Source organism: Oncorhynchus gorbuscha, linkage group LG06 (assembly GCF_021184085.1).
Source record: "Oncorhynchus gorbuscha isolate QuinsamMale2020 ecotype Even-year linkage group LG06, OgorEven_v1.0, whole genome shotgun sequence".
NCBI lineage: Eukaryota > Metazoa > Chordata > Actinopteri > Salmoniformes > Salmonidae > Oncorhynchus > Oncorhynchus gorbuscha.
In genome coordinates this window covers 11,446,449-11,734,806 of record NC_060178.1, presented here as the reverse complement: position 1 = coordinate 11,734,806, position 288,358 = coordinate 11,446,449, and the positions used below count along the sequence as shown (strand labels likewise).

The 288,358-nt window shown below is 43.9% G+C and overlaps 10 protein-coding genes and 2 pseudogenes across 23 annotated transcripts in view; 7 read left to right on the top strand and 5 right to left on the bottom strand.

Moving 5' to 3' along the window:
• LOC124037540 (DENN domain-containing protein 5B-like) overlaps positions 1-20,687 on the top strand; it is a 38,430-nt gene extending 17,743 nt beyond the window's left edge. Inside the window, 15 exon segments of the mRNA XM_046352343.1 lie at positions 334-484; positions 582-657; positions 1,263-1,382; positions 4,350-4,502; positions 5,889-5,973; positions 6,240-6,315; positions 6,778-6,906; positions 7,130-7,251; positions 8,614-8,759; positions 8,902-9,020; positions 9,295-9,482; positions 9,792-9,874; positions 15,741-15,867; positions 16,083-16,245; positions 19,973-20,687. Of these exon segments, the coding sequence (XP_046208299.1) occupies positions 334-484; positions 582-657; positions 1,263-1,382; positions 4,350-4,502; positions 5,889-5,973; positions 6,240-6,315; positions 6,778-6,906; positions 7,130-7,251; positions 8,614-8,759; positions 8,902-9,020; positions 9,295-9,482; positions 9,792-9,874; positions 15,741-15,867; positions 16,083-16,245; positions 19,973-20,156 (1,922 nt within the window). The 3' untranslated portion in view covers positions 20,157-20,687.
• Positions 20,688-22,729: 2,042 nt separating this feature from the next.
• LOC124037538 (SIN3-HDAC complex-associated factor-like) lies at positions 22,730-34,007 on the top strand. Its single transcript, XM_046352340.1, has 6 exons — positions 22,730-22,863; positions 24,881-25,008; positions 25,401-25,500; positions 25,651-25,774; positions 26,333-26,483; positions 30,577-34,007. The coding sequence occupies exons 2-6, from the start codon at positions 24,881-24,883 to the stop codon at positions 30,854-30,856; spliced, it is 783 nt and encodes a 260-aa protein (XP_046208296.1). The 5' UTR covers positions 22,730-22,863; the 3' UTR covers positions 30,857-34,007.
• Positions 34,008-34,296: 289 nt separating this feature from the next.
• On the top strand, positions 34,297-40,823 carry LOC124037539 (kxDL motif-containing protein 1-like). Its single transcript, XM_046352342.1, has 5 exons — positions 34,297-34,509; positions 34,940-35,047; positions 35,517-35,669; positions 37,769-37,815; positions 38,400-40,823. Exons 2-5 carry the CDS (start codon positions 34,953-34,955, stop codon positions 38,666-38,668), a joined length of 564 nt encoding a protein of 187 aa, XP_046208298.1. The 5' UTR covers positions 34,297-34,509; positions 34,940-34,952; the 3' UTR covers positions 38,669-40,823.
• A 710-nt stretch (positions 40,824-41,533) lies between these two features.
• LOC124037535 (zinc finger and SCAN domain-containing protein 21-like) lies at positions 41,534-48,646 on the top strand. Of its 7 annotated transcripts, none has more exons than XR_006839208.1 (4): positions 42,542-42,991; positions 43,101-43,684; positions 46,272-47,072; positions 47,600-48,646. XR_006839208.1 is itself a non-coding variant. In XM_046352338.1 (3 exons), exons 1-3 carry the CDS (start codon positions 42,808-42,810, stop codon positions 43,879-43,881), a joined length of 771 nt encoding a protein of 256 aa, XP_046208294.1. In that variant the 5' UTR covers positions 42,542-42,807; the 3' UTR covers positions 43,882-45,443. The 7 variants fall into 7 exon arrangements, 4 of the variants coding, with proteins under 4 accessions (XP_046208293.1, XP_046208294.1, XP_046208292.1 ...); XR_006839206.1 differs by having other exon boundaries at positions 47,556-48,646; XR_006839207.1 differs by having other exon boundaries at positions 47,538-48,646.
• Positions 48,647-48,706: 60 nt separating this feature from the next.
• LOC124037534 (E3 ubiquitin/ISG15 ligase TRIM25-like) lies at positions 48,707-53,488 on the top strand. 2 transcript variants are annotated; one of them, XM_046352332.1, is made up of 4 exons: positions 48,707-49,575; positions 51,706-51,801; positions 51,910-52,143; positions 52,259-53,488. In XM_046352332.1, exons 1-4 carry the CDS (start codon positions 48,985-48,987, stop codon positions 52,481-52,483), a joined length of 1,146 nt encoding a protein of 381 aa, XP_046208288.1. In that variant the 5' UTR covers positions 48,707-48,984; the 3' UTR covers positions 52,484-53,488. The 2 variants fall into 2 exon arrangements, with proteins under 2 accessions (XP_046208288.1, XP_046208289.1); XM_046352333.1 differs by lacking the exon at positions 52,259-53,488 and having other exon boundaries at positions 51,910-52,158.
• Positions 53,489-65,237: 11,749 nt separating this feature from the next.
• LOC124037536 (tripartite motif-containing protein 16-like) lies at positions 65,238-89,959 on the bottom strand. The gene is made up of 5 exons (XM_046352339.1): positions 89,875-89,959; positions 78,363-78,596; positions 66,218-66,377; positions 66,038-66,097; positions 65,238-65,801 (listed from the first exon to the last, which is right to left on the bottom strand). Exons 1-5 carry the CDS (start codon positions 89,956-89,958, stop codon positions 65,473-65,475), a joined length of 867 nt encoding a protein of 288 aa, XP_046208295.1. The 5' UTR covers position 89,959; the 3' UTR covers positions 65,238-65,472.
• An 8,910-nt stretch (positions 89,960-98,869) lies between these two features.
• LOC124037532 lies at positions 98,870-215,588 on the top strand (annotated as a pseudogene).
• Positions 105,585-154,274, bottom strand: LOC124037530 (E3 ubiquitin/ISG15 ligase TRIM25-like). 4 transcript variants are annotated; one of them, XM_046352322.1, is made up of 6 exons: positions 153,621-154,274; positions 146,125-146,220; positions 132,912-133,145; positions 131,988-132,147; positions 131,803-131,862; positions 130,864-131,566 (listed from the first exon to the last, which is right to left on the bottom strand). In XM_046352322.1, the coding sequence occupies exons 1-6, from the start codon at positions 154,215-154,217 to the stop codon at positions 131,052-131,054; spliced, it is 1,662 nt and encodes a 553-aa protein (XP_046208278.1). In that variant the 5' UTR covers positions 154,218-154,274; the 3' UTR covers positions 130,864-131,051. The 4 variants fall into 4 exon arrangements, with proteins under 4 accessions (XP_046208281.1, XP_046208278.1, XP_046208280.1 ...); XM_046352324.1 differs by having other exon boundaries at positions 131,988-132,078; XM_046352323.1 differs by lacking the exon at positions 131,803-131,862.
• On the bottom strand, positions 169,951-177,763 carry LOC124037533 (tripartite motif-containing protein 16-like). 2 transcript variants are annotated; one of them, XM_046352330.1, is made up of 6 exons: positions 177,164-177,763; positions 175,977-176,081; positions 171,422-171,628; positions 170,962-171,121; positions 170,777-170,836; positions 169,951-170,534 (listed from the first exon to the last, which is right to left on the bottom strand). In XM_046352330.1, the coding sequence occupies exons 1-6, from the start codon at positions 177,761-177,763 to the stop codon at positions 170,023-170,025; spliced, it is 1,644 nt and encodes a 547-aa protein (XP_046208286.1). In that variant the 3' UTR covers positions 169,951-170,022. The 2 variants fall into 2 exon arrangements, with proteins under 2 accessions (XP_046208286.1, XP_046208287.1); XM_046352331.1 differs by having other exon boundaries at positions 175,986-176,081.
• Positions 215,589-226,837: 11,249 nt separating the features above from the next.
• Positions 226,838-238,779, bottom strand: LOC124037531 (tripartite motif-containing protein 16-like). Of its 3 annotated transcripts, none has more exons than XM_046352327.1 (6): positions 238,151-238,779; positions 237,622-237,717; positions 228,447-228,680; positions 227,880-228,039; positions 227,697-227,747; positions 226,838-227,460 (listed from the first exon to the last, which is right to left on the bottom strand). In XM_046352327.1, exons 1-6 carry the CDS (start codon positions 238,748-238,750, stop codon positions 226,940-226,942), a joined length of 1,662 nt encoding a protein of 553 aa, XP_046208283.1. In that variant the 5' UTR covers positions 238,751-238,779; the 3' UTR covers positions 226,838-226,939. The 3 variants fall into 3 exon arrangements, with proteins under 3 accessions (XP_046208283.1, XP_046208284.1, XP_046208285.1); XM_046352328.1 differs by having other exon boundaries at positions 227,880-227,970; XM_046352329.1 differs by having other exon boundaries at positions 227,213-227,460; positions 227,959-228,039.
• Positions 238,780-244,005: 5,226 nt separating this feature from the next.
• Positions 244,006-245,734, top strand: LOC124037537 (annotated as a pseudogene).
• A 12,751-nt stretch (positions 245,735-258,485) lies between these two features.
• LOC124037008 (G/T mismatch-specific thymine DNA glycosylase-like) lies at positions 258,486-269,052 on the bottom strand. The gene is made up of 11 exons (XM_046351625.1): positions 268,921-269,052; positions 268,365-268,430; positions 267,476-267,654; positions 266,878-267,137; positions 266,446-266,515; positions 266,045-266,180; positions 265,812-265,894; positions 265,618-265,712; positions 261,426-261,597; positions 261,025-261,177; positions 258,486-258,893 (listed from the first exon to the last, which is right to left on the bottom strand). Exons 2-11 carry the CDS (start codon positions 268,418-268,420, stop codon positions 258,727-258,729), a joined length of 1,371 nt encoding a protein of 456 aa, XP_046207581.1. The 5' UTR covers positions 268,421-268,430; positions 268,921-269,052; the 3' UTR covers positions 258,486-258,726.
• Between the last annotated feature and the right edge of the window lie 19,306 nt (positions 269,053-288,358).

The following is a 288,358-nucleotide window of genomic DNA, read 5'->3' as shown; positions in this document are numbered from 1 at the left end:
GCAATGTCTGGATTGTGGGTTTGATTCCCGCTGGGGCAACCCCATACAAAAATACATGAATATAAGTTGCTTTGGATAACGGAGTCTGCTAAATGGCTGTTATTACTGCGCTGGACTGGTTACATATCCAGCATAGTTCCTGGAAATGACAATGGGTATTCAGCGTAATTCCGTTATCATGGAATTGCCTCTGACAGGAAAATATCAGGCAGCACAGTATGGCTTGGGTCAGCACACTAGTGTGAAAAGGGTAATAGAGGCTGACCCTCTCTTACAGCCTTCTCCTGTAGGCCCCACTCACATCCCCCACCTCTATTATCCTCTGGTTCCCAGTCCAGGCCATGGAGCGCAGGCTGCTTAAGACTGACCACACGGCCATCCACCCCCACCTGTTGGACATGAGGATTGGCCAGGGCCGACACCAACAGGGCTGCTTCCCCAGGCTACAGGCTGATGTATTGGCACAGGGACACCACACCAACAAGTAAGTAACACACGCCCATATATACACACGTACACAACAATTACCTACACACACAAATTATCTACACAAACACACACCGTACATTGTGTCTGTGCAGGTGGTCAAGTCGTTACATCCCTAAGAGACCAGTGACCACTGAGACCACCTCAGGACTGGACAATGACCAGAGAGAGGTAAATGCCTGCTTTAGTTATATACATTTACATTTAAGTCATTTAGCAGACGCTCTTATCCAGAGCGACTTACAAATTTGTGCATTCACCTTATGACATCCAGTGGAACAGTCACTTTACAATAGTGCATCTAAATCTTAAAGGGGGGGGGGTGAGAGGGAATACTTATCCTATCCTAGGTATTCCTTAAAGAGGTGGGGTTTCAGGTGTCTCCGGAAGGTGGTGATTGACTCCGCTGTCCTGGCGTCGTGAGGGAGTTTGTTCCACCATTGGGGGGCCAGAGCAGCGAACACCTCTAGCCCGTTTCTCATACCTGGTGTAAACAATATTGTAATGCCTTTTCCTTTCTTTATGTGAACACCATTCTGCCTTCTGGGCTGTGTTCAGTACGGCACACGATGTAAAACATTTATAAAACAACTATTTGTAACGGGGAAAAAGAAAATGTGCCTTATCGAACAAGTCCAGGTAGTGCCTCTCTGTTTCTGTCTGATCTACAAACCCAGGATGGGCAGGGGCTAGGCCAGAAAAGGAGTTATTGGCTGTTTTCAGAATCAACTTTAGTATTGTCTGATTGGCTGTTGTTCTCTGTGTTCATCCAATAGAAGTTCTCTCCGGGGAGGAGGATCCTATGCCAGTCTAAGCTGCTTGACCCTTCCCCCTCAGCTGTCAGTCAAACCCAGCGTGGGTTCGTGGAGGGGCTGCTGCGGGAGTGTCGTGTGAAGGTAAGGGGTCTCCTTAAGGCATCTGAATGCTTCCCAGCCAGTAGAGTTTGTGCAGATATTATGATTATGACATGTTGATGTTTTTGTTAGTTTTGGACTTAATTCAGCTGTTCGGGCACATTTTTTTTTCTCTTTGAGAGGCCAGCCTATTTCGGGGCAGAAGTCTACACCCCTTCGTCAGTGATTGGTCAACAGTAGGGATTCAATGAGAGACAACTTGTTTTCATGCAAATTGTTATATTGATAAATACTGCACCAAACATCTTGGTGAGATGTAAAATTGATTTATTGAGTTAGATTTGTGTGTCTCTTCACAGTCCCCGCTGTTCCATAAGGGGTATTTTTACCTGATTCTACTGCTGGCATCAGTTACCTGATAGTTCCATGTCTCTATGTAGTACTGTGCTCCTCCCATAGTCTGTTCTGGACTTGTGGGGTATGCGTTGGTGTCCGAGCTGTGCGCTAGTAGTTTAAACAGACTACTCTGTGCATTCAGCTTGTCAACACCTCTTACAAAAACAAGTAGTGATGAAGTCAATCTCACCTGTTAACACATTTTTTTCATTTTCGTGTCAATCGCCAGTTGGCAACCCATCCCTTACGGGATTGTAATGACAGCATATTAAACATCGAATGGTTGTCTGTGCCCCAAATTGGCACCCTTTTCCCCATATAGTTTACGACTTTTGCCTAAAGCCTCAGTAGTGCACTATATTGGGAAAAGGATGCAATTTCAGAGGTAACCAATGTGTGGGTGCTGTTATTCTGTCCTCAAGATGGAAGCAGTGTCAAGATGTGGAATACCTGTAGTTTATTGCAGGGATTCTCAGTCTGTCCTGGGTCCCCCACTGGGTGCATGGTTTGGTTTTTGCCCTAGCAATATGTTTCAAATAACCAACTCATCATCAAGCTTTGATTATTTGAATCGGCTGTGTAGTGTTAGGGCAAAAACCAAAACGTGCACCCAGGGCAGAGTATGTGACTGGAGCGTCTGTCTTCTCACACGCTCCAGTAGTGCTCACTTCAGAAGCTCAGGGCATCCCTGCCCCAGCATGCATTTGTAGCCCCTTGCTGTTGCTACTGTCATGCAGTATGACATGACATGATATTTTCATAAAGAAATGTATACAACACACAGGTTCTAAATCAAGATAAGGACCAAGAGGAGGAGTGTGGTGACGTAGTGTCCACTGTTATATGTAAGACTTCGAACACACCAACGGCGATTTTTCTGTCTCCGAATACAGTTTGACCCTTACGTTCTACGTTCTATAAATCCAACGTATTGTAAGAACATGTTGAAGATAAATACACGACGGAGAAGACTAGAAATAACAATCAATGGAGACAGTTGATTTTCAGTTCAACATCTGTTTTAGAATGTCCGTCCTGATCTCATAGCTAGGTGTGCTATGTTTTCATTGGTCTGAGTCTGGAGCAGCACACTTACCCTAACCCTATTTGGCAATTGGCCCAGTTGGACTGCAAGGACTTCTAATTGGTCAGGCTAGGGTTGGGGGGGGGTTATAAATGACATCCTGTTTCTTTGTTCTGTGGGGATAATCACTGAGGGCAGGGAGCATGACCATCTACCTCCCTGCATGATATGTCCTCTTTGAATAAACCTAATTTCCTCCCCCTGATTTGTTTTGGGGTCTGTGTTATTGAAGAGTAACATCAACTGCTAACAGTATGCACTAAAACAGTATGCACTAAAACAGTATGCACTAAAACTAAACTATTAGGTTACAGACCGGATTCTACCTGCTGTTATGGTGCTAAACTGTTAGGTTACAGACCGGATTCTACCTGCTGTTATGGTGCTAAACTGTTAGGTTACAGACCGGATTCTACCTGCTGTTATGGTGCTAAACTATTAGGTTACAGACCGGATGCCATTGTTCTACACGTGGGATATGGTAGTTATACACTGGCTACATTACATTAAACATCCACAAGTAAAGGACGATGTTCAAGGAGACTTCCGTTTTGATTGGGTTATTTTATGCCTACCTATAGGAACAAGAAAAGAGTGGTCTAAAGGGTGTTTAGCATCCCCAGTGGCTCCTCAAGTGTGGACAGGATATGATCTGCTCATGGCCTGCTCTCCAGGCACCATCACATGGGCCTGAATCCAGAGACTGGCCAAACTCCTGTTTCTAAAAATAAATTAAATTACTAAGTAATTTATTTTAATTTCTATTTCATTCTAAGTCACAGGCTATATGCTCAATTTATAGACTAAAGATTTTATACAATGACATGTTTAAATTAGCTTTATGTCCCTACCTGCCTAGTGTTGCACTCGCAAATGCTTCACAATGTTTCTTTTGTAGGCTATAGCCTTGAAATAATAGAAATAATATAACTTAAAAAATGCATTTTCGTTCCTCCTTAGGCTCCTGACCTATTTAGTGTTTAAATGCTGTTTTAATGTGACATGTAGCCTATTTTGAAATTCTTTTCGCTTCTTACTTTCACCTTTTCATTTTTATTCAAATGCTTTTCATTCAAATCCATATGGTGTTAATATATAAACTATAGGTAGGACCAGGTAGGTACAATGAGCACTTGTTGTCTCTCAAATACGTTAGTGGTTGGTTAGCTAGCGAATTAGCCATATTAGCATTGACATGAAATCAGTCAAAACACCTCTAAACAAAGACATGGTATCAATAACAAGATACAACGAGCTGAAACGAGCCATCTAGAATTCCCCACTTGGCAGCGTCTTGTCATTGTTGCTAACTATCTGACCGTCCAGAATCATACCGTTCAGCTTCCGGCCCTGTTGATGACTTTATTTTTGTGATTTGTCAGCCAAGCTGTCTATGCCCTTACACACTCCTCCTTGTCATGGATTTAAAACCCTGAAATCCATTACTGAGTGTGTGCAAGTGCACACTTTAGGAGAAAGGTGTTAGAATTATGATGTAACCCTGATTGTGTGTCTCTGTGTGGGTGCAGACCAGGCATATGCTGATGGAAAGGATGGGGAAGGAGAGTGTGGAGCTGGGGCAGGGCGAGGCCAATATTACAGGCCTGCAGGAGAACAGACTGATCCACAGCCTCTGTGACCTGCTGGAGAGGACCTGGGGACACGGGCTACAGCTCAAACAGGTTAGTCGCATGGGCAGGCAGACGGACGGCAAAACGTATTCATACCCCTTGACTTATTCCACGTTACAGCCACATTACAACCTGAATTCAAAATGGATTAAATTGTTTTTTTCTCACCCATCTAGGCACAATACCCCATAATGGCAAAGTGAAAACATGTTTTTCGAAATGTTACAAATTGATTGAAAATAAATTCACACTCCTTTGCCATGACACTCCATATTGCTCTTGGGTGCATCCATACATTTACATTTACATTTAAGTCATTTAGCAGATGCTCTCATCCAATTTTCCTTTGATCATCCTTGACTTAACTTAATTTGGAGACACAGTTGGACTAATTCAATTGTTTGAACATGAAAAACACACCTGCCTATATAAGGTCCCACATTTGACAGTGCATGTCAGAGCAGAATCTATACCATGAAGTCCAAGGAACTGTCCGTAGATCTCCGAGAGAATTGTAATGAGGCATATATCTGGGGAAGGGTATTAAACCATTTCTAGAGTGTGGAATGTTTCCAACAGCACAGTGGTCTCCATCATTAGGAAATATAAAAAATATATAACTTCCCAGACTGCCTAGAGCTGGCCGTCCGACCAAACTGAGCAACCAGGCAAGAAGGACCTTGGTCAGGGAGGTGACCAGGAACCCAATGACCACTCTGACAGAACTACAGAGTTCCTTGGCTGAGATGGGAGAACCTGCCAGAAGGACAAGTCTCTACAGCACTTTACCACTCTGGGCTTAATGGGAGAGTGTCCAGACGGAAGCCACTCCTGAGAAAAAGGCACATGACCGCACGCCTGGATTTTGGGGAAAAGGCATGTGAAAGACTCCGAGCATAATGCAAAATATTCTGTGGTCTGATGAGACAAAGGTAACTCTTTGGCCTGAATGCAAAGTGCTATGTCTAGAGAGAACAAGGCACAGCTCATCATCCGTCTTAACACCATCCCTACTGTGAAGCATGGTGGGGGCAGCATCATGCTATGGGGATGCTTTTCATCAGCAGCGACTGGGAGACGGTAAGGATCGAGGGAACAATGAATGCCAAATATAGGCAAATCCTTGATGAGAACCTGCTTCAATGCAAATAACCTTAGACTGGGGCGAAGATTTACTTTCCAACAGGACAATGACCCCCATACTTTTGTCATTATGGGGTATTGTGTGAAGTTGGTGTTGGGGGGGAATACTTTGAGTGCACTGAAGCCCAGGATTCAAACAGACACGCAAATTAGCAATAATCATCCTAATGATGACTTCGTCTCCAGGAAGTACAAAACAATGGTGGCATCAAATTAGCAAGCTGCAATACACTTATATATATGTGTTTCCCTAAACTTTTGTGAGTGCTGTTGATTTGTGTTTGTACTGTCAAGGGGAGGTCGGCTCTGTGGTCCCACCTGCTCCACTACCAGGCCAATGAGGAGAAGATGGAGTCACCTTCAAATGCTGAATGTGCAGGTCAGAGTAGATTCATATTAATCTGATCCCAGATCTGTTTGTGATGACAATGATCACCGGAATTAGACATGCAGCAGAAACAGATGTTGGACCAGGCTAGAGACGGTAGATATTAGGAAGGTTGTACAGTAATATCCATCTGGTATTATTTTATTGGTTTGGTCTGCTAGCATCACCAGTCATTAACCAGATAATACAGTAGTTTGTCTGCTAGGTATGCTCTGTGAGGGGATCACATCTGCCAATCACGCTCTTCCTGGTTACAGTGTCCAATGGGTCGGACGGCAGGAGGCTGGAGGAGGGGCTTCCACCGCCGAAGGGCTCCTTTGTACAGGATATGAGGTAATGTGTGGATTCACAAAGCTGTAAAACATGATCTTAAATGTAACCCATTACTGTTGCTGTTTTTAATATAAGGGTTTCACAATTAAATATTTTAACATTTTGTATTTATTTTACAATGTCAATATTGTGTTGTAAACGTTTTGGCAGTTGTGGAAAGAATCTATAGTTGTAAGTTGTGGATTTCATTGGAAATTATGTAATTGTTGATGTTTTTTATCATGAAGGCTATTTTCTCTTGAAACACTAGAAAGTAATGGACATGTAAAGAATATGAAAAAAATATACTTTAAAGTATAAAGGACCATTACCTCTTAATAACCAACATTTCAGAAAATTCCGGTAACTATGGTCAAATACAGGGAGTTTTGAAACCATGGCAGCTTTCCTAAAGGATAGCGCAACCCAACCCAACAAACTGCTCTCTTTGAAAATGGAATAGAATGTGTTTTACCATCTCAGGTTTGTCCAGACCATGAGTGGGGATCTCGGTGAAGTGGGTCAGGCCCGGGCCTGGATTCATCTGGCCCTGGAGAAGAAACTGCTCTCACAACACCTCAAACTGCTCCTGGCCAACCATGACCTGATTAGGTACACACCCATCTCAGATATACCCTCTTCACACTACTGAGCTCGCTTGGTTGCACATCCAGGATAGTCACTAGAACCGTGCTGGAAAGTACAATGTGAAAATAAAACATCTGAGCCGGTGCGGTTGGGGTCGGCACGATAATGTGAAAAGGGTAACAGACCGATGACTCTTCAGATGCATGCTTCATTTGTGAGTGTGTTAACCTCTGTCCTCTCCTTACAGGCAGCTGTATAAACCTTATGCATTCCTGCTGTGTGAGGAGGAGAGGGAGCAGTTTCTGTTCCACCTGCTGTCGCTCAACACTGTAGACTACCTCTGCTTCACACGTAGATTCACCTCCGTCAGTAAGTCTGGGAGATTCAACAGGGCTGTGTTCATTCGGCACCAAACGGAAGAAGTACCAGTGAGAGATGTTTTTTTTGTGCACTAATGCGGGGGTTTTCAGACTTTTTGGGGCTGGGGAGCCTTTTGTGACAGCAAATTCATCAGGGATTAGCCTGGGTACCAGACTATCGCTAACATGCCACTCTTTGTCATTGCTAAAAAGGCCAGTATCTTTGGCAATCTTCAAACATGAACATTCTTATTGAGCTCGAGGGGTCAGAGGATTTGATCTTGATTCGATAACCCACACAGCTATCATCCAATCACAATGTTTATGCAAATTAGACTGATAGAATGTTTCCTAAATTAATTCATACATTTCATTGGGAGCATTAACATTGGGCATTCTGACAATACATTTAATTGGAAACATTAACATTGGATGCTGGGAGAACAGAGGATTCCTGTTTATTGCATTTTTGCCACCAGCCAATGGGATCACATCAAAGAAAAGCTCTCTCCATTCAAACTTCCCCGCCAGTTCATTGTGAACGCTGTAGACTATTTTACTGTATGTCCAGCGAGCAAGAGTTTTGTGTGTGTGGATAATTATCTATTTTCTTTCTCAAAATAAGTGACCAAACAATGTTTCTACTTCTGGGACACATTGGGCTAGACTGGTTCAAGAGCTGTATGAGGAATAGGGAGAGGATGGAAGAGAGAGAGAGGCCAGTGGAGATGCATGAATTTAGCAAGCAGGGAACAGTGAAGATATTAAGAACAACAATCTTACACATTTTCATGGAAACTATTAATGTTGTTTCCAACTACCAATCAGCAACTGCGCCGTAAATCCGGCTGCATAAGGCCAGTCTGTGGCAATGACGAGTGGAGTGGAATGGAATGTTCGCTAAAGAGATCGGTACTCTAATCAGGGACCCCATCATTATCAGACCACAACTTGAGTGTGTTTTTAAAAATATCCTACAGGGAGTTTTACTATGATGTCATTGGGTTCCTAATTCCTATTTGGTTGTATGAGAGAGCGTTCTAAAGTTTTACTTAATGTTTCTGCAATATCATTATATTATCTTCATATAAGTCAGCATCCCCCTGCAGTTCTGAAAACGTTCCTGGTACGTGTTCAAGAAGGAATGGTCTTAAGAACACTGTCATTCTGGATAGAGAAATGTTACCATTAATGTGACAGAAATGTTCTGGGATCTAAACATTCTAAGCTGGTTTAAACTAAAGCAACCTTTTAAACAGTCCATGAACATCTAACGTTGCTGTGAAATGTGTTCACGACCTGTAAGTCGCTCGGGATAAGGGCGTCTGCTAAATGACTCAAATGTAAATGTTCTCGTCTCTTGTCCCTTCAGGCATCCCGTACCGTGTTGTCATAACGCCCATGAAGAAGCTGAGCATTGCCATGACAATGTCCAACCCCTGGGTGTGTGTTTCTGGCGAGCTGGGTGACTCCGGGGTCAGACAGATTCCCAAGAACACACAGGAGATCATCTTCCAGGTGAGCTGCTCAGTCCCATTGTTTCCCTGGGCTGGGTGGAGCGGATGGAAGCTACTGCTTAGGAATTCTCCATCAAACAGACATACGCACACGCATGCTGGCACACTCTGTTCTTATTCCAGTCTGTCCCTCTGTGTGTTAGTGTCAGAACCTGGGCAGACTGAGCACCCTGCAGTTGGGCCAGGAGAACTCTGGCCTGCTGGCAAAGTGTCTGGTGGACTGTGTGATTGTGCACAATGAGATCACTGGACACACCTACAGGTAACAAACACATATGGTGTTTCTTCTGTTAAATCTGCATTTGCACTGCACACTTTTTTATTGTTGAAACCACTTTAAAACCGCCTGCAACAGGAAAGGGACATTGTGTGTTTCGGATTAGACAAGCCCAGGTTGTCCTTCTGTTTGGTCCCTAATGAACGTGATCCTGCCTCAAAATTCTGAATTAACAAATGTAAAATTGACTGCTCCTTTGCCCTGTTTCACATATAACCTCTCACCCTCTTATCTCTCTCTACCTGCGCTCTCCTCCCAGGTTCCCATGCGGACGATGGCTGGGGAAAGGTGTGGGCGACGGAAGCCTGGAGAGGGTGCTGATTGGTCAGCTGGTGTCGCCCGGAGGAGAGGAGGATTCTGGGAGGTGGACGGGGACTCCCCCAGAGCAGGGCTCGCCCCCACAGAGCGGACGCACGGGGAGTCTGGGGTCTCTGAGCCGCAGCAACAGTATGTATGGACACGCACTGAGGGTCAGATTTACTGAGCATCTACACCTGGTAACAGTTTGTACCTGGAATTTTATGAAGGGAAAGTTGAAAAAAACAACAACAGATATTACACTTTTTATATTAACCATTAAGCATAATATCTTATCTTTCCTATGGTCATGAGTACATGTACATTTTCTGTAATTCATTGCTATACCTTATTTTTAATGCTCCATCTTTCATGCCATTGTCCATCGTCACGTCTAAATTCCTCTCTCCCGTTCTACCTCTCCCCCTCCCACCTTCCCGCCATCTCTCCTCCATTCAGAGCTCTCCTCTGCTCAGGTGCAGGAGGATACGAGGGAGGCAGTGAACAACCTTGTCAAGCACTTCCACAAAGCAGAGCAGGAGGTAGGCTGTGTGTGAGATTCCAAACACAGAAAATAGAGGGAGCAGAGGAGACTTTAGCCTCTCGGCCTTTGTCTGCTACTGTTTTGTGTCTGGGTCTATGAGTCTCTGTGTGTCTAGAGGTTATCATCAGCACGATTCACGACCTTCGCTCTGCAATGCAGAATCTCCCACAGTTTAAAGGCAGACTGGCTTTTTTTCTCTAGTCTATGGCCTGCCCTGACCTCCCCTTTTAAAAGCTTGCTCTGACTTCTTTAAAATCCCTAGTCTGAACTCCCTTTAAAAACCCCAGCCCTGTGGAGACAGTAGCTCACTGTTTCTATCAGTTACCACTTAACCTCTCCCCCCAGGATAATTCATCGACCAATCAGCTTTAACAAATGGACCTTTCCTTGCCGTAGCAGAGGCGCCATGAAGATTAACATAGCCCCTCAGTGAATTGGGAATTAAAATCCATGAAAATATATTATTATGTATAAGAGCTTCCTAGAAACTACTCACTGCTTTGGGAGATTCTGTCACAGCAAGTGCTTTTGATTTTGAATTTCATCTTAGACTGTTGGAACCTGGAGGGAAAGCTGAATGCTGTTGCTTTGAGCGCCTTCTCTGGAACTGAAGTGTACTAGATAATATCGCCCTGGGCTTAGGTTTGTCACCGTGGCAACCATAATTCAACTCCTCCACACTGCAGTCCAGCAATTGTACAACTTAATTTGCTTAATTTGTAAGGATGACTGAATGAATGCGGATGGAAGGTTTCTGAAGAAACTTCAGAGTGATTAAAAAAAAAAATATATATATATAGCCTTTATTTAACCAGGTAGGCTAGTTGAGAACAAGTTCTCACTTACAATTGCGACCTGGCCAAGATAAAGCAAAGCAGTTCGACACATACAACAGAGTTACACATGGAGTAAAACAAACATACAGTAGAAAAATGAGTCTATATACAATGTGAGCAAATGAGGTGAGATGATAAGGGAGGTAAAGGCAAAAGGCCATGGTGGTGAAGTAAATACAGTATAGCAAGTAAAACACGAATGGTAGATTTGCAGTGGAAGAATGTGCAAAGTAGAGAGAAATAATGGGGTGCAAAGGAGCTAAATAAATACAGTAGGGGAAGAGGTAGTTGTTTGGGCTAAATTATAGATGGGCTATGTACAGGTGCAGTAATCTGTGAGCTGTTCTGACAGCTGGTGCTTAAACCTAGTGAGGGAGATAAGTGTTTCCTGTTTCAGAGATTTTTGTAGTTTGTTCCAGTCATTGGCAGCAGAGAACTGGAAGGAGAGGCGGTCAAAGGAAGAATTTGTTTTCGGGGTGACCAGAGAGATGTACCTGCTGGAGCGAGTGCTACAGGTTGGTGCTGCTATGGTGACCAGTGAGCTGAGATAAGGGGGACTTTACCTAGCAGGGTCTTGTAGATGACCTGGAGTCAGTGTGTTTGGCGACGAGTATGAAGCGAGGGCCAGCCAACGAGAGCATACAGGTCGCAGTGGTTGGTAGTATATGGGGCTTTGGTGACAAAACGGATGGCACTATGATAGACTGCATCCAATTTATTGAGTACGGTATTGGAGGCTATTTTGTAAATTACATCATTGAGGATCGGTAGGATGGTCAGTTGTACGAGGGTATGTTTGGCAGCATGAGTGAAGGATACTTTGTTGTGAAATAGGAAGCCAATTCTAGATTTAACTTTGGATTAGAGATGTTTGATCTGAGTCTGGAAGGAGATTTTACAGTCTAACCAGACACCTAGAATATGTGGACAACTACAAATACCTAAGTCCGGACCATCCAGAGTAGTGATCTTGGGTGGACGGGCAGGTGCAGGGAGCGATCGGTTGAAGAGCATGCATTTAGTTATACATGTATTTAAGAGCAGTTGGAGGCCACTGAAGGAGAGTTGTATGGCATTGAAGCTCATCTGGAGGGTTGTTAAGTGTCCAAAGGGCCAGAAGTATACAGAATGGTGTGGTCTGCGTAGAGGTGGATCAGAGACTCACCAGCAGCAAGAGCAACATCATTGATGTATACAGAGAAGAGAGTCGGCCCAAGAATTTAACCCTGTGGCACGCCCATAGAGACTGCCAGAGGCCCGGACGACAGGCCCTCCGATTTGACACACTGAACTCTATCAGAGAAGTAGTTGGTGAACCAGGCGAGGCAATCATTTGAAAAACCAAGGCTATCGAGTGCCGATGAGGATGTGGTAATTGACAGAGTCGAAAGACTTGGCTTGGTCAATGAATACGGATGCACAGTATTGTTTCTTATCGATGGCGGTTAAGATATCATTTAGGACCTTGAGCGTGGCTGAGGTACACACATGTACAGCTCTGAAACCAGATTGCATAGCGGAGAAGGTGCGGTGGGATTCGAAATGGTCGGTAATCTGTTTGTTAACATGGCTTTCGAAGACCTTAGAAAGGCAGGGTAGGATAGATATAGGTCTGTAGCAGTTTGGGTCAAGAGTGTCCCCACCCCTTTGAAGAGGGGGATGACCGCAGCTGCTTTCCAATCTTTGGGAATCTCAGATGACACGAGAGGTTGAACAGGCTAGTAATAGGGGTTGCAAAAATTTCTGCAGATCATTTTAGAAAGGGTCCATATTGTCTAGCCTGGCTGATATGTAGGGGTCCAGATTTTGCAGCTATTTCAGAACATCAGCTGACTGGATTTGGGAGAAGGAGAAATGGGGAAGGCTTGGGTGAGTTGCTGTAGGGGGTGCAGTGCTGTTGACTGGGGTAGCCAGGTGGAAAGCATGGCCAGCTGTAGAAAAATGGTTATTGAAATTCTCAATTATAGTGGATTTATCGGTAGTGACAGTGTTTCCTATCCTCAGTGCAGTGGGAAGCTGGAAGGAGGTGTTCTTATTCTCCATGAACTTTAGTGTCCCAGAACTTTTTTGAGTTTGTTGCAGGAAGCAAATTTCTTCTTGAAAAAGCTAACCTTGGCTTTTCTAACTCCCTGTGAATATTGGTTTCTAGCTTCCCTGAAAAGTTGCACACTGTGCTATCTAACCTCCAAACGAGCTTCAATGCCATACAACACTTCTTCCGTGGCCTCCAACTGCTCTTAAATGCTAGTAAAACCAAATGCATGCTTTTCAACCGTTCGCTGCCTGCACCCGCACGCCCGACTAGCATCACCACCCTGGATGGTTTCCGACCTAGAATATGTGGACATCTATAAGTACCTAGGTGTCTGGCTAGACTGCAAACTCTCCTTCCAGACTCATATCAAACATCTCCAATCTAAAATCAAATCTAGAGTCGGCTTTCTATTCTGCAACAGACTCCTTAACTCACGCCGCCAAACTTACCCTAGTAAAACTGACTATTCTACCGATCCTCGACTTCGGTGATGTCATCTACAAAATAGCTTCCAACACTCTACTCAGCAAACTGGATGCAGTTTATCACAGTGCCATCCGTTTTGTTACTAAAGCACCTTATACCACCCACCACTGCGACCTGTATGCTCTAGTCGGCTGGCCCTCGCTACCCTCGCTATATTTGTTGCCAGACCCACTGGCTCCAGGTCATCTACAAGTCCATGCTAGGTAAAGCTCCGCCTTATCTCAGTTCACTGGTCACGATGGCAACACCCATCCGTAGCACGCGCTCCAGCAGGTGTATCTCACTGATCATCCCTAAAGCCAACACCTCATTTGGCCGCCTTTCGTTCCAGTTCTCTGCTGCCTGTGACTGGAACGAATTGCAAAAATCGCTGAAGTTGGAGACTTTTATCTCCCTCACCAACTTCAAACATCTGCTATCTGAGCAGCTAACCGATCGCTGCAGCTGTACATAGTCTATCGGTAAATAGCCCACCTAATTTTACCTTCCTCATTCCCATACTGTTTATATTTGTTTACTTTTCTGCTCTTTTGCACACCAATATCTCTACCTGTACATGACCATCTGATCATTTGTCACCCCAGTGTTAATATGCAAAATTGTAATTATTCGCCTACCTCCTCATGCCTTTTGCACACAATGTATATAGACTCTTTTTTTTCTACTGTGTTATTGACTTGTTAATTGTTTACTCCATGTGTAACTCTGTGTTGTCTGTTCACAATGCTATGCTTTATCTTGGCCAGGTCGCAGTTGCAAATGAGAACTAGCCTACCTGGTTAAATAAAGGTGAAATAAAAAATAAAATAAACAAAAATATCACGGGGGCTGTTCGATGCTAATGCAGAACGCCATAGGATGTTTTTGTGTTGGTTAAGGGCAGTCAGGTCTGGAGCGAACCAAGGGCTATATCTGTTCCTGGTTCTAAATTTCTTTAAGATGGTGAGGAAGGCATTAAAAAACTAAAAAACAGGCATCCTCTACTGACTGGATGAAGTCAATCTCCTTACAGGATACCCGGGCCAGGTCGATTAGAAAGGCCTGCTCGCTGGAGTATTTCAGGGAGCGTTTGACAGTGATGAGGGGTGGTCGTTTGGTCGCAGACCCATTACGGATGCAGGCAATGAGGCAGTGATCGCTGAGAACTTGGTTGTAAACAGGAGAGGTGTATTTAGAGGGCAAGTTGGTTAGGATGATATCTATGAGGGTGCCTGTGTTTACGGCTTTGTGGTGATACCTGGTAGGTTCATTGATAATTTGTGTGAGATTGAGGGCATCAAGCCTAGGTTGTAGGATGGCTGGGGTGTTAAGCATGTTCCAGTTTAGGTCACCTAGCAGCCAGAGTTCTGAAATATAGATTGGGGCAATCAGTTCACATATGGTGTCCAGAGCACAGCTGGGCGCAGAGGGTGGTCTATAGCAAGCGGCAATGGTGAGAGACTTGTTTTTAGAGGTGGCTTTTTAAAAGTTGAAGTTCAAATTGTTTGGGTACAGACCTGGATAGTAGGACAGAACTCTCCAGGCTATCTCTGCAGTAGATAGCAACACCGCCCACTTTGGCCATTCTATCTTGTCTGAAAATGTTGTAGTTAAGGATGGAGATTTCAGAGTTTTTGGTGGTCTTCCTAAGGATTGCTTCCACAGTCTGAGTGTTCTGCTCTGTCCAGCTTAAGGGATGTAGCATCTTTAAAGGGGTCTGAATTTACTGATTTAGCCTCGCTTTCAATCATCCTCAATGGGAAATGCAACTGAGAATGAGATTTGGGTCTTGAAGGTGGGCTGTGTGTGTGTGTGTGTGTGTGTGTGTGTGTGTGTGTGTGTGTGTTCACACGTGGGAATCATTAGTATATTCACTCAGCAAAAACAGTATACAGTTAGTCACTCACCCTTCTAGATAACTTGAAACAGTCTAACCAGGTATTGTGTCTGGAAGTAGGCTAGCTAGCAAGATGGCTAACTTCTTTCGCCAATTGGCTTCAGCTGGCGGGTCTGCAACCATGGCAAAATTGGTTTGATTTTGGATTGCCTATATGTGGGACTGTCAATATATTACACAACATAAATGGGACAACTGAATGCCCCTAACTAGCCCAATGGGGATATCCAAAGTCTAACCAAATTTACCATGGTCAGTGTCCTGGGAATTACGAATATGTCTTGTTCTCTGAATTGACTATCACCCAACCGAAGGAAAACTGTTACGTACCCTTCATTCCGTGACATACTCTTTTTTTTTTTTTTTTATCCCTCCCCCCTAATAATCTCACATTTCAGTTTTGGAAGAGACCTGGCTTTATGACCAAAATTATCTTACTTACCATTAATTGTATTTATTTGTAGTCAATTTTGACACTAGAATAAATGTTTCTGACTCATATCGATGCCACAGGCTGTTTATTATTTTTTTTATTCAGTCGCTCTTTAAACTCTACCATTGTAACTATATAACCAGAACCATATTCTACAAGTTAGTGACTCATTGAACCTCTCCTCTTATCTCCTTTCAGAGGGGGAACCTGACTGCTCTGCTCTGTGGAGAGGGGGGGCTGGTGCGCTCCCTGGAACAGTTCCTCCTCCACGGCTTTAAGTCCTCGCGACTATTTCAAAGGAGTGTGTTCATATGGGACTTTGTGGGTAAGTGTGGGTGTGGGCACAGAATGTGTTGTGTAGTAATGTAATTTGTCTCCATCTAGTGGCTAATGTTTATTTATTCAGTGTGTTATTGTAGCACAGCATGATTCACCTAGTACCCCCAGTAAACAGCATCATCTTGTCATAGAAAATTAATTTCTAGCGTTCTCGTCACTCTATTTCCATGGTCCCTGTCCTTCTGTTTCACACACACACAGAGAAAGTGGTGGTTTCCATGGAGACTGCGGATCAGATGGGCGACTTGCGTGAATCAACAGAACGATGTGACTCGCTGTGTCACTATGCCAACGCCATCAACGCTTCACCACGGAACATCGGAAAGGAGGGCAAGTTTCAGCTGCTGGTCTGCCTGGGAGTCAGGTGAGAGGTGAAAGTTGAAAGTTCAAACGGCAATGGAAAGGGAGATGGTAGGGGCCAAGAGGATCTAACATGTCACAGAACATATTTTGTAGAACAGATGACTGTCTGTCATGCAGAATAGGGAATAATTCCAGCTCTATACATCCTATTTCTATCTTCACATACAGAGTGTTGCATCTTTCTGAATAGGCCCCAGTTGTGTAAGACTGTACAAGTATGACATGACAGATGCATTCTAACAGGGCCCTCTAATGAAAAATGTGAACGTCACCATTCTGGTGGTTAATTCTATCAGTCCTGAGTGACACACTTTCCCTTTCGCTGTAGCCCCTCTGAGCACTCTGCAGCCGGAGTGGCCTGCAGCAGGACTGGTCTCCAAGGCCTCAGTCACAGACCTGACCCATTTACATCACACACTGTTATTTCAGCCAGGTATTTGGGCTGTTGCAGGCCTGCAGTTTTGGGGTGGTCAAAACAGTGGCGGTCAGTGCTGCTTTAAGATGAGGGAGGACGATTCAAAAATTTTTTTTTTAATGAGCACGGCATTATTTCTGTTACAGCATATTGAATGGCTGTCATTCAAATTCCCTTCCAATGTAACATTGACATTTTCCCTATACCCATCATGAGGTTGCTACAACCTAGCCTATGACTGAAAGTAGCTGGACACAGGTCGAGAAATTTGAGGTGACCGACAGTGACACATGCGCAGATGGTGACATTCAATTCCGCTTTGCACACTCTTGCCTGCATCTCTGGTCTAGGGTGTAATCATTAGTCCCACTGTTGCAAACAAGAGTTTATATTGCTTCTCTTTTTAAGAAACGCTTTTCAACAGAATCTGCAGAATGAAAACACCCCTGATCACACGCAAACACTTTACTTTCATAGCAGCCACACTGTATTCCTTCTCGCATCTATGCTCTTCTCACCTTTTTCCCTTTGCTTGTGGACTTCAATGCACAACACATCAGCTGTATGAGACCAGGCCAAAAAACCTTTCCAAGCCAAACCATAACCGCTACACACATCCTACATCGTTGTCACCATATTAGCTGAAGTAACATCATAGTCAACACAGCTAATAGAACTAATGCTTGAGTAAACCTGCTACAGTCATGCAGTACAGTTAACAAGCAGTTTAGCAGTTACACCACCAGGCCCTGCTGGCAAAAAAAAATGTAAAACCAAAAGCTTACCATGGAAGTGTTTGTTGTGTTGGATAGTTATAGCCAGCTAGGTAACATGGCATCACTCTTTGTTTGAGTAGGCTAAACTAGTTAGCTGCATTCGCTAGCTAAGTAAGTGGAAGAAGATAAAAATATTAAATGTATACAGTACCAGTCAAACGTTTGGACACACCTACTCATTCCAGGGTTTTTCTTTCTTTTTATCATTTTCTACATTGTAGAATCAGACATCAAAACTATGAAATAACACATGGAATCATGTAGTAACCAAAAAAGTGTTCAGAAAATCAAAATATATTTTGTATTTGAGATTCTTCAACATCGCCACCCTTTGCCTTAACAGCTTTACACACTCTTGGCATTTTCTCAACCAGCTTAAACCATCAAACTGTCTCTCGTGAGGACCGCCAGTATTTAACCAGTATGTCTACCACAGCATTCTGCAGCGATATGCCATCCCATCTGGTTTGCGTTTAGTGGGACGATCGTTTGTTTTTCAACAGGACAATGACCCAACACATCTCCAGGCTGTGTCAGGGCTATTTGGCCAAGAAGGACAGTGATTGTGGAGGCCAGGTCATCTGAGGCAGCACTCAATCACCCAACCTCAACCCAATTGAGATGGTTTTGGATGAGTTGAACCACAGAGTGAAGGAAAACCAGTCAACAAGTACTCAACATATGTGGGAACTCCTTGAAAAGACTTGAAAAGCATTCCAGGTGAAGCTGGTTGAGAGAATACCAACATTGTGCAAAGCTGTCAAGGCAAAGGGTGGCTACTGTGAAGAATCTCAAATATAAAATATATTTTTTTGTTGAACACATGATTCCATATGTGTTCATAGTTTTGATGTCTTCACTATTATTCTACAATGTAGAAAATAGTAAAAATAAAGAAACCCTGGAATGAGGAGGTGTCAACTTTTGTGTGTGTACATATTGATCTCCTTCTTCATTTTAGGGGAAATTAATTTGTTAAACTCCTTTCTCTCGGAGTCAACTACTCACCACATGTTATGCAGTGCTAGCGATCTGTAGATTATGCTTTCAGTACTAGATTCATTCTCTGATCCTTTGATTGGATGGACAACATGTCAGTTCATGCTGCAAGAACTCTGATAGGTTGGAGGATGTCCTCCGGAAGTTAACATTACTGTGTAAGTCTATGGAAGGGTGTGAGAACCATGAGCCTCCTAGGTTTTGTATTGAAGTCGATGTACCCAGAGGAGGACGGATGCTAGCTGCCCTCCGGCAACACCATGGTGCTACCCTACAGAGAGCTGTTGAGGCTTCTGTAGACCTTCATTGCAAAACAGTGTATTTTAATAGATAATTTGGTGATGTGACTATATTAGTATAGTTTTATCTAAAAAAGGATACCCTTTTTTTATGTTTCACAATTGTATTTTGTTTATGAAATTCACTGATGAGGATGGTCCTCCCCTTCCACCTCTGAGGAGCCTCCAGTGTAATGTAGGATACATAGCTGGCTGAATAACTGGGTAATGCCTTGTTCAGGCTGGTAGTTAACTAAGAAACTATGTGGAAACAAGGTACCTACGTCCCAAGAATTCAACACAATTGCTAAACAACCTGTTACCAAATGGTAAATATTGACGTTCGTGTCAATGAATTTCAAGGAAACTGAAATGTAATAACTATGCAATTATTAGGCAATTGTTTTTAATAAGTAATCATTTCTAAGTAACGGGCTGTAAACTCAAACGTAACTAATAATAGTTTTATATAAAATTCATCTGGTTTGTTAATGGGTGTATATGGTCTAAACTTGATACATTTTCCTCATTCCATTTCATGCATTTGAGGCCTAATGAAAGGCACTATATAATTAAGCAATAAGGACTGAGGGAGTGTGGTATATGGCCAACGCAGAGTTGAATAGGGCATGCACAACGCAGAGTCACTGGACACAGCCTTTAGCCGTAGTATATTGGCCATAAACCACAAACCCCAGAGGTACCTTATTGCTATTATAAACTGGTTACGAACGTAATTCGAGCAGTAAAAATAAATGTTTTGTCATAACCGTGGAATACGGTTTGATATACCACAGCTGTCAATCAATCAGCATTCAGTGCTCTTACCACCCAGTTTATAAATGCAATTAATTCATTAAAACAAACTAAAAACAACACTTGATTTGAAGTAAGTGGTCTGAGGTGCTTTGGGTCACCTTGGAGCTTGCTTTTGAAAATGTTGCTTTATTACGATTACGATCTAGTCTTCTATATATTGCATCTATATTTTCCTGAGACCGACTACCTACCTAGCTAGCTAGATAGAAACTCAATTGCTTTTGTTGAATTTAAAATAAAATGCAAACTTGCATCTATGAGAACCTAGTCAACAGCTCCAGGTTCAAGTTGGTTTCCGAGCCCCAATTCCAGACCTTAACCATTTATAGCATAAATGCAAATCACTTTTGTTCTACACAATGCATTTCTGCTTGAGTGTTGCTCCCTCCTGAACAGACCTGTGGAGAAAAGGATTTGACCTTTAACCCTGTGTGTTGGCAGGGACCGGCTGCTGCCCCAGTGGCTCCACCTATTGGCCGAGTGCCACCTGACGGCTGTTCAATACGAGAAGTCAGCACTGGTCCGGGATCGTGACGCCGTCCACACTCTCTCCCGTGTCCTCCACACCCTCCACGAGTTCCCCATCGCCCTGGAGACCGCCCTGGTCAAGGGGGTGGACCTCTAACCCCACCGCCGCTGAGGACATTGAAATGGTGTTTTAACCCCTATCCACAGACTGCGCAACGCACACAGGGTGGCTGGGCCTCAATAGTGTCGTGACTGCATCTCCATGTGTCCTCTCCTTCAGTTCCACACCGATCATGACCGGTGTAAGTAAGAAGTGTTACACAAGCCCATCATTGGGTCACCACTTCAATCCTGTCAGATCTAGTGAGGGAGAGGACATGAGGACAGGAAGTCACTTTAGACAATTGACATGCAGCCAGCAGAGCCTGCCTGGTCAGAACTGGACAGCTGAACTCTCACGACAAGAGAGGAAGTGACCATGGGAGACCTTTTTGGGGTGCAAGTCTATGAGGGAATGGAACACCGAAGACAAGCCACTGACCTGGCAGCTTCTGCAGGCCTATTGCCTCATTCGCTGATGCATATGTCATATCCATTGAAGTCACACTGACCATACATACATACATACATACATACATACATACATACATACATACATACATACATACATACATACATACATACATACATACATACATACATACATACACGCACGCACGCACGCACACATATACATACATACATACATACATACATACATACATACATACATACACACACACACACACACGCACGCACACATATACATACATACATACATGCATACATGCATACATGCAACTTTAATTTTCATCCCTTCAAGTTTTATTATTGGAATGTGATACAAGCGAGTTGGCTGTTTGGAGTGTTTATCTGAATGGATAAATATATATATAATAACTGTTGCCCTCACATCTAAAACGAAAGTTGCGCCCCTACGTACGTACAGGAAACGGTGTTGCGTTTCTTATTTTCCTCATTTACACTGTGATCGGTCTCTTGGAGTGAGGCGGAGTGATTCCCTTAACCAACCAGCTTTGATGTCTCAGCTCACACTGTGAAGGGCAAGGGGGGAAAAAATAGTTGTGATGAACTTTGATTCCACCTACCTGTCCTGCCCCTACTTAACACAAGTCTTATTGCTGTTATGCTTGCCCTTGGCATATAAACCTGACATGCATGGCCATATCAGGGATGTATTCACTATGAACCAAACAGCTCGAAACGAGGAGGGACTAAACTGAACGCCTGTTATGTTTTGCAACGGTTCGCACCAGTGTGCCCTAATGAATACACCCAATGTTTTTCCTTTCTCTCATTGATTCAGTCAGTCTCTAGCTACAGTTTATTCTGCTGCCCGATTGTCTGCTGTATTGTTATGGTATGGACATTGTGAATGGATTATTTCTAATCTAAAAAATAATGGAGATTAAAGATAGTTGCTCTGCTCAAACTGGTGTATATTTTTGTTCGCCAAAACTAGATAATAACTTTCCTGAATGAACCATCATAAATGCTTTATAAACTATAAATGTTATAAAATGCTTAATGTAATGCTTAAAAATACTTTAATAGTTTATGAATGCCTTTCATGAAAGTTGATGTAAAAACATTAAATTTAAATTGTCTGTGCAGCAGTTGCCTGGTCCTGTACAAAGGTTTTATTTGACTGACTGAAGCCCAAGAACTCTTCTCAATGTTCCCTGACTCGGCCCTGTTTCTGTAGGCCAGTCTGTTTATCGTTCTATAGACTTTTTGACTCCTCCTACAGGATCATTCTGGCTTTGCTGACAAAAATATAGAAAATATTGTTTTGAAATATTGAAAATGGTATTTTGGTCAATTAAAATGTTACGTTTTTTTTATACTGTGACTATTTGAACGTTGCTTTGTAAGAAGTTGTCCTTCAGTCATACAATGTTACCATACACTTTTCAGTTGGGAGGGGGTTCTCTCTATCATCTGTCTAAGTTTCTGTTGACAGAATTGCATTTTTGTTTTCTAAATTGCTTATTTAATTGTAATTGCTTGGTCAAAACAGAGGTTTTTCTTCAAAAACGAGCTTGATATTATATTGATATTACATGCGGCTTTTTTGTTGATAAGATGGAAATGTCATCTGCACTATTCTTGTCAAACCCGCAATGATGACATTCTAGCATTATTATTATTTATTATTTGAAAACTGATATTAGGCTAATTACTAATCTATTATTTTCAATATTAATGAATTGTGTTTAAGATTAAAGTCTCTGCTAAGATATAAAACTGACTTTTTGTTTTGTCTGGTGACATGATTCTCACAACTGTAGGCAACGATGGGCCCTATCATTTCATGCAATGGTTGGTAATATTGTTTTTTAAATCATGTTTGTTTGGGCATACATTAGGCCTAGTTAGCCTTTATTGTCACAAAATGGCTTTAACTTTGACCATCATAATTGCACAAGCCATCTGGCATTCCATAGTAAAACGATTGGCACCGCCTCTTTGCTTACGTTTGCTTACGTTCTCCACTGTGCCATAGCAACGAGAGACGAGCCCCCTCTTCCCGCGCAATGTTCCCATCCTTATAAGGCCAGCAGACCGCCGACGCACTGAAACGTCAGCCATTTATGCAAATTAGATTGATTGAAGAAAATCAGAAAATGGAGGCGTTAATAGAGCGCACGCGCAGTGAGTCCACAACTACACAGTCCCAGACACAGCCAGCGAGACGTCAACAACAGAGAGCTGGTTGCTGGTGAATTGTGAGAGTAATTACATTGTAACGACTCGTGTTCAAGGTTATTACTTTGTATCAACTACGTTCGATTTGCATCAAGGTAAGAAATGTGTTGGCTATTGTTCAAGAAGCTACTCAAACTGTGCAAGCTTTAGGTGTCTGTTTGCTTGGCTATTGTAGGCTATGATTTAAAACAAGTAAGCTCGAGTTGTTGTCCACTTGAGGGAGAACAATTAACATTGATGTCACCGTTAGAATTAAGCATTTATAAGCCTACCATATGCCTACTATGTTACCACTTTTTTTATAGGCTAGTTTAAACTGAAATAATAATTGGTGATACGATTGCAACCATGTTTAATGCAGATTTGGCCCTAAACGCATTGTATCCCCTTGATTGTTTAGCTCTATGCCTTGTACATTATTGTATGGTGTATTGATGATTAATTCGTTTTAATTGTGATTTTTGAATAGGTGTATTCATAGCTTCTAACTCCATTTTTAAGTTTGCAATGTTGAAATATGCATGTTCCGTTTCTGATTAATGACTGCATAGTATACTGATGCAACTAATGCCCAAGTTCGAGCTCTCATCACGCCCACCCGAGATGAGTTTATACGCGATTACTCCGTGTGTCGACACATTCATGGATGCATCTATCACGACAAAACTAGTAGTAGCCTAACCAAATGATGGCAAGGTTAAACCACAATTCAATAACATTGAAGTACGTTGTCACTGTTAAAAACCGAAGCGTTGAACTTGGTGCGTGTTTGGAGGTGCACTGGCCAGTGACGCGGCATCGCTTAAATAACAAAGGGTAAAGATCACATTACAAGACTGTTCCGATGTATGATTGTATCGTTTTGGAGAGGAATATGTCCGTTTTCTGAAATAAGTTTGATAATGCGGTTGTGTCATCGACAATCGAGTTTATGGACCGGTAGACGACCGACGACGGGTTGAAAGGTTCCGTTTAAAATGGGTGCGCATGAGGCTGCTCGTGTGCCATGCTTCCTGGCGAAAGTGGGCGGTGAACGTATCGATTTACAGTACTCTTTCCTCGGTGGAAAGGTTCTTTTTTTTATCACGACCGAAGAGTTTTTAGTTTTTAAACAGTCACTTTGAATGATTAACGATGTTAAGTCAGTTTTACAACTTTAAAATTCGAAATATTTCGCACATGATAGCGCATCACACACCCGCCCTCATTCCCCCTTCCCCACCTTTGAAGTGTGTTGCCATGTAGAGTTACCGCACACAGGCCTACTGTATTATCCTGCTACTGTCTGTGGTCGTACCACTGCATTGTCAAGAGACCCGAAGGACTGCCGCTTCGATGGCAAAACAAGTAGCATGGGGGGCGCGGCTCACGGTTTTGCCGCATGATTATTTTGAAGGCCTCCGTGTGCTTTAGTGATGGGGTTTGCATGGCAACACAAGATAAAATCTACTTTAAATGTAGATTATAATTAAACCATACCCCCATTTTTTTATTTTATTATTGACATTTTTTTAAACAATTTATTGCACCAACAATTTATTGCACCACAAGGTATTCACACAAGCAGGTCTCATCACATTAGCCTCTTTCATTCACTGGTCAGGCAGGTCTGTCCTTTAGCATCAAAACCAGAGTTTACAGGTTTGCCCTAGCTTACAACATATCATATTTTGCCATATCGGTGCGGGAGCTATGCAAATCTCAGAGGGCGATAAGAGCGCGGCGGCGGGGGACGTGTCTGACGTGCAGACAGCTGACCTATATTCAGTCCCATTTGGGTCAGAGTATGGCGCTCACTTTCATCTAGCGCGCTTAATTTCGCGAACCGTCTAAAAAATATTGAATGTCAGCTATATCAACCATCTCCATATAGAAACACATTGAAATGTTAGCTTGTTGTTCCGCTGGTTGGTACACAAGCTGAATATTTTGCATAACGTTTGAATAAGCCATTAATAGGGAGAATATATATAACCTCAAAATGTAACAGGCATGTAGGCTAACCATCGCCTGTTATAGGCCAATCCTTCTCATTATGATTATTGCATATATATATTTTTTTTCATTTTAATAAACTGCAAATTGCCTTTGCTGTTTTGTTTTCGAAAACAGATGTTTGGCTTTCACAAGCCGAAGATGTACCGGAGTTTAGACGGCTGTTGCATCTGCCGCGCCAAGTCCTCCAGCTCGCGCTTCACGGATAGCAAGCGGTACGAGAAGGACTTCACGAGCTGTTTCGGGTAAGCAAGAATTTCTGACAATTACCGCGGCTTTATAGTCTATTTCCAAGTTGTAAAAATAGAATGACTGTAGTCTGCTGCAGGCATTGTACAAAATATAGTTGTTGTTTTTTAAAATAACGGAGCGGAGTCAATGAAATGTCACATTTAGTTCTGTTTCCATTGCGTATGCAGGAAACGGGTGTAGTATTTATGCATCCCAAGCACACACACTCACAATTACAAAAGTGTCCCTATGAGTTGACAACTACATGTGAATTCATCTAAAATGGTTTGAATAAAAATAAAATATGTCCTGGTAACCAAAATGTAATGACATTAGGAACCATAATATTGACATTGTTCACATTGTCCTGCTTAACCCATATTTCACATGTTTTCCCCTCATATAGATTGTGTGAAACTCGGTCTGGTGAAATCTGCAATGCCTGTGTACTCCTTGTGAAACGATGGAAGAAACTCCCAGTGGGGTCTAAGAAAAGCTGGAATCATGTAAGCTCTTGATCTCCTCTTCACCACTCACCTGTCTGTTGAAAATGGTTATGAATAACACCAAAAAGAGAGGAACTCCTCTCCTCCCATCTCCTTTTCTTTCTTATCCCCCTCTCTACTCTTCTTCTCTCCCCTCCTCTCTTATCTTAGGTGGTTGATGCTCGAGGAGGCCCCAGCCTGAAGATGTCTTCCAGGCCAAAGAAGCTGAAGTCCCTCTCCAAGAGAGCCAGGCCAAGAGAGATCAGCCGACTGCAGAAAGAGCTGAAGAGAAACAGTATGTCCTGTTCACAATGCAACCATAAACATAATGGGGTTTGACCACTTCAGTAATAGATCAATGTAACCATAAGGACCCAATCTCAGTGCTTTTCAGGTGTTGAGGCACTGAGGCAGGTGACATTTTTTCATTTCACAAGTATCCTTGTATTGTAGCCTAACTGCATGTAGCCTAGCGGATAGAGCATTGGGCCAGTAACCAAAAGGTTGCTAGTTCGACTCCCTGAGCCTACAAGGCAATTAACCCTAATTGCTCCAGTGTCGCCATTGATAATGGCTGGCCGTGGCCCCACTTTCCGAGGGTGTCTCAGGGGGAGTTGGGATATGCAAAATAGCACATTTTCAATTCACGCATGCATATAATTAGGTGGGTGCTTATAAAGCTTGTATAAGACAAATATAAGCACCCACCTAATTATTATGTAAATATTCTGGCAGATTAGATGTTTCAAATTTTGTGTGACATTCCCACTCTGAACATACCCCTGCTGCGTTCTACCAAATAATGTACACTACAGTATAGCTTACTTCATCTATGGTTCTACCGCCTCTCCAGACTCTGATGCCCACAGCACCACGTCCAGTGCCTCGCCGGCCCAGTCTCCCAGCTACAGCAACCCCTCAGACGAGGGCACTGACACAGAACTCTCCCCTGGCTCCAGCCGTTCCCCTGTCTTCTCCTTCCTGGACCTCACTTACTGGAAGAGGTAAGGCTGGAGGATCTTCCCAGTAAACTACACTGAACAGAAATATAAACCCAACATGCAAAGTGTTGATCCCATGTTTCACAAGTTGAAATAAAAGATCCCATAAATGTTCCATACGCACAAAAAACTTATTTCTCTCAAATTTTGTGTTGTATTTTGTTTATGTAACAGTATAGACTTTACGTCTGTCTCCTCGCCCCGACCTGGGCGCGAACCATGGACGCTCTGCACACATCAACAGTCACCCTCGAAGCATCGTTACCTATCGCTCTGCAAAAGCCTTACAGAGGAGAACCACTACTTCAAGGTCTCAGAGCAAGTGACGTCACCGATTGAAATGCCACTAGCGCACACCACCGCTAACTAGCTAGCCATTTCACATCGGCTACATTTACATCCCTGTTAGTGAGCATTTCTGCTTTGTCGAGATGATAATCCATCCACATGACAGGTGTGGCATATCAAGAAGCTGATTAAACGGCATGGTCATCACATATGTGCACCTTGTCCTGGGGACAATAAAAGGCCACTCTAAAATGTGCTGTTTTGTCACACAACACAGTGCCATAGATGTCTCAAGTTTTGAGGGAGCGTGCAATTGGCATGCTGACTGCAGGAATATTCACCAAAGCTGTTGCCAGAGAATTGAATGTTCATTTCTCAACCATAAACCGCCTCCAAAGTCGTTTTAGAGAATTTGTAAGTATGTCCAACCGGCCTCACAACCGCAGACCATGTGTATGGAGTTGTGTGGGTGAGCGGTTTGCTGATGTCAACATTGTGAACAGAGTGCCCCATGGTGGCAGTGGAGTTGTGGTATGGGCAGGCACAAGCTACGGACAAAGAAATCAATTGCATTTTATCAATGGCAATTTGAATGCACAGAGATACCACCACAAGATCCTGAGGCCCATTGTCGTGCTATTCATCAGCCGCCATCACCTCATGTTTCAGAATGATAATGCACGACCCCATGACGTAAGGATCTGTACACAATTCGTGGAAGCTGAAAATGTCCCAGTTCTTCAATGGCCTGCATATTCACCAGTCACCCATTGAGCATGTTTGGAATGCTCTGGATTGATGTGTACGACAGCGTGTTCCTCTTCTCGCCAATATACAGCATCATTAAACAGCCATTGAAGAGGAGTGGGACAACATTGCACAGGTCACAATCAAAAGCCTGATCAATTATATGCGAAGGAAATGTCACGCTACATGAGGCAAATGGTGGTCATACCAAATACGGACTGGTTTTCTGATCCATGCCGTACTGTTTTTTTAAGGTATCTGACCAACAGATGCATATCTGTATTCCCAGTCATGTGAAATCCATAGATTAGGGCCTAATGAATTTATTTCATTTTAATGTTTTCCTTATACAGTGGGGCAAAAAAGTATTTAGTCAGCCACCAATTGTGCAAGTTCTCCCACTTAAAAAGATGAGAGGCCTGTAATTTTCATCAATAGGTACACTTCAACTATGACAGACAAAAAAAAAAAAAAATCCAGAAAATCACATTGTAGGATTTTTTTATGAATTTATTTGTAAATTATGGTGGAAAATAAGTATTTGGTCACCTACAAACAAGCAAGATTTCTGGCTCTCACAGACCTGTAACTTCTTTAAGAGGCTCTTCTGTCTTCCACTCGTTACATGTATTAATGGCACCTGTTTGAACTTGTTATCAGTATAAAAGACACCTGTCCACAACCTCAAACAGTCACACTCCAAACTCCACTATGGCCAAGACCAAAGAGCTGTCAAAGGACACCAGAAACAAAATTGTAGACCTGCACCAGGCTGGGAAGACTGAATCTGCAATAGGTAAGCAGCTTGGTTTGAAGAAATCAACTGTGGGAGCAATTATTAGGAAATGGAAGACATACAAGACCACTGATAATCTCCCTCGATCTGGGGCTCCACGCAAGATCTCACCCCATGGGGTCAAAATGATCACAAGAACGGTGAGCAAAAATCCCAGAACCACACGGGGGGACCTAGTGAATGACCTGCAGAGAGCTGGGACCAAAGTAACAAAGCCTATCATCAGCAAGGGCATTGAAGATGAAACGTGGCTGGGTCTTTCAGCATGACAATGATCCCAAACACACCGCCCGGGCAACGAAGGAGTGGCTTCGTAAGAAGCATTTCAAGGTCCTGGAGTGGCCTAGCCAGTCTCCAGATCTCAACCCCATAGAAAATCTTTGGAGGGAGTTGAAAGTCCGTGTTGTCCAGCAACAGCTCCAAAACATCACTGCTCTAGAGGAGATCAACATGGAGGAATGGGCCAAGATATCAGCAACAATGTGTGAAAACCTTGTGAAGACTTACAGAAAACGTTTGACCTCTGTCATTGCCAACAAAGGGTATATAACAAAGTATTGAGAAACTTTTGTTATTGACCAAATACTTATTTTCCACCATCATTTGCAAATAAATTCATTAAAAATCCTACAATGTGATTTTGTCTGTCATAGTTGAAGTGTACCTATGATGAAAATTACAGGCCTCATCTTTTTAAGTGGGAGAACTTGCACAACTGGTGGCTGACTAAATACTTTTTTTGCCCCACTGTATGAACTGCAACTCATTAAATCTTTGAAATTGTTGCATGTTGCGTTTTATGTTTTTGTTCACTATACATGCCCTAATAGACAGTATGGGCCAGTTTCCCGGGACACAGTTTAAACCTTGTCCGGGACTGAAAATATCCGTTGAAAGTGCAATCGACCCCTTTCCAGTACACGCCACACTGACGTCACTCACAGATGTGCGCGACTCTTGGCTTCAGTAAGAAAGCCATCTGCGCATTTTCAACAGCCTAGATTTACATTTTTATTACTTCTGAACAAATTCACTTTTTTTAGGTTCTCATACGCTACAGTGATGTTATTTGGTTGTGAACTTAGCAAAATAACTATTTTGGATGCAGCAGTTGTTGGCTAGAATGCTAACGCTTATTGACATAGGCTGTTACAAAAGCTAGCCAAAGAGCCGTTTTACTGGTTGAAGTTGAACTATTTGTTTAAGTATAATGCAGTTTATTTGCGATGATGACACAAACATTCTATTAAGCAGGACATTCATACGAGCCTTAAAAATCCAATTATAATCCAAAAGTAGAGTGACATTTACTCATAAGCAACATGTAAATATAGGCTTTTTTTTGTGCTGGCATTCCATAACAACTCCCCCGTGCTCTACCACCAACTTGTGCGCATCGCCCTTGTGCAGCAATGTTTGGAAACACAGAATCGGGTATATGAAGTCGAGGCTTAATCTGGGTCTGGGGAAAAACATCCCTTTCTGTCCTGCAAACTCTGAGATGTAGAATGTTCATGACTGCCTTGTCCAAACGTTTCATTTAATACCTTTTCCCTACTTAAAATATATATATATATATTTGGTTCTGGTAGATTGTCTGTACTTATTTAGTCAGTGTTTGTATTGATTTAGTGCGGAACAAATGTGGGAAGTCTTCTGATCCATATGCAGCCTCCCATATCCATGGTCACAAGTGTTTTTGAAGTGGATTTATTCCTCTGAGAACAATGATAGTGAGGATGATAAACAGGAAGAATGTGTCCGTAAGTTGTATCTGAGTGACTGTAACTTGTTTCCGTGTCCCCCATGTCTGATAACACTCATACAGTTTCATACAGTCTTCAGTCGATAAGGTGGTACATCATTAATTCATTATCCTTTATGGCCTGTATGTGTGTGGCCACTCTTTCCCAGTTTATTTAAAAACAATCAACTTCACACAATGCAGTGGTGTGTGTGTGCTGTGAGCTCATGGGCCTCCTAACAGAACACTGCATCTGTATTCTCCAGCCTGGAAGCTTCCTTGTTAATTTTCACCAGATGCGCATCCTCACCACTGCTCTGGTAGTTAGATAAAAGAGAGGAAAGAATGAATGAAAGAGAAAGCAAGAGAGAAAGAAAGATGAGCCATCGAAGGAGGATTTATTTTGTATTTTATATGTGCACATGCTTAGTGTCTGTAACAATAATTGTCTGTATCTCGAATGGTTGGATGTACTGTCTGTATCACAGGAATACTCCCATGCCCCTTTGCTCCTCCTCTAGGCAGCGGGTGTGTTGTGGGATCATCTACAAGGGCCGGTTTGGGGAGGTGCTCATCGACCCCCACCTCTTCAAGCCCTGCTGCCGCAAGAAACAACAACGGCAGCGGAAGGAGCTGGAGGAGGAGGAGGAGGAAGGGTACGAGGAAGAAGAGGTGGAGGTGGTAGAAGTGACGGAGGAGGAAGAGGAGGTGAAGAGGTCAAACAGCCAGAAGAGCTTAGAGACTCCTCAGCTACAGGTCACCATGACAACACCTCAGACCGTTGAGGAGGGAGACTGGTGACGCTGCACCACAGTGTGTGCATCTTTGAGGAAGCCTTGGGAGTGCTTCTGGTTTACAAGCGCTTATAAAAATGAGTTAGGTCTGATTTCCTTCAGTCAACGAGCAGCTGAAACCCATTTTGACTCTTTTTTTTTCAGTAATTTTGTTTGTTAGTTTGGTAACTTGTGGACTGACTAAACCATCAGGTCTTATACTTGGTATTCTCCTTGTCCTGGGTTCATGTTCGTTAGGCCGGGCATGCAACGGAAAATTAGCTTTTCTTATTGGGCAAGTCATGTAGTACCTACATGTTGCAAATTTTCGAACACCTTTCTTGGTGTGTTTTTCTCCTTGACATGAAATGCTGTAGCTCTGACTGATCACCAGCATACCTTTTACAGGTTACAGTCGTACAGTAGCACTTGTATTATACTGAAACACATTTGCATTTCTACCATTTTTTAAATTGATTCTTTATATGGGCCTGTATATATTTATATATCGGCCTCGGTTGAGAAAGGCCTATTCACAGCACCAACAGTCAATACACCACCAACAGCCAATACACCAGCCTTAATTTAGTGAGTGAAGGCAGCGCCAGTGTTTAGTCAGTGTTGGTACTAAGGGATGATATTAAAGGGACATTTCAAAAAGGTTCAACTTGACATTTATTATCTCCAGCATCACCCCAACATCAACATATTTAAAAACGGCAGGTGTCTATGTTTTGTAGTCTAAAGGACGCACACCATCTGGATTCCGGATGAAAAACGTTTGACATCGTGAATCTTTTTAGAAACAATTATGAGCAGGCAAAGGTTAGGAAACTAACTACCTGATCATGTCAAAAGTGTTTCTGGATTAAATCAGAAACACTTATCGTCCTCTATCTTTATAACTACACAACATTGAAGTGTGATTTTTTTCTCTTCACATTTGTTGAGGTGGCGCTGGAGACGATGAATATGATGTTGAAAATTGTGAAATGTCCCTTTTGAGACATAATAGTTAGTGCAAGTTTGAGTTTTCTCCTGCTTATTATATGTTAATGGAGGCCTTAGGCTTTCAAAATGAAGAGAAGCAACACATTAGTGAGTTTTGCATGAATGCCGACGAAAATAACCCCTCTCATCCAAAATATCTGTAGATCAGATGCATAAGTCTAATAAGCTATTGCATGGCCTTAAAAGCATAACTACAATTTTTGTGGAAGTCTTTTTCGTATTTTCCAGACATAATGCCCCGAAGCCACAAAGTATTGTTTTATTTAAAAGGGGGAACAAATTCGCAAAATTGTCTCATCTGCTGTATTATACACCAGCAAATACAAACGTGACCAGTTCAGATCATGACCTATTCCTTCTAGAGTTCTAGAGCGTGGTAAACTTTTATACTAGAGTTTTTCTTACTGTCAGTAAGGGGACAGGATGATGTAATTAACACACACACACGTTTTGTTCTTCTATCCTCGTGGGGACCTAACATTTATTTCCATTCCAAATCCAATCCTTAACCCTTACCGTAACCCTAAACCTAACCACTAACCCCTTACCATACATAACTCTAATTGTAACCCTAAACCTAACCCCTGAATTTAAAATAGCCTTTGTCTTCATGGGGATGTGGGAAATGTCCCCACGATGGAGAATTTCCATTCATTTACTATCCTTTTGGGGGTTTTCAATCCCCACAAGTATAGAAGAACCAACTCACACATACATACATACATACACGCACACACACACACACACACACACACACACACACACACACACACACACACACACACACACACACACACACACACACACACACACACACACACACACACACACACACACACACACACACACACACACACACACACACACACACACACACACACACACACAGTGTATCTACTGCAACAACCTAGACCTACAATGTAATGTATACCATTTAGCAGACACTATTATCCAAAACAACTTAGTAATGCATGCATACATTTCATGAATGGGTGGCCTCAGAAATCAAACCCTCTAAGTGTTCTCTCTCCACATGAGCACAACATTCTAAATCTGCACCCCTGTTGTCAATAAGTGTATTGTTTTTTTGATTGTTTTGAGGAAACGGTTTGCGTATTAGTGTTTTTGTTTTTGTTTTTTTGCAGGACTTCCACATAATTTAAACCACATTGCCTCTTGTGGTGCTGCAGGTGTTTCAGATTTAAATGGATGGCCTACTTGTGATACATACAGTATATCAATGCTATTGATCTTTATTTAACCATTTTATACTTTTGAGGACTTGTTATGTTCTGAACTTAGGATTCCTCATTCCTTGGTTAGTTAAGCAACCACGATATACTAGCATACATCAAACAACCAAAGCACAATTAAATTCATTCAATTTGAAATGCAAAACTGATCATTTCAATGTATTTTGTAGGCTATTAGTGGCATTAAAAGGACACAAATCTGTTTGTTTTAATGAGCCATAACATAGGGAGGATTGTATGTATGTGTACATATTTAAATGGAGGGTGACGGCTTTGTAGTTCAGTTTTTGTTATTTATTTCATATTTATTTGTATTACAGCATTTTCCCCATATTACTGTGTTCTGGTTTCTCACTGTAATAACTTAATGATGTTACATTCAAAGTTTGGTAGTTCTGTCATATGATTAGCTTTAATGTAGCTCTTAAACGAGCAGTGTTCTAGTCAGAAATTCACAATTTATAACAGTATTTGTGAAATATTGGGATCAATACTTGTCTTTTTTTTAAAAATGTATCTACATTAACGTGTAGTATTTTATTATGTTATAAACAAACATTTGATTGGACCTGTACCTCCGTATCAGGTATCCAGCCTGTTGAAATATGAATTTAATTAGATGTATATTAATAAAACTTTAATTTTCTCTCATCTTTTCCCTGTGATGTTGCATATGACCTGAATATAATTTAAGTCGACTTAGCTTTACATTTGTCATTTAGGAGACGCTCTTCACCAGAGCAATTTACAATTGTGCATTTCTTAAAATAGCTTTAGTGCTTTAGCGCTACATGCATGTATTGTTGCTATGCACTTGCATTTATTTACCAAGTTTGCTCTAGACATTTTGTATTTTTATACATGATGATGTACTTTTTTTTTTTTACTAGTCTTTCAATAAAAGTAATTTTGTGAGTTTGAGTCTGAATTTTATGTTTTTGGCATGATTATATATTCCCAAAAACCATGTATGCTCCTTTATGCTGTTTCAGGGCTAAATCTAGTCCCACATTCAAGAGAACTATTTTATACGAGTTTCCAAGTCGGATATTTCCGAGTTGTCTTGAACGCGGCATAAACACTTATACTCGCCCAATAGATCGGAAAAACCCTACATAATTTTAAACAATTCGTAAATTCAACACCACAAATGAGATATTTAAACAAGCTTTAGTTTCCCACCGGAAATGACTGACATGCATTTGCTGTCATGTGATAAACATTTTTTTCACAGCACTGAAGTGCGGCGTAGCGTTCGGTTTCCCCAAACTAAGAAATGTTTCTCTGCCACAGCCTGCTAAATTGCAGTTAGCTTCAGTTATGGAAGTGACTGACAATAGCTTAATGTAAACGTGTATATTTCCGTTCAAGTGTTGAAGAAAATTCACGGATATAACTAACGTGTTTGGAACCTGTCGTAAGTGTTATGTTAGCTAATGTAGCTTGTCTATGGTCTGTCTTTCTACTTAGGTAACGTTAGCTAGTATTCTGCACCAGCTATAACGTTTTTTAAATTGATTTTTTTAAACCTTTAACTAGGCAAGTCAGTTAAGAACACATTATTTACAAAGACAGCCTAGGAACAGTGGGTTAACTACCTTGTTCATGGGCAGAACGACATATTTTTACAGGGTTAGCTATCTGGCTAAACAAACATGTATTTCTAGATGACGCCTAATGAGCCTTGCATCTTGCCAATGCCCATAGCATTTATTGACCACAACAGGCTCATTTGTTAGCTATCTTGGTTTATTTGGTGATAAACGCATAGCTAGCTAGCCTAGTTGTTTGACATTCATGTATTAGCACTTGATGGTGTAGCACTTATTTTCCAATTTGCTTTCCAGTATCACCAGCAGCATGGAACCCACAGCCTCTGGTATGTTCTGTAACAGAATGCTCAGTATGGTAAACGCGGAGGACGTCAACGCCATCATCCAAGCCCAAAGGCACATGTGAGTGACACGTCTGAACTACAGCACAGTCCACATTGTACATCTGCTGGATTTATTGATATTTCTCACGTAGAGGGCAGACTGTATACAAGGGGGTCTTGATTGATGGGTGGCCTTGCACTCACTGTGATTTGTTAGTCAAATACAACCCGACATTGGTTAGCAGTCAGTGTGGGTAGACTATGGCAAAATAGGCACAGCTTTGCCACAGCTCGATACAAATGTAACACCAGGGTAGCCTAGTGGTTAGTGTTGGACTAGAACATTGGACTAGTAACCGGAAGGTTGCAAGTTCAAACCCCCGAGCGGACAAGGTACAAATCTGTCATTCTGCCCCTGAACAGGCAGTTAACCCACTGTTCCTAGGCCGTCATTGAAACTAAGAATTTGTTCTTAACTGACTAGTTAAATAAAGGTCAATAAAAGATTTAAGCCTATTTATCTCGCTCATTATTTGCTCCTCTTCCAGGCTGGACCGCTTTGAGAAGACCAATGAGATGCTAATCAACTTCAACGGGCTGTCCAACGTGCGGCTGCTGCAGATGAATGAACACTTCCTGCTTCACACGCGCACCCTGGTGGAGATGAAGAAAGACTTGGACAGCATCTTTAGGAGAATCAGGTGATGGACTTGGCCTAATACTAGGCAACCCCCATTGTCTTCCCACAGATGTCCTCATTCTACGTAAGATAATGGACTACCTATAGCCCTGGCCTCTAGCATCACAATTCTCTACAAAAATAACCAAGCCTTACCCCCTAAACATTTCTGTAGATCTGAAAACAGGTTTAGACATTTTTGCAAACGTATTACAAAAAAAACCATTCAAACCCTTTACTCGGTGTAACAGTATAACTTTAGACCGTCCCCTCACCCATACCCGGGCGCGAACCAGGGACCCTCTGCACACATCAACAGTCACCCACGAAGCATCGTTACCCATCGCTCCACAAAAGCCGCGGCCCTTGCAGAGCAAGGGGAACCACTACTTCAAGGTCTCAGAGCAAGTGACGTCACCGATTGAAACGCTATTTAGCGCGCACCACCGCTAACTAAGCTAGCCGTTTCACATCTGTTACATCAGTACTTTGTTGAAGCAGCGATTACAGCCCCAAGTCTTCTTACGCATGAAACTACAAACTTGGCACACCTGTATTTGGGGAGTTTCTATCCTACACCGTAGGGATGGTGTCAGGTTTCCTCCAGACGTGATGCTTGGCATTCAGGCCAAAGATTTCAATCTTGGTTTCATCAGACTGAGAATATTGTTTCCTGGTCAGAGTCCTTTGGGTGCCTTTTGGCAAACTCAAAGCGGGTGGTCATGTGCCTTTAACTGAGGAGTGGCTTCCGTCTGGTCACTACCATAAAGCCCTGATTGGTGGAGTGCTGCAGAGATTGGAGAACCTTCCAGAAGGACAACTGTCTTCACTGAGGAACTCTGGCGCTCTGTCAATGATTATTGGGGTCTTGGTCACCTCCCTGACCAAGGCCCTTCTCCCATGATTGCTCAGTTTGGCCGGGCTCTCGGAAGAGTCTCGGTGGTTCCAAACTTCTTCCATTTAAGAATGATGGCAGCCAATGTGTTCTTGGGGACCTTCAATGCTGCATACATTTTTTGTTACCATTTCCCAGATCTGTGCCTCGGCACAATCCTGTCTCGGAGCCCTACAGACAATTCCTTCGACCTCATGGCTTGGTTTTTCCTCTGACATGCACTGTCAACCGTAGGACCTTTATATAGACAGGTGAGTGCCTTTCCAAATAATTTCCAATCAATAGAATTTACCACAGGTCGACTCCAAGTTGTAGAAACATCTCAAGGATGATCAATGGAAACCGGATGCACCTGTTTCTATTTACTTAGGTAAATAAGGTTTTTCTGTTTTATTTTTTAATTTGCATAAATATCTCACCTGTTTTCGCTTTGTCATTATGAGGTATGTAAATTGGTGAGGGGCAAAAAAAATTGAATCCATTTTAGAATAAGGCTGTAACATAACAAAATGTGGAAAAAGTCAAGGGCTCTGAATCCAAATGCACTGTGCATGAAGTTCCAAGTATAAGGGGCAAGGGGTTGTTTAACAAACCCTTGGTTTATTGGATTATCTATACTCTTAGTGGATTGTAGATTTCCTCTAAGCGACCTTTCAAATCAAATCAAATCCAATTTTATTTGTCACATACACATGGTTAGCAGATGTTAATGCGAGTGTAGCGAAATGCTTGTGCTTCTAGTTCCGACAATGCAGTGATAACCAACAAGTAATCTAACTAACAATTCCAAAACTACTGTCTTATACACAGTGTAAGGGGATAAGGAACATGTACATAAGGATATATGAATGAGTGATGGTACAGAGCAGCATACAGTAGATGGTATCGAGTACAGTATATACATATGAGATGAGTGTGTAAACAAAGTGGCATAGTTAAAGTGGCTAGTGATGTGTTACATAAGGATGCAGTCGATGATGTAGAGTACAGTATATACATATGCATATGAGATGAATAATGTAGGGTAAGATGAATAATGTAGGGTAAGATGAATAATGTAGGGACCTTTATACCGACTATGAATGGGACCTTTCAGTCAATCACTCTCCAAGTCCAATTTTAACACTCGCTCATGGGAGAAGTCACACAATTATTGCTCTAACCTTGGTTTCCTTCTGTAATGAGAACATAATCCATTTATTCATGGTTCTATTTTGTCCACGCAGGACGTTAAAGGGCAAGATCGCCAAGCAGTACCCAGAGGCCTTCAGCAGTGAGTTTGACATTTTACAGTCATGACAGCAACATTGGCTGACAATTGGTTGCTAATCATACATTTTTCAGTGTTTTTGTGTTGTGTGTTGCGGGAGACAACATTATGTAAACACAGCAATGGAGTGTCTTTTTGCACTTAATTCTACATACTAAAGAGCCCTTTGGTTAGCACTACACATCACACTTTGTCAAGTAACTGAATTCAATGTTTCAATTCAATCTACTTTCATTTATGTATTTTTTTTTTCAATTGAACCTTTATTTAACTAGGCAAGTCCGTTAAGTACAAATTCTTATTTAAAATGACGGCCTACCAAAAGGCCTCATACGGGGACAGGGGCTGCGATTACAAAGAAAGTATAGGACAAAACACACATGACCAGAGACGCCACAGTAAGTCCTTCTCAGGGCCTCTCTGAGGGTACATCTTGATAGTGTTAAGTTGCATTAATTATTTTCCTTTCCTCTATCTGAAATTATGGGAATGAAATTGGACAGGTGCTGTTTTTTTTTTTACAATGAGTGTAGATGGAGGCCACTTTAGACTGAGACTCACCCTGAGTCTCTCCCTCTTCCCCATAGACGTCCACGAGTCGCCTATCCTGGAGGAGGACGACGACGAGTTTGATCTCATCCCGCCCAGCGTTGCTGCGACGATCACCACTGCCATGTCTGAGCAGAGCACAGAGTCATGTGACACAAGCCCCGACGTCATTTCCCCAACCGTGAGCCGGTGTTCCGAAGACCTCTCCCAGGAGCAGGCCGACACGCCTACGTCTGACCCAGCCTTGCCTAGCCCTGAGATGGGTGTGCTGAGGGATGAGGGTCCGGACTCGGTGCCTGCAGAGTAGACCCTTCGTAACCAGGCCTAGAGCTCTACTTAGTACTTGCAGGGTAGAGCCTTCGTAAGCCCCGCCTAGGGCTCTATTCAGTACCTGCGGAGTAGAGCCTTTGTAAGCCCGGCCTAGGGCTCTATTCAGTACCTGCAGAGTAGAGCCTCTGTAACACAGGCCTAGGTCTTGGGTTGGCTCAGTAGCTGTAGATTAGATACTCCTATATACAAAAGTATGTGGACACCCCTTCAAAGTAGTGAATTCGGCTATTTCAGCCCCACCCTTTGCTGACCGGTGTATAAAATCGAGCACACAGCCATGCAATCTCCATAGACAGTGTCAGTAGAATGGCCTTACTGAAGAGCTCAGTGACTTTCAACATGGCACTGTCATAGGATGCCACCTTTCCAAGTCAGTTCATAAAATGTCTGCCCTGCTCGAGCTTTCCCGGTCAACTGTAAGTGCTCTTATTGTGAAGTGGGAACGTCTATGAGCAACAAAGTCTCAGTTGCAAAGTGGTAGGCCACACAAGCTTACAGAATGGGACCGCCGAGTGCTGAAGCACGTAACGCTTAAAAATAGTTGAAACACTCACTACTGAGTTCCAAACTGCCTCTGGAAGCAACGTCGGCACAAGAACTGTTCGTTGGGCACTTCATGAAATGGGTTTCCATGGCCGCGCAGCCGCACACAAGCCTAAGATCACCATGCGCAGTGCCAAGCGTCGGCTGGAGTGGTGTAAAGGTTGCCGCCATTGGTCTCTGGAGCAGGATAAATGCGTTCTCTGGAGTGATGAATCACGCTTCATATCTTGTAGTCTGACGGAAGAATCTGGGTTTGCCGGATGCCAGGAGAACGCTACCTGCCCCAATGCATAATGCCAACTGTAAAGTTTGATGGAGGAGGAGGAATAATGGTCTGGGGCTGTTTTTTCATGGTTTGGGCTAGGCCCCTTAGATCCAGTGAAGGGAAATCTTAACACTACAGCATACAATGACATTCTAGATGATTCTGTGCTTCCGACTTTGTGGCAACAGTTTTGGAAAGGCCCTTTCCTGTTTCAACATGACAATGCCCCCGTGCACAAAGCGAGGTCCATGCTGAAATTATTTGTCAAGATTGGGGTGGAAGAACTTGACTGGCCTGCTCAGAGCCCTGACTTCAACCTCATCGAACACCTTGGGATGATTTGGAACCCCAACTGCGAGCCAGTTCTAATCGCCAAACATCAATGCTCGACCTCACTAATGCTCTTGTGGCTGAATGGAAGCAAATTCCCTCAGCAATGTACATCATCTAGTGGAAAGTCTTCCCAGAAGAGTGAATGCTGTTCTTGTAGCAAAGGGAGGCCCAGCACCATATTAATGCCCATGATTTTGCAACAATAAGGTGTCCACATACTTTTGGTAATTTAGTGTAGAAACCCCAAGCTGCAACAGAAGGTCAATGTGATTGATTCGCTTTTGAGTTTTGACCCGCTATCTGGCTAGTCAAGTCTGACTGCTGTTCACCTGTAACCGCCAAGACTCTGTAGAGTACAATCTACATCCCTTTTGAAGATATGCTTGTCCAGCACTTTCCCCTAAGCATTGAAGGAGATACTTGAATTGGTGTTGTTTTGAACAACTGAATCCTTTACTGCTCACCCAGGAGGACTGCCCCCCCCAGTTATTCAATGTTTGTGTACACAGGAGAGTCTCTCTCTCTATCATTAATTGTTTAGCTTGGAAATATTGTACTCCTTTAATGAGATGGTGAACTCTGGGCATGGGCAAGCCTATTGTGGAAGCCAGCTTTTAATCAATGGTTACGGCCTGCCAAAATATGTTTTTGTTTTTGAGTAATACATACCTCAAATGTGGTTTACCCTACTGAAACATCACACGCAAATAGACTTTGTTTTTAAACATGTAAAATGTGAGTTGCTCCGTAGAAGAGTTCATTCAGTATTATTGTTCTCCATTGCTTCTCAGATATGCTATTTAATTTTGTTGGGATAACTCGAGCTCAAGTACTAGGCTACATTGTAAATGATCTCTCGATTTTTTTTAAGTGGCTAGCTGAAGAAGTGTTTATCAGTATCAAATCGGGAAAATGTTGTGTATTTACTTGAATTGCTGAAGTATATGAATTGGTTTGTTTAACAGTTAAATTATTAAAACATGACAACTCACGCTTTTGTACCTTGATGTACCACTCTGACATGCATCTGGCACTCGAATACTAGACTAGCATCTCCAAGCCCATGCTCAGCTATGACTGACATCGTTACATGATTTTACAACTAATTCAAATATTACAACTACATTATCTTTGAGACAGCATTTCTAACACACAGCTCATTACTATATGCTAAACAAGTTAACACCTTGTGGATTTTCATACAGTAGATGTAACTTTTTTGAGACCAATGCACATTTGAATCTATTCTTATGCACCTTAGTTTCCACATTCCCATATTCACATCTGCTCTATTTGTACCTGGGTTTAGCATTTGTGCACCTTGTTGTAAAAAGCTTCCTGAGGACCATGTGTAAACCAGGCCAGGTGGGTCATCAAAATATAGTGAAATCGTCAAATAATTAAAATGGGTGCAAACTGTACAATGCAGTGTGCTGGGTCTCTTTTCATCTTTTACTGTTCTCCACACCAGTTGAACATTTGCCATGACAACCAAAATGAAGCCTGCGCAAGAGCTTGAAAGCGTCAATTCATGTCTTCTATTGGGGAATCTCCGATACACATTTTTTTGCTGTTGAAACCATCAGAAAGTACAGTAAAAGGAAGTTGAGCTAAATCCAAAATACAATGAGGAAGGAAATGGATCGCCTGTCACTGTTTGACATGAGGCAGGAAAGTGGCATTGAAATTATTTGCGCAGTTGAAGCAAAAATGTGCATATTGCAAAAGGAAAATACAAATGATTTCGGCACTAACTCTGGACCACCCAAAAGATAATACAAGAGTTTGGCAAATAAAAGGCTATGGCCCCAAAAGCCAAAAAAAATGACAGATGCATAGGATTTTACCTGTCCCAAAGTCACAGGACTCAAAGGAAACAATGGAAAATTGGTACGTAAGCGATGACGGTTGGAAAAGATGTCTTTATTTGAAGGGCAAATTAGTCTAAAACTACTGTTGCGGAGCAACCTGAGAAAGGCAAACCTACAGTTTAAAGATGCATTCTCTGACAGTAAGGCAACCTTTTTAAGGTGTGAAGAACCAAGGGATTGTGTTGCTAAAGGGATTGTGTTGCTAAATTTCTCCCTGCAGTTGAGCATGCTGGGAAATCTGATAATGATGAGTGTGGTTTTGGTGGGACTATTTTACTCTCCATAGAGTAACACTGACACAATCACACTCAACACTGGGGTTATTTTACACCACTGAGTGTTAATTTAACACTTACAGTCTCAATGTAACACCTGAATCCACTGAAAAATCAACACTAGGTAACACTGGCCAATTTGTTGTGCTCTGACGGTTTTGCACGATTATGAAACATTGGAGACATTGAAATGTTTGGCAGTTATCTAATCACCAATCCGTACAATGTGTTACACATCTAAAGTACTATAAAGGCCAAACAGGTTGAATTTAAATAAGGCTCTTGTAGTTGATAGCATTATCACTGAACCATTTTTTAAATACATTTTTTCAAATGCTCTTAATCTATTGTTAATGACGTACTTTCATTGTTTTGTTTTATTGTTTATGTTTCTCAACGAATCAAGGAGGATGTGTTTTGTCAGTGTAACTCAATTTCAACAGGTTCCACCTCTGATAAGCCAAACCTTTGCCACGCTCCACTCCAGCAGGTGGCGATAGAGAAATGTATTTAATCGTTTACGACAAGAGCGCAAATTATTTATTGTCACCGGATGTCTTTGTCGCTGATTCTGCACATGATGAAAACGACGGTTCCCACTAGATATTGCAGCCACAGGCATCATTGGCTACAAAATGTTCTTTTTGGTAATCATTTAAGGGAAGGGTTACACGTAAAATAAGTTTTTAATAACATAAATTGTAGAAATAGCGGAGTTTAGCAACAATTATGACTTTGTGACTGTGTTAATCATTCATCAGCGGTGTTACATTAGTGACGAAAACAACCCAGACGTTAGCTAGCAACCCGCGTTATCGAACAAGTAAAAATGTCTAACATACATTTGTTGAGGGTTTTTGTCAACGAGAGATTAACATATGCTGCCGAGGAGATATTCGGGGTCGTTGAAAAAACTATAGTAGAGTATCAGGAGGAAGTTGTCCGTCTACAAAGGCTGCTCGACATAGTTCTTAAACCTGAGATAAAGCTACGCAGGGCAGGTGTGTTACTCGGTACGTTTGTCTAACTTACTAAATCATAATGTTATTGGACAAAAGGAGCAATGCCAAAGTGAGTCAGCATTGAGTTAACAGTTTCTTCCTTTTGCTTCTCTTTTGCCAGACCTCTCTGTCTCTGAAGTGGAGGTCCCCCCTGATCTGCAAGAGTGGAACACCAGTCTGAGGCAGGAGGACCCACAGCCCACACATATCAAAGAGGAACCGAATGAAATCGGGACCAGTCGGAACGAAGAGCAGCTTCAAGGGCTTGAGGCAGATACCATAGACTCCACTTTCACTCCAGCCTATGTGAAATGTGACTGTGATGAGTACCCAACTCACCCCTCACATCTCTATCAAACCCAAAAGGAAGAAAACGGAGAGAGAGACACTCTACCCAGTACTACATCTGAACTGATCGAAACACAACTTGACCGAGAGAACTATGTAGAATCAGAACCAACCAGTGTCTCTCAGACATTCTCTGAAGCAAATCCAGACTGTTTTGCAGCTCAGAGTGAAAACAGTAAAAGTGTCAGTGGCATGGAGAAGGGAGGACCTGCGAGAGGTTTTAAGCCCGTCAAATCAAAGAGAAAAAATATGGTAAAAGGGCAAAACTCCAGTATCACTACTATGGGCAGCACATCCACACAGTTGTCCCATCTGAAATCACACAGGCAAAGTTTTGCTTCTCCCTGTTGTTGCAAGGTGTGTGGCAAGTTTTTTAATTACATGAGTACATTAATTAGACATGTTAAAACCCATACGGGGGATAAAGATCATCAATGTGGTGTCTGTGGGAAAAGTATGGAGTCCTCAGAAAGTAAGAAAGATCACCTCCAAACTCACATTGCAGCTAATGTTTCTTGTCATGTTTGTAGTAAATATTTTTCCTGTAACAGTAAACTGACAGAGCACATGAGGATCCACACAGGGGAGAAACCATATCGCTGCTGTGATTGTGGCCAAGGATTCAGCACAAGCGGTGGTCTGAAAAGACACACGCGGAGACACTCGGGAGAACAACTGTATCACCCTGATTGTGGCAAAGGATTCGGCACCAGCGGTGATCTGAAAAAACACTAGAATTTACACAGGATTATCCATATCGCTGCCCTGATTGTGGCAAAGGATTCCAATAGGTTTTGGCTCCAGCAAATACCTTCTCAGGACATACACGCTGTGAGACATATGAGCTGAGACAGGATGTCGAATCCTGACAGAGAGCTAGCTAACATTACTAGCTAAAGCTAGCTAGCGAGTGTAGCCACCTAGTGTAGCCAATTTATACTCCGTAACTTCTCCCAACTTTTACCACTACGATACTAACACGCTTAACATGACGCCCTGGACCAGAGCTACTGACATGTAAGCCAGCTAGCTAACGTTAGCCACACATTTGTAACCTATATTAATTAATTTCATATCACACGAATTGGAGGGGCCGATACAAATTCATACATAGAAATGTAACGTCATACAAAACGGAGGGACACAAGAAAACGTTTACTATGTTACGGCTGGAGTTCAGACTGCATACCATGAGATGCAAAAATACCATCTCAGACAGGTAGCTTCAGACCGCATAATCTGCAGCTGGATGCTTCTCAAGGATTCAGCATTGCTGGTAATCTGTCAATACACATGAAGGTTCGCACAGGAGAGAAAATACAAAAGTATTCAGTACTGGCATCAATCTGAAAGTGGACATGAGGACTCACAGAACCACTGTATAGGTGCAATGATTGCAGAGTTTTTAAAATGTTTATTATGGAACTCCTACAAAGTTACATTAACAATGGTCACAAGATGGAGGAAAAATGATAATGTGGTGTTTGGGGAAAGTCCTCAGACAGAACATTTAGAGGTGCATTCTAACAGACAGAGAGACACTCTACCCAGGACTACAACTGAAATGATCAAAGCACAACCTGACGGAGAGGACTATAGAGAATCTGAACCAACCAGTGTCTCTCAGCCATTCTCTGAAGCCATTCCAGACTATTTTGCAGCTCAGAGTGAAATCAGTGAAAGTGTCAGTGGCATGGAGAATGCAATAGGTAGATGCTCCTCAGGACAATACTCTTGGATGAATAATATATGACTGAATTACCAATGGTGTAAAATAACTAAGTTAAATGACTTCAAATGACTATTTAAGGGGTTTCTGGGGGTATCTTTACTTTACTACTTATATTTCTTCAACTTTAACTCCACTACAATCCTTGAAAAAATTGTGTTTATTATGCCATACATTTTCCCTGACACCCAAAACCACTCGTTACATTTTGAATGCTTAGCAGGAAAACAAAAGGTTCCTATTCACGCGCTGATCAAAATAACATCCTTGGTCATCTCTACTGCCTCTGATCTGGTGGACTCACTAAACAGAGAACATCCTTGGTCATCTCTACTGCCTCTGATCTGGTGGACTCACTAAACAGAGGATAGCTTGGTCATCTCTACTGCCTCTGATCTGGTGGACTCACTAAACAGAGAACATCCTTGGTCATCTCTACTGCCTCTGATCTGGTGGACTCACTAAACAGAGAACATCCTTGGTCATCTCTACTGCCTCTGATCTGGTGGACTCACTAAACAGAGAACATCCCTGGTCATCTCTACTGCCTCTGATCTGGTGGACTCACTAAACAGAGAACATCCCTGGTCATCTCTACTGCCTCTGATCTGGTGGACTCACTAAACACAAATTATTTGTTTGTAAATTGTCTGTTGCAGTGTGAGTGTTGGAGTGTGGCCCTGGCTAACCGCAAATAAAAATATACAATGGTGCTGTCTGGTTTGCTATATATAAGGAATTTTAAAGTATATATTTTTTTAAACTTTTGATACTAAAGTATATTTGAGCAATTATATTTACTTTTTATACATAAGTATATTTAAAGCCAAATACCTTTAGACTTTTACTCAAGCAGTCTTTTACTGGGTGACTTTCACTTTTATATGAGTAATTTTCTATTACGGTATCTTTTCTTTTACTCATGTATGACAATTGGATACTTTTCCCACCACTGTGAGTTACTGCTTGAACCTAAGAACTCCCCATCGCCGTCTATCAGAGAGCAGGTAGTGGATTTCTGAGCTACAGGAGTCTGCTCATTAGTTATGAATGACACTAAGCCATTTGAACCCACATCCTCCATTTATACATAAAACATGTTTGTTTTAAAGGTTTACATTTTGCCAATATGTTAAACTGTCACATTATATCTGTTTTGAAGTTTCTAAAGTAGTGTTAACCATATTGGTTACTTTGTGCTTATGTGCCCTCCAGTGTCCACAGGAGCTGAAACAATCCTATACACACCGATTTATCATATCTATGGGCTTGATGTCAGTTTCCACTTCATGAGGGAAAGTATATTTTTATTGTATTTTTTACATGTTTTGACCAGCAATTGGCTACTCACATCTCTAACTCAATAATCAAGTTTGCTGATGACACAACAGTGGTAGGCCTGACTACCAACAATGACGAGACAGCCTACAGGGAGGAGGTAAGAGCCCTGGCGGAGTGGTTCTAGGAAAATTGGTATGACAGGCTCAGGTAGCCTCATTCAGGTGAATGAACCCCCCAAAACATTTTTTTTATTCAGAGATCGTACATTTTATCTACTAACTTTCCCAGAATAAATGTTGCTGACATGTTTATTGTCTAAATACATGGCTCTGCCTGCACTTTCCTCTGACAGTGTTCATTACACAGTTATGAAACATCTGAGACATCGACATGTTTGACAGTTATCTGATCAACAATCCATACAGCGTTCTGTGCATCTAAAGATCAACGAAGGCCCATCAAGCTGCATTTCACTGAGTTTCTCACATTGATAATGATTATGACTGTAATAGTTTTATATCATGTTCTCCTGTATTGTTGACTCTGTTTCACATTGGTATGATTATGACTGTAATAGTTTTATATGCTCTCCTGTATTGTTGACTGTATGTTTCTGAAGGAATCAAGGAGGATGTGTTTTACCAGGAGGATTTTTCAACGGGTGCCCTCTCATCTGATAAGTCCAACTGACCCGGTCGCAGGCCACTCCATAAGGCAAAAAGCCTCCTTTTGAAGGTAGGACATATGTCTGCTCCAAAACAGACTGCCATTGACACATCATACCCCACCGCAGGCCCAGCAAGGTGGGTGGGCCTGCAGCATTTTATCTCAGCCTCATGGAAAAATGTGTAGAAAAGCATGAAACTAACTATAAAATGGCACATTTTTATCTTTGCACCATGGCAAAATCTGCAGAATAGTAGGAAGTTTACTGTTTTCCCCAAGAAAATCCTAAATTCAAATATGAAAGGGGGTCCTTGCTCAGACCTAGTCGGGAGCCACTGCTGACTGCTCCATTCAACTGTCCTTAGACCCTGATACAAACATATTTTTAGGACAAGTGTGGATTTGTGTCAATTTTGAATCACAGGATTGTCTGTTGTGTGCAATTCCTGTCCCAGGGCCTAACATATCCTTATAACACTGTTGTCAGATGTTTTTCAAATGTTTGATCTCTATCCAGTTTAACAATGTATTTAGTCTATGTTGTGTCAATAGCCACCACCACCATAACCTGCCTCTCCACCTCCACAACCACTCAGCTATGACCACAACTACAACATCAGATAAGACACAAGCAGAGATGGTGGCTGAAGATGAGAAATAGTGTTGGACAGAGATGTCTTCATTGAGAAACTAATCCATCAGAACAAAGAGACATGGGTACTGAGTGATGATGCAACAAAGAGTCATGGGTACTGAGTGATGATGCAACAACGAGACATGGGTACTGAGTGATGATGCAACAAAGAGACATGGGTACTGAGTGATGATGCAACAAAGAGTCATGGGTACTGAGTGATGATGCAACAAAGAGACATGGGTACTGAGTGATGATGCAACAAAGAGACATGGGTACTGAGTGATGATGCAACAAAGAGTCATGGGTACTGAGTGATGATGCAACAAAGAGACATGGGTACTGAGTGATGATGCAACAAAGAGTCATGGGTACTGAGTGATGATGCAACAAAGAGACATGGGTACTGAGTGATGATGCAACAAAGAGACATGGGTACTGAGTGATGATGCAACAAAGAGACATGGGTACTGAGTGATGATGCAACAAAGAGTCATGGGTACTGAGTGATGATGCAACAAAGAGACATGGGTACTGAGTGATGATGCAACAAAGAGACATGGGTACTGAGTGATGATGCAACAAAGAGACATGGGTACTGAGTGATTATGCAACAAAGAGTCATGGGTACTGAGTGATGATGCAACAAAGAGACATGGGTACTGAGTGATGATGCAACAAAGAGACATGGGTACTGAGTGATGATGCAACAAAGAGACATGGGTACTGAGTGATGATGGAACAAAGTTAAACATGTGCCTCAGTTGAATAGAAAACTAAAACTATATAAAGGAGGCTTCCGGGGGAGGACGGCTCATAAAAATGTCTGGAATGGAGTAAATGGAATGGTATCAAACACATGGAAACCATGTATTTGATGAGTTAAATTACCATTCCATTAAATCCATTCCAGCCATTACTATGAACCTGTCCTCCCAATTAAGGTGCTACAAACCTTCTGTGGTACTGAGTGATGATGGAACAATGTAAAGCATGTGCCTCAGTTTATTAGAACACGAAAACTATATGAAAGTGGTGTTGTGTGGGAGGGGGGGGGTGCAACCCAAGACAGTCTTAACACACTATAACATTACTGTAGATTATTACATACATTCCTGTATATCACTGTATGTTATTGTTCATGGCTGTGTTGTGTAAATGTTGTCCAAAGACCTCCACTACATATGCCCTCTGCTGGCCAGAGATGTCTGATATCCCAGTTCAGATAAAGAACCAGGCAGAAAGCCCAGATTCAAGGGAAGCCACTCCTACTGCTCAGAACTAACCGTTAAACCGGGAAACGAAACCTATCTCTGTGAATCTGCTGCTCAGTCTGGGTGTTTCACAATGGCAGAAGCACATTTTGAAGATATGGATTTGATGACCTGTTCAATTTGTCTGGATCTACTGAAGGATCCGGTGACTACTGCCTGTGGACACAGTTACTGTATGGACTGTATTATAGAACACTGGGATCAGGATGATCTGAAAGGTTTCTACAGCTGTCCACAGTGCAGAGAGACCTTTATCCCACGACCTGTTCTGAACAGGAGCACTGTGCTGGCTGAAGTGGTGGAGAAACTGAAGAACAGAGGACTCCAGGCTGCTCCCCCTCCTGCTCACTGTTATGCTGGACCTTTAGATGTGGGGTGTGACAGCTGCATTGGGAGAAAACTCAAAGCTTTCAAGTCTTGTCTGATGTGTCTGGCCTCTTACTGTGAGACTCACCTCAAACTTCACAATGACCTCAACCGAGGAAAAAAACACAAGTTGATTGATGCCACTGGACAACTCCAGGAGAAGATTTGCCCTCATCATGACAAACTGCTGGAGGTTTACTGTCGTACAGATCAGCAGTGTATCTGTCTGCTGTGTGTGATGGATGAACATAAAGGCCATGATACAGTGTCAGCTGCAGCAGAGAGGACTGAGAAACAGGTAAAGATGGGAACAGTCAAATATCACACAATGCATTTAAAGACGTGTTCATCTCTTTCAGCCTGGCATCCAGACTAGTGAGTGAAAATAGGTGTAAGAAGAATAGAGAGAATCACAAGTAGTTGGTGTGGCAAAACTTTTGTCTGTAAAGTATTTTTGTTTAAAAATAAATGTCTAATCTGATAGGTTGGCGAGAGATTTCAAGGGTGGGGAGAGAGCCAGAGAGGGGTGGACATGGAGGGGGCTTGGCTTGAATCGCTGAACACAATGACATGACGTGAATAAGAACGTGTTTGGGTTATTACTAGCATCATAACTTCACTGAATTACAGAATGATATACTAGACATTAGAAATCATTTAGGAACAAAAAATAACATGATTACCCACACACACATAGTATTACATTACTGAAAATTATTATGCACCATATATTGCTGTATTTTACATAATAGATCATCAACGTGGGGCTATGCGATCTATGGAAAATAATTAACGAAGTGGAAGGTGTGCTATGGTAACCGATGTGAAACGGCTAGCTTAGTTAGCTGTGTGCGCTAAATATGGTTTCAATCGGTGACGCCACTTGATGGGTAACGATGCGTCGTGGGTGACTGTTGTTGATGTGTACAGAGGGTCCCTGGTTCGCGCCCGGGTGGGGACGGTCTAAAGTAATACTGTTTACACTAACCGATGTTCCCTCTAAACTGCGCGCTTGCGCGGCCGCGCTCCTCCAGGAACATAATAAATAAGAGATGCAAGAGACTGAGCGTCACTGAATTCCGCCCCATTAGTTTGCACTTTGTAGATCAACATTTATTCTGTGATCGAATCAACATTATCAACATTATTATTTTCAATGCAACAAACCAAAACAAATCTAACTTTGCAAGATTGAGTCTGCTTTTCAGATCAGTCCAGGTCAGATCAGAGCGCAGGAAGCTCGTGTGCACATTTATTGAAATGATTTGCTAGTTAGCGAGTTATTAGGCCAGTTATAGATAGCTATAGGTCAGCAATGGAGAGTCACTGCTTCCTACAGCAGCACAACATCTATAGGCTACATTTCAAGCTACCTTTATAAAGCCAATCAGGTAGAAATATTATGTCAAAATTAAAGGGGCAGTGTTGTACATTTACATTTAAGTCATTTAGCAGACGCGCTTATCCAGAGCGACTTACAAATTGGTGCATTCACCTTATGACATCCAGTGGAACAGTCACTTTACAATAGTGCATCTAAATCTTAAAGGGGCGGGGGTGAGAGGGATTACTTATCCTATCCTAGGTATTCCTTAAAGAGGTGGGGAATACCTAGGATAGGATAAGTAATCCCTCTCACCCCCCCTTTAAGATTTAGATGCACTATTGTAAAGTGACTGTAGTAGTTTGATACAGGCTTGAATATGCCAATTATAGCAGAGGGGTAATTCTCTGTGTGGTGATAATAATTCATTTTATTTTGTACCCCTGTTTCTTGCATCATAGAACACAATACAATGGTATTTACAGTCACCTATTTGGCCCACGGTGTTACAGACCAAGTAAAGCATCATTATCTAATGTCAAGCCTTTCATAATGTAAAACCATTTCATGCAATGTAGACCTGCATTGAACACCACATATATGTTATGGGATTTGCTCCATTGGTTTTGTTAGTAGGCTTACATTATGCTCAGATAGCCAGAATATATTGGCTACTGTCTAAAACTGTAAGGGTACAGCCTCAGTGTTCACTGTAAATGCGCGCCGGACGTTGCACAAAATTCTCACAATGTTCAAGTTTCTGCTCACAAGACTTAACATTTGCTCTGTGCCCCAAAACATGTGATGGAACATTGATGCAAACCTTTCATGGAATTGCATTAATAACAGTTCTGTTCCAGAACACTACAGATCGCTTTCGTTCCCGGTTCTGTTTCCGATCCTCTAAAAATGACTTATTTTCCGGTTGTCAGTTCTGTTCCCTGAAACGTTCCTTCAGAACTGAAAGTGAACGTGGTTTCAACATCAGGGAAAGATGCTTTTTCAACCCTTTTTACGGCCATTTTGCTTTCTGGGTACCTTGTCAGATGCACAGTAGCCTACCTGGTAGTTAGTGATTTATTGGTCTGATAATCTTCTCTGCAGAAGCAGATGGGGGAAAACAGTCTGAAATCCATGCTGAGAATCCAGGAGAGAGAGAAGGAGATGCAGGAGCTGAGACAGGCTGTGGACTCTCTGAAGGTGAGTGATGGGACCAATACTTTAATAATATTCAGGCTGTCTGGGGTCCTGATGAGAGATAAGTTAATAGGGAGGATGAAATGTCCCCTCTCACCTCTGTCCTAACAGCGCTCTGCACAAGAGGAATTGTCTGACAGTGAGAGGACCTTAACTGAGCTGATCCTCTTCATTGAGAGAAGGCGCTCTGAGGTGAACAAGCTGATCAGAGCCCAGGAGGAGGCTGAAGTGAGTCGAGCTAAAAGGCGACTGCAGCAACTGGAACAGGAAGTGGCTGAGTTGAAGAGGAGAGATACTGAACTAAAGCAGCTTTCACACATAGAGGATAACATCCATTTCCTCCAGGTGACACTAACTTAAATGTCGCAAAGAAATTGCTTTTCAATGGCTGTGTCTAGACATTCTTTCCCTGTGGAATGTGTTTGAAATCAAATAACCTTTGTCTTTCTCAACATCATAGAGTTTCCAGTCTCTCTGTGTTACTCCTGGATCTGAGGCCATACCCAGCATCAGTATCACATTTGAACAAGCGAAGAAATGTGTCTCTGACCTGAAAGAGATCTGCAAAGTGGAAATGGACAGGATATCCAGGAAAGATGTGTTTAAATCAAATAATATGATTATAATATTTGTTTTTATTATTGTCTTGTTTCTACTGTTTTTTTGGGAGAGGGGGGGGGGATGAATCAGCTTTAATATTGCAGATAGATTGTGACTTATATCAGTGTAATTGTCTGGATCATTTCCAATACCCCATATATATTTTGAAAACATCATCTTAAATATATTTTCCTTTTTTATTAATTTCTCCAAACCCTACCACCACTCCCCTAACTGGAGTAAACTAATGGACAGAATACTTATACATAATACATACATTTCACGGACACCTTATTTGACATTAGTTATCTTTTGTTTGTTTTTACTCCCATCCCTCAGCTACCCTCAACTTCTCCCATCTACCTCTGAAAACCATCCAGTTTAGATTTCTATTTGCCACATACATTTCTCATATTCTGAACCTTTCTAATCTCACAGTTTCTACAGATTGTAAATATTAAAGATAAACACCTTTGCTAAGAGTATTATTATATTATTGATACATGTAAAAATGTTCATAAATACTTTATTGAGGAAAAATGTACTTGATACGATTGTGAGAGGTTGATGTCTCACCTAGAACAGCTTTCTTAATTAAGGTAAATGCACAAATCAAATCAAATTTATTTATATAGCCCTTCATACATCAGCTGATATCTCAAAGTGCTGTACAGAAACCCAGCCTAAAACCCCAAACAGCAAGCAATGCAGGTGTAGAAGCACAGTGGCTAGGAAAAACTCCCTAGAAAGGCCAAAACCTAGGAAGAAACCTAGAGAGGAACCAGGCTATGTGGGGTGGCCACAAATTTTAAGTCTCTGGATAAGTGCCTATTAAATGACTAAAACATACATGTGAAAGTGAACAATTGCAGATAAGTATTATTCTAATGAGCTCCGCCCCAAAACAGGGTCATATGCAAATAGTCTGGGTAGCAACCTAAACACCCCCCTCTTCTACGTTGCTTCTACTCTCTGTTATTATCTAGGCATAGTCACTTTAATAACTCTACATACATGTACATATTACCTCAATTACCTCAACACCGGTGCCCCCGCATATAGACTCTGTACCGGTACCCCCTGTATAAAGCCCCGCTATTGTTATTTACTGCTGCTCTTTAATAATTTGTTTTTCTTATCTCTTACTCTTTTGTTTGTTGGTATTTTCTTAAAACTGCGTTGTTGGTTAACGGCTTGCAAGTAAGCATTTCAGCTGCTGGTCATTCTGAAATAACCTCTGTCTCGTGTTCCCTCCTCTAGTCTTTAAACGGTCAGGCTGATACATGAGTCAGTTAGATACAACAACTAAAAGTCCTAATATAATACAGTTTCTTCCCAACCAGATTATTCTCCCTCTAGCTCCTTGGCCTTCTTCTTTTTCTTCTTCTTGGATGATTTCCCTGTTGTATTCGGCAACTGTGACAAATAACATTTGATTTGAAGATCAATGATAATACCCAGTGTGCTTTGCAGTTCATTTTGGGATGTTCATTTTCACATATACATTTACATGTTGGTCATTTAGCAGACACTCTCATCCAGAGTGACTTGTTCAACTAAGGTAGATAAACATTATATCAGTCATTGCAAGAAAACGTTTTTGTAACTGCTACTGAGAATGTTGTTCATTTTGATAAATTGATCTTTACGGTATTTAGTCATTATGTTTTGTAGTTATTGACCATCACCATCTGCAGTATCCTACTGTCTGAGTCCCTTATCAAGACCAAACTTTGGGAGACCAGATGTGGTGCAGTTAATGACACCCCCAAGTGGTCACCGACGGGATTGGTTCAATTTATAAAACAGGAAGTTTGGAAAAGAATACAATTCGAAATAGATAAGGGGGCATTGCATCAGTAAAACAGAGATGGAAAGGGATTTACCCGTCATTGTAAACATTTTTATAGCTGATATATAATTGTATTACATAGGTACAATTGAAATGTAAACTAAGCCTCTGTAGATATTTGATATACACGGAGGTTTATCCAGAGTGCATTTTGGCATATGTATATGTTTTTATTTATAGAATTGTTTGAGGCTTGTTCATCTTGAATATAGGCCAATAATACTGGTCAGGTTCTGCAGAACAGCACTTTTTTTAGGAGTTTTGATATTCTTATATTGTTACGGTACTTTTCGATACTGTTTGTAAGTATCCATGTTATGTACAACGTTATGCACTAAATTTGTAATTGTATTTGTATGTGAAATGAAAATAAAAAATTATTTTTCAAAAAAAATCCTACTGTCTGAGTGAAATAAGTTGTGGTGGGAGGACTACACAACATGTCATAGTGGGAGGACTACACAACCTGTCATAGTGGGAGGACTACACAACATGTCATAGTGGGAGGACTACACAACATGTCATAGTGGGAGGACTACACAACCTGTCATAGTGGGAGGACTACACAACCTGTCATAGTGGGAGGACTACACAACATGTCATAGTGGGAGGACTACACAACATGTCATAGTGGGAGGACTACACAACATGTCATAGTGGGAGGACTACACAACCTGTCATAGTGGGAGGACTACACAACATGTCATAGTGGGAGGACTACACAACCTGTCATAGTGGGAGGACTACACAACATGTCATAGTGGGAGGACTACACAACATGTCATAGTGGGAGGACTACACAACATGTCATAGTGGGAGGACTACACAACATGTCATAGTGGGAGGACTACACAACCTGTCATAGTGGGAGGACTACACAACATGTCATAGTGGGAGGACTACACAACATGTCATAGTGGGAGGACTACACAACATGTCATAGTGGGAGGACTACACAACCTGTCATAGTGGGAGGACTACACAACATGTCATAGTGGGAGGACTACACAACATGTCATAGTGGGAGGACTACACAACCTGTCATAGTGGGAGGACTACACAACATGTCATAGTGGGAGGACTACACAACATGTCATAGTGGGAGGACTACACAATATGTCATAGTGGGAGGACTACACAACATGTCATAGTGGGAGGACTACACAACATGTCATAGTGGGAGGACTACACAATATGTCATAGTGGGAGGACTACACAACATGTCATAGTGGGAGGACTACACAACATGTCATAGTGGGAGGACTACACAACATATCATAGTAGGAGGACTACACAACCTGTCATAGTGGGAGGACTACACAACATGTCATAGTGGGAGGACTACACAACATGTCATAGTATACAAATTCACACAGGACACCGAATAGGACAGGAGAAGTACTCCAGATATAACAAACTGACCCTAGCCCCCCGACACATAAACTACTGCAGCATAAATACTGGAGGCTGAGACAGGAGGGGTCAGGAGACACTGTGGCCCCATCCGAGGACACCCCCGGACAGGGCCAAACAGGAAGGAAGCCTGCTATTATCTGTCAATACTATGTATGTATGGAGGGGGAATCCTGCTATTATCTGTCTATACATGTATGTATGTAGGGGGAAGCCTGCTATTATCTGTTTAAACAATGCTACTTAATATAATGTTTACATACCCTACATTACTCATCTCATATGTATATACTGTACTCTATACCATCTACTCCATCTTGCCCATGCCGTTCTGTACCATCACTCATTCATATATCTTTATGTACATATTCTTTATCCCGTTACACTTGTGTGTATAAGGTAGTAGTTTTGGAATTGTTAGGTTAGATTACTCGTTGGTTATTACTGCATTGTCGGAACTAGAAGCACAAGCATTTCGCTACACTCGCGTTAACATCTGCTTACCATGTGTATGTGACAAATACATTTGATTTGATTTGATTTGAGCTCGGAAAGCTCTCGCCAGTTCGTACAACGCGTTTTAAACCAGAGCATACTGGACCTATTTTTCTCTCCATATCCCTGAATTCCTACCACAAACTCTGAACCTTTTCATCTGGATCATCACAGCTAGCTAACCACAACCCGGATGAACTACTCCCAGCTAACGTTTCTGTCCCGGAGCTAGCACCAACTAGCCCATGCTAGACCCGTCTCCCGGCTCACTCATGGGCTATAACATCTGAACCCCTTCTACTGCCGCTACGGGGCACGGAACACCACCGATCCTCTACGACTGGAATACCGACAATCTGTCCGCCGATTCCAACAGGCCCCTCAGACGCGACGCCAGCTGAAGTCCCATTCTGCTAACCTGCTAGGCCTGCTAGTTACCTAGATCTACTTGGAACCCTACTAACTCCATGACTGTCTATTGACGTCACCGCACGAAGAGGCAAAAACAGACTTACCCCCATCGCGATGTCCCCCAAAGGCTAACTTGCTAGCCCCGGTCTACTAACTGCTAGCTTGCCTGCCCCGGTCTGCTAACTGCTAGCCCCTGCTAACTGCTTGCTAGCTAAACCGGTCTGCTAACTGCTAGCTTGTTTAGCCCCGGTCTGCTAACTGCTATCTTGTTTAGCCCCGACCTACTAATTGTTAGCATGTTAGCATCAGTCTGCTAACTGCTATCTTGTTTAGCCCCGACCTACTAATTGTTAGCATGTTAGCATCGGCCTGCTAACTGTCTGAATCGCCATGTCCCCAGTCAGCCCAACCCCTCACTGGACAAAAATGTTCACTTGGCTATGCATGCCTCTCTCTAATATCAATATGCCTTGTCCATTACTGTCCAGGTTAGTGATTACTGTCTTATTTCACTGTAGAGCCTCTAGCCCTGCTCAATATGCCTTAACCAACCATGTTGTTCCACCTCCTACATATGCGATGATATCACCTGGTTTAAACGTCTCTAGAGACTATTTCTCTCTCATCATTACTCAATGCCTAGGTTTACCTCCAATGTACTCACATCCTACCTTACCTTTGTCTGCACACTATGCCTTGAATCTATGCTATCGTGCCCAGAAATCTGCTCCTTTTACTCTCTGTTCCGAACGTGCTAGACGGCCAATTCTTATAGCATTTAGCCGCACCCTTATCCTACTTCTCCTCTGTTCCTCTGGTGATGTAGAGGTTAATCCTGGCCCTGCAGCGCCTAGCTCCACTCCCACTCCCCAGGTGCTCTCATTTGTTGACTTCTGTAACCGTAAAAGCCTTGGTTTCATGCTAACTCACTGCATACTCTAGTAATGTTTTAGCCGTGTCTGAATCCTGGCTTAGGAAAACCACCAAAAACCCTGAAATCTCCATTGCTCACTATAACATTTTCCGCCAAGATAGAAGTGCCAAAGGGGGCGGTGTTGCAATCTACTGCAAAGATAGTATTACAGAACTCTGCAGGCTATCTAAGTCTGTACCCAAACAATTCTAACTTCTACTTATAAAAATTCATCTTTCGAGAAACAAGTCTCTCACTGTTGCCGCTTGCTGTAGACCTCCCTCTGCCCCCAGCTGTGCCCTCGATACCATATGTGAATTGATTGCCCCCCATCTATCTTCTGAGCTCATGCTACTAGGTGACCTAAACTGGGACATGCTTAACACCCCGGCCATCCTACAATCCAAGCTTTATGCCCTCAATTTCACACAAATGATCAATGAACCTACCAGGTTCAACTCCAAATCCATAAACACGGGCACCCTCATAGATGTCATCCTAACTAACTCACCCTCCAAATACATCTCTGCTGTTTTCAATCAAGATCTCAGCGATCACTGCCTTATTGCCTGCATCCGTAATGGGTCTGCGTCCAAACGACTACCCCTCATCACTGTCAAACGCTCCCTAAAACATTTCTGCGAGCAGGCCTTTCTAATCGAGCTGGCCGGGGTATCCTGGAATGACATTGATCTCATCCCGTCAGTAGATGATGCCTGGCTATTCTTTAAAAGTGCCTTCCTCACCATCTTAAATAAGCATGCCCCATTCAAAAAATGTAGAACTAGGAATAGATACAGTGCCTTGCGAAAGTATTCGGCCCCCTTGAACTTTGCGACCTTTTGCCACATTTCAGGCTTCAAACAGAAAGATATAAAACTGTATTTTTTTATGAAGAATCAACAACAAGTGGGACACAATCATGAAGTGGAACGGCATTTATTGGATATTTCAAACTTTTTTAACAAATCAAAAACTGAAAAATTGGGCGTGCAAAATTATTCAGCCCCTTTACTTTCAGTGCAGCAAACTCTCTCCAGAAGTTCAGTGAGGATCTCTGAATGATCCAATGTTGACCTAAATGACTAATGATGATAAATACAATCCACCTGTGTGTAATCAATTCTCCGTATAAATGCACCTGCACTGTGATAGTCTCAGAGGTCCGTTAACAACTACAAATACCTAGGTGTCTGGTTAGACTGTAAAATCTCCTTCCAGACTCACATTAAGCATCTCCAATCCAAAATTACATCTAGAATTGGCTTCCTATATTGCAACAAAGCTGTAACGAATCTCTTCGTCCTCTGAGGAGGAGTAGGAAGGATCGGACCAATATGCAGCGTGGTAAGTATTCGTCATATTTATTTAATGAACACAGAACACAAGCGAATAAAGAAAAAAACGAAACAGTCCCGAATGGTGAAAAAACACAGAAACAGAAAATAACCACCAACAAAAAAGAAAACAGGCCACCTAAGTATGGTTCTCAATCAGAGACAACCAGGCCACCTAAGTATGGTTCTCAATCAGAGACAACGACTACCCACAACTAACAGTGGGAAAACAGGCTACCTAAGTATGGTTCTCAATCAGAGACAACGATTGACAGCTGCCTCTGATTTGGAACCATACCAGACCAAAAGCAGAAATACAAAACATAGAACAAAAACATTGAATGCCCACCCCAACTCACGCCCTGACCAAACTAACACAGAGACATAAAAAAGGAACTAAGGTCAGGACGTGACAAAATCATCCTTCACTCATGCTGCCAAACATACCCTCGTAAAACGGACTATCCTACCGATCCTCGACTTCGGTGATGTCATCTATAAAATTGCCTCCAACACTCTACTCAACAAAGTGGATGCAGTCTATCACAGTGCCATCCGTTTTGTCACCAAAGCCCCATACTCTATCCACCATTGCGACCTGTACACTCTCGTTGGTTGGCCCTCGCTTCATACTCATCGCCAAACCCACTGGCTACAGGTTATCTACAAGTCTTTGCTTGGTAAAGCCCCACCTTATCTCAACTCACAAGTCACCATAGCAGCACCCACTCGTAGCACGCTCTCCAGCAGGTATATCTCACTGGTCACCCCCAAAGCCAATTCCTCCTTTGGTCGTCTTTCCTTACCGTTCTCTGCTGCCAATGACTGGAACGAACTGCAAAAATCTCTGAAACTGGAGACTCATATCTCCCTCACTAGCTTTAAGCACCAGCTGTCAGAGCAGCTCACAGGTCACTGCACCTGAACATAGCCCATCTGTAAACAGCCCATCTATCTACCTACCTCATCCACATACAGTATTTATTTATTTATCTTACTCCTTTGCACCCCAGTATCTCTACTTGCACATTCATCTTCTGCACATCTACCATTCCAGTGTTTTAATGAATATATTGTAATTACTTCGCCACCATGGCCTGTTTATTGCCTTAATTCCCTTATCTTACCTCATTTGCACTCACTGTATATAGACTTTTTGTTTTATTTTGTTCTACTGTATTATTTACTATGTTTTGTTTATTCCATGTGTAGCTCTGTGTTGTTGTATGTGTTGAATTTCCATTGCTTATATTGGCCAGGTCCCAGTTGCAAGACCACCATTGTCCCTGTGCCCAAGATCACTAAGGTAACCTGCTTAAATGACTACAGATTCGTAGCACTCACGTCCATAGTCATGAAGTGCTTTGAAAGGCTGGTAATGGCTCACATTTACACCATTATCCCAGAAACCCTAGACCCACTCCAATTTGCATTACACCCAAACAGACCCACAGATGATGCAATATCTATTGCACTCCACACTGCCCTTTCCCACCTGGACAAAAGGAATATCTACATGAGAATGCTATTCATTGACTACAGCTCAGCATTCAAGACCATAGTGCCCTCAAAGCTCATCACTAAGCTAAGGATCCTGGGACTAAACACCTCCCTCTGCAACTGGATCCTGGACTTCCTGACAGGCCGCCCCCAGGTGGTGAGGGCAGGCAGCATCACATTTGCCACTCTGATCCTCAACACTGGAGCCCCTCAGGGGTGCGTGCTCAGTCTCCTTCTGTACTCCCTGTTCACCCACGACTGCATGGCCAGGCACGACTCCAACACCATCATTAAGTTTGCAGACAAAACAACAGTGGTAGGCCTGATTATCGACAACGACGAGACAGCCTATAGGGAGGAAGTCAGACACCTGGCAGTGTGGTGTCAGAATAAATCCTATCCCTCAACGTAATCAAAACAAAGGAGATGATTGTGGACTACAGGAAAAGGAGGACCGAGCACGCCCCCATTCTCATCAACGGGGCTGTACTGGAGCAGGTTGAGAGCTTCAAGTTCCTTGGTGTCACCAACAAATTAGAATGGTCCAAACACACCAAGACAGTCGTGAAGAGGGCACGACAAAGCCTATTCCCCCTCAGGAAAGTAAAAAATGTTGGCATGGGTCCTCAGATCCTCAAAAGGTTATTGAGCTGCAACATTGAGAGCATCCTGACCGGATGTATCACTGCCTGGTACGGCAAATGCTCGTCCTCCTACAGCAAGACACGACAGAGGGTGATGCGTACGGCCCTGTACACCACTGGGGCTAAGCTGCCTGCCATCCAGGACCTATATAATAGGCGGTGTCAGAGGAAAATCCATAAAATTGTCAGAGACTCCAGTCACCCAAGTTATAGACTGTTTTCTCTGCTATCGCAAGGCAACCGGTACCGGAGAGCCAAGTCTGGGACCAAAAGGCTCCTCAGCTGCTTCTACCCCAAGCCATTAGACTGCTGAACAATTCATAATATTACCATCGGACAATTTACAATGACCCCTCCTCTTGTACACTGCTTTTACTCACTGTTTATTATCTATGCATAGTCACTTCACCTCAACTAGCTTAAGGGCTTGTAAGTAAGCATTTCACGGTAAGGTCTACACTGTTCCTTAAGGGCTTGTAAGTCCGCTTTTCACAGTAAAGTCTACACTGTTTGTTAAGGGCTTGTAAGTAAGCATTTCACGGTAAGGTCTACACTTGTTGTATTCAGCATTTCACGGTAAAGTCTACACTTGTTGTATTCAGCATTTCACGGTAAAGTCTACACTTGTTGTATTCAGCATTTCACGGTAAAGTCTACACTTGATGTATTCAGCATTTCACGGTAAAGTCTACACTTGTTGTATTCAGCATTTCATGGTAAAGTCTACACTTGTTGTATTCAGCATTTCACGGTAAAGTCTACACTTGTTGTATTCAGCATTTCACGGTAAAGTCTACAATTGTTGTATTCAGCATTTCACGGTAAAGTCTACACTTGTTGTATTCAGCATTTCACGGTAAAGTCTACACTTGTTGTATTCAGCATTTCACGGTAAAGTCTACACTTGTTGTATTCAGCTTTTCATGGTAAAGTCTACACTTGTTGTATTCAGCATTTCATGGTAAAGTCTACACTTGTTGTATTCAGCATTTCACGGTAAGGTCTACACTTGTTGTATTCAGCATTTCACGGTAAAGTCTACACTTGTTGTATTCAGCATTTCACGGTAAAGTCTACACTTGATGTATTCAGCATTTCACGGTAAAGTCTACACTTGATGTATTCAGCATTTCACGGTAAAGTCTACACTTGATGTATTCAGCATTTCACGGTAAAGTCTACACTTGATGTATTCGGCGCATGTGGCAAATAACGTTTGATTTAATTTGATTAGAAACAGACCTGCATTCAAATACCATTTAAAATAATTGATTGAGTTTGCCTGTTGTAACATAACCAATAGAAAATTCCTACAATTACAAACAAATACCTAATACCTAGGATAGGATAAGTAATCCCTCTCACCCCCCCCTTTAAGATTTAGATGCACTATTGTAAAGTGACTGTCCCACTCGATGTCATAAGGTGAATGCACCAATTTGTAAGTCGCTCTGGAAAAGAGCGTCTGCTAAATGACTTAAATGTAAATGTAATGTAAATCCCTCCCACCTGGAGGACTAAAGGAATTGCTCAAAATATTTGTAAGATTTAAAATATACTGAACGAAAACATGAACATAAATGCAACATGCAACAATTTCAACAATTTTACTAAGTTACAGATCATTTAACGAAATAAGTCCATTTCAATAAATGAATTAGACCCTAATCTATGGATTTCACAGTACTGGGAAGGAGCGCAGCCATGGGTGGGCCTGCGAGGCCATAAGCTCACCTACTTGGGAGCCAGGCTCAGCCAATCAGGTTGTGTTTTTCCCCCATAAAAGGGCATTATTACAGTTGTCCGGGTAGCGGGTCTCAGACGATCCCGCAGGTGAAGAAGCCGGAAGTGGAGGTCCTGGGTTGCTGTGGTTACACACGGTCTGCGGATGTGAGGCTGGTTGGACGTACTGCCAAATTCTCTAAAACAACGTTGAAGGCGGCTTATGGTAGAGAAATTACCTTAAATTCTCTGGCAACAGCCCTGGTGGACATTCCTGAAGTCAGCATGCCGATTGCATGCCCCCGTAAAACTTAAGACATCAGTGGCATTGCGTTGTGACAAAACTTTACATTTTAGAGTGGCCTTCTATCATCCCCAGCACAAAGTGCACCTGTTTAGTGATCAGTCTGTTTAATAAGCTTCTTGATTTGCACCTATCAGGTGCCTGGATTATTTTAGCAAGGAAGAAATGTTCCGTAACAGGGATGTAAACATATTTGATCACACAATGAGAGAGAAAAAGTTTTTGTGTGTATGCAAACATTTTGGGATCTTTTATTTCAGCTCATGAAACATGGGACCAACAGTTTACATGTTGCATTTATATTTTTGTTCAGTGTAGTATATGAATCCAGGGTTGAATTCATTCGGGCACACTGTAGCAACAGATTTTGCAACAGAAACAAACTTTTATTTTAAGTTCAGTTAGTCCCTCCCTGTTTCAGTTCATTTTCTTCAGTTTGGTGCCTAGTGAATATGACCACAGGTCTCTGTGGAAACATTAACGTACATTCACCTTTGATATTTACTTCTCACTTTCCCTTTCAGGTCCATAGTGTTTTTACTGCCCCCTGCTGGAGACTGGAGCACACTGCGGTCCCTGGTTTTCTTTGTGCAGTTGGAAGATGAGATCCTCATCACCTGTTGTGACGGATCCAACACATATCCCCCGGTGAAGTCAGGGTCCTGTCTCATCCAACACATATCCCCCGGTGAAGTCAGGGTCCTGTCTCATCCAACACATATCCCCCGGTGAAGTCAGGGTCCTGTCTCATCCAACACATATCCCCCGGTGAAGTCAGGGTCCTGTCTCATCCAACACTTCAATGACTCTTATAGGAGGAAGTGAGCATTATCTAACATGATTTATTTTGTGTTGTGCAATTATATGAAAAAGAATGTCAGTAATGAGAGAATAAATAAGTATAGTACAACCATTACCTCTCTCCTCTTTCACATCCCTCTATCATCACTCCATGGGGGAGTACAACCATTACCTCTCTCCTCTTTCACATCCCTCTATCATCACTCCATGGGGGAGTACAAACATTACCTCTCTCCTCTTTCACATCCCTCTATCATCACTCCATGGGGAAGTACAACTATTGACTCTCTCCTTTCACATCCCTCTATCATCACTCCACGGGGGAGTCCAACCATTACCTCTCTCCTCTTTCACATCCCTCTATCATCACTCCATGGAGGAGTACAACCATTACCTCTCTCCTCTTTCACATCCCTCTATCATCACTCCACGGGGGAGTACAACCATTACCTCTCTCCTCTCACATCCCTCTATCATCACTCAATGGGGGAGTACAACTATTACCTCTCTCCTCACATCCCTCTATCATCACTCAATGGGGGAGTACAACCATTACCTCTCTCCTCTCACATCCCTCTATCATCACTCCATGGGAGAGTCCAACCATTACCTCTCTCCTCTCACATCCCTCTATCATCACTCCATGGGAGAGTACAACCATTACCTCTCTCCTCTTTCACAACCCTCTATCATCACTCCATGGGGGCGTCCCAATAATCTCTCCTTCCTCCTGAAGGGTAACATTCCTTCACTACTCCTCACAAATGTTAAAGCATTGGACTGGTGTTGGCATGGGGTAGAGGGAGTTTACATATACCAGTCATTTCCTTATAAATCCATGAAAGGAAGTGGACTAGTTCACACGTAAACAGAAAGGAATAACCAGTATAACCAGCTCAGCTATAGACTACACCAGCATGACTAGTATCTATGTGGACCCTTCTACAGTATAACCAGCTCAGCTATAGACTACACCAGCATGACTAGTATCTATGTGGACCCTTCTACAGTATAACCAGCTCAGCTATAGACGACACCAGCATGACTAGTATCTATGTGGACCCTTCTACAGTATAACCAGCTCAGCTATAGACTACACCAGCATGACTAGTATCTATGTGGACCCTGCTACAGTATAACCAGCTCAGCTATAGACTACACCAGCATGACTAGTATCTATGTGGACCCTTCTACAGTATAACCAGCTCAGCTATAGACTACACCAGCATGACTAGTATCTATGTGGACCCTTCTACAGTATAACCAGCTCAGCTATAGACGACACCAGCATGACTAGTATCTATGTGGACCCTTCTACAGTATAACCAGCTCAGCTATAGACTACACCAGCATGACTAGTATCTATGTGGACCCTACTACAGTTTGACCAGCTCAGCTATAGACTATACCAGCATGACTAGTATCTATGTGGACCCTACTACAGTTTAACCAGCTCAGCTATAGACTATACCAGCATGACTAGTATCTATGTGGACCCTACTACAGTTTAACCAGCTCAGCAGTACCAGAGAGCCAAAGTCCAGGATAGAGGTGCTGAGTGAATGTGGTCTGGACTCTGTGGAGGAGGGTCATTGTGTCAGAGACACTGTAGAAGGACAGAGTACCTGCCTTGTGATCCAGGTACACTCATACTCTGGAGGACTGAGGGCCTGCTACTTTAGTTACAACATTATTGTGTCTGAAACAATAACCACCACTATAGCATAGTAAACTCCAGGACTTGCCATTGTCTCCAAATCCACCATCTGTCTCTGTTCGGCTGATATCTTTATATATGAGACTGCTATATCAACATAACCACTCCACTCCACCTCCCAGTAACAGCGTCCACACAGACCCTCTCTACACAGAACCTGGTAGTAGTTAGTGAATCTGTCTGGATGACCAGGATATGGTTGGACTTGGTCTGTATAGGTCACCTTTCGGGTCCCTTCAGACAGAGAGAGTTGTGTGCCTGCTGTGTTTGGGTCCAGTGTGAGCTGACAGGAATCTGGGAGAAGAGCAGAGCAGAGACCAATGAGGGGAGTTAGAACAATAAGTTAAGTCAGATACTGTATCTACCCTGTCTTTGATTAGAGCAGAGCAGAGATCAGATCAGAGTAATATGAGGAGTCAGATAGATACCCAGTCTTTGATTAGATCTACTATTGCTATATATTTCAAGAGGGCTTGTTAGGAGTGTCAGTAAAAAGAGACTGTTAGTTACTTCACAATAAAGAGACTCACATTGTAACAACTGCTCTCTGGTCTTGGGCTCTGGAGGCAGTACAACCTCCACTATATTCACTACAGACACACAAACACATTGACAGAGAGAGAGGGAATGTTATCATCATACCATATGTATATGACTAGTAGGGAACTTTCAATGGTCTAAAGTTGATGTTCTTATTATTTTCAACACACCTGTAGTGGAGATCTTGGTCCATTCTCCTTTAAGGAAGTCTTCTAGTTTCTCTCTCAGTTCAGACACAGTCTGACTCACATCTCCAAAGTACTGAAGAGGACGGACAACGATGCTGGGTAAGTCTGAAGACACACTCATTCTGGAGAGAGACTGATAACTCTGGAGAGAGAGAGACAGACAGAGGGATAGAGATAGAGAGAGGGACAGAGAGAGAGAAAGAGAGACAGAGAGAGACAGACCGAGAGAGAGGGACAGAGAGAGAGAGAGAAAGAGAGAGGGAGAGAGAAAGAGGGTCAGAGGGAGAGAAAGAGAGAGAGAGAGAGAGAGAGAGAGGGGGACAGAGAGAGAGAGTCATGCTCAACATGAGTTTCTGATATATTTAATTTTTGTTGTTGTTTTTAGAATGAGATAAACACTCTAATCGAAAAAGCTAGCTAGACAACAAAGACCTAGCCAGCATGCTAACAAGCTAGCCAGAAGAAACGAGCTACAACAAACCTAGTAAGGGGAGTTAATACAACTACATCAAACGACCAAACTGAGTGGGTAAACTAAAAAGGAGACGGACTAACTTTAAACATATCTTCTGTTTTTTTGTGTGAAGATTTGTCACTCTTTTTGCTGGTTTTTGAGCTAAATTACAGCTAGCTGGCAACAGCAGCAGACGGACAAATCGGTTGCCATGGCAACGGGCAGCAGAACAGAGCAGCAGTAGCAGAGCCCACAAGCACCATGTCCCCACTCCTCCTCAGCGCTGAATCCATTCTCTACCCTCCAGAGGCCAAAAATGACACAACGAGGAAAGCTTTTAAACAGACACTACTAAAGGGGAGGCCAGAAACCCTTTTCGCAGACAACTACAAAAATGGTGATGTGAGTAATCTCATCTTCCTCACTGACCAGCCAAATGCATGGCGCTCAGCAGTGTGCTCTCACTACCCATCCATAAAGAAAGAGGGAATCTGTAATGGGTGGAAGCTGAAAGTCAAAGAGACAGACGACCCTGATAGCACCATGATAACAATCAACCTCTATAAGACTGGGACTGTCATGGTGCAAGGTAACATTAGGCTGTTTGAAACAGACTTTCAGACCATTAAGGAGAGAGCAGAGAGAGGACACCAGCAGTGACATGCCCTCCCACCAGACAAACTCCACCAGCACCACCCTCACCCCTACTCTCCCCACCCAAAAAGGCACATCCAGCACCTCTCTTCCCACCATAACGGAGGACACGCCCCAGGAGGAGAGCAACCCCCTCAGTGCAGAGCAGGCTCAGGCCCTCCTCACCACCATGGCTGCCATGGGGGATGAGTTCACCAGACTGGAGGGGGAGGTGGTCCTGCTGAGGGAGAGCGTGAGCAAACAGCAACCAGACAACCACACCTTAGAGGAGCTCCTAACCAAGGTGAGGACAGAGCAGGACAGCAGCCTTGCAACACAGCTGAAAGAGGTTCAGCAAGAGAGAGACGGACTCAAGAGAGAGCTGGCTGATCTAACAAAGGAGGTGAGAGCTGGCTGATCTAACAAAGGAGGTGAGAGAGCTGGCTGATCTAACAAAGGAGGTGAGAGCTGGCTGATCTAACAAAGGAGGTGAGAGCTGGCTGATCTAACAAAGGAGGTGAGAGAGCTCCAAAAAGACAGGCCGAACAGTAATAACGATCTGACCACACTAAGAGAGGAGCTACAGGAGAGAAAGAGAACAGGGGACAGACTGCAGGAGCAGCTAGAACACCACTCTATGACCTGCCCTCACACAGCAGAGGAGCCCAGCTCAACCAGCCAGGCCTCCCCAGCCCTGCCTGCTGCACCCCTCCTTCCCAAACCCCAGAACAGCCTCCCATTGACAGCGGCACCGGCACACCCCCCTCTGCCCCCTCCAGTCCAGAAGAAACACTGGCTGACATCGTCCTGTTGATGGACTCAAATGTACGCAGATGACCTGGTGCTGCTGTCTCCCACTAAAGGGGGGTTAAAGCAAGCAGCACCTAGATCGTCTTCGCAGGTTTTGTCAGACCTGGGCTCTGTCATGTTTTGTCTTATATTGTCTTGTCATTTTGCTTTTCCTTCTGTTCGTTTTCCCCCTGCTGGTCTTTTTAGGTTCGTTCCCCTTTTTCTCTCTCCCTCCCTCTCTCTCTTCTCTCTATCGTTCCGTTCCTGCTCCCAGCTGTTCCTATTCCCCTAATCAATCATTTAGTCTTCCCACACCTGTTCCCTATCTTTTCCCCTGATTAGAGTCCCTATTTCTCCCCTTGTTTTCCGTTTCTGCCCTGTCGGATCCTTGTATATTGTTCACCGTGCTGTGTCTTTGTATCGCCCTGTCGTGCCGTGTTTCCCTCAGATGCTGCGTGGTGAGCAGGTGTCTGAGTCTGCTACGGTCAAGTGCCTTCCCGAGGCAACCTGCAGTTTATTATCGAGTCTCCAGTCAGTTCTCGTGATTACGAGTGGAATTGTTTTTTATGCTTTATTTACCGCTCCGATTTGTCTAGGAGTATTGCTATTTCCTTTAACTGGATTAAAGACTCTGTTTTCGCCAAGTCACTTTTGGGTCCTCATTCACCTGCATAACAGAAGGATCCGACCAAAGAATGGACCCAGCGACTACAGACGCTCGTAACACTGCCGTCGAGATCCAAGGAGCCATGCTCGGCAGACACGAGCAGGAATTGTCTGCTGCTCGTCATGCCATGGAGAACCTGGCCGCTCAGGTTTCCGACCTCTCTGGACAGTTCCAGAGTCTTCGTCTCGTGCCACCTGTTACTTCCTGGTCTGCCGAGCCTCCGGAACCTAGGGTTAATAACCCACCTTGCTACTCCGGGCAGCCCAAGGAGTGCCGCTCCTTTCTCACCCAGTGTGATATTGTGTTCTCTCTCCAACCCAACACATACTCTAGAGAGAGAGCTCGGGTTGCTTACGTCATTTCACTCCTTACTGGCCGGGCTCGAGAGTGGGGCACAGCTATCTGGGAGGCAAGGGCTGATTGTTCAAACAATTACCAGAACTTTAAAGAGGAGATGATTCGGGTTTTTGACCGTTCAGTTTTTGGTAGGGAGGCTTCTAGGGCCCTGGCTTCCCTATGCCAAGGTGATCGATCCATAACGGATTACTCTATAGAGTTTCGCACTCTTGCTGCCTCTAGTGACTGGAACGAGCCGGCGCTGCTCGCTCGTTTTCTGGAGGGACTCCACGCAGTGGTTAAAGATGAGATTCTCTCCCGGGAGGTTCCTTCCAGTGTGGACTCTTTGATTGCTCTCGCCATCCGCATAGAACGACGGGTAGATCTTCGTCACCAAGCTCGTGGAAGAGAGCTCGCGTCAACGGTGTTTCCCTGCTCCGCATCGCAACCATCTCCCTTCTCTGGCTCAGAGACTGAGCCCATCCAGCTGGGAGGTATTCGCATCTCGACTAAGGAGAGGGAACGGAGGATCACCAACCGCCTGTGCCTCTATTGCGGATTTGATGGACATTTTGTCAATTCATGTCCAGTAAAAGCCAGAGCTCATCAGTAAGCGGAGGGCTACTGGTGAGCGCTACTACTCAGGTCTCTCCATCTAGATCCTGTACTACTATGTCGGTCCATCTACGCTGGACCGGTTCGGGTGCTACATGCAGTGCCTTGATAGACTCTGGGGCTGAGGGTTGTTTCATGGACGAAGCATGGGCTCGGAAACATGACATTCCTTTCAGACAGTTAGACAAGCCTACGCCCATGTTCGCCTTAGATGGTAGTCATCTTCCCTGTATCAGATTTGAGACACTACCTTTAACCCTCACAGTATCTGGTAACCACAGTGAGACTATTTCTTTTTTGATTTTTCGTTCACCTTTTACACCTGTTGTTTTGGGTCATCCCTGGCTAGTATGTCATAATCCTTCTATTAATTGGTCTAGTAATTCTATCCTATCCTGGAACGTTTCTTGTCATGTGAAGTGTTTAATGTCTGCCATCCCTCCCATTTCTTCTGTCCCCACTTCTCAGGAGGAACCTGGCGATTTGACAGGAGTGCCGGAGGAATATCATGATCTGCGCACGGTCTTCAGTCGGTCCCGAGCCAACTCCCTTCCTCCTCACCGGTCGTATGATTGTAGTATTGATCTCCTTCCGGGGACCACTCCTCCTCGGGGTAGACTATACTCTCTGTCGGCTCCCGAACGTAAGGCTCTCGAGGATTATTTGTCTGTGTCTCTTGACGCCGGTACCATAGTGCCTTCTTCCTCTCCGGCCGGGGCGGGGTTTTTTTTTTGTTAAGAAAAAGGACGGTACTCTGCGCCCCTGCGTGGATTATCGAGGGCTGAATGACATAACGGTTAAGAATCGTTATCCGCTTCCCCTTATGTCATCAGCCTTCGAGATTCTGCAGGGAGCCAGGTGCTTTACTAAGTTGGACCTTCGTAACGCTTACCATCTCGTGCGCATCAGAGAGGGGGACGAGTGGAAAACGGCGTTTAACACTCCGTTAGGGCATTTTGAGTACCGGGTTCTGCCGTTTGGTCTCGCCAATGCGCCAGCTGTTTTTCAGGCATTAGTTAATGATGTTCTGAGAGACATGCTGAACATCTTTGTTTTTGTCTACCTTGACGATATCCTGATTTTTTCACCGTCACTCGAGATTCATGTTCAGCACGTTCGACGTGTTCTCCAGCGCCTTTTAGAGAATTGTCTCTACGTGAAGGCTGAGAAGTGCTCTTTTCATGTCTCCTCCGTTACTTTTCTCGGTTCCGTTATTTCCGCTGAAGGCATTCAGATGGATTCCGCTAAGGTCCAAGCTGTCAGTGAGTGGCCCGTTCCAAGGTCACGTGTCGAGTTGCAGCGCTTTCTAGGTTTCGCTAATTTCTATCGGCGTTTCATTCGTAATTTCGGTCAAGTTGCTGCCCCTCTCACAGCTCTTACTTCTGTCAAGACGTGTTTTAAGTGGTCCGGTTCCGCCCAGGGAGCTTTTGATCTTCTAAAAGAACGTTTTACGTCCGCTCCTATCCTCGTTACTCCTGACGTCACTAGACAATTCATTGTCGAGGTTGACGCTTCAGAGGTAGGCGTGGGAGCCATTCTATCCCAGCGCTTCCAGTCTGACGATAAGGTTCATCCTTGCGCTTATTTTTCTCATCGCCTGTCGCCATCTGAACGCAACTATGATGTGGGTAACCGCGAACTGCTCGCCATCCGCTTAGCCCTAGGCGAATGGCGACAATGGTTGGAGGGGGCGACCGTTCCTTTGTCGTTTGGACAGACCATAAGAACCTTGAGTACATCCGTTCTGCCAAACGACTTAATGCTCGTCAAGCTCGTTGGGCGTTATTTTTCGCTCGTTTCGAGTTTGTGATTTCTTACCGTCCAGGTAGCAAGAACACCAAGCCTGATGCCTTATCCCGTCTTTTTAGTTCTTCTGTGGCTTCTACTGATCCCGAGGGGATTCTTCCTTATGGGCGTGTTGTCGGGTTGACAGTCTGGGGAATTGAAAGACAGGTTAAGCAAGCACTCACGCACACTGCGTCGCCGCGCGCTTGTCCTAGTAACCTTCTTTTCGTTCCTGTTTCCACTCGTCTGGCTGTTCTTCAGTGGGCTCACTCTGCCAAGTTAGCTGGTCATCCCGGTGTTCGAGGCACTCTTGCTTCTATTCGCCAGCGCTTTTGGTGGCCGACTCAGGAGCGTGACACGCGCCGTTTCGTGGCTGCTTGTTCGGACTGCGCGCAGACTAAGTCAGGTAACTCTCCTCCTGCCGGTCGTCTCAGACCGCTCCCCATTCCTTCTCGACCATGGTCTCACATCGCCCTAGACTTCATTACCGGTCTGCCTTTGTCTGCAGGGAAGACTGTGATTCTTACGGTTGTCGATAGGTTCTCTAAGGCGGCACATTTCATTCCTCTCGCTAAACTTCCTTCCGCTAAGGAGACGGCACAAATCATCATCGAGAATGTGTTCAGAATTCATGGCCTCCCGTTAGACGCCGTTTCAGACAGAGGTCCGCAATTCACGTCACAGTTTTGGAGGGAGTTCTGTCGTTTGATTGGTGCGTCCGTCAGTCTCTCTTCCGGGTTTCATCCCCAGTCTAACGGTCAAGCAGAGAGGGCCAATCAGACGATTGGTCGCATACTACGCAGCCTTTCTTTCAGAAACCCTGCGTCTTGGGCAGAACAGCTCCCTGGGCAGAATACGCTCACAACTCGCTTCCTTCGTCTGCTACCGGGTTATCTCCGTTTCAGAGTAGTCTGGGTTACCAGCCTCCTCTGTTCTCATCCCAGCTTGCCGAGTCCAGCGTTCCCTCCGCTCAAGCGTTTGTCCAACGTTGTGAGCGCACCTGGAGGAGGGTGAGGTCTGCACTTTGCCGTTACAGGGCACAGACTGTGAGAGCCGCCAATAAACGTAGGATTAAGAGTCCAAGGTATTGTTGCAGCCAGAGAGTGTGGCTTTCCACTCGCAACCTTCCTCTTACGACAGCTTCTCGTAAGTTGACTCCGCGGTTCATTGGTCCGTTCCGTGTCTCCCAGGTCGTCAATCCTGTCGCTGTGCGACTGCTTCTTCCGCGACATCTTCGTCGCGTCCATCCTGTCTTCCATGTCTCCTGTGTCAAGCCCTTTCTTCGCACCCCCGTTCGTCTTCCCTCCCCCCCTCCCGTCCTTGTCAAGAGCGCACCTATTTACAAGGTACGTAGGATCATGGACATGCGTTCTCGGGGACGGGGTCACCAATACTTAGTGGATTGGGAGGGTTACGGTCCTGAGGAGAGGAGTTGGGTTCCGTCTCGGGACGTGCTGGACCGTTCACTGATTGATGATTTCCTCCGTTGCCGCCAGGATTCCTCCTCGTCCTCGAGTGCGCCAGGAGGCGCTCGGTGAGTGGGGGGGGTACTGTCATGTTTTGTCTTATATTGTCTTGTCATTTTGCTTTTCCTTCTGTTCGTTTTCCCCCTGCTGGTCTTTTTAGGTTCGTTCCCCTTTTTCTCTCTCCCTCCCTCTCTCTCTTCTCTCTATCGTTCCGTTCCTGCTCCCAGCTGTTCCTATTCCCCTAATCAATCATTTAGTCTTCCCACACCTGTTCCCTATCTTTTCCCCTGATTAGAGTCCCTATTTCTCCCCTTGTTTTCCGTTTCTGCCCTGTCGGATCCATGTATATTGTTCACCGTGCTGTGTCTTTGTATCGCCCTGTCGTGTCGTGTTTCCCTCAGATGCTGCGTGGTGAGCAGGTGTCTGAGTCTGCTACGGTCAAGTGCCTTCCCGAGGCAACCTGCAGTTTATTATCGAGTCTCCAGTCAGTTCTCGTGATTACGAGTGGAATTGTTTTTTATGCTTTATTTACCGCTCCGATTTGTCTAGGAGTATTGCTATTTCCTTTAACTGGATTAAAGACTCTGTTTTCGCCAAGTCGCTTTTGGGTCCTCATTCACCTGCATAACAGGCTCTGACCGTTAACCTAAAAAACAAACAAATATAATGATATTCCAAAAAAGGTCCGGAAATAAGGATGACAAATATAAATATGTTATATATGTTCTTTTTGGACACAGTTCTATTAGAACACACCAAAAACTACACATATCTAGGACTAAATATCAGCAACACAGGTAACTTTCACACAGCTGTGAATGAGCTGAGAGACAAAGCAAGAAGAGCATTCTATGCCATTATAAGGAACATCAAAATCGAAATTCCAATTAGAATCTGGCTCAAAAATGTTCAATCAGTTATAGAACCAATTGCTCTATATGGCAGTGAAGTATGGGGTCCAATCTCTAATAATGAATTCACCAAATGGGACAAACATCCAATCGAAATACTGCATGCAAAGTTTTGCAAGACTGTATTGCAAGTGCAAAGAAAAACTCCAAATAACGCATATAGAGCAGAACAATACCCCCTCCTCATTCAAATAGAAAAAAGAACCATCAAATTTTACAACCATCTAAAAACAAGTGACCCCAAAACATTCCATCACACAGCTCTATAATGTCAAGAGATGAAACAAGAGAAGAGTCCCTCAGCCGGCTAGTTCTGAGGCTCAGTTCACCAACCCAAACCAACCCCAAAGTGCCTCAGGACAGCACTCAGAAAATCTGGCCCAACCAAATCATCACAAAACAAAAACAAAAATATCACCTATTGGAAAGACACCACAAAAAATCAAAGTAAACTTCAATGCTATTTGGCTCTAAACAGACAGTACATGGTGGCAGACTATCTGACCACTGTGACTGATAGAAAACTGAGGAAAACATTCACTAGGTACAGACTCAGTGAGCACAGTCTGGCTATAGAGACCGGTCATCACAGAGAAACCTGGCTTCCCAGAGAGGACAGGCTGTGCTCACTCTGCTCCAGGGGAGAGTTAGAGACAGAGCTGCATTTCCTATTACACTGTGATAAATACTCAGACTTAAGATAATATTTCTTTCTCAAAATTATAATTCAATAGACCAATAGATGTGTTGGTGACCTTAGTAATGGGGCCAATGAGTGACTCTTTGTAGTTTTTAAGAAAGGTAGAGTCCAGCCCAAACACATATTTGGCTTTAGAGTTCTTTAGTGAGCTAATCACCTTGTTCACCTTTGACTCAGAAACCTCACTCATGATGAAGACAGGTTGAGCGTCATTCACTAGCACTGAGCCCAAGAAACCAGTGGAGGGGTTCTGTGTCAGTACCCTGACAGAGTCAATAAAGTAGTAAATGAAGGCTATTGCTGTTTGGACTGCATCTTGTGTTAGATTGTTATTCACTATGATTTCTTGTCTTTTTGCAGTGTTACTATGGTCTTTCCCTGTTAACTTTTTTAGATTCTCCCAAATCAGTTTAGAATTTCCCTTTGCTTCACCAATTATGTTAATAAAAACGTTTGCCTTGGTCTGTCTGATTTCTTTCATCACCTTATTTCTCAACATGGTAAACCTACGTCTGTCATGCTCCAATTTAAATCTTTGGGCTATTTTTAGAGCATAATCTCGTTCTTTCATCAGTTTCCAGATTTCTCCATTTAGCCAAGGAAGAGTGCTCTTTTGGCCAGGTTTGGATTTGATTTTCTTTAGGAAGCCATTTATTGTAGTCTGGATTGTGGATAGAGAAACCTGACTATCAGCTTCCACGTCTGTATAGGACAAGAGATCATTCCAGTTAATTCCCCTAATTGCGTTTTCAAAATAGTTTAATTCACTCTTAGGTATTCTTAGTTGATCCGTCTTTCTAACAGTAGAGAGGTTAAACCTGCTCTTAGACAGCTTTCTGGCTATAAATGTCAGATTATGATCAGACAGCCCAGTAACCATATTGAATGATTTAATCATTCTCTCTGGTTTATTACTGAACACCAAATCAATCTGTGTTTTAGAGCAACAAGTCACCCTGGTTGGCCCTTTAACTAGCTGTGTAAGGTCAAAGGTATTAGTGATCCGTTTGAGGGTTTTCCTACTAGACATGTCTTCATAATTAATGTTAAAATCTCCCATTTAATATTACCTCTTTCCCAAAGTCACGTTCCCTAAGCATGTTATTAAACTGATCAAAAAACACACTTGGTGGAAGGTGGCCTATACATTCCAATAAGGGTAAAAGACATTTACATTGACATTTAAGTCATTTAGCAGACACTCTTATCCAGAGCGACTTACAAATTGGTGCATTCACCTTATGACATCCAGTGGAACAGCCACTTTACAATAGTGCATCTAAATCTTTTAAGGGGGGTGAGAAGGATTACTTTATCCTATCCTAGGTATTCCTTAAAGAGGTGGGGTTTCAGGTGTCTCCGGAAGGTGGTGATTGACTCCGCTGTCCTGGCGTCGTGAGGGAGTTTGTTCCACCATTGGGGAGCCAGAGCAGCGAACAGTTTTGACTGGGCTGAGCGGGAACTGTACTTCCTCAGTGGTAGGGAGGCGAGCAGGCCAGAGGTGGATGAACGCAGTGCCCTTATTTGGGTGTAGGGCCTGATCAGAGCCTGGAGGTACTGAGGTGCCGTTCCCCTCACAGCTCCGTAGGCAAGCACCATGGTCTTGTAGCGGATGCGAGCTTCAACTGGAAGCCAGTCTAGAGAGCGGAGGAGCGGGGTGACGTGAGAGAACTTGGGAAGGTTGAACACTAGACGTTTGGGGAGACGGTGTAACGTTCAGGCCAATACATTCTAGTTCATTATCACATGACCACTCAATTTGTTTACATCAGATATGTTCTTTAATGTAAATCATCACAACTCCTCCTCTTCCTGTCTCTCCTGACAATATTGTAGCCAGGCACTATCAAAGCAGCATATGGAGAGGTATTATGGAGGTATTATGGAGCCGTGTCTCTGAGAGGCAGAGGAAGTCAAGGTTGGAGTCTGTGAGTAGATGTTGAATTTGATCACTTTTTGGAATAACACTACGAATGTTCTTCTCAGTCATGTTGACACTGGTCTACTACCATTGCTTAAATGTATTGTTGTTCTGATTAATATTGTTGCTGTAGTTGTTGTCAATGGTATTCCCATGTCCACTACTATTATTATTGCTGTTGGTTCCACCATTTATTTACATATAAATATATATATAAATATATATTTTTATTCTTCGAAATGTATACTTTGACAATGTACGGTAAGTAATAATGAACTTGCCAAGTCAATAAAGTAAATTGAGAGAGGGAGAGAGAGAGAGAGAGAGAGAGAGAGAGAGAGAGAGAGAGAGAGAGAGAGAGAGAGAGAGAGAGAGAGAGAGAGAGAGAGAGAGAGAGAGAGAGAGAGAGAGAGAGAGAGAGATACAGAGAGACAGGGAGAAGGGAGAGACCCCACAGAGCCCCAGGACAGTGGCACAATTAGATCCAACCAAATCATGAGAAAACACAAAGATAATTACTTGACACATCGGAAAGAATTAACAAAAACACAGAGCTAACTAGAATGCTATTTGGCCCTAAACAGAGAGTACACAGTGGCAGAATACCTGACCACTGTGACTGACCCAAACTTAAGGAAAGCTTTGACTATGTACAGACTCAGTGAGCATGAGCTTGCTATTGAGAAAGGCCGCCATAGGCAGACATGGCTCTCAAGAGAAGACATGCTATGTGCACACTGCCCCAAAAATTAGGTGGAAACTGAGCTGCACTTCCTAACCTCCTGCCCAATGTATGACCATATTAGAGACGCATATTTCCCTCAGATTACACAGATCCACAAAGAATTTGAAAACAACCCCAATTTTGATAAGCTCCCATATCTACTGGGTGAAATCCCACAGTGTGCCATCACAGCAGCAAGATTTGTGACCTGTTGCCACAAGAAAAGGGCAACCAGTGAAGAACAAACACCATTGTAAATGCAACCATATTAATGCTTATTATTTGCCCTTGAGTACTTTAACCATTTGTACATTGTTACCACACTGTATATATATATAATATGACATTTGTAATGTCTTTATTGTTTTGAAACTTCTGTATGTGTAATGTTTACTGTTAATATTTATTGTTTATTTCACTTTTGTATATTATCTACCTCACTTGCTTTGGCAATGTTAACACATGTTTCCATGCCAATAAAGCCCCTTGAATTGAATTGACAGAGAGCGAAGAGCGAGACAGAGGGACATAGAGCGAGAGAGAGAGGGACACAGAGAGAGAGGAACAGAGAGAGCGAGAGAGGGACAGAGAGAGAGGGACAGAGAGAGAGAGGGAAAGAGAGAGCGAGAGAGGGACAGAGAGAGAGGGGGACAGAAAGAGAGGGGGACATTGAGAGAGAGAGAGAGAGAGAGAGGTATGGACAGAGAGAGAGAGGTATGGACAGAGAGAGAGAGAGGACGGACAGAGAGAGAGAGGGACGGACAGAGAGAGAGAGGGACGGACAGAGAGAGAGAGGGACGGACAAAGAGAGAGGGACGGACAGAGAGGGATGGACAGACAGAGAGAGAGAGAGGGACGGACAGAGAGAGAGGGATGGACAGAGAGAGAGAGGGATGGACAGAGAGAGAGGGATGGACAGAGAGAGAGAGAGGGACGGACATAGAGGGGAACAGAGAGAGAAAGACAGAAAGAGAGAGAGACGGGACAGAGAGGGGGAGGGACAGAGATGGACAGAGAGACAGGGACGGAGACTGACAGAGAGAGGGACAGGACAACATAATGATTGAGATGAATAGTTTCACATGAAGTTCAATTCATATCACATGTAACAAGGCAGTTTAGTTACCTGGAGGAAATGGATGTGATCCTCTGTGTGTGAGAGCTTCTCCAGCTCAGTGCTTCTCTTCCTCAGCTCAGCTATCTCCTGCTTCAGTTGCTCCAGGAGTCCTTCAGCTTGACTCACTTGAGCCTTCTCTTGGGCTCTGATCAGCTCCTTCACCTCAGAGCGCCTTCTCTCAATGGAGCGGATCAGCTCAGTAAAGATCTGATCACTGTCCTCCACTGCTGCCTGTGCAGAGCGCTGTTAAGAGTACACAAACAACAAGTGTGCGGTTAAAATTGGCAAAAAACACATACAGGGTCGTGGGGTGAGACAGGGATGCAGCTTAAGCCCCACCCTCTTCAACATATATATATCAACGAATTGGCGCGGGCACTAGAAAAGTCTGTAGCACCCGGCCTCACCCTACTGTTTGCTAATGATCTGGTGCTTCTGTCACCAACCAAGGAGGACCTACAGCAGCACCTATATCTTCTGCACAGATTCTGTTAGACCTGGGCCCTGACAGTAAATCTCAGTAAGACCAAAATAATGGTGTTCCAAAAAAGGTCCAGTCACCAGGACCACAAATACAAATTCCATCTAGACACAGTTGCCCTAGAGCACACAAAAAACTATACATACATTGGCCTAAACATCAGCACCACAGGTAACTTCCACAAAGCTGTGAACGATCTGAGAGACAAGGCAAGAAGGGCATTCTATGCCATCAAAAGGAACATACATTTCAACATACCAATTAGGATTTGGCTAAAAATACTTGAATCAGTCATAGAGCCCATTTCCCTTTATGGTTGTGAGGTCTGGGGTCCGCTCACCAACCAAGACTTCACAAAATGGGACAAACACCAAATTGAGACTCTGCACGCAGAATTATGCAAAAAAAATCCTCAGTGTACAACGTAGAACACCAAATAATGCATGCAGAGCAGAATTAGGCCGATACCCACTAATTATAAAAATCCAGAAAAGAGCCGTTAAATTCTATAACCACCTAAAAGGAAGCGATTCCCAAACCTTCCACAACAAAGCCATCACCTACAGAGAGATGAATCTGGAGAAGAGTCCCCTAAGCAAGCTGGTCCTGGGGCTCTGTTCACAAACACAAACGCACCCTACAGAGTCCCAGGACAGCAGCACAATTAGACCCAACCAAATCATGAGAAAACAAAAAGATAATTACTTGACACATTGGAAAGAATTAACAAACAAACACAGCAAACTAGAATGGAGTCAGCAGGAGCAGCGACCACCCCTCTCCCCACGATGGAGGAGAGAGTTCTTCATTACACGTCCATCGGATCAGCGATGGATCAAATGATGGAGAGGATGGACCGTTGGGAGAAGAGTGGTCTCCCTAATACCCCACCTACCCTCCCACCAGCAACTCTACCATCTCCCCAGCGGGATCCGGTACCAGCGCTCTGCGCATTACGCCTCCGAGGAGTACGATGTAGCGGCAGCGGGGTGCCAGGGATTTCTACTACAACTAGATCTCTACCTGGCCACCGTTCAGCCAGCGTGAGTGTCCTCGTCTCTTGCCTTACGGGTAGAGCCTTGGAGTGGGCCAATGCTGTTTGGAACGGGCCCGACTCAGCGAGGGGCGACTACCCGGAGTTCACCCGCCATTTCCGGGCCGTGTTCGATCATCCTCCGGAGGGCCGAGCAGGGGGGTGAGAGGTTGTTCCATCTCCGTCAGGGGACGAGGAGCGCACAGGACTTCGCGCTGGATTTCTGGACCTTTGCCACTGGAGCAGGGTGGAACGACAGGGCCCTGATAGACCATTACAGGTGTAGCCTGAGAGAGGACGTCCGCAGGGAGCTGGCTTGTCGGGACACTACACTCAGCCTGGATGAACTGATAGACCTGTCGATCCAGTTAGACCATCTGCTAGCTGCTCGCGGACGTTCTGAAAGGGTCCTGTTAGTTCCACCTCCTGACCCTCCCGTTCCTATCCCGATGGAGCTAGGAGGGGCTGCATCTAGGGAGATCGGAGGAGGAAGCTCCTCCTGTACCAGTTGTGGCCGGAGAGGGCACACTTTCAGGTCGGTGCTGGAGGAATTCATCTGGGAGTCGAGAGGGCAGGCAGAACACTCCTCGGTTACCCCAGGTGAGTCAACACCACACTCTCCCAGAGTTTCCTGTTGGTCACATGTTTTTATTAATATGTTTCCTTAATTTTTTCCCTCTCTCCAGCATAAGGCGCTAGTCGATTCAGGCGCAGCTGGGAACTTTATAGATCGCGGACTCGCTCAGAGGTTGAGGATTCCGTTAGTTAAGGTAGACCCCCCTTTTCCCGTGCACTCGCTAGATAGTCGACCGTTAGGGTCAGGGCTGGTCAGGGAGGCCACTATTCCTTTGGAGATGATTACACAGGGGAATCATAAGGAGCGGATTAGTCTGTTCCTTATCGATTCACCTGCGTATCCGGTGGTGCTGGGGATTCCCTGGCTGGCTATTCACAATCCGACGATTTTGTGGAAACAAGAAACTCTCCAGGGGTGGTCTGATGAGTGTTCAGGCAGGTGGGTAGGAGTTTCCATTGGTGCGACAATGGTGGAGAGTCCAGACCAGGTTTCCACCGTGCGCATTCCCGCTGAGTATGCCGATTTGGCTATCGCTTTCAGTAAAACGAAAGCGACCCAATTACCACCCCATCATCAGGGGGATTGCGTGATAAACCTCCAGGTAAACGCTGCACTCCCCAGGAGTCATGTGTATCCTTTATCCCAGGAGGAGACGTTGGCTATGGAGACATATGTCACGGAAGCTCTGGGACAGGGGTACATTCGGCCCTCCATGTCACCCGTCTCCTCGAGTTTCTTTTTTGTGAAAAAATAGGATGGTGGTTTGCGTCTGTGTATTGATTATCGAGGGTCTCAATTCCATCATGGTGGGTTTTAGTTACCCACTACCTCTCATCGCTACGGCAGTGGAATTATTTCACGGAGCGCAGTTTTTCACGAAACTGGATCTCAGGAGAGCATATAATCTGGTACGTATTCGGGAGGGAGATGAGTGGAAAACCGCGTTTAGTACCACATCTGGCCATTATGAGTACCTCGTCATGCCGTACTGGTTAAAGAATGCTCCAGCTATCTTTCAATCCTTCGTTGACGAGATTCTCAGAGACCTGTACGGACAGGGTGTAGTGGTGTATATGGACAATATTTTGATCTACTCCGCTACACGCACCGCGCATGTGTCTCTGGTGCGTAAGGTTCTAGGGCGACTGCTGGAGCATGAACTGTACGTCGTGAAGGCGGAGAAATGTGAGTTTTCTAAACTAGCCGTTTCCTTCCTGGGTTATCGCATTTTCAGCTCGGGGTGGTAATGGAGGGTGACCGCGTCAAGGCCGTGCGTAATTGGCCGATTCCGACCACAGTAAAGGAGGTGCAGCGGTTCTTAGGGTTTGCCAATTACTACCGGAGGTTTATCCGGGGTTTTGGTCAGGTAGCAGCTCCTATTACCGCACTGCTGAAGGGGGGGCCGGTGCTCTCGCAGCGCTTGGGTGCGCCACCAAAGCTCCGCCCCTGTGCTTTTTTTAGAGGAAGCTCGGGCCAGCGGAGCGGAATTATGATGTGGGGGACAGGGAGTTGTTGGCTATGGTTAAGGCTCTGAAGGTGTGGAGACACTGGCTTGAGGGGGCTAAACACCCTTTCCTCATCTGGACTGACCACCATAACCTGGAGTATATCCAATCAGCTAGGAGACTGAATCCTCGCCAGGCAAGGTGGGCCATGTATTTCACCAGATTTCGTTTTACGATTTCATATCGACCAGGTTCCCTCAACACTAAGGCCGACACGCTGTCCCGCCTCTATGACAGAGGACCGGTCCATCGATCCTACTCCCTTCATTCCGGCAGCTAAGCTGGTGGCACCAGTAGTATGGAAGGTGGACGCGGACATCGAGCGGGCGCTAAGAGAGGAACCTGCGCCTCCACAGTGTCTTAGGGGGAAGTACTGGTGGCCTACCTTGGTGAGAGATGTGCGATTCTATGTCTCCTCCTGTTCGGTGTGCGCCCAGAGTAAGGCTCCTAGGCACCTGCCACAAGGGAGGCTACAACCCCTCCCCATTCCACAACGACCATGGACCCATCTATCGGTGGATTTTCTTACTGACCTTCCCCCCACTCAGGGGAACACTACGATCCTGCCGCCTTATCCCGTTGCCCGGTGTCCCTACGGCCCTGCAGACTGCGGAGGCTCTTTTCACCAATGTCTTCCGGCACTACGGGGTGCCCGAGGATATTGTTTCTGATCGGGGTCCCCAGTTTACCTCCCGAGTGTGGAGGGCATTTATGGGACGTCTGGGGGTCTCGGTCAGCCTCACCTCAGGGTATCACCCGGAGAGTAATGGGCAAGTGGAGAGAGTGAACCAGCAGGTGGGTAGGTTTCTGCGGTCGTATTGCCAGGACCGGCCAGGGGAGTGGGCGAGATACATCCCCTGGGCTGAAATGGCCCAGAATTGATTAAGCCACTCCTCTACCAACATGTCACCGTTTCAGTGCGTGTTGGGGTACCAGCTGGCTCCTGCGGACTGAGGCTCCTGCGGTGGAGGAGTGGGTGCAGCACTCTAAGGAGACCTGGAGGGCCGTCCAGGAGTCATTACATCAGGCGAGTGGATGGCAGAAGAAGAGCGCTGACCGTCACCACAGTGAGGCCCCCGTGTTTGCACCAGGGGACAGGGTCTGGCTCTCGACCCGAAACCTGCCCCTCCACTTGCCCTGCTGGAAGCTGGGTCTGCAGTGTATAGGGACATTTAAAGTCCTGAGGAGAATAAACAAGGTTTGTTATCGATTATTACTTCCTTCGTATTATCGCATTAACCCCTCGTTTCATGTGTCTCTCCTCAGGCCGGTGGTTGCTGGTCCCATGCAGGAAGGTGAGGTTCCGGAGTTCCCTCCGCCCCCTTTGGACATCGAAGGGTCCCCGGCGGGGAGGGGCCTGCAGTATCTTGTTGACTGGGAGGGGTACGGTCCGGAGGAGAGGTACTGGGTCCTGGTGGGGCATATTCTGGATCCATCTATGTTGAGAGAGTTCCATTGCCTCCATCCGGATCGCCCTGCGCCTCGGCCCCCGGGTCATCCTCGAGGCCAGCGGGAGCTGCGCGTCAGTGGGAGGGATACTGTCACAAATATTACCGAAGGTGGCTCCCCTTCTTGTTCGGGTGGCGCTCGGCGGTCGTCGTTTCCAGTCTACTAGCTGCCACCGATCCTTTGTTCTGTGTTCGTTTGGTTTTGTCTAATTGGTTTCACCTGTTTATTGTTTGGTTGTTAGGGTGGGGTTATTTAAGTTTGTTTAGCCCGCTTCTGTTTGTGTGGGCTTGTTCTCCTGTATGTCTGAAAGGTGTTAGTGTTTTTTGTTGGGTTTTCACGCTGTCCTAGTATTTCACATCAGGGGACTATTTCATTTTATAGTTACACCTGTGTTGGGTATACTATTTTTGTTCCTGTTCATTTTTGGACATTAAAGCGTGTTTTTCCTGAATCCTTTGCTCTCTGCGCCTGACTCCACACCCATTCACTCATCGACTGTTACAAGTGAGGCAGCTGAGAAATAAAGTGTATTTTTCTCATTCATTCCAGAGATCAGTCTCGAACCTGCCCAATGCCAATTGTAGCCATTTAGAAACAACATATCATCAAAAAGGTTTTTTATTAATTTAAAAAATGTCTCCTGGCTGTTTAAATCGGCCACGTCTTGAAAAAGAGAACAGGGACATGCGTTTTGTTTCGGTTTTACACCTTTTTATAAACATTTTAAAAAGGATAACCATGATGAAAAAAATCTAACGTTTGATGGCTATGCGCCAACCATCGCTATCACTGTGAGTCACTACAACGTGTAATCATGTGAACAGTGAGCTTCCTCACCAAGTAGCTGTTACCTAGTTAATAATAAGTTACCTGAGGTAAACCAACAAGGTTAACGCAGGCTGGTTTCATTGATAACAATAGTGAAGCTGACATTGTGACGCAGAACAATGGACTGGGAATAGAACTTTCAGAAGGTGAGTTGGTGTCACAGTGTTCAATACAACTAATAGGAGCTGGCAGGGTGAGACATCACCTAAAATAAGACCTGTTTTTACTATACAACTAATAGGAGCTGGCAGGGTGAAACATTACCTAAAATAAGGTCTGTTTTTACTATACAACTAATAGGAGCTGGCAGGGTGAAACATGACCTAAAACAAGGCCTGTTTTTCGCGATTACGACAAACAGCTGAGACATATCATGATCTCGCCATCACGGTTGACAACTCCATTGTGTCCTCCTCCCAGTGCGCCAAGAACCTTGGCGTGATCCTGGACAACACCCTCTCGTTCTCAACCAACATCAAGGCGGTGGCCCGTTCCTGTAGGTTCATGCTCTACAACATCCGCAGAGTACGACCCTGCCTCACACAGGAAGCGGCGCAGGTCCTAATCCAGGCACTTGTCATCTCCCGTCTGGATTACTGCAACTCGCTGTTGGCTGGGCTCCCTGCCTGTGCCATTAAACCCCTTCAACTCATCCAGAACGCCGCAGCCCGTCTGGTGTTCAACCTTCCCAAGTTCTCTCACGTCACCCCGCTCCTCCGTTCTCTCCACTGGCTTCCAGTTGAAGCTTGCATCCGCTACAAGACCATGGTGCTTGCCTACGGAGCTGTGAGGGGAACGGCACCTCAGTACCTCCAGGCTCTGATCAGGCCCTACACCCAAACAAGGGCACTGCGTTCATCCACCTCTGGCCTGCTCGCCTCCCTACCACTGAGGAAGTACAGCTCCCGCTCAGCCCAGTCAAAACTGTTCGCTGCTCTGGCCCCCAATGGTGGAACAAACTCCCTCACGACGCCAGGACAGCGGAGTCAATCACCACCTTCCGGAGACACCTGAAACCCCACCTCTTTAAGGAATACCTAGGATAGGATAAGTAATCCCTCTCACCCCCCTTTAAGATTTAGATGCACTATTGTAAAGTGACTGTTCCACTGGATGTCATAAGGTGAATGCACCAATTTGTAAGTCGCTCTGGATAAGAGCGTCTGCTAAATGACTTAAATGTAAATGTAATGTAAATGTACATATGGTAATATTATATAATTGGGCTGAATGGCGGATGCAATGAACTAGTTTTATCAGTAAATGTTAAAAATGTAGTGTCCATCCTAGTCATTGCCCCCGCTGCCGGCTGGTAGCGCTTGCCTGCCCTCAATCCCCACACTATCTTTGTTAACAAACCCTGTGTACCACCCCTCCCCTGTTTAACCTTGAAGTTTGTTAAACTTTTAGGGATAGGGGGCAGCATTTTCACTTTGGATGAATTGCGTGCCCATAGTGAACTGCCTCCTACTCTGTCACAGATGCTAATATATGCATATTATTATTGCTATTAGATAGAAAACACTCTGAAGTTTCTAAAACTGTTTGAATTATGTCTGTGAGTATAACAGAACTCATAGGACAGGCAAACTTCCAAACAGGAAGTGGAAATTCTGGGGCTGGTTGATTTTCAACTCATCGCCTATTCACATCCAAATAAGATATATATCACACTTCCTACACCTTCCACTAGATGTCAACAGTCAGTAGAACGTGGAATGAAGCCTCTAGTGTGATGTAGGACCGGATGGCAGCTATTTGAGTCACTGGTCTAGCAGAATGCCAGTTCCTGGTTACACAGAGCAGTCATTATATCGCCTGCGTTCCATTACTCTGTAGACAAAGAAAAATGCTCCGTTTGGAATGTTATTGGATATATATGATAATAACATCCTGAAGATTGATTCTCTACTTAGTTTGACCAGTTTATTCGACCTGGAATATAACTTTTTGAAGTTTTCGTCCGAGTTCGCCTGGACCAGCGCAAAAGTAGCTAATTGGACACTAGAATGGACATTATGGAACAAAACAACGATTTATTGCGGAATTCGGATTCCTTGCACTGCATTCTGATCAAAGATCACCAAAGGTAAGGGAATATTTATGATGTAATTTCGTATTTCTGTTGACTCCAATATGGCAGAGAAATATATTTACGTCTGAGCGCTGTCTCAGATTATTGCATGGTATGCTTTTAAAAAAAAAATCTGACACAGCGGTTGCATTAAGAACCAGTGTATCTTTAATTATATGTAAAACATGTATCTTTCGTCAAACTTTATGATGAGTATTTCTGTTATCTGGCGTAGCTCTCTGTAATTACTCCAGATATTTTGGAGGCATTTCTGAACATGGCGCCATTGTAAACCGAGATTTGTGGATATAAATATGCATATTATAAAACAACAAGTAAATGTATTGTGTAACATGATGTCATATGAGTGTCATCTGATGAAGATTATCAAAGTTTAGTGATTCATTTTATCTCTAATTCTGCTTTTGGATCTTTGGCTGGGAAAAATGGCTGTGTGTTTTTTGGGATTTGGTGGTGATCTAACATAAATATATGTTGTGTTTTCGCTGTAAAACATTTTTAAAAATTGGACACGATGGGTAGATTTAACAAGATGTTTATCTTTCATTTGTTGTTTTGGACTTGTTAATGTGTGAAAGTTAAATATTTCCAAAAATATTTTTGAATATCCCACGCTGCCTTTTCAGTGGAATGTTGGGGGGGTGCGAAGTTAAGAAACAAACACTTGTCTACGAAAAAAGACAGCTAGCCGAGAGCAAATGAAATGAAAACCACTTGTGAAGTTACCAAAACGAACCAACTCTAAACGGAGGCAGATTAGACACCACTACTCTTGTCGAAATCGGGCACCAACACACCTCTCACAAAAATGATACTGGTAACTAGTCGAGTAACAAGACTCACCTTTTTCATTAACAAAAACCTCCTTGTTCATTCTGGATACAGAGTGTATATGTTCTGCTCCCACCTGTTCGCCGACCTTGATCAGAAATTCCTCCACACCATTCTCCAGAATGCACCTGATGCAAGAGCGTTTCTTCTTCACTCGGTTGAAGCCATCACGCCGCACAAACAAACTACCCCTACTCCCCCCTCAACTCTAACCGATAAAGAGTGGAAACCAATAAATAAACCCTCAACAAGAGAAAATAAAATTGGAAAATACGCTAAAAGAAAAAATAATAGTAACCCTCCTCAGGAACCACAAAAACCTCACACGACCAACTACTTCTTCTATGATATAAAAGCGGTCCGCAAATCAACGTTAAAGGTGCATGGCGCCACCTACTGTGCTGGAGTGTCTTCAATCACGGTTTACAACATTTATAAATAATCCTACCTAACTCAGTACTTCTTAGAAAAACAAGAGCCCTACTAACTTCTAATAGACCCTCCCCAATCCCCTAAATCCTTTGAATCTTGGTCCACCGACCTTTCTTTGGAGGGCATATAAATGTCGTCCCTTGAGCTCAGAGCCCCATCTCTTCTGCCACACATCTATCAAAATGTCTCTGATCTCACATTTGGCCTCACCTTCTACATTACATTACATTAATGTAATGTAATTAATATCAATTATATCTTTTAGCTAACTGGTGTACAATTTAATTCCCTTCCACACCTGAATGTGCTGGGATCCAGCAGAATCTCACTACTACACCCATTCCCTCAATTCTCCATAATAACATTGCTACCTCCAATAGAAGGTCACTCCTATGAGATAAACCAGATGATAAACTATTCAAATACAGACAGAGAATCTGGGTCTACTATAATCCTAACAGGCTGTACGTCCTCCACCCACTGGAGGGCAACTATTATCACCAACAGTTCAACTGAATATACTGACAGTTCATCTGTTAGTCTTCTACATATCTGCACATCAAATTCAGGAAGGTAAGCTCCTGCTCCTGAGCTCCACTATCTGGGTTCTACATATCTGCACATCAAATTCAGGAAGGTAAACTCCTGCTCCTGAGCTCCACTATCTGGGTCCTTGGATCCATCTGTGAAAAGTGGTAAAAAAACATAACAACTTCTACCAATGTAATTGTCAACCAGTTTCCCTACATTACTGACTTCTGACCAATCTGTCCTTTTCTCTACCAAGGTTAGATCAACAACAGGATCTGGGAGTAACCATGGAGGAACATCCCCTATCACCACAGAAGGGCCAACCTCCAAATCCCTCAAACCACTTTCATCAGCAAGCTTTCCAACTGTCCAAACAAAAACCACTGCCTTGTCTACTAGTATCTTCCCAACAGTCATCTAGAACAGTAGCAGTGGGATGCTCAACCTCGCAGCCTTTCAACCCAATAAGCTAATGACAATTTATTACGTCGTATATCCAAAGGCATCTCACCTGCCTCCACTAGTAAGACACATACAGATGTTGATTTAAATGCATCAATACATGTCCTTAAAGCTGTATACTGGATTCTGTCCAGGTTCTGAAGACAAGTCTGTGCCACTGTTCCATAAACTCTACACCCGTAATCAATTGTTGTCCTGATCAGAGCTCTATAAATATCCATCAACGATTGTCTGTCAGCACCCCATTCATAACCAGAGACCCACACAACCAACTACCATGAAAGTGATTGAATGAGAGAGAGACATCATTACAACACTGAAAATAGACATAATATAATGTTTCTTCTTCTTTGGAGTTTAACGGCGGTTGGAATCCAATATGTTGCATTACCGCCCCCAACTGGACCATAATATAAATCCATGATACTTTGTGATACAAAAGGGGAAATTATGACACACGTCCAACTAACCCTACAGTCATTAAAAACCCACTACCCCATTCCACTACTTTGACCCTATCTGCTCCTGCACCATGACAACTAACCCTACAGTCATTAAAAACCCACTACCCCATTCCACACTTTGACCCGATCTGCTCCTGCACTATGACAACGACCTGGGAGGACGGGACACCACCACTCAACACACCCTGGTACTCTTCTGAAGTCAAATCTCATATGACCAAATACTTCTCTGCAGCTGCCACCACAACGTCTATATTCTGTGATTTAGATTCCATTTCTGCAGTACAGTTGATAACCATTGCTATGAACTCTAAGAAGCCAACCTTACTGAAGCATATATCACTCGTTGGCCTATCCCTCTGTGCTGCATAGATCTACTACACACAGGGATCCTCTCAGGATCCCTCACCTTTGACCCATCCTCCTCTCCTTTCTTCACTGGCTCAGCATACGACACCTTCTGCACTACTCTGAATCTATCCACCTCAACCTGCCTCTCTCTCACCGGACACTTCTGATCCCCAGCAACATGAACACCTCTACATTTGAGTCAGTCATGGTTACTCATGGTTATGTGATGAGGTAGGCCCAAAAGTGACTTCAAAATCAGTGTATTCCTAATAGGGAATGTCCTCTTGGTGTAACAGTCAAGATGTTGGTTTCTCCTGCAGTAGACCTGGGTTCATATCCTGTCGGTTACATTAAGCAGTCTATTGTCTGAAAGAGGTCCAGACAGCCTGTTCCCAGCAGTGGGGTCAGTGGGATTGGAGAGGGGCCCCTCTCCTCTCTCTCTGACTGGAAGAGAGAAGTCTCCTCAGGTCAACAATACTCACCTTGAAAGACTCCACAGCCTGTTGGAGCTCCTTCAGCTCCTTCTCTCTTTCCTGGAATCTCTGCTGGACCTTCTGCTGACTCATCCCCAGCTGCCTCTGTGGAGAATCACTCTTCAATGAGCTATCAAGCTTTATTTGTCCAGTAGATCAATAGTATAGTAATGTGACATAGAGAGGAATTGTGATAGAAAAATTACATACTTATCTGATTTATTTGATATTAATAGTAAACAATTATATAATTATCTAAGAGTAAGACTGGCCTGCTAAGGCTGAGGTTTATTGTGTCCACTCTATCTTCCTGCAGCTCGTCTGGGGTTTAGTAGAGATAGTCTGGGTGTAGAAGACAAGGGTTTTACTAGAGATAGTCTGGGTGTAGAAGACAAGGGTTTTACTAGAGATAGTCTGGGTGTAGAGGACATGGGTTTTATTAGAGATAGTCTGGGTTAGAGGACATGGGTTTTACTAGAGATAGTCTGGGTGAGGAGGACATGGGTTTTACTAGAGATAGTCTGGGTGAGGAGGACATGGGTTTTACTAGAGATAGTCTGGGTGGAGAGGACATGGGTTTTTACTAGAGATAGTCTGGGTGAGGAGGACATGGGTTTTACTAGAGATAGTCTGGGTGAGGAGGACATGGGTTTTACTAGAGATAGTCTGGGTGTAGAGGACATGGGTTTTACTAGAGATAGTCTGGGTGTAGAGGACATGGGTTTTACTAGAGATAGTCTGGGTGTAGAGGACATGGGTTTTACTAGAGATAGTCTGGGTGTAGAGGACATGGGTTTTACTAGAGATAGTCTGGGTGAGGAGGACATGGGTTTTACTAGAGATAGTCTGGGTGTAGAGGACATGGGTTTTACTAGAGATAGTCTGGGTGTAGAGGACATGGGTTTTACTAGAGATAGTCTGGGTGTAGAGGACATGGGTTTTACTAGAGATAGTCTGGGTGTAGAGGACATGGGTTTTACTAGAGATAGTCTGGGTGTAGAGGACATGGGTTTTACTAGAGATAGTCTGGGTGAGGAGGACATGGGTTTTACTAGAGATAGTCTGGGTGAGGAGGACATGGGTTTTACTAGAGATAGTCTGGGTGTAGAGGACATGGGTTTTACTAGAGATAGTCTGGGTGAGGAGGACATGGGTTTTACTAGAGATAGTCTGGGTGTAGAGGACATGGGTTTTAATAGAGATAGTCTGGGTGTAGAGGACATGGGTTTTACTAGAGATAGTCTGGGTGTAGAGGACATGGGTTTTAATAGAGATAGTCTGGGTGTTGAGGACATGGGTTTTACTAGAGATAGTCTGGGTGTAGAGGACATGGGTTTTAATAGAGATAGTCTGGGTGTAGAGGACATGGGTTTTACTAGAGATAGTCTGGGTGTAGAGGACATGGGTTTTAATAGAGATAGTCTGGGTGTAGAGGACATGGGTTTTACTAGAGATAGTCTGGGTGTAGAGGACATGGGTTTTAATAGAGATAGTCTGGGTGTAGAGGACATGGGTTTTAATAGAGATAGTCTGGGTGTAGAGGACATGGGTTTTAATAGAGATAGTCTGGGTGTAGAGGACATGGGTTTTAATAGAGATAGTCTGGGTGTAGAGGACATGGGTTTTACTAGAGATAGTCTGGGTGTAGAGGACATGGGTTTTAATAGAGATAGTCTGGGTGTAGAGGACATGGGTTTTAATAGAGATAGTCTGGGTGTAGAGGACATGGGTTTTAATAGAGATAGTCTGGGTGTAGAGGACATGGGTTTTAATAGAGATAGTCTGGGTGTAGAGGACATGGGTTTTAATAGAGAGCTTGAAGCTGACAATTTTGATTTGATTTGGATCTCTTTTAGTCCCCATTTGGACTAATCTTCCAAGAGTCCTTTTAAACATTAAAATACAATTTATAATAGAAACACACTTTCACATATAACACACTATTACAAACATACATAATACACTATTACAAACATACATAATACACTATTACAAACATACATAATACACTAGCATAATGACCCAATAAATACTCAAATCTAAAAAAAGATTGATTCTTCATCTACTATAATCCCACAACATTTCTATATACTATATTTAAATAGTTTTAAAATAATGTTTAAATTTATATATTGAAAGGTTTCTAGTTTGCTCAGTTAATTTATTCAATTTCTGTATTGCTCTAAATCTAAATGTTATTTTGCCTATTTCTCTTTTCTGTCTGGATAACGCATAGATGGTGGACAATCTATTCCTAGTATTTACAGAATGTCTGTCTCTTACCAACGGAATACCATTGTGAATAGAACTTGGCCATTTTAAGTGATGTATATTATAAAATAAGATAAGCATGTTTTTTTAAAATTACCTTGTCGATTGATGACTAACCAAGAACACTGCGCATGACTGCAACAGAAGAACCATATCTCCGCCTTAAAACAATCCTTGCTGCTTTATTCTGTGCATTCTGCAGCCTCCTAACTTCACTAGATGATGCATTTCCCCAGACCACAGAACAGTAGTTCACCAGACTCTCAATTAATGCTTGTGTTATTTGCTGAATAATTTTTCCTGGTAAATATTTAGCTATCCTTCTGATTATGCATGCTGTTTTAATATATATATATTTTTTACGTAGATTAGTTATTTGAGACGACCATGATAAGCAGTTGTCTAGCTGCACTCCCAGTAGTTTGGTTTCTGCCACTTCTTCAATTTGTACTCCTCCCATACTTAATTGTATCCCATGCTGTTTTGGCCTTTTCCTAGTTGAACAGACCAACATAACTTTGGTTTTCTTGGTGTTTAAAGCAAGTTTGTTTTGGCAAACCCACTTCCTGATATTCTCCAAATCTCCTTGTAAAGCCTGCTGTACCTGTTGAATCGATTGTCTTGCTGCATAAATTGTAGTATCATCTGCAAATATAGTAGATTGAGTTTCAACCATGGCATAGGGAAGGTCGTTGGTATATATTAAATAAAGAAGTGGGCCAAGGCAGTTGCCCTGCGGTATTCCATAGTTTAACACATTAGGGGAAGAAAATTAACCATTGATATAGGTGGATATAGGTTTCCTGACAGTGAGATATGACTGTACCCAATTCAATGCTACCTCCTTAAAACCATAATGCATTAATTTTGTCAAAATTATTTAATGATCCTCTAAATCAAATGCTGCACTGAAATCTAAAAATAGTACACCTACAAATGTGCCATTATCCAAATCATTGAGCCACTGGTCAGTCATGTCAACCAATGCAGTGGTCATGGAATGGTTTTTGCGATAAGCATGCTGATTGGCTGTAATCAGATCATTCTTTTCCATGTACTCCCACATTTGTCTACTCACAATACCCTCCAATATCTTACTGAGTGGGGAGAGTAGACTAATTGGTCGACTATTAGCAGGAGTAATGGGTTCTTTGCTGTCTTTCGGAATAGGACAGTGTCACATGCTTCCATACATTTGCAAACATCCCCTTTTCCAGTGACCAATTAAATATGTATCTCAGTGGAACTGCAATCTGGGGAGCAGCACAGCGAAGCAAAAAAATGATTGAAGCAAAGAATTGTCCATAAGACCATAACCTGTAGATTTACCACCAGGTAATGACTTCAATAGGTTTAACACCACCTCCACTGACACCGTTTGTAGACAATTGATTGATGTCCTGGTGATAAAAACCAAACAGCCACATTCCAGTCTATGATTAGTGATGCTTTTGAGATAAATGTCTCCGGTCTGACTGGGCCTGTATTCTATAGATACGATTGTGTGTGTGACTCGAGATAGAGAGAACCTGAAGTACCGAATTTCCATAACACTATCAAACTGTATTTGTCCTGTAGATCAATAGTATAGTCATGTGACATAGGGCCCATAGAGAGGAGGTCTACAATCTTGATGGTCCCTTTACAATATAATGTTGATTTGTTGCTATTTGAATGATTATAGTTTTAACAGTCGGTGTAAATGTATCAAGGAGTTGAGACTGAACTTTGGACTCATTAAAGGCCATTCAGAATGATAATAGTGTTTGACTTTAGACAATGGTGATACATTTGGAGAATCTGGGCTAACATAATCAAGGTTTTTGTTCATATTTGTTTTGCGTGGCTATTTCAATTGAATGATCTCATATTCAAACAGCCATAGTTCCTACTGTATCGTTAATTATTTGTTTATCAGACAGTCACCAACAAGTTGTTCTGGTCTGGGGTAAAGTCATTTTCTCTGATTAATCCCCTTTCCGATTGTTTGGTGCATCCGGGAAAAAAGCTTGTCCGGAGAAGACAAGGTGAGCGCTACCATCAGTCCTGTGTCATGCCAACAGTAAAGCATCCTGAGAACATTCATGTGTGGAGTTGCTTCTCAGCCAAGGGAGTGGACTCACTCACAATTTTGCCTAAGAACACAGCCATGAATAAAGAATGGTACCAACACATCCTCCGAGAGCAACTTCTCCCACCATCCTGGAACAGTTTGGTGATGAACAATGCCTTTTCCAGCATGATGGAGCACCTTGCCATAAGGCAAAAGTGATAACTAAGTGGCTCGGGGAACAAAACATTGATATTTTGGGTCCATGGTCAGGAAACTCCCCATACCTTAATTCTATTGAGAACTTGTGGTCAATCCTCAAGAGGTAGGTGGACAAACAAAATCCCACAAATTCTGACAAACTCCAAGTATTGATTATGCAAAAATGGGCTGCCATCAGTCAGGATGTGGCCCAGAAGTTAATTGACAGCATGCCAGGGCAGATTGCAGAGGTCTTGAAAAAGAAGGGTCAACACTGCAAATATTTTTTCTGCATCAACTTCATGTAATCGTCAACAAAAGCCTTTAACACTTCTGAAATGCTTGTGATAATACTTCAAATCAAAGTTTATTTATCACGTGCGCCAAATACAACAGGTGTAGTAGACCTTACAGTGAAATGCATACTTACAGGCTCTAACCAATAGTGCAAAAAAAGGTATTATGTGAACAATAATTAAGAACAGTAATTAAGAAATCAAACAACAGTAAAAAGACAGGTTATATACAGTAGAGAGGCTATAACAGTAGCAAGGCTATAACAGTAGCTATAACAGTAGCGAGGCTATAACAGTAGTCAGGATTTGGCCAGGGTTGCGGTTTTTGGTCATAACAGTAGAGAGGCTATAACAGTGTATTTAAAGTTTTACTCAGGCTATAACAGTAGCGAGGCTATAACAGTAGAGAGGCTATAACAGTAGAGAGGCTATAACAGTAGCTTTTGAGGCTATAACAGTGAAGCGAGGCTATAACAGTCTAGAGAGGCTATAACAGTAGTTTCTCACTCCGGGGGAGGCTATAACAGTATAAGCGAGGCTATAACAGTAGAGAGGCTATAACAGTAGCGAGGCTATAGTACAGTAGCGAGGCTATAACAGTAGCGAGGCTATAACAGTAGGAGGCTATAACAGTAGCGAGGCTATAACAGTAGCGAGGCTATAACAGTAGAGAGGCTATAACAGTAGCGAGGCTATAACAGTAGCGAGGCTATAACAGTAGCTGAGGCAACACTGCAGAAATAACAGTAGGAGGCTATAACAACAAGCGCCAGCTGGCTATAACAGTAGGAGGCTAATAACAATAAGATTCGAGGCTATAACAGTAGGAGGCTATAACAGTAGCGAGGCCTCTTCTATAACAGTAGCTGCACAGACCATACAAACGCTATAACAGTAGGAGGCTATAACAGTAGTCTCCGGTAGACTATAACAGTAGGAGGCTATAACAGTAGAGAGGCTATAACAGACAACAGAGAGGCTATAACAGTAGCGGGGTGGTGGCAGGCTATAACAGTAGCTGTCACAGGCTTTATAACAGTCCAGCGGAGAGAGGCTATTGTCAGGATTTGGCCAGGGTTGTTCCTTTGGTTTTTGGTCACTAGATGCCCCCATTGTGCCTAACCTTTGACCTTTTGTTTTCCCTTGATCCCCATTATTATTTGCACCTGTGCCTCGTTTCTCCCTGATTGTATTTAAACCCTTTGTTTTACTCAGTTCTTTACTCTGCATCCTTTCACTCCCTCCTCTCTACATTTTCCTCCTCTGTCTCTGCTCTAAAGCCACTTTCTCCCACGCTAAATTCCAAGCTTCTGCCTCTAACCCTAGGAAGCTCTTTGCCACCTTCTCCTCCCTCCTGAATCCTCCGGTTTGTACCTCTTTCTCCCTCTCTCTCCAGATGAAATCTCGTAGCACCCAGCCCTAGTACTCTGTGAACTCTTGTTGATCCCGGTGGACTCTCTTGTGGAATTCTGTTTTCTTGGTTCTGTTTATTTATTTTTGAGTATCTTTTGAGGCTTTTTATGCTATACCTACCACCTTGTGGATTGACCATCAGATTTTGTCTTGGAGGATTACCTTTGTTCTTGTGGAATTCCTTTTGAGGTTGTGGAGTTACATGTTTTCCTGAAGAACTTCACTTTTTACTTCATTAAATACACTGTCTCAAGTACTGCTGTGTCTGCCTCATCTTCTGGGTTCTGCCAACTATTCGTGGCTCAGTTGGTTAAGTGACTGTTTCTCACCCCGGAGACCCGGGTTCATGTACAAATCCGGGTCCTGACAGCTATAACAGTAGCTGGATTACTGAGGCTATAACAGTAGCGAGGCTATAACAGTAGCGAGGCTATAACAGTAGACCATGGTGAGGCTATATGCAGTAGCTGAGGCTATAACAGTAGCGTTCATCCAGGCTATATACAGTAGCGAGGCTATAACAGTAGCGATAACAGTAGCGAGGCTATAACAGTAGCGAGGCTATAAAAGTTTTAGCTATTGAGGCTATAAAGTAGCGATTTGGCTATAAAGCGTCTGCTAAATGACTTAAATGTAAATGTAAATGTAAGTAGCAAGGCTATAAAAGTAGCGAGGCTATAACAGTAGCGAGGCTATAACAGTAGGAGGCTATAACAGTAGCGAGGCTATAACAGTAGCGAGGCTATAACAGTAGGAGGCTATAACAGTAGGAGGCTATAACACTAGCGAGGCTATAACAGTAGCGAGGCTATAAAAGTAGAGAGGCTACATACAGACACCGGTTAGTCCGGCTGATTGAGGTAGTATGTACATGTAGATATGGTTAAAGTGACTATGCATATATGATGAACAGAGAGTAGCAGAAGTGTAAAAGAGGGGTTGGCAGGTGGTGGGACACAATGCAGATAGCCTGGTTAGCCAATGTGCAGGAGCACTGGTTGGTCGGTCCAATTCAGTATTCCATTGTAACATCTGACAAAAATATCTAAAGACACTGAGCAGCAAACTTTGTGGAAATTAATATTTGTGTCATTCTCAAAACTTTTGGCCATTGATGTGTCCCAGAGCCTTACAGTATATAGATGTGTCCCAGAGCCTTACAGTATATAGATGTGTCCCAGAGCCATACAGTATATAGATGTGTCCCAGAGCCATACAGTATATAGATGTGTCCCAGAGCCATATAAAGGTATGTATCTGTTATACTGGTTAGGCAGCTTTAGTTGTAGAGCACAGCATCGTCGTATCTTTGAGTCTAGCACTAAACCACCATTTCTAATTTAGCTTGGTCTTGATCAGGAGTGTGTAAAATACAGATTAAATGTGGCCTGTAGGACAGATCAGATTAAGTGTGGCCTGTAGGACTGATCAGATTAAATGTGGCCGGTAGGACAGATCAGATTAAATGTGGCCTGTAGTACGGATCAGATTAAATGTGGCCTGTAGGACAGATCATATTAAATGTGGCCTCTCTCCTAATCTCTCTCTCTAATCTCTCTGTCTCTGTCTCTCTCTGTCTCTCTCTCTCTCTCTCTCTCTCTCTCTCTCTCCCTCTCTAATCTCTCTTTCTCTCTCTAATCTCTCTTTCTCTCTCTAATCTATCTCTCTCTCTCTAATCTCTCTCTAATCTCTCTCCTAATCTCTCTCTCTAATCTCTCTCTAATCTCTCTCCTAATCTCTCTCTCTCTCTAATCTTTCTCTCCTAATCTCTCTCTCTAATCTCTCTCTCTCTCTAATCTCTCTCTCCTAATCTCTCTCTCTCTAATCTCTCTCTCCTAATCTCTCTCTCCCCCCTCTCTCTCTCTCTATCCCCCCCTCTCTCTCTTCCTCCTTCTAATCCCTCCCCCTCTCAATTCAATTCAATTCAATTCAAGGGGCTTTATTGGTATCGGAAACATATGTTAACATTGCCAAAGCAAGTGAGGTAGATAATATACAAAAGTGAAATAAACAATAAAAATGAGCAGTAAACATTACACTCACCGAAGTTCCAAAAGAATAAAAACATGTAATATTATATGTATATATACAGTGTTGTAACGATGTACAAATGGTTAAAGTACAAAAGGGAAAACAAATAAGCATAAATATGGGTTGTATTTACAATGGTGTTTGTTCTTCACTGGTTCACCTTTTCTTGTGGCAACAGGTCACAAATCTTGCTGCTGTGATGCACACTGTGGTATTTCACCCAGTAGATATGGGAGTTTATCAAAATTGGGTTTGTTTTCAAATTCTTTGTGGATCTGTGTAATCTGAGGGAAATATCTCTAAAACAGTCATACATTTGACAGGAGGTTAGGAAGTGCAGCTCAGTTTCCACCTCAATTTGTGGGCAGTGTGCACATAGCCTGTCTTCTCTTGAGAGCCAGTGCTGCCTACAGCGGCCTTTCTCAATAGCAAGGTTATGCTCACTGAGTTTGTGTATAGTGAATTAAGAACAAATTCTTATTTTCAATGACAGCCTAGGAACAGTGGGTTAACTGCCTGTTCAGGAGCAGAATGGAAGATTTGTACCTCGTCAGCTCAGGGGTTTGAACGTGCAACCTTCCGGTTACTAGTCCAATGCTCTAACCACTAGGCTACCCTGCTGACCCCACCCCTCTGGCAGAACCATGAAGTCCCTCCCCCTCCCACAAGCTCTCTTCTGAGGAAACAAAACTGACCTGAGTCTCTGTCTCATCTGTCTGTGTGAGAGTGAACAACCATCCAAATGGCTCAACAAGGAGTTCTGCTGGACCAGGACCAGTTCTGTTGTTCTGTCTGTCTGGAGCTACTGACGGAGCCGGTCACTACTGCCTGTGGACACAGTTACTGTAGAATCTGTATTGAGGACTGCTGGGATAACAATGTTCTGAGAGGGGTCTATAGCTGTCCTCAGTGCAGAGAGACCTTCACTCCAAGGCCCACTCTAAGGAAAAATAACATGTTGGCTGAGGTGGTGGAGGAACTGAAGAAGACAGGACTCCAGGCTGCTCCCTCTCCTGCTCTGTGCTATGCTGGACCTGGAGATGTGGCGTGTGATGTCTGCACTGGGACCAGAAAACAGAAAGCCCTCATGTCCTGTCTGGCGTGTCTGGCTTCTTACTGTGAGAATCACCTCCAACCTCACTATGAATCTCCTACTTTCATGAAGCACAAGCTGGTCAACGCCACCGCACAACTACAGGAGACGATCTGCTCTCATCATGACAAACTGCTGGAGGTTTTCTGTCGTACCGATCAGCAGTGTATCTGTTATCAGTGTGTGATGGATGAACATAAAGGCCATGATACAGTGTCAGCTTCAGCAGAGAGGACTGAGAAACAGGTAAGACCAGAACAACTTGTTGGTGACTGTCTGATAAACAAATAATTAAAGATACAGTAGGAACTATGGCTGATTGAATATGAAATCATTCAAATGAAATTGATCCACGGAAGAACAAATATGGACACAACCTTGAGTATATTCCCATGTTAACCCAGACTCTCCAAATGTATCACCATTTTCTAAAGTCAAACACTATTATCATTCTGAATGGCCTTTAATGAGTCAAGTTCAGTATCAACTCCTTGATACATTTACACCGACTGTTAAAACTATAATAATTCAAATAGCAGGAAATCAATATCACAATGTAAAGGGACCATCAAGATTGTAGACTTTCCTCTCTATGGGTCCTATGTCACATGACTATACTATTGATCTGCTGAGCAAATACAACTTGATAGTGTTGTGGAAAGTCAGTACTGAGAGAGACTCGGTCATTTCTTCAAACTACCATCTTTATTTAATATCGATGAATTATTGTCTTGACTGTCGGACCGAGTGCTTGAATCATTCAGAGAATACCGGGTCTTTATATACCAAACCTAAAACTGCATCAACCATGGCTGCCCCCCATGCAGATTGGGCACTATAACCCACACTGTGTTCATACTGATGTTTATCTGCATGGGGGGGGGTTCTACTCCTTCAGGATAAGTTTCCCAGATGAAAGGATTCTATTGTTTCAGGTTCTCTCTATCTCGAGTCATTCACACAATCTTATCTATAGAATACAGGCTCGGTCAGACCGGAGACATTTGTCTCACATGCATTTTATCACCAAGACATTAATCAATTGTCAGCTTCAAGCGATCTCTATTAAAACCCATGTCCTCTACACCCAGACTATATCTAGTAAAACTTAGACTAGCTTCAGGAAGATAGAGTGGACACAATTAAACTCAGCCTTAGCTTAGATAATTATATAATTGTTTACTATTAATATCAAATACATCAGATAAGTATGTAAGTTTTCTATCACAATTCCTCTCTATGGGCCCTGTCACATTACTATACTATTGATCTACTGGACAAATAAAGCTTGATAGCTCATTGAAGAGTGATTCTCCACAGAGGCAGCTGGGGATGAGTCAGCAGAAGGTCCAGCAGAGATTCCATGAGAGAGAGAAGGAGCTGAAGGAGCTCCAACAGGCTGTGGAGTCTTTCAAGGTGAGTATTGTTGACCAGAGGAGACACACCAGTTCACTTCTCTCCTCCAGTCAGAGTGATGCCACTGACCCCACTGTTGGGAACAGGCTGTCTGGACCCCTTTCAGACAATAGACTGCTTAATGTAACTGACAGGATATGAACCCAGGTCTACTGCGGGAGAGACCAACATCTTGACCGTTACACCAAGAGGACAGTCCCCATTGGGCCGACATTGATTTTGAAGTCGCAAGCAACCTCATCACATTACCATGACTGACTTGTGTCCCCTATACATTAACATGGAGCTCTCTCTCTCTCTCTCTCTCTCTCTCTCTCTCTCTCTCTCTCTCTCTCTCTCTCTCTCTCTCTCTCTCTCTCTCTCTCTCTCTCTCTCTCTCTCTCTCTCTCTCTCTCTTTCAAATGGGTTATATTGGCATGGGAAACAGATGTTTACATTGGTCAGGATATGTTTCTTGCTTTGGTCTTGGGAACAGGACACTATTGAAATGAATGATTTCTGGGGTAGTGTTAAGTGTGGAGGTGGAGCAATTGAAGTTGAAGACTCCTGGTGTTTGTGATGACCACCGTTTGGTACGACGCAGACCCGGTGGTGAGCGTGGTGAAACAGTGGAGTCACTGTCAGTCCTTTTGAGTTTTGAGTCTTTACCTGACATGTTAGGATATATCAGTTATCCTGTTAGAGTCTTTGTGTTGAATCCTCTGAGCTGTTTCAGGTGCAACGTTTATGGTCATGTTGTAGCAGTTTGAAGGAGGGAGATTCCAAGATGTGGGAAGTGTGCAGGGGGTCATGGGATAGAGGATTGTGTAGTTTTAGTGGATAAAGTAGTGGGTCAACTGTAGGGGTGTCCATGTTCCTAGGGTTTGGAAGTGTCTGGTGAAAGAGAGGCAGGTTGAGGTGGATGGAGTCAGAGTTGTGCAGAAGGTGTCGTATGCTGAGGCAGTGAAGAAAGTAGAGGAGGATGGGTCAAGGGTGAGGGATCCTGAGAGGATCCCTGCGAGTAGTAGATCTGTGCCAGCACAGGGATAGGCCAACGAGTGATATATGCTTCAGTAAGGTTGGCTTCTTAGCATTCATAGCAATGGTTATCAACTGTACCGCAGAAATGGAACCTAAATCAAAGAATGTAGATGTTGTGGTGGCAGCTGCAGAGAAGTATTTGATCATACGAGATTTGACTTCAGAAGAGTTCCAGGGTGTGTTGAGTGGTTGTGTCCCGTCCTCCCAGGTCGTTGGCATGGTGCAGGAGCAGATAGGGTCAAAGTAGTGGGATGGGGTAGTGGGTTTTTAATGACTGTAGGGTTAGTTGTCATGGTGCAGGAGCAGACAGGGTCAAAGTAGTGGGATGGGGTAGTTGGTTTTTAATTACTGTAGGGTTAGTTGTCATGGTGCAGGAGCAGATAGGGTCAAAGTAGTGGGATGGGGTAGTTGGCTTTTAATGACTGTAGGGTTAGTTGTCATGGTGCAGGAGCAGATAGGGTCAAAGTAGTGGGATGGGGTAGTTAGTTTTTAATGACTGTAGGGTTAGTTGTCATAGTGCAGGAGCAGATAGGGTCAAAGTAGTGGGATGGGGTAGTGGGTTTTTAATGACTGTAGGGTTAGTTGTCATAGTGCAGGAGCAGATAGGGTCAAAGTAGTGGGATGGGGTAGTGGGTTTTTAATGACTGTAGGGTTAGTTGTCATGGTGCAGGAGCAGATAGGGTCAAAGTAGTGGGATGGGGTAGTTGGTTTTTAATGACTGTAGGGTTAGTTGTCATGGTGCAGGAGCAGATAGGGTCAAAGTAGTGGGATGGGGTAGTTGGTTTTTAATGACTGTAGGGTTAGTTGTCATGGTGCAGGAGCAGATAGGGTCAAAGTAGTGGGATGGGGTAGTGGGTTTTTAATGACTGTAGGGTTAGTTGTCATGGTGCAGGAGCAGACAGGGTCAAAGTAGTGGGATGGGGTAGTGGGTTTTTAATGACTGTAGGGTTAGTTGTCATGGTGCAGGAGCAGACAGGGTCAAAGTAGTGGGATGGGGTAGTGGGTTTTTAATGACTGTAGGGTTAGTTGTCATGGTGCAGGAGCAGACAGGGTCAAAGTAGTAGGATGGGGGAGTGGGTTTTAGGGTTAGTTGGAAGAGTGTTTTTTAGTATTGTTCTTTTTTATTCCATTAAATGTTCCTTTTCCCATTTTGTATCACGAAGTAAAGTTGATTGATATTATAGTTTATATTATAGTTTGATATTACAGAGGTAATGCAACATATTTGATTCCAACCGCCGTTAAACTCCAAAGAAGAAGAAACATTATATTATGTCTATGTACAGTGTTGTAATGATTTGTCTCTCTCTCTCTCATTCCATCACAGTTGGTTGTGTGGGTCTCTGAATGGTGTGTTGAAAGGCAATTGTTGATCTCCAAACACAACCTTTTTTATTTATTTATCTTTAACGAGGCAAGTCAGTTAAGAACAAATTCTTATTTTCAATGACGGCCTAGGAACAGTGGGTTAACTGCCTGTTCAGGGGCAGAACGACAGATCTGTACCTTGTTAGCTCGGGGGTTTGGCATTGCATCATCCCCAGCCATTTTGGCAACAAACTATTGACCAGATTTGTAAGGAATCCCAGGAACCCAGTGCATCTTTATGACAAAGATCATAACATGGCGCACTGACAAATAGCACCTGGCTAACCTGGAAGAGGTCAAAAAAAAAAAAATATATATATATTTCACAAGGTAGGCCAGTTGAGAACATGTTCTCCTTTACAACTGCGCCCTGGCCAAGATAAAGCAAAGCAGATTGAGATAAAACTGTTCAGTTTGAGTGTTTCTTCCAGCTCATTCCAGTCTCTAGCTGCAGCAAACTGAAAAGAGGAGCGACCCAGGGATGTGTGTGCTTTGTGGACCTTAACAGAATGTGACTTGCAGAACTTGTGTTGTATGTGGAAGATGAGGTCTGCAAGAGATATATCAGATAGGGGGGTGTGAAGCCAAAGAGTGTTTTATATACATAAGCATCAACCAGTGGATCTTGCGACGGGTATACACAGATGACCAGTTTACAGAGGAGTATAGAGTGCAGTGATGTGTCCTATAAGGAGCTTTGGTGGCAAATCTGATGGCCGACTGGTAAAGAACATCTAGCCGCTCGAGAGCAGCCTGACCTGTCGATCTATAAATGGCATCTCCGTAATCTAGCATGGGTAGGATGGTCATCTGAATCAGGGTTAGTTTGGCAGCTGGGGTGAAAGAGGAGCGATTACGATAGAGGAAGCCTAGTCTAGATTTAACTTTAGCCTGCAGCTTTGATATGTGCTGAGAGAAGGAAAGTGTACCGTCTAGCCATACTCCCAAGTACTTGTATGAGGTGACTACCTCAAGCTCTAAACCCTCAGAGGTAGTAATCACACCTGTGGGGAGAGGGGCATTCTTCTTACCAAGACACATGACCAAGCCACATGACCTTTGTTTTGGAGGTGTTAAGAGAAAGCTTGTTGGACAATAAGAAAGCTTTGAACACAAAATCCGGAGAGGGACCAGCTGAGTATAAGACTGTCATCTGCATATAAATAGATGAAAGAGATTCCTACTGCTTGAGCTATGTTGTTGATGTAAATTGAGAAGAGTGTGTGGCCTAGGACTCAGGGGGCAGAGGATGGGTCTAGCTCTGATACAGGGCAGGCTGCTGGAGGGAGTACCAGGAGGGAAGAGAGTAGGGCGGGCCAAGTGGTGGTGAGGCTAATCCCATTACCATTGACGCCTTAGGGATGAGATTGAGTTTTACAAAATGATCAACAGTGTGGAGATGTTTCAGGAGGTATGGGGGCTCAGGGGGGCTGGAGAGGAGGGGCTGTCTGTACGGCTGGAGAGGAGGGGCTGTCTGTACGGCTGGAGAGGAGGGGCTGTCTGTACGGCTGGAGAGGAGGGGCTGTCTGTACGGCCGGAGAGGAGGGGTTGGATGTATGGTTGGAATGTGGTGCTGGATGGTGTATTGTACTGTGGTGTTGGGTACTGTATAATGTGATTGTGTGGAGGTTGTTGTGGCACACAATATGTTTTTAGGAGGGGTGGGGGTGTTAGTGTAATAAGGATGGCTCATTAAATTAAGACAAGTCAGTCTCTCTCTCAACAGCGCTCTGCAGTGAAGGGCAGTGATAAGATATTTGCTGAGCTGAGGAGCTCTGAGGTGAAGGAGCTGATCAGAGCCCAAGTGAAGTCTCAAGTGAGTCAAGCTGAAGGACTCCTGGAGCAACTGAAGAAGGAGATAGCTGAGCTGAGGAAGAGAAGCACTGAGCTGGAGCAGCTCTCACAAACAGAGGATCACATCACTTTCCTCCAGGTAACTAAACTGCCTTGATTCATGTGATATGAAATGATCTGAATGCTGAAACTATTCATCTCAATCATTTGCTTCTGTTCTCTCTCTCTCTCTCTCTCTCTCTCTCTCTCTCTCTCTCTCTCTCTCTCTCTCTCTCTCTCTCTCTCTCTCTCTCTCTCTCTCTCTCTCTCTCTCTCTCTCTCTCTCTCTCTCTCTCTCTCTCTCTCTCTCTCTCTCTCTCTCTCTCTCTCTCTCTCTCTCTCTCTCTCTCTCTCTCTCTCTCTCTCTCTCTCTCTCTCTCTCTCTCCAGAGTTTTCAGTCTCTCTCCAGTATCAGTGTATCTTCAGACTTACCCAGCATCGTTGTCGGTCCTCTTCAGTACTTTGGAGATGTGAGTCAGACTGTGTCTGAACTGAGAGAGAAACTAGAAGACTTCCTTAAAGGAGAATGGACCAAGATCTCCAAAACAGGTGTGTTAAAAATAATAAGAACATCAACTTTAGACCATTGAAAGTTCCCTACTAGTCATATACATGTGGAATATGGTATGATGATAACATTCCCTCACTCTGTCAATGTGTTTGTGTGTCTGTAGTGAATATAGTGGATGTTGTACTGCCTCCAGAGCCCAAGACCAGAGAACAGTTGTTACAATGTGAGTCTCTTTATTGTGAAGTAACTAACAGTCTCTTTTCACTGACACTCCTAACAATCTCTATAAAAATATATAGCAATAATAGATCTAATCAAAGACTGGGTATCAATCTGACTTCTCATATTTCTCTGATTTGATCTCTTCTGTGCTCTAATCAAAGACAGGGTAGATACAGTATCTGACTAAAATGATTGTTCTAACTCCCGTCATTGGTCTTGGTATTTGCTCTGCTCTTCTCGCAGATTCCTGTCAGCTCACACTGGACCCAAACACAGCAGGCACACGTCTCTCTCTGTCTGAAGGGAACAGAAAGGTGTCCCAAACACGCCAAGACCAACCATATCCTGGTCATCCAGACAGATTCACAAACAACTACCAGGTTCTGTGTAGAGAGGGTCTGTCTGGACGCTGTTACTGGGAGGTGGAGTGGAGTGGGGTGTATGTTATTACAACAGTCTCATATAAAGACATCAGCATAACAGAGAGAGGTAATGCATTTGGATACAATGACAAGTCCTGGAGTTTACAGTGCTCTAGTGATGGTTATTATTTCAGACACAATAATGTTGAGACTAAAGCATCAGGCCCTCAGTCCTCCAGAGTAGGAGTGTACCTGGATCACAAGGCAGGTACTCTGTCCTTCTACAGTGTCTCTGACACAATGACCCTCCTCTACAGAGTCCAGACCACATTCACTCAGCCCCTCTATCCTGGGTTTTGGCTCTCTGGTACTGCTGAGCTGGTTAAACTGTAGTAGGGTCCACATAGATACTAGTCATGCTGGTGTAGTCTATAGCTGAGCTGGTTAAACTGTAGTAGGGTCCACATAGATACTAGTCATGCTGGTGTAGTCTATAGCTGAGCTGTTTAAACTGTAGTAGGGTCCACATAGATACTAGTCATGCTGTTGTAGTATATAGCTGAGCTGGTTAAACTGTAGTAGGGTCCACATAGATACTAGTCATGCTGGTGTAGTCTATTGCTGAGCTGGTTAAACTGTAGTAGGGTCCACATAGATACTAGTCATGCTGTTGTAGTATATAGCTGAGCTGGTTAAACTGTAGTAGGGTCCACATAGATACTAGTCATGCTGGTGATGATTCATTCTGCTCTGTTTTTCTTTACAAAATATTTTTTTGACTGTTTTGATCTTCAGAGATTTCATGCATTAAAATAATTTGTTTTCATATTTAATAAAATGTAATGTTTTCATGTTGTACATTTCCATGAATTGTGATGTATGGTGTTGATGTATATTGGTTGGCATTCAGAACCATTGATATGTTTTCTCAATTGGTTCTCTGTCTCTATGTAATTCTCCTCAGTGGCATTGAACAGGTAGAATCACTAACTGACTAACTAAACTATATGGACTGTTTTCCCGGACACAGATTAATCGTAGTCCTGGACTAAAAAGTATGTTCAATGTAGATGTCCTGGAAACCAGCCCTAAATTTGTCATCTTTCATCCTCCCATGCTGCTCAGTCCAGCAACATTAAACCTGTCCAGCAGGTGGAGCTGTTGAACAAACAATAAAACCAGCAGATATCTTGACTTGCCACTCAGTTTATCAGTAATGTTCAGAAAAGTACTTTAATGTCATTGGAGATTGATGGTCTTTTTAATCCACTATCCAGAGTCAGGAACAGATGAAGTTAGGTCTGCTACTGTTCAGTGATTAAATATGATTTATGGTGATGGGAAATAAAAAATACAACACTAAACTTCATCTAGTAATAGTTTTCCTTTGTTATTTATTCCAAGGTGTGTCTATAACTTCTAAATGGATTATGTGGTTGTGAGCTAGTGGTGTGGCTGAAAAGGGAGGATGGGAGGGGAAATGGGCAGATATATCGGACAGATGAGGGAGAGAAAGATTTTCATACCTGAGTTAGTGCTCTGTTCCAAATAGCTCCCTATTCCCTGCGTAGTGCACTTGGCTTCTTTAGACCAGATCTAAAGTAGTGTTCTAGATGTTAGATGGTTTCTCCCTTTCATTACAACATGACAATATGGTCATGACTTTAGTGGTTTCCTCCTCTTTGTTTTTAGTGTTATTTTGTTATGTGTGTTGTCAGGGTTGTTCCTCTGTGTTCCTCATTGAAAATCCATGAACAATGAATCACTAACTAATGATATTCCAGTTGTGTTTAGACAACTTCATGTCTGACGTCCCCCAGTTCTGTTCAGACCCATTGAACTGGGTCACATTCTAAATGGTGGCTTGTATTGATCGTCCATACTGGACCTAACTGTGGTTAACCAGACTGGAGGGGTTCTGATCACATATTCCCTCATCTACACAATTTTACCTGATGTTCTCTCTCTCTCTCTCTCTCTCTCTCTCTCTCTCTCTCTCTCTCTCTCTCTCTCTCTCTCTCTTTAGAAAGCAGACACCCTCAATATGGTTTAATTCCTGTAGTTATCAGGACACATGGGGTGTGTTCCAATTATCTCTCCTTTCTAAATGTGAACTTGTCCACACCCCTTCATGGATTATAAAGGAAATGACTGGTATAGGAATGCTACACTTCAGAAGGAAGGAGAGATTATTGGGACACCCCCATGGAGTGATGATAGAGGGATGTGAAAGAGGAGAGAGGTAATGGTTGTACTCCCCCATGGAGTGATGATAGAGGGATGTGAAAGAGGAGAGAGGTAATGGTTGTACTCCCCCATGGAGTGATGATAGAGGGATGTGAAAGAGGAGAGAGGTAATGGTTGTACTCCCCCATGGAGTGATGATAGAGGGATGTGAAAGAGGAGAGAGGTAATGGTTGTACTCCCCCATGGAGTGATGATAGAGGGATGTGAAAGAGGAGAGAGGTAATGGTTGTACTCCCCCATGGAGTGATGATAGAGGGATGTGAAAGAGGAGAGGTAATGGTTGTACTCCCACATGGAGTGATGATAGAGGGATGTGAGAGGAGAGAGGTAATGGTTGTACTCCCCCATGGAGTGATGATAGAGGGATGTGAGAGGAGAGAGGTAATGGTTGTACTCCCACATGGAGTGATGATAGAGGGATGTGAGAGGAGAGAGGTAATGGTTGTACTCCCACATGGAGTGATGATGGAGGGATGTGAAAGAGGAGAGAGGTAATGGTTGTACTCCCCCATGGAGTGATGATAGAGGGATGTGAAAGCGGAGAGGTAATGGTTGTACTGGACTTATTTATTCTCTCATTACTGACATTCTTTTTCATATAATTGCACAACACAAAATAAATCATGTTAGATAATGCTCACTTCCTCCTATAAGAGTCATTGAAGTGTTGGATGAGACAGGACCCTGACTTCACCGGGGGATATGTGTTGGATGAGACAGGACCCTGACTTCACCGGGGGATATGTGTTGGATGAGACAGGACCCTGACTTCACCGGGGGATATGTGTTGGATGAGACAGGACCCTGACTTCACCGGGGGATATGTGTTGGATGAGACAGGACCCTGACTTCACCGGGGATATGTGTTGGATGAGACAGGACCCTGACTTCACCGGGGGATATGTGTTGGATGAGACAGGACCCTGACTTCACCGGGGGATATGTGTTGGATGAGACAGGACCCTGACTTCACCGGGGGATATGTGTTGGATGAGACAGGACCCTGACTTCACCGGGGGATAAGTGTTGGATGAGACAGGACCCTGACTTCACCGGGGGATATGTGTTGGATCCGTCACAACAGGTGATGAGGATCTCATCTTCCAACTGCACAAAGAAAACCAGGGAATACAAACTTAATCAAGCACCGCTTATTTTATCATAAGTATTCAACATTATTATAAGTTATATTTAAACGCAGGTCTGTTTCCAATAATACAATAAGCCTGTAACATATTGTATGATCTTATCAGGTAAAGGTGTTTCAAATGGAAGGGCAAGTCTCACCGCTGAGAGGAAAACATCACTGGTCCACCTCTGCATCAGGTCAGCTATGTTGATCAGTACTGTCCCAGGGATGCTGGGAGCAGAGATGAACTCCCCTGACCTGGTACCATCTATGGAGTTGTCATTTTAATATACAGTTTACCACATTACTGATAGAACACACATACACCATGTTAATAGAATGAAATGGATCCAGGTTCCATTTATTTTTCAATAGATTTACTGCCTGTGGATCACTTCTCCAAAGTAGTCTGAAATCAAGATGACTGCAGGTCTGAATCCCAAACTAATGGGGGGAAATGGCTCCATCTAATAAGATGGTATTTAGAGGTATGAACCTTTCTATTGGGGTGAACCATCTGCTCCGGTCTGTCTCTCCCAGTCTGGTACAGGTGTCCTCTCCTGCTCCGGTCTGTCTCTCCCAGTCTGGTACAGGTGTCCTCTCCTGCTCCGGTCTGTCTCTCCCAGTCTGGTTCAGGTGTCCTCTCCTGCTCTGGTCTGTCTCTCCCAGTCTGGTACAGGTGTCCTCTCCTGTCTACAGGTGGTCTGTCTCTCCCAGTCTGGTACAGGTGTCCTCTCCTGCTCCGGTCTGTCTCTCCCAGTCTGGTACAGGTGTCCTCTCCTGCTCTGGTCTGTCTCTCCCAGTCTGGTACAGGTGTCCTCTCCTGCTCTGGTCTGTCTCTCCCAGTCTGGTACAGGTGTCCTCTCCTGCTCCGGTCTGTCTCTCCCAGTCTGGTACAGGTGTCCTCTCCTGCTCTGGTCTGTCTCTCCCAGTCTGGTACAGGTGTCCTCTCCTGCTCCGGTCTGTCTCTCCCAGTCTGGTACAGGTGTCCTCTCCTGCTCTGGTCTGTCTCTCCCAGTCTGGTACAGGTGTCTGGTCCTCTCCTGCTGCCGGTCTGTCTCTCCCAGTCTGGTACAGGTGTCCTCTCCTGCTCTGGTCTGTCTCTCCCAGTCTGGTACAGGTGTCCTCTCCTGCTCTGGTCTGTCTCTCCCAGTCTGGTACAGGTGTCCTCTCCTGCTCTGGTCTGTCTCTCCCAGTCTGGTACAGGTGTCCTCTCCTGCTCCGGTCTGTCTCACCCAGTCTGGTACAGATGCCCTCGACACTCTCTCTCTCCCCGGAGCTTTGCTCGCCTACATCATACATCGCTGACTTGTTAAATTATCTGCTGTTGTAATATTTGATTAGTAATATTTGCTATGTTTGTATTATTATTTAGGAAAAATGTTTATATGAATTCATAGCTCATTTAATGAGAGTTTGAGTTGAGTTTGTGTTGGCTACATGTCTTAGATTGCTTAGTGCTGTGTTTCTCTCAGGTCAAACAATGAGGCAATAAGTAACATGTTGCTGTTGTTCATGTTGCTGTTGTTCAAGCGTGTGGGAGAAACCACACGCTTGCTCTGTGAATGAGGAAATATATGACTGTTTCTCCCTCGAGTTTTGGGAGAAACCACACGCTTGCTCTGTGAATAAGGAAATATATGACTGTTTCTCCCTGGAGTTTTGGGAACCTTAACCTTGGCTCCTCTTTAAATATTGTTGTATCTTGTTATAGACCATATGCTACTGCTGGCTCTCTGGATTATATTTTCAGATTATCACAGCATGTCAACTCTGAGTTTGTCCTGATGGGTGATCTGAATCAGGATTGGTTAACATCTAGTTCTGATCATATCAAAATTCTATGCAATACCTACAATCTCACTCAGATTGTCAACAGTGTAACGAGGTTGAATATAAAGTATCCTCTTTGATTGATTGGATTTTAACCAATACTCTTCATTGTTTTAATGCTTCTGGTATTTTTTTTTTTACAAATGACATAAGTGATCACTGTGCTATTGCCTGTGTGAGAGATGGTAAAATTCCGAAGCATTCTCCACATGTCATCACGAAAAGACACTGGAAGGGGTTTGATAATCAAGGTTTTTTACATGATGTATCTAGCATTGAATGGAATGAATCCCTGATGTTGAACTAGCCTTTTGTTACTTCCACAACGTATTCCAGTATGTATGCAATTGTCCCCTTTAAATAAATTCAGGTTGAAGGGCAGACAGAACCCCTGGTTTACTGAGGAACTTACTAAAATCATAAGGGAACAAAATGCTATATGGGCTAAAGCAAGAGGGTCTGGTTCAGCGGGTGATTGGATGGCTTTTAAACGTCTTTGAAATATGGGTGTGGCTTTGATCTGAAAAGTGAAAGCAGACCACTACCTGAAATCTACTTCAGATCATTTAAATAATCCCTCCACATTTTGGCAAGTAGTGAAAGGTTTGGAGTGAAAAGAAGATTCACAGCTTCCCAAACTATTGTTGGTCGACACTCAGGTTGTAACTGAGAGAACTTCCCTTCTGAAAGCCTTGAATCAGCATTTAATAGATGCAGGCAGTTTAGATGCAGGCAGTTTTTGCCAGGTTCTCCTTCTCACCCGTCTCTGGTTCAGAAGTGTGTAAAGCCCTGAAAGAAATTGCTACAAAGAAATCCCCTGGCCCTGATGAACTAGAACCCCTGCTTCCTATACTTAGCTGCTGACATCATTGCTCCCCCCTATATTTTTAACCTCACGCTTGAAATTAAGGAAATCCCCATGTTATGGAAATCTGCTTTTGTACTGCCTCTCCTGAAAGGTGGAGATCCTTCGCTACTTGACAAAGATCGACCCATATCAAAATTGTCTGTACTGTCAAAGGTACTGCAGTCCTTAGTTAGCAGGCAGCTGAAGGCCTACCTCCAAGAAAACATCTTAAATGGAATGCAGTCAGGCTTTAGGTCTGGCCACAGCACTGTTTCAGCAACATGGACGGTTTTAAATGACATCCACTGTGCTCTTGATAAGAAGTGTGTCTGTCTTTATTGATTTGTCGAAGGCTTTTGACACCATGGACCATGCTGTGGTAGTGCTAAGGTTAAAATATTGTGGAATTACAGGTCATGATCTAGATTGGTTTTTAAATTACCTATATCAAATCGTACACAATGTGTAATGGAGGATGGTTATAAATCTGAGTCCATAGAGTTGTGCTCAAGTGTTCTGCAAGGTTGTATTTTGGGCCCACTGTTGTTCCTTTTGTATATCAACAACATTGGGTTATCATATTGAAACAGCAAATTTTTATGGAGATTATACTGTTGTTTATTCAAGTGGTAGTAGTTTATCTTTATCTTTTGAAAATGCCCAAAGAGCATTTAACATCATACAACAGAAACTGTATGATTTGAAGCCGGTTCTGAATTTCAAATGCCAGGCATGTTACTAATCATGTCATTGCTACATTGGCTGGAGATAGTATAGCGCCAGTCAAACTGTATAAATATTTGTGTGGGTTGATGTCAAACTGAGCTTCACTGTTCATGTGGAGAACTTGATAAGGAACTTGATAAGAACTTGATAAGGAGAACTTTATAAGGAAGCTCTAGCTGAGAATAGGTTTTTATTATCGGCATAAGGCTTGTTTTTCTCTGGAGTCCAGGAAGGAGCTGGTACGATGTACATTACTGGCAGTTTTAGAGATGTATATATATATATATATATATATGCAGGCCTCAACCACTACCCTTGATTCAGTATATCATTCAGCCCTCAGGTTCATTACCAATCAAAAACGTCAAACACATCATTGTGATCTCTACAGCGCCATTGACTGGTCGTCATTGACCTTGCGTAGGCTTAAACTACAGCAGGGTGGCAGAGAAGTCAGGCGCAGGAGAGCAGAAATGGGTAATAACCAAAGATCTATTAAGCAAAACCAACGGCATCCAGAACAACAAGATAAATGGGCACAAAAATAACCCATCGTGCGCTCACGGGGAACGTGCACGAGCACTTCAATAAACAATCCCACACAAAGACATGGGGGGAACAGAGGGTTAAATACACGACAAGTAAAAAGAGGGAATTGAAGCCAGGTGTGTGGAAACACAAGACAAAACAAATGGAAAATGAAATGTGGATCGACGATGGCTATAAGACCTTCGGCAGAAGTCGGGTCCTCTCCTTGTTCGGGCGACGCTGATTTATAAGGCTATATTGGGTAAAATGACATATTATCTTTGTTCTTTTTTAATCAGGTCAGTAAATAAATATCAATTACAGTCTTATTCTCATTTGCTTCTAACAGTAACAAAAACTAGAACAGGTCATGGTAGAAATAGTTTTAGTTACTCAGCTCCGTGGTCCTGGAATTCTCTCCTGAACATTTTAAATTTGATGATCTATATTCGTTGGTGGAGTTTAAACACTTGATCATTGTAAATGTCGTAGAGTGTAATTGTCTTTAGGACAGCTGTTTTTTAGTCAAGACTTTTGTGTTTTTTAACGTAATATGTAATTGTTGTACTGTATGTGTGTTTATAGTTTTGTTTAATGTTAGTGTATGTAAGTTGTTTTGTCTGAAACGTTGTTCCCCCTGCTGCTATTGGACCAGGCCTCTCTTGGAAAAGAGATGTGATCTCAATGAGAAAAACCTGGATAAATAAAAGGTTAAATAATATATTTTTTTATGAATGGATAGCATACGATCATAGATACAATTTGGCCACATAAGCCTACAAACATTTACAACAGCAAAATCACAATAATCACGAGAATGGCTTCAGATCAAAGTCGACGTTAAGACCAAAGGGAGCAATGGTCTGTAAATTAAAGATCCAGCCAGCCTCTCGTATAAACAATAAATTGTCGAGGTCACGCCCTTTCCTAGGGAGGGTGGCATGTTCGGTGCCGATATAACGTAGGGACGAAATCGATTGGTTCGCAACCAAAAAGTGGGCCGCAACTGGGTATGTCGGGTTTTTTAACCTAATGGTGCTACGATGCTCCGAGATTCGTAATTTTAAATCGCTCTTTCTTTTACCCGAATAATTCCCCCCCTTGAACAAGTTATACGATAACTGCCTGTCTATGTATGTATGGAGGGGGAGCCTGCTATTATTTGTCTATACTATGTATGTGATGTAAGCAGGAAAACCTGCTATTATCTGTCTACACCAGTTGTCACAACCGGTAGATCTCGATCGCCATACGTTTCTGTAAAAAAAAAAACTATAAAGTGTTTCTATTTGTTTTATTAGTCTCGGGCTGTTGGTGGTAGGTGTAGCCAAATCAGCTGCCCTGCGCGCCGGGTAAGAAAACTGTTGTCATTTCATGTGTCTGAAGGAACAAACTGCCTTCCCGGTGGGCCTGGAGAGGAAATCAAGTGCACTATGCCCCGCTGGCCAATCTGATTCCTCAGATGACCGAGTCTGCAGTAACGTAGCAGGCATAAAAGAAAGCTGGAGCAAAATTAATACTTTGAGATTTCAAACAAATGACTAGTGAGAGACTGTCAACTAAATCAGCAAAGAGCTGCTGTTTTTATGAGTTCATGTTTAAGTTCTTACTCAGCACTGTCAACACTTTGTATTCAACACTTTTATAAGCCATAAAATGCGCGTTGTTCCTATTTCCAGTCAGCGCTACAACAAGCAGTGCAGCAGTAATGAATGAGGAGTATTCTGCCCTTGAGTTGCGTTCCCATGCAAAACTAGACAGATAGCTGTAGCTCAGTTGGTAGAGCATGGCGCTTGTAACGCCATGCGGGAAAACGTAGAATGTATGCACACATGACAGATAAAAGCTAAATGGCATATATTATTATATTATTATATTAGCTAACAACTAAGTCTTCAATAAAACTCCCAAGGCGTGACTTTTCTTGAATGAATATATTGAAACGTTTATGTTGTGAAACTGCAAAATACAGAAAAGAATATACTTTAGTGTTCAATTCACAACGACATACTGTATATGTACATTAAACATTTGAAGTTGCATAAAGACAAAGCACGTGCTAAGGTACCATGCATCTGGCATGATGCCAAACCATATAGCTAATTGTTAACCATATGGTAATTGCTCCTTTCATTACTCTAATAATGTATAACCATCTATGTAGAATAACAAAGCATATTACACTAGAAACAGTAACAAAACTACAGTATTGTATATTTTACAATTCGTTTGCATGACGCATGAGCAAAGTAATACAGCTAACGACATACACAAAAGGCATTGCAATTTGTGAGTAAATGCAACCAACATTGCTATGTAAGAAACTCTATCAATAACAAGATTATCATCATTAGCTAAATGCTTGAATCGAACTTACAAACAAATATTTTTCCAAGGCTGAAGCGTGACAAGAAATAACTACATTGAAAGACCTGCAACGTAGTGTTGTTTGTAGCTGTTCTATGCGTGCAAAACAAATTCTGAACTTCCTGTTTGCGTCGTCTCTCTAAGTACCAGAAAGCGCCACTAGGGGGCAAATAACACCATTGAACACAATGAAAATCCAATTTAACCATTGTAATAAAATAATCTGTTATCTTCTAACAGGATGGCAGCACACTCCCCGCCTGGTATAATGAAATTGTGCCACCATTAAATAAAACATATCAAGAAACAAATAATGTCCTTTCTATTTTTATCTTTTGTCTCTAGGATGCTTCAGAAAGAAGAACAACAATCTCTGAGATTGGTCTCAGAAACACCTTAGCAGCTCCTTGCTTGACAATTTTTAGTTCTACTTTCCTAACCTTTTTGTCAGTACTGGGAAAGGTTTTTACCACAAGCCCGACTGGCCAGTCATTTCTGTGTGCCTGACTGTCTTTCAATAAGACAACATCTCCCACTTTTACATTTGGCTTTTCTGCTGTCCATTTTTTGCGTCTCTGCAGCGTTGTCAGGTACTCCTGTCTCCACCTTTTCCAAAAGGTGTCAGCGAGACACTGGACTTGCTTCCACTGTTTCCATTTCTCTTCTTTTTCTGTTGGAAGAGTGACATCCCACTCACTCTGATCAGAAGAGAGTTCTCTGATTAAGGCTTTACCTTGCATTGTTATTGGAGCCACGAACCCAAGGGGGTCATAAAGACTATTCACCGTGGACAGGATGCCTCTCCGAGTAAAAAGCTTCTCATTGTGGGACACCTGGAATGAGAAGCTGTCTGTTTCCAGGTTCCAGGAAAGTCCCAGACTCCGTTGAAAGGGGAGAGGATCCACTCCTAGGTCCAGATCTTTTAAGTCTTTCGCACGGTCCTCCATAGGGAAGGCTTCCATAACTGTTTTGCTATTGGATGCAATCTTGTGTAGTTTCATGTTGGACTCCGCCAACATTGCTTGTGTTTTTCTTAGAATATTGATAGCTTCTTCTGTAGTAGCTACTGATGTCAGACCATCATCGACGTAGAAGTTCCTCACTACATATTGCTTGGGTTCTGACCCGTGTTCCTTCTCACCCTGTAGCGCTGCTCGTCTCATGCAGTAGATGGCTACGGCTGGTGAAGGGCTGTTCCCAAATACATGGACTTTCATCCTGTACTCAGTTATGTTTCTATCTGGGTTGTTGTCTTCATACCAGAGAAACCTTAAGTAATCTCTGTGATCCTCACGTACACCAAAACAGTAAAACATTTGTTGCACATCTGCTGTTAGTGCAATGCAATCCTTGCGGAAACGCATTAGGACACCCAAGAGTGTGTTGTTTAAGTCTGGACCACTGAGCAGAACATCGTTAAGTGACACGCCTTGACACTTAGCACTGGAGTCAAATACTACTCGTATTTGTTCAGGCTTTTGTGGATGGTAAACACCAAATATGGGCAGATACCAACGTTCTTTGTCTTCCTCTAGTGGCTGTGAAGGTTCGGCTTGGTCGTTATCCAGCATCTTTTGCATGAAGTCAATAAAATGACGCTTCATGTCAGGCTTTTTGTCTAAAGTCCTGCGAAGTGATGTGAGACGGTTCATGGCCTGCTCCCTGTTATTAGGAAGGCGACGTCTATTGGGGCGAAAGGGTAGTGGAGCCACCCAGTTGTTGCCATCATCCTGGAAAACCTGTTTGTCCATAATGTCCAAAAAGGCTTTGTCCTCCACTGATGGTGCTGGTTTATCATCGTCTTGTGTTTTGTCGAACACGGAACATCCCAGGCTGTCTGTGTTCACAGTTGTGATTGGATCTCTCAAGTGCACTGTAGAGGGAGAGATGTGTTTCTGAGCTACGCTGTTGTAGTTCTCTTTTACCTGGATGATGTCAGGACAAGGGCTCAGATAGGATGTGCGACCATTTTGAAGTATGTTTGTCCTGAACACGTTAACATTGGCTGGTCGGTGAGCCGTTCCCAGACAGACCTCACCCACAATGACCCACCCGAGGTCGAGTCGCTGTGCATAAGGAGTGTCGTGGGGCCCATTGATTTGCTCTCGTACCTTGTGTACCCTTAAGATGTCTCGTCCTAAGAGCAGGAGGATGGGAGCGTCTGGGTCCACAGCTGGAATTCTGTCCATAACTGGTTGCAGATGGGGATGATGATACGCAATGTCGGGGGAGTGAATCTCCATCCTATCGTCTGGCATCATATCACACTCTATCAGAGTAGGGAGAGTGAGCTGCATGTGTCCATCTATAGACTCCACCATGAAGTTGACGGCTCTCCTGCCTGAAGTCTCTGTTACCCCAGAACACGTCTTCATGGTGTATGGAGCAGAGTTGTCATTGATGTTGAAGAGACTGAAAAACTCTGTCTTGGCCAGAGATTTGTTACTTTGTTCATCAAGCACTACATACATTTTGACAGCTTTCTCTCTTTTCCCAGCCGGATAAGCTTTGACTAAGCATATTTTTGAACATGATCTTGGATTGACTGCCTCACCACAGATCTCTGTACACTTTGAGGTGACAGATAGAAGAGCATCGTCACCTTGCTCCCCGCCATTATCTGTCTCTGCTGTAGCGGTGTATGTATTTGTAGGGGCTGGGCCTGGATGCAGAGCAGCAAGATGCCTGTCGCTATCGCACTCAGAGCACTTGATTGAAACCTTACAGTCTTTAGCTCTGTGCTGAGTTGACCCACAACATCGGAAACAAATGCCATTGTCTTTGAGATATGATTTGCGCTCATCTAGAGTTTTGTATCTAAACCCACGACACTTTTTAAGAGGATGAGGCTTGTTATGTATTGGGCAGTGACGGTCAGGGTTTTCAACCTTTGTCTTACTGGGTTTGGTTTGGTGGTCTGAAGCCTCAGATGACACATCTGTCTTGTATACAGTCACAGGTGTCTTGCTGCTGTACCTGGCAGGTTTCTCACTTTTCATGGACACCTGGTTATTTGAGGTGTAGAGGGTGAAGCTGGGGTCATTTCTAATTTTCGCCTGGTTCCTGATGAATCTCGAGAATGGTGGGAATGCTACCCGATAGTCCTCCTTATATCCTGTGCTATCCATTTTTCTTGTAAACTGAATGGAAGTTTCTCTACAATAGGGTTTACCCCCCGAGATGTGTCCAGATAAGCGAGGCCTGGAAGGTACCCTTCTACTTTAGCACACTCCAGTTCGAGAAGAATGTCACCTAGTTCTCTTAGTTTGTGATTGTCTTTGTTAGCCAGTTTTGGAAAATCATCCATTTTCTTCAACAGTGCATTCTCGATCACTTCGGGTGTACCATAGCACTCTTCTAGTCGTTGCCAGACCATGTTAAGCCCTGCTGTTGCGTTGAAAATATGGACAGATCTAATTCTGTTTGCTTGCTCAGACGACTCTGCCCCTAGCCACTTGGTAATTAGATCTAACTCTTCCCTGGCTGATAAATTCAAGTCTCTGGTCGCATTGAGAAAGGATGCTTTCCATGCCCAATAATTTTCAGGGCGATCATCAAACTTCAGGAATCCTGAACTCACCATCTCACGTCGTAGGAGGTACTTGGTGAGGTCTGGTGCCACTTGTGACTCAGGGAAGTTGTGTGTGTGTGACTGGAAGTGGGCTTGCTTTCCATTTCCACCATGCTGCTGTTCATTTCTTTTGAACGGAGAGTCTCTGCTCATGTTCTGTTGTTTGCTACTTTCTGGATTATGGCATGTAGCTGGGTCAACACTAAGCTCTTGTTTCTCCACTTCAAATGGAAGTTCAGCAAAGTAGGGCCTAGCATGTTGTTGCACATACTCACATGTACGTTGGACTGGACTTAAGGGCTGTGTCCCTGTGTCTAGTTCTTTGCAAAGCTCTCTGCGTTCTGATCCTACAGCTTCTTCAAAGGCTGCAGCTTCAGCCAACGCAGCAGCAGCTGTTCTCTCAACTTGGAGAACATATAAACTTGCCTCGAGGTCAGCTTTTTGCTTCAACAAGCTGGCCTCTGTTTCTGCCTTTTGCTTCAACAAGCTGGCCTCTGTTTCTGCCTTTTGCTTCATCACAGAAGCTTCCTTCTCAGCATAAGAGACTTGTGCGCGTGCTGCCTCCGCCTTGGCGCGTGCTTTGACGGCTGCAGAACTCGCCGTTGAGGATCTGCTTGACTGTTTTGATGACCTTGATCTTGTAGATTGAGACTTGGTCCCAATGTGCTGAAGAGGCTCTTCCATCTCTCTCTGTTGAACACCTGGCTCTGGTTGTTGCATCGTAGACTGCTGGTCTTCCCTAGGATAAGAGGCTTTGTTGGCTGATGAACGTAGAAACATAACCACCTTGTGCAGTTATTCTTGTGCTTGAGCCCGCTGTGATGATGTTTTTTCACTATTCTGCCCTTGAGTTGCGTTCCCATGCAAAACTAGACAGATAGCTAACAACTAAGTCTTCAATAAAACTCCCAAGGCGTGACTTTTCTTGAATGAATATATTGAAACGTTTATGTTGTGAAACTGCAAAATACAGAAAAGAATATACTTTAGTGTTCAATTCACACCGACATACTACCGACATACTGTATATGTACATTAAACATTTGAAGTTGCATAAAGACAAAGCACGTGCTACGGTACCATGCATCTGGCATGATGCCACACCATATAGCTAATTGTTAACCATATGGTAATTGCTCCTTTCATTACTCTAATAATGTATAACCATCTATGTAGAATAACAAAGCATATTACACTAGAAACAGTAACAAAACTACAGTATTGTATATTTTACAATTCGTTTGCATGACGCATGAGCAAAGTAATACAGCTAACGACATACACAAAAGGCATTGCAATTTGTGAGTAAATGCAACCAACATTGCTATGTAAGAAACTCTATCAATAACAAGATTATCATCATTAGCTAAATGCTTGAATCGAACTTACAAACAAATATTTTTCCAAGGCTGAAGCGTGACAAGAAATAACTACATTGAAAGACCTGCAACGTAGCGTTGTTTGTAGCTGCTCTATGCGTGCAAAACAAATTCTGAACTTCCTGTTTGCGTCATCTCTCTAAGTACCAGAAAGCGCCACTAGGGGGCAAATAACACCATTGAACACAATGAAAATCCAATTTAACCATTGTAATAAAATAATCTGTTATCTTCTAACAGGATGGCAGCACAAGGAGGGACGTGTTTATATAGGCCTGCGTTGTTACTATTATTAGCGGCTTGGGTCTTTTTTAATATAGAGGAATATTTAACTTCCTCAGTTCATAGGAGTAACAACATGAATTTGTGCACGAGGCAGAAGTAATGCGGTGCGACTCGAGTTTCCCTATCAGCTGGAAGACTGTCCTTTTTGGTCAGAGTCAGTGGAGGAAAGAGAGAGAGGAGGGATGTAGAGAGATGGACCCTCAGTCTGCTGAGACTGACCCTCAGTCTGTTGCTCTCTCCCTCTGCTGAGACTGACCCTCAGTCTGCTGCTCTCTCCCTCTGCTGAGACTGACCCTCAGTCTGTTGCTCTCTCCCTCTGCTGAGACTGACCCTCAGTCTGTTGCTCTCTCCCTCTGCTGAGACTGACCCTCAGTCTGTTGCTCTCTCCCTCTGCTGAGACTGACCCTCAGTCTGTTGCTCTCTCCCTCTGCTGAGACTGACCCTCAGTCTGCTGCTCTCTCTCTCTGCTGAGACTGACCCTCAGTCTGTTGCTCTCTCCCTCTGCTGAGACTGACCCTCAGTCTGCTGCTCTCTCTCTCTGCTGAGACTGACCCTCAGTCTGTTGCTCTCTCCCTCTGCTGAGACTGACCCTCAGTCTGTCGCTCTCTCCCTCCGCTGAGACTGACCCTCAGTCTGCTGCTCTCTCCCTCCGCTGAGACTGACCCTCAGTCTGCTGCTCTCTCCCTCCGCTGAGACTGACCCTCAGTCTGCTGCTCTCTCCCTCCGCTGAGACTGACCCTCAGTCTGCTGCTTTCTCCCTCCGCTGAGACTGACCCTCAGTCTGCTGCTCTCTCCCTCCGCTGAGACTGACCCTCAGTCTGCTTCTCTCTCCCTCCGCTGAGACTGACCCTCAGTCTGCTGCTCTCTCCCTCCACTGAGACTGACCCTCAGTCTGCTGCTCTCTCTCTCTGCTGAGACTGACCCTCAGTCTGTTGCTCTCTCCCTCTGCCGAGACTGACCCTCAGTCTGCTGCTCTCTCCCTCCGCTGAGACCGACCCTCAGTCTGCTGCTTTCTCCCTCCGCTGAGACTGACCCTCAGTCTGCTGCTCTCTCCCTCCGCTGAGACTGACCCTCAGTCTGCTGCTTTCTCCCTCCGCTGAGACTGACCCTCAGTCTGCTGCTCTCTCCCTCCGCTGAGACTGACCCTCAGTCTGTTGCTCTCTCCCTCTGCTGAGACTGACCCTCAGTCTGTTGCTCTCTCCCTCCGCTGAGACTGACCCTCAGTCTGTTGCTCTCTCCCTCTGCTGAGACTGACCCTCAGTCTGTTGCTCTCTCCCTCCGCTGAGACTGACCCTCAGTCTGCTTCTCTCTCCCTCCGCTGAGACTGACCCTCAGTCTGCTGCTCTCTCCCTCCGCTGAGACTGACCCTCAGTCTGCTGCTCTCTCCCTCCACTGAGACTGACCATCAGATGCAGGCACCATCAGCCCAGTAAAATAAAAAGATAATCATTTAAATGTATGCTCACTCAGCTGTGACTCAAGTAATACAACAATGGATCTATTACCGGTGTGATCATATAGCCTTCCTCAAATGTTTAAATATATATATTTTTTAAATTCCCGAACAACAATGCATTGGCAGGTAAATTCAAGCAAAGCCATTATGAGGTGATAATGTATTGGTCCTATAGCTTACTGTACAAACCTCATTGCTACAGAACTGTTTTTAAATGGTTAATGTTACATAGGCTTACGTTTCTTAAGTCATGTTAATAAAGAATCAGAGCGGTAGATCTCTGCATTTTAACACAGAAAGTGATCTTGACTCAGAAAAGGTTGGTGACCACTGGTCTAAACTGTTATAATTAATAGCTTATTCCATGTTCTGTTTTCCCAAAATATTTTTGTACGTGAGCTAATAGCCTGCTCCTCCCTGTTTCAAGATGGAATAGATTCTAGATGTATTTTCGTCATGTCCGTTATGGCTTGATGGTTCCAATCTGTCTGTTGGCGAGCTGGCTGCATTTAGGTGAACTATGTGTCAGCCACAAATGTTAGCTTGCTACTCTGAATAGAATTGTTTATATAACTTCTATTTGTTGGATTTGTATTGTTGAAATAAGTACATGGTACTGCAGCTTGAACTGAGACAGCTCTTAGTTTAGTTGATTTGTTATTCCCCAGAATCAACCTTACACAGTTTAAATGTTTCAGTGTAAATCTTGTTTGCATGAATCTAATACAGTATTATCATTCAGACAGCCCATGAAACCTCAGAAATGCACCCAATTGATCTTTTAATTGTGGCCCAAATGTTCCCGTGCATTCAGGCAATTTACTGCCTTTAAGTCTCACTTCTACAGAGACCACAAGAGATATCAAAGATCTGTGAAAAGTGCTCCATTTCAATCAGCAGACAAAATGTTGATTTGCCCAATAGATTTTTGACTGAAGGATTGTTTGCTAGAGGGCAGAGAAATGAGTTATCCTTTTATGGGATGTGAAAAAACATATGCTGTTAAATGTACATTTGCGTCTCATTTATCCAGAACACAAAAACAGCTCCATCAAACATGCTTATGAGACAGTGTTGGAAACACAAAGTGAAAATGTTCCGGAGGCCCCTGGTGTTTCTACAGACAACTACTTTTCCCAGGACTTGGAGGCAGGCGGCCCCTTATATAATTGACAGCTTAGGATAGAAAACACTCTAAAGTTTCAAAAACTGTAAAGATATTGTCTGTGAGTATAACAGAACTGATATTGCAGGCAAAAGTATGAGAAAAATCCAATCCGGAAGTGCCTCATGTTTTGAAAGCGCTGCGTTCTAATGCGTCCCTATTGAGCAATGAATGGGCTATCAACCAGATTACTTTTTCTCCGTATTCCCCAAGGTGTCTCCAGCATTGTGACATAGTTTTATGCATTTATGTTGAAGAATACCCGTAAGCGGCTACATTGCGCAACTGGTCACCTGATGGCTCCCAGAGTGATTCTCGTGTAAAATACAGAGGCAGCCATTACTCCAATCGGTCCTACTGAATAACCAATTGTCCCGGTGGATATATTATTGAATAGATATTTGAAAAACACCTTGAGGATTGATTATAAACAACGTTTGCCATGTTTCTGTTGATATTATGGAGCTAATTTGGAATATTTCTCTGCATTTTCGTGACTGCAATTTCCGGGCGATTTCTCAGTCAAACGTGAAGAACAAACAGAGCTATTTCGCCTACGTTAAATAATATTTTTGGGGAAAAGGCACGTTAGCTATCTAACTGGGAGTCTCGTGAGTGAAAACATCCGAAGCTCATCAAAGGTAAACAATTTAATTTGATTGCTTTTCTGATTTCCGTGACCAAGTTACCTGCTGCTAGCTGGACAAAATGCTATGCTAGGCTATCGATAAACTTACACAAATGCTTGTCTAGCTTTGGCTGTAAAGCATATTTTGAAAATCTGAGATGACAGGGTGCTTAACAAAAGGCTAAGCTGTGTCTCAATATATTTCACTTGTGATTTTCATGAATAGGAATATTTATGTCCGTTGCGTTATGCGTTATGCTAATTAGTGTCAGTTGATGATTACGCTCCCTCATGCGGGATGGGGAGTCACTAGAGGTTTTAAGAGATGTGAAGGAGTAGAGGATGGTGTTATATCAGATGGATGAGTTGGTAAGAGATGTGAAGGAGTAGAGGATGGTGTTATATCAGATGGATGAGTTGGTAAGAGATGTTAAGGTGTAGAGGATGGTGTTATAGCAGATGGATGAGTTGGTAAGAGATGTTAAGGAGTAGAGGATGGTGTTATAGCAGATGGATGAGTTGGTAAGAGATGTGAAGGAGTAGAGGATGGTGTTATAGCAGATGGATGAGTTGGTAAGAGATGTTAAGGTGTAGAGGATGGTGTTATAGCAGATGAGTTGTGAGAGGTGCTTGATGTGCCAAAGCTGGATATCATCTGGGATCTCACAGTATCAGGGGCTTTGTGGAACATTTCAGCCGGAGTACATATTTTTGTCGATATTGTTCACGTTGACAGAGTAACATTTGAGTCTAGGACAAGCAAGGAGTGACACAGCTGGTGCCATCAAGGATACATTAACATTTGAGCCATCAAGCCCTTCCCCTTCACAGCCATCCTCCACATCCAGCCCTTCCCCTTCACTGTCATCCAACACATCCAGCCCTTCCCCTTCACAGTCATCCTCCACATCCAGCCCTTCCCCTTCACTGTCATCCAACACATCCAGCCCTTCCCCTTCACAGCCATCCTCCACATCCAGCCCTTCCCCTTCACTGTCATCCAACACATCAAGCCCTTCCCCTTCACAGCCATCCTCCACATCCAGCCCTTCCCCTTCACAGCCATCCTCCACACCCAGATTCCCCTTCACAGCCATCCTCCACATCCAGCCCTTCCCCTTACAGCCATCCTCCACATCCAGCCCTTCCCCTTCACAGCCATCCTCCACATCCAGCCCTTCCCCTTCACAGCCATCCTGGACCCAGCCCTTCCCCTTCACAGCCATCCTCCACACACAGCCCTTCCCCTTCACAGCCATCCTCCACACCCAGCCCTTCCCCTTCACAGCCATCCTCCACACACAGCCCTTCCCCTTCACAGCCATCCTGAACACACAGCCCTTCCCCTTCACAGCCATCCTCCACATCCAGCCCTTCCCCTTCACAGCCATCCTCCACATCCAGAGTTCCCTTCACAGCCATCCTCCACATCCAGCCCTTCCCCTTCACAGCCATCCTCCACATCCAGCCCTTCCCCTTCACAGCCATCCTCCACATCCAGCCCTTGTTATATCACAGCCATCCTCCACATCCAGCCCTTCCCCTTCACAGCCATCCTCCACATCCAGCCCTTCCCCTTCACAGCCATCCTCCACATCCAGCCCTTCCCCTTCACAGCCATCCTCCACATCCAGCCCTTCCCCTTCACAGCCATCCTCCACATCCAGCCCTTCCCCTTCACAGCCATCCTCCACACCCAGCCCTTCCCCTTCACAGCCATCCTAATATAATACAATAATTCCCCTTCACAGCCATCCTCCACACACAGCCCTTCCCCTTCACAGCCATCCTCCACATCCAGCCCTTCCCTTCACAGCCATCCTCCACATCCAGCCCTTCCCCTTCACAGCCATCCTCCACATCCAGCCCTTGACCCTTCACAGCCATCCTCCACATCCAGCCCTTCCCCTTCACAGCCATCCTCCACATCCAGCCCTTCCCCTTCACAGCCATCCTCCACATCCAGCCCTTCCCCTTCACAGCCATCCTCCACATCCAGCCCTTCCCCTTCACAGCCATCCTCCACATCCAGCCCTTCCCCTTCACAGCCATCCTCCACATCCAGCCCTTCCCCTTCACAGCCATCCTCCACATCCAGCCCTTCCCCTTCACAGCCATCCTCCACATCCAGCCCTTCCCCTTCACAGCCATCCTCCACATCCAGCCCTTCCCCTTCACAGCCATCCTCCACACCCAGCCCTTCCCCTTCACAGCCATCCTCCACACACAGCCCTTCCCCTTCACAGCCATCCTCCACACCCAGCCCTTCCCCTTCACAGCCATCCTCCACATCCAGCCCTTCCCCTTCACAGCCATCCTCCACATCCAGCCCTTCCCCTTCACAGCCATCCTCCACATCCAGCCCTTCCCCTTCACAGCCATCCTCCACATCCAGCCCTTCCCCTTCACAGCCATCCTCCACATCCAGCCCTTCCCCTTCACAGCCATCCTCCACATCCAGCCCTTCCCCTTCACAGCCATCCTCCACATCCAGCCCTTCCCCTTCACAGCCATCCTCCACATCCAGCCCTTCCCCTTCACAGCCATCCTCCACATCCAGCCCTTCCCCTTCACAGCCATCCTCCACATCCAGCCCTTCCCCTTCACTGTCATCCAACACAACCCTGTCATCAACCAGTACTGTAGACCTGGACATCTGACCGGAGAACTTCACTGTCCCTTGGGGCAAAATGTCCATGAACCTGAGATCAGCCATCACCAGAGGCACACGGCCAACCCCAGGAGAACTAATATAGATGGTGAGAATTACAGTAGATGCAATGAGAATTATTGAGCCTAATCCGACAAGAGCAGATTGCCGTACAACAGCCAAGAGGATGGTACAACAGTACCCGAAAAGCTTCACTGATACAATGAAAGATGGCACTACAATTGGGAGTGGCAGTCTCCCTCTTAAATCAGATGAAAACAGGCGTTGAGCATAAGAATGGTGACAATCCTCTGGTACGGCTAAGAAAGAGAAAAACACTCTCAGGCTCATCGACTGTAGTCAGTGCAAGAGGGCCGACTGACAAACACGGCTGTGTAAGATGGCAGCCTGACTTTCCCACAGAAGAAACTTTGGAGGCAAAGTGTAAGAAATTGGAGCAGCTTTATTCCAGAGAAGGGCCGGCCGGAGGTGACAGAGGGCAACTCTTGCAGCTCATGCAAGCAACGTTTTACTTACAGGGCAGTGCCATCAACGCTAGCCCAGGCACCTAAGATAGCCGAGCTGAGGAGTAAGTGGCAATACCTTTTCACACAGAAGGAACTCTACAACCACTTCAAGTTACTGACAGATGTCTCAATTATCATACAGTACTTCCTCCAGAAACCAACAAATGAAGAGGTTGGGCACATCCTGTCAAGGTTTGAAAAGGATGGAGCAACTGCAGTTGGCCCTTGTGTTGTCCTCCTGCTGACAGCCCATTTCAAAGACCGGACGGATGTACTCCTTCTACAGGCCGATGGGAATTTTACATTCATCTGTATCTCTGCATTTCTATGTATTATATGTATTGTATCTATGTATGTATTTCTATGTATTGTATCTATGTATGTATTTCTATGTATTGTAGCTATGTATGTATTCTATGTATTTTAGAAGTAAAAAAATGTTCAAAATATATGAACGTTATAAAGTGGGGGGGGGTAATAAATCTACACCCTATTCCCCATGCAGAGCACTACGTTAGACCTGGTCAGAAGCACCATAGTACACTACGTAGGGAATAGGGAACCATTTGGAACAGAGACAGTAATTCCCCTGAACATCTTTCTCTTCCTCATCTGGTTTCTTTAACAGCCCTTCACTCCTCCCCTCTTCCTCCCCTCCTCCCTTTTCATTCTATTCTATCAGCCACACCACTAGCTCACCTCCACACAATCCATTTACAAGTTAAAGACACACCTTGGAATAAAAAAAGGAAAACTATTACTAGATGAAGTTTAATATTGTATTTTTTTATTTCCCATCACCATAAAACATATTTAATCACTGAACAGTAGCAGACCTAACTTTATCTGTTCCTGGATCTGGATAGTGGATTAAAAAGACCATCAATCTCCAATGATATTAAAGTACTATTCTGAACATTACTGATAAACTGAGTGGCAAGTCACGATATCTGCTGGTTTTATTGTTTGGTCAATACCACCACCTGCTGGACAGGTTTAATGTTGCTGGACTGAGCAGTATTGGAGGATAAAAGATTCCACATTTAGGGCTGGGTTCCTGGACACCTACATTGAGAATCTACACTGAACATACTTCTAGGATTAATCTGTGTCCGTCCCATATAGTTTAGTTAGTTAGTAAGTGATACTACCTGTTCCATATAGTTTAGTTTAGTTAGTTAGTGATACTACCTGTTCCATATAGTTTAGATAGTTATTTAGTGATACTACCTGTTCAAAGCCACTGAGGAAATCTACATAGAGACAGAGAACCAATTGAGAAAACACATGAATGGTTCTGAATGACAACTGATCTACATCAACACCACACATCTTGATTAACAGAGATGTACAGTGCCTTGCGAAAGTATTCGGCCCCCTTGAACTTTGCGACCTTTTGCCACATTTCAGGCTTCAAACATAAAGATATAAAACTGTATTTTTTGTGAAGAATCAACAACAAGTGGGACACAATCATGAAGTGGAACGACATTTATTGGATATTTCAAACTTTTTTAACAAATCAAAAACTGAAAAATTGGGCGTGTAAAATTATTCAGCCCACTTAAGTTAATACTTTGTAGCGCCACCTTTTGCTGCGATTACAGCTGTAAGTCGCTTGGGGTATGTCTCTATCAGTTTTGCACATCGAGAGACTGAATTTTTTTCCCATTCCTCCTTGCAAAACAGCTCGAGCTCAGTGAGGTTGGATGGAGAGCATTTGTGAACAGCAGTTTTCAGTTCTTTCCACAGATTCTCGATTGGATTCAGGTCTGGACTTTGACTTGGCCATTCTAACACCTGGATATGTTTATTTTTGAACCATTCCATTGTAGATTTTGCTTTATGTGTTGGATCATTGTCTTGTTGGAAGACAAATCTCCGTCCCAGTCTCAGGTCTTTTGCAGACTCCATCAGGCTTTCTTCCAGAATGGTCCTGTATTTGGCTCCATCCATCTTCCCATCAATTTTAACCATCTTCCCTGTCCCTGCTGAAGAAAAGCAGGACCAAACCATGATGCTGACACCACCATGTTTGACAGTGGGGATGGTGTGTTCAGGGTGATGTGCTGTGTTGCTTTTACACCAAACATAAAGTTTTGCATTGTTGCCAAAAAGTTCAATTTTGGTTTCATCTGACCAGAGCACCTTCTTCCACATGTTTGGTGTGTCTCCCAGGTGGCTTGTGGCAAACTTTAAACGACACTTTTTATGGATATCTTTTAGAAATGGCTTTCTTCTTGCCACTCTTCCATAAAGGCCAGATTTGTGCAATATACGACTGATTGTTGTCCTATGGAGTCTCCCACCTCAGCTGTAGATCTCTGCAGTTCATCCAGAGTGATCATGGGCCTCTTGGCTGCATCTCTGATCAGTCTTCTCCTTGTATGAGCTGAAAGTTTAGAGGGACGGCCAGGTCTTGGTAGATTTGCAGTGGTCTGATACTCCTTCCATTTCAATATTATCGCTTGCACAGTGCTCCTTGGGATGTTTAAATCTTGGGAAATCTTTTTGTATCCAAATCCGGCTTTAAACTTCTTCACAAGAGTATCTCGGACCTGCCTGGTGTGTTCCTTGTTCTTCATGATGCTCTCTGCGCTTTTAACGGACCTCTGAGACTATCACAGTGCAGGTGCATTTATACGGAGACTTGATTACACACAGGTGGATTGTATTTATCATCATTCGTCATTTAGGACAACATTGGATCATTCAGAGATCCTCACTGAACTTCTGGAGAGAGTTTGCTGCACTGAAAGTAAAGGGGCTGAATAATTTTGCACGCCCCAATTTTTCAGTTTTTGATTTGTTAAAAAAGTTTGAAATATCCAATAAATGTCGTTCCACTTCATGATTGTGTCCCACTTGTTGTTGATTCCTCACAAAAAAATACAGTTTTATATCTTTATGTTTGAAGCCTGAAATGTGGCAAAAGTTCGCAAAGTTCAAGGGGGCCGAATACTTTCGCAAGGCACTGTACAAGGTTAAAACATATGAATGGTTCTGAATGACAACTGATCTACATCAACACCACACATCATGATTAACAGAGATGTACAAGGTTAAAACATTGCCACCGTGCTTCTACATCTGCATTGCTTGCTGTTTGGGGTTTTAGGCTGAGTTTCTGTACAGCACTTTGACATATCAGCTGATGTAAGAGGGGCATTATGAAAAAAATTGATTTGGTTCCATTGCATTAATGGATGAAATCTCTGAAGATCAAATCAGACAGGAAAAATAAATTGTAAAGAAAAACTGACCATAATGAATCATCACATCTGGGGACCATCACCACCAGCATGACTAGTATCTATGTGGACCCTACTACAGTTTGACTAGCTCAGCTATAGACTACACCAGCATGACTAGTATCTATGTGGACCCTACTACAGTTTAACCAGCTCAGCAATAGACTACACCAGCATGACTAGTATCTATGTGGACCCTACTACAGTTTAACCAGCTCAGCAATAGACTACACCAGCATGACTAGTATCTATGTGGACCCTACTACAGTTTGACTAGCTCAGCTATAGACTACACCAGCATGACTAGTATCTATGTGGACCCTACTACAGTTTAACCAGCTCAGCTATAGACTACACCAGCATGACTAGTATCTATGTGGACCCTACTACAGTTTAACCAGCTCAGCTATAGACTACACCAGCATGACTAGTATCTATGTGGACCCTACTACAGTTTGACTAGCTCAGCTATAGACTAAACCAGCATGACTAGTATATATTTGGACACTACTACAGTTTAACCAGCTCAGCAGTACCAAAAAAGAGATAAAACCCAGGATAGAGGGGCTGAGTGAATGTGGTCTGGACACTGTGGAGGAGGGTCATTGTGTCAGAGACCCTGTAGAAGGACAGAGTACCTGCCTTGTGATCCAGGTACACTCCTACTCTGGAGGACTGAGGGCCTGATGCTTTAGTCTCAACATTATTGTGTATGAAACAATAACCATCACTAGAGCACTCTAAACTCCAGGACTTGTCATTGAGTCCAAATCCACTAGCTCTCTCTGTTCTGCTGATGTCTTTATATGAGACTGCTATATCAAAACACTCCCCACTCCACTCCACCTCCCAGTAACAGCGTCCAGACAGACCCTCTCTACACAGAACCTGGTAGTAGTTAGTGAATCTGTCTGGATGACCAGGATATGGTTGGACTTGGTCTGTATAGGTCACCTTTCTGTTCCCTTCAGACAGAGAGAGTTGTGTGCCTGCTGTGTTTGGGTCCAGTGTGAGCTGACAGGAATCTGGGAGAAGAGCAGAGCAGAGACCAATGAGGGGAGCAAGAACAATAAGTTAAGTCAGATACTGTATCTACCCTGTCTTTGATTAGAGCCCAGCAGAGATCAAATCAGAGAAATATGAGGAGTCAGATAGATACCCAGTCTTTGATTAGATCTACTATTGCTATATATTTCTAGAGGGATTGTTAGGAGTGTCAGTAAAAAGAGACTGTTAGTTACATCACAATGAAGAGACTCACATTGTAACAACTGTTCTCTGGTCTTGGGCTCTGGATGCAGTACAAGCTCCACTAAATTCACTACAGACACACAAACACATTGACAGAGAGAGGGAATGTTATCATCATACCATTTTCCACATGTATATAACTAGTAGGGAACTGTCAATGGTCTAAAGTTGATGTTCTTATTATTTTCAACACACCTGTAGTGGAGATCTTGGTCCATTCTCCTTTAAGGAAGTCTTCTAGTTTCTCTCTCAGTTCAGACACAGTCTTACTCACATCTCCAAAGTACTGAAGAGGACGGACAACGATGCTGGGTAAGTCTGAAGATACACTGTTACTGGAGAGAGACTGATAACTCTGGAGAGAGAGAGAGAGAGAGAGAGAGAGAGAGAGAGAGAGAGAGAGAGAGAGAGAGAGAGAGAGAGAGAGAGAGAGAGAGAGAGAGAGAGAGAGAGAGAGAGAGAGAGAGAGAGAGAGAGAGAGAGAGAGAGAGAGAGAGAGACTGATAACTCTGGAGAGAGAGAGAGAGAGAGACTGATAACTCTGGAGAGAGAGAAGAGAGAGAGAGAGAGAGAGAGAGAGAGAGAGAGAGAGAGAGAGAGAGAGAGAGAGAGAGAGAGAGATAAGAGAGAGAGAGAGAGAGACTGATAACTCTGAGAGAGAGAGAGAGAGAGAGACTGATAACTCTGATAACTCTGGAGAGAGAGAGAGAGAGAGAGAGAGAGAGAGAGAGAGAGAGAGAGAGAGAGAGAGAGAGAGAGAGAGAGAGAGAGAGAGAGAGAGAGAGAGACTGATAACTCTGGAGAGAGAGAGAGAGAGAGAGACTGATAACTCTGGAGAGAGAGAGAGAGAGAAAGAGAGAGAGAGAGAGAGAGAGAGAGAGAGAGAGAGAGAGAGAGAGAGACTGATAACTCTGGAGAGAGAGAGAGAGAGAGACTGATAACTCTGGAGAGAGAGAGAGAGAGAGAGAGAGAGAGAGAGAGAGAGAGAGAGAGAGAGAGAGAGAGAGAGAGAGAGAGAGAGAGAGAGAGAGAGAGAGAGAGAGAGAGAGAGAGAGAGAACAGATCCAAATGATTGAGAGTTTTCATTTCACATCACATGTAACAAGGCAGTTTAGTTACCTGGAGGAAATGGATGTGATCCTCTGTGTGTGAGAGCTGCTCCAGCTCAGTGCTTCTCTTCCTCAGCTCAGCTATCTCCTGCTTCAGTTGCTCCAGGAGTCCTTCAACTTGACTCACTTGAGCCTTCTCTTGGTCTCTGATCAGCTCCTTCACCTCAGAGCTCCTTCTCTCAATGGAGCGGATCAGCTCAGTAAAGATCTGATCACTGTCCTCCACTGCTGCCTGTGCAGAGAGCTGTTAAGAAGAGAGAGAGAGAGAGAGAGAGAGAGAGAGAGACTGACTTGTCTTAATTTAATGAGCTATCCTCATTACACTAACACCCCCCCAAAAACACATTGCGTACCACCACAACCTCCACACAATCACATTATACAGTACCCAATACCACAGCACCGCCCAGCACCACATTCCAACCGTGCATTCAACCCCTTGCATTCAACCCCCCCTGAGCCCCCATACCTCCTGAAACATCTCCACGCTCTTGATAATTTTGCTAAACTCAAACTCTTCACTAAGACATCAACAGTAATGGCATTACCCTGGCAACACAGAAAAAAACATGATGAACAGTCTGTCATTGCAGAAAATGGATACCCCTCCCCAACTCAACCCGAGCCATCCACCTATTGCTGTCCAGGGCTCCATGTAATACCCTCCACTGGATGACCCCTGACCTTTCCAGCGCTGGGAGCTTATAGAGCACCCTCCACCTATACCCTGCCACTGATGCCCCTTCACTTCCGTTTAGCTCCTCATGTGTCTAACCTTGACACTGGGGGTGTACAGTACCTTACCCCCCATCTCTGAAAACTCCCCCAGGCTCAGTGTTAGAAGTAAGTTAGTGCTCCGGACTCCCCTGCCAGTCCCCAGTCTCTGGTGTCACTTGCAGTGGTGGAAATGGTGGTGGCCCCTCCTCAGGCTGCTCCAGCCCCCTCCTCACAGGGTCAGGCAGAGCCTACTGGACCTCCACATGACTCTCTCCAGCAGCCTGAGAGATGTTAGTCCCGCCTGCTCTGCCAACTCGTGTATTTTTTCCCAACCCCCCCTTGTGTGTGCTTCAGCAGCAACCAGGCCCTCAGTACTGCAGCATAGAAATCAGGGACCCCTGCTGTATTGAGTCTCCCCGGCCGCATGATGAAGAGCTGCTGATCCAGCCCCAGACCACCAGCCCTCCTCAACAGAGCACATGCCGGTGCCCTCCAGCCCACTTCTGTACGGTACAGTAGCATCTGAGCTGCTTTGAGTCAGAACGCTGCCACCCTGCTCTCCAGGTCCACCAGTCCTTGTCCACCCTCCTGGACAGGCAGGTACAGTACCACCGCTCCCCTCAGCCAGTAACCCCCCGACCAAAAAATAATTCACTATCTTGCTCTGCAGGTCCACAAGCAGCCCACAGAGGGGGTTGAGAATGGACAGTTTCTGCATTAGGGAGGATTCTGCCAAGTTGTTGATGATCAGCACCATCCCTCTGTATGACACTTGGGAGAGGAGCCACCTCCACTTCGTCACCTTTCGACAGCACCGCTTGTGACAGTCCTTCCCAGTTCTTCCTATCCCACCCCTCCGAGCCCAGATACACCCCAAGCATCTTGAGTCACTCACAGCCCCACTGCAACCCCCCTGGAATCTGCGGAGGTGCACTGTCCCTCCATGCTCCAGATAACAGAGCCTCACTCTTGCCCGTTTACCTGGGGCAAGCTCATCCCTAACCAACACAGATGTCATCAGCGTATGCTGACACTGCTATGCCTGTTCCCAACCCTATGCCTGGCTCCCACACTCTCTGTAGCCTCCTGCGTAGCAGGCAAAGAAAGGGCTCAATAACAAGAGTGTATAGCTGCCCCGACAGAGGGCATACCTGATGAATTCCTCGCCCTACCCAGACTGGCCTACCTCCCCCCACCTTGTCCATACCAGCCTTACATAATTACAAAAAGGAGATTATCCTGATTAAAATGTCTGACTTGAAAAAAAATCAAAATATACACATTGCGAGATATTTTTTGAAATAAACAGACATCTATATTTCCCCTTTGGGAAACAATGGGACGACCTCAGAGTTTCAGGAGTATTTCATTTTTTAAAACATTTTAACTACCAGCAATTGATAACAGCATTGTAAGCAGCCCAAACTTACATCATTAGAAATAATAGGTTATCCTGATTAAAATGGTGTAGAACTTCAAACCATTATTATTTATTATTATTAACCAAATATATGCATCTATTAGCGATCATTGGAGAAATAGACAGACATGTCCCTATTTCCCCAAAACAATGGCAGTCTGAAAGTTATAACAGCAGTCTTTTATTTAACCAGCTTACCATTTATCTACTACCATTTACGTTTTTGTGTTTAACATTTAGTGGTTTGTAATCTATCGGTTAACTTCTTGACGCAACCCATCCCGTTACCGGGATCATTTTCATCAACAACCTCTCAACAAAAAATAAATTACTAAAGATATTTAAATTCATGAAATCACAAGTGCAATATAGCAAAACACAGCTTAGCTTTTTGTTAATCCACCTGTCATGTCAGATTTGGAAAATATGCTTTACAGTCGAAAGCAATCCAAGCGTTTGTGTAAGTTTATTGATCACTAGAAAAAAAACGTTATGAACACCTAGCATCAAAGTAGCTTGGTCACGAAAATCAGAAAAGCAATCAAATGAATTGCTTACCTTTGATGATCTTCAGATGTTTTCACTCACGAGACTCCCAGTTACACAATAAATGTTCGTTTTGTTCCATGAAGATTATTTTTATATCCAAAATACCTCCATTTGTTTGGCGCGTTATGTTCAGAAAGCCACAGGAAAGAGCGGTCATGACAACGCAGACGAAAATTCCAAATAGTGTCCGTAATGTCCACAGAAACATGTCAAACATTTTTTACAATCAATCCTCAGGTGGTTTTTCAAATATATAATCAATAATATATCAACCGCGACTCTCATTTTTAGAAGGAGAGGGAGAGACAATGGCTGCCCCACCCTGTTGCGCAAGCAAACACCCAGCTATCCACTGACGCGATGTTATCTTTCTCGCTCATTTTTCAAAATAAATGCCTGAAACTATGCCTAAAGACTGTTGACACCTTGAGGAAGTGATAGGGAAAGGAATCTGGTTGATATCCCTTTATTAAATGGAGCAAAGGCAGGCTATGGAACATGGAGTTTTCAAAATAGAAGCCACGTCCTGGTTTGATTTTTCTCAGGTTTTTGCCTGTTCTGTTATACTCACAGACAATATTTTGACAGTTTTGGAATCTTTAGAGTGTTTTCTATCCCAATCTGTCAATTATATGCATATTCTAGCATCTGGTCCTAAGAAATAGGCCATTTACTTTGGGAACATTATTTTTCCAAACATTAAAATAGTGCCCCCTAGCTGAAAGAGGTTATTAAGAGAGTTGGGCAGTAACCGAAAGGTGGCTGGTTCGAATCCCCAAACCGACTAGGTGAAGAATCTGTCGATGTACCCTTGACAGATTTAGGCACTTAACCCTAGTCATTGTCGTGGCAAAGACCAGTGTCTGGCCCTCTACTACTCCAAACTGGACCCGTCTTAACCTGGTACGGTATAGCACAAAAACATTAGCTTTACTATCTGGAATGCTCTTTAGGCTTTATTACCCAAAGACATTGTAAATCTCTGTCAGTGCTATCTCTTAGAGGCCCATTCTCAGTGGAACACACACACAATAGTTGACAGAATCCTCTATTCTGTCGAATAAAACAACCATTCGTAATGCAATACAAAGATTATAATAAAATCTATAACAATCTTGCAATTTTTCATGACATCTCCCCAAGATTATAGTCCCAGGAAACATTTCAAAGAGAGACAATGACACCCCCATTTTCCCAGAAAAAAACCCACAAAACACTTCATTAGTATTCATTATACTACACCGATACAGAAACACAAAAGTTAACTAGAAACAAAACCTAATAATAATGATAATTCCACTGTACTTCAAATCATTAATCATCAATTTGAATCTACATCAATGTATATGCATGATTAATTGAACATACACTACCTTTAGATACAATTATCCTGTTATCATTACTATTTAAATGTAATTTTTTTATCCTCTGTCGCAAATGTAGTACATTTCTCAGCGTAAGGAATCAGTGACATTTAATCCCAGGCATTTAATAAAAATGTAGATGTGTTCTCCCATGTCTCCTTTAACATACATACTTTAGGTAACTTCCGTCCATCTTCCAAGAAAGAATCCTACTCAAACATATCAGATAATACAATGTTTAATTAAGTAAAATCAAAACCTAAAATCAACAATAAACAGTAAACAAATAAACAAACCCATAACCACTTTAATCAGCAATCTAATCATTTAAACCTGTTGATATGTTTAGTAAAAACTATCCAGATTTTGAACAAATCTATAATCTTTCAAAAGTTGGCGCGTAAAAATCTAAACTTGCTTTTTTCCACTCATATCTTCAAGGTTTGCATTCCCCAAAGGTCAATAATGTTCAGCTCATACATTAATGATCTTCCTTCTGTCTGTACAGGGTCTGAAGTTCCAATGTATGCAGATGATACAGTGATACATGCATGCAAATAACAAACAACAAGCTACACAAGAACTCACTACTGTAATGGTTCAGATTACAAAATTGCTCAGAGACTCATGTTTGCATCTAAAAAAAACACAGTCAAGATGTTCCTTGCAAAGAAAACAACTGATACCCCTGAGACAGATGTCTATGTATCAGTGTTACGGTTTTCTTCCGTCGAAGGAGAGTCGGACCAAAATGCAGCGTGGTTAGTTCGATACATCTTTAATGAAGACAAAAAACACAAACTATACAAAAACAATAAACGTAACGTGAAAACCGAAACAGCCTATCTTGTGCAAACAAACACAGAGACATGAACAATCACCCATGAAACACTCAAAGAATATGGCTGCCTAAATATGGTTCCCAATCAGAGACAACGAGAATCACCTGCCTCTGATTGAGAACTGCCTTAGGCAACCATAGACTTCTGCCCTGCTTATGCCTCCAAGGTGCCCTCCTCACAAAGGAATACACATTCAGAGCCTACGTAACAGAGGTTTTTATAAAAACTCGACTTCAAGTGTGTGTGGTTTGCTCACCTCTTTCTTAAATTAAACGAAGTTTGAGATGTGGTATCCACTCGGCTCGCTGCTTCTCAGATCAAAGGTGGGTCCATCTGCTTCATTCCCGAAGTGTGGTTTCCCTGAGATCCCAAGTTTGAGGGATCCCTTGTGCACGATTTACCTAGGTCGTCAGGAGCGGTCACCAAGTGAAGATTCACTAACCACACACCAGTCAGAGTTATACTTAAACTTCATCTTTAATAATATGAGCTTTACACTAGCCTTTGAGCCTCAGAATTCATTATAGACACTGAATTGATAGACACTGGTGCTCTTCCATGCCATCCCTAGGAGGTGTGCGTCACTTGAGTGGGTTGAGTCTCTGACGTGATCTTCCTGTCCGGGTTGTCGCCCCCTTCGGGTCCGTGCCATGGGGGAGATCTTCGTGGGCTACAATTGGCCTTGTCTCAGGGTAATAAGTTGGTGGTTGAAGATATCCCTCTAGAGGTGCGGGGGCTGTGCGTTTGCAAAGTGGGTGGGGTTATATCCTACCTAGTTTGCCCTATCCGGGGGTATAGTCAGACGTCTCCCGACCCATCTGGTCTCAGCCTCCAGTAATTATGCTGCAATAGTTTATGTGGCGGGTGGCTAGTCTGTTATATCTGGAGTATTTCTCCTGTCTTATCTGGTGTCATGTGTGAAGTTAAGTTTGCTCCCTCTAATTCTCTTTCTCCTTCTCTTTCTCCTTCTCTTTCTCTTTCTCTTTCTCTTTCTCTTTCTCTTTCTCTTTCTCTTTCTCTTTCTCTTTCTCTTTCTCTTTCTCGTTCTCTTTCTCTTGGAGGACATGCACCCTAGGACCGTGCCTCAGGACTTCCTAGCCTGATGCCTTCGTGCAGTCCCCAGTCCACCTGGTTGTGCTGCTGCTCCACTTTCAACTGTTCTGCCTGCAGCAATGGAACCCTGATCTGTTCCCCAGACGTGCTACCTTGTACTGGACCTGTTGTTTTGGACCCTATCTCTCTACCGCACCAAGCAATCTTTAACTCTGAATAATCGGCTATGAAAAGCCATCTGCCATTTACTCCTGAGGTGCTGACCTGTTGCACCCTCTACAACCACTGTGATTATTATTATTTGACCCTGCTGGTCATCTTTGAACATTTGAACATCTTGGCCATGTACTGTTATAACCTCCAGAAGAGATTAGAGAAGCCAGAAGAGGACTAGCCACCCCTCAGAGCCTCGTTCCTCTCTAGGTTTCTTCCTAGGTTCCTGCCTTCTTGGGGAGTTTTTCCTAGCCACCGTGATTCTACATCTGCATTGCTTGCTGTTTGGGGTTTTTGGCTGGGTTTCTGTACAGCACTTAGTGATATCGGCTGATTTAAATATGGCTTTATAAATACATTGGATTGATTGATTGATTGTATATATTCCGCTCCCACCTGTTCGCTGAAATAGAGCAAAACTTCCTCCACACCATTCTCCAGAACTTACCCACAGAGACAGCATTTCTTCTCCACTTGGTTGACACCATCACGCCGCCCAAACAAACTACCCTACTCCCCCCTCAACGATAAACAGTAGAAACCAATAAACAAACCCTACAACATGAGAAAATAGACTTGGAAAATACGCAAGAACCAAAATAAAAGAATAGCAACCCTCCTCACGAACCACAAAACCCCCACACAACCAACTTCTTCTTCTATGATATAATGGCGGTCCGCAAACCAACGTTAAATGGTGCATGCTGGAGTGTGTTCAATCACGGTTTACAACATTTCTAAATCCTCCTACCTAACTCAAAACTTCTGAGAAGAAAAAAACAGCCCTACTAACTTCTAATAAACCCTCCCCCATCCCCACAATTCCTTCCAAACACCCCAAACCCCATCCAACCTCAATGACCCTACACTTCAATCTTTCCCTCTCTTCAACATACTTGCAACAATATAGCAACACAAGCTCCACCGTTTCATTGACCATACCCTCCAGACACAAACCATTCACATGCTGCCAACCAGATGTAAGGACCAGTTCAATGTACAATGTCGTAAGCACAATCGAGTAAACACCACCTCTGCCTTCCAAATCTGATCTTTGAATCTTGGTCCACCGACCTTTCTTTGGAGGGCATATAAATGTCGTCCCTTGTGCTCAGAGCCCCATCTCTTCTGTCACACATCTATCAAAATGTCTCTGATCTCACATTTGGCCTCACGTCTACCCATCGGAACATTACTATCAATTATATCTTGTTTCAAAGCTCTTTTAGCTAACTGGTCTACAATTTCATTCCATTCCACACCCGAGTGTGCTGGGAACCAGGAGAATCTAACTACAACACCCATTCTCTCAATTCTCCATAATAACATTAATACCTCCAAAATATTACATTTACCAGATGATAAACTATTCAGACAGAGAATCTGGGCATACTATAATCCTAACAAGGTTGTACATCCTCCATCCATTGGAGGGCAACTATTATCACCAACAGTTCAACTGAATATACTGACAGTTCATCTGTTAGTCTTCTACATATCTGCACATCAAATTCAGGAAGGTAAACTCCTGCTCCTGAGCTCCACTATCTGGGTTCTACATATCTGCACATCACATCCAGGAAGGTAAACTCCTGCTCCTGAGCTCCACTATCTGGGTTCTACATATCTGCACATCAAATTCAGGAAGGTAAACTCCTGCTCCTGAGCTCCACTATCTGGGTTCTACATATCTGCACATCAAATTCAGGAAGGTAAACTCCTGCTCCTGAGCTCCACTATCTGGGTTCTACATATCTGCACATCAAATTCAGGAAGGTAAGCTCCTGCTCCTGAGCTCCACTATCTGGGTTCTACATATCTGCACATCAAATTCAGGAAGGTAAGCTCCTGCTCCTGAGCTCCACTATCTGGGTTCTACATATCTGCACATCAAATTCAGGAAGGTAAGCTCCTGCTCCTGAGCTCCACTATCTGGGTTCTACATATCTGCACATCAAATTCAGGAAGGTAAACTCCTGCTCCTGAGCTCCACTATCTGGGTTCTACATATCTGCACATCAAATTCAGGAAGGTAAACTCCTGCTCCTGAGCTCCACTATCTGGGTTCTACATATCTGCACATCAAATTCAGGAAGGTAAGCTCCTGCTCCTGAGCTCCACTATCTGGGTTCTACATATCTGCACATCAAATTCAGGAAGGTAAGCTCCTGCTCCTGAGCTCCACTATCTGGGTTCTACATATCTGCACATCAAATTCAGGAAGGTAAGCTCCTGCTCCTGAGCTCCACTATCTGGGTTCTACATATCTGCACATCAAATTCAGGAAGGTAAGCTCCTGCTCCTGAGCTCCACTATCTGGGTTCTACATATCTGCACATCACATCCAGGAAGGTAAACTCCTGCTCCTGAGCTCCACTATCTGGGTTCTACATATCTGCACATCACATCCAGGAAGGTAAGCTCCTGCTCCTGAGCTCCACTATCTGGGTTCTACATATCTGCACATCACATCCAGGAAGGTAAGCTCCTGCTCCTGAGCTCCACTATCTGGGTTCTACATATCTGCACATCAAATTCAGGAAGGTAAACTCCTGCTCCTGAGCTCCACTATCTGGGTTCTACATATCTGCACATCAAATTCAGGAAGGTAAACTCCTGCTCCTGAGCTCCACTATCTGGGTTCTACATATCTGCACATCAAATTCAGGAAGGTAAACTCCTGCTCCTGAGCTCCACTATCTGGGTTCTACATATCTGCACATCAAATTCAGGAAGGTAAGCTCCTGCTCCTGAGCTCCACTATCTGGGTTCTACATATCTGCACATCAAATTCAGGAAGGTAAGCTCCTGCTCCTGAGCTCCACTATCTGGGTTCTACATATCTGCACATCAAATTCAGGAAGGTAAGCTCCTGCTCCTGAGCTCCACTATCTGGGTTCTACATATCTGCACATCAAATTCAGGAAGGTAAACTCCTGCTCCTGAGCTCCACTATCTGGGTTCTACATATCTGCACATCAAATTCAGGAAGGTAAACTCCTGCTCCTGAGCTCCACTATCTGGGTTCTACATATCTGCACATCAAATTCAGGAAGGTAAGCTCCTGCTCCTGAGCTCCACTATCTGGGTTCTACATATCTGCACATCAAATTCAGGAAGGTAAGCTCCTGCTCCTGAGCTCCACTATCTGGGTTCTACATATCTGCACATCAAATTCAGGAAGGTAAGCTCCTGCTCCTGAGCTCCACTATCTGGGTTCTACATATCTGCACATCAAATTCAGGAAGGTAAACTCCTGCTCCTGAGCTCCACTATCTGGGTTCTACATATCTGCACATCAAATTCAGGAAGGTAAGCTCCTGCTCCTGAGCTCCACTATCTGGGTTCTACATATCTGCACATCAAATTCAGGAAGGTAAACTCCTGCTCCTGAGCTCCACTATCTGGGTTCTACATATCTGCACATCACATCCAGGAAGGTAAACTCCTGCTCCTGAGCTCCACTATCTGGGTTCTACATATCTGCACATCAAATTCAGGAAGGTAAACTCCTGCTCCTGAGCTCCACTATCTGGGTTCTACATATCTGCACATCAAATTCAGGAAGGTAAACTCCTGCTCCTGAGCTCCACTATCTGGGTTCTACATATCTGCACATCAAATTCAGGAAGGTAAGCTCCTGCTCCTGAGCTCCACTATCTGGGTTCTACATATCTGCACATCAAATTCAGGAAGGTAAGCTCCTGCTCCTGAGCTCCACTATCTGGGTTCTACATATCTGCACATCAAATTCAGGAAGGTAAACTCCTGCTCCTGAGCTCCACTATCTGGGTTCTACATATCTGCACATCAAATTCAGGAAGGTAAACTCCTGCTCCTGAGCTCCACTATCTGGGTTCTACATATCTGCACATCAAATTCAGGAAGGTAAACTCCTGCTCCTGAGCTCCACTATCTGGGTTCTACATATCTGCACATCAAATTCAGGAAGGTAAGCTCCTGCTCCTGAGCTCCACTATCTGGGTTCTACATATCTGCACATCAAATTCAGGAAGGTAAGCTCCTGCTCCTGAGCTCCACTATCTGGGTTCTACATATCTGCACATCAAATTCAGGAAGGTAAGCTCCTGCTCCTGAGCTCCACTATCTGGGTTCTACATATCTGCACATCAAATTCAGGAAGGTAAACTCCTGCTCCTGAGCTCCACTATCTGGGTTCTACATATCTGCACATCAAATTCAGGAAGGTAAGCTCCTGCTCCTGAGCTCCACTATCTGGGTTCTACATATCTGCACATCAAATTCAGGAAGGTAAACTCCTGCTCCTGAGCTCCACTATCTGGGTTCTACATATCTGCACATCACATCCAGGAAGGTAAACTCCTGCTCCTGAGCTCCACTATCTGGGTTCTACATATCTGCACATCACATCCAGGAAGGTAAGCTCCTGCTCCTGAGCTCCACTATCTGGGTTCTACATATCTGCACATCACATCCAGGAAGGTAAGCTCCTGCTCCTGAGCTCCACTATCTGGGTTCTACATATCTGCACATCACATCCAGGAAGGTAAGCTCCTGCTCCTGAGCTCCACTATCTGGGTTCTACATATCTGCACATCACATCCAGGAAGGTAAGCTCCTGCTCCTGAGCTCCACTATCTGGGTTCTACATATCTGCACATCACATCCAGGAAGGTAAGCTCCTGCTCCTGAGCTCCACTATCTGGGTTCTACATATCTGCACATCACATCCAGGAAGGTAAGCTCCTGCTCCTGAGCTCCACTATCTGGGTTCTACATATCTGCACATCAAATTCAGGAAGGTAAACTCCTGCTCCTGAGCTCCACTATCTGGGTTCTACATATCTGCACATCACATCCAGGAAGGTAAACTCCTGCTCCTGAGCTCCACTATCTGGGTTCTACATATCTGCACATCACATCCAGGAAGGTAAGCTCCTGCTCCTGAGCTCCACTATCTGGGTTCTACATATCTGCACATCACATCCAGGAAGGTAAACTCCTGCTCCTGAGCTCCACTATCTGGGTTCTACATATCTGCACATCACATCCAGGAAGGTAAACTCCTGCTCCTGAGCTCCACTATCTGGGTTCTACATATCTGCACATCACATCCAGGAAGGTAAACTCCTGCTCCTGAGCTCCACTATCTGGGTTCTACATATCTGCACATCACATCCAGGAAGGTAAAGGCTCCTGAGCTCCACTATCTGGGTCCTTGGATCCATCTGTGAAAAGTGGTAAAAAAGCATAACAACTTCTACCAATGTAATTGTCAACCAGTTTCCCTTTATCACTGACTTCTGACCAATCTGTCCTTTTCTCTACCAAGGTCAGATCAACAACAGGATCTGGGAGTAACCATGGAGGAACATCCCCTATCACCACAGAAGGGCCAACCGCCAATTAGCCGTGTGGTTCCAGTGTGGGAATGAAAGCAGTGTAGACACACGATTCCTAGGAGATAATAACCGGGTGGTTGCACGTTATTGTTCTAAGGTAGATTCTCCATAGGCCCATCATACATTCCATTCCTCCAGACTGAGAGGACAAAGGTATTTTGTCTGCTGCCTTAAGATTTACAATGGGCATGAGGTGACATAAAACCCCCACCTCCATGCCTCTCAATCTTACCCCCTCTTGTGGATGTGTGAGATCTCTCTGTAGGATTGTGGTCCACAGTAAACTGACCCTAACTGGCTAGCCATGACAACTGTATTATATACTATCTATTCTGACACTGCTCATACATATATTTATATTTATGAATTCTTATCCCATTCCTTTACAGGATTGTGTGTATTATGTTTTGTTGTGGAATTGTTAGGTATTATGTATTGTTGTAGAATAGTTAGGTATTACCTGTTAGAAACTGCTGCACTGTCGGATCTAGAAGCACAAGTATTTCGCTTAACAATAACATCTGCTAACCATGTGTAAGAGAACAAACATTTTTTGATTTGATTTGATTTACTAGTATATTCCCAACAGTCATCTAGAACAGTAGCAGTGGGATGCTCAACCTCACAGCCTTTCAACCCAATAAGCTAATGACAATTTATTACACCGTATATCCAAAGGCATTTCACCTGCCTCCACTAGTAAGACACATACAGATGTTGATTTAAATGCACCAATACATATCCTTAAAGCTATACACTGGATTCTGTCCAGCCTCTGAAGAAAAGTCTTTGGTCATTCCACTACGTTGACCCTATCTACTCCTGCACCATGCCAACAGACTGGGAAGATGGGACACCACCACCAACACACCCTGGAACTCTTCTGAAGTCAAATCTCGTATGCCCAAATACTTCTCTGCAGCTTCCCACCACAACATCTATTTTCTGTGATTTGTATGCCATTTTAACATTTGAGAATTAACCAATGATATTAGGCCACTCTTGGCCATGATTACAGACACCTGTGTCTTTTGACACTATATAAACGAGTCATCCCGCAGTGTTTGTGATTATACCGTGGTGAAGACAGCTTGGCTGTCGAAACGTTGGTAATTACATTTTTGCATCTGAGTTTTCTACTCCGCTAGCCAGCACCTCGCCTAAATAGGTGTGCGTTTCTTTTTCTTCTAGATTGCACTTGAATTATTCTATTCCTCTATTCCTTTGAAACATTTGTGAGTGTAATGTTTACTGTTCATTTCTGATTCTTTATTTCCCTTTTGTTTATTATCTATTTCACCTGCTTTGACAATGTAAGCATATGTTTCCCATGCCAATAAAGCCCTTTGAATTTAATTGAGAAAGAGAGAGAGAGGTGTGTGTGTATAGGGGAGATGAGTCAGTCATGGTTACTCAAAAGTTATGTGATGAGATAGCCCCGCTTGCAACTTCAAAATCAGTGTCGGCCCACGGCCCAATAGGAAATATTCTCTTGGTGTAATGATCAAGATGTTGGTTTCTCCCGTGGTAGACCTGGGTTCATATCCCGTCAGTTACATGAAGCAGTCTATTCTCTGAAAGGGGTGTTCCCAACAGTGGGATTGAAGAGGGGCCCCTCTCTCTCGCTCTCTGACCAGAGGAGACAGGTACAATGGTGTCTCCTCGGGTCAACAAAACTCACCTTGAGAGACTCCACAGCCTGTCTGAGCTCCTTCAGCTCCTTCTCTCTCTCCTGGAATCTCTGCTGGACCTTCTGCTGACTCATCCCCAGCTGCCTCTGTGGAGAATCACTCTTCAATGAGTTATCAAGCTTTATTTGTCCTGTAGATCAATAGTATAGCTATTATTTAACCTTATAACTGGAACCTTCATCAGGAGCTAGCCAGCTAATAAGCTACTATCTTTTTAGTCATTGTTAGCCACTGCTAGCAGTCTTTTCCTTTAGCTCGGACTCCAGCCACTTTAGCCCGGATAGCCTGGATAATACCTGCCAGTCTGCACAGCACGAAATCAGCCCTGAGCGTATCGAATTATTTTTTTCCCACTACCTCAACGGATTCCTGCCGCAAGCTCTGGACCACTACACCGGATCATCGCAGCTAGCTAGTTGCTACCGAGTGGCTATTGTGGCCAACGCCCTTGTCCAGAAGCATGCACCAGCTAGCCTCGCACTAGGCCCATTTCCCAGCTAGTAAACGAAGTGCACCAACTACAATACCGCTCTTGGAACCTTTGCTGACACGGAGCCCCGCCAATCCATAACGACTGGTCTGCTGACGTAAATTGGCCAATGTGCTCTCAACCGGCCTCTGCGTCGTGGATGTTGGTGTTGTTCCATCTGCTAGCCCCGGCATGCTAGCTTCCTGAACACCTTGTCTTCCGCTCGCCTTGCGTAGTAAATCGATCCCTGTTTCATCTTTGCTGCTCATTGGACCCTATGATCACTCGGCTACACAGCTGATGCCTGATGGACTGTTCATTAACACGGCACTTAATTTTGTTTATCTGTCGGCCCCAGCCTCGTACTCAGGCCCTGTGTGTTGTTAACAGACCCTCTCTGCCCATTCACCGGCGTTTACCCTTTCTTGTTGTCCAGCTGTTACCCGTTGTTGTCTCACCCGTTGTTGTCTTAGCGCTTCCAATCAACACCTGTATTTGCTTTATGCCTTTCTCTAACATCAATATGCCTTGTATACTGTTGTTTAGGGCAGCGCTCATTGTTATATTTTACTGTGGAGTCCCTAGTCCTGCTCAACATGCCTCAGATAGCCCTATTGTCCCATCCCCCCCAAACATGCAGAGACTGCACCTAGCTTAACCGGCGCCTCCAGAGATGAAACCTCTCTCATCGTCAATCAATGCCTAGGTTTACCCCCACTGTAGCCGCACCCTACCATACCCTTGTCTGTACACTATGCCCTGAATCTATTCTACCACGCCCAGAAATCTGCTCCTTTAATGCTCTGTTCCCAAAGCACTAGATGACCAGTTCTTATAGCCTTTAGCTGTAACCTCATCCTACTCTTCCTCTGTTCCTCTGGGGATGTAGAGGTTAACCCAGACCCTGTGTGTCCCCAGGCGCTCTCATTTGCTGACTTCTGCAACCGTAAAAGCCTTGGGTTCATGTATGCTAACATCAGAAGCCTGGTTTAGGAAGGCCACCAAAAATGCAGAAATGTCCATCCCCAATTACAACATTTTCAGTCAAGAGAGAACTGCTAAAGGGGGCGGAATTGCAATCTACTGTAGAGATAGCCTGCATAGTTCTGTCATACTATCCAGGTTTATGCCCAAACAGTTCGAGCTTCTACTTTTAAAGATCCATCTATACAGAAATAAGTCCCTCGCTGTTGCCGCATGTTATAGACACCCCTTAGCCCCCAGCTGTACCCTGAACACCATATCAAATCAAATCAAATCAAATCAAATTTATTTATATAGCCCTTCGTACATCAGCTGATATCTCAAAGTGCTGTACAGAAACCCAGCCTAAAACCCCAAACAGCAAACAATGCAGGTGTAAAAGCACGGTGGCTAGGAAAAACTCCCTAGAAAGGCCAAAACCTAGGAAGAAACCTAGAGAGGAACCGGGCTATGTGGGGTGGCCAGTCCTCTTCTGGCTGTGCCGGGTAGAGATTATAACAGAACATGACCAAGATGTTCAAATGTTCATAAATGACCAGCATGGTCAAATAATAATAAGGCAGAACAGTTGAAACTGGAGCAGCAGCACAGTCAGATGGACTGGGGACAGCAAGGAGCCATCATGTCAGGTAGTCCTGGGGCACGGTCCTAGGGCTCAGGTCAGTTGAAACTGGAGCAGGAGCATGGCCAGGTGGACTGGGGACAGCAAGGAGTCCTCATGTCAGGTAGTCCTGGGACATGGTCCTAGGGCCCAGGCCAGTTGAAACTGGAGCAGCAGCATGGCCAGGTGGACTGGGGACAGCAAGGAGTCATCATGTCAGGTAGTCCTGGGGCATGGTTCTAGGGCTCAGGTCCTCCGAGAGAGAGAAAGAAAGAGAGAAGGAGAGAATTAGAGAACGCACACTTAGATTTACACAGGACACCGAATAGGACAGGAGAAGTACTCCAGATAAACAAACTGACCCTAGCCCCCCCGACACATAAACTACTGCAGCATAAATACTGGAGGCTGAGACAGGAGGGGTCAGGAGACACTGTGGCCCCATCCGAGGACACCCCCGGACAGGGCCATATGTGAACTGATTGCCCCCCATCAATGTTCAGAGTTTGTGCTGCTTGTGTGACCTACACTGGGATATGCTAAACACCCCGGCCGTCCTACAATCTAAACTAGATGCCCTCAATCTCACACAAATTATTAAGGAACCTAACAGGTACAACCCCAAATCCGTAAACACGGGCACCCTCATAGATATCATTCTTACCAACTTGCCCTCTAAATACACCTTTGCTGTTTTCAACCAGAATCTCAGCGATCGCTGCCTCATTGCCTGCGTCTGTTATGGGTCCGCGGTCAAATCACCAACCCTCATCACAGTCAAGCGCTACCTCTAACAACTTCTGCGAGCAGGCCTTTCTAATCGACCTGGCCCATGTATCTTGGAAGGATATTGACCTCATCCCTTCAGTAGAGGATGCCTGGTTGTTCTTTAAAAGTGCTTTCCTCAAATCAAATCAAATTTTATTTGTCACATACACATGGTTAGCAGATGTTAATGCGAGTGTAGCGAAATGCTTGTGCTTCTAGTTCCGACAATGCAGTGATAACCAACAAGTAATCTAACTAACAATTCCAAAACTACTGTCTTATACACAGTGTAAGAGGATAAGGAACATGTACATAAGGATATGTGAATGAGTGATGGTACAGAGCAGCATACAGTAGATGGTATCGAGTACAGTATATACATATGAGATGAGTGTGTAGACAAAGTAAACAAAGTGGCATAGTTAAAGTGGCTAGTGATACATGTGTTACATAAGGATGCAGTCGATGATGTAGAGTACAGTATATACATATGCATATGAGATGAATAATGTAGGGTAAGTAACATTATATAAGGTAGCATTGTTTAAAGTGGCTAGTGATATATTTACATCATTTCCCATCAATTCCCATTATTAAAATGGCTGGAGTTGGGTCAGTGTCAATGGCAGTGTGTTGGCAGCAGCCACTCAGTGTTAGTGGTGGCTGTTTAACAGTCTGATGGCCTTGAGATAGAAGCTGTTTTTCAGTCTCTCGGTCCCAGCTTTGATGCACCTGTACTGACCTCGCCTTCTGGATGATAGCGGGGTGAACAGGCAGTGGTTCGGGTGGTTGATGTCCTTGATGATCTTTATGGCCTTCCTGTAACAACGGGTGGTGTAGGTGTCCTGGAGGGCAGGTAGTTTGCCCCCGGTGATGCGTTGTGCAGTCCTCACTACCCTCTGGAGAGCCTTACGGTTGAGGGCGGAGCAGTTGCCGTACCAGGCGGTGATACAGCCCGCCAGGATGCTCTTGATTGTGCATCTGTAGAAGTTTGTGAGTGCTTTTGGTGACAAGCCGAATTTCTTCAGCCTCCTGAGGTTGAATAGGCGCTGCTGCGCCTTCTTCACGACGCTGTCAGTGTGAGTGGACCAATTCAGTTTGTCTGTGATGTGTATGCCGAGGAACTTAAAACTAGCTACCCTCTCCACTACTGTTCCATCGATGTGGATAGGGGGGTGTTCCCTCTGCTGTTTCCTGAAGTCCACAATCATCTCCTTAGTTTTGTTGACGTTGAGTGTGAGGTTATTTTCCTGACACCACACTCCGAGGGCCCTCACCTCCTCCCTGTAGGCCGTCTCGTCGTTGTTGGTAATCAAGCCTACCACTGTTCCTCACCATCTTAAATAAGTATGCCCCTTTCAATAAATGTTGAACTAAGAACAGAAACATTCCTTGGTTCACTCCAGACTTGACTGGCCTTGACCAAAACAAAAACACTCTGTGGTGTACTGCACTAGCTTCGGATAGTCCCAGCTATATGAAACTTTTCAGGGAAGTCAGGAACTAATACGCACAGTCAGTTAGGAAAGTAAAGGCTAGTTTTTTCAAACAGAAATTTGCATCCTGCAGCATTAATTCCAAAAGGTTTTGGGACACTAAAATCCATGGAGAACAAGAGTACCTCCTCCCAGCTGCCCACTGCACTGAGGCTAGGAAACATTATAACCACTGATAAATCCATGACAATCAAGAATTTCAAGAAGCATTTCGCTATGGCTGGCCATGCTTTCCACCTGGCTACCCCAAACCTGGCCAGCAGCTCTGCACCCCCTGCAGCAACTGGGCCAAGCCCCCCCCCCTGCTTCTCCTTCACCCAAATCCAGATTGCTGATTTTCTGAAAGAGCTGGTAAATATGGATCCCTACAAATCAGCTGGGCTAGACAATCTGGACCGTCTCTTCCTAAAACTATCAGCCGCCATTGTTGTAACCCCTATTACTAATCTGTTCAACCGCTCTTTCATATCATCTGAGATTCCTAAAGATTGGAAAGCTGCCGCGGTCATCAAAGGGGAAGACACTCTCGACCCAAACTGTTATAGATCTATATCCATCCTGCCCTGCCTTTCTAAAGTCTTCAAAAGCCTGTGAACAAACAGATCACCGACCATTTCGAATCCCAACATACCTCCTCCGCTATGCAATCTGGTTTCTGAGCTGGTCACGGGTGCACCTCAGCCACGCTCAAGGTCCAAAACAATATCATAACCTCCATCGATAAAAGACAGTACTGCGCAGCCGTCTCGGTGGCGGAGATCTTTCTGGGCTATACTCAGCCTTGTCTCAGGATGGTAAGTTGGTGGTTGAAGTTATCCCTCTAGTGGTGTGGGGGCTGTGCTTTGGCAAAGTGGGTGGGGTTATATCCTTCCTGTTTGGCCCTGTCCGGGGGTGTCCTCGGATGGGGCCACAGTGTCTCCTGACCCCTCCTGTCTCAGCCTCCAGTATTTATGCTGCAGTAGTTTATGTGTCGGGGGCTAGGGTCAGTTTGTTATATCTGGAGTACTTCTCCTGTCCTATTCGGTGTCCTGTGTGAATTTAAGTGTGCTCTCTCTAATTCTCTCTTTCTCTCTTTCTTTCTTTCTTTCTTTCTTTCTCTCTCTCGGAGGACCTGATCCCTAGGACCATGCCTCAGGACTACCTGCTGTCCCCAGTCCACCTGGCCGTGCTGCTGCTCCAGTTTCAACTGTTCTGCCTTATTATTATTGGACCATGCTGGTCATTTATGAACATTTCAACATCTTGGCCATGTTCTGTTATAATCTCCACCCGGCACAGCCAGAAGAGGACTGGTCACCCCACATAGCCTGGTTCCTCTCTAGGTTTCTTCCTAGGTTTTGGCCTTTCTAGGGAGTTTTTCCTAGCCACCGTGCTTCTACACCTGCATTGCTTGCTGTTTGGGGTTTTAGGCTGGGTTTCTGTACAGCACTTTGAGATATCAGCTGATGTACGAAGGGCTATATAAATAAATTTGATTTGATTTGATTTGAACCCATCTTTAATGCTCTTACTGAGGGAAGGAGGTTGTTGGCCAAGATTTTGTGATACATGGCCCCATCCATCCTCCCCTCAATACGGTGAAGTCGTCCTGTCCCCTTTGCAGAATAGCATCCCCAGAGAATGATGTTTCCACATCCATGCTTCACGGGTGGGATGGCGTTCTTGGGGTTGTACTCATCCTTCTTCTTCCTCCAAACACGGCGAGTGGAGTTTAGACCAAAAAGCTCTGCTTTTGTCTCATCAGTCCACATGACCTTCTCCCATTCCCCCTCTGGATCATCCAGATGTCATTGGCAAACTTCAGACAGGCCTGGACATGCGCTGGCTTGAGCAGGGTGACCTTGCGTGCTTTGCAGGATTTTAATCCATGACGGCGTAGTATGTTACTAATGGTTTTCTTTGAGACTGTGGTCCCAGCTCTCTTCAGGTCATTGACCAGATCCTGCCATGTAGTTCTGGTCTGATCCCTCACCTTCCTCATGATCATTGATGCCCCACGAGGTGAGATCTTGCATGGAGACCCAGACCGAGGGTGATTTTACCGTCATCTTGAACTTCTTCCATTTTCTAATAATTGCGCCAACAGTTGTTGCCTTCTCACCAAGCTGCTTGCCTATTGTCCTGTAGCCCATCCCAGCCTTGGCCAGGTCTACAATTGTATCCCTGATGTCCTTACACAGCTCCCTAGTCTTGGCCATTGTGGAAAGGTTGGAGTCTGTTTGATTGAGGATGTGGACAGGTGTCTTTTATACAGGTAACGACTTCAAACAGGTGCAGTCAATACAGGTAATGAGTGGAGAACAGGAGGGATTCTTAGAGAAAAACTAACAGCTCTGTGAGAGCTGGGATTCTTACTGGTTGGTAGGTGATCAAATACTTATGTCATGAAATAAAATGCAAATGAATAACTTAAAAATCATGCAATTTGATTTTCTGGATTTTTGTTTTAGATTCCGTCTCTCACAGTTGAAGTGTACCTATGATAAAAATTACAGACCTCTACATGCTTTGTAAGTAGGAAAACCTGCTAAATTGACAGTGTATCAAATACTTGTTCTCCCCACTGTATATCACTCCAGTGTAAGTTGCTAAATTGTAATTACTTTTCCATTATTGGCCTATTTATTGCCTTTACCTCCTTACTTCATTTGCACAGACTGTATACAGATTTTTCTATTGTGTTATTGACTGTACGTTTGTTTATCCCATGTGGAACTCTGTGTTGTTTTTGTCGCATTGCTTTGCTTTATCTTGGCCAGGTCGCAGTTGAAAATGAGAACTTGTTCTCAACTGGCCTAAAATATATATGTATTATTGTGACATAGGGCCCATAGAGAGGAAGGTCTGTAATATTGATGGTCCCTTTACAGTGTGATATTTTTTCGTTGCTAGGTGAATGATTATAGTTTTATGGTTGGCATACATGTATCAAGGGGTTGAGACTGAACTTTGGACTCATTAAAGGGCATTCAGAATGATAATAGTGTTTGACTTTTTAAAATGGTCATACATTGGAGCAAACTCAATATACTCAAGGTTTGTGTTCAAATTTGTTCTGCCGTGGATCCATTTAATTTGACTGATCTCATATTCAAACAGTCTTAGTTCCTACTGTATCATTAATTCTTTGTTTATCAGACAGTCACCAACAAGTTGTTCTAGTCTTACCTGTTTCTCAGTCCTCTCTGCTGAAGCTGACACTGTATCATGGCCTTTATGTTCATCCATTGTACACAGATAACAGATACACTGCTGATCGGTACGACAGTAAACCTCCAGCAGTTTGTCATGATGAGAGCAGATCTTCTCCTGTAGTTGTGTGGTGGCTTTGACCAGCTTGTGCTTCTTCAAAGCAGGAGATTCATAGTGAGATTGGAGGTGATTCTCACAGTAAGAGGCCAGACACGGCAGACAGGACATGAGGGCTTTCCGCTTTCTGCTTCCAGTGCAGATGTCACACGCCACATCTCCAGGTCCACCATAGCACAGAGCAGGAGGGGGAGCAGCCTGGAGTCCTGTTTTCTTCATTTTCTCCACCATCTCAGCCAACATATTATTTTTCTTCAGATTAGGCCTTGGAGTGAAGGTCTCTCTGCACTGCGGACAGCTATAGACCCCTTTCAGAACTTCCTGATCCCAGCAGCCGTCAATACAGCTTCTACAGTAATTGTGTCCACAGGGGATGGTGACTGGTTCCTTCAGTACATCCAGACAGACAGAACAACAGAACTGGTCCTGGTCCAGCTGAACTCCCTGCTGAGCCATTTGGATGGATTTTCACTCTCACACAGACAGACGACACAAAGACTCAGATCAGTTTAATTTCTTCAGAAGAGAGTTTGTGGGAGGGGAAGGGACTTCCCGGTTCTGCCAGAGGGGTGAGAGTAGAGGGAGGGACAGAGGGAGGGATGGGTGCTGAGAGGGATCCAGTGAGGTAGAAGTTAGAGGAAGGGAGGGAGAGAGAGAACTGCATGCGAGGTCTAGAGTAATTGAGTAATTGCCTCTGGCCCCCTCTCAGTTAGGAGGAGTGATGAGCTCTACAGTGGAGTCTCACAACTCAATCGCTGGTTGAAAACTGTTTTCTGCCACTCCCAAAAGATAGAATTAGTAGATAATTGTCCCTCTTTCTGGGACTCACCCACAAACAGGACCAAGCCTGACCTGCTGAGGAGTGACGGACTCCATCCTAGCTGGAGGGGCGCTCTCATCTTATCTACCAACATAGACAAGGCTCTAACTCCCTTAGCTCCACAATGAAATAGGGTGCAGGCCAGGCAGCAGGCTGTTAGCCAGCCTGTCAGCTTAATGGAGTCTGCTACTAGCACAGTCAGTGTAGGCAGCTCAGATATCCCCATTTTTTATTTTTTATTTTTTATTTCACCTTTATTTAACCAGGTAGGCAAGTTGAGAACAAGTTCTCATTTACAATTGCGACCTGGCCAAGATAAAGCAAAGCAGTTCGACACATACAACGACACAGTGTTACACATGGAGTAAAACAAACATACAGTCAATAATACAGTATAAACAAGTCTATATACGATGTGAGCAAATGAGGTGAGATAAGGGAGGTAAAGGCAAAAAAAGGCCATGGCGGCAAAGTAAATACAATATAGCAAGTAAAACACTGGAATGGTAGATTTGCAATGGAAGAATGTGCAAAGTAGAAATAAAAATAATGGGGTGCAAAGGAGCAAAATAAATACTGTGTCTGTGCCTCAACCTAGGTTGGGCAAAACTAAACATGGCGGTGTTCGCCTTAGCAATCTCACTGGAATAAAGACCTCCTCCATTCCTGCCGTTATTGAAAGTGATTGTGATACCTCACATCTCAAAATAGGGCTACTTAATGTTAGATCCCTCACTTCCAAGGCAGTTATAGTCAATGAACTAATCACTGATCATAATCTTGATGTGATCGGCCTGACTGAAACATGGCTGAGGCCTCACCTCCTGGTTACACTAGTGACCATATCCCCAGCGCATTCCACAAAGGCGGATCAATTTACCAAAAATAAATTGACGTTTTCATCTTTTAAGCTTCTAGTCAAGAAATCTATGCATCCTGCTCAATCACTTTTTATAGCTACGGTTTACAGGCCTCCTGGGCCATATACAGCGTTCTTCACTGAGTTCCCTGAATTCCTATAGGAACTTGTAATCAAGGCAGATAATATTCCAATTTTTGGTGACTTTAATATTCACATGGATAAGTCCACAGACCCAGTCCAAAAGGCTTTCGGAGCCATCATCGACTCAGTGGGTTTTGTCCAACATGTCTCCAGACCTACTCACTGCCAATGTCATACTCTGGACCTAGTTTTGTCCCGTAGAATAAATGTTGTGGATCTAAATGTTTTTCCTCATAATCCTGGACTAACGGACCACCATTTTATTATGTTTGCAATCGCAACAGAAAATCTGCTCAGACCCCAACCAAGGATCATTAAAAGTCGTGCTCTAAATTCTCGGACAACCCAAAGATTCTTAGATGTCCTTCCAGACTCCCTACACCTACCCAAGGATGTCAGAGTACAAAAATCAGTTAACCACCTAACTGAGGAATTCAATTTAACCTTGCGCAATACCCTAGATGCAGTTGCACCCCTAAAAACTAAAAACATTTGTCATAAGAAACTAGCTCCCTGGTATACAGAAAATACCTGAGCTCTGTAGCAAGCTTCCAGAAAATTGGAATGGAAATGGCGCCACACCAAACTGGAAGTCTTCCGACTAGCTTGGAAAGACAGTACCGTGCAGTATCGAAGAGCCCTCACTGCTGCTTGATCATCCTACTTTTCCAACTCAATTAAGGAAAATAAGAACAATCCAAAATGTATTTTTGATACTGTCGCAAAGCTAACTAAAAAGCAGCATTCCCAACGAGTGTATGGCTTTCACTTCAGCAGTGATAAATTCAGGAACTTCTTTGAGGAAAAGATCATGATCATTAGAAAGCAAATTACAGACTCCTCTTTAAATCTGCGTATTCCTCCAGAGCTCAGTTGTCGTGAGTCTGCACAACACTGCCAGGACCTAGGATCAAGGGAGACACTCAAGTGTTTTAGTACTATATCTCTTGACACAATGATGAAAATAATCATGGCCTCTAAACCTTCAAGCTGCATACTGGACCCTATTCCAATTAAACTACTGAAAGAGCTGCTACCTGTGCTTGGCCCTCCTATGTTGAACATCTCTATCCACCGGATGTGTACCAAACTGATAGAGGAATTCTTAATCCCTTTATGTTTTATTGCCAAAACCAATTAAATTCGCACTCATTTCTAATTCATGATAAGTTGTAAGTTTATCATTTGCATGAATTAGCAAGAGACCAGTCTTAAAAAACAAGTTCAGCATTTATTCTTGATGAGTACTAAATCCTCACACACATTACCACAGGTTATAAACTGAAAATGACGTCAGCGTTTTCCAAACGTTCCGTTTCACAAACAGAGGGCCCCTCTAATTCTCAAGCCTCCGCGTTATCAGCACGAAGTCAAGGCCAGTCAGCATAAATCAACATTCCCGACTATTTTGGAGATGGCCCGTTCCCACCACCTGGAGATTTGTACAACTGAATGAACTTAAAGAACAGACCTTCATTGTTACTTAACTTCCTGACTACATTATATACAATTGTGAAAGGGAGCAAGAGGGACAGTACATTATAGCATTTGGACTAGTCAGTTTCTGATTGGAATGTATACATAATTAGTCATTTCAAACATATTTTCCTCTATCACAAACTCACTAAAAGTGGCAGTAATAAAGCCTCTTTTGAAAAAGCCAAACCTTGACCCAGAAAAAAAAAAAAAACGATCCTATATTGAATCTCCAATTCCTCTCAAAAATGATAGAGAAAGCTGTTGCGCAGCAACTCACTGCATTCCTGAAGACAAACAATGTATACGGAACGCTTCAGTCTGGTTTTAGACCACATCATAACACTGAGACTGCACTTGTGAATGTGGTAAATTAACTTTTAATGGCGTCAGACTGAGGCTCTGCATCTGTCCTCGTGCTCCTAGACCTTAGTGCTGCTTTTGATACCATTGATCACCACATTCTTTTGGAGATTGGAAATCCAAATTGTTCTACACGGACAAGTTCTGGCCTGGTTTAGATCTTATCTGTCGGAAATATATCAGTTTGTCTCTGTGGATGATTTGTCCTCATAGAAAAATCAACTGTAATTTTTGGTGTTCCTCAAGGTTCCATTTTAGGACCACTATTGTTTTCACTATATGTTTTATCTCTTGGTGATGTCATTCGGAAACATAATGTTAACTTTCACTAATATACGGATGACACACAGCTGTACATTTCGATGAAACACGGTGAAGCCCCAAAATTGCCCTCGCTGGAAGCCTGTGTTTCAGACATAAGGAAGTGGATGGTTGCAAATGTTTTGCTTTTAAACTCAGACAAAACAGAGATGCTTGTTCTAGGTCCCAAGAAACAAAAATATCTTCTGTTGAATCTGACAATTAATCTTGATGGTTGTACAGTCATCTCAAATAAAACTGTGAAGGACCTCGGCGTTACTCTGGGCCCTGATCTCTCTTTTGACGAACATATCAAGACTATTTCAAGGACAGTTTTTTTCCATCTACGTAACATTGCAAAAAACAGAAACTTTCTGTCCACAAATGATGCATAAAAATTACTCCATGCTTTTGTCACTTCTAGGTTAGATTACTGCAATGCTCTACTTTCCAGGCTACCCGGATAAAGCACTAAATAATCTTCAGTTAGTGCTAAACATGGGTGCTAGAATCTTGACTAGAACCAAAACATGTGATCATATTACTCCAGTACTAGCCTCTCTACACAGGCTTCCCATTAAGGCAAGGGCTGATTTCAAGGTTTCACTGCTAACCTACAAAGCATTACATGGGCTTGCTCCTACCTATCTTTCCGATTTGGTCCTGCCATACATACCTACACGTATGCTACGGTCACAAGACGCAGGCCTCCTAACTGTCCCTAAAATTTCTAAGCAAACAGCTGGAGGCAGGGCTTTCTCTTATAGAGATCAATTTTTATGGAATGGTCTGCCTATCCATGTGAGAGACACAGACACAGTCTCGGTCTCAAACTTTGAGTCTATATTGAAGACTCATCTCTTCAGTAGGTCCTATGATTGAGTGTAGTCTGGCCCAGGAGTGTGAAGGTGAAAGGAAAGGCACTGGAGCAACGAACCGCCCTTGCTGTCTCTGCTTGGCCGGTTCCCCTCTCTCCACTGGGATTCTCTGCCTCTAACCCTATTACAGTGGCTGAGTCACTGGCTTACTGGGGCTCTCTCATACCGTCCCTGGGAGGGGTGCGTCACTTGAGTGGGTTGAGACACTGACGTGATCTTCCTGTCTGGGTTGGTGCCGCCCCTTGGGTTGTGGAGATCTTTGTGGGCTATACTCGGCCTTGTCTCAGGATGGTAGGTTGGTGGTTGAAGATATCCCTCTAGTGGTGTGGGGGCTATGTTTTGGCAAAGTGGGTGGGGTAATATCCTGCCTGTTTGGCCCTGTCCGGGGGTATCTTTGGACGGGGCCACAATGTGTCCCGACCCCTCCTGTCTCAACCTCCAGTATATATGCTGCACTAGTTTATGTGTCGGGGGGCTAGGGTCAGTCTGTTATATTTGGAGTATTTCTCCTGTCTTATCCGGTGTCCTGTGTGAATTTAAGTATGCTCTCTCTAGTTCTCTCTTTCTCACATTCTTTCTTTCTTTCTCTCTCTCCGAGGACCTGAGCCTTAGGACATGCCTCAGGACTACCTGGCCTGATGACTCCTTGCTGTCCGCAGTCCACCTGGCCATGCTGCTGCTCCAGTTTCAACTGTTCTGCCTGCTGCTATGGGACCCTGACCTGTTGACCGGACGTGCTACCTGTCCCAGACCTGCTGTTTTCAACTCTCTAGAGACAGCAGGAGTGGTAGAGATACTCTGGATGATTGGCTATGAAAAGCCAACTGACATTTACTCCTGAGGTGCTGACCTTTTGCACCCTCGACATCAACTTTGATTACTATTATTTGACCCTGCCTGTCATCTATGAACATTTGAACATCTTGGCCATGTTCTGTTCTAATTTCCACCTGGCACAGCCAGAAGAGGACTGGCCACCCCTCACAGCCTGGATCCTCTCTAGGTTTCTTCCTAGGTTCTGGCCTTTCTAGGGAGTTTTTCCTAGCCACCTTGCTTCTACACCTGCATTGCTTGCTGTTTGGGGTTTTAGGCTGGGTTTCTGTACAGCACTTTGAGATATCAGCTGATGTAAGAAGGGCTTTATAAATACATTTTATTTTATTTTATTTGTTTTAGAGGGAGACAAATATTTCAGTTCATAGGTTAGAGCCCTTCATTTGGAATAAATCTTACAAATGTGAGTTGTTAGAATATATAAAGCATAACAGTTTATATGAAGTACATATTATAATTATTGTAATGACCTTCATGCCTTATAATACACCTATGTGTTATAACACTGATTATAAGTGTCTATATTAATTAATTAGTGGTTGAATGGGGGGGGGGCTTGATATTGAAACAATGTACTGTAGTTGAAATGAATACTGTATGTATTGACTGATCATTGAGAATGAGGTAATACTTTACATTACATTGTGGTTATTACTGTTAGGTCTAGGGTCAGGGTTAGAGGTATTACATTCAGCAGTAACTCTAGACATATCTAGGACTAAAAAGAGAAGACGTTTTACAATCAGAGTTCTTTGTATCTCTTCTTAGTCATACAGATACACATCTTATAGGTGGACAGGGTTATGAACACATCCAATACATTATTTCTGAAACCAGATGAAATGAAACTGTCTTTCAGCAGGAAAAGCTTCTCTAATAATCCTAACCATGGCTGGGTGTCTTCAGAGACTGAGAGGTATAGAATCTGTAGTGGCCAATCGGTTCAAACATGACACGACCAAGAACTTTGAATTCAATGATAGACTTTTAATACACCCGTATCATAAGCCATAAGCCGGAGAGCCCCGCGGGACACACTCCTTTTCCAGTGCCCTGGCTCCAGTATTTATTCACATATTACATATGAGACCATCCCACATGCAAAATGAATCTACATTCCAATCCGTGCATCCTGTTTGTTCAGCCCAGTAACGCCCACATCTGCTTTCGGCCAGATTACAAGACCCTTCCTGTTCCTGCACTTAGCTAAATGCATTCTTTTGTTTGTGTATTATCTAAGATCAGCAGACTGTGTCTCCTCAGTTTCTAGCGTGTCCAGCTATACTAAAAATACTATACATTCCTCTTATTTTACAGCCCTATGTTTTGGCTCTGCACTTAGCTCAATATGTTACTATGTATGTGTGTCTTTATCTCAGAGCAACAGACTATGCGTCTTCTCTGTCATTCCTTCTGCATCTCTACGTCCTAAAAATATGCAAACTATGTCTATTGACTTAAATGTCTATTGGTCATCAGTTAGTCATTTGACTGACCCCCTCCTTTGTTATATCCCTCTGACCTTGGTATGTCCAGCTATCCTGGCAGCTATGTCACCTTTCCTTCATGTAGTCTGTTTTTAGTGTTCAGCTATTTTATACATGTTATGCATTTATCTATGTGTTATATTTGCAACCACAAGACACACTGCCAAGTCAAAACATCTGGCTGTGCTTTCATGTCAAAACCCTTATTCTATTCTAGTCATTCTGTTCTTTTACACCTGCATTGTTTGCTGTTTGGGGTTTTAGGCTGGGTTTCTGTACAGCACTTTGAGATATCAGCTGATGTACGAAGGGCTATATAAATAAATTTGATTTGATTTGATTTTGATTCTATTCTAGTCATTCTATTCTATTCTAGTCATTCTGTTATATTGTATTATATGATAATATATTATATCCATAGTCTCCACTCAGTATAGTGTTAATGATGAGTGCTTGTTGTGTACATTGATTGAATGGTTAGGACTATCTCTCTGTATTCACAGTTTAAATCCCAAGAGACCAGGATACCTAAAGGAAGCCTTCAACACTGCATCCCTTCATCCAGACATAGTAAATAACGTCTGTGTGCCCGACCGCCTCTCTATTATGACAGTTGTAGACACAGCCAACCTATCTGATGTGGTTGTTGTTGCTATTAGTGTTCAGGTCAAGGTACAACGTGATTCACTCATTGAACTCATCAGGCTGATTGAACTCCATCTCGGAACAGAACTCACCAGGCTGATTGAACTCCATCTAGGAACAGAACTCACCAGGCTGATAGAACTCCATCTAGGAACAGAACTCACCAGGCTGATTGAACTCCATCTAGGAACAGAACTCACCAGGCTGATAGAACTCCATCTAGGAACAGAACTCACCAGGCTGATTGAACTCCATCTAGGAACAGAACTCACCAGGCTGATTGAACTCCATCTAGGAACAGAACTCACCAGACTGATAGAACTCCATCTAGGAACAGAACTCACCAGACTGATTGAACTCCATCTAGGAACAGAACTCACCAGGCTGATTGAACTCCATCTAGGAACAGAACTCACCAGGCTGATTGAACTCCATCTAGGAACAGAACTCACCAGGCTGATTGAACTCCATCTAGGAACAGAACTCACCAGGCTGATAGAACTCCATCTAGGAATAGAACTCACCAGGCTGATAGAACTCCATCTAGGAACAGAACTCACCAGGCTGATTGAACTCCATCTAGGAACAGAACTCACCAGGCTGATAGAACTCCATCTAGGAACAGAACTCACCAGGCTGATAGAACTCCATCTAGGAACAGAACTCACCAGGCTGATTGAACTCCATCTAGGAACAGAACTCACCAGGTCACCCAGAGGAATACATTGAACGTTGTCAAAGCCTGTCATCTTTTATATCCTACATTGTACAGTATATACCTCTGAGTTCACTGTTCTTAAACAACTCTTCCAGGTCTATAGAAATGGTCGTTATGGGAAGGAGGGAGTGGATTCTGTGAGATCCAGTCGTCATTCTTTCTGTGCTGTAAGGACCAATTTGGAGATATTGACAAACTTACCATGTGACCTGGGGTGAAATCTATTGTAGAATAAATGGAACCTGCCTCCAGAGTGGCACAGTGGTCTAAGGCACTGCTTCACAGCGCTAGCTTTGCCACCAGAGATTCTGGGTTTGAGACCAGGCTCTGTCGAACCTGGAGACCCATGGGGCGGCGCACAATTTGCCCAGCGTTGTCTGGGTTATGGGATGGTTTGGCCGGCAGGGATGTCCTTATCCCATCGCGCATTAGTGACTCCTGTGGCAGGCCGGGCGCAGTGCATGCTAACACGGTCGCAAAGTGTACTGTATTTCCTCTGACACATTGGTGCAGCTGGCTTCCGGGTTAAGTGGGCATTGTGTCAAGAAGCAGTGCGGCTTGGTTGGGTTGTGTTTCGTGGGTGGCAAGGCTCTCGACCTTCGCCTTTCCTGAGTCCGTACGAGAGTTGCAGTGATGAGACAAGACTGTAACTACCAATTAGATACTATGAAATTGGGGAGAAATTTAAACGAAACTACGAAATTTAAATTTAAAAAATAATAAATGGATCCTGGATCCGTTTCATTCTAGTAACATGTCTTATGTGCGTTATAAAAGTAATAATATTTAAAATAATGTTGAATACTTAATAAGCTGTGCTTGTAGTCAGAGTTCTCCACAGCACAGCTGGGGTAATACAAAAACATCAAGGTACTGCTTTACTCATCACCTGCAGGGGACAACAACAATCAAGCCTGATTCACACAATAGGGCCCAACTGTACTGGCTCGAATATTTTATTTTCAAATTTTCATAGACACATGGGTCTAGAGGTCTCTAATGGTTGAGTCTTGGTCTGGGTCTCACTGGTTCTGTTCCAGTCTGTCCTTTCATCATCTCTGGTATATTCAGTGGTATATATTCAAACATCAACATCATCCACTCCTTAAAGGTTTCTTCTGCACTGTTCAAGTAAATGTAAAAAAAATAGATTGTTTAAAGTATTCCTTGTGCATAGAGTTGTAAGGCTTTTTAATACTGATAACAACAACAACCAGACCTCTCTGTCTCCAAAGACACCTAGCCATGGTTAGGATTATTAGAGAAGCTTTTCCTGCTGAAAGACAGTTTCATTTCATCTGGTTTCAGAAATAATGTATTGGATGTGTTCATAACCCTGTCCACCTATAAGATGTGGATCTGTATGACTAAGAAGAGATACAAAGAACTCTGATTGTAAAACGTTTTCTCTTTTTATTCCTAGATATGTCTAGAGTTACTGCTCTAACCATGACCCTAAACTGTAAAATATTTACTGTAGAAATTACAGTAAATTAACGTCAAAAAAGTTCCCAGTACAAGTACTGTAAAACATTAATTTACTGTAAATTTGAATTACAACATGTTGCTGTAGTTGTACTACAATAACTTACTGTTTATAAATAACAGCAATTTGCTGTATTTTTTGAGTACCTGTACACCTTTCTGATTACAATATATTATTGTGTGTCACAACTTCTGCCGAAGTCGTTGCCTCTCCTTGTTCGGGCGGTGCTCGGCGTTCGACGTCACCGGTCTTCTAGCCATCATTGATCCATTTTTCCATTTTCCATTGGTTTTGTCTTGTCTTCCCACACACCTGTTTTCAATCCCATTCATTACCTGTTGTGTATTTAACCCTCTGTTTCCCCTCATGTCTTTGTCAGAGATTGTTTAATTGTCAGTGTTGTTATTTTGTTGTGTTGGTGCGCGACGGGTCCTCGTACTCGTAAATTCCTTGTAAACGATGCCACTCTCTGCCTTTGTCATCCTTACTCGCACGGACAGTCCCATACCTCTTTCACTTCATGGGGAGTTGAGTTGTAGCAGGGTGTTGCTTTCCCTCTTCTTAGAGGCGTGCGTAACAGTATGATGTTGGCGAGCAAAGCTCCGGGGAGAGAGAGAGTGTCAAGGGTATCTGTACCAGACTGGGAGAGACAGACCAGAGCAGGAGAGGACACCTGTACCAGACTGGGAGAGACAGACCAGAGCAGGAGAGGACACCTGTACCAGACTGGGAGAGACAGACCAGAGCAGGAGAGGACACCTGTACCAGACTGGGAGAGACAGACCAGAGCAGGAGAGGACACCTGTACCAGACTGGGAGAGACAGACCAGAGCAGGAGAGGACACCTGTACCAGACTGGGAGAGACAGACCAGAGCAGGAGAGGACACCTGTACCAGACTGGGAGAGACAGACCAGAGCAGGAGAGGACACCTGTACCAGACTGGGAGAGACAGACCAGAGCAGGAGAGGACACCTGTACCAGACTGGGAGAGACAGACCAGAGCAGGAGAGGACACCTGTACCAGACTGGGATAGACAGACCAGAGCAGGAGAGGACACCTGTACCAGACTGGGAGAGACAGACCAGAGCAGGAGAGGACACCTGTACCAGACTGGGAGAGACAGACCAGAGCAGGAGAGGACACCTGTACCAGACTGGGAGAGACAGACCAGAGCAGGAGAGGACACCTGTACCAGACTGGGAGAGACAGACCAGAGCAGGAGAGGACACCTGTACCAGACTGGGAGAGACAGACCGGAGCAGGAGAGGACACCTGTACCAGACTGGGAGAGACAGACCAGAGCAGGAGAGGACACCTGTACCAGACTGGGAGAGACAGACCAGAGCAGGAGAGGACACCTGTACCAGACTGGGAGAGACAGACCAGAGCAGGAGAGGACACCTGTACCAGACTGGGAGAGACAGACCAGAGCAGGAGAGGACACCTGTACCAGACTGGGAGAGACAGACCAGGACAGGCGCGGAGCAGTGCAGCAGGTAACAGCGTATGTGAGAGTGTCCAGAGATGAGTCTTTCCTTGGAGCAGGAACACAGACCAGAACTAGGACGGCATCATACTTTCTGCACTACAGAAACTACAGGACCAGTCAAAAGTTGAGACACCTGACAGACAATCGGGTGAGAACAAATGATAGTCCCACTAAGCTCAAACCAGATGGAATGGCGTTTCACTGCAGAATGCTGTGGTAGCCATGCAGGTTAAGTGTGCCTTGAATTCTAAATACATCACTGACACTGTCACCAGCAAAGCACCCCCACACCATCTCCTATCAAGTGAAATGCGAATGACTATCAATTGCTGCAAAGAAACAACTACTAAAGGACACCAATAAGAAGAAGAGACTTGCTTGGGCCAAGAAACACAAGCAATGGACATTAGACCGATGGAAATCTGTCCTTTGGTCTGATGAGTCCAAATTTAAGATTCGTTGTTCCGAAAGCTGTGTCTTTGTGAGACGCAGAGTAGGTGAACAGATGACCTCTGCATGTGTATTTCCCACCGTGAAGCATGGAGGAGGAGGTGTGATGGTGCTTTGATGGTGACACTGTCAGTAATTTATTTAGAATTCAAGGCACGCTTAACCAGCATAGCTACCAAAGCATTCTGCAGCGATTCACCATCCCATCTGGATTGCACTTAGTGGGACTATCATTTGTTTTTCAACAGGACAATGACCCAACACACCTCCAGGCTGTGAAAGGGCTATTTGACCAAGAAAGAGAGTGATGGAGTGGTGCATCAAATGACCTGGCCTGCACTTGATTTATTTAACACGTTATTGGTTACTACATGATTCCATGTGTTATTTTTGAGTTTTGATGTCTTCCCTACTATTCTACAATGTAGAAAAGAGTAAAAATAAAGAAAAACCCTTGATTGAGTAGGTGTGCCTAAACTTTTGAATGATACTGTATGTTAAGGGGATATTTCACCCCCCAATAGCAAAGGTTCATATCTCTAAATGCAATCTTATTAGATGGAGCCAGTTCCCCCTATTCGTTTGGGATTCAGGCCTGCAGTCATCTTGATTTCAGACTACTTTGGAGAAGTGTTCCACAGGCAGTAAATCTATTGTAGAATAAATGGAACCTGGATCCATATCATTCTATTAACATGGTGTATGTGTGTTCTATCAGTAATGTGGTAAACTGTATATTAAAATGACAACTCCATAGATGGTACCAGGTCAGGGGAGTTCATCTCTGCTCCCAGCATCCCTGGGACAGTACTGATCAACATAGCTGACCTGATGCAGAGGTGGACCAGTGATGTTTTCCTCTCAGTGGTGAGACTTTCCCTTCTATTTGATACACCGTTACCTCATAAGATCAAGAACAAGATGTTACATGTGGAAATGTGACAGGTTAAAGGAAATATTCATAGCCTGTTATACATTAAAAAGTATTAGTAAGTTCATAGTATGTGAGGATCTTAAAACAACATCTATGTTTAAAAAGATGCATTCAGTATTAGATGATAGAGATTGATAACATTCATATAATTGTGTTAAAGTTAAAATCCGTCAAGCGTACAAAGGGTACGAATTGTGAGAGTAATGTGTAAACGTTATATTGATTACTTTATTTTGGGGTGCCTAAAAGTGTTAATCTGTGATCTACGAAATACTCTTAATCTATGAGCCTGAGATCGATTGCTCTGGTCTCCACCCATATTCCTGGGGAATTCGCGGTCTTTTCTCATTGCACTAAAAGTTGATTTGAGAAAACAACACCGTATCACTCTCGTGATTATTTCTCCCTTGTTTTCAGGGGCGTAACAGAAACAGACCTGCGTTCAAATACTATTTAAAACCATGTTGAATACTTAATAAGCAGTGATTATTTGAGTTTGTTGTAATGGAACCAATAGAAAAGTCCTAAAAGTATAAACAAACCCCGCCCACCTGGAGGACTAAAGGAAATGCACAAAGTATTTGTAGGATTTCAAATTGTATTTTAATCCAGGGTAGTATTCATTAGGGCACACCATAGCAAAACATTTAGCAACAGAAAAAGAAAACACAGTTAGTCCCTGCCTGTTTCAGTTCATTTTCTTCAGTTTGGTGCCGAGTGAATATGAAAACAACAATGTAAATTCACATTTGATTTTTACTCCTCACTTTCCCTTTCAGGCCCATATGGTTTTATTGCCCCCAGTTGGAGACTGGAGCACACTGCAGTCCCTGGCTTTCTTCGTGCAGCCGGACAATGAGGCCCTCATCAATGCAGGTACTGTATGCAGAACCATAGTAAAGCCCAGTATGGAATATCAATACAGATACTGAATGTAGAACCATAGTAAAGCCCAGTATGGACTATCAATACAGATACTGTATGTAGAACCATAGTAAAGTCCAGTATGGACTATCAATACAAAGTGACCATTTAGAATCAAATCAAATCAAATCAAATTGATTTATATAGCCCTTCGTACATCAGCTGATATCTCAAAGTGCTGTACAGAAACCCAGCCTAAAACCCCAAACAGCAAGCAATGTACGTGTAGAAGCACGGTGGCTAGGAAAAACTCCCTAGAAAGGCCAAAACCTAGGAAGAAACCTAGAGAGGAACCAGGCTATGTGGGGTGGCCAGTCCTCTTCTGGTTGTGCCGGGTGGAGATTATAACAGAACATGGCCAAGATGTTCAAATGTTCATAAATGACCAGCATGGTCCAATAATAATAAGGCAGAACAGTTGAAACTGGAGCAGCAGCACGGCCAGGTGGACTGGGGACAGCAAGCAGTCATCATGTCAGGTAGTCCTGAGGCATGGTCCTAGGGCTCAGGTTCTCCGAGAGAGAGAAAGAAAGAGAGAAAGAGAGAATTAGAGAGAGCACACTTAAATTCACACAGGACACCGAATAGGACAGGAGAAGTACTCCAGATATAACAAACTGACCCTAGCCCCCCGACACATAAACTACTGCACCATAAATACTGGAGGCTGAGACAGGAGGGGTCAGGAGACACTGTGGCCCCATCCGAGGACACCCCCGGACAGGGCCAAACAGGAAGGATATAACCCCACCCACTTTGCCAAAGCACAGCCCCGACACCACTGGAGGGATATCTTCAAACACCAACTTACCATCCTGAGACAAGGCTGAGTATAGCCCACAAAGATCTCCGCCACGAATGAGGCCCAGTTCAATGAGAGGAGGTCTTAACAGAACTGGGAGATGACACACATGAAGTGGGTGGGTGGGTGGAGATCTAAGATTTTATTGTGCCAAACATTAATGCACAATATTGTAATACATCTACACCCTATTCCCTACGTAGAACACTATTTTAGACCTGGTCAGAAGCACAATAGTGCACTATGTAGGGAATAGGGAACCATTTAGAACAGAGACAGTTATTCCCCTGAACATCTTTCTCGTCCTCATCTGGTTTCTTTAACAGCCATTCACTCCTCCCCTCTTCCTCCCATCCTCTCTTTTCATTCTATTCTATCAGCCACACCACTAGCTCATCTCCACATAATCAATTTAGAAGTTATAGACACACCTTGGAATAAATAACAAAGAACAACTATTACTAGATGAAGTTTAGTGTTGTATTTTTTATTTCCCATCACCATAAATCATATTTAATCACTGAACAGTAGCAGACCTAACTTCATCTGTTCCTGGATCTGGATAGTGGATTAAAAAGACCACCAATCTCCAATGACATTAAAGTACTATTCTGAACATTACTGATAAACTGAGTGGCAAGTCAAGATATCTGCTGGCTTTATTGTTTGTTCAACAGCTCCACCTGCTGGACAGGTTTAATGTTGCTGGACTGAGCAGCATGGGAGGATGAAAGATGACAAATTTAGGGCTGGTTTCCAGGACATCTACATTGAACATACTTTTTAGTCCAGGACTACGATTAATCTGTGTCCGGGAAAACAGTCCATATAGTTTAGTTAGTCAGTTAGTGATTCTACCTGTTCAATGCCACTGAGGAGAATTACATAGAGACAGAGACCCAATTGAGAAAACATATCAATGGTTCTGAATGCCAACCAATATACATCAACACCATACATCACAATTCATGGAAATGTACAACATGAAAACATTACATTTTATTAAATATGAAAACAAATTATTTTAATGCATGAAATCTCTGAAGATCAAAACAGTCAAAAAAATATTTTGTAAAGAAAAACAGAGCAGAATGAATCATCACCAGCATGACTAGTATCTATGTGGACCCTACTACAGTTTATGTGGACCCTACTACAGTTTAACCAGCTCAGCTATATACTACAACAGCATGACTAGTATCTATGTGGACCCTACTACAGTTTAACCAGCTCAGCTATATACTACAACAGCATGACTAGTATCTATGTGGACCCTACTACAGTTTAACCAGCTCAGCAATAGACTACACCAGCATGACTAGTATCTATGTGGACCCTACTACAGTTTAACCAGCTCAGCTATATACTACAACAGCATGACTAGTATCTATGTGGACCCTACTACAGTTTAACCAGCTCAGCTATATACTACAACAGCATGACTAGTATCTATGTGGACCCTACTACAGTTTAACCAGCTCAGCAATAGACTACACCAGCATGACTAGTATCTATGTGGACCCTACTACAGTTTAACCAGCTCAGCTATAGACTACACCAGCATGACTAGTATCTATGTGGACCCTACTACAGTTTAACCAGCTCAGCTATAGACTACACCAGCATGACTAGTATCTATGTGGACCCTACTACAGTTTAACCAGCTCAGCAGTACCAGAGAGCCAAAACCCAGGATAGAGGGGCTGAGTGAATGTGGTCTGGACTCTGTAGAGGAGGGTCATTGTGTCAGAGACACTGTAGAAGGACAGAGTACCTGCCTTGTGATCCAGGTACACTCCTACTCTGGAGGACTGAGGGCCTGATGCTTTAGTCTCAACATTATTGTGTCTGAAATAATAACCATCACTAGAGCACTGTAAACTCCAGGACTTGTCATTGTATCCAAATGCATTACCTCTCTCTGTTCTGCTGATGTCTTTATATGAGACTGTTGTAATAACATACACCCCACTCCACTCCACCTCCCAGTAACAGCGTCCAGACAGACCCTCTCTACATAGAACCTGGTAGTTGTTTGTGAATCTGTCTGGATGACCAGGATATGGTTGGTCTTGGCGTGTTTGGGACACCTTTCTGTTCCCTTCAGACAGAGAGAGACGTGTGCCTGCTGTGTTTGGGTCCAGTGTGAGCTGACAGGAATCTGCGAGAAGAGCAGAGCAGATACCAAGACCAATGACGGGAGTTAGAACAATCATTTTAGTCAGATACTGTATCTACCCTGTCTTTGATTAGAGCACAGAAGAGATCAAATCAGAGAAATATGAGAAGTCAGATTGATACCCAGTCTTTGATTAGATCTATTATTGCTATATATTTTTATAGAGATTGTTAGGAGTGTCAGTGAAAAGAGACTGTTAGTTACTTCACAATAAAGATACTCACATTGTAACAACTGTTCTCTGGTCTTGGGCTCTGGAGGCAGTACAACATCCACTATATTCACTACAGACACACAAACACATTGACAGAGAGAGGGAATGTTATCATCATACCATATTCCACATGTATATGACTAGTAGGGAACTTTCAATGGTCTAAAGTTGATGTTCTTATTATTTTTAACACACCTGTTTTGGAGATCTTGGTCCATTCTCCTTTAAGGAAGTCTTCTAGTTTCTCTCTCAGTTCAGACACAGTCTGACTCACATCTCCAAAGTACTGAAGAGGACCGACAACGATGCTGGGTAAGTCTGAAGATACACTGATACTGGAGAGAGACTGAAAACTCTGAGAGAGAGAGAGAGAGAGAGAGAGAGAGAGAGAGAGAGAGAGAGAGAGAGAGAGAGAGAGAGAGAGAGAGAGAGAGAGAGAGAGAGAGAGAGAGAGAGAGAGAGAGAGAGAGAGAGAGAGAGAGAGAGAGAGAGAGAGAGAGAGAGAGAGAGAGAGAGAGAGAGAGAGAGAGAGAGAGAGAGAGAGAGAGAGAGAGAGAGAGAGAGAGAGAGAGAGAGAACAGAAGCAAATGATTGAGATGAATAGTTTCAGCATTCAGATCATTTCATATCACATGAATCAAGGCAGTTTAGTTACCTGGAGGAAAGTGATGTGATCCTCTGTTTGTGAGAGCTGCTCCAGCTCAGTGCTTCTCTTCCTCAGCTCAGCTATCTCCTTCTTCAGTTGCTCCAGGAGTCCTTCAGCTTGACTCACTTGAGACTTCACTTGGGCTCTGATCAGCTCCTTCACCTCAGAGCTCCTCAGCTCAGCAAATATCTTATCACTGCCCTTCACTGCAGAGCGCTGTTGAGAGAGAGACTGACTTGTCTTAATTTAATGAGCCATCCTTATTACACTAACACCCCCACCCCTCCTAAAAACATAGTGTGTGCCACAACAACCTCCACACAATCACATTATACAGTACCCAACACCACAGTACAATACACCATCCAGCACCACATTCCAACCGTACATCCAATCCCTCCTCTCCAGCCGTACAGACAGCCCCTCCTCTCCAGCCGTACAGACAGCCCCTCCTCTCCAGCCGTACAGACAGCCCCTCCTCTCCAGCCCCCCTGAGCCCCCATACCTCCTGAAACATCTCCACACTGTTGATCATTTTGTAAAACTCAATCTCATCCCTAAGGCGTCAATGGTAATGGCATTAGCCTCACCACCACTTGGCCCGCCCTACTCTCTTCCCTCCTGGTACTCCCTCCAGCAGCCTGCCCTGTATCAGAGCTAGACCCATCCTCTGCCCCCTGAGTCCTAGGCCACACACTCTTCTCAATTTACATCAACAACATAGCTCAAGCAGTAGGAATCTCTTTCATCTATTTATATGCAGATGACAGTCTTATACTCAGCTGGTCCCTCTCCGGATTTTGTGTTCAAAGCTTTCTTATTGTCCAACAAGCTTTCTCTTAACACCTCCAAAACAAAGGTCATGTGGCTTGGTCATGTGTCTTGGTAAGAAGAATGCCCCTCTCCCCACAGGTGTGATTACTACCTCTGAGGGTTTAGAGCTTGAGGTAGTCACCTCATACAAGTACTTGGGAGTATGGCTAGACGGTACACTTTCCTTCTCTCAGCACATATCAAAGCTGCAGGCTAAAGTTAAATCTAGACTAGGCTTCCTCTATCGTAATCGCTCCTCTTTCACCCCAGCTGCCAAACTAACCCTGATTCAGATGACCATCCTACCCATGCTAGATTACGGAGATGCCATTTATAGATCGACAGGTCAGGCTGCTCTCGAGCGGCTAGATGTTCTTTACCAGTCGGCCATCAGATTTGCCACCAAAGCTCCTTATAGGACACATCACTGCACTCTATACTCCTCTGTAAACTGGTCATCTGTGTATACCCGTCGCAAGATCCACTGGTTGATGCTTATGTATATAAAACACTCTTTGGCTTCACACCCCCCTATCTGATATATCTCTTGCAGACCTCATCTTCCACATACAACACAAGTTCTGCAAGTCACATTCTGTTAAGGTCCACAAAGCACACACATCCCTGGGTCGCTCCTCTTTTCAGTTTGCTGCAGCTAGAGACTGGAATGAGCTGGAAGAAACACTCAAACTGAACAGTTTTATCTCAATCTGCTTTGCTTTATCTTGGCCAGGGCGCAGTTGTAAAGGAGAACATGTTCTCAACTGGCCTACCTTGTGAAATATATTTTTTATTTTTATTTTTTGACCTCTTCCAGGTTAGCCAGGTGCTATTTGTCAGTGCGCCATGTTATGATCTTTGTCATAAAGATGCACTGGGTTCCTGGGATTCCTTACAAATCTGGTCAATAGTTTGTTGCCAAAATGGCTGGGGATGATGCAATGCCAAACCCCCGAGCTAACAAGGTACAGATCTGTCGTTCTGCCCCTGAACAGGCAGTTAACCCACTGTTCCTAGGCCGTCATTGAAAATAAGAATTTGTTCTTAACTGACTTGCCTCGTTAAAGATAAATAAATAAAAAAGGTACTGTTTGGAGATCAACAATTGCCTTTCAACACACCATTCAGAGACCCACACAACCAACTGTGATGGAATGAGAGAGAGAGAGACAAATCATTACAACACTGTACATAGACATAATATAATGTTTCTTCTTCTTTGGAGTTTAACGGCGGTTGGAATCAAATATGTTGCATTACCTCTGTAATATCAAACTATAATATAAACTATAATATCAATCAACTTTACTTTGTGATACAAAATGGGAAAAGGAACATTTAATGGAATAAAAAAGAACAATACTAAAAAACACTCTTCCAACTAACCCTAAAACCCACTCCCCCATCCTACTACTTTGACCCTGTCTGCTCCTGCACCATGACAACTAACCCTACAGTCATTAAAAACCCACTACCCCATCCCACTACTTTGACCCTGTCTGCTCCTGCACCATGACAACTAACCCTACAGTCATTAAAAACCCACTACCCCATCCCACTACTTTGACCCTATCTGCTCCTGCACCATGACAACTAACCCTACAGTCATTAAAAACCCACTACCCCATCCCACTACTTTGACCCTATCTGCTCCTGCACCATGACAACTAACCCTACAGTCATTAAAAACCCACTACCCCATCCCACTACTTTGACCCTATCTGCTCCTGCACTATGACAACTAACCCTACAGTCATTAAAAACCCACTACCCCATCCCACTACTTTGACCCTATCTGCTCCTGCACCATGACAACTAACCCTACAGTCATTAAAAACCCACTACCCCATCCCACTACTTTGACCCTATCTGCTCCTGCACTATGACAACTAACCCTACAGTCATTAAAAACCCACTACCCCATCCCACTACTTTGACCCTATCTGCTCCTGCACTATGACAACTAACCCTACAGTCATTAAAAACCATTAAAAACTACCCCATCCCACTACTTTGACCCTATCTGCTCCTGCACCATGACAACTAACCCTACAGTCATTAAAAAACCCACTACCCCATCCCACTACTTTGACCCTATCTGCTCCTGCACTATGACAACTAACCCTACAGTCATTAAAAACCCACTACCCCATCCCACTACTTTGACCCTATCTGCTCCTGCACCATGACAACTAACCCTACAGTCATTAAAAACCCACTACCCCATCCCACTACTTTGACCCTATCTGCTCCTGCACTATGACAACTAACCCTACAGTCATTAAAAACCCACTACCCCATCCCACTATGACCCTATCTGCTCCACTGCACTATGACAACTAACCCTACAGTCATTAAAAACCCACTACCCCATCCCACTACTTTGACCCTATCTGCTCCTGCACCATGACAACTAACCCTACAGTAATTAAAAACCAACTACCCCATCCCACTACTTTGACCCTGTCTGCTCCTGCACCATGCCAACGACCTGGGAGGACAGGACACAACCGCTCAACACACCCTGGAACTCTTCTGAAGTCAAATCTCGTATGATCAAATACTTCTCTGCAGCTGCCACCACAACATCTACATTCTTTGATTTAGGTTCCATTTCTGCGGTACAGTTGATAACCATTGCTATGAATGCTAAGAAGCCAACCTTACTGAAGCATATATCACTCGTTGGCCTATCCCTGTGCTGGCACAGATCTACTACTCGCAGGGATCCTCTCAGGATCCCTCACCCTTGACCCATCCTCCTCTACTTTCTTCACTGCCTCAGCATACGACACATTCTGCACAACTCTGACTCCATCCACCTCAACCTGCCTCTCTTTCACCAGACACTTCCAAACCCCAGGAACATGGCCACCCCTACAGTTGACCCACTACTTTATCCACTCAAACTACACAATCCTCTATCCCATGACCCCCTGCACACTTCCCACATCTTGGAATCTCCCTCCTTCAAACTGCTACAACATGACCATAAACGTTGCACCTGAAACAGCTCAGAGGATTCAACACAAAGACTCTAACAGGATAACTGATATATCCTAACATGTCAGGTAAAGACTCAAAACTCAAAAGGACTGACAGTGACTCCACTGTTTCACCACGCTCACCACCGGGTCTGCGTCGTACCAAACGGTGGTCATCACAAACACCAGGAGTCTTCAACTTCAATTGCTCCACCTCCACACTTCACTCATTCATTTCAATAGTGTCCTGTTCCCAAGACCAAAGCAAGAAACATATCCTGACCAATGTAAACATCTGTTTCCCATGCCAATATAACCCATTTGAAAAAGAGAGAGAGAGAGAGAGAGAGAGAGAGAGAGAGAGAGAGAGAGAGAGAGAGAGAGAGAGAGAGAGAGAGAGAGAGAGAGAGAGAGAGAGAGAGAGAGAGAGAGAGAGAGAGAGAGAGAGAGAGAGAGAGAGAGAGAGAGAGAGAGAGAGAGAGAGAGAGAGCTCCATGTTAATGTATAGGGGACACAAGTCAGTCATGGTAATGTGATGAGGTCGCTTGCGACTTCAAAATCAATGTCGGCCCAATGGGGACTGTCCTCTTGGTGTAACGGTCAAGATGTTGGTCTCTCCCGCAGTAGACCTGGGTTCATATCCTGTCAGTTACATTAAGCAGTCTATTGTCTGAAAGGGGTCCAGACAGCCTGTTCCCAACAGTGGGGTCAGTGGCATCACTCTGACTGGAGGAGAGAAGTGAACTGGTGTGTCTCCTCTGGTCAACAATACTCACCTTGAAAGACTCCACAGCCTGTTGGAGCTCCTTCAGCTCCTTCTCTCTCGCATGGAATCTCTGCTGGACCTTCTGCTGACTCATCCCCAGCTGCCTCTGTGGAGAATCACTCTTCAATGAGCTATCAAGCTTTATTTGTCCAGTAGATCAATAGTATAGTAATGTGACAGGGCCCATAGAGAGGAATTGTGATAGAAAACTTACATACTTATCTGATGTATTTGATATTAATAGTAAACAATTATATAATTATCTAAGCTAAGGCTGAGTTTAATTGTGTCCACTCTATCTTCCTGAAGCTAGTCTAGGTTTTACTAGATATAGTCTGGGTGTAGAGGACATGGGTTTTAATAGAGATCGCTTGAAGCTGACAATTGATTAATGTCTTGGTGATAAAATGCATGTGAGACAAATGTCTCCGGTCTGACCGAGCCTGTATTCTATAGATAAGATTGTGTGAATGACTCGAGATAGAGAGAACCTGAAACAATAGAATCCTTTCATCTGGGAAACTTATCCTGAAGGAGTAGAACCCCCCCCCCCCCCCATGCAGATAAACATCAGTATGAACACAGTGTGGGTTATAGTGCCCAATCTGCATGGGGGGCAGCCATGGTTGATGCAGTTTTAGGTTTGGTATATAAAGACCCGGTATTCTCTGAATGATTCAAGCACTCGGTCCGACAGTCAAGACAATAATTCATCGATATTTAATAAAGATGGTAGTTTGAAGAAATGACCGAGTCTCTCTCAGTACTGACTTTCCACAACACTATCAAGTTGTATTTGCTCAGCAGATCAATAGTATAGTCATGTGACATAGGACCCATAGAGAGGAAAGTCTACAATCTTGATGGTCCCTTTACATTGTGATATTGATTTCCTGCTATTTGAATTATTATAGTTTTAACAGTCGGTGTAAATGTATCAAGGAGTTGATACTGAACTTTAGACTCATTAAAGGCCATTCAGAATGATAATAGTGTTTGACTTTAGAAAATGGTGATACATTTGGAGAGTCTGGGTTAACATGGGAATATACTCAAGGTTGTGTCCATATTTGTTCTTCCGTGGATCAATTTCATTTGAATGATTTCATATTCAATCAGCCATAGTTCCTACTGTATCTTTAATTATTTGTTTATCAGACAGTCACCAACAAGTTGTTCTGGTCTTACCTGTTTCTCAGTCCTCTCTGCTGAAGCTGACACTGTATCATGGCCTTTATGTTCATCCATCACACACTGATAACAGATACACTGCTGATCGGTACGACAGTAAACCTCCAGCAGTTTGTCATGATGAGAGCAGATCGTCTCCTGTAGTTGTGCAGCAGTGGCGTTGACCAGCTTGTGCTTCATGAAAGTAGGAGATTCATAGTGAGGTTGGAGGTGATTCTCACAGTAAGAAGCCAGACACGCCAGACAGGACATGAGGGCTTTCTGTTTTCTGGTCCCAGTGCAGACATCACACGCCACATCTCCAGGTCCAGCATAGCACAGAGCAGGAGAGGGAGCAGCCTGGAGTCCTGTCTTCTTCAGTTCCTCCACCACCTCAGCCAACATGTTATTTTTCCTTAGAGTGGGCCTTGGAGTGAAGGTCTCTCTGCACTGAGGACAGCTATAGACCCCTCTCAGAACATTGTTATCCCAGCAGTCCTCAATACAGATTCTACAGTAACTGTGTCCACAGGCAGTAGTGACCGGCTCCGTCAGTAGCTCCAGACAGACAGAACAACAGAACTGGTCCTGGTCCAGCAGAACTCCTTGTTGAGCCATTTGGATGGTTGTTCACTCTCACACAGACAGATGAGACAGAGACTCAGGTCAGTTTTGTTTCCTCAGAAGAGATCTTGTGGGAGGGGGAGGGACTTCATGGTTCTGCCAGAGGGGTGGGGTCAGCAGGGTAGCCTAGTGGTTAGAGCATTGGACTAGTAACCGGAAGGTTGCACGTTCAAACCCCTGAGCTGACGAGGTACAAATCTTCCATTCTGCTCCTGAACAGGCAGTTAACCCACTGTTCCTAGGCTGTCATTGAAAATAAGAATTTGTTCTTAATTCACTATACACAAACTCAGTGAGCATAACCTTGCTATTGAGAAAGGCCGCTGTAGGCAGCACTGGCTCTCAAGAGAAGACAGGCTATGTGCACACTGCCCACAAATTGAGGTGGAAACTGAGCTGCACTTCCTAACCTCCTGTCAAATGTATGACTGTTTTAGAGATATTTCCCTCAGATTACACAGATCCACAAAGAATTTGAAAACAAACCCAATTTTGATAAACTCCCATATCTACTGGGTGAAATACCACAGTGTGCATCACAGCAGCAAGATTTGTGACCTGTTGCCACAAGAAAAGGTGAACCAGTGAAGAACAAACACCATTGTAAATACAACCCATATTTATGCTTATTTGTTTTCCCTTTTGTACTTTAACCATTTGTACATCGTTACAACACTGTATATATACATATAATATTACATGTTTTTATTCTTTTGGAACTTCGGTGAGTGTAATGTTTACTGCTCATTTTTATTGTTTATTTCACTTTTGTATATTATCTACCTCACTTGCTTTGGCAATGTTAACATATGTTTCCGATACCAATAAAGCCCCTTGAATTGAATTGAATTGAATTGAGAGGGGGAGGGATTAGAAGGAGGAAGAGAGAGAGGGGGATAGAGAGAGAGAGAGGGGGAGAGAGATTAGGAGAGAGAGATTAGAGAGAGAGATTAGGAGAGAGAGATTAGAGAGAGAGAGAGATTAGAGAGAGAGATTAGAGAGAAAGATTAGAGAGAGAGAGAGATTAGGGAGAGAGATTAGAGAGAGATTAGAGAGAGAGATTAGGAGAGAGATTAGAGAGAGATTAGAGAGAGAGAGATAGATTAGAGAGAGAAAGAGAGATTAGAGAGAGAAAGAGAGATTAGAGAGGGAGAGAGAGAGAGAGAGAGAGAGAGAGAGAGAGACAGAGAGAGACAGAGACAGAGAGATTAGAGAGAGAGATTAGGAGAGAGGCCACATTTAATATGATCTGTCCTACAGGCCACATTTAATCTGATCCGTACTACAGGCCACATTTAATCTGATCTGTCCTACCGGCCACATTTAATCTGATCAGTCCTACAGGCCACACTTAATCTGATCTGTCCTACAGGCCACATTTAATCTGTATTTTACACACTCCTGATCAAGACCAAGCTAAATTAGAAATGGTGGTTTAGTGCTAGACTCAAAGATACGACGATGCTGTGCTCTACAACTAAAGCTGCCTAACCAGTATAACAGATACATACCTTTATATGGCTCTGGGACACATCTATATACTGTATGGCTCTGGGACACATCTATATACTGTATGGCTCTGGGACACATCTATATACTGTATGGCTCTGGGACACATCTATATACTGTATGGCTCTGGGACACATCTATATACTGTAAGGCTCTGGGACACATCTATATACTGTAAGGCTCTGGGACACATCAATGGCCAAAAGTTTTGAGAATGACACAAATATTAATTTCCACAAAGTTTGCTGCTCAGTGTCTTTAGATATTTTTGTCAGATGTTACAATGGAATACTGAATTGGACCGACCAACCAGTGCTCCTGCACATTGGCTACCCAGGCTATCTGCATTGTGTCCCACCACCTGCCAACCCCTCTTTTACACTTCTGCTACTCTCTGTTCATCATATATGCATAGTCACTTTAACCATATCTACATGTACATACTACCTCAATCAGCCGGACTAACCGGTGTCTGTATGTAGCCTCTCTACTTTTATAGCCTCGCTACTGTTATAGCCTCGCTAGTGTTATAGCCTCCTACTGTTATAGCCTCCTACTGTTATAGCCTCGCTACTGTTATAGCCTCGCTACTGTTATAGCCTCCTACTGTTATAGCCTCGCTACTGTTATAGCCTCGCTACTTTTATAGCCTCGCTACTTTTATAGCCTCGCTACTTTTATAGCCTCGCTACTGTATATAGCCTCGCTACTGTTATAGCCTCGCTACTGTTATAGCCTCGCTACTGTATATAGCCTCGCTACTGTTATAGCCTCGCTACTGCATATAGCCTCGCTACTGTTATAGCCTCGCTACTGTTATAGCCTCGCTACTGTTATAGCTGTCAGGACCCGGTTACGAACCCGGGTCTCCGGAGTGAGAAACAGTCACTTAACCAACTGAGCCACGAATAGTTGGCAGAACCCAGAAGATGAGGCAGACACAGCAGTACTTGAGACAGTGTATTTAATGAAGTAAAAAGTGAAGTTCTTCAGGAAAACATGTAACTCCACAACCTCAAAAGGAATTCCACAAGAACAAAGGTAATCCTCCAAGACAAAAAGGTCAATCCACAAGGTGGTAGGTATAGCATAAAAAGCCTCAAAAGATACTCAAAAATAAATAAACAGAACCAAAAACAGAATTCCACAAGAGAGTCCACCGGGATCAACAAGAGTTCACAGAGTACTAGGGCTGGGTGCTAACATACAAACACAGAGCAAAGAACTGAGTAAAACAAAGGGTTTAAATACAATCAGGGGAAACGAGGCACAGGTGCAAATAATAATGGGGATCAAGGGAAAACAAAAGGTCAAAAGGCACAATGGGGGCATCTAGTGACCAAAAACCGGAACAACCCTGGCCAAATCCTGACAATAGCCTCGCTACTGTTATAGCCTCGCTACTGTTATAGCCTCGCTACTGTTATAGCCTCCTACTGTTATAGCCTCGCTACTGTTATAGCCTCTCTACTGTTATAGCCTCTCTACTGTTATAGCCTCCTACTGTTATAGTCTCGCTACTGTTATAGCCTCCTACTGTTATAGCCTCGCTACTGTTATAGCCTCGCTACTGTTATAGCCTCCTACTGTTATAGCCTCGCTACTGTTATAGCCTCCTACTGTTATAGCCTCGCTACTGTTATAGCCTCCTACTGTTATAGCCTCGCTACTGTTATAGCCTCGCTACTGTTATAGCCTCGCTACTGTTATAGCCTCTCTACTGTTATAGCCTCGCTACTGTTATAGCCTCCTACTGTTATAGCCTCGCTACTGTTATAGCCTCGCTACTGTTATAGCCTCGCTACTGTTATAGCCTCTCTACTGTTATAGCCTCGCTACTGTTATAGCCTCGCTACTGTTATAGCCTCGCTACTGTTATAGCCTCTCTACTGTTATAGCCTCTCTACTGTTATAGCCTCGCTACTGTTATAGCCTCGCTACTGTTATAGCCTCTCTACTGTTATAGCCTCGCTACTGTTATAGCCTCGCTACTGTTATAGCCTTGCTACTGTTATAGCCTCTCTACTGTATATAACCTGTCTTTTTACTGTTGTTTGATTTCTTAATTACTGTTCTTAATTATTGTTCACATAATACCTTTTTTTGCACTATTGGTTAGAGCCTGTAAGTATGCATTTCACTGTAAGGTCTACTACACCTGTTGTATTTGGCGCACGTGATAAATAAACTTTGATTTGAAGTATTATCACAAGCATTTCAGAAGTGTTAAAGGCTTTTGTTGACGATTACATGAAGTTGATGCAGAAAAAATATTTGCAGTGTTGACCCTTCTTTTTCAAGACCTCTGCAATCTGCCCTGGCATGCTGTCAATTAACTTCTGGGCCACATCCTGACTGATGGCAGCCCATTTTTGCATAATCAATACTTGGAGTTTGTCAGAATTTGTGGGATTTTGTTTGTCCACCTACCTCTTGAGGATTGACCACAAGTTCTCAATATAATTAAGGTATGGGGAGTTTCCTGACCATGGACCCAAAATATCAATGTTTTGTTCCCCGAGCCACTTAGTTATCACTTTTGCCTTATGGCAAGGTGCTCCATCATGCTGGAAAAGGCATTGTTCATCACCAAACTGTTCCAGGATGGTGGGAGAAGTTGCTCTCGGAGGATGTGTTGGTACCATTCTTTATTCATGGCTGTGTTCTTAGGCAAAATTGTGAGTGAGTCCACTCCCTTGGCTGAGAAGCAACTCCACACATGAATGTTCTCAGGATGCTTTACTGTTGGCATGACACAGGACTGATGGTAGCGCTCACCTTGTCTTCTCCGGACAAGCTTTTTTCCCGGATGCACCAAACAATCGGAAAGGGGATTAATCAGAGAAAATGACTTTACCCCAGACCAGAACAACTTGTTGGTGACTGTCTGATAAACAAATAATTAACGATACAGTAGGAACTATGGCTGTTTGAATATGAGATCATTCAATTGAAATAGCCACGCAAAACAAATATGAACAAAAACCTTGATTATGTTAGCCCAGATTCTCCAAATGTATCACCATTGTCTAAAGTCAAACACTATTATCATTCTGAATGGCCTTTAATGAGTCCAAAGTTCAGTCTCAACTCCTTGATACATTTACACCGACTGTTAAAACTATAATCATTCAAATAGCAACAAATCAACATTATATTGTAAAGGGACCATCAAGATTGTAGACCTCCTCTCTATGGGCCCTATGTCACATGACTATACTATTGATCTACAGGACAAATACAGTTTGATAGTGTTATGGAAATTCGGTACTTCAGGTTCTCTCTATCTCGAGTCACACACACAATCGTATCTATAGAATACAGGCCCAGTCAGACCGGAGACATTTATCTCAAAAGCATCACTAATCATAGACTGGAATGTGGCTGTTTGGTTTTTATCACCAGGACATCAATCAATTGTCTACAAACGGTGTCAGTGGAGGTGGTGTTAAACCTATTGAAGTCATTACCTGGTGGTAAATCTACAGGTTATGGTCTTATGGACAATTCTTTGCTTCAATCATTTTTTTGCTTCGCTGTGCTGCTCCCCAGATTGCAGTTCCACTGAGATACATATTTAATTGGTCACTGAAAAGGGGATGTTTGCAAATGTATGGAAGCATGCGACACTGTCCTATTCCGAAAGACAGCAAAGAACCCATTACTCCTGCTAATAGTCGACCAATTAGTCTACTCCCCCCACTCAGTAAGATATTGGAGGGTATTGTGAGTAGACAAATGTGGGAGTACATGGAAAAGAATGATCTGATTACAGCCAATCAGCATGCTTATCACAAAAACCATTCCACGACCACTGCATTGGTTGACATGACTGATCAGTGGCTCAATGATTTGGATAATGGCAAATTTGTAGGTGTACTATTTTTAGATTTCAGTGCAGCATTTGATTTAGAGGATCATTAAATAATTTTGACAAAATTAATGCATTATGGTTTTAAGGAGGTAGCATTGAATTGGGTACAGTCATATCTCACTGACAGGAAACCTATATCCACCTATATCAATGGTTCATTTTCTTCCCCTAATGTGTTAAACTATGGAATACCGCAGGGCAACTGCCTTGGCCCACTTCTTTATTTAATATATACCAACGACCTTCCCTATGCCATGGTTGAAACTCAATCTACTATATTTGCAGATGATACTACAATTTATGCAGCAAGACAATCGATTCAACAGGTACAGCAGGCTTTACAAGGAGATTTGGAGAATATCAGGAAGTGGGTTTGCCAAAACAAACTTGCTTTAAACACCAAGAAAACCAAAGTTATGTTGGTCTGTTCAACTGGGAAAAGGCCAAAACAGCATGGGATACAATTAAGTATGGGAGGAGTACAAATTGAAGAAGTGGCAGAAACCAAACTACTGGGAGTGCAGCTAGACAACTGCTTATCATGGTCGTCTCAAATAACTAATCTACGTAAAAAATATATATATATTAAAACAGCATGCATAATCAGAAGGATAGCTAAATATTTACCAGGAAAAATTATTCAGCAAATAACACAAGCATTAATTGAGAGTCTGGTGAACTACTGTTCTGTGGTCTGGGGAAATGCATCATCTAGTGAAGTTAGGAGGCTGCAGAATGCACAGAATAAAGCAGCAAGGATTGTTTTAAGGCGGAGATATGGTTCTTCTGTTGCAGTCATGCGCAGTGTTCTTAGTTGGTCATCAGTCGACAAGGTAATTGAAAAAAACATGCTTATCTTATTTTATAATATACATCATTTAAAACGGCCAAGTTCTATTCACAACGGTATTCAGTTGGTAAGAGACAGACATTCAGTAAATACTAGGAATAGATTGTCCACCATCTATGCGTTATCCAGACAGAAAAGAGAAATAGGCAAAAGAACATTTAGATTTAGAGCAATACAGAAATTGAATAAATTAACTGAGCAAACTAGAAACCTTTCAATATATAAATTTAAACATTATTTTAAAACAATTTAAATATAGTATATAGAAATGTTGTGGGATTATAGTAGATGAAGAATCAATCTTTTTTTAGATTTGAGTATTTATTGGGTCATTATGCTAGTGTATTATGTATGTTTGTAATAGTGTATTATGTATGTTTGTAATAGTGTATTATGTATGTTTGTAATAGTGTGTTATATGTGAAAGTGTGTTGCTATTATAAATTGTATTTTAATGTTTAAAAGGACTCTTGGAAGATTAGTCCAAATGGGGACTAAAAGAGATCCAAATCAAATCAAAATTGTCAGCTTCAAGCTCTCTATTAAAACCCATGTCCTCTACACCCAGACTATCTCTATTAAAACCCATGTCCTCTACACCCAGACTATCTCTATTAAAACCCCTGTCCTCTACACCCAGACTATCTCTATTAAAACCCATGTCCTCTACACCCAGACTATCTCTATTAAAACCCATGTCCTCTCTACACCCAGACTATCTCTATTAAAACCCATGTCCTCTACACCCAGACTATCTCTATTAAAACCCATGTCCTCTACACCCAGACTATCTCTATTAAAACCCATGTCCTCTACACCCAGACTATCTCTATTAAAACCCATGTCCTCTACACCCAGACTATCTCTATTAAAACCCATGTCCTCTACACCCAGACTATCTCTATTAAAACCCATGTCCTCTACACCCAGACTATCTCTATTAAAACCCATGTCCTCTACACCCAGACTATCTCTATTAAAACCCATGTCCTCTACACCCAGACTATCTCTATTAAAACCCATGTCCTCTACACCCAGACTATCTCTATTAAAACCCATGTCCTCTACACCCAGACTATCTCTATTAAAACCCATGTCCTCTACACCCAGACTATCTCTATTAAAACCCATGTCCTCTACACCCAGACTATCTCTATTAAAACCCATGTCCTCTACACCCAGACTATCTCTATTAAAACCCATGTCCTCTACACCCAGACTATCTCTATTAAAACCCATGTCCTCTACACCCAGACTATCTCTATTAAAACCCATGTCCTCTACACCCAGACTATCTCTAGTAAAAACCCAGACTGTAAAACCCATGTCCTCTACACCCAGACTATCTCTATTAAAACCCATGTCCTCTACACCCAGACTATCTCTAGTAAAACCCATGTCCTCTACACCCAGACTATCTCTAGTAAAACCCATGTCCTCTACACCCAGACTATCTCTAGTAAAACCCATGTCCTCTACACCCAGACTATCTCTAGTAAAACCCATGTCCTCCACACCCAGACTATCTCTAGTAAAACCCATGTCCTCTACACCCAGACTATCTCTAGTAAAACCCATGTCCTCTACACCCAGACTATCTCTAGTAAAACCCATGTCCTCTAACCCAGACTATCTCTATTAAAACCCATGTCCTCTACACCCAGACTATCTCTATTAAAACCCATGTCCTCTACACCCAGACTATCTCTATTAAAACCCATGTCCTCTACACCCAGACTATCTCTATTAAAACCCAACCCAGACTATCTCTAGTAAAACCCATGTCCTCTACACCCAGACTATCTCTAGTAAAACCCAACACCCAGACTATCTCTAGTAAAACCCATGTCCTCTACACCCAGACTATCTCTAGTAAAACCCATGTCCTCTACACCCAGACTATCTCTAGTAAAACCCATGTCCTCTACACCCAGACTATCTCTAGTAAAACCCATGTCCTCTACACCCAGACTATCTCTAGTAAAACCCATGTCCTCTACACCCAGACTATCTCTAGTAAAACCCATGTCCTCTACACCCAGACTATCTCTAGTAAAACCCATGTCCTCTACACCCAGACTATCTCTAGTAAAACCCATGTCTTCTACACCCAGACTATCTCTAGTAAAACCCATGTCCTCTACACCCAGACTATCTCTAGTAAAACCCATGTCCATGTCCTCTACACCCAGACTATCTCTAGTAAAACCCATGTCCTCTACACCCAGACTATCTCTAGTAAAACCCATGTCCTCTACACCCAGACTATCTCTAGTAAAAAACCCATGTCCTCTACACCCAGACTATCTCTAGTAAAACCCATGTCCTCTACACCCAGACTATCTCTAGTAAAACCCATGTCCTCTACACCCAGACTATCTCTAGTAAAACCCATGTCCTCCACACCCAGACTATCTCTAGTAAAACCCATGTCCTCTACACCCAGACTATCTCTAGTAAAACCCATGTCCTCCTCACCCAGACTATCTCTAGTAAAACCCATGTCCTCTACACCCAGACTATCTCTAGTAAAACCCATGTCCTCTACACCCAGACTATCTCTAGTAAAACCCATGTCCTCTACACCCAGACTATCTCTAGTAAAACCCATGTCCTCTACACCCAGACTATCTCTAGTAAAACCCATGTCCTCTACACCCAGACTATCTCTAGTAAAACCCATGTCCTCTACACCCAGACTATCTCTAGTAAAACCCATGTCCTCTACACCCAGACTATCTCTAGTAAAACCCATGTCCTCTACACCCAGACTATCTCTAGTAAAACCCATGTCCTCCTCACCCAGACTATCTCTAGTAAAACCCATGTCCTCCTCACCCAGACTATCTCTAGTAAAACCCATGTCCTCTACACCCAGACTATCTCTAGTAAAACCCATGTCCTCTACACCCAGACTATCTCTAGTAAAACCCATGTCCTCTACACCCAGACTATCTCTAGTAAAACCCATGTCCTCTACAAAACCCATGTCCACCCAGACTATCTCTAGTAAAACCCATGTCCTCTACACCCAGACTATCTCTAGTAAAACCCATGTCCTCTACACCCAGACTATCTCTAGTAAAACCCATGTCCTCTACACCCAGACTATCTCTAGTAAAACCCATGTCCTCCTCACCCAGACTATCTCTAGTAAAAACCCATGTCCTCTCCACCCAGACTATCTCTAGTAAAACCCATGTCCTCCTCACCCAGACTATCTCTAGTAAAACCCATGTCCTCCTCACCCAGACTATCTCTAGTAAAACCCATGTCCTCTAACCCAGACTATCTCTAATAAAACCCATGTCCTCTACACCCAGACTATCTCTAGTAAAACCCTTGTCTTCTACACCCAGACTATCTCTACTAAACCCCAGACGAGCTGCAGGAAGATAGAGTGGACACAATAAACCTCAGCCTTAGCAGGCCAGTCTTACTCTTAGATAATTATATAATTGTTTACTATTAATATCAAATAAATCAGATAAGTATGTAATTTTTCTATCACAATTCCTCTCTATGTCACATTACTATACTATTGATCTACTGGACAAATAAAGCTTGATAGCTCATTGAAGAGTGATTCTCCACAGAGGCAGCTGGGGATGAGTCAGCAGAAGGTCCAGCAGAGATTCCAGGAAAGAGAGAAGGAGCTGAAGGAGCTCCAACAGGCTGTGGAGTCTTTCAAGGTGAGTATTGTTGACCTGAGGAGACTTCTCTCTTCCAGTCAGAGAGAGAGGAGAGGGGCCCCTCTCCAATCCCACTGACCCCACTGCTGGGAACAGGCTGTCTGGACCTCTTTCAGACAATAGACTGCTTAATGTAACCGACAGGATATGAACCCAGGTCTACTGCAGGAGAAACCAACATCTTGACTGTTACACCAAGAGGACATTCCCTATTAGGAATACACTGATTTTGAAGTCACTTTTGGGCCTACCTCATCACATAACCATGAGTAACCATGACTGACTCAAATGTAGAGGTGTTCATGTTGCTGGGGATCAGAAGTGTCCGGTGAGAGAGAGGCAGGTTGAGGTGGATAGAGTCAGAGTAGTGCAGAAGGTGTCGTATGCTGAGGCAGTGAAGAAAGGAGAGGAGGATGGGTCAAAGGTGAGGGATCCTGAGAGGATCCCTGTGTGTAGTAGATCTGTGCAGCACAGAGGTATAGGCCAACGAGTGATATATGCTTCAGTAAGGTTGGCTTCTTAGAGTTCATAGCAATGGTTATCAACTGTACTGCAGAAATGGAATCTAAATCACAGAATATAGACGTTGTGGTGGCAGCTGCAGAGAAGTATTTGGTCATATGAGATTTGACTTCAGAAGAGTACCAGGGTGTGTTGAGTGGTGGTGTCCCGTCCTCCCAGGTCGTTGTCATAGTGCAGGAGCAGATCGGGTCAAAGTGTGGAATGGGGTAGTGGGTTTTTAATGACTGTAGGGTTAGTTGTCATGGTGCAGGAGCAGATAGGGTCAAAGTAGTGGAATGGGGTAGTGGGTTTTTAATGACTGTAGGGTTAGTTGGACGTGTGTCATAATTTCCCCTTTTGTATCACAAAGTATCATGGATTTATATTATGGTCCAGTTGGGGGCGGTAATGCAACATATTGGATTCCAACCGCCGTTAAACTCCAAAGAAGAAGAAACATTATATTATGTCTATTTTCAGTGTTGTAATGATGTCTCTCTCTCTCTCATTCAATCACTTGCATGGTAGTTGGTTGTCTGGGTCTCTGGATATGAATGGGGTGCTGACAGACAATCGTTGATGGATATTTATAGAGCTCTGATCAGGACAACAGTTGATTACGGGTGTAGAGTTTATGGAACAGTGGCACAGACTTGTCTTCAGAACCTGGACAGAATCCAGTATACAGCTTTAAGGATATGTATTGATGCATTTAAATCAACATCTGTATGTGTCTTACTAGTGGAGGCAGGTGAGATGCCTTTGGATATACGACGTAATAAATTGTCATTAGCTTATTGGGTTGAAAGGCTGCGAGGTTGAGCATCCCACTGCTACTGTTCTAGATGACTGTTGGGAATATACTAGTAGACACGGCAGTGGTTTTTGTTTGGACAGTTGGAAAGCTTGCTGATGAAAGTGGTTTGAGGGATTTGGAGGTTGGCCCTTCTGTGGTGATAGGAGATGTTCCTCCATGGTTACTCCCAGATCCTGTTGTTGATCTAACCTTGGTAGAGAAAAGGAAAGATTGGTCAGAGGTCAGTAATGAAGGGAAAATGGTTGACAATTACATTGGTAGAAGTTATGTTTTTTTACCACTTTTCACAGATGGATCCAAGGACCCAGATAGTGGAGCTCAGGAGCAGGAGTTTACCTTCCTGAATTTGATGTGCAGATATGTAGAAGACTAACAGATGAACTGTCAGTATACTCAGTTGAACTGTTGGTGATAATAGTTGCCCTCCAGTGGGTGGAGGACGTACAGCCTGTTAGGATTATAGTATACCCAGATTCTCTGTCTGTATTTGAATAGTTTATCATCTGGTTTATCTCATAGGAGTGACCTTCTATTGGAGGTAGCAATGTTATTATGGAGAATTGAGGGAATGGGTGTAGTAGTGAGATTCTGCTGGATCCCAGCACATTCAGGTGTGGAAGGGAATTAAATTGTACACCAGTTAGCTAAAAGATATAATTGATATTAATGTTCCACTGGGTAGAAGGTGAGGCCAAATGTGAGATCAGAGACATTTTGATAGATGTGTGACAGAAGAGATGGGGCTCTGAGCACAAGGGACGACATTTATATGCCCTCCAAAGAAAGGTCGGTGGACCAAGATTCAAAGATCAGATTTGGAAGGCAGAGGTGGTGTTTACTCGATTGTGCTTACGACATTGTACATTGAACTGGTCCTTACATCTGGTTGACAGCAAGTGAATGGTTTGTGTCTGGAGGGTATGGTCAATGAAACGGTGGAGCTTGTGTTGTTATATTGTTGTAAGGATGTTATAGAGAGGGAAAGATTGTAGTGTAGGATTATTGAGGTTGGACGGGGTTGGGGGGGGGGTTGGAAAGGATTTAGGGGATTGGGGAGGGTCTATTAGAAGTTAGTAGGGCTCTTTTATTTTCTCAGAAGTACTGAGTTAGGTAGGAGGATTTATAAATGTTGTAAACCGTGATTGAACACACTCCAGCACAGTAGGTGGCGCCATGCACCTTTAATGTTGATTTTCGGACCGCTTTTATATCATAGAAGAAGTAGTTGGTCGTGTGAGGTTTTTGTGGTTCCTGAGGAGGGTTACTATTCTTTTTTCTTTTAGCGTATTTTCCAATTTTATTTTCTCTTGTTGAGGGTTTATTTATTGGTTTCCACTCTTTATCGGTTAGAGTTGAGGGGGGAGTAGGGGTAGTTTGTTTGTGCGGCGTGATGGCTTCAACCGAGTGAAGAAGAAACACTCTTGCATCAGGTGCATTCTGGAGAATGGTGTGGAGGAATTTCTGATCAAGGTCGGTGAACAGGTGGGAGCAGAACATATACACTCTGTATCCAGAATGAACAAGGAGGTTTTTGTTAATGAAAAATTTGAGTCTTGTTACTCGACTAGTTACCAGTATCATTTTTGTGAGAGGTGTGTTGGTGCCCGATTTCGACAAGAGTAGTGGTGTCTAATCTGCCTCCGTTTAGAGTTGGTTCGTTTTGGTAACTTCACAAGTGGTTTTCATTTCATTTGCTCTCGGCTAGGTGTCTTTTTCCGTAGACAAGTGTTTGTTTCTTAACTTCGCACCCCCCCAACATTCCGCTGAAAAGGCAGCGCGGGAAATTCAAAAATATTTTTGGGAAATATTTAACTTTCACACATTAACAAGTCCAAAACAACAAATGAAAGATAAACATCTTGTTAAATCTACCCATCGTGTCCAATTTTTAAAAATGTTTTACAGCGAAAACACAACATATATTTATGTTAGATCACCACCAAATCCCAAAAAACACACAGCCATTTTTCCCAGCCAAAGATCCAAAAGCAGAATTAGAGATAAAATGAATCACTAACCTTTGATAATCTTCATCAGATGACACTCATATGACATCATGTTACACAATACATTTACTTGTTGTTTTATAATATGCATATTTATATCCACAAATCTCGGTTTACAATGGCGCCATGTTCAGAAATGCCTCCAAAATATCTGGAGTAATTACAGAGAGCTACGCCAGATAACAGAAATACTCATCATAAACTTTGACGAAAGATACATGTTTTACATATAATTAAAGATACACTGGTTCTTAATGCAACCGCTGTGTCAGATTTGTTTTAAACGTTACGAAAAGCATACCATGCAATAATCTGAGACAGCGCTCAGACGTAAATATATTTCTCTGCCATATTGGAGTCAACAGAAATACGAAATTACATCATAAATATTCCCTTACCTTTGATGATCTTTGATCAGAATGCAGTGCAAGGAATCCGAATTCCGCAATAAATCGTTGTTTACATTTACATTTACATTTAAGTCATTTAGCAGACGCTCTTATCCAGAGCGACTTACAAATTGGTGCATTCACCTTATGACATCCAGTGGGACAGTCACTTAACAATAGTGCATCTAAAACTTAGGGGGGGTGGGGTGAGAGGGATTACTTAACCTATCCTAGGTATTCCTTAAAGAGGTGGGGTTTCAGGTGTCTCCGGAAGGTGGTGATTGACTCCGCTGTCCTGGCGTCGTGAGGGAGTTTGTTCCACCATTGGGGGGGCCAGGGCAGCGAACAGTTTTGACTGGGCTGAGCGGGAGCTGTACTTCCTCAGTGGTAGGGAGGCGAGCAGGCCAGAGGTGGATGAACGCAGTGCCCTTGTTTGGGTGTAGGGCCTGATCAGAGCCTGGAGGTACTGAGGTGCCGTTCCCCTCACAGCTCCGTAGGCAAGCACCATGGTCTTGTAGCGGATGCGAGCTTCAACTGGAAGCCAGTGGAGAGAACGGAGGAGCGGGGTGACGTGAGAGAACTTGGGAAGGTTGAACACCAGACGGGCTGCGGCGTTCTGGATGAGTTGAAGGGGTTTAATGGCACAGGCAGGGAGCCCAGCCAACAGCGAGTTGCAGTAATCCAGACGGGAGATGACAAGTGCCTGGATTAGGACCTGCGCCGCTTCCTGTGTGAGGCAGGGTCGTACTCTGCGGATGTTGTAGAGCATGAACCTACAGGAACGGGCCACCGCCTTGATGTTAGTTGAGAACGACAGGGTGTTGTCCAGGATCACACCAAGGTTCTTGGCGCTCTGGGAGGAGGACACAGTGGAGTTGTCAACCGTGATGGCGAGATCATGGAACGGGCAGTCCTTCCCCGGGAGGAAGAGCAGCTCCGTCTTGCCGAGGTTCAGCTTGAGGTGGTGATCCGTCATCCACACTGATATGTCTGCCAGACATGCAGAGATGCGATTCGCCACCTGGTCATCAGAAGGGGGAAAGGAGAAGATTAATTGTGTGTCGTCTGCATAGCAATGATAAGAGAGACCATGTGAGGTTATGACAGAGCCAAGTGACTTGGTGTATAGCGAGAATAGGAGAGGGCCAAGAACAGAGCCCTGGGGGACACCAGTGGTGAGAGCGCGTGGTGAGGAGACAGATTCTCGCCACGCCACCTGGTAGGAGCGACCTGTCAGGTAGGACGCAATCCAAGCGTGGGCCGCGCCGGAGATGCCCAACTCGGAGAGGGTGGAGAGGAGGATCTGATGGTTCACAGTATCGAAGGCAGCCGATAGATCTAGAAGGATGAGAGCAGAGGAGAGAGAGTTAGCTTTAGCAGTGCGGAGCGCCTCCGTGATACAGAGGAGAGCAGTCTCAGTTGAATGACTAGTCTTGAAACCTGACTGATTTGGATCAAGAAGGTCATTCAGAGAGAGATAGCGGGAGAGCTGGCCAAGGACGGCACGTTCAAGAGTTTTGGAGAGAAAAGAAAGAAGGGATACTGGTCTGTAATTGTTGACATCGGAGGGATCGAGTGTAGGTTTTTTCAGAAGGGGTGCAACTCTCGCTCTCTTGAAGACGGAAGGGACGTAGCCAACGGTCAGGGATGAGTTGATGAGCGAGGTGAGGTAAGGGAGAAGGTCTCCGGAAATGGTCTGGAGAAGAGAGGAGGGGATAGGGTCAAGCGGGCAGGTTGTTGGGCGGCCGGCCGTCACAAGACGCGAGATTTCATCTGGAGAGAGAGGGGAGAAAGAGGTCAGAGCATAGGGTAGGGCAGTGTGAGCAGAACCAGCGGTGTCGTTTGACTTAGCAAACGAGGATCGGATGTCGTCGACCTTCTTTTCAAAATGGTTGACGAAGTCATCTGCAGAGAGGGAGGAGGGGGGAGGGGGCGGAGGATTCAGGAGGGAGGAGAAGGTGGCAAAGAGCTTCCTAGGGTTAGAGGCAGAAGCTTGGAATTTAGCGTGGTAGAAAGTGGCTTTAGCAGCAGAGACAGAGGAGGAAAATGTAGAGAGGAGGGAGTGAAAGGATGCCAGGTCCGCAGGGAGGCGAGTTTTCCTCCATTTCCGCTCGGCTGCCCGGAGCCCTGTTCTGTGAGCTCGCAATGAGTCATCGAGCCACGGAGCGGGAGGGGAGGACCGAGCCGGCCTGGAGGATAGGGGACATAGAGAGTCAAGGGATGCAGAGAGGGAGGAGAGGAGGGTTGAGGAGGCAGAATCAGGAGATAGGTGGGAGAAGGTTTGAGCGGAGGGAAGAGATGATAGGATGGAAGAGGAGAGAGTAGCGGGGGAGAGAGAGCGAAGGTTGGGACGGCGCGATACCATCCGAGTAGGGGCAGTGTGGGAGGTGTTGGATGAGAGTGAGAGGGAAAAGGATACAAGGCAGTGGTCGGAGACTTGGAGGGGAGTTGCAATGAGGTTAGTGGAAGAACAGCATCTAGTAAAGATGAGGTCGAGCGTATTGCCTGCCTTGTGAGTAGGGGGGGAAGGTGAGAGGGTGAGGTCAAAAGAGGAGAGGAGTGGAAAGAAGGAGGCAGAGAGGAAAGAGTCAAAGGTAGACGTGGGGAGGTTAAAGTCGCCCAGAACTGTGAGAGGTGAGCCGTCCTCAGGAAAGGAGCTTATCAAGGCATCAAGCTCATTGATGAACTCTCCGAGGGAACCTGGAGGGCGATAAATGATAAGGATGTTAAGCTTGAAAGGGCTAGTGACTGTGACAGCATGGAATTCAAAGGAGGCGATAGACAGATGGGTAAGGGGAGAAAGAGAGAATGACCACTTGGGAGAGATGAGGATCCCGGTGCCACCACCCCGCTGACCAGACGCTCTCGGGGTGTGCGAGAACACGTGGGCGGACGAAGAGAGAGCAGTAGGAGTAGCAGTGTTGTCTGTGGTGATCCATGTTTCCGTCAGGGCCAAGAAGTCGAGGGACTGGAGGGAGGCATGGGCTGAGATGAACTCTGCCTTGTTGACCGCAGATTGGCAGTTCCAGAGGCTACCGGAGACCTGGAACTCCACGTGGGTCGTGCGCGCTGGGACCACCAGAGTAGGGTGGCCGCGGCCACGCGGTGAGGAGCGTTTGTATGGTCTGTGCAGAGAGGAGAGAACAGGGATAAACCGACACATAGTTGACAGGCTACAGAAGAGGCTACGCTAATGCAAAGGAGATTGGAATGACAAGTGGACTACACGTCTCGAATGTTCAGAAAGTTAAGCTACGTAGCAAGAATCTTATTGACTAAAATGATTAAAATGATACAGTACTGCTGAAGTAGGCCAGCTGGCAGTGGGTGCGTTGTTGACACTACACTAATCAAGTCGTTCCGTTGAGTGTAATAGTTTCTGCAGTGTTGCTATTCGGGGCTAGCAGGCTAGCTAGCAGTGTTGTTTACGTTACGTTGCGTTAAAAGAACGACAATAGATGGCTAGCGAACCTAGAAAATCGCTCTAGACTACACAATTATCTTTGATACAAAGACGGCTATGTAGCTAGCTAAGTAGCTAGCTACGATCAAACAAATCAAACCGTTGTACTGTAATGAAAATGAAGTGAAAATGTGATACAACCTGTGAATGCGACCGGGTAGTTGAGTTCTATACAGAAGACGTTGGCTAGCGTTGGCTAGCTGTTGGCTAGCTAGCAGAGTCACCTACGTTAAGGACGACAAATAGCTGGCTAGCTAACCTCGGTAAATTAAGATAATCACTCTAAGACTACACACTCTAAACCTAAACAACACAATTATCTTGGATACGATGATACGATGATACGAAGACAGCAAAGACAGCTATGTAGCTAGCTGACACTAAACTAATCAAGTCGTTCAGTTGAGTGTAACAGTTTCTCCAGTGCAGCTAATCAGTGGACGTTAGCTAGCTGGCTAGTGAAGACTAGTGAAGACTACGTTAGGACGGCGAAATACGATAATTACGCAATTATCTTTTGATACAAAGACGGCTATGTAGCTAGCTGAGAAGAAATTGCTAAGATAAGACAAATCAAACCGTTGTGATATAATGAAATATAATGAAAAAGTTATACCCGTTGGAGCGACGTGCAGATGCGACCACATAATGTCCATTCTAGTGTCCAATTAGCTACTTTTGCGCTGGTCCAGGCGAACTCGGGCGAAAACTTCAAAAAGTTATATTCCAGGTCGAATAAACTGGTCAAACTAAGTAGAGAATCAATCTTCAGGATGTTATTATCATATATATCCAATAACATTCCAAACGGAGCATTTGTTTTTGTCTACAGAGTAATGGAACGCAGGCGATATAATGACTGCTCTGTGTAACCAGGAACTGGCATTCTGCTAGACCAGTGACTCAAATAGCTGCCATCCAGTTCCACATCACACTAGAGGCTTCATTCCACGTTCTACTGACTGTTGACATCTAGTGGAAGGCGTAGGAAGTGCGAACAGATCCATATCTTATTTGGATGTGAATAGGCGATGAGTTGAAAATCAACCAGCCCCAGAATTTCCATTTCATGTTTGGAAGTTTGCCTGTCCTATGAGTTCTGTTATACTCACAGACATAATTCAAACAGTTTTAGAAACTTCAGAGTGTTTTCTATCTGTGTTTTCTATCTAATAGCAATAATAATGCATATATTAGCATCTGTGACACAGTAGGAGGCAGTTCACTATGGGCACGCAATTCATCCAAAGTGAAAATGCTGCCCCCTATCCCTAAAAGTTTAACTAACTTCAAGGTTAAACAGGGGAGGGGTGGTACACAGGGTTTGTTAACAAAGATAGTGTGGGGATTGAGGGCAGGCAAGCGCTACCAGCCGGCAGCAGGGGCAATGACTAGGATGGACACTACATTTTTAACATTTACTGATAAAACTACTTCATTGCATCCGCCAAGCAGCCCAGTTATATAATATTATAATATTATAATATTATGTCTCAGCTGTTTGTCGTAATCGCGAAAAACAGGCCTTATTTTAGGTCATGTTTCACCCTGCCAGCTCCTATTAGTTGTATAGTAAAAACAGGTCTTATTTTTGGTGATGTCTCACCCTGCCAGCTCCTATTAGTTCTATTGAACACTGTGACACCAACTCACCTTCTGAAAGTTCTATTCCCAGTCCATTGTTCTGCGTCACAATGTCAGCTTCACTATTGTTATCAATGAGACCAGCCCGCGTTAACCTTGTTGGTTTACCTCAGGTAACTTATTATTAACTAGGTAACAGCTACTTGGTGAGGAAGCTCACTGTTCACCTGATTACACGTTGTAGTGACTCACAGTGATAGCGATGGTTGGCGCATAGCCATCAAACGTTTGATTTTTTTTCATCATGGTTATCCTTTTTTAAATGTTTATAAAAAGGTGTAAAACCGAAACAAGACGCATGTCCCTGTTCTCTTTTTCAAGACGTGGCCGATTTAAACAGCCAGGAGACATTTTTTAAATTAATAAAAAACCTTTTTGATGATATGTTATTTCTAAATGGCTACAATTGGCATTGGGCAGGTTCGAGACTGATCTCTGGAATGAATGAGAAAAATACACTTTATTTCTCAGCTGCCTCACTTGTAACAGTCGATGAGTGAATGGGTGTGGAGTCAGGCGCAGAGAGCAAAGGATTCAGGAAAAACACGCTTTAATGTCCAAAAATGAACAGGAACAAAAATAGTATACCCAACACAGGTGTAACTATAAAATGAAATAGTCCCCTGATGTGAAATACTAGGACAGCGTGAAAACCCAACAAAAAACACTAACACCTCTCAGACATACAGGAGAACAAGCCCACACAAACAGAAGCGGGCTAAACAAACTTAAATAACCCCACCCTAACAACCAAACAATAAACAGGTGAAACCAATTAGACAAAACCAAACGAACACAGAACAAAGGATCGGTGGCAGCTAGTAGACTGGAAACGACGACCGCCGAGCGCCACCCGAACAAGAAGGGGAGCCACCTTCGGTAATATTTGTGACAGTATCCCTCCCACTGACGCGCAGCTCCCGCTGGCCTCGAGGATGACCCGGGGCCGAGGCGCAGGGCGATCCGGATGGAGGCAATGGAACTCTCTCAACATAGATGGATCCAGAATATGCCCCACCAGGACCCAGTACCTCTCCTCCGGACCGTACCCCTCCCAGTCAACAAGATACTGCAGGCCCCTCCCCGCCGGGGACCCTTCGATGTCCAAAGGGGGCGGAGGGAACTCCGGAACCTCACCTTCCTGCATGGGACCAGCAACCACCGGCCTGAGGAGAGACACATGAAACGAGGGGTTAATGCGATAATACGAAGGAAGTAATAATCGATAACAAACCTTGTTTATTCTCCTCAGGACTTTAAATGTCCCTATACACTGCAGACCCAGCTTCCAGCAGGGCAAGTGGAGGGGCAGGTTTCGGGTCGAGAGCCAGACCCTGTCCCCTGGTGCAAACACGGGGGCCTCACTGTGGTGACGGTCAGCGCTCTTCTTCTGCCATCCACTCGCCTGATGTAATGACTCCTGGACGGCCCTCCAGGTCTCCTTAGAGTTCTGCACCCACTCCTCCACCGCAGGAGCCTCAGTCCGCAGGAGCCAGCTGGTACCCCAACACGCACTGAAACGGTGACATGTTGGTAGAGGAGTGGCTTAATCAATTCTGGGCCATTTCAGCCCAGGGGATGTATCTCGCCCACTCCCCCTGGCCGGTCCTGGCAATACGACCGCAGAAACCTACCCACCTGCTGGTTCACTCTCTCCACTTGCCCATTACTCTCCGGGTGATACCCTGAGGTGAGGCTGACCGAGACCCCCAGACGTCCCATAAATGCCCTCCACACTCGGGAGGTAAACTGGGGACCCCGATCAGAAACAATATCCTCGGGCACCCCGTAGTGCCGGAAGACATTGGTGAAAAGAGCCTCCGTCTGCAGGGCCGTAGGGACACCGGGCAACGGGATAAGGCGGCAGGATCGTAGTGTTCCCCTGAGTGGGGGGAAGGTCAGTAAGAAAATCCACCGATAGATGGGTCCATGGTCGTTGTGGAATGGGGAGGGGTTGTAGCCTCCCTTGTGGCAGGTGCCTAGGAGCCTTACTCTGGGCGCACACCGAACAGGAGGAGACATAGAATCGCACATCTCTCACCAAGGTAGGCCACCAGTACTTCCCCCTAAGACACTGTGGAGGCGCAGGTTCCTCTCTTAGCGCCCGCTCGATGTCCGCGTCCACCTTCCATACTACTGGTGCCACCAGCTTAGCTGCCGGAATGAAGGGAGTAGGATCGATGGACCGGTCCTCTGTCATAGAGGCGGGACAGCGTGTCGGCCTTAGTGTTGAGGGAACCTGGTCGATATGAAATCGTAAAACGAAATCTGGTGAAATACATGGCCCACCTTGCCTGGCGAGGATTCAGTCTCCTAGCTGATTGGATATACTCCAGGTTATGGTGGTCAGTCCAGATGAGGAAAGGGTGTTTAGCCCCCTCAAGCCAGTGTCTCCACACCTTCAGAGCCTTAACCATAGCCAACAACTCCCTGTCCCCCACATCATAATTCCGCTCCGCTGGCCCGAGCTTCCTCTAAAAAAAGCACAGGGGCGGAGCTTTGGTGGCGCACCCAAGCGCTGCGAGAGCACCGGACCCCCCTTCAGCAGTGCGGTAATAGGAGCTGCTACCTGACCAAAACCCCGGATAAACCTCCGGTAGTAATTGGCAAACCCTAAGAACCTCTGCACCTCCTTTACTGTGGTCGGAATCGGCCAATTACGCACGGCCTTGACGCGGTCACCCTCCATTACCACCCCGAGCTGAAAATGCGATAACCCAGGAAGGAAACGGCTAGTTTAGAAAACTCACATTTCTCCGCCTTCACGACGTACAGTTCATGCTCCAGCAGTCGCCCTAGAACCTTACGCACCAGAGACACATGCGCGGTGCGTGTAGCGGAGTAGATCAAAATATTGTCCATATACACCACTACACCCTGTCCGTACAGGTCTCTGAGAATCTCGTCAACGAAGGATTGAAAGATAGCTGGAGCATTCTTTAACCAGTACGGCATGACGAGGTACTCATAATGGCCAGATGTGGTACTAAACGCGGTTTTCCACTCATCTCCCTCCCGAATACGTACCAGATTATATGCTCTCCTGAGATCCAGTTTCGTGAAAAACTGCGCTCCGTGAAATAATTCCACTGCCGTAGCGATGAGAGGTAGTGGGTAACTAAAACCCACCATGATGGAATTGAGACCCTCGATAATCAATACACAGACGCAAACCACCATCCTATTTTTTCACAAAAAAGAAACTCGAGGAGACGGGTGACATGGAGGGCCGAATGTACCCCTGTCCCAGAGCTTCCGTGACATATGTCTCCATAGCCAACGTCTCCTCCTGGGATAAAGGATACACATGACTCCTGGGGAGTGCAGCGTTTACCTGGAGGTTTATCACGCAATCCCCCTGATGATGGGGTGGTAATTGGGTCGCTTTCGTTTTACTGAAAGCGATAGCCAAATCGGCATACTCAGCGGGAATGCGCACGGTGGAAACCTGGTCTGGACTCTCCACCATTGTCGCACCAATGGAAACTCCTACCCACCTGCCTGAACACTCATCAGACCACCCCTGGAGAGTTTCTTGTTTCCACAAAATCGTCGGATTGTGAATAGCCAGCCAGGGAATCCCCAGCACCACCGGATACGCAGGTGAATCGATAAGGAACAGACTAATCCGCTCCTTATGATTCCCCTGTGTAATCATCTCCAAAGGAATAGTGGCCTCCCTGACCAGCCCTGACCCTAACGGTCGACTATCTAGCGAGTGCACGGGAAAAGGGGGTCTACCTTAACTAACGGAATCCTCAACCTCTGAGCGAGTCCGCGATCTATAAAGTTCCCAGCTGCGCCTGAATCGACTAGCGCCTTATGCTGGAGAGAGGGAAAAAATTAAGGAAACATATTAATAAAAACATGTGACCAACAGGAAACTCTGGGAGAGTGTGGTGTTGACTCACCTGGGGTAACCGAGGAGTGTTCTGCCTGCCCTCTCGACTCCCAGATGAATTCCTCCAGCACCGACCTGAAAGTGTGCCCTCTCCGGCCACAACTGGTACAGGAGGAGCTTCCTCCTCCGATCTCCCTAGATGCAGCCCCTCCTAGCTCCATCGGGATAGGAACGGGAGGGTCAGGAGGTGGAACTAACAGGACCCTTTCAGAACGTCCGCGAGCAGCTAGCAGATGGTCTAACTGGATCGACAGGTCTATCAGTTCATCCAGGCTGAGTGTAGTGTCCCGACAAGCCAGCTCCCTGCGGACGTCCTCTCTCAGGCTACACCTGTAATGGTCTATCAGGGCCCTGTCGTTCCACCCTGCTCCAGTGGCAAAGGTCCAGAAATCCAGCGCGAAGTCCTGTGCGCTCCTCGTCCCCTGACGGAGATGGAACAACCTCTCACCCCCCTGCTCGGCCCTCCGGAGGATGATCGAACACGGCCCGGAAATGGCGGGTGAACTCCGGGTAGTCGCCCCTCGCTGAGTCGGGCCCGTTCCAAACAGCATTGGCCCACTCCAAGGCTCTACCCGTAAGGCAAGAGACGAGGACACTCACGCTGGCTGAACGGTGGCCAGGTAGAGATCTAGTTGTAGTAGAAATCCCTGGCACCCCGCTGCCGCTACATCGTACTCCCTCGGAGGCGTAATGCGCAGAGCGCTGGTACCGGATCCCGCTGGGGGAGATGGTAGAGTTGCTGGTGGGAGGGTAGGTGGGGTATTAGGGAGACCACTCTTCTCCCAACGGTCCATCCTCTCCATCATTTGATCCATCGCTGATCCGATGGACGTGTAATGAAGAACTCTCTCCTCCATCGTGGGGAGAGGGGTGGTCGCTGCTCCTGCTGACTCCATTCTAGTTTGCTGTGTTTGTTTGTTAATTCTTTCCAATGTGTCAAGTAATTATCTTTTTGTTTTCTCATGATTTGGTTGGGTCTAATTGTGCTGCTGTCCTGGGACTCTGTAGGGTGTGTTTGTGTTTGTGAACAGAGCCCCAGGACCAGCTTGCTTAGGGGACTCTTCTCCAGGTTCATCTCTCTGTAGGTGATGGCTTTGTTGTGGAAGGTTTGGGAATCGCTTCCTTTTAGGTGGTTATAGAATTTAACGGCTCTTTTCTGGATTTTTATAATTAGTGGGTATCGGCCTAATTCTGCTCTGCATGCATTATTTGGTGTTCTACGTTGTACACTGAGGATTTTTTTTGCATAATTCTGCGTGCAGAGTCTCAATTTGGTGTTTGTCCCATTTTGTGAAGTCTTGGTTGGTGAGCGGACCCCAGACCTCACAACCATAAAGGGAAATGGGCTCTATGACTGATTCAAGTATTTTTAGCCAAATCCTAATTGGTATGTTGAAATGTATGTTCCTTTTGATGGCATAGAATGCCCTTCTTGCCTTGTCTCTCAGATCGTTCACAGCTTTGTGGAAGTTACCTGTGGTGCTGATGTTTAGGCCAATGTATGTATAGTTTTTTGTGTGCTCTAGGGCAACTGTGTCTAGATGGAATTTGTATTTGTGGTCCTGGTGACTGGACCTTTTTTGGAACACCATTATTTTGGTCTTACTGAGATTTACTGTCAGGGCCCAGGTCTAACAGAATCTGTGCAGAAGATATAGGTGCTGCTGTAGGTCCTCCTTGGTTGGTGACAGAAGCACCAGATCATTAGCAAACAGTAGGGTGAGGCCGGGTGCTACAGACTTTTCTAGTGCCCGCGCCAATTCGTTGATATATATATGTTGAAGAGGGTGGGGCTTAAGCTGCATCCCTGTCTCACCCCATTACCCTGTATGTGTTTTTTGCCAATTTTAACCGCACACTTGTTGTTTGTGTACTCTTAACAGCGCTCTGCACAGGCAGCAGTGGAGGACAGTGATCAGATCTTTACTGAGCTGATCCGCTCCATTGAGAGAAGGCGCTCTGAGGTGAAGGAGCTGATCAGAGCCCAAGAGAAGGCTCAAGTGAGTCAAGCTGAAGGACTCCTGGAGCAACTAAAGCAGGAGATAGCTGAGCTGAGGAAGAGAAGCACTGAGCTGGAGAAGCTCTCACACACAGAGGATCACATCCATTTCCTCCAGGTAGCTAAACTGCCTTGTTACATGTGATATGAATTGAACTTCATGTGAAACTATTCATCTCAATCATTATGTTGTCCTGTCCCTCTCTCTGTCAGTCTCCGTCCCTGTCTCTCTGTCCATCTCTGTCCCTCCCCCTCTCTGTCCCGTCTCTCTCTCTTTCTGTCTTTCTCTCTCTGTTCCCCTCTATGTCCGTCCCTCTCTCTCTCTCTGTCCATCCCTCTCTCTCTGTCCATCCCTCTCTCTCTCTGTCCATCCCTCTCTCTCTGTCCGTCCCTCTCTCTCTCTCTGTCTGTCCATCCCTCTCTGTCCGTCCCTCTCTCTTTGTCCGTCCCTCTCTCTCTCTGTCCGTCCCTCTCTCTCTCTGTCCGTCCTCTCTCTCTCTCTGTCCATACCTCTCTCTCTCTGTCCATACCTCTCTCTCTCTCTCTCACTGTCCCCCTCTCTTTCTGTCCCCCTCTCTCTCTGTCCCTCTCTCGCTCTCTCTGTTCCTCTCTCTCTGTGTCCCTCTCTCTCTCGCTCTATGTCCCTCTGTCTCGCTCTTCGCTCTCTGTCAATTCAATTCAAGGGGCTTTATTGGCATGGAAACATGTGTTAACATTGCCAAAGCAAATGAGGTAGATAATATACAAAAGTGAAATAAACAATAAATATTAACAGTAAACATTACACATACAGAAGTTTCAAAACAATAAAGACATTACAAATGTCATATTATATATATATACAGTGTGGTAACAATGTACAAATGGTTAAAGTACTCAAGGGCAAATAATAAGCATTAATATAGTTGCATTTACAATGGTGTTTGTTCTTCACTGGTTGCCCTTTTCTTGTGGCAACAGGTCACAAATCTTGCTGCTGTGATGGCACACTGTGGGATTTCACCCAGTAGATATGGGAGCTTATCAAAATTGGGGTTGTTTTCAAATTCTTTGTGGATCTGTGTAATCTGAGGGAAATATGCGTCTCTAATATGGTCATACATTGGGCAGGAGGTTAGGAAGTGCAGCTCAGTTTCCACCTAATTTTTGGGGCAGTGTGCACATAGCATGTCTTCTCTTGAGAGCCATGTCTGCCTATGGCGGCCTTTCTCAATAGCAAGCTCATGCTCACTGAGTCTGTACATAGTCAAAGCTTTCCTTAAGTTTGGGTCAGTCACAGTGGTCAGGTATTCTGCCACTGTGTACTCTCTGTTTAGGGCCAAATAGCATTCTAGTTAGCTCTGTGTTTTTGTTAATTCTTTCCGATGTGTCAAGTAATTATCTTTGTGTTTTCTCATGATTTGGTTGGATCTAATTGTGCCACTGTCCTGGGGCTCTGTGGGGTCTCTCTTTCTCCCTGTCTCTCTGTATCTCTCTCTCTCTCTCTCTCTCTCTCTCTCTCTCTCTCTCTCTCTCTCTCTCTCTCTGTATCTCTCTCTCTCTCTCTCTCTCTCTCTCTCTCTCTCTCTCTCTCTCTCTCTCTCCCTCTCTCAATTTACTTTATTGACTTGGCAAGTTCATTATTACTTACCGTACATTGTCAAAGTATACATTTCGAAGAATAAAAATATATATTTATATATATATTTATATGTAAATAAATGGTGGAACCAACAGCAATAATAATAGTAGTGGACATGGGAATACCATTGACAACAACTACAGCAACAATATTAATCAGAACAACAATACATTTAAGCAATGGTAGTAGACCAGTGTCAACATGACTGAGAAGAACATTCGTAGTGTTATTCCAAAAAGTGATCAAATTCAACATCTACTCACAGACTCCAACCTTGACTTCCTCTGCCTCTCAGAGACACGGCTCCATAATACCTCCATAATACCTCTCCATATGCTGCTTTGATAGTGCCTGGCTACAATATTGTCAGGAGAGACAGGAAGAGGAGGAGTTGTGATGATTTACATTAAAGAACATATCTGATGTAAACAAATTGAGTGGTCATGTGATAATGAACTAGAATGTATTGGCCTGAACGTTACACCGTCTCCCCAAACGTCTAGTGTTCAACCTTCCCAAGTTCTCTCACGTCACCCCGCTCCTCCGCTCTCTAGACTGGCTTCCAGTTGAAGCTCGCATCCGCTACAAGACCATGGTGCTTGCCTACGGAGCTGTGAGGGGAACGGCACCTCAGTACCTCCAGGCTCTGATCAGGCCCTACACCCAAATAAGGGCACTGCGTTCATCCACCTCTGGCCTGCTCGCCTCCCTACCACTGAGGAAGTACAGTTCCCGCTCAGCCCAGTCAAAACTGTTCGCTGCTCTGGCTCCCCAATGGTGGAACAAACTCCCTCACGACGCCAGGACAGCGGAGTCAATCACCACCTTCCGGAGACACCTGAAACCCCACCTCTTTAAGGAATACCTAGGATAGGATAAAGTAATCCTTCTCACCCCCCCCTTAAAAGATTTAGATGCACTATTGTAAAGTGGCTGTTCCACTGGATGTCATAAGGTGAATGCACCAATTTGTAAGTCGCTCTGGATAAGAGTGTCTGCTAAATGACTTAAATGTAAATGTAAATGTAAATGTCTTTTACCCTTATTGGAATGTATAGGCCACCTTCCACCAAGTGTGTTTTTTGATCAGTTTAATAACATGCTTAGGGAACGTGACTTTGGGAAAGAGGTAATATTAAATGGGAGATTTTAACATTAATTATGAAGACATGTCTAGTAGGAAAACCCTCAAACGGATCACTAATACCTTTGACCTTACACAGCTAGTTAAAGGGCCAACCAGGGTGACTTGTTGCTCTAAAACACAGATTGATTTGGTGTTCAGTAATAAACCAGAGAGAATGATTAAATCATTCAATATGGTTACTGGGCTGTCTGATCATAATCTGACATTTATAGCCAGAAAGCTGTCTAAGAGCAGGTTTAACCTCTCTACTGTTAGAAAGACGGATCAACTAAGAATACCTAAGAGTGAATTAAACTATTTTGAAAACGCAATTAGGGGAATTAACTGGAATGATCTCTTGTCCTATACAGACGTGGAAGCTGATAGTCAGGTTTCTCTATCCACAATCCAGACTACAATAAATGGCTTCCTAAAGAAAATCAAATCCAAACCTGGCCAAAAGAGCACTCTTCCTTGGCTAAATGGAGAAATCTGGAAACTGATGAAAGAACGAGATTATGCTCTAAAAATAGCCCAAAGATTTAAATTGGAGCATGACAGACGTAGGTTTACCATGTTGAGAAATAAGGTGATGAAAGAAATCAGACAGACCAAGGCAAACGTTTTTATTAACATAATTGGTGAAGCAAAGGGAAATTCTAAACTGATTTGGGAGAATCTAAAAAAGTTAACAGGGAAAGACCATAGTAACACTGCAAAAAGACTAGAAATCATAGTGAATAACAATCTAACACAAGATGCAGTCCAAACAGCAATAGCCTTCATTTACTACTTTATTGACTCTGTCAGGGTACTGACACAGAACCCCTCCACTGGTTTCTTGGGCTCAGTGCTAGTGAATGACGCTCAACCTGTCTTCATCATGAGTGAGGTTTCTGAGTCAAAGGTGAACAAGGTGATTAGCTCACTAAAGAACTCTAAAGCCAAATATGTGTTTGGGCTGGACTCTACCTTTCTTAAAAACTACAAAGAGTCACTCATTGGCCCCATTACTAAGGTCACCAACACATCTATTGGTCTATTGAATTATAATTTTGAGAAAGAAATATTATCTTAAGTCTGAGTATTTATCACAGTGTAATAGGAAATGCAGCTCTGTCTCTAACTCTCCCCTGGAGCAGAGTGAGCACAGCCTGTCCTCTCTGGGAAGCCAGGTTTCTCTGTGATGACCGGTCTCTATAGCCAGACTGTGCTCACTGAGTCTGTACCTAGTGAATGTTTTCCTCAGTTTTCTATCAGTCACAGTGGTCAGATAGTCTGCCACCATGTACTGTCTGTTTAGAGCCAAATAGCATTGAAGTTTACTTTGATTTTTTGTGGTGTCTTTCCAATAGGTGATATTTTTGTTTTTGTTTTGTGATGATTTGGTTGGGCCAGATTTTCTGAGTGCTGTCCTGAGGCACTTTGGGGTTGGTTTGGGTTGGTGAACTGAGCCTCAGAACCAGCCGGCTGAGGGGACTCTTCTCTTGTTTCATCTCTTGACATTATAGAGCTGTGTGATGGAATGTTTTGGGGTCACTTGTTTTTAGATGGTTGTAAAATTTGATGGTTCTTTTTTTCTATTTGAATGAGGAGGGGGTATTGTTCTGCTCTATATGCGTTATTTGGAGTTTTTCTTTGCACTTGCAATACAGTCTTGCAAAACTTTGCATGCAGTATTTCGATTGGATGTTTGTCCCATTTGGTGAATTCATTATTAGAGATTGGACCCCATACTTCACTGCCATATAGAGCAATTGGTTCTATAACTGATTGAACATTTTTGAGCCAGATTCTAATTGGAATTTCGATTTTGATGTTCCTTATAATGGCATAGAATGCTCTTCTTGCTTTGTCTCTCAGCTCATTCACAGCTGTGTGAAAGTTACCTGTGTTGCTGATATTTAGTCCTAGATATGTGTAGTTTTTGGTGTGTTCTAATAGAACTGTGTCCAAAAAGAACATATATAACATATTTATATTTGTCATCCTTATTTCCGGACCTTTTTTGGAATATCATTATATTTGTTTGTTTTTTAGGTTAACGGTCAGAGCCTGTTATGCAGGTGAATGAGGACCCAAAAGCGACTTGGCGAAAACAGAGTCTTTAATCCAGTTAAAGGAAATAGCAATACTCCTAGACAAATCGGAGCGGTAAATAAAGCATAAAAAACAATTCCACTCATAATCACGAGAACTGACTGGAGACTCGATAATAAACTGCAGGTTGCCTCGGGAAGGCACTTGACCGTAGCAGACTCAGACACCTGCTCACCACGCAGCATCTGAGGGAAACACGACACGACAGGGCGATACAAAGACACAGCACGGTGAACAATATACAAGGATCCGACAGGGCAGAAACGGAAAACAAGGGGAGAAATAGGGACTCTAATCAGGGGAAAAGATAGGGAACAGGTGTGGGAAGACTAAATGATTGATTAGGGGAATAGGAACAGCTGGGAGCAGGAACGGAACGATAGAGAGAAGAGAGAGAGGGAGGGAGAGAGAAAAAGGGGAACGAACCTAAAAATACCAGCAGGGGGAAAACGAACAGAAGGAAAAGCAAAATGACAAGACAATATAAGACAAAACATGACAGTACCCCCCCACTCACCGAGCGCCTCCTGGCGCACTCGAGGACGAGGAGGAATCCTGGCGGCAACGGAGGAAATCATCAATCAGTGAACGGTCCAGCACGTCCCGAGACGGAACCCAACTCCTCTCCTCAGGACCGTAACCCTCCCAATCCACTAAGTATTGGTGACCCCGTCCCCGAGAACGCATGTCCATGATCCTACGTACCTTGTAAATAGGTGCGCTCTCGACAAGGACGGGAGGGGGAGGGAAGACGAACGGGGTGCGAAGAAAGGGCTTGACACAGGAGACATGGAAGACAGGATGGACGCGACGAAGATGTCGCGGAAGAAGCAGTCGCACAGCGACAGGATTGACGACCTGGGAGACACGGAACGGACCAATGAACCGCGGAGTCAACTTACGAGAAGCTGTCGTAAGAGGAAGGTTGCGAGTGGAAAGCCACACTCTCTGGCCGCAACAATACCTTGGACTCTTAATCCTACGTTTATTGGCGGCTCTCACAGTCTGTGCCCTGTAACGGCAAAGTGCAGACCTCACCCTCCTCCAGGTGCGCTCACAACGTTGGACAAACGCTTGAGCGGAGGGAACGCTGGACTCGGCAAGCTGGGATGAGAACAGAGGAGGCTGGTAACCCAGACTACTCTGAAACGGAGATAACCCGGTAGCAGACGAAGGAAGCGAGTTGTGAGCGTATTCTGCCCAGGGGAGCTGTTCTGCCCAAGACGCAGGGTTTCTGAAAGAAAGGCTCCGTAGTATGCGACCAATCGTCTGATTGGCCCTCTCTGCTTGACCGTTAGACTGGGGATGAAACCCGGAAGAGAGACTGACGGACGCACCAATCAAACGACAGAACTCCCTCCAAAACTGTGACGTGAATTGCGGACCTCTGTCTGAAACGGCGTCTAACGGGAGGCCATGAATTCTGAACACATTCTCGATGATGATTTGTGCCGTCTCCTTAGCGGAAGGAAGTTTAGCGAGAGGAATGAAATGTGCCGCCTTAGAGAACCTATCGACAACCGTAAGAATCACAGTCTTCCCCGCAGACAAAGGCAGACCGGTAATGAAGTCTAGGGCGATGTGAGACCATGGTCGAGAAGGAATGGGGAGCGGTCTGAGACGACCGGCAGGAGGAGAGTTACCTGACTTAGTCTGCGCGCAGTCCGAACAAGCAGCCACGAAACGGCGCGTGTCACGCTCCTGAGTCGGCCACCAAAAGCGCTGGCGAATAGAAGCAAGAGTGCCTCGAACACCGGGATGACCAGCTAACTTGGCAGAGTGAGCCCACTGAAGAACAGCCAGACGAGTGGAAACAGGAACGAAAAGAAGGTTACTAGGACAAGCGCGCGGCGACGCAGTGTGCGTGAGTGCTTGCTTAACCTGTCTTTCAATTCCCCAGACTGTCAACCCGACAACACGCCCATAAGGAAGAATCCCCTCGGGATCAGTAGAAGCCACAGAAGAACTAAAAAGACGGGATAAGGCATCAGGCTTGGTGTTCTTGCTACCCGGACGGTAAGAAATCACAAACTCGAAACGAGCGAAAAATAACGCCCAACGAGCTTGACGAGCATTAAGTCGTTTGGCAGAACGGATGTACTCAAGGTTCTTATGGTCTGTCCAAACGACAAAAGGAACGGTCGCCCCCTCCAACCATTGTCGCCATTCGCCTAGGGCTAAGCGGATGGCGAGCAGTTCGCGGTTACCCACATCATAGTTGCGTTCAGATGGCGACAGGCGATGAGAAAAATAAGCGCAAGGATGAACCTTATCGTCAGACTGGAAGCGCTGGGATAGAATGGCTCCCACGCCTACCTCTGAAGCGTCAACCTCGACAATGAATTGTTTAGTGACGTCAGGAGTAACGAGGATAGGAGCGGACGTAAAACGTTCTTTTAGAAGATCAAAAGCTCCCTGGGCGGAACCGGACCACTTAAAACACGTCTTGACAGAAGTAAGAGCTGTGAGAGGGGCAGCAACTTGACCGAAATTACGAATGAAACGCCGATAGAAATTAGCGAAACCTAAAAAGCGCTGCAACTCGACACGTGACCTTGGAACGGGCCACTCACTGACAGCTTGGACCTTAGCGGAATCCATCTGAATGCCTTCAGTGGAAATAACGGAACCGAGAAAAGTAACGGAGGAGACATGAAAAGAGCACTTCTCAGCCTTCACGTAGAGACAATTCTCTAAAAGGCGCTGGAGAACACGTCGAACGTGCTGAACATGAATCTCGAGTGACGGTGAAAAAATCAGGATATCGTCAAGGTAGACAAAAACAAAGATGTTCAGCATGTCTCTCAGAACATCATTAACTAATGCCTGAAAAACAGCTGGCGCATTGGCGAGACCAAACGGCAGAACCCGGTACTCAAAATGCCCTAACGGAGTGTTAAACGCCGTTTTCCACTCGTCCCCCTCTCTGATGCGCACGAGATGGTAAGCGTTACGAAGGTCCAACTTAGTAAAGCACCTGGCTCCCTGCAGAATCTCGAAGGCTGATGACATAAGGGGAAGCGGATAACGATTCTTAACCGTTATGTCATTCAGCCCTCGATAATCCACGCAGGGGCGCAGAGTACCGTCCTTTTTCTTAACAAAAAAAACCCCGCCCCGGCCGGAGAGGAAGAAGGCACTATGGTACCGGCGTCAAGAGACACAGACAAATAATCCTCGAGAGCCTTACGTTCGGGAGCCGACAGAGAGTATAGTCTACCCCGAGGAGGAGTGGTCCCCGGAAGGAGATCAATACTACAATCATACGACCGGTGAGGAGGAAGGGAGTTGGCTCGGGACCGACTGAAGACCGTGCGCAGATCATGATATTCCTCCGGCACTCCTGTCAAATCGCCAGGTTCCTCCTGAGAAGTGGGGACAGAAGAAATGGGAGGGATGGCAGACATTAAACACTTCACATGACAAGAAACGTTCCAGGATAGGATAGAATTACTAGACCAATTAATAGAAGGATTATGACATACTAGCCAGGGATGACCCAAAACAACAGGTGTAAAAGGTGAACGAAAAATCAAAAAAGAAATAGTCTCACTGTGGTTACCAGATACTGTGAGGGTTAAAGGTAGTGTCTCAAATCTGATACAGGGAAGATGACTACCATCTAAGGCGAACATGGGCGTAGGCTTGTCTAACTGTCTGAAAGGAATGTCATGTTTCCGAGCCCATGCTTCGTCCATGAAACAACCCTCAGCCCCAGAGTCTATCAAGGCACTGCATGTAGCACCCGAACCGGTCCAGCGTAGATGGACCGACATAGTAGTACAGGATCTAGATGGAGAGACCTGAGTAGTAGCGCTCACCAGTAGCCCTCCGCTTACTGATGAGCTCTGGCTTTTACTGGACATGAATTGACAAAATGTCCATCAAATCCGCAATAGAGGCACAGGCGGTTGGTGATCCTCCGTTCCCTCTCCTTAGTCGAGATGCGAATACCTCCCAGCTGGATGGGCTCAGTCTCTGACCCAGAGAAGGGAGATGATGGTTGCGATGCGGAGCAGGGAAACACCGTTGACGCGAGCTCTCTTCCACGAGCTTGGTGACGAAGATCTACCCGTCGTTCTATGCGGATGGCGAGAGCAATCAAAGAGTCCACACTGGAAGGAACCTCCCGGGAGAGAATCTCATCTTTAACCACTGCGTGGAGTCCCTCCAGAAAACGAGCGAGCAGCGCCGGCTCGTTCCAGTCACTAGAGGCAGCAAGAGTGCGAAACTCTATAGAGTAATCCGTTATGGATCGATCACCTTGGCATAGGGAAGCCAGGGCCCTAGAAGCCTCCCTACCAAAAACTGAACGGTCAAAAACCCGAATCATCTCCTCTTTAAAGTTCTGGTAATTGTTTGAACAATCAGCCCTTGCCTCCCAGATAGCTGTGCCCCACTCTCGAGCCCGGCCAGTAAGGAGTGAAATGACGTAAGCAACCCGAGCTCTCTCTCTAGAGTATGTGTTGGGTTGGAGAGAGAACACAATATCACACTGGGTGAGAAAGGAGCGGCACTCCTTGGGCTGCCCGGAGTAGCAAGGTGGGTTATTAACCCTAGGTTCCGGAGGCTCGGCAGACCAGGAAGTAACAGGTGGCACGAGACGAAGACTCTGGAACTGTCCAGAGAGGTCGGAAACCTGAGCGGCCAGGTTCTCCATGGCATGACGAGCAGCAGACAATTCCTGCTCGTGTCTGCCGAGCATGGCTCCTTGGATCTCGACGGCAGTGTTACGAGCGTCTGTAGTCGCTGGGTCCATTCTTTGGTCGGATCCTTCTGTTATGCAGGTGAATGAGGACCCAAAAGTGACTTGGCGAAAACAGAGTCTTTAATCCAGTTAAAGGAAATAGCAATACTCCTAGACAAATCGGAGCGGTAAATAAAGCATAAAAAACAATTCCACTCGTAATCACGAGAACTGACTGGAGACTCGATAATAAACTGCAGGTTGCCTCGGGAAGGCACTTGACCGTAGCAGACTCAGACACCTGCTCACCACGCAGCATCTGAGGGAAACACGGCACGACAGGGCGATACAAAGACACAGCACGGTGAACAATATACAAGGATCCGACAGGGCAGAAACGGAAAACAAGGGGAGAAATAGGGACTCTAATCAGGGGAAAAGATAGGGAACAGGTGTGGGAAGACTAAATGATTGATTAGGGGAATAGGAACAGCTGGGAGCAGGAACGGAACGATAGAGAGAAGAGAGAGAGGGAGGGAGAGAGAAAAAGGGGAACGAACCTAAAAAAGACCAGCAGGGGGAAAACGAACAGAAGGAAAAGCAAAATGACAAGACAATATAAGACAAAACATGACAGAGCCCAGGTCTGACAAAACCTGCGAAGACGATCTAGGTGCTGCTTGCTTTAACCCCCCTTTAGTGGGAGACAGCAGCACCAGGTCATCTGCGTACATTTGAGTCCATCAACAGGACGATGTCAGCCAGTGTTTCTTCTGGACTGGAGGGGCAGAGGGGGTGTGCCGGTGCCGCTGTCAATGGGAGGCTGTTCTGGGGTTTGGGAAGGAGGGGTGCAGCAGGCAGGGCTGGGGAGGCCTGGCTGGTTGAGCTGGGCTCCTCTGCTGTGTGAGGGCAGGTCATAGAGTGGTGTTCTAGCTGCTCCTGCAGTCTGTCCCCTGTTCTCTTTCTCTCCTGTAGCTCCTCTCTTAGTGTGGTCAGATCGTTATTACTGTTCGGCCTGTCTTTTTGGAGCTCTCTCACCTCCTTTGTTAGATCAGCCAGCTCTCACCTCCTTTGTTAGATCAGCCAGCTCTCACCTCCTTTGTTAGATCAGCCAGCTCTCTCACCTCCTTTGTTAGATCAGCCAGCTCTCACCTCCTTTGTTAGATCAGCCAGCTCTCTCTTGAGTCCGTCTCTCTCTTGCTGAACCTCTTTCAGCTGTGTTGCAAGGCTGCTGTCCTGCTCTGTCCTCACCTTGGTTAGGAGCTCCTCTAAGGTGTGGTTGTCTGGTTGCTGTTTGCTCACGCTCTCCCTCAGCAGGACCACCTCCCCCTCCAGTCTGGTGAACTCATCCCCCATGGCAGCCATGGTGGTGAGGAGGGCCTGAGCCTGCTCTGCACTGAGGGGGTTGCTCTCCTCCTGGGGCGTGTCCTCCGTTATGGTGGGAAGAGAGGTGCTGGATGTGCCTTTTTGGGTGGGGAGAGTAGGGGTGAGGGTGGTGCTGGTGGAGTTTGTCTGGTGGGAGGGCATGTCACTGCTGGTGTCCTCTCTCTGCTCTCTCCTTAATGGTCTGAAAGTCTGTTTCAAACAGCCTAATGTTACCTTGCACCATGACAGTCCCAGTCTTATAGAGGTTGATTGTTATCATGGTGCTATCAGGGTCGTCTGTCTCTTTGACTTTCAGCTTCCACCCATTACAGATTCCCTCTTTCTTTATGGATGGGTAGTGAGAGCACACTGCTGAGCGCCATGCATTTGGCTGGTCAGTGAGGAAGATGAGATTACTCACATCACCATTTTTGTAGTTGTCTGCGAAAAGGGTTTCTGGCCTCCCCTTTAGTAGTGTCTGTTTAAAAGCTTTCCTCGTTGTGTCATTTTTGGCCTCTGGAGGGTAGAGAATGGATTCAGCGCTGAGGAGGAGTGGGGACATGGTGCTTGTGGGCTCTGCTACTGCTGCTCTGTTCTGCTGCCCGTTGCCATGGCAACCGATTTGTCCGTCTGCTGCTGTTGCCAGCTAGCTGTAATTTAGCTCAAAAACCAGCAAAAAGAGTGACAAATCTTCACACAAAAAACAGAAGATATGTTTAAAGTTAGTCCGTCTCCTTTTTAGTTTACCCACTCAGTTTGGTCGTTTGATGTAGTTGTATTAACTCCCCTTACTAGGTTTGTTGTAGCTCGTTTCTTCTGGCTAGCTTGTTAGCATGCTGGCTAGGTCTTTGTTGTCTAGCTAGCTTTTTCGATTAGAGTGTTTATCTCATTCTAAAAACAACAACAAAAATTAAATATATCAGAAACTCATGTTGAGCATGACTCTCTCTCTCTGTCCCCCTCTCTCTCTCTCTCTCTCTCTCTCTCTTTCTCTCCCTCTGACCCTCTTTCTCTCTCCCTCTCTCTTTCTCTCTCTCTCTCTGTCCCTCTCTCTCGGTCTGTCTCTCTCTGTCTCTCTTTTCTCTCTCTGTCCCTCTCTCTATCTCTATCCCTCTGTCTGTCTCTCTCTCTCCAGAGTTATCAGTCTCTCTCCAGAATGAGTGTGTCTTCAGACTTACCCAGCATCGTTGTCCGTCCTCTTCAGTACTTTGGAGATGTGAGTCAGACTGTGTCTGAACTGAGAGAGAAACTAGAAGACTTCCTTAAAGGAGAATGGACCAAGATCTCCACTACAGGTGTGTTGAAAATAATAAGAACATCAACTTTAGACCATTGAAAGTTCCCTACTAGTCATATACATATGGTATGATGATAACATTCCCTCTCTCTCTGTCAATGTGTTTGTGTGTCTGTAGTGAATATAGTGGAGGTTGTACTGCCTCCAGAGCCCAAGACCAGAGAGCAGTTGTTACAATGTGAGTCTCTTTATTGTGAAGTAACTAACAGTCTCTTTTTACTGACACTCCTAACAAGCCCTCTTGAAATATATAGCAATAGTAGATCTAATCAAAGACTGGGTATCTATCTGACTCCTCATATTACTCTGATCTGATCTCTGCTCTGCTCTAATCAAAGACAGGGTAGATACAGTATCTGACTTAACTTATTGTTCTAACTCCCCTCATTGGTCTCTGCTCTGCTCTTCTCCCAGATTCCTGTCAGCTCACACTGGACCCAAACACAGCAGGCACACAACTCTCTCTGTCTGAAGGGACCCGAAAGGTGACCTATACAGACCAAGTCCAACCATATCCTGGTCATCCAGACAGATTCACTAACTACTACCAGGTTCTGTGTAGAGAGGGTCTGTGTGGACGCTGTTACTGGGAGGTGGAGTGGAGTGGTTATGTTGATATAGCAGTCTCATATATAAAGATATCAGCCGAACAGAGACAGATGGTGGATTTGGAGACAATGGCAAGTCCTGGAGTTTACTATGCTATAGTGGTGGTTATTGTTTCAGACACAATAATGTTGTAACTAAAGTAGCAGGCCCTCAGTCCTCCAGAGTATGAGTGTACCTGGATCACAAGGCAGGTACTCTGTCCTTCTACAGTGTCTCTGACACAATGACCCTCCTCCACAGAGTCCAGACCACATTCACTCAGCACCTCTATCCTGGACTTTGGCTCTCTGGTACTGCTGAGCTGGTTAAACTGTAGTAGGGTCCACATAGATACTAGTCATGCTGGTATAGTCTATAGCTGAGCTGGTTAAACTGTAGTAGGGTCCACATAGATACTAGTCATGCTGGTATAGTCTATAGCTGAGCTGGTCAAACTGTAGTAGGGTCCACATAGATACTAGTCATGCTGGTGTAGTCTATAGCTGAGCTGGTTATACTGTAGAAGGGTCCACATAGATACTAGTCATGCTGGTGTCGTCTATAGCTGAGCTGGTTATACTGTAGAAGGGTCCACATAGATACTAGTCATGCTGGTGTAGTCTATAGCTGAGCTGGTTATACTGTAGAAGGGTCCACATAGATACTAGTCATGCTGGTGTAGTCTATAGCTGAGCTGGTTATACTGGTTATTCCTTTCTGTTTACGTGTGAACTAGTCCACTTCCTTTCATGGATTTATAAGGAAATGACTGGTATATGTAAACTCCCTCTACCCCATGCCAACACCAGTCCAATGCTTTAACATTTGTGAGGAGTAGTGAAGGAATGTTACCCTTCAGGAGGAAGGAGAGATTATTGGGACGCCCCCATGGAGTGATGATAGAGGGATGTGAAAGAGGAGAGAGGTAATAGTTGTACTTCCCCATGGAGTGATGATAGAGGGATGTGAGAGGAGAGAGGTAATGGTTGGACTCCCCCATTGAGTGATGATAGAGGGATGTGAGGAGAGAGGTAATAGTTGTACTTCCCCGTGGAGTGATGATAGAGGGATGTGAGAGGAGAGAGGTAATGGTTGTACTCCCCCATTGAGTGATGATAGAGGGATGTGAGGAGAGAGGTAATAGTTGTACTCCCCCATTGAGTGATGATAGAGGGATGTGAGAGGAGAGAGGTAATGGTTGTACTCCCCCGTGGAGTGATGATAGAGGGATGTGAAAGAGGAGAGAGGTAATGGTTGTACTCCTCCATGGAGTGATGATAGAGGGATGTGAAAGAGGAGAGAGGTAATGGTTGGACTCCCCCGTGGAGTGATGATAGAGGGATGTGAAAGGAGAGAGGTAATAGTTGTACTTCCCCATGGAGTGATGATAGAGGGATGTGAAAGAGGAGAGAGGTAATGGTTGTACTCCCCCATGGAGTGATGATAGAGGGATGTGAAAGAGGAGAGAGGTAATGGTTGTACTCTCCCATGGAGTGATGATAGAGGGATGTGAAAGAGGAGAGAGGTAATGGTTGTACTCCCCCATGGAGTGATGATAGAGGGATGTGAAAGAGGAGAGAGGTAATGGTTGTACTCCCCCATGGAGTGATGATAGAGGGATGTGAAAGAGGAGAGAGGTAATGGTTGTACTATACTTATTTATTCTCTCATTACTGACATTCTTTTTCATATAATTGCACAACACAAAATAAATCATGTTAGATAATGCTCACTTCCTCCTATAAGAGTCATTGAAGTGTTGGATGAGACAGGACCCTGACTTCACCGGGGGATATGTGTTGGATGAGACAGGACCCTGACTTCACCGGGGGATATGTGTTGGATGAGACAGGACCCTGACTTCACCGGGGGATATGTGTTGGATGAGACAGGACCCTGACTTCACCGGGGGATATGTGTTGGATCCGTCACAACAGGTGATGAGGATCTCATCTTCCAACTGCACAAAGAAAACCAGGGACCGCAGTGTGCTCCAGTCTCCAGCAGGGGGCAGTAAAAACACTATGGACCTGAAAGGGAAAGTGAGAAGTAAATATCAAAGGTGAATGTACGTTAATGTTTCCACAGAGACCTGTGGTCATATTCACTAGGCACCAAACTGAAGAAAATGAACTGAAACAGGGAGGGACTAACTGAACTTAAAATAAAAGTTTGTTTCTGTTGCAAAATCTGTTGCTACAGTGTGCCCGAATGAATTCAACCCTGGATTCATATACTACACTGAACAAAAATATAAATGCAACATGTAAACTGTTGGTCCCATGTTTCATGAGCTGAAATAAAAGATCCCAAAATGTTTGCATACACACAAAAACTTTTTCTCTCTCATTGTGTGATCAAAATGTTTACATCCCTGTTACGGAACATTTCTTCCTTGCTAAAATAATCCAGGCACCTGATAGGTGCAAATCAAGAAGCTTATTAAACAGACTGATCACTAAACAGGTGCACTTTGTGCTGGGGATGATAGAAGGCCACTCTAAAATGTAAAGTTTTGTCACAACGCAATGCCACTGATGTCTTAAGTTTTACGGGGGCATGCAATCGGCATGCTGACTTCAGGAATGTCCACCAGGGCTGTTGCCAGAGAATTTAAGGTAATTTCTCTACCATAAGCTGCCTTCAACGTTGTTTTAGAGAATTTGGCAGTACGTCCAACCAGCCTCACATCCGCAGACCGTGTGTAACCACAGCAACCCAGGACCTCCACTTCCGGCTTCTTCACCTGCGGGATCGTCTGAGACCCGCTACCCGGACAACTGTAATAATGCCCTTTTATGGGGAAAAACACAACCTGATTGGCTGAGCCTGGCTCCCAAGTAGGTGAGCTTATGGCCTCGCAGGCCCACCCATGGCTGCGCTCCTTCCCAGTACTGTGAAATCCATAGATTAGGGTCTAATTCATTTATTGAAATGGACTTATTTCGTTAAATGATCTGTAACTTAGTAAAATTGTTGAAATTGTTGCATGTTGCATTTATGTTCATGTTTTCGTTCAGTATATTTTAAATCTTACAAATATTTTGAGCAATTCCTTTAGTCCTCCAGGTGGGAGGGATTTACATTACATTTACATTTAAGTCATTTAGCAGACGCTCTTTTCCAGAGCGACTTACAAATTGGTGCATTCACCTTATGACATCGAGTGGGACAGTCACTTTACAATAGTGCATCTAAATCTTAAAGGGGGGTGAGAGGGATTACTTATCCTATCCTAGGTATTAGGTATTTGTTTGTAATTGTAGGAATTTTCTATTGGTTATGTTACAACAGGCAAACTCAATCAATTATTTTAAATGGTATTTGAATGCAGGTCTGTTTCTAATCAAATTAAATCAAACGTTATTTGCCATCATGACTTTACCGTGAAATGCTGAATACATCAAGTGTAGACTTTACGTGAAATGCTGAATACCAAGTGTAGACTTTACCGTGAAATGCTGAATACAACAAGTGTAGACTTTACCGTGAAATGCTGAACTTTACCGTGAAATGCTGAATACAACAAGTGTAGACTTTACCATGAAAAGCTGAATACAACAAGTGTGAAAGACTTTACCGTGAAATGCTGAATACAACAAGTGTAGACTTTACCGTGAAATGCTGAATACAACAAGTGTAGACTTTACCGTGAAATGCTGAATACAACAATTGTAGACTTTACCGTGAAATGCTGAATACAACAAGTGTAGACTTTACCGTGAAATGCTGAATACAACAAGTGTAGACTTTACCGTGAAATGCTGAATACAACAAGTGTAGACTTTACCGTGAAATGCTGAATACATCAAGTGTAGACTTTACCGTGAAATGCTGAATACAACAAGTGTAGACTTTACCGTGAAATGCTGAATACAACAAGTGTAGACTTTACCGTGAAATGCTGAATACAACAAGTGTAGACCTTACCGTGAAATGCTTACTTACAAGCCCTTAACAAACAGTGTAGACTTTACTGTGAAAAGCGGACTTACAAGCCCTTAAGGAACAGTGTAGACCTTACCGTGAAATGCTTACTTACAAGCCCTTAAGCTAGTTGAGGTGAAGTGACTATGCATAGATAATAAACAGTGAGTAAAAGCAATGTACAAGAGGAGGGGTCATTGTAAATTGTCCGATGGTAATATTATGAATTGTTCAGCAGTCTAATGGCTTGGGGTAGAAGCAGCTGAGGAGCCTTTTGGTCCCAGACTTGGCTCTCCGGTACCGGTTGCCTTGCGATAGCAGAGAAAACAGTCTATAACTTGGGTGACTGGAGTCTCTGACAATTTTATGGATTTTCCTCTGACACCGCCTATTATATAGGTCCTGGATGGCAGGCAGCTTAGCCCCAGTGGTGTACAGGGCCGTACGCATCACCCTCTGTCGTGTCTTGCTGTAGGAGGACGAGCATTTGCCGTACCAGGCAGTGATACATCCGGTCAGGATGCTCTCAATGTTGCAGCTCAATAACCTTTTGAGGATCTGAGGACCCATGCCAACATTTTTTACTTTCCTGAGGGGGAATAGGCTTTGTCGTGCCCTCTTCACAACTGTCTTGGTGTGTTTGGACCATTCTAATTTGTTGGTGACACCAAGGAACTTGAAGCTCTCAACCTGCTCCAGTACAGCCCCGTTGATGAGAATGGGGGCGTGCTCGGTCCTCCTTTTCCTGTAGTCCACAATCATCTCCTTTGTTTTGATTACGTTGAGGGATAGGATTTATTCTGACACCACACTGCCAGGTGTCTGACTTCCTCCCTATAGGCTGTCTCGTCGTTGTCGATAATCAGGCCTACCACTGTTGTTTTGTCTGCAAACTTAATGATGGTGTTGGAGTCGTGCCTGGCCATGCAGTCGTGGGTGAACAGGGAGTACAGAAGGAGACTGAGCACGCACCCCTGAGGGGCTCCAGTGTTGAGGATCAGAGTGGCAAATGTGATGCTGCCTGCCCTCACCACCTGGGGGCGGCCTGTCAGGAAGTCCAGGATCCAGTTGCAGAGGGAGGTGTTTAGTCCCAGGATCCTTAGCTTAGTGATGAGCTTTGAGGGCACTATGGTCTTGAATGCTGAGCTGTAGTCAATGAATAGCATTCTCATGTAGATATTCCTTTTGTCCAGGTGGGAAAGGGCAGTGTGGAGTGCAATAGATATTGCATCATCTGTGGGTCTGTTTGGGTGTAATGCAAATTGGAGTGGGTCTAGGGTTTCTGGGATAATGGTGTAAATGTGAGCCATTACCAGCCTTTCAAAGCACTTCATGACTATGGACGTGAGTGCTACGAATCTGTAGTCATTTAAGCAGGTTACCTTAGTGATCTTGGGCACAGGGACAATGGTGGTCTTGCAACTGGGACCTGGCCAATATAAGCAATGGAAATTCAACACATACAACAACACAGAGCTACACATGGAATAAACAAAACATAGTAAATAATACAGTAGAACAAAAGAAAACAAAAAGTCTATATACAGTGAGTGCAAATGAGGTAAGATAAGGGAATTAAGGCAATAAACAGGCCATGGTGGAGAAGTAATTACAATATATTCATTAAAACACTGGAATGGTAGATGTGCAGAAGATGAATGTGCAAGTAGAGATACTGGGGTGCAAAGGAGTAAGATAAATAAATAAATACTGTATGTGGATGAGGTAGGTAGATAGATGGGCTGTTTACAGATGGGCTATGTTCAGGTGCAGTGACCTGTGAGCTGCTCTGACAGCTGGTGCTTAAAGCTAGTGAGGGAGATATGAGTCTCCAGTTTCAGAGATTTTTGCAGTTCGTTCCAGTCATTGGCAGCAGAGAAAGACGACCAAAGGAGGAATTGGCTTTGGGGGTGACCAGTGAGATATACCTGCTGGAGAGCGTGCTACGAGTGGGTGCTGCTATGGTGACTTGTGAGTTGAGATAAGGTGGGGCTTTACCAAGCAAAGACTTGTAGATAACCTGTAGCCAGTGGGTTTGGCGATGAGTATGAAGCGAGGGCCAACCAACGAGAGTGTACAGGTCGCAATGGTGGATAGAGTATGGGGCTTTGGTGACAAAACGGATGACACTGTGATAGACTGCATCCACTTTGTTGAGTAGAGTGTTGGAGGCAATTTTATAGATGACATCACCGAAGTCGAGGATCGGTAGGATAGTCCGTTTTACGAGGGTATGTTTGGCAGCATGAGTGAAGGATGATTTTGTCACGTCCTGACCTTAGTTCCTTTTTTATGTCTCTGTGTTAGTTTGGTCAGGGCGTGAGTTGGGGTGGGCATTCAATGTTTTTGTTCTATGTTTTGTATTTCTGCTTTTGGTCTGGTATGGTTCCAAATCAGAGGCAGCTGTCAATCGTTGTCTCTGATTGAGAACCATACTTAGGTAGCCTGTTTTCCCACTGTTAGTTGTGGGTAGTCGTTGTCTCTGATTGAGAACCATACTTAGGTGGCCTGGTTGTCTCTGATTGAGAACCATACTTAGGTAGCCTGGTTGTCTCTGATTGAGAACCATACTTAGGTGGCCTGGTTGTCTCTGATTGAGAACCATACTTAGGTAGCCTGTTTTCCCACTGTTAGTTGTGGGTAGTCGTTGTCTCTGATTGAGAACCATACTTAGGTGGCCTGTTTTCTTTTTTGTTGGTGGTTATTTTCTGTTTCTGTGTTTTTTCACCATTCGGGACTGTTTCGTTTTTTTCTTTATTCGCTTGTGTTCTGTGTTCATTAAATAAATATGACGAATACTTACCACGCTGCATATTGGTCCGATCCTTCCTACTCCTCCTCAGAGGACGAAGAGATTCGTTACAGCTTTGTTGCAATATAGGAAGCCAATTCTAGATGTAATTTTGGATTGGAGATGCTTAATGTGAGTCTGGAAGGAGATTTTACAGTCTAACCAGACACCTAGGTATTTGTAGTTGTTAACGGACCTCTGAGACTATCACAGTGCAGGTGCATTTATACGGAGAATTGATTACACACAGGTGGATTGTATTTATCATCATTAGTCATTTAGGTCAACATTGGATCATTCAGAGATCCTCACTGAACTTCTGGAGAGAGTTTGCTGCACTGAAAGTAAAGGGGCTGAATAATTTTGCACGCCCAATTTTTCAGTTTTTGATTTGTTAAAAAAGTTTGAAATATCCAATGAATGTCGTTCCACTTCATGATTGTGTCCCACTTGTTGTTGATTCTTCACAAAAAAATACAGTTTTATATCTTTCTGTTTGAAGCCTGAAATGTGGCAAAAGGTCGCAAAGTTCAAGGGGGCCGAATACTTTCGCAAGGCACTGTATCTATTCCTAGTTCTACATTTTTTGAATGGGGCATGCTTATTTAAGATGGTGAGGAAGGCACTTTTAAAGAATAGCCAGGCATCATCTACTGACGGGATGAGATCAATGTCATTCCAGGATACCCCGGCCAGCTCGATTAGAAAGGCCTGCTCGCAGAAATGTTTTAGGGAGCGTTTGACAGTGATGAGGGGTAGTCGTTTGGACGCAGACCCATTACGGATGCAGGCAATAAGGCAGTGATCGCTGAGATCTTGATTGAAAACAGCAGAGATGTATTTGGAGGGTGAGTTAGTTAGGATGACATCTATGAGGGTGCCCGTGTTTATGGATTTGGAGTTGAACCTGGTAGGTTCATTGATAATTTGTGTGAAATTGAGGGCATAAAGCTTGGATTGTAGGATGGCCGGGGTGTTAAGCATGTCCCAGTTTAGGTCACCTAGTAGCATGAGCTCAGAAGATAGATGGGGGGCAATCAATTCACATATGGTATCGAGGGCACAGCTGGGGGCAGAGGGAGGTCTACAGCAAGCGGCAACAGTGAGAGACTTGTTTCTCGAAAGATGAATTTTTATAAGTAGAAGTTAGAATTGTTTGGGTACAGACTTAGATAGCCTGCAGAGTTCTGTAATACTATCTTTGCAGTAGATTGCAACACCGCCCCCTTTGGCACTTCTATCTTGGCGGAAAATGTTATAGTGAGCAATGGAGATTTCAGGGTTTTTGGTGGTTTTCCTAAGCCAGGATTCAGACACGGCTAAAACATTACTAGAGTATGCAGTGAGTTAGCATGAAACCAAGGCTTTTACGGTTACAGAAGTCAACAAATGAGAGCACCTGGGGAGTGGGAGTGGAGCTAGGCGCTGCAGGGCCAGGATTAACCTCTACATCACCAGAGGAACAGAGGAGAAGTAGGATAAGGGTGCGGCTAAATGCTATAAGAATTGGCCGTCTAGCACGTTCGGAACAGAGAGTAAAAGGAGCAGATTTCTGGGCACGATAGCATAGATTCAAGGCATAGTGTGCAGACAAAGGTAAGGTAGGATGTGAGTACATTGGAGGTAAACCTAGGCATTGAGTAATGATGAGAGAGAAATAGTCTCTAGAGACGTTTAAACCAGGTGATGTCATCGCATATGTAGGAGGTGGAACAACATGGTTGGTTAAGGCATATTGAGCAGGGCTAGAGGCTCTACAGTGAAATAAGACAGTAATCACTAACCTGGACAGTAATGGACAAGGCATATTGATATTAGAGAGAGGCATGCATAGCCAAGTGAACATTTTTGTCCAGTGAGGGGTTGGGCTGACTGGGGACACGGCGATTCAGACAGTTAGCAGGCCGATGCTAACATGCTAACATTTAGTAGGTCGGGGCTAAACAAGATAGCAGTTAGCAGACCGATGCTAACATGCTAACAATTAGTAGGTCGGGGCTAAACAAGATAGCAGTTAGCAGACCGGGGCTAAACAAGCTAGCAGTTAGCAGACCGGTTTAGCTAGCAAGCAGTTAGCAGGGGCTAGCAGTTAGCAGACCGGGGCAGGCAAGCTAGCAGTTAGTAGACCGGGGCTAGCAAGTTAGCCTTTGGGGGACATGGCGATGGGGGTAAGTCTGTTTTTGCCTCTTCGTGCGGTGACGTCAATAGACCAGTCGTGGAGTTAGTAGGGTTCCAAGTAGATCTAGGTAACTAGCAGGCCTAGCAGGTTAGCAGAATGGGCCTTCAGCTGGCGTCGCGTCTGAGGGGCCTGTTGGAATCGGCGGACAGATTGTCGGTATTCCAGTCGTAGAGGATCGGTGGTGTTCCGTGCCCCGTAGCGGCAGTAGAAGGGGTTCAGATGTTATAGCCCATGAGTGAGCCGGGAGACGGGTCTAGCATGGGCTAGTTGGTGCTAGCTCCGGGACAGAAACGTTAGCTGGGAGTAGTTCATCCGGGTTGTGGTTAGCTAGCTGTGATGATCCAGATGAAAAGGTTCAGAGTTTGTGGTAGGAATTCAGGGATATGGAGAGAAAAATAGGTCCAGTATGCTCTGGTTTAAAACGCGTTGTACGAACTGGCGAGAGCTTTCTGAGCTCAAATCAAATCAAATCAAATGTATTTGTCACATACACATGGTAAGCAGATGTTAATGCGAGTGTAGCGAAATGCTTGTGCTTCTAGTTCCGACAATGCAGTAATAACCAACGAGTAATCTAACCTAACAATTCCAAAACTACTACCTTATACACACAAGTGTAACGGGATAAAGAATATGTACATAAAGATATATGAATGAGTGATGGTACAGAACGGCATGGGCAAGATGGAGTAGATGGTATAGAGTACAGTATATACATATGAGATGAGTAATGTAGGGTATGTAAACATTATATTAAGTAGCATTGTTTAAACAGATAATAGCAGGCTTCCCCCTACATACATACATGTATAGACAGATAATAGCAGGATTCCCCCTCCATACATACATAGTATTGACAGATAATAGCAGGCTTCCTTCCTGTTTGGCCCTGTCTGGGGGTGTCCTCGGATGGGGCCACAGTGTCTCCTGACCCCTCCTGTCACAGCCTCCAGTATTTATGCTGCAGTAGTTTATGTGTCAGGGGGCTAGGGTCAGTTTGTTATATCTGGAGTACTTCTCCTGTCCTATTCGGGGTCCTGTGTGAATTTAAGTGTGCTCTCTCTAATTGTCTCTTTCTTTCTCTCTCTCGGAGGACCTGAGCCCTAGGTCCATGCCTCAGGACTACCTGACATGATGACTCCTTGCTGTCCCCAGTCAACCTGGCCGTGCTGCTGCTCCAGTTTCAACTGTTCTGCCTTATTATTATTGGACCATGCTGGTCATTTATGAACATTTGAACATCTTGGGGCCATGTTCTGTTATAATCTCCACCCGGCACAGCCAGAAGAGGACTGGCCACCCCACATAGCCTGGTTCCTCTCTTGGTTTCTTCCTAGGTTTTGGACTTTTCTAGGGAGTATTTCCTAGCCACCGTGCTTCTACACCTGCTTTAAGGCTGGGTTTCTGTACAGCACTTTGAGATATCAGCTGATGTACGAAGAGCTATATAAATAAATTGGATTTGATTTGATTTTGATTTGCTCCACTGAGGAGAATTACATAGAGACAGAGAACCAATTGAGAAAACATATCAATGGTTCTGAATGACAATCAATATTCATCAACACCATACATCATGATTCATGGAAATGTACAAGATTAAAATATAGCATTTTATAAAATATGAATACAAAGCATTTTAATGCATGAAGATCAAGTCAGTCAGGAAAATATATATTGAATAAAAAAAAGAGCAGAATGATTCATCACATCTGGGGACCATCACCACCAGCATGACTAGTATCTATGTGGACCCTACTACAGTTTAACCAGCTCAGCTATAGACTACACCAGCATGACTAGTATCTATGTGGACCCTACTACATTTTAACCAGCTCAGCTATAGACTACACCAGCATGACTATTACAGGGGCTGAGTCACTGGCTTACTGGGGCTCTCTCATGCCGTCCCTGGAGGGGGTGCGGCACCTGAGTGGGTTGATTCACTGTTGTGGTCATCCTGTCTGGGTTGGCGACCCCCCTTGGGTTGTGCCGTGGCGGACATCTTTGTGGGCTATACTCAGCCTTGTCTCAGGATGGTAAGTTGGTGGTTGAAGATATCCCTCTAGTGGTGTGGGGGCTGTGCTTTGGCAAAGTGGGTGGGGTTATATCCGGGGGTGTCCTCGGGTGGGGCCACAGTGTCTCCTGACCCCTCCTGTCTCAGCCTCCAGTATTTATGCTGCAGTAGTTTATGTGTCGGGGGGCTAGGCTCAGTTTGTTATATCTGGAGTACTTCTCCTGTCCTATTTGGTGTCCTGTGTGAATCTAAGTGTGCGTTCTCTAATTCTCTCCTTCTCTCTTTCTTTCTCTCTCTCGGAGGACCTGAGCCCTAGGACCTTGCCCCAGGACTACCTGACATGATGACTCCTTGCTGTCTCCAGTCCACCTGGCCATGCTGCTGCTCCAGTTTCAACTGATCTGAGCCCTAGGACCATGCCCCAGGACTACCTGACATGATGACTCCTTGCTGTCCCCAGTCCACCTGGCAATGCTGCTGCTCCAGTTTCAACTGTTCTGCCTTGCTATTATTCAACCATGCTTGTCATTTATGAACATTTGAACATCTTGGCCATGTTCTGTTATAATCTCCACCCGGCACAGCCAGAAGAGGACTGGCCACCCCACATAGCCTGGTTTCTCTCTAGGTTTCTTCCTAGGTTTTGGCCTTTCTAGGGAGTTTTTCCTAGCCACCGTGCTTCTACACGTGCATTGCTTGCTGTTTGGGGTTTTAGGCTGGGTTTCTGTACAGCACTTTGAGATATCAGCTGATGTACAAAGGGCTATATAAATATATTTGATTTGATTTGATTTGATTTGATTTGACTAGTATCTATGTGGACCCTACTACAGTTTAACCAGCTCAGCAGTACTATAACAGAGATAAAACCCAGGATAGAGGGGCTGAGTGAATGTGGTCTGGACTCTGTGTAGGAGGGTCATTGTGTCAGAGACACTGTAGAAGGACAGAGTACCTACCTTGTGATCCAGGTACACTCCTACTCTGGAGGACTGAGGGCCTGATACTTTAGTCTTAACATTATTGTGTCTGAAACAATAACCACCACTAAAGCACTGGTACTGTAAACTCCAGGACTTGTTATTGTATCCAAATACACCATCTGTCTCTGTTCTGCTGATGTCTTTATATGAGACTGCTGTAATAACAACATTACCACTCCACTCCACCTCCCAGTAACAGCGTCCAGACAGACCCTCTCTACACAGAACCTGGTACTGGTTGGTGAATCTGTCTAGTTGGTCAGGATATGGTTGGACTTGGTGTGTATAGGTAACCTTTCTGTTCCCTTCAGACAGAGAGAGGCGTGTGCCTGCTGTGTTTGGGTCCAGTGTGAGCTGACAGGAATCTGGGAGAAGAGCAGAGCAGAGACCAATGAGGGGAGTCAGAACAATAAGTTAAGTCAGATACTGTATCTACCCTGTCTTTGATTAGAGCACAGCAGAGATCAAATCAGAGAAATATGAGGAGTCAGATAGATACCCAGTCTTTGATTAGATCTACTATTGCTATATATTTCGAGAGGGATTGTTAGGAGTGTCAGTAAAAAGAGACAGTTAGTTACTTCACAATAAAGAGACTCACATTGTAACAACTGTTCTCTGGTCTTGGGCTCTGGAGGCAGTACAACCTCCACTATATTCACGACAGACACAAACACATTGACAGAGAGAGGGAATTTTATCATCATACCATATTCCACATGTATATGACTAGTAGGGAACTTTCAATGGTCTAAAGTTGATTTTCTTATTATTTTCAACACACCTGTAGTGGAGATCTTGGTCCATTCTCCTTTAAGGAAGTCTTCTAGTTTCTCTCTCAGTTCAGACACAGTCTTACTCACATCTCCAAAGTACTGAAGTGGACGGACAACGATGCTGGGTAAATCTGAAGATACACTGATACTGGAGAGAGACTGATAACTCTGGAGAGAGAGAGAGAGAGAGAGAGAGAGAGAGAGAGAGAGAGAGAGAGAGAGAGAGAGAGAGAGAGAGAGAGAGAGAGAGAGAGAGAGAGAGAGAGAGAGAGAGAGAGAGAGAGAGAGAGAGAGAGAGAGAGAGAGAGAGAGAGAGAGAGAGACTGATAACTCTGGAGAGAGAGAGAGACTGATAACTCTGGAGAGAGAGAGAGAGAGAGAGAGAGAGAGAGAGAGAGAGAGAGAGAGAGAGAGAGAGAGAGAGAGAGAGAGAGAGAGAGAGAGAGAGAGAGAGAGAGAGAGAGAGAGAGAGAGAGAGAGAGAGGAGACAGAGAGACAGAGAGACAGAGAGAGAACAGAATCAAATTATTGAAACTTCTAATTTCATATCAAATGTAACATGGCAGTTTAGATACCTGGAGGAAATGGATGTGATCCTCTGTGTGTGAGAGCTGCTCCAGCTCAGTGCTTCTCTTCCTCAGCTCAGCTATCTCCTGCTTCAGTTGCTCCAGGAGTCCTTCAGCTTGACTCACTTGAGCCTTCTCTTGGTCTCTGATCAGCTCCTTCACCTCAGAGCTCCTTCTCTCAATGGAGCAGATCAGCTGAGTAAAGATCTGATCACTGTCCTCCATTGCTGCCTGTGCAGAGTGCTGTAGAGAGAGAGAGAGAGAGAGAGAGAGAGAGAGAGAGAGAGAGAGAGAGAGAGAGAGAGAGAGAGAGAGAGAGAGAGAGAGAGAGAGAGAGAGAGAGAGAGAGAGGAAGCGCTGAGAGGAAGCTCAGCACTGAGAGGAAGCTCAGGCAGGTAGTTGGCTCCTCGTCAACCATCACTAACACTGAGTCACTACAACGTGTACCCAGGTGGACAGTGAGCTTCCTCACCAAGTAGCTGTAACCTAGTTAATAATAAGTTACCTGAGGTGAACCTACAAGGTTAACGAGGGCTGGTCTCATTGATAACAACAGTGATGCAGAACAATGGACTGGGAATAGAACTTTCAGAAGGTGATGCCACAGTGTTCAATACAACTAATAGGAGCTGGCAGGGTGAAACATCACCTAAAATAAGACCTGTTTTTGCAATACAACTAATAGGAGCTGGCAGGGTGAAACATCACCTAAAATAAGACCTGTTTTTTCAATACAACGAACAGGAGCTGGCAGGTTGAAACATGACCTAAAATAAGACCTGTTTTTTCAATACAACTAATAGGACCTGGCAGTGTGAAAAATGCCCTAAAATAAGGCCTAATTATTTTTGTGTTTACTTCAAAACAACGGCAAACAGCTGGGGCATATGGTAATATTATATAATTGGGCTCCTTGGCAAATGCAATTAACTAGTTTTATCAGAAATTGTTGTTAAAAATGTAGTGTCCAGCCTAGTCCTAGCCCCCACTGACGGCTGGTAGCGCTTGTCTGCCCTAAATCCCCACACTATCTGCGCGAACACACCCTGTGTGCCACCCTCCCTCCTGTTTAACCTTGAATTTAGTTAAGGAACAAACACTTTCCTTCGAGAAGAGACACATAGCTAACACATAGCTGAGAGCACACGAAACAAAAACCACTTGTGAATTTACCAAAACGAACCAACTCTTTACGGATCTGTTCTGTTTAACTGGTATGACCAGTTAAATGTACACTGTCCTAAACACAATCGAGTACTGTGCTTCTTCACCTGCATTGCTTGCGGTTTGGGGTTTTAGGCTGGGTTTCTGTACAGCACTTTGAGATATCAAAGATATGATGTACGAAGGGCTATATAAATAAATTTGATTTGATTAAACACCATGCAAAGCTGTCTTTGCTGTCTTCGTATCTTCGTATCCAAGATAATTGTGTCGTTTAGGTTTAGAGTGTGTAGTCTTAGAGTGATTATCTTAATTTACCGAGGTTAGCTAGCCAGCTATTTGTCGTCCTTAACGTAGGAGACTCTGCTAGCTAGCCAACAGCTAGCCAACGCTAGCCAACGTCTTCTGAATAGAACTCAACAACCCGATCGCATTCACAGGTAGTATCACATTTTCACTTCATTTCATTACAGTACAACGGTTTGATTTGTTTGATCGTAGCTAGCTACATAGCTAGCTACATAGCCGTCTTTGTATCAAAGATAATTGTGTAGTCTAGAGCGATTTTCTAGGTTAGCTAGCCAGCCATTGTCGTTCTTTTAACGCAACGTAACGTAAACAACACTGCTAGCTAGCCAGCTAGCCCCCGAATAGCAACACTGCAGAAACTATTACACTCAACGGAACGACTTGATTAGTGTAGTGTCAACAACGCACCCACTGCCAGCTAGCCTACTTCAGCAGTACTGTATCATTTTAATCATTTTAGTCAATAAGATTCTTGCTACGTAGCTTAACTTTCTGAACATTCGAGACGTGTAGTCCACTTGTCATTCCAATCTCCTTTGCATTAGCGTAGCCTCTTCTGTAGCCTGTCAACTATGTGTCTGTTTATCCCTGTTCTCTCCTCTCTGCACAGACCATACAAACGCTCCACACCGCGTGGCCGCGGCCACCCTACTCTGGTGGTCCCAGCGCGCACGACCCACGTGGAGTTCCAGGTCTCCGGTAGCCTCTGGAACTGCCAATCTGCGGTCAACAAGGCAGAGTTCATCTCAGCCTATGCCTCCCTCCAGTCCCTCGACTTCTTGGCACTGACGGAAACATGGATCACCACAGACAACACTGCTACTCCTACTGCTCTCTCTTCGTCCGCCCACGTGTTCTCGCACACCCCGAGAGCTTCTGGTCAGCGGGGTGGTGGCACCGGGATCTTCATCTCTCCCAAGTGGTCATTCTCTCTTTCTCCCCTTACCCATCTGTCTATCGCCTCCTTTGAATTCCATGCTGTCACAGTTACCAGCCCTTTCAAGCTTAACATCCTTATCATTTATCGCCCTCCAGGTTCCCTCGGAGAGTTCATCAATGAGCTTGATGCCTTGATAAGCTCCTTTCCTGAGGACGGCTCACCTCTCACAGTTCTGGGCGACTTTAACCTCCCCACGTCTACCTTTGACTCTTTCCTCTCTGCCTCCTTCTTTCCACTCCTCTCCTCTTTTGACCTCACCCTCTCACCTTCCCCCCTACTCACAAGGCAGGCAATACGCTCGACCTCATCTTTACTAGATGCTGTTCTTCCACTAACCTCATTGCAACTCCCCTCCAAGTCTCCGACCACTACCTTGTATCCTTTTCCCTCTCGCTCTCATCCAACACCTCCCACACTGCCCCTACTCGGATGGTATCGCGCCGTCCCAACCTTCGCTCTCTCTCCCCCGCTACTCTCTCCTCTTCCATCCTATCATCTCTTCCCTCCGCTCAAACCTTCTCCAACCTATCTCCTGATTCTGCCTCCTCAACCCTCCTCTCTTCCCTCTCTGCATCCTTTGACTCTCTATGTCCCCTATCCTCCAGGCCGGCTCGGTCCTCCCCTCCCGCTCCGTGGCTCGATGACTCATTGCGAGCTCACAGAACAGGGCTCCGGGCAGCCGAGCGGAAATGGAGGAAAACTCGCCTCCCTGCGGACCTGGCATCCTTTCACTCCCTCCTCTCTACATTTTCCTCCTCTGTCTCTGCTGCTAAAGCCACTTTCTACCACGCTAAATTCCAAGCATCTGCCTCTAACCCTAGGAAGCTCTTTGCCACCTTCTCCTCCCTCCTGAATCCTCCTCCCCCTATCCCCTCCTCTCTTCTCCAGACCATTTCCGGAGACCTTCTCCCTTACCTCACCTCGCTCATCAACTCATCCCTGACCGCTGGCTACGTCCCTTCCGTCTTCAAGAGAGCGAGAGTTGCACCCCTTCTGAAAAAACCTACACTCGATCCCTCCGATGTCAACAATTACAGACCAGTATCCCTTCTTTCTTTTCTCTCCAAAACTCTTGAACGTGCCGTCCTTGGCCAGCTCTCCCGCTATCTCTCTCTGAATGACCTTCTTGATCCAAATCAGTCAGGTTTCAAGACTAGTCATTCAACTGAGACTGCTCTCCTCTGTATCACGGAGGCGCTCCGCACTGCTAAAGCTAACTCTCTCTCCTCTGCTCTCATCCTTCTAGATCTATCGGCTGCCTTCGATACTGTGAACCATCAGATCCTCCTCTCCACCCTCTCCGAGTTGGGCATTTCCGGCGCGGCCCACGCTTGGATTGCGTCCTACCTGACAGGCCGCTCCTACCAGGTGGCGTGGCGAGAATCTGCCTCCTCACCACGCGCTCTCACCACTGGTGTCCCCCAGGGCTCTGTTCTTGGCCCTCTCCTATTCTCGCTATACACCAAGTCACTTGGCTCGGTCATAACCTCACATGGTCTCTCCTATCATTGCTATGCAGACGACACACAATTAATCTTCTCCTTTCCCCCTTCTGACGACCAGGTGGCGAATCGCATCTCTGCATGTCTGGCAGACATATCAGTGTGGATGACGGATCACCACCTCAAGCTGAACCTCGGCAAGACGGAGCTGCTCTTCCTCCCAGGGAAGGACTGCCCGTTCCATGATCTCGCCATCACGGTTGACAACTCCATTGTGTCCTCCTCCCAGAGCGCCAAGAACCTTGGCGTGATCCTGGACAACACCCTGTCGTTCTCAACCAACATCAAGGCGGTGGCCCGTTCCTGTAGGTTCATGCTCTACAACATCCGCAGAGTACGACCCTGCCTCACACAGGAAGAAGGCGCAGGTCCTAATCCAGGCACTTGTCATCTCCCGTCTGGATTACTGCAACTCGCTGTTGGCTGGGCTCCCTGCCTGTGCCATTAAACCCCTTCAACTCATCCAGAACGCCGCAGCCCGTCTGGTGTTCAACCTTCCCAAGTTCTCTCACGTCACCCCGCTCCTCCGTTCTCTCCACTGGCTTCCAGTTGAAGCTCGCATCCGCTACAAGACCATGGTGCTTGCCTACGGAGCTGTGAGGGGAACGGCACCTCAGTACCTCCAGGCTCTGATCAGGCCCTACACCCAAACAAGGGCACTGCGTTCATCCACCTCTGGCCTGCTCGCCTCCCTACCACTGAGGAAGTACAGCTCCCGCTCAGCCCAGTCAAAACTGTTCGCTGCTCTGGCTCCCCAATGGTGGAACAAACTCCCTCACGACGCCAGGACAGCGGAGTCAATCACCACCTTCCGGAGACACCTGAAACCCCACCTCTTTAAGGAATACCTAGGATAGGATAAGTAATCCCTCTCACCCCCCCTTTAAGATTTAGATGCACTATTGTAAAGTGACTGTTCCACTGGATGTCATAAGGTGAATGCACCAATTTGTAAGTCGCTCTGGATAAGAGCGTCTGCTAAATGACTTAAATGTAAAATGTAAATGTAATGTCATGTCTTATCATATTATGTCTTGTTCCTGTTCTTTCTCTTCACTCTGTCTCCCTCTGCTGGTCGTATTAGGTTACCTTCTCTTTCTCTCCTCCTCCAGCTGTTCCTCATCTCCTCTAACTACCTCGTTCACCCTTTTCCCACCTGTTCCCTTTTTCCCTCTGATTAGGTCTCTATTTCTCTCTCTGTTCCTGCTTCTTTCTTTGTCAGATTCTCATTTGAGTTTCTCATGCCAGAAACAAACTTTCGTCTCGTTTGCTTCATCCCTGTCCCGCCCCGTCCTGTCGGAATCTGCCTGGCAAGTGCATCCTGTACTCAGCTAACTGTCTTATCGTTTGTACTGTGTCCAGTTCATCTGATGCTACGTGAGATCAGGTACCACTGTTCCTCTACGACCCGCGCCTACGCAGAGAGACCTGCAGCCTGTCGCCGCTAACCCAGCTATTCTCCTCTGCTGCTAAGAAGGGGGCTCTTTTGTAATTATCAGAAGGACTTTTTGTTTCATTTGTCGCCCTCTCTGCGGGTTGTCTATTTTGCCATTATCTACATCTGAAGAGGATCTATGTCTTCCCTGTGTTTACATTAAAGGACTCTGTTTTTGAATACCGCTTTTGGGTCCTCACAAAAGTGCAAAACACACCACCTCTTCCCTCCTAATCTGACCTTTGAATCTTGGTCCACCAACCTTTCTTTGGAGGGCATATAAATGTCGTCCCTTGTGCTCAGTCCCATCTCTTCTGCCACACATCTATCAAAATGGCTCTGATCTTCCATTTGTCCTCATGTCTTCCCAGTGGAACATTAATGTCAATTATATCTTGTTTTAAAGCTATTTTAGCTAATTGGTCTACAATTTAATTTCCTTCCACACCTGAATGTGCTGTGACCCAGCAGAATCTCGCTACTACACCCATTCTCTCAATTCTCCATTATAACACTCCAATAGTATGGCAGCTGCTCGGCCTCCGACTGCAAGGCACTGCAGAGGGTAGTGCGAACGGCCCAGTACATCACTGGGGCCAAGCATCCTGCCATCCATTACCTCTATACCAGGCGGTGTCAGAGGAAGGACTTAAAAATGGTCAGACTCCAGCCACCCTGGTCATAGACTGTTCATTCTGCTACCGCATGGCTAGCAGTACCGGAGAGCCAAGTCCAGGACCAAAAGGCTCTTTAACAGCTTCTATCCCCATGTCATAAGACTCCTGAACATTTATTCAAATGGCTACCCAGACAATTTGCATTGCCCCCCTCCCCCTCTTTTACACCGATGCTACTCTCTGTTGTTATCATCTACGCATAGTCACTTTAATAACTCTACCTACATGTACATATTATAATAATAATAATAATAATCAATAATAATAATAATTATTATTATTATATTATTATTACATATTATATGTACATATTACCTCAACTGACCGGTGTCCCCGCACATTGACTCTGTACCACCCTGTATATAGTCTCACTATTGTTATTTTACTGCTGCTCTTTAATCACTTGTTAATTTTATTTCTTATTCTCATCCATATTTTTTTTAACTGGTTGGTTAGGGGCTCATAAGTAAGCATTTGAGAGTAAGGTCTAAACTTGTAGTATTCTGCGCATGTGACTAATAAAACTTGATTTGATTTAGTAGGTGACTCCTATTAGATTTACCAGATGATAAACTATTCAATACAGACAGAGAATCTGAGTATACTATAATCCTAACAGGTTGTACGTCCTCCACCCACTGGAGGGCAACTATTATCACCAACAGTTCAACTGAGTATACTGACAGTTCATCTGTTAGTTTTCTACATATCTGCACATCAAATTCAGGAAGGTAAACTCCTGCTCCTGAGCTCCACTATCTGGGTTCTACATATCTGCACATCACATCCAGGAAGGTAAACTCCTGCTCCTGAGCTCCACTATCTGGGTTCTACATATCTGCACATCACATCCAGGAAGGTAAACTCCTGCTCCTGAGCTCCACTATCTGGGTTCTACATATCTGCACATCACATCCAGGAAGGTAAACTCCTGCTCCTGAGCTCCACTATCTGGGTCCTTGGATCCATCTACCCCTACTCCCCCCTCAACTCTAACCGATAAAGAGTGAAAACCAATAAATAAACCCTCAACAAGAGAAAATAAAATTGGAAAATACGCTAAAAGAAAAAAGAATAGTAACCCTCCTCAGGAACCACAAAAACCTCACACGACCAACTACTTCTTCTATGATATAAAAGCGGTCCGCAAATGAACGTTAAAGGTGCATGGCGCCACCTACTGTGCTGGAGTATCTGTGAAAAGTGGTAAAAAAGCATAACAACTTCTACCAATGTAATTGTCAACCAGTTTCCCTTTATCACTGACTTCTGACCAATCTGTCCTTTTCTCTACCAAGGTCAGATCAACAACAGGATCTGGGAGTAACCATGGAGGAACATCCCCTATCACCACAGAAGGGCCAACCTCCAACTCCCTCAAACCACTTTCATCAGCAAGCTTTCCAACTGTCCAAACAAAAACCACTGCCTTGTCTACTAGTATATTCCCAACAGTCATCTAGAACAGTAGCAGTGGGATGCTCAACCTCACAGCCTTTCAACCCAATAAGCTAATGACAATGTATTACGCCATATATCCAAAGGCATCTCACCTGCCTCCACTAGTAAGACACATACAGATGTTGATTTAAATGCATCAATACATGTCCTTAAAGCTGTATACTGGATTCTGTCCAGGTTCTGAAGACAAGTCTGTGCCACTGTTCCATAAACTCTACACCCGTAATCAACTGTTGTCCTGATCAGAGCTCTATAAATATCCATCAACGATTGTCTGTCAGCACCCCATTCATATCCAGAGACCCACACAACCAACTACCATGAAAGTGTTGGAGAGGAAACTTTTATAGGGGATGTTAGTGTATTGCTTACTGTTTATTTCTCAAAACCGAATAACTGAAAGACAATCTACAGACTGCAGAGAGAGAGAGAGAGAGAGAGAGAGAGAGAGAGAGAGAGAGAGAGAGAGAGAGAGAGAGAGAGAGAGAGAGAGAGAGAGAGAGAGAGAGAGAGAGAGAGAGAGAGAGAGAGAGAGAGAGAGAGAGAGAGAGAGAGAGAGAGAGAGAAACATATCATTACAACACTGTACATAGACATAATATAACGTTTCTTCTTCTTTGGAGTTTAACGGCGGTTGGCTTCCAATATGTTGCATTACTGCCCCCAACTGGACTATAATATATATCCATTATACTTTGTGATACAAAAGGGGAAATTATGATAATACTCAATAAAAACATTTCAACGAACCCTACAGTCATTAAAAACCCACTACCCAATTCCACTACTTTGACCCTGTCTGCTCCTGCACCATGACAACTAACCCTACAGTCATTAAAAACCCACTACCCCATTCCACTACTTTGACCCTGTCTGCTCCTGCACCATGACAACGACCTGGGAGGACGGGACACCACCACTCAACACACCCTGGAACTCTTCTGAAGTTAAATCTCATATGACCAAATACTTCTCTGCAGCTGCCATCACAACATATATTTTCTGTGATTTACGTTCCATTTCTGCACCAGATTCTTCTTTATCATGTCCATTGATGTCAGACTCTGGTTCTGAACTCTTCACTACACCTTCTACCTCACTTAACTCTCCCTCATCCATTTCCATTTCACCTCCAGAACTCAGTCTGGCGCACGGCTCACTCTGTTTGCACTTGAATTACAACATTTGCAACGTCTCTATTGCTTTGAAACTTTTATGAGTGTATTGCTTACTGTTTATTTCTATGATCTAGAGAGAGAGAGAGAGAGAGAGAGAGAGAGAGAGAGAGAGAGAGAGAGAGAGAGAGAGAGAGAGAGAGAGAGAGAGAGAGAGAGAGAGAGAGAGAGAGAGAGAGAGAGAGAGAGAGAGAGAGAGATCCATGTTAATGTATAGGGGACATGAGTCAGTCATGGTTATTCATGGTTATGTGATGATGTAGCCCCGCCTGCAACTTCAAAATCGGTGTCTTCCTAATAGGGAATGTGCTCTTGGTGTAACGGTCAAGATGTTGGTTTCTCCTGCAGTAGACCTGGGTTCATATCCTGTCAGTTACATTAACCAGTCTATTGTCTGAAAGGGGTCCAGACAGCCTGTTTCAAAAGTGGGGTCAGTGGCATTGGAGAGGGGCCCCTCTCCTCTCTCTCTGACTGGAGGAGAGAAGTGAAATGGTGTGTCTCCTCTGGTCAACAATACTCACCTTGAGAGACTCCACAGCCTGTTGGAGCTCCTTCAGCTCCTTCTCCCTCTCCTGGAAATGCTGCTGGACCTTCTGTTGACTCATCCCCAGCTGCCTCTGTGGAGAATCACTCTTCAATGAGCTATCAAGCTTTATTAGTCCAGTAGATCAAATAGTATAGTAATGTGACATAGGGCCCATAGAGGAAGGTCTACAATCTTGATGGTCCATTTTCTATATGATATTTATATGTTGCTATGTGATTGATTATAGTTTTATGTTAGATGTACATAACATGTACCAAGGGGTTGAGACTGAACTTTGGACTCATAAAAGGGCGTTTAGCATGATAATAGTGTTTGACTTTAGAAAATGGTGATACATTTGGAGAATCTGGGTTAACATGTAAATATACTCAAAGTTTGTGTTCATATTTGTTCTGCCATGGATCGATTTCATTTTAATTCTCATATTCAAACAGTCTTAGTACCTACTGTATCTTTAATTCTTTGTTTATCAGACAGTCACCAACAAGTTGGTCTGGTCTTACCTGTTTCTCAGTCCTCTCTGCTGCAGCTGACACTGTATCATGGCCTTTATGTTCATCCATCACACACTGATAACAGATACACTGCTGATCGGTACGACAGTAAACCTCCAGCAGTTTGTCATGATGAAAGCAGATCTTCTCCTGTAGTTGTGTGGTGGCTTTGACCAGCTTGTGCTTCTTGAAAGCAGGAAATTCATAGTGAGGTTGGAGGTGAGTCTCACAGTAAGGGGCCAGACACACCAGACAGGACATGAGGGCTTTCTGCTTTCTGGTCCCAGTGCAGAAATCACACGCCACATCTCCAGGTCCAGCATAGCACAGAGCAGGAGGGGGAGCAGCCTGTAGTCCTGTCTTCTTCAGTTTCTCCACCACTTCAGCCAGCACGATGTTTCTCTTCAGTATAGGTCTTGGGGTAAAGGTCTGTCTGCACTGTGGACAGCTGTAGACACCTTTCAGATCATCCTGATCCCATCTTTCTTTAATACAGCCCATACAGTAACTGTGTCCACAGGCAGTAGTCACCGGATCCTTCAGTAGATCCAGACAGACGAAGCAACAGAACAGTTCCTGATTCTCTGCCATTTTGGTGCTCTCTCCCATAGGTTAAACAATGGCAGTGTCGAAGATGACTTTCTGTTCAGTGTCAAAGATGACTTTCTGTTTCATGGAACTCTACACCAGAGGAGGGGGAGTGGCTTCCTACTGGGCTGTGTTCTCAGTATGTAGAGGGAGTGGCTTCCTACTGGGCTGAGTTCTCTGTATCTACAGGGAGTGGCTTCTTACTGGGCTGAGTTCTCTGTATCTACAGGGAGTGGCTTCCTACTGGACTGAGTTCTCTGTATCTACAGGGAGTGGCTTCCTACTGGACTGAGTTCTCTGTATCTACAGGGAGTGGCTTCCTACTGGACTGAGTTCTCTGTATCTACAGGGAGTGGCTTCCTACTGGACTGAGTTCTCTGTACCAGGGATGGACAGAAATTATTGCATTTATTAATTTTACATTGACATTTTAGTCAGTTAGCAGACACTCTTATCCAAAGAGACTTTCAATTTGTGCATTAGTATATCTTAAGACAGCTAGGTGAGACAACAATATATTACAACCGTATCAAGTACATTTTTACCTCAACAAAGTATTTATCAACATTTTTACATATACATTTATATTTAATTCATTTAGCAGACAGTCTTATCACACCATAGTACTAGCAACAAGTTGTGAATGAGATCAAATCGTCATGAAAAGCTAATACACCGATGAGTTTCTCTCTTTCATACAAACTTTGAGAAATAGCGAGGAGCTCCCTCGATGTGTTTTGTGCGGGAAATTGCCTAGTAATGAGAGAATCAAAATGAACAAATTCATATAACAACACGTCCTGACCAAACATCCACAGCATGATGGTAAACACAGGGAATTCTTTCAGGGCAGAATGCTTCAGGAAACAGTGCTTTCACAGTGGAGAAGTCAGTCTGCTAGCAAGGCATTGTCATTTTATACCAGGTGATGATAAGAAATAAGGGACTACTATCTCATAGTAGTAGATGTGAGTTTCTCTTTCAAACAATCCCCTGGCCTTGTACACAGCTAATAGCTAACGTTAGCCAAAGCAAGCTAGCTAGCTACTGATAGTGCAACCCTAAATAACAGCACAGATGAAGATGAAAAATGATCAGAACTACTGTAGAAACTATTGTTGAAAACAAGTCTAGGTTGGAACAGGTGCGGTTAAAATACAAGTCATAATTTTTTGTTCTGAACTGGAATAAACTGATTGAAGCGAGATACTTTTTTGAGGCGAACACACACCGTTCTGGGTTGCTCATCGACAGCAGGAAGTGGTCTCCTGCCTAACTGAGAACAGACACACGCACACAGTTCTGGGTTGCTCATCTACAGTAGGAAGTGGTCTCCTGCCTAACTGAGAACACACACACACACACCGTTCTGGGTTGATCATCTACAGCAGGAAGTGGTCTCTTGCCTAACTGAGAAAGCAGTAGATGTCCTGGTCCAGTTTGGCACCACATACCTTTGTCAGTCAGGATTCTCAACTCTGGATTACTTTTTAAACAGTACAGAAACAGTCTCAATGCTGAGCAGTGTTGCACTGTCAAACTGATCCCAGAACAGACATGCTTGTTGAAAACTTCAACCAGCCACATACCTCTCATTAGGACTGTGTGTGTTTTCTGGTCTACATCCGTTTGATTGTTTTTTGAAACATTTGTGTTATTTAAATTGAACCTTTATTTAACAAGTTAAGAACAAATTCTTATTTACATTGACTGCCTACCCCGGCCAAAGCTGGACGACGCTGGGATAATTGTGCGCCGCCCTATGGGACTCCCAATCACGGCCGGTTGTGATACAGCCTGAATCAATCAGTTTATTCCAGTTCAGAATTAAAACTATGACTTCTATTTTAACAGCAGCAGCTCCGAACTAGACTTGTTTTCAACAACAATTTATACAGTAAGATGTACAGTAGGTCTGATCATTTTTCATCTGTACTGTTACTTAGGGTTGCACTATCAAAAAGCCTGCTTGCATCTGTGTGATGTGATCAATCAATTTGATCAAGTTCAGAATGAAAATTATTTATTGAATTTTAACAGCAACAGTTGCAACCAAGACAGATATCTTTGAGTTTTTAATGGGGAAAATAAACATTAATAGCTTTTTATGGCTATTTCAATTTCATGATTTTTTGTCTGTATTGCATTTGTTTTAGGCATAAGGGCAATGAAATGTACCAATATTTACGTAGAGTTGCATACGTTCCTCAGCTTGGGTCCCAGGAAAACACAGAATTTCTCATTTGGGTCCCAGGTTGAAAAAGTTTAAGAACCCCTGGTGTAGCTCATTGATTTGTAGCTCTGATGCAGTTGGTACCTCAGATTATGAGCCTATCAAGTGTTGTGAATGAGGTATGTAGTACCCATAGAAGACCACAGGGAGGAGCAAGAGAGCTATAAACCCATACAGTTTTTCTCTTTAAATACCCTGAACCTAACAATCAATCAAATGTATTTTTAAAGCCCTTTTTACATCAACAGAAGTCACAAACTGCTATACAGAAACTCTAACCCTACATATAACCTATTTTATCCTGATCCCTAATTCTAGGGTAGGGTAGCCTAGAACAAGTTTAGAAACTATTTTAGTAATAATATTATGTTAGTAAATACCATTATAGTGCTAAATAACATTTTGATAACAAAATATTTTGCACTTTTTTTGTCATTAGTTGTTTTATTATATTTATTATTGCAAGGCAGAACACTTGACCAATAAAATACATTAGTTTTAGTAAACGTGCATTATGACATGTTAATATGTTCGAACCGCTGACTTAACAAGCTTTTGGCGGGGCTTGTTGAGTTGGCTACTTGTACTCGACCTAAACTAATCTTATCTGTCTTATGCTGCCACCTATTGGAATTATTTAGCAGTATCAGCAGTACGAAGTAAAATGTATATCCTTTAATTACTCAGAATTTAGTGAAATGTTGTAGTTCACTTTATCACTAACAGCCATAAAAAACAATGTATATCATAACAAACAATGAAACTGACAGAAGGCGACTCCAGTATGGCAGAGTTGCAAAGAATAAGCCATATTTCAGACTGGCAAATACAAATATTAAGATGGGAAAAAGAACAGACCCTGGACAGAGGAACTCTACCTAGAAGGCCAGCATCCCGGAGTCGCCTCTTCTCTGTTGACATTGGGACTGGTGTTTTGCGGGTACTATTTAATGAAGCTGCCAGTTGAGTACTTGTCTGTTTCTCAAACTAGATACTCTAATGTACTTGTTCTCTTGCTCAGTTGTGCACTGGGGCCTCCCACTCCTCTTTCTATTCTGTTTAGAGACAGTTTGCGCTGTTCTGTGAAGGGAGTAGGTCACAGCGTTGTACGAGAGCTTCAGTTTCTTGGCCATTTCTCACATGGAATAGCCTTCATGTTCTCAGAACAAGACTAGACTGACGAGTTTCAGAAGAAAGTTTTTGTTTCTAGCCATTTTGAGACAGTAATCGAATCCACAAATGCTGATGCTCCAGATACTCAACGAGTCTAAAGAAGTCCTGACATTTAATCCTAGTAAAAATGGCCTGTTTTAGGTCAGTTAGGATCACCACTTTATTTTAAGAATGTAACATGTCAGAATAATAGTAGAGAGAATGATTTATTTAAGCTTTTATTTCTTCCATCACATTCCCAGTGGGTCAGAAGTTTACATACACTCAATTAGTATTTGTTAGCATTGCCTTTAAATTGTTTCACTTGTGTCAAACGTTTCTGGTAGCCTTCCACAAGCTTCCCACAATAAGTTGGTTGAATTTTGTCCCATTCCTCCTGACAGAGCTGGTGAAACTGAGTCAGGTTTGTCGGCGTCCTTGCTCGTTCTGGGATTAATTTGCACTTTTCGCTCCAAAGTAGGTTAATCTCTAGGAGACAGAACGTGTCTCCTTCCTGAGCGGTATGACGGCTGCATGGTCCCATGGTGTAAATGCTTGCGTACTATTGTTTATACAGATGAACGTGGTACCTTCAGGTGTTTGGAAATTGCTCCCAACGATAAACCAGACTTGTAGAGCTTTACCATTTTGTCTGATTTCTTTTGATTTTCCCATGATGTCAAGCAAAGAGGTACTGAGGTTGAAGGTAAGACTTGAAATACATCCACAGGTACACCTCCAATTGACTCAAATGATGTCAATTAGCCAACAGAAGCTTCTGAAGCCATGACATTTTCTGGAATTTTCCAAGATGTTTAAAGGCACAGTCAACTTAGTGTATGTAAACTTCTGACCCAATGGAATTGTGATACAGTGAATTATAAGTGAAATAATCTGGCTGTAAACAATTACTGGAAAAATGACTTGTGTCATGCACAAAGTAGATGTCCTAACCAACCTGCCAAAACTATAGTTTGTTACCAAGAAATTTGTGGAGTGGTTGATAAACTAGTTTTAATGACTCCAACCTAAGTGTATGTAAACCTCCGACTTCAACTGTGGATAGTCATTTACAACATTAACGATGTCTACACTGTATTTCTGATCAATTTGATGTCATTTTAATGGACACAATTCTTTATTTTCTTTCAAAAACAAGGACATTTATAAGTGACTCCAAACTTTTGAATGGTACATGAAAAAACATACAAATAAGTTGAGTTAATTCTATTTATAAATATATATTTAGATGGGTGACATTATCTGCCAAAGAAACACCCCCCTTAACATATAAACACAAACACTGGACACAGACACTGAAAATTGAAGCTTTTTTAATATATATCTGGTAGCTTTCAAAAGAGCCTTTGCTTTGCTGAGTAGTTAGTTTTCAGGAATGTGCTGCCTGCCTTCAGAGGAGTCTGTCTGTGAAAAATGATAAGTTAATAAGTTAATGTCACGCTTCTTATTTTTTTTAAATGTAATCTTTATTTAACTAGGCAAGTCCGTTAATAACAAATTCTTATTTACAATGACAGCCTACGGGGCAACAGTGGGTTAACTGCCTTGTTCAGGGGCAGAACAACAGATTTTCACCATGTCAGCTCGGGGATTCGATCCAGCAACCTTTCGGTTAATTGCCCAACACTCTAACCACTTTCACAGAGGGCTAGTTTCCTTTTACATGTGAGTCATTGAGCAGAGGCAGGTTGCCGTAGTAACGGAGACTCCACTGGGTAAAGGCTTGAAGAGCTCACCCCAGGAAATATTGCCTGTTACTTGGTAAGAGGTACTGATCAAGGAGGAAGTGCAGGGGGGCAGACTAGGGAGGAGGACGGTACTGTGCCAATGGAGGAGGAAGAGGGGTGAGTCTGCGTTCTGACTCAAAACAGTAGAGAGGCTACTCTACCTTCTCTCTCTCTCTCAACAGCACTCTGCACAGGCAGCAGTGGAGGACAGTGATCAGATCTTTACTGAGCTGATCTGCTCCATTGAGAGAAGGAGCTCTGAGGTGGAGCTGATCAGAGACCAAGAGAAGGCTCAAGTGAGTCAAGCTGAAGGACTCCTGGAGCAACTGAAGCAGGAGATAGCTGAGCTGAGGAAGAGAAGCAATGAGCTGGAGCAGCTCTCACACACAGAGGATCACATCCATTTCCTCCAGGTAACTAAACTTCCTTGTTACATGTGAAATTAACTTAATGTGAAACTATTCATTTCAATCATTGTGTTGTCCTGTCTGTCTCTATTTCCATCTTTTTTTCTGTCCCTCTCTCTGTCCCTCTCTCTCGCTCTGTCTCTCTGTCCCCGTCTCTCTGTCCCTTTCTCTCTCCCTGTCTCTGTCCCTCTCTCTCTCTCTCTCTCCCTCTCTCTCTCTGTCCACCTCTCTCTCTTGCTCTCTGTCTCCTTCTCTCAAAATCTCTCTCTCTCTCTTTCTCTCTCTCTTGCTCTCTGTCTCCTTCTCTCAATCTCTCTCTCTGTCTCTCTCTTTCTCTCTCTCTCTCCAGAGTTATCTGTCTCTCTCCAGTATCAGTGTATCTTCAGACTTACCCAGCGTCGTTGTCGGTCCTATTCAGTACTTTGGAGATGTGAGTCAGACTGTGTCTGAACTGAGAGAGAAACTAGAAGACTTTCTTAAAGGCGAATGGACCAAGATCTTCACTACAGGTGTGTTGAAAATAATAAGAACATCAACGTTAGACCATTGAAAGTTCCCTACTAGTCATATACATATGGTATGATGATAACATTCCCTCTCTCTCTGTCAATGTGTTTGTGTGTCTGTAGTGAATATAGTGGAGGTTGTACTGCCTCCAGAGCCCAAGACCAGATAACAGTTGTTACAATGTGAGTCTCTTTATTGTGAAGTAACTAACAGTCTCTTTTTACTGACACTCCTAACAATCCCTCTAGAAATACATAGCAATAGTAGATCTAATCAAAGACTTGGTATCTATCTGACTCCTCATATTACTCAGCTCTGATCTCTGCTCTGCTCTAGTCAAAGACAAATACAGTATCTGACTTAACTTATTGTTCTACTCTTCTCATCAGTCTCTGCTCTACTCTTCTCCCAGATTCCTGTCAGCTCACACTGGACCCAAACATAGCAGGCACATGTCTCTCTCTGTGTGAAGGGAACAGAAAGGTGACACGTACACATCAAGTCCAACCATATCCTGACCATCCAGACAGATTCACCAACTACTACCAGGTTCTGTGTAGAGAGGGTCTGTCTGGACGCTGTTACTGGGAGGTGGAGTGGAGTGGTTATGTTATTACAGCAGTCTCATATAAAGACATCAGCAGAAAAGAGACAGGTAATATATTTGGACACAATAACAAGTCCTAGAGTTTAAAGTGCTCTAGTGGTGGTTATTGGTTCAGACACAATAATGTTGAGACTAAAGTATCAGGCCCTCAGTCCTCCAGAGTAGGAGTGTACCTGGATCACAAGGCAGGTACTCTGTCCTTCTACAGTGTCTCTGACACAATGACCCTCCTCCACAGAGTCCAGACCACATTCACTCAGCCACTCTATCCTGGATTTTATATATGTTATGCGTTTTGTCTCACTGGTACTGCTGAGCTGGTTAAACTGTAGTAGGGTCCACATAGATACTAGTCATGCTGGTGTAGTCTATAGCGGAGCTGGTTAAACTGTAGTAGGGTCCACATAGATACTAGGCATGCTGGTGTAGTCTATAGCTGAGCTGGTTAAACTGTAGTAGGGTCCACATAGATACTAGTCATGCTGGTGTAGTCTATAGCTGAGCTGGTTAAACTGTAGTAGGGTCCACATAGATACTAGTCATGCTGGTGTAGTCTATAGCTGAGCTGGTTAAACTGTAGTAGGGTCCACATAGATACTAGTCATGCTGGTGGTGATGGTCCCCAGATATAATGGTCTTCTGTACAATAATTTGTCTGACTGTAAAGTTGAATTAAAATGTAATGTATTTATTTGTTATCAAATACAATGTTTTAATCTTGTAAATGTCCATGAATCATGATGTATGGTGTTGATGTATATTGGTTGTCATTCAGAACCATTGATATGTTTTCTCAATTGGTTCTGTCTCTATGTAATTCTCCTCAGTATCATTGAACAGCTTGTAGGCTTGTCCCTAATTGATGTGTTCCCTGTCACCTGGGGCTGCATGGAAAATGGCCCAGGACCTAAAGGACAATTCAGGACTAGTCAGCCCACGACAAACTGGTATCACTTACTTTCTACTAAACTATATGGTCTGGTTTCCCAGATACAGATTAATCCTAGTCCTGGACTAAACAGTATGTTCAATGTAGATGTCCGGGAAACCGGCCCGAAATGTGTCATCTTTTATCCTCCAATACTGCTCAGTCAAGCAACATTAAACCTGTCCAGCAGGTGGTGGTATTGACCAAACAATAAAACCAGCAGATATCTTGACTTGCCACTCAGTTTATCAGTAATGTTCAAAATAGTACTTTAATATCATTGGAGATTGATGGTCTTTTTGATCCACGATCCAGAGTCAGGAACAGATGAAGTTAGGTCTGCTACTGTTCAGTGATTAAATATGATTTATGGTGATGGGAAATAAAAAATACAACACTAAACTTCATCTAGTAATAGTTTTCCTTTGTTATTTATTCCAAGGTGTGTCTATAACTTCTAAATATATTGTGTGGAGGTGAGCTAGTGGTGTGGCTGATAGAATAGAATGAAAAGGGGGAGGAAGAGTGGAGGAGTGAAGGGCTGTTAAAGAAACCAGATGAGGAAGAGGAACATGTTCAGAGGAATAACTGGCTCTGTTCCAAATGGTTCCCTATTCTCTACGTAGTGCACTACGGTGCTTCTGACCAGGTCTAAAGTAGGGTTCTACTATGTGAACAATTAGATCCTAATATGAAGGCAGAGACTATTTAACTGTTTAATAGAACAGTCCTTAATACAAGCAGCTGCAGGGAGCTCTACCTGTGATTTCACAGGGAAGAACTTGATGAGTAAATGGTTCCATGACTCTGATATAGTGTGAGGTTATAATACAATCATATTGTTACACAACAGTCCTTAATACATCAACAGTTCCAGAACACAATGGCCTTGTGTCAGGGTGCAGACATATCAGGAGTCTATGAAAGGCAGAACATCACTGTCCAACACAGAACATATCCCTTGAGAAGTTACAACAGCTCACCCCAAATTCTGCCACCGCAATCCCCCCTTTGATGGCATGGAAACCATAGGCATCACCAGGCATAATATATCTGAGCTGTTGTTAGACAGAATTGAAAACCTTCTGAATTCTGGGAAAATGACATTTTACACAGAAAGGGGTGGAATGGAATGGAACTTCTAAAAGATAATTTAATAATCACAATCTGGGGATAAAGAGGGTTCATAGGATCTGGGGATAAAGGGGGTTCATAGGATCTGGGGATAAAGGGGGTTCATAGGATCTGGGGATAAAGGGGGTTCATAGGATCTGGGGATAAAGGGGGTTCATAGGATCTGGGGATAAAGGGGGTTCATAGGATCTGGGGATAAAGGGGGTTCATAGGATCTGGGGATAAAGGGGGTTCATAGGATTCGGGGTCATTTAGAGAGCAGTAGGAACTAGCATCTCCAGTAGGATATTTGGATCCCCAATAAAGGGTGAAACAGTGGTGAGCTCTGTCAGGTCATTCAAGTTGACTTCTGTGGTCACATGACCATCTGTTGGGGAGGAGATACTTCTGTTTCACACAATCTCCTCACCAAGGTCCTCAGGCAGAAGGACAGACCACTCTCTCCTCACCAAGGTCCTCAGACATGAGATCAGACCACTATCTCCTCACCAAGGTGCTCAGGCGTGAGAACAGACCACAATCTCCTCACCAACGTCCTCAGGCGTGAGAACAGACCACTCTCTCCTCACCAAGGTCCTCAGGCATGAGAACACTGCACAAACCCCACCCACTAATTATATCCCCTGTTTACAGTAGCTTCCCCCTGTCTGATAATGGCCACAGACTTAGCAACCACAATGGAGGAATACGGGATGTAAGTACAACACTCTGCCCCCACCACCGCACAAACCCCAACCCTTATCCACTAGGGGAAAATCCAAAGCCAATCTATTTTGTAAGTTCTTGGTACGTGTAGCTACAAGTTCAGCAGTCAATGCTTCCACAGGAGTGGCAGTAGCATTCCCCATTCTTTCTTCTTCATTAGCTAGTTCTCTAATGGAATCAAGCTCAGTTGTTATGCCATAATTGGGAAGTAATGAAGAGAAACAACGTTTTGCAGGGACAGCTACAATGGTCTTCCTGTACAAATAGGAGAGAGGGTGATTTGGGGTTACTGGAATATCTTCTTTTTTTCACCTTTATTTAACCAGGTAGGCTAGTTGAGAACAAGTTCTCATTTACAACTGCGACCTGGCCAAGATAAAGCACAGTAGTTCGACACATACAACAACACAGAGTTGCATATGGAGTAAACAAACATATAGTCAATAATACAGTAGAAAAAGTCTAAATACAGTATGTGCAAATGAGGTAAGATAAGGGAGGTAAATAGGCCATGGTGGCGAAATAATTACAATATAGCAATTAAACACTGGAATGGTAGTGGTGCAGAAGATGAATGTGCCAGTAAAGATAAATAAATACAGTATGGGGATGAGGTAGATACATGGCCTGTTTACAGATGGGCTATGTACAGGTGCAGTGATCTGTGAGCTGCTCTGACAGCTGGTGCTTAAAACTTATTGGTGAGTATTGAATAGCTTGGATAAATAAGGTGCCCAAAGTAAACTGCCTGCTACTCTGTCCCAGATGCTAATATATGCATATTAGTAGTAGTATTGGATAGAAAACACTCTGAAGTTTCTAAAACTGTTTGAATGATGTCTGTGAGTATAACTGAACTCATATGGCAGGCGAAAACATGAGAAAAATCCAACCAGGAAGAGGGAACTCTTGAGGCTTGTAGGTGTCTATGGGGTCATTTTTCACTTCCTAAGGCTTCCACTAGATGTCAACCGTCTTTAGAAACTGGTTTGAGGATTATACTATAAAGGAGGGGCTCATGAGTTCTGTTTGAGTACTAATTAATTGCCCACCTCAACAACAGCCCCTTCACATTACACTCCATGCAGTTTGGCCTCAGAGCGAAACACTCCACAGAAACAGCCAACTGCTTTCTTCTGGAAAATGTGAAGTCCAAGAGGGACAAAGGGGGCATTGTTGGGGCGGTGTTTCTGGGCCTAATGAAGGCTTTTGATACGGTTAACCATGAGATTCTCTTCACAAAATTGTCCAAGTTAAACTTTTCCCCCGATGCCTTGAGATGGATGAAATCATACGTTGAAGGCAGAACTCAGTATGTCAGAGTGAGCAATGAGCTGTCACCAACTCTTAGCTATGTTGTGGGCGTGCCCCAAGGGTCAATACTGGGGCCCCTTCTGTTCAACCTGTACATTAATGATCTGCCTTCTGTCTGTACTGGGTCTGAAATTCAAATGTGTGCAGATGATACAGTGATATATGTGCATGCAAAGAACAAACAACAAGCTGCACAAGAACTCACTACTGTAATGGTCCAGGTTACAAAGTGGCTCAGTGACTCGTGTTTGCATCTCAATGTGAAAAAAACTGTCTGCATGTTCTTCACAAAGAGGGCAACTGATGCAACTGAGCCAGATGCCTATATATCAGGGCAGAAGCTCAAGGTGGTATCTGATTTTAAGTACCTTGACATCATACTTGATTCCAACCTCTCTTTTAAAAAGCAGGTGAAAAAGGTCATTCAAATAATCAAATTCAACCTAGCTAATTTCCGATTTACACGAAATTGTTTAACTACAGAGGTAGCAAAACGGTACTTCAAATCTATGATACTCCCCCACTTAACATACTGCTTGACTAGTTGGGCCGAAGCTTGCTGTACAAGATTAAAACCTATTCAGTCTGTCTACAAACAGGCTCTCAATGTGCTTGATAGGAAGCCCAATAGCCATCATCACTGTTACATCCTCAGAAAGCATGAGCTCCTAAGTTGGGAAAATCTTGTGCAATACACAGACACGTGTCTTGTATTCAAGATCCTAAATGGCCTGGCTCCCCCTCCACTCAGTATTTTTGTTAAACAGAAAACCCAAACATATGGCAGCAGATCCACAAGGTCTGCCATGAGAGGTGACTGTATAGTTCCCTTAAGGGAAAGCACCTTTAGTAAATCCGCTTTCTCTGTGAGAGCTTCCCATGTCTGGAATACACTGCCATCAGACACATAACTGCACCACCTATCACACTTTCACAAAAAACATGAAGACATGGCTAAAGGTCAATCAGATTTGTGAACATAATCCCTAGCTGTGTATTGCCGCTTTGCATGTTGTCTGTAGCTTGTGAGGTGTAGAAACACTTGTTTTTATGGGTTTTGTCTTGTTGCTTTTTGTGCTATGTCTTGCTTGTGCTATGTTTCTATGTCTGTATGCCATGTCTTGCTTGTCCTATGTTTCTATGTCTGTATGCCATGTCTTGCTTGTCCTATGTTTCTATGTCTGTATGCCATGTCTTGCTTGTCCTATGTTTCTATGTCTGTATGCCATGTCTTGCTTGTCCTATGTTTCTATGTCTGTATGCCATGTCTTGCTTGTCCTATGTTTCTATGTCTGTATGCCATGTCTTGCTTGTCCTATGTTTCTATGTCTGTATGCCATGTCTTGCTTGTCCTATGTTTCTATGTCTGTATGCCATGTCTTGCTTGTCCTATGTTTCTATGTCTGTATGCCATGTCTTGCTTGTCCTATGTTTCTATGTCTGTATGCCATGTCTTGCTTGTCCTATGTTTCTATGTCTGTATGCCATGTCTTGCTTGTCCTATGTTTCTATGTCTGTATGCCATGTCTTGCTTGTCCTATGTTTCTATGTCTGTATGCCATGTCTTGCTTGTCCTATGTTTCTATGTCTGTATGCCATGTATTGCTTGTCCTATGTTTCTCTGTCTGTATGCCATGTCTTGCTTGTCCTATGTTTCTCTGTCTGCATGCTATGTCTTGCTTGTGCTATGTTGCTCTGTCTGCATGCTATGTCTTGCTTGTGCTATGTTTCTCTGTCTGCATGCTATGTCTTGCTTGTGCTATGTTGCTCTGTCTGTATGCCATGTCTTGCTTGTCCTATGTTTCTCTGTCTGCATGCTATGTATTGCTTGTGCTATGTTTCTCTGTCTGCATGCTATGTCTTGCTTGTGCTATGTTTCTCTGTCTGCATGCTATGTCTTGCTTGTGCTATGTTTCTCTGTCTGCATGTTATGTCTTGCTTGTGCTATGTTTCTCTGTCTGCATGCTATGTCTTGCTTGTGCTATGTTTCTCTGTCTGCATGTTATGTCTTGCTTGTGCTATGTTTCTCTGTCTGCATGCTATGTCTTGCTTGTGCTATGTTGCTCTGTCTGCATGCTATGTCTTGCTTGTGCTATGTTTCTCTGTCTGCATGTTATGTCTTGCTTGTGCTATGTTTCTCTGTCTGCATGCCATGTCTTGCTTGTCCTATGTTTCTCTGTCTGCATGCTATGTCTTGCTTGTGCTATGTTTCTCTGTCTGCATGTTATGTCTTGCTTGTGCTATGTTTCTCTGTCTGCATGCTATGTCTTGCTTGTCCTATGTTTCTCTGTCTGCATGCTATGTCTTGCTTGTGCTATGTTTCTCTGTCTGCATGTTATGTCTTGCTTGTGCTATGTTGCTCTGTCTGCATGCTATGTCTTGCTTGTCCTATGTTTCTCTGTCTGCATGCTATGTCTTGCTTGTGCTATGTTGCTCTGTCTGCATGCTATGTCTTGCTTGTGCTATGTTTCTCTGTCTGTATGCCATGTCTTGCTTGTCCTATGTTTCTCTGTCTGCATGCTATGTCTTGCTTGTGCTATGTTGCTCTGTCTGCATGCTATGTCTTGCTTGTGCTATGTTGCTCTGCGTGTGCTCACTGCTCATTGATTGTCTGTATTGTAATTGTTTTAATAACCTGCCAAGGAAGTGCGGTTGAAAACGGCACTTTTACTGAAAAGTTTATTAATGTGCACTGTCCCTGTAAAAATAAAATAAACTCAAACTCTTATAAACATTCTATATGGAGATTCTTATAAAGCTCTTAAACATTATATATGGAATATTTCTCACAAGTTGTATAAATTGTTAATGCTGTGATTCAATGGTGATAATATAAATATGTAGAAGACCAAAGAAGTGAAGGCTGTTTAAATCAGAGAAATGTGCAACACAATGTGATAGGTAGTTGATGACTAGAATATTCCACCCTGAAGCCATATCTACCCTGAAGCCATATAATCGTATGAAGTTGGTTAAAATCATGTATAATCATAGTCTGTACAATATGTCTATAATAGTATCTTAAAAACAGACTGTCTGAGCAAGATTCGGTGGCGACCTTGGCTGGGGCCACTGAGATTACTTCCCAGGGTCTCGGTCTCCTTGGCTGGGGCCACTGAGATTACTTCCCAGGGTCTCTGTCTCCTTGGCTGGGGCCACTGAGATTACTTCCCAGGGTCTCTGTCTCCTTGGCTGGGGCCACTGAGATTACTTCCCAGGGTCTCTGTCTCCTTGGCTGGGGCCACTGAGATTACTTCCCAGGGTCTCGGTCTCCTTGGCTGGGGCCACTGAGATTACTTCCCAGGGTCTCTGTCTCCTTGGCTGGGGCCACTGAGATTACTTCCCAGGGTCTCTGTCTCCTTGGCTGGGGCCACTGAGATTACTTCCCAGGGTCTCGGTCTCCCTAACTTGAAGAATCCCCTAATCTTTGTCGGCTGGGTAGCAGGACATTGTGTGCTAATGTTAGTGTGAATGTGTGTGCGTATGTTTGTGTGAATGCGTGTGCGTGAGAAGCCTGTATAAAATGATTTTTTTTTGTACAACAGGCCAGCGCGCTCTAGAGAATAAAACTTATTGACTATTTTAGCTGGGCCTCTGTCTGTTTCATTTCGATCAGTATCTTACAAACCCTGATCAGCAGACTGAGTAGTTTAATTGAATTGATTTATGAACTTTGAGAACATAATTCTCGTAACATAGGTGCAAGGGAGGGAATATTTGCACCACTGGATGTCATAAGGTGAATGCACCAATTTGTAAGTCGCTCTGGATAAGAGCGTCTGCTAAATGACTTAAATGTAAAATGTAAAAATGAACATGGGTGTGGTGCTCTTGGGAAAGAGACCTGACTGGTTTGGATGATCGAAACTTTGTCTAAACCAATAATGGTCTGTGTTGAAGCACCACTGAATGTTTATCCAGCCCCGTGAAAAGGGATGTGACCCGACATGTCTATAACCTGCTAAGCACACTAAGCATCAGAGTGACACATACATCTACATAAATGAAGGATTCAATCCATAGCAATGAAGGTCAGTGTTGTAGTGTTGGTTGAAATGTAAAGGTCAGTGTTGTAGTGTTGGTTGAAATGTCAAGGTCAGTGTTGTAGTGTTAGTTGAAATGTAAAGGTAATTTTCGATTGAGCAGACATATTCAGCGTTTACCATAGAGGGCGTAAAAAATAAACTCCTGAAACTAGATCCCCTACATCCTGGTCTTGACGAAAAAGAAGAAAAAAAGCATCCATGTTCAACCAATCCAGTAAATGTGAAGGAGGAGTCTTCTTGTTAACGTCCAAAATTTAGAAGTCCTATCACTGGCTCTCATTCCATTTCCCCTGACAACCAGAACATTTGCTTGTACAATGGATGCAGTCGCTGAGAATGCAGAAACATCGCTTTTACATTTCAATCACGCTAGAACAGTGATTTTCACCGCTACTGTTTGAATCCGATGACATTGTGGACAAAATGTTGCCCTGACTCCTTGCATCGGTCAAACGCTATGCCGTGCACATGGACGGCACAGGCTGACCAGACCGCTCGTGCGTTTCTTCTTCTTCTCTGGACTTCATATGGCAGTTGGCAACCAACTTTAAGGTGCATTACCACCACCAACTGGACTGGAGTGTTGACCTCAGTTCATCTTTCAATCACCCACGTGGGTATATGCTCCTAGAAACCAATGAGATGGGAGAGGCGGGACTTGCAGCGTGTCAAGCGTCACAAATAGAACAAAGTTCTGTTTTAGCGTCTGACTAATCAGACGCTCATTGTGATCGGTGTGGTCAGCATGTTCCTTTCTTCTCTGCAAGGAGTCTGGATCTGTGTACATCCCTGACTTTTCCCCCGAAGGCATTCAGGGCCGTCTGATTGGTCCAGAAACCGATGGCCAGAGCCAGAACCCACGTCGGTAAAGCCAGAGAGGAAGACGTGAAGTGAAAGGGTTAACTGGACACAGAATCTGTCTTCTTCAGATTGTAGCGTTTAAAAATAAAATAATAATAATAATAATTGGCCTCCAAGTGAGGACTTTCGGTATAGAGGTCAATAGCTGTCGTATTTGGTTAGCAAAAAATGTAATGGTTATTTGCTGGAATATAAGCTTTGTAATGATAAGGTTTTTACCAGAAGTAGGACACGTAACATCCTAGCAACTTTGAGAAAAAGCACTTTATGTCAAGGGCTTCGAGTTACCACAGCCACAAAATAATAAAAAATCTGCCTTTTTCTACAATAAAAAAAAAAGTATTCAATTTTTTAAAAACATTACCTTAACCACACTGCTAACTTTATGCCTAACCATAACACGCATATTTGCCCTCTCATTGGCTAGAATGGTCCCACTTGATTTTGCCTCATTCCATTTTCAAAAACATTTCATCAATTAAACTGATAGTTTGTGGTAAATTCATCATTGGCTTTAATACCCTGATTGGTAGAATCACTGATGACTTTGTTTTGTACAACACCTCTCAGACCCCTCGTCACCACAAACGACTCCACGATAGCAGTCTGACTGAGGTGTGTAGCGAACATTGAGCAGCAAAATCATTTTGTGTGTCGTCACCAGGAAAGAGAAAATGCTGCTTTTTTAAATGTATTTTTTTACCTTTATTTAACTAAGCAAGTCGAGAACAAATTATTATTTTCAATCAATCAAATGTATTTATAAAGTCCTTTTTACATAAGCAGATGTCACAAAGTGCTATACAGAAACCCAGCCTAAAACCCCAAACAGCAAGCTACGCAGATGTTGAAGCACAATGACGGCCTACCCTGGCCAAACCCTAACGACGCTGGGTCAATTTTACGCACCCCAATCATGGCCGGTTGTGATACAGCCTGGAATCGAACCAGGGTCTGTAGGGATGCCTCCAGCACTGCAATGCAGTGCAGTGCCTTAGACCGCTGCAGCATTCAGCAACGTCATTGCTTTTACAGAGATCGCATTCAAGGTAAATGCTGCAGATGTCTCAAATGGAAACGTCCTTTAAAGCTAAAATCCTGGTTTCTGATTGAATCCCAGCCTTCGTATTTTTAACAAAGAGGATTTACGTACAGTAACTGCATGTATGACCAATTCCATTCACACAAATTGGCAAAATCCAAAAAAAAAAATGTTATCCACATTTGGTCACAAAAATGAAACCAGTCCAGAATAAAAGGAAATAAAGAAACATTTAAAAAGGTGAGGAAATTAAAGGTGAGGCAATTAAAGGTGAGGAAATTAAAGGTGAGGTAGCTTGTAGCTGCCACAACTATTTAAACCCTAATCCAACTCACGGTAGAAACCTTTGTGATGCTGTAGTAGCTTCACGCCTACAAACTTAGACTACTGATGTAGAACTGTAGTGCTAAAGTATTATTATTTCTGACATACTGGAACAGCTACGCATTTCAAAATAAAAAAAGTCATATTACCCAGTTATTCTCACAGCGTGCATCCATACATTTACCCAGAGGGATCATGTGCAGTATCTCAGAAGTTAAAACTTGTGCAAAGAGTATTGTAATGTACAATATGAAACAGTTTAAAGAAAGAACAGGGTGGTGTTCTCATAGGCACCAAACAGAAGACAATCAGTTTTTTCTAATAAGAAACCAAAAAAGATGAATCAGTTGCAAACACATTTAAAACATTTTCCTAACTAAATACGATCTAGGGTTGACTCATTTAGCATGCAGACGGATGAAAATTTCTTGACATGCATGAAGATCATCAGTCAAACCGTCAGAACCCGACCAAACCAAGACGACCAAATCTTTTCAGGCTGGAAAGTTAAACAAAATAACTTCAAGTAAAATAGAAAAACTCCAGAGGAACATAAACATCTAAAAGTCCTTCATTTAAAACAATGTAATCAACTCGCCTCTGTTTTGGTTTTAAAAAATCTAAGGGATGGGCATAAAGAAATGAATCCACTCAAATTCAGACTGAACTATGGATGCAAGGACTGACCATCCATGGTATCACAATTATAGTTTGAACCATGTTGAGTCTATACAGTGTTTGTTTAAAAACATTGGAGTAAAACAAGCCTATATTTGAGGTTCTGGTGGGGTACGACAGTTGAACTAAGCCCCTGAGGCATTTATAAAAAAATATATATATACTTCAAGAATGAATGGATATACCGTGGGGCAAAAAAGTATTTAGTCAGCCACCAATTGTGCAAGTTCTCCCACTTAAAAAGACGAGAGGCCTGTAATTTTCATCATAGGTACACTACAACTATGACAGACAAAATGAGAAGAAAGAAATCCAGAAAATCACATTGTAGGATTTTTAATTAATTTATTTGCAAATTATGATGGAAAATAAGTATTTGGTCACCTACAAACAAGCAAGATTTCTGGCTCTCACAGACCTGCAACTTCTTCTTTAAGGGGCTCCTCTGTCCTCCACTCGTTACCTCTATTAATGGCACCTGTTTGAACTTGTTATCAGTATAAAAGACACCTGTCCACAACCTCAAACAGTCACACTCCAAACTCCACTATGGCCAAGACCAAAGAGCTGTCAAAGGACACCAGAAACAAAATTGTAGACCTGCACCAGGCTGGGAAGACTGAATCTGCAGTAGGTAAGCAGCTCGGTTTGAAGAAATCAACTGTGGGAGCAATTATTATATATATAAGACCACTGATAATCTCCCTCGATCTGGGGCTTCATGCAAGATCTCACCCCGTGGGGTCAAAATGATAACAAGAATGGTGAGCAAAAATCCCAGAACCACACAGGAGGACCTAGTGAATTACCTGCAGAGAGCTGGGACCAAAGTAACAAAGCCTACCACCAGTAACACACTACACCGCCAGGGACTCAAATCCTGCAGTGGCAGAAATGTCCCCCTGCTTAAGCCAGTACATGTCCAGGCCCATCTGAAGTTTGCTAGAGAGCATTTGGATGATCCAGAAGAAGATTGGGAGAATGTTATATGGTCAGATGAAACAAAAATATAACTTTTTGGTAAAAACTCAACTCGTCGTGTTTGGAGGACAAAGAATGCTGAGTTGCATCCAAAGAACACTATACCTACTGTGAAGCATGGGGGTGGAAACATCATGCTTTGGGGCTGTTTTTCTGCAAAGGGACCAGGACGACTGATCCGTGTAAAGGAAAGAATGAATGGGGCCATGTATCGTAAGATTTTGAGTGAAAACCTCCTTCCATCAGCAAGGGCATTGAAGATTAAACGTGGCTGGGTCTTTCAGCATGACAATGATCCCAAACACACCGCCCGGGCAACAAAGGAGTGGCTTTGTAAGAAGCATTTCAAAGTCCAGGAGTGGCCTAGCCAGTCTCCAGATCTCAACCCCATAGAAAATCTTTGGAGTTAAAAGTCTGTTGCCCAGCAACAGCCCCAAAACATCACTGCTCTAGAGGAGATCTGCATGGAGGAATGGGCCAAAATACCAGCAACAGTGTGTGAAAACCTTGTGAAGACTTACAGAAAACAGTTGACTTCTGTCATTGCCAACAAAGGGTATATAACAAAGTATTGAGAAACTTTTGTTATTGACCAAATACTTATTTTCCACCATAATTTGTAAATAAATTCATTAATCCTACAATGTGATTTTCTGGATTTTTTTTTTCTCATTTTGTCTGTCATAGTTGAAGTGTACCTATGATGAAAATTACAGACCTCGCTCATCTTTTTAAGTGGGAGAACTGGACCATGTTTAGTTTGTTCACATATCACTCAGTACCTGTTCTCTAATCCTACACTTCACTATGCATGACTTCCAGTTGCATACAGTGTGTGTGTTTTGCCACAGGTTCATTTGGGACTGACTGTTCATGTGTAAAAGTCTGATTTAGGGCCATTTGTAATATCAGAAGTGTCCCGCTTTGCTTACACCTACTGTGCCATCCTGTGGCCAAGTACAGTATGACAACAAAATAAGCAAAAGATTGAAATAGGTGACAATCTCCAAAGACAATCAAGAATCATTGTCAAGTCCCTGATTTCACATATTTAAAAGACCACCAATCAAAACACACATGATGACAAAACAGGATGAAATATTTGAATTTAAAAAATCCTCAATTTTCAATTTAGAAAATTCCATCTATCAAGTAGTTAAATGTGTAAATCCATAAAATGGCTAATACAACTTGACAAAAAAAATGAAAAGGCTACAATTTGAGTCTTCAAACTGAGGTGCAGTGTCTTGTTGAAGGAGGGGATTAAGGATGTGTGGGTTGAGGTCTCTGTACGTCCAGATAGGGCTAGTTAGTAGCCCTATCCCCTTCCTTATACATTGCCCGCCCATGCCTGGGGCTCTTTAGAGCCCCCAATGTCTGGAATCTGATCAGCAAAAGACTGCATCATCCACTGTCCGTCCGGGAGTTGTCCCTCTGTGGCAGTGGCGGTGGCGGCAGGAAGTTGAGAAGTGTCTGCCTTCTCGACAGCGTCTGAAACTAGAATAAAATAACATCTGAGGTGACTGGACCATGTTACCTAGGCCAAAGATAAACCCGTCCACTACAAATCACTCATAGGGGGCAGCAGCATCCGGACTAGGTGCTGCGAGTGACAGCAACATAAGTTAGTGATTGTTCACAGGTGCGGGTGATTAGCAGGTCATTGCAGAGTGAGAGGAGGACAGTTTGAATCTTTCATTTTGGCCTTCTACTTGTATTGTATACATCATTTGTTGTCACAATTGAGCATATATGCCCTGCTTGGGCTGGCTAACTACGGTTGTCCCTGGTGTTTATTGGGCTGGCTGACTACGGTTGTCCCTGGTGTTTATTGGGCTGGCTGACTACGGTTGTCCCTGGTGTTTATTGGGCTGGCTGACTACGGTTGTCCCTGGTGTTTATTGGGCTGGCTGACTACGGTTGTCCCTGGTGTTTATTGGGCTGGCTGACTACGGTTGTCCCTGGTGTTTATTGGGCTGGCTGACTACGGTTGTCCCTGGTGTTTATTGGGCTGGCAGACTACGGTTGTCCCTGGTGTTTATTGGGCTGGCTGACTACGGTTGTCCCTGGACCCTGGTGTTTATTGGGCTGGCTGACTACGGTTGACCCTGGATCGTGGTGTTTATTGGGCTGGCTCACTACGGTTGTCCCTGGATCCTGGTGTTTATTGTGCTGGCTGACTACGGTTGTCCCTGGTGTTTATTGGGCTGGCTGACTACGGTTGTCCCTGGTGTTTATTGGGCTGGCTGACTACGGTTGTCCCTGGACCCTGGTGTTTATTGGGCTGGCTGACTACAGTTGTCCCTGGACACTGGTGTTTATTGGGCTGGCTGACTACGGTTGTCCCTGGATCCTGGTGTTTATTGGGCTGGCTGACTACGGTTGTCCCTGGTGTTTATTGTTTATTTGTCATGGACCATGTATAACATGTCATTGCACCAGATTTAGCGGGATAGCTCATTTTTCATCTGTAGTCTCTGGCATGTGTCTCCTAGGTACATGACAGACCACAGCAATCCTCATACTCTTTAATAGGCTTGGACGATATACAGTATACCAGGGTATTACTGAAGGTATGATTTTCACCCCCCCCAAACCTCACGGGGGTGCGTGCTACGCCACTGCTTGTAACTACAAGTTAACTATCTAAGATGTGTCAAACAAATGATATCCATCTCAGGGCTCCAGCTATGCATTTGGTTTTGCTAACTTGCTAGCTAAGTGTCTAGGTGGTAAGATCAAGCTTCTTGGTTAGAACAGAGATATTCAACCCTTCCTGGATCAAGATCCATGATGCCTAAATTGTTTTGTGTGTTAAAAAAAACATCACAAATAGCGTCCCTTTAAAGTAATATCGTATATCCCGGTATGATACAGAAGGTGTATAATGGGAGGAAAAACCCTAGTCTTTAATATTAATGACTCATTAATATCAGGTTATGTCCCAGTTAGTTAGCTCGACAGTGAGATTCAAAATATTCTATAGGCTGGCTAGTTGGATTCAAAACATCATTCAGTCTTGTTTATTTAGGCCAACAGCAATGTGACTGTGTTTCTATAGTATACTATCCCTGCATTCCACATCAACCCCGAGACACTCCTAAACATCTGAACATCTTGGACAGGAATACACAATATGGCACTTCATGGTTGCCTTCTGAAGGGCTGGCTAGAATATCAGCCACATTACTTCCAGCTCTCCAACAGAGACGGGTAACAGTGTCCAGGGAGGAGGTATTCAGGGTACATACACATCCAGTGTGTGGATCACAATACCTCCTGGAATCTACTCATTTCAAGGTGAGGATGCTTAAATACTTCTGTCATTTGTGTTAACTGCCATTTTTAAAAGATGAGTGTCCTGTGGCAGGGTTCTCCCCAAAGAATGGAACAGAATCATTACTTTATGTTATCATCTCAGGTCTTTTTTTTTTTGCTCTAGATTGCAGATAATGACAGTTACAGGTGTTAAAACATGAAAAGATATGAGTTAAAAGAGGGGCGCTGCCCCGCCCCCCCCTCCGGTCCTCCACCCAGCCGTACTCAGCAGGGGTGTGTATCGACAACCCTGCTGTGGGGAGCCTGCTTATCCCAGTTCTAAGGTCCATCCAGGCATCTCTGTACTGACCTGTGTTTTCCGCCGACGAGAAGTTACAGTGCCCGTTGCCATTGCTCTGGCCCTCTTCAGGCCCCGGCCCACCCTCGCCATATGCGCCGCCAAAGGCCGCCTCGTAGCCCGGGTCGTACGCCTCCTCTTTAATCGCCATCCTCTTGGCGTCCTCTGTAGGGGGGAGAAAACACAAAATTAAATATAAACGTATTTCTATGGAACAAACAAACTGTTACCATGAACAAGACTGTTCTCATACAGCTCACTCAGATGAACAAGGTCATGAGACTGGGCAGAACTGTGATGGCTTTTCATTTTAAAATTCACCTTTTTAATAATAATTGACATTTGATGTTAACTATGTGCTGCCATGTAAATGTAATTGAATACTCATAGCACTCTGCAGTACGTTCTCTTACCCTTGGCCAGTCCCAGGTCAAAGGTGTACTCCAACTCCTGAATGTCGTCTGTTCTGGCCACACCCCTGAGCTGGTCCCTTAATTCCCTCAGCTTGATGTAGAAGTGCACTTTGTCCTGGGCACGGGGGAACTGGGCACAGCGGGCACTGGACGACGGCATCAAATACAACGCCTGTCGGGGAGAGGGCAGGGTTATACGGTGTCATTTCAAAAAGGGGAATGGTACTGTACTTCCTCTGTATGCCCAATGATCATAGTTCATTCTTTAAAAAGTCTAAGCCGACATGTGGAATTGTTTTAAGATGGTCATACTATGGATCATTTAGCAATTTGATTTTACATTTTAGGACCCCATTAATAAACTTTTTTTATATATATATATATATATATAGTGCCTTGCGAAAGTGTTCGGCCCCCTTGAACTTTGCGACCTTTTGCCACATTTCAGGCTTCAAACATAAAGATATAAAACTGTATTTTTTTGTAAAGAATCAACAGCAAGTGGGACACAATCATGAAGTGGAACGACATTTATTGGATATTTCAAACTTTTTTAACAAATCAAAAACTGAAAAATTGGGCGTGCAAAATTATTCAGCCCCTTTTTACTTTCAGTGCAGCAAACTCTCTCCAGAAGTTCAGTGGGGATCTCTGAATGATCCAATGTTGACCTAAATGACTAATGATGATAAATACAATCCGCCTGTGTGTAATCAAGTCTCCGTATAAATGCACCTGCACTGTGATAGTCTCAAAAGTCCGTTAAAAGCGCAGAGAGCATCATGAAGAACAAGGAACACACCAGGCAGGTCCGAGATACTGTTGTGAAGAAGTTTAAAGCCGGATTTGGATACAAAAAGATTTCCCAAGCTTTAAACATCCCAAGGAGCACTGTGCAAGCGATAATATTGAAATGGAAGGAGTATCAGACCACTGCAAATCTACCAAGACCAGATCAGAGATGCAGCCAAGAGGCCCATGATCACTCTGGATGAACTGCAGAGATCTACAGCTGAGGTGGGAGACTCTGTCCATAGGACAACAATCAGTCGTATATTGCACAAATCTGGCCTTTATGGAAGAGTGGCAAGAAGAAAGCCATTTCTTAAAGATATCCATAAAAAGTGTCGTTTACAGTTTGCCACAAGCCACCTGGGAGACACACCAAACATGTGGAAGAAGGTGCTCTGGTCAGATGAAACCAAAATTGAACTTTTTGGCAACAATGCAAAACGTTATGTTTGGCGTAAAAGCAACACAGCTCATCACCCTGAACACACCATCCCCACTGTCAAACATGGTGGTGAGAGCATCATGGTTTGGGCCTGCTTTTCTTCAGCAGGGACAGGGAAGATGGTTGAAATTGATGGGAAGATGGATGGAGCCAAATACAGGACCATTCTGGAAGAAAACCTGATGGAGTCTGCAAAAGACCTGAGACTGGGACGGAGATTTGTCTTCTAACAAGACAATGATCCAAAACATAAAGCAAAATCTACAATGGAATGGCCAAGTCAAAGTCCAGACCTGAATCCAATCGAGAATCTTTGGAAAGAACTGAAAACTGCTGTTCACAAATGCTCTCCATCCAACCTCACTGAGCTCGAGCTGTTTTGCAAGGAGGAATGGGAAAAAATTTCAGTCTCTCAATGTGCAAAACTGATAGAGACATACACCAAGCGACTTACAGCTGTAATCGCAGCAAAAGGTGGCGCTACAAAGTATTAACTTAAGAGGGCTGAATAACTTTGCATGCCCAATTTTTCAGTTTTTGATTTGTTAAAAAAGTTTGAAATATCCAATAAATGTCGTTCCACTTCATGATTGTGTCCCACTTGCTGTTGATTCTTCACAAAAAAATACAGTTTTATATCTTTATGTTTGAAGCCTGAAATGTGGCAAAAGGTCACAAAGTTCAAGGGGGCCGAATACTTTCGCAAGGCACTGTATATAGATACAGAGTGGGGCAAAAAAAGTATTTAGTCAGCCACCAATTGTTCAAGTTCTCCCACTTAAAAAGATGAGGCCTGTAATTTTCATTATAGGTACACTTCAACTATGACAGACAAAATGAGAAAAAAAAAATCTAGGAAATTACATTGTAGGATTTTACATTTATTTATTTGCAAATTATAGTGGAATATAACTATTTGGTCAATAAAAGTTTATATACCCTTTGTTGGCAATGACAGAGGTCAAACGTTTTCTGTAAGTCTTGACAAGGTTATCGCACACTGTTGCTGGTATTTTGGCCCATTCCTCCATGCAGATCTCCTCTAGAGCAGTGATGTTTTGGGGCTGTTGCTGGGCAACACGGACTTTCAACTCCCTCCAAAGATTTTCTATGGGGTTGAGATCTGGAGACTGGCTAGGCACTCCAGGACCTTAAAATGCTTCTTATGAAGCCACTCCTTCGTTGCCCGGGCGGTGTGTTTGGGATCATTGTCATGCTGAAAGACCCAGCCACGTTTAATCTTCAATGCCCTTGCTGATGGGAGGTTTTCACTCAAAATCTCACGATACATGGCCCCATTCATTCTTTCCTTTAGACGGATCAGTCGTCCTGGTCCCTTTGCAGAAAAACAGCCCCAAAGCATGATGTTTCCACCCCCATGCTTCACAGTAGGTATGGTGTTCTTTGGATGCAACTCAGCATTCTTTGTCCTCCAAACACGACAAGTTGAGTTTTTACCCAAAAAGTAATAGTTTAATCTGACCATATGACATTCTCTCCCAATCTTCTTCTGGATCATCCAAATGTTCTTTTTTTCTCATTTTGTCTGTCATAGTTGAAGTGTACCTATGATGACAATTACAGGCCTCTCTCATCTTTTTAAGTGGGAGAACTTGCACAATTGGTGGCTGACTAAATACTTTTTTGCCCCACTGTATGTATGTAGGTATGCATGTATATATTTTTGTTGTTGTTGCTTGAACTACTATATCCCAGAGAAACTAATTGAATAACACATTTATATGGCAGCAAACAAATATCATAAGGAATAAGGTTTTGATGTGTTTGTCCTAGATCTAAGAGATAAGAAAGCTCAGGAAATATTTTAGTTCTTACACATATTTAACCCCTTTTTTGGGTACCTTCAATCTCCACCCGGTACAGCCAGAGGAGGACTGTCCACCCCTCAGAGCCTGGTTCCTCTCTACCCGGTACAGCCAGAGGAGGACTGTCCACCCCTCAGAGCCTGGTTCCTCTCTAGGTTTCTGCCTTTCTAGGGAGTTTTTCCCTAGCCACCGTGCTTCTACACCTGCATTGCTTGCTGTTTGGGTTTTTAGGCTGGGTTTCTTTATAAGCACTGACATCTGCTGGTGTAAAAAGGGCTTTATAAATAAATGTAATTGATTTGATTGATACTTCCATTCATAAAAATAAAAAAAGCTGGTACCAGGTTACCTTCAGACGAGTCCCATGGGGGTCATAGAGAAACGGAGAACACTATCGTGTTTGTGAGAATCTCCCCTTTCAACAGTGGGGTCACATTAGTTTGTAACCCAAGTGGTTTGGACCCTACAAACAAAAAGTTGGCACATCGACTGTACCGACTTCAGACGAGTCCCGTGACACACAGTGGTAGTAATATGCTACATACGTTTTGGTGAGAAGTGATTTTCGGGACGTCTCATGGTCTGACAAACACCGCTCTAGCTCTGCCACCTTTTACCGCGGATGCAGAAGTTCCACATCGGCAGATGTGGTGGATGGAGATGCATCCAATGCAAAAAAAAGAGAAAAGATTTCTACCTTAAACTAACTGATTTAGATGGCCATTGTTTAATGTTACTATGACGCACCGGTGCGTCAATCAACTCTTGGGGGTTAATAATCACCCGCACAAGCCTGGGCTAACCCACTGGGGAGTCAGGCCCACCCAATCAGATTGCGCCAAAGAAAAATAAAGATATTACGCTCTACTTGTCAGTGTCTTAACCTAAACATGCACCATCATATAGAATTCGTAGCAAGCAGCGCACTGGAATGACATTCACTTTCATGGGATAGGTGGCCAAAATGAACTAACTGAAAGCCACACCCCCAATAAACCACGAACAGGAAGTCTTATACATCAGACTTACCAGGTAACAGAGCACCACATCAGACTACCAGGTAACAGAGCACCACATCAGACTACCAGGTAACAGAGCACCACATCAGACTACCAGGAAGCAGAGCCCTTACCACTTCACAGTCAGGTATCTTGTGTGGCTGCAGACCAAAGTCAAGTTTCTTGGGCTTTTTTCCAAACATCTCTCTGCAGAACATTTCATAGATACCTGAAAAGAAACAATTTCAACACTTAATATGGAATTTCAATGGAAAGGTCTTGCAACTGGCATTTTCTCCTCTCTAGCAGGGTTTTTGTGGCTACTTACATTTTCCATTGAAAACAGCTATGAGAGGCTTGTACTTCTTCAGCTTTTCCACGAGAATTAAGGCACCCTCACGTAGCTCTTTGCTGTGAATTAACATAAGATGTCAAACACTGTATTCCATTTATATGTTGCCGTGTGGCCACTGTTTGACATATACTCTATTGTCTCACTCGTCATCTCTCAGCACATTGCTGACTGACTTAAGGATTTGATTATTTTCTTCCTAAGCTTACGTTGAAAGGTCTTTGCTTCCAGGCGTTGTCCTTGCCACCATGTTTGTGAAACCGATCTTATATTTCGCTGGCAGGCTGGTGTCACTCATGTGGTTGAGCTGCTCATCAGTGAATCCAGACAAGAACAGGCACTTCCCTGATGAGGACAAGTTCTCATTAAATTTGTCGTACCATTATTCTTCTGAAATTGAGGTCAACTTTGTAATGCTCTGCTCCCTAAGCATAGGAAAACATTGCAGTTACGATGCCTTGAATTTAAAGTTTTGCGATTTCGGTTGATTCATAAACGGTGTCGAGATAATGAAAGCGCAGAATAAAAATAGAAAATATTTTCAAAATAAGAGTTCCTGACAGCTGTTCACACACCAAATCAAGACTAAATATCTACTAAAGCAACTTACAGAAATGATTTCCAGGGCCAGGGAACCATCGTCCAACATAGGCTGCCACCAGACCTGGGTTGATTCCAATCTAGAACAGAGAGATTCACATCATGCAACTGGGTTGTGTTCATTATTGCAGTGTTTCTCAACACTGGTTCTACAGTACCTACAACAGTGCACAGTTTAATTGTAGCCAAACACACCTCATTCAACTCATTGAGGGCATGATGATTAGTTGACAAGTTGAATCAGGTGTGCTTGTCCGGGGTTACAATAAAACAGTGTACTGTTGGGGGTACTGGAGGACCAGTGTTTTGGGAAACACTGCGTTAGGGCTCGCAACAGAAAACATTTTGCAGCTGGAAACAAATGAGTAGCTCCATTTTCAGTCTCATATCATTAATAATAATAATAATGTCTGGCATAAAGTGACAAACAGGTAGAACTCACAATGACATAGTCCAAGTTGTAGTCAAGAATGTCAGTCAGAGTTCTGCTCATGACCTCATCTTCCGTCATGCCCTTGAATCGGTCTCGTTTCTTCCTGACCTTCTGGACGGTCTCGTCCATCTTCTCCTGCGTGCCGTCAGCCTCTTGACCCTCCTTGCCTTTCTTGGGCTTGGGGCCCGGTTTGGCCTTGGGGGGCTTGGGCATTTTGGGTGGCTTGGGTTCCTTTGGTTGTGCTGTTCTCCCTCGCTTTTTCGCTGGAGCTGCAAGAGGTAGAGAGAACTCCCAATCACCTTGCTGTTAACCTTCCCAACAATTTGTTGATGAGGTATTTTTTTTCCAACTTTATTTAACCAGGTAGGCCAGTTGAGAACAAGTTCTTATTTACAACTGCAACCTGGCCAAGATAAAGCTAAGCAGTGCGACAAAAACAAGAGTTACACTTGTTTTACATTTGTTTTTAATATGTGGGGAAATGCATCAAAAAGAACACTTCTCTCACAAATAAATCAACTTCAAATCCATTGGGCAAGCAATACATTGAGGATCATGTCCTTATTGTTATTGAATACAGCTCTGTGGGAATGAAGAAGCAGGGTACCTTTCGCTAAATTGGCAGGTTCTTGCTGAGCCATGAGCTCATCATTGACAGCCATATGTGCATGTGCCATTACTCTCTCCTCTCTTGGTTCCTCTGTGTAGTGAGGGTGAGGACTGTGGTGATGGTTGATGCCCGGATACTGGCCCTGCAGAGCCTGAAGCTGTTGAGCTGACTGAATCCTGTACAAGGAAGACAAAAGAAAAGAACCCCCAGTATTAATTCTACAGCCAAAATATATTGCAGTGAGAGCCCCAGTATAAATATTGTAAATATATTTGTGAGTCCTGTGAAACAAATACACCATGCCCTCGAGGACATTCAGAATCCCAGACTCCTCAAAGGTACCAGAAGGTCCAGAAAAGGTAGACCTACCTCCACCATATTCACAAGGTAGCTTACAGTAGACACAGCTTCTACAGCATAGAAGCAACCTGTTATTGTCTATACCACCTGCATGTTGAAAGTTTCCTAGATGACGCTGAACTGGAAAGCCAGTCTATATGTGATATGTGATATATATATATATATGTGTGTGTGTATGCAGACTATGTGCAAAATTGGCCCAGCGCCATCTGGGTTTGGCCAGTGTGGGTGTACACACACACCCACACACACTTATATCAGAACTGTTGATAGTATCAATTGCACAATTCGTCCTCATAATTCATTCTCACAATAATCTAGGCTTACAAGTAAAGACAGGTCGTTCTGTGGTGAACTCAATTCAAAGCATTTAGGTGATTCAGATAGCACAATGCATCAGATGCAAACAAAACAAAAAACATGCTGTTATTTCAGATTCAGAACATTTTGCCATTCAGGGGATGAAGGAGGGAGTTCGTTCAAAATGTCCTGGGCTTCTTTTTATTTTGACGGCGTAAGAACTCACCACTGTTGAAGATATTCCGAGGGGACAGGCACTGATCCATACAGCTTTTCTTCCATCTTGGATTTACTTTGTTAGATAGATCAATATTCATGTTGATGAGACATTAATATTCTGATTTGGATATAGCACATAATTCTTGTAAACTGCCTGGCTTTGTAGAATTAGCAACAGTGTATCGGAGCGAGAACTCAAAAAGGATATTTGTCCTAGACAAGTAGTTAGAGGCGCTTTGGCAGCTAACTAGCTTACGTTAGCAGACAACCAGCGCTGCTTTGTCAACAAAGTAAACAGCCAACACACATTCTAACTCCGACTTCGTCTATAGTATACATAAAATCAACATCAATGTTGGCTAACCCACTGGATTTGGCGTATTAAAAGTCATTATGGATAGTCAAGATAGCATAGCTATTCACTGGTTAGCAAGCAAGCTAGCTAGCTAGCTATTTCGCTAATTAGCATGGATGAATGACTTGCTAACTTCACTAGCTAGCAATGAGCTGGTTCGTTATCAAATGAATACAAATTATATGTAATTAATTAAATGCATACATACCTATTACAGAAATAGTTGAATTTGTTATTTCTTTCTTAAAAACAACTGTGCTCAATCACTTTCGCGCTGGACTTGCTAGCATTGAAGCAACAAAGACATGACAGTAAAGCACGTCAACTTTGACATGGGAAGATACCAACATGATAATGGTTGGGGGGGGTTAAGTCAAACGTTCGTATCCTGAAATTCATAGTAAAGGTTTAGTGTATATATCAAACGTTGTATTGATATCAGGAATTTATTATAATATCATAGAAATTGCTAATATGTTTTGTATTTGCATAATGTATACATTTTCAAATACAGCCCTAGCCTCTCTCCCCCATTTTAGCGTTGGTTTGCTCAACGGACATTTAAACTCCCGAGGTTGTTTTCATTGGCTACAAGCCTCTGTGGCAAGTGTCAGTGCTATCCGGAATCATTGGGACGTCCCTAACACAGACAGAAGGGGCTATAAATATCTTTGTGCCTACTCTAAAACCCCTAACGTAACCATAACCATTTAACAGATTCAATGCGTGGTAGGGACGTCCAAGGGAACCCGGATAGCAATGACCCTGTGGTAAGCAGGCACGGGCAGAGATACTAGATTTTTTTTATAACTTTGGAGATACTGTACTTTTTTTTGTCCGGCTCATTAATATTGTAACAACATAACATGGTGTCAGAATAAACCGCGAAAAATAGAAGATGGCTCTGTTACAACCAACATCTAGCTTGTCTACAAGGACATTTTTGTTGAAGACTGGAAGATTTGGATACACAAGTTTGAATTGTTTCTGACCGCGAGTGGCATTGCTGAAAAGGAGGAAAAAGTGTAATGTGCTACGTTCTAGACATCGCGGGAGAGGCAATCAAGGTATGCAACAGGTTTGAATTTGCCGAAGGCGAGAAAGACATAATTGCCACGCTGAAACAGAAAAAGAGACAAGCTGTTGAAAGAGGCAGATCTCACATTGGCTAAAGATATTGTGTGTTGTGCTAGTAAAATCACGTCCAGTCGGGTAAAAATGGTCAATGAGGAAGTTGAAGTACACCATATAAAAAGTATCAGTACTGCAGAGGTTCAAGAAGAACAGAGTAAAGGCAGCTCAAGATGAACTAAACATGTGTGTAAATTGCAATAGATGTGGTTGCAAGCATGACCACAGAAATGCCCAGCCTATGGTCAAGTATGTAAATCCTGCCAAAAGAAGAAGAATTTTAGAGCCAACCCAGGATAATGCACACCGTTGAGCAGAGTGAGGAGAATGACAGTATGTTCCTAGGCACAATTGAAGTTGAGATGACTGGAAAATTAAAACACATTGAAGTTGTCACATCAGATATATATTTTTGTTTAAATGTAACCTTTTATTTAACTAGGCAAGACGGTTAACAACAAATAATGTTTTGCAATGATGGCATACACCGGCCAAACCCGGACGGGCTGGTGCCAATTGTGCGCCACCCTATGGGACTCCCAATTACGTCTGGTTGTGATACAGCCAAGATTCGAACCAAGGTGTCAGTAGATATGGACAGTGACAAAAATAAATGGACTGAGAATAAACAACTAAGATGTAACATACAAGCTTGACACGTGCTGAATGCAAAGTAATATCTTCAACTCGCTTGGACAGAGAAAAGTTGAAGCAGTCCAACTGAAAACTGAAAACTGCCAGCAGATGTCGCCGTTGGGTCATGAATCGGTGTGTACATAGTACATAGACACAAGGTTGAGTTACAGATGATTGAAAGAGATGCTCCAGCAATGTCAACAACTAAGCACGGTGAACAGAACACATAACACTCTCCTTCCAGACCCATATCAAACATCTCCAATCCAAAGTTAAATCTAGAATTGGCTTCCTATTTCGCAACAAAGCATCCTTCACTCATGCTGCCAAACATACCCTTGTAAAACTGACCATCCTACCAATCCTCAACTTTGGCGATGTAATTTACAAAATAGCCTCCAATACCCTACTCAACAAATTGGATGCAGTCTATCACAGTGCAATCTGTTTTGTCAAAAAAGCCCCATACACTACCCACCATTGCGACCTGTACGCTCTCGTTGGCTGGCCCTCGCTTCATACTCGTCGCCAAACCCACTGGCTCCATGTCATCTACAAAACCCTGCTAGGTAAAGTCCCCCCTTATCTCATCTCGCTGGTCACCATAGCATCTCCCACCTGTAGCACACACTCCAGCAGGTATATCTCTAGTCACCCCCAAAACCAATTCTTTCTTTGGCTGCCTCTCCTTCCAGTTCTCTGCTGCCAATGACTGGAACAAACTACAAAAATCTCTGAAACTGGAAACACTTATCTCCCTCACTAGCTTTAAGCACCAACTGTCAGAGCAGCTCACAGATTACTGCATCTGTACATAGCCCACCTATAATTTAGCCCAAACAACTACCTCTTTCCCAACTGTATTTAATTTATTTATTTAGCTCCTTTGCACCCCATTATTTTTATTTCTACTTTGCACATTCTTCCATTGCAAAACTACCATTCCAGTGTTTTACTTGCTATATTGTATTTACTTTGCCACCATGGCCTTTTTTGCCTTTACCTCCCTTCTCACCTCATTTGCTCACATTGTATATAGACTTGTTTATACTGTATTATTGACTGTATGTTTGTTTTACTCCATGTGTAACTCTGTGTCGTTGTATGTGTCGAACTGCTTTGCTTTATCTTGGCCAGGTCGCAATTGTAAATGAGAACTTGTTCTCAACTTGCCTACCTGGTTAAATAAAGGTGAAATAAAAAATATATATTTTAAAAAATATCACATTCAAAGATATTGACATACTGAAAGACTTTGAAGATCTGTTTTCTGGTCTAGGATGCATGCCAGGACCATGTCATATACAGTCATATACAGTTAGACCCACCAGTTGAACACACCCAGAGAAAGGTTCCAGTTCCTCTCAAAGACAAGATCATTGAGGAACTAAATAGAACGGACACAAGGAAGTGAATCACTAAGCAAACAGAACTGACAGACAGGATTAGTAGTATGGTCACTGTGGACAAACCTAACACGATCCGGATATGTATAGATTTGACGTGATTTATTAGGATCCTCATTAGCCAATGGCGACCGCTAGTCTTACTGTGGTCCGACATGTATAACGCAAAATACATTAGACAGAAGACTACAATTTAAAAATAATAATGATAATAATAAAATAAACAAAGCGATCAAACAGGAACAATACCAACTGCTCACTGTTGAGGAAGTTGTGTCCAACATACCAAACACTAAGATATTCTCTGTATTGGACACGAACCAAGAGTTCTGACAGATTAAACTTTACTTTGAGAAGTTCCAAGATCTGTAACTTCAACATGCCCAATAGTTCTAGTTCAATTCTATTTAGGACCATTGTCATTATTCTATTTCACTTTAGTCCTGCATGTTGGAGCTCCAAGCTGAAGATTTGCACTGTACCCTGCAATCACACCTGCAACCCTGTACATGTGACTATTAAACAATGTAATCTGATTTGTGTGTTTACCCTTTCAGTGTCTCATCTGCGTCTGAGGTGTTCCAGAGACCCTTGGCACAGATGATTGAAGCCCTGGATGGAGTCGTTGACGTCATCGATCATTTGTTGGGTCTGGGGTGAAACTAAGGAGGAACATGAACGCAGACTGGTCAAGCTGCTACAGAACGAGCGAGTACAATCTAAAACTAAACAGGAAGAAATGTAAAATGGTAATGACAGAGATAAAGTATATTGGTCACATGAAACCAGAAGATGAGGGCCGTGGTGCAGATGCTAATGGCCAGTGGTCTGAAACCAGATGAGGGCCATGGTGCAGATGCTAATGGCCAGTGGTCTGAAACCAGATGATGAGAAGGTGAGGGCCGTTGTGCAGATGCTAATGGCCAGTGGTCTGAAACCAGATGATGAGAACGTGAGGGCCGTGGTGCAGATGCTAATGGCCAGTGGTCTGAAACCAGATAATGAGAAGGTGTGGGCAGTGGTGCAGCTGCCTCTACCCGAAGACAAACAAGCACTGCAGAGATTCATGTGCATTCTACACCAATCTTGCCAAATTCATTCCCAACCTGTCTGAGGTGAACACTCTGCTCAGAAAGCTACTTGAGTGACACTGAATGGCATTAGGAACAAAAACATAAGAACCGTTTTTTGTTTGTTTTTTTTACTCAAAAGACTGGCAACAAATGTGCCAACATGGAAGTTCTATGACATGAATAAACCCCTATTACTTTTACTAGATGCCAGTTCAGGAGGTATGGGAGCAGTCCTACTCCAAGATGGTAGAGCTGTTGTATATGGCTCATCACTCAACGTTGATATGCACAGATCCAGAAGGAACTACTTTCCATAGTCTACGGATGCAAGAAGTTCCATCAGTACGTGTATGGCAGAGTGGTACAAGTTGAAAGTGATTACTAGCCTCTCAAGAGCATATTCAAGAAGCCTGCTGCATCACGCTCCTTCAAGGCTGCAGAGGATGTTGCTCCGACTTTGAAGATACAGTCTCACTGTCACCTACAAGCCAGGAAAATAAATGCACGTAGCAGACGCTTTGAGTAGAGCCAACTTCAACGAACACGAAGATCTGCTGGGAGAGGAGTTGGAGGTAAACTGGATAACACCTCAGCTGCCAATCTCAGAGGAGAAGCTACAAGCCTTCAGGAAAGCAACAGTAGAATATCCCACAATGCAACTGCTGAGAGTAACAACGATGAGTGGATGGCCCAGTGAAGAGTGTGGTTCCCAAAGAAATCCATCCATGCTGGACATTTTCAAGGAGGAAATCAGCTATACGTCAGGACTGATGTTCAAAGCTGCAAAACTCATTGTACCAAATCAACTGAGACAAGAAAATGCTGAACAGGTGCCGAATCACACCTGGGAAGAGGCAAGTGCAAAGAAAGTGCAAAAGACATTCTATATTGACCAGGTTAGTCAAACCAGATTGAGGACAGGTTAGTCAACCCAGATTGAGGACAGGTTAGTCAACCCAGATTGAGGACAGGTTAGTCAACCCAGATTGAGGACATTGTGTCTCAGTGCGCTGTCTGTAACGCCAACAAGAGCAGCAACCCGAGAGCCACTGCTTCCACATAGTCCACCAGAAAGACTGCGGGAAAAGATCGGCACTGATCTGTTTCACTACAACATCTCAGAGTATCTTCTCTGTGTCGACTAGTACTCCAAATATCCAGAGCTCACCAAACGGACTGAAACTACGAGCAGATGTGTCGTCACAGCCATGAAGTCTAGATTAGTCAGGCATGGCATAGTAGATGTTGTCGTTTCCGACAATGGTCCACAATATGCAAGCGCCAAGTTCAGATGTTTTGCTGGGAGTTCGAGCACACAACTTCCAGTCCAGGACATGCTCAGTCAAATGGACAGATGGAGAGAACTGTGCAAACTGTCAAGAACCTGCTTAAAAAGGCACAAAGAGTGACCTCTACATAGCTCTACTGGAGTACAGCAACACACCACTAGAAGGCATAGGGTTATCACCAGCCCCTTCTACTAATGGGAAGACGGCTGAAGTCCAAGTTGCCAACCTCTACCACCCTACTGACTCCTGAAGGGAACGTTCAAATCCACGACAAGCTGAAGAACAGACAGCTTAAAAAGAAAAGCTACTACGAGAGACAAACAAGACAATTACCAGAGGAAGAGGTCATTAAATTGATCTTGAAGAACATCAACCCACTACTAGCCAGTCAACTCCGAGAACGAGTCACCACTGTCGATGGACTGGTTCGCTTGGGACAGCAGTTTGAGAAGGACAGAGAATGCCAACAGCAATATGACCAGAGAAAGAAACAGACACCCAAACAGTTACCCAAGACAGACCATCAACAACAGCCAGAGTATCCAGCCAAGACCCCTCTCATGTTCTGTTGGAGATGTAGCCAAAAGGGACATTCTTCAGCTACATGTCCAAGACCGTATCAAGTAAACCCTTCCAGAAACCACAAATCACAACAGGCCAACACACCTAATTCTCTTCGCAGGAATGACCATCCTACTCTGGGTGCGTTAACCAGAGCGGAAACTCAAAGAGTCACTGCCTATGCCCCCCCATCGACATCCCCTTCCTTTCAGTTAATACCGCACCAATCAGAAGCTACAAAGTTACATGATTGGGGTTCAAATGTGGCAGTCTTCTCTGCCATTGCTCCGGTACCACTAACCCTTGATAATCCTTCTGACGATCTCCTTTTACAGGCTGTGAGAAGAGCTCAGCTGGAACAGCCAGAGGAGTTAAGGCTGTTGGAGCAGCTGCAGAATAATGCTGATGTATGTACTTCAAGGTTAGGATGCACCAGGCTCCTGAAGCACCAAATATTCCTTACACAGGAAATGCCGATCAAGCAAAAGCCATATTGTTTGTCCCCAGCGAAGCTAATCATCCAAAAGGGACTCATAAATGATATGTTAACCCAAGATATAATAGAACGTTCCTCCTCTCCCTGGGCTGCTCCTGTTGTCCTCATCCCAAAAAAGACTGGTGGTCTTAGATTTTGTGTGGACTATAGGAAGACCAACAATGTTTCCCAGACTGATGCCTATCCTCTTCCCACCATCCATGAGATCCTGGAGTCATTGTCTGGCGCTGTTGTGTTCACTACCCTTGACCCCAATAGTGGTTATTGGCAGGTTGAGATGGACCAGGAAAGCAAGGACAAGACTGCGTTTGTCTGTGCCGAGGGCTTGTTTTCCTTTAAGGTGATGCCCTTTGGATTAAAGAATGCCCCTGCCACTTTCCAAAGACTCATGGAGATTGCGTTAGGTGAGCTCAAAGGGAAGATCTGTTTCGTCTACCTGGACGATATAATTATCTACTCTCAGAACAGAGAAAGACACTTTCAAGATCTTCAAGCAGTGTTGGACAAGCTAAGAGAAGCTGGTCTGACCTTGAATATGAAGAAGAGCAACTTCTGCCACACCTCACTGAAGTTCCTTGGCCATATTGTGTCTTTCGACGGCATTCATGTGGATCCTGAAAAGACAAAGGCTGTACAAGACTTCCCTGTGCCAACCACACTCAAGGCCCTTCAACGGTTCCTTGGTATGGCTGGATGGTACCATCGGTTTGTGTCGAACTTCTCCCAGGTGGCAGAACCCCTCAACGCGTGGAAGCGAAAAGGAGCAAAATTCCAATGGACGGCAGAGTGCCAGACCTCCTTTGAAACCCTGAAACGACATCTCGTCACACCTCCCATTTTAGGTCATCCCAACTTTGATTGCCCTTTTGTTGTTTACACTGATGCAAGTGATGTTGGACTTGGTGCTGTCCTAGTCCAACAGACTGGACTTGGCACTGAAGAAGTGCTAGCGTTCGCCAGTCGGACATTGAATGGAGCAGAACGGAACTACTCCACAACCGAGCAAGAGTGCCTTGCAGTTGTCTGGGCTTTGGAAAAGTGGAGGTACTACCTGGAGGGTAGACACTTCACTGTGGTCACTGACCATTCCTCCCTTGTGTGGGTGTTCAAGACCAACAAACCAACTACCAGACTCATAAGATGGGCTCTACGGTTGCAAGAGTTCACCTTTGCAGTGGAATACAGGAAAGGAAAATACAACACTGTTCCAGATGCCTTGTCCAGAGCTCCTGCTTGTGATAACGGTGGCCCTCATCTTACATGTGCTACTGTCCTGTCAAGCAGTCGAGACTCGGCCAAAACGGACTTTCCCATCTCTGATGAGGCCATATGGAAAGCCCAACAGGATGATCCAGAAGTACAGGCTTTGTACCAGACTATCCTGGAAGATGGAGAAAAGATGGTCAATCCTACCACAAAGCTGACCATCATTGAAGATAAAGTCTACCGAGTTGTACAACTACCTCACAGAACACTCTACCAAATGTACATACCTGAAACTCTACGCCTTCAACTGCTTCAACATTTCCATGAAGACCCATTAGCTGGTCATTTGGGCAGGTTCAAAACCTACAAGCGGTTGCAAGCGTTACTGTACTGGCCACATCTGAGCATGGATGTTAAGTCACACATCCGAAACTGTCAGGTTTGTCAAATGTACAAACCAGAAGGTAGAAAGCCTGCTGGCAAGTTGCAGTAAACGGTGGTTACCCGACCTTGGGAAATGTTAGGAGCGGATTTGATGGGTCCATTTCCTAGAAGCTCCAATCAGAATGTGTACATGCTTGTTTTTGTTGATTATTATTCAAAGTGGGTGGAACTCTTTTCCCTGCGTCAGGCCACAGCAAGGACCGTCTCTAACATCCTTACGAAAGAGATCCTGACTCGCTGGGGAGTGCCTGATTACATCCTGTCTGCTCGAGGTTCCCAATTTGTCTCTGATCTCTTTGAGGAGACCTGCCAAAGATGGAACCTGAGACAGAAGTTGACCACGGCCTATCACCCACAGACCAATCTCACTGAGAGAGTAAATCGAACCTTGAAGACAATGATTGCTTCCTATGTAGGGACCCAGCACAAACACTGGGACAAGCACCTTCATGAGTTTCGATTTGCCCTGAATTCTGCTGTGCAAGAGTCCACTGGAGTCACACCTGCAGAGCTGAACCTAAGTCGTCCTCTCAGAGGACCCTTGGATATGGTGCTACAGCCCCAGCAGCTTACTCCAGACGCTGCTTGCTATGACCAGGTAGGCCATCTCCATGACTTGAGAGCTCTTGTCTCAAAGAACATGATCCAGGCTCGACTCAAGCAGAAGAGAAATTATGATAAGAACAGACGAGACATGCAGTTCCAGCTTCGTGATCGGATGTGGCTTCGCTCTCATCCTTACTCGAAAGCTGAACAATTCTTCTCGGCCAAGCTCGCTCCTAATTGGCAAGGACCATATAGGATTGTGGAGCAGATGGGCCCTTTGAACTACCGAGTGGTGAAAGAGGACACAGGTGAAGATATGCGCATTGTCCATGTCTCACGCCTTAAGGCCTGTTACCCCTCGGCTGAGGATTTGGAGGCGATTGAGTGCCGCAAGGTCCTGGATATCTTTGAAGAGGATAGTGAGGAGACTTTTCTCGGATTCCCAGACCCAGAAGTCTCACACCTTAAGGCCTGTGATCCCTCAGCTGAGGAGTGTGAGCTCCAAAAAGTCATTAATATTTTTGTAGAGGAAAGCGATGAGGAGACCTTTCTCGGTTTCCCCGACCAAGATATGCCTTCCAGGGCAATGGTCGGCTTTTTCCAGGGGAGGGGGTGTGTGACGGCCCTGAATTTTTCTGAACCGTCTCAGTTCAGCTCTTTCCAATAGGGCGCTTTCCCTTTAATTCCCAATTAAATAGCCAGCATCAGCTGCACAAAAGTGGGGTTGTGATGGAGACGTGACTGAGGATGTGTTCAACCCTCAGTTCCCGAAGCTTCTCTATTCCGTTGTTTTGTTGCCGTTAAACGTGTGTTTTGTTGCCTAATAGAGTTTAACCAGGATCGGATCCACTCTTTGCGTCCGTGGACTACACCTCTCCGTCCGTGGACTACACCTCTCCGTCCGTGGACTACACCTCTCCGTCCGTGGACTACACCTCTCCGTCCGTGGACTACACCTCTCCGTCCGTGGACTACACCTCTCCGTCCGTGGACTACACCTCTCCGTGGCCTTTCTCCGCTGGAGATCTATTGGCGAATTGCATTGTCTGACTGACCGACTGACTACAACCTTTTTGTATACGGTATTTCATTTGTTTTGATGTGAGGTATACTGTGATGATATGTGTAGTTAGTTGAGGACTTAGTAAGAGTTGATACGCTTTAAAGTTCTGTGGTAAAATAATTGTTATATTGATGGTATGTTTAAATACTGTGTTTACGCTACACTGAATGAACGGACAAACATTGCGTGACAAAAGTCACTTGAGTTCACTGAACTCCTTTACCGGGCTGGAGGAACCAGAACTCATTGTGTTATATTATTATATGTGTGTGTAATCATTGATGTTGTTAATACAACCCACGCAAAAGAATATAGTTGATTTTGAAGTTCTTTCCAATGTTTATGAAACGTTTATTTCCATCCTGACTTTTGCATAAGTCCTTTGTATTGGTGTAGACTTGACGGACCAGATGGGACTCATTCCCACCCAAACTAAAAGGAGAAACTAATGTTTTCTCTGGTAGGCACAACCTACCTGGCACCCCTATAAATAATAACCTCAAGTCAAAACCGTTACAATACCTCAGGCTCCAGAGAGGAGACGTGGCAACCAGCTGTCGTACGCTGGATGGAAGAATATACTGAATACGAGCGAACAAGCATTTTCACAAACTGAGTCAGTGATTAGTGCTGACTCTGGGATCACAAACACTCGTGGATGATGATGATGATCAGTCAAAATCTAACAAGATCACATGCTTGTTTTATTGAACTTTTATTTAACGAGGCAAGTCTGTTAAGAACACATTCTTTTTTACAATGACAGCCTACCAGAAAGCAAAAGGCCTCCTGCAGGGACAGGGGCCTAGGATTATAAAATAAAAATATAGGACAAAACACACATCACGACAGCAATACAGCATGGTAGCAACACAACCTAACAACAACATGGTAGCATCACAAAACATGGTACAAACATTATTGGGCACAGACAACAGCTCAAAGGGCAAGAAGGTAGAGACAACAATAGATCACGCTAAGAAGCCACAACTGTCAGTAAGACTGTTCATGATTGAGTCTTTGAATGAAGAGATTGAGATAAAACTGTCCAGTTTGAGTGTTTGTTGGAGATCGTTCCAGTTGCTAGCTGCAGTGAACTGAAAAGAGGAGGGACACAGGGATGTGTGTGCTTTGGGGATCTTTAACAAAATGTGACTTCCAGAACAGGTGTTGTACGTACGAGCCTGACACACCTCAGAGACAGTTACAACCGTGTCAGACAACTAGATCAGGTAGAGAGATCAAAGTTCCAACTAGATTCAGACTAAAAAACACGCAGCACAGACTTACTTAGTTTATGTTCCTTATAGTGGCAACTGTTGTGACTATGGAACACTGACCTGTTGACCGGACATGCTACCTGTCCAAGACCTGCTTTTTTCAACTCTCTAGAGACAGCAGGAGTGGTAGGGATACTCTGAATGATTGGCAATGAAAAGCCAACTGACATTTACTCCTGAGGTGCTGACTTGTTGCACACTCGACAACCACTGTGATTATTATTATTAGACCATTTGAACATCTTGGCCGCGTTCTGTTATAATCTCCACCCGGCACAGCCAGAAGAGGACTGGCCACCCCTCATAGCCTGGTTCCTCTTTAGGTTTCTTCCTAGGTTCCTGCCTTTTCTAGGGAGTTTTTCCTAGCCACCGTGCTTCTACACCTGCATTGCTTGCTGTTTGGGGTTTTAGGCTGGGTTTCTGTATAGCACTTTGAGATATCAGCTGATGTAAGAAGGGCTTTATAAATACATTTGATTTGATATAAGTGAAAAGAATGTCTGAAATGTGTTGTAATTGAATGTAAGTGCTGATTTGAAAAAATGTAATAAAGCGTCAGAAGTTTTATTTCTTTGTTTCAGTTTTGCTTGAGGCATTCTTTCATGAAGAGGGATGTCATGTACTATACAGGTATCCGTAGTTGAACGTGACGTGTATTCAAACTCTACTACAGTAAAGTGGAGAGTTCCAGACAAATCTCCGTTGTCCGGCTCATTCATATTCTCCATCTTAGCTAGCTAGTTAGCAGAGCAGTAGATACTTATTTAGCCTGGATAATTGCTTTGTACAGTATGTCGTCTTTCAGATCGTATGGCATTTTTTCAAGCATGAGCGTAAGAGCGTTACAAGGGGAGAAGACCACTAACTAGAAGTCTGGCCATGTGGAGAAGTGCAGCTCTAGTGAGGGGAAATTTAGCGGTTTGGTCAAGGCCAGCATGATAATATAATAATAATATATGCCATTTAGCAGACGCTTTTATCCAAAGCGACTTACAGTCATGTGTGCATACATTCTACGTATGGGTGGTCCCGGCGATCGAACCCACTACCCTGGCGTTACAAGCGCCACGCTCTACCAACTGAGCTACAGAAGGACTTTATCCTGTGTCGGTGAGTGTAGCTATTAAGTTAAGTTTTAGCATCTTAGCAATACAATGTTCTGTACAGCTGTCAACATGTATACAAGGAAAGAGACACTTAATCAATTATATAATCACTAACCAGATTACCCAGGATACCAGATTCCGATGAGTGATAACTCAGTTCGAGAATGTTGTCATTGATGAGAATGAATCAAAAAATCTATTGACATTCAGAATGGACTTTTAGACATCCAGCCTCTATTGACCAGAGAAAATCTTCAGAGGCACAGTATTTATTTATTTGGAGAGGTACATTCATTCACAGTCTTGATTTATAGGATCCTTTCCAATATATAATTGATATGTCAAGTGATTAAAATCCCAAGTTATCAATGAAAGGTTTATGGAAAAACTGCACTTAAATATTCTTCAACTGTATTGCAGAGTGCCGCAGCGGTCTAAGGCACTGCATCTCAGTGCTTGAGGCATCACTACAGACTTCAGGCTGTATCACAACCGGCTGTGATTGGGAGTCCCATAGGGCGGCGCACAATTGGCCCAGCGTCGTCCGGGTTTGGCCGGTGTAGGCCGTCATTGTAAATACGAATTTGTTCTTGACTGACTTGCAAAGTTAAATAAAGATTAACTAACGGTTATAGCACCTTTCTTACAACAAATGCATTTCAAGGTGTTTAGTCGTTGGATGGGGTTGTTGTCTGTAAAGTGGGGGCACAGATAACAAAGAGGGCGGCATCAAGCCATTCAAAATAGCTACAGAGATGGTTGTGCAGGGGTCAGGGCTTTGGGCCACAGGGGTCAGGGCTTTGGGCCACAGGGGTCAGGGCTTTGGGCCACAGGGGTCAGGGCTTTGGGCCACAGGGGTCAGGGCTTTGGGCCACAGGGGTCAGGGCTTTGGGCCACAGGGGTCAGGGCTTTGGGCCACAGGGGTCAGGGCTTTGGGCCACAGGGTCTGGGATCCTGGGTGCCTCAAAGGATCGTCTGGTGGGAAACACAGTGGTGGTGGAGGTGAAGTATCCCTATGGTGCAAGCAAGGGACTTGACCATTGAAGAGGCAGTGAAGTCAAAGGATTTCTATATCAAGTTGGGAGGGTCTTATAGCCTCCATGAAGACCATCCTTACTAGCACCAGGTAGTTCCACATCACTGGAAGGAACACCTGCTTCTTTGTTGGACCACCAAAGCCTCCATCACCATCCCTATTCAGCGTGACGACCTCTGGCAGACTCATAATGCTGGACTAGAGGAGTTGTTCAAGGACCGTATGCTCCAAAAGTTGGCACTGCAACAGTGAACATCTGTAAAATATCTTGTAAATAGTTTTTGCACAAATTTGTTTTTGTTCTTATCTTGAGGTTTTATTCCAATCTGTTTTTTTGGGGTGGGGGGTGGTGGGAGGCACTCGATCAACGTTCTCATCACGCCACAAGTCAGTACCTGTTTTCAGGAAATCAAATGGTCCAAAATATTCCACATAGTTCACACACACCACACATCAGAATAGGTTATATTACATTCAAGTTTTGCTCAAAGCCAACTAAAGTAATGTACTTTATCATGGGCATACTGGGAATGTATTATATCTGTGATGTTCAAATTGTTTTTAACCCCTTGTCTTACTTTCTGGAGGCTCAAGTCATCCCTGCCTGTACCAAAATTCAATCACAAAGGCTGGTCTGAGTGCATCTCCTCACAGTTTCATTCAGTAATACAACACAATTCACATTTGCATTTTATCATATGGGCACAGTGGGAATTTATATCTGTGATGTTTAAATTATATATCTTACCCCCAGAGTGAGAGAGAGTAGATCACTTCCAGCAGATCTCATTGCTGAGAATGGTGTTGATCATGCACTGCTTCTCGTGAGGTGAGTCTACAACATGGGGGGGAAAGAGGACAGAAAGTAAAAATGTCACTTCTCATGTCTACAACATGGGGGAAAAGAGGACAGAAAGTCAAAATGTCACGTCTCATGTCTACAACATGGGGAGAAAGAGGACAGAAAGTCAAAATGTCACATCTCATGTCTACAACATGGGGGAAAAGAGGACAGAAAGTCAAAATGTCACGTCTCATGTCTACAACAAGGGGAAAAGGGGACAGAGATGCAGTTACCCCTTTCTCCAACAGAAGTTCGAGTGATCCGCTCAAACTTACAAGTTGTCCACAAAAGCTGGAGGATGCGAGATCAGGTTGGAATAACTGGCTCTTTATTCAATTCAAAGGGGCTTTATTAGCATGGAAAACGTGTTTACTTTGCCAAAACAAGTGACATAAACAGTAAACCAAAGTGAGAAGACACAAAAACATCAACATTGCACTCAATATTTGAAAAAAAAGACAACTGTTATTATCAGCTATGTGAAAATAGTAGTAGTATGAATTGTAAGGGAAGATAAATAAACAGATACATATTGGTGGTATTTAGAATGTTGTTTGTGCTCCACCAGTTGCCCTTTTCTCATGGCAGCGTACCACAAATCTTGCTTTAAATTATTATTTATTTTTTAAATGTAACACTTATTTTACCAGGTAAGTTGACTGAGAACACGTTCTCATTTACAGCGGGGATTGCTGCTGTGATTGCACAGTCTGAAATACCAAACAGATATGGGAGTTTATGAATGTTTGATTTGTGTAATCTGAGGGAAATATGTGTCTCTAATGTGGTCATACATTTGGCAGGAGGTTAGGAAGTGCATCTCAGTTTCCACCTCATTTTGTGGGCAGGATGCACATAGGCAGATATGGCTCTCGAGAGAAGACCGGCTACGGCGGCCTTTCTCAATAGCAAGGCTATGCTCACTGAGTCTCTACATAGTCAAGGATTTTCTTATTTTGGAGTCAGTCACAGTGGTCAGGTGTTGTGCCCCTGTGTACTTTCTGTTATGAGCCTGATAGCATTCACATTTGCTCTGTTTTTGTGGTTGATTCTTTTCAGTGTGTCAAATACCTATATTTTTTGCTTAGGTCATTGTGTAGCTGTCTTCAGGGTCTGTGTTTGTGAACAGAGCCCCAGAACCAGCTGGCTGAGGGGACTATTTTATAGGTTAGGTGGATGTAGAGCTGAACAGCTCTTTTGGGGGATGTAGATAACTAGCGGGTATCATCCTAAATTCTGCTCTGCATGCATTGTTTGGGGTTTGCATTGTACACAAAATATATATTTAGCAGAATTCTGCTTGCAGCGTCTCAATTGGGTGTTTGTCCTATTTTGTAAATTATTGGTTGGTGAGTGGACCCCAGACCTCACAACCATAGAGGGCAATGGATTATATAACTGAATAATTTTGGGATGTTGAGTTTTATGTTCCTTTTGATGAAGTAGAAAGCCCTTCTTGCCTTGTCTTTTTAGATCATTCACAGCCTTGTGGAAGTTACCTGTGGTGTTGTTTGTTTAGGCCAAGGTATGTATAGTTTTTTGTGTGCTCTACTGCAACAGTGTCTAGATGGAATTTGCATTTGTTGTCCTGGCTACTGGACCTTTTTTGGAAAACCATTACATCTCTTACAGAGATTTACTCTCAAGGCCCAAGTCTGACAGAATCTGTGCAGAAGATCTAGGTGCTGCTGTAGGCCCTTCTTGATTGGGTACAGGAGCACCAGATCATCTGCAAACAGTAGACATTTGATTTCCAAGTCCAGCAGGGTGAGGCCGGGTGCTGCAGACTGTTCTTGTGCCCTCACCAATTAATTGATATACACTGAGTATCAGTGGTGGTTGGTGTCGTTTAAAACGAGGGAGGATTATTATTATCAGTTCACTTTCACATCAGCTTCATAAAAACAGCATGGTCACTTTGATCATTGTATATATAATTCCTTCTAGCAGCGATCTATGTGCTCTCCTCCTGTCACCTTTTCCCTTCTCTTGTGGACTTCAGTGCACAACACATTATCTGTCTGTGACCAGGTGAAAAACCTTTCCAAGCCAAACCTCTACACCATGACCGTTAACCCCTACAAACAACCTACATCGTTGTCACTTTATAGTCAACATAGCTACTAGAACTAACACGTTATTAAACCCACTACAATCATGCAGTACAGTGTACAGTCAGAAAGCAGTTTAGCAGTTACACCGGCGGGCCCTGGTGGCAATAAATTAATAAAACTTAAAGCTTACCTTGACTTGGAAGAGTTTCAGTGTTGGATAGCCATAGCCAGCTAGCTAACATAGCATCCCTCTCGGTTTGAGCCGGATGTTTGAGTAAAAAACACATACAGTGGGGAGAACAAGTATTTGATACACTGCCGATTTTGCAGGTTTTCCTACTTACAAAGCGTGTAGAGGTTTAATTTTTATCATAGGTACACTTCAACTGTGAGAGACGGAATCTAAAACAAAAATCCAGAAATTCACATTGTATGATTTTTAAGTAATTAATTTGCATTTTATTGCATGACATAAGTATTTGATCACCTACCAACCAGTAAGAATTATGGCTCTCACAGACCTGTTAGTTTTTCTTTAAGAAGCCCCCCTGTTCTCCACTCATTACCTGTATTAACTGCACCTGTTTGAACTCGTTACCTCTATAACAGACACCTGTCCACACACTCAATCAAACAGACTCCAACTTCTCCACATTGGCCAAGACCAGAAAGATGTGTAAGGACATGAGGGATAAAATTGTAGACCTGCACACGTCTGGGATGAGCTACAGGACAATAGGCAAGCAGTTTGGTGAGATGGCAACAACTGTTGGTGCAATTATTAGAAAATGGAAGAAGTTCAAGATGACGGTCAATCACCCTCAGTCTGGGGCTCCATGCAAGATCTCACCTCTTGGGGCATCAATGATCATGAGGAAAGTGAGGGATCAGCCCAGAACTACATGGCAGGACCTGGTCAATGACCTGAAGAGAGCTGGGACCACAGTCTCAAAGAAAACCATTAGTAACACACTATGCCGTCATGGATTAAAACCCTGCAGCGCACGCAAGGTCCCCCTGCTCAAGCCAGCGCATGTCCAGGCCCGTCTGAAGTTTGCCAATGACCATCTGGATGATCCAGAGGGGGAATGGGAGAAGGTTGTGTGGTCTGATGAGACAAAGAATAGCTTTTTGGGTCTAAACTCCACTCAAGAACACCATCCCAACCATGAAGCATGGAGGTGGAAACAGCATTCTTTGGGGATGCTTTTCTGCAAAGGGGACAGAATGACTGCACCGTATTGAGGGGAGGATGGATGGGGCCATGTGTGGCGAGATCTTGGCCAACAACCTCCTTACCTCAGTAAGAGCATTGAAGATGGGTTGTGGCTGGGTCTTCCAGCATGACAACGACCCGAAACACACAGCCAGGGCAACTAAGGAGAGGCTCCGTAGGAAGCATCTCAAGGTCCTGGAGTGGCCTAGCCAGTCTCCAGACCTGAACCCAAAAGAAAATCTTTGGAGGGAGCTGAAAGTTCGTATTGCCCAGCTACAGCCCCGAAACCTGAAGGATCTGGAGATGGTCTGTATGAAGGAGTGGGCCCAAATGCTGCAGTGTGTGAAAACCTGGTCAAGAACTACAGGAAACGTATGATCTCTGTAATTGCAAACAGGTTTCTGTACCAAATATTAAGTTCTGCTTTTCTGATGTATCAAATACTTATGTCATGCAATAAAATGCAAATTATCTAAAAATCATACAATGTGATTTTCTGGATTTGTTTTAGATTCTGTCTCTCACAGTTGAAGTGTACCTATGATAACAATTACATGCTACTATAAGTAGAAAAAACTACATGCTTTGTAATTAGGAAAACCTGCAAAATCGGCAGTGTATCAAATACTTGTTCACCCCACTGTATTTTTTTAAATACAATTGCTTCTCAATTTTGGAAGAAATGAATGAGAAAAACAGTTCAACTTTTGTCTTTCTCTCTCTGTGTCAACTACTCATTCTCTGATCCTTTATTTGGGTGGACAACGTCACGTCATGCTGCAAGAGCTCTGATCGGTTCGAGGATGTCCCTGGGAGTTGTCATAATGATTGTATAAGTCTATGGAAGGGTTATGAACCCAGCGTGAACCAGAAGAGTTCGCCCGTTGTTTGTTGCGTCGCCTCGCCTTAGCTGAGGAACTCATATCTCTTTAAAACCTAACCCTAATCACATTTGCTAACCTAAAAAAAAATACATTTTTTTCACATACATTCTTTCTTTATAGCCATTTTTTACTTTGCAACTGGCCTGTCAAGTGGGAACCCAGCCAGGATTGCCAGGAGAAAAGCCTTTTCAATTTGATGGTAGGATATCAGGATACAGAATGTGGTTTGAGGGATTATCAGTGCCACTTTGTAAATAAATGCTAAATAGGTGTGAAAATGATACATTAATTAAAATGTTCATATCAGTGTGCATGATTAATGCCACAAAATTCAAAAAGAAATTGAAAATGTTGATTTGTAAATGGTGAACATAACTTCCTAAATGAAAATCCCAAATGGTAAACAGAAAATGGTAAGTGTACGGTGCAAAGACAAACTGGGTGTCTGTTTTCATTTTCCAACTACCAAATTAGCATGGTCTTTTTTCCATTTTCAAAGTGTATGCAAATAGCTTATCGGAGACGTGACCGTGGAGAGCAACACGATTCCCACGTGAAGTAGTACTTTCTAGCCATGCTGGGTTCCCTGTGTATTGGTGTGACAAACAGTGTGAGCCCAGGGGTGTATTCACTAGGAACCAAACGGAATGAACTGGGAGGGGGACCTACCTGAATTTATCCAATAGAAACTTAGTTTTTGTTCCAAAACGGTCACTGTTTTGCTATGGAAACCGTTTACCGTTTCAGAACCAAATGGAAGCAAACAGGGCAAAACCAGAGTTTCTACTGAACAAATTCAGATGGGTCCTTCTCCATTTTGTTTGCTTCCCCTTAATAAACGTTTTGCAACAGAATCAGCGGAATGAATACACATCTAGTCTCCTGTGGCAGAGGCATCCATTCCATGACCCGTAGGTCCACAGTAGCGTTTTGAAACCTGATTGGCTGAAGGCGTTATGCAACATCCAGGGACTAGCATTGGTGGTTATCTAAACATTTGTCATGATAAGACAAGGCATGGTTATTTCTGTATAATGAAAGGAGTGATTCGATTCTGTGTCCAGGGACATATTCTGGTTTGACATTGTAAGATGTCCCGTCTTGTTTGGTAAATTATAAACTCTGTTGCTCTGCTGAAGATCAATATATGGTTCAGAGGTCAGATGAATGATATAACGTCATGATCATCAGTCATAAGGAGGAAACTGAGGCTACCTTCACCTGAAACGGTCTCTAAAATGGCCTGGAGAAAACTGCTGGGACCGCTAGAAAAGGTGGCTGTGAAGCCAGGAGACGGAAACTAGGGTTGTGTTCATTAGGGCACACCGTAACAAAACTAAGCATTTCAGTGCCTCCCTGTTATTCCAGTTCTCTT

Bases quoted from the DNA above. Each gene is read 5' to 3' on its own strand.
- LOC124037530 (XM_046352322.1), bottom strand. From the start codon at position 154,217: ATGGCTCAGCAGGGAGTTCAGCTGGACCAGGACCAGTTCTGTTGTTCT. The intron at 132,148-132,911 runs GTAACTAAACTG...CTCTCTCTCCAG, and splicing joins ATCACATCCATTTCCTCCAG to AGTTATCAGTCTCTCTCCAG. The intron at 131,567-131,802 runs GTGAGTCTCTTC...CTCTTCTCCCAG, and splicing joins CAGAGAACAGTTGTTACAAT to ATTCCTGTCAGCTCACACTG.
- LOC124037008 (XM_046351625.1), bottom strand. From the start codon at position 268,420: ATGGAAGAAAAGCTGTATGGATCAGTGCCTGTCCCCTCGGAATATCTT. The intron at 266,516-266,877 runs GTGAGTTCTACC...TCTCTGTTCTAG, and splicing joins ACAACTTGGACTATGTCATT to ATTGGAATCAACCCAGGTCT. The intron at 261,598-265,617 runs GTAAGGGCTCTG...TCTCCCCGACAG, and splicing joins AGATACCTGACTGTGAAGTG to GCGTTGTATTTGATGCCGTC.
- LOC124037531 (XM_046352327.1), bottom strand. From the start codon at position 238,750: ATGGGAGAGAGCACCAAAATGGCAGAGAATCAGGAACTGTTCTGTTGC. The intron at 237,718-238,150 runs GTAAGACCAGAC...GATTCTCCACAG, and splicing joins CAGAGAGGACTGAGAAACAG to AGGCAGCTGGGGATGAGTCA. The intron at 227,461-227,696 runs GTGAGTCTCTTT...CTCTTCTCCCAG, and splicing joins CAGAGAACAGTTGTTACAAT to ATTCCTGTCAGCTCACACTG.
- LOC124037539 (XM_046352342.1), top strand. From the start codon at position 34,953: ATGGAACCCACAGCCTCTGGTATGTTCTGTAACAGAATGCTCAGTATG. The intron at 35,048-35,516 runs GTGAGTGACACG...CTCCTCTTCCAG, and splicing joins ATCCAAGCCCAAAGGCACAT to GCTGGACCGCTTTGAGAAGA. The intron at 37,816-38,399 runs GTGAGTTTGACA...TCTTCCCCATAG, and splicing joins GTACCCAGAGGCCTTCAGCA to ACGTCCACGAGTCGCCTATC.
- LOC124037534 (XM_046352332.1), top strand. From the start codon at position 48,985: ATGGCAGAAGCACATTTTGAAGATATGGATTTGATGACCTGTTCAATT. The intron at 49,576-51,705 runs GTAAAGATGGGA...TCTTCTCTGCAG, and splicing joins CAGAGAGGACTGAGAAACAG to AAGCAGATGGGGGAAAACAG. The intron at 52,144-52,258 runs GTGACACTAACT...TCAACATCATAG, and splicing joins ATAACATCCATTTCCTCCAG to AGTTTCCAGTCTCTCTGTGT.
- LOC124037536 (XM_046352339.1), bottom strand. From the start codon at position 89,958: ATGAGTCAGCAGAAGGTCCAGCAGAGATTCCAGGAAAGAGAGAAGGAG. The intron at 78,597-89,874 runs GTGAGTATTGTT...TACTCTTAACAG, and splicing joins AGGCTGTGGAGTCTTTCAAG to CGCTCTGCACAGGCAGCAGT. The intron at 66,098-66,217 runs GTGTGTTGAAAA...GTGTGTCTGTAG, and splicing joins GACCAAGATCTCCACTACAG to TGAATATAGTGGAGGTTGTA.
- LOC124037535 (XM_046352335.1), top strand. From the start codon at position 42,808: ATGTCTAACATACATTTGTTGAGGGTTTTTGTCAACGAGAGATTAACA. The intron at 42,992-43,100 runs GTACGTTTGTCT...CTCTTTTGCCAG, and splicing joins CAGGGCAGGTGTGTTACTCG to ACCTCTCTGTCTCTGAAGTG.
- LOC124037538 (XM_046352340.1), top strand. From the start codon at position 24,881: ATGTTTGGCTTTCACAAGCCGAAGATGTACCGGAGTTTAGACGGCTGT. The intron at 25,009-25,400 runs GTAAGCAAGAAT...CCCCTCATATAG, and splicing joins GACTTCACGAGCTGTTTCGG to ATTGTGTGAAACTCGGTCTG. The intron at 26,484-30,576 runs GTAAGGCTGGAG...CTCCTCCTCTAG, and splicing joins GACCTCACTTACTGGAAGAG to GCAGCGGGTGTGTTGTGGGA.
- LOC124037533 (XM_046352330.1), bottom strand. From the start codon at position 177,763: ATGGCTCAACAAGGAGTTCTGCTGGACCAGGACCAGTTCTGTTGTTCT. The intron at 171,629-175,976 runs GTTGACCAGAGG...CTCTCTCAACAG, and splicing joins AGTCTTTCAAGGTGAGTATT to CGCTCTGCAGTGAAGGGCAG. The intron at 170,837-170,961 runs GTGTGTTAAAAA...GTGTGTCTGTAG, and splicing joins GACCAAGATCTCCAAAACAG to TGAATATAGTGGATGTTGTA.